Source organism: Vulpes vulpes, chromosome 3 (genome assembly GCF_048418805.1).
Source record: "Vulpes vulpes isolate BD-2025 chromosome 3, VulVul3, whole genome shotgun sequence".
Classification (NCBI taxonomy): domain Eukaryota; kingdom Metazoa; phylum Chordata; class Mammalia; order Carnivora; family Canidae; genus Vulpes; species Vulpes vulpes.
This window is the reverse complement of record NC_132782.1, coordinates 39363232-39624604: the sequence shown is the minus strand read 5'-3', so window position 1 is coordinate 39624604 and position 261373 is coordinate 39363232. Positions and strand designations below refer to the sequence as shown.

The following is a 261373-nucleotide window of genomic DNA, read 5'->3' as shown; positions in this document are numbered from 1 at the left end:
TTGTGTTTTGTTGATTTACTAACATTGAACTCATGGTCAACAGCCCTTAACTTCACACCTGACTAAAGCGTCCCTAATACATGTTATTTTCCCCATGAAGCATGTTCCTGTTAGGAACATTAGCCCTTCAGCACTACATCTGAGGACCATTTTAAACGGAAATCGGGCAGTGTGGGGGGCTCAGCGGTTTAGCGCTGCCTTCAGCCCAGGGCCTGATCCTGGAAACCTGGGATCGAGTCCCACATCGGGCTCCCTGCTTCTCCCTCTGCCTGTGTCTCTGTCTCTGTGTGTGTGTGTGTGTGTGTCTGTTTCTCATGAATAAATAAATAGAATCTTTAAAAAATAGGGAAATCACCAAAGAAAGAACAAAAATGCAAAAAAAACTTGGCACTAACTAGAGCAAAAGATACTCATTTACAATATGAGAGCTGAAGAAACTTGTTCAATCTCAAGTGGGAATATACTGAGCAACTCAAAATTTTCACTCCACAGGCGACCGTGAAAGCACCAGGAAAGTTTTAAAGTACTATAGGCAAGTGTTAAAGTCCAAATACAGAATCCATGAATAATGAGGCTCAGGTGTACTTAACTATATTACAAAGCTATGACATCTACCTGCCTAGTCTATAGATGATGAATGTTCCTGTATTTCCATTTTATTTTCATTTTTTGTACTTAACTATATTACAAAGCTATGACATCTACCTGCCTAGTCTACACGATGAATCATGTTCCTGTATTTCCATTTTATTTTCATTTTTTTTTAAGATTCTAAGTAATCTCTCTACCCAACATGTTCAAACCTACAACCCCAAGATTAAGAGTCACATACTACTAACTGAGCCAGCCGGGTGCCCCTCCGTGACTTTTTAAAATATTATTAAAGTCTTTTTTTTTTTTTAAGATTTATTTATTTTAGAGATGGTATGAGGGGAATAGGAGGTACAGAGGGAGAGAATCTCAAGCAGTCTCCTGCTGAGCATGGAGCCTGACTCGAGTCTCGATCTCACAACCCTGAGATCATGACCTGAGCCAAAATCAAGAATTTGAAGCCTGACTGAGCCACCCACGTGCCCCCCTCCAAAACATTCTAAATGTCCACTGTCTAAAAGTGAATACTTAGTTCCTAGTTGTAGTAGACAGTTTGCTTTGTTTCAGCAGCATTTCTGTTCTCTTTAATCATTCAGTGATAACTGAGCACTTGCTGTGTCTCAGAATTTTATTAGGAATAGCCCTGAATTTAAAAATTACAGTTCTGCCCCCTTGGACCATCAAATGATGTGATACGTGCTCTGGTAGAGACGTCAGGTGTGCTGGATCTCTCTCCCTCTTCATCTTTCTTCCACTTTCTTCCCCATGAAGCTGATGGATGGACCACAGCAGGGAGCTCATTGTCTCCTGGCTTTTAAGTGGGTTTGGCCAAAGAGTGTCCTGGTCAGAGATAGATGGTCAGGGTGTCTGTTCTTTTGGTGGCTCTGTCATCACTTCTTCCAAACTTCCTTTCACTAATTTCCTTTGATTTGCCATCCCCTGTGCTTTTCCCTTCTGGCGAAGGGGTAGTATCGGCTCTGTTGCCACTAACCTGGAGCTGCTGAAACTACTGTGCTTCCTGTTGTGGCTCCCTGCACCCATGGTTTTGTACAATATCTGATCAGAGTATCTTAATTTAAGGACCATCTGCTTCCTGTTGGAGCCAAGACCACTAAACCAGAGAGGAATTCCTAGAGAATACTCCAGTGAGTTTACCTCTGACAGGTCCTTGTTACCTATTATCAGGAAGGATCTCACAACCTTACAGAGTACATCCTAATAGTTTTGATAACCCAAATCCTATTCTAGTAGATAGCTACACAAATATCTGTGCAAATACACAAAGAAATGAATTTGTCTTGGCCAAGCTCTTAAGCCAGTGTCTGCAGCATTTCGTTGTGAGTTTATGAGTAGGTCTAAATGCATTTAGTCTACTTTTCCGGCCTACCCCAGGGACCCTTTGAAACTTAAATAAGTCACATGGCTTTTCCATCCAAACAGACTTTCAACCTGAGAAAGGACATCTTTTCTTAGATCTATAGTTTTAGGATTGTCCAGATGCTTGTAATCTCTATTCTCAGCCTGGCAATAGAGAGGCCATGAGGGCTAAGTTTCTCTGGAACCAGATCACTACCCTTTGGTCTCATTTCATTTTAAGTGAATGCCAAGGTCTGTTTAACTTTTTTGCACCAAGGACCCTTTTTCAGAACAATGCTTTTAAGTGCAGAAAATGAAATGTATGGAGTTACAGAGAAAACCAAACATATTGAAGCATAAGTCATCAAAATATATAAATGTGTGATACAGTAATAAATGTGTTCATTTAACGACATCCAGCAGGAAGTTTAATAACTGCTCTGACATCAAAGTAGCATAAACAAGATACTGAGATCTCTGCAACAACTGTGTTATGAAGATACCTGATTTCTATTATTGACAAAGTCAAAGTTGCAGCCTGATACAGCTCCGGATTGTTGCATTTATAATCAAAAGAAAGACTAAATTCCACTTACAGTTTAGAAAAAAGAATTCTTATTCCCACCCAAGTTCCCATATCCTCCGAATTCTACCCTTAAATCTCTTAGAGGTCTGTGGACTCCAGGTTAAGAACCCCAGACCTAGCTAACCAGTATTGGCGGCAGTATTTCAAATAGGACTACAACTATTAGATCATATTCAAAGGCCAGTGATACTTAATTTAGCATAATTTGGTATTTAATATTCTTCACATCTCATGTCTACTTCATTAACACACACGTAGCAAATTATATGTGTTGTGTGAGGTTTTATTTAAAATAGATTATACATCGGGGTGCCCAGCTGGCTCAGTCGGCAGGGTATGTGACTTTTGATTTTGCGCTTCTGGGTTCGATGCCTACATTGGGTGTAGAGATTACTTAAAAAAAAAAAAAAGTAAAATATTAAAAAAAAATTCAAGATTTTTTGTAGGAATTTTATAAATGGAGGAAGCAAGGTACAATCTTATCCATACTGAGGTAATATTTCAGTTGTTCAATAAACATTTGTGGGCCATTTGTTGTGCAATCACTGAACTCAAGGAGCTAGTTTAGTGAGGGAGAGACAAGTACTTACGCAAACAAGTACTTGAGCAGAGTGTAGTGTGATGTCAAGAGTATCAGTGACACCCTTCCGGGACCACATAAATGTATACCCAGCCCAGAGAGGATCAGGAGAAGCTTGAAGTGTGCCTTGGCAGTAGGTAAAGGATAGAAGAAGGCTATTTGTGGCCAGTAGGAGCTAGGAGGCTCCCTAGATGCACCGGGCCTGACGTGCTACCACAGGGGCTGCGTGCTGCTGGCCCACACTGACCTGATGAAGAAGCTGCTCAAATCTTCACCCCTGGAGGAGTGACCGTGCTGGAGCCTCCCACTGCCCTGCTGACCACAGGCAGTCAGGGTCATGCCCAGAGTGCATTCCGCTGAGGTAGAAGGCCTGGGAACGATGCCTGACCACAGCCACGTGGGCATGTGTACTCCCACTCTAGAAAGAACCGTCCAGTAAAGATCCTTGCAGACCCAAAAGAGAGAGGAGTCTGGAGAAGGAAGAGATACAGGCCACAGGTCATGGTTTGCTTAGAATCCTTTCCTTGTGGAAATACGCATTCTCCTCTGTTGTACTCCGCATCCTGTTCTGGAGTGACTGGCCAAGGAAGACCCAACCCAGGCCAACCCCGGTCCTCTCCATTCCTCAGGATCCTCAGTTTGAAGGACCGTGGGTTGCCAATGGCTATGTGGCTTTCACATGGACTGAGCCTGTCTAGAAGAAACAAAACACATGAAAAAAAGCAGGACTAGGAAAGATGGGCGTCAATGCCCTCTTTGAACTCCTAGATCTAGCCCTGTCTAAAGCTGTCTGAGATCCCTCAGACTCTTCAGTTATGTGAACAAATTCCTCATTTTGGCTTAAGCTACTTTGAGTGAGGCTTCTGTCACTTGGAACTGAAAGATGATGACTTCCATAGGACAGTAAGTATGAACAATGACACCGACTCCCTTTGGGGGGGGATTGACTCAAAGCAGGGAAGTGACACAATCAAATTTGCATCGTGGACAACACTGACCACTGGAAATGGGCCGATGAGGGCCACGTGCAGAGAGGAGAATGATGTGGCTTTTGGAGTGACCATCACCTTCTCTGAATATTTCTAATAATCCTCGGATTTGCATGTTCTAACCACAACTCCCCTCTTGTTTCAAAATAAAATTTTTTCTTATTGTAGAAAACTCAGAAAGTACTTAAGAGCAGAAATAAGGAAACAGAACACCACACCCACCCTCCAGGCACAATCACTGTTAAAACTCATGGGCATCTTTCTACACCCCCACGTGTGTGACGTGTGTCTGCATGTTCACCAAAATCGGAAAAGGCATTAAGCAAATGAGATCGTACCCCAGGTACCATGCACTTCAGATACGCAAAAGTCAATGATCGAAAAGGAGAACGAACATGTGTGAAACCACAGACTCACCGCTTTCCCAGAAGAACAAACCATTGATCAGCTTATGATTTTGAATTGTATTCCTGTTGGGCAACTTCAAACATCGAAATGCAAACTTCCGTCACCCTTAGACTAAGTGTATGCCAAATGCACGCCGCAGACGAGGATTTCCACGCTGCAGCGTGTTTGGTGATCAGTGTAAGGGGATCAGAAGATGCCATTATTGAGGCCCCTGGCTGGCTCAGTGGGTAAGGCGTCTGCCTTGGGCTCGGGTCATGATGTCAGGGTCCTGGGTCGGAGCTCCGTGTTGGACCGACTCCCTGCTCAGCGGGGAACCTGCTTCTCCCTCCCCCTGCCCCTGCTTGTGCTCGCTCTTGCTCTCTCTCAAATACATAAAAATCTCAAAAAAAAAAAAATCTCATTATGAAGTTTCCCATATCTTTAAATATATACCCTTCCCTCTTATGCTTATGATTTAGTAAATTAATCTAAAACTGAGGAAAAGCAACGTGTGTGGACACAGTGGTCTGCATTTTTAGAGTCTATTCAATACCCGTCAGACTTCACAACTGTAAAGAGCTCTTGGCGCCACACAAAGTAAGACAGGTCACCTCTCTGTCCCTACTCTTCAGCTGCATATAGTCTGCACGATTTACAGAATTGAAAAGTCTTATTCTTAGTAACTTTTTCTTTTTTCTCACCGAACTTTAATAAAAGGACGCCCAGAGTTTTCCACTTCTCAAATTCCTAGGCACCGTCTCCTACCTTACCTTCCATCCTGCCCACCACTTGGTCTCTTTTCAAAGGTCTGGTCAAGAATTTAAAACACATTTAAATACATTTAAAACAGCATATGCAGGGAGTCTGAAGATGTCTAGGATTCCCCTCAGTTTCCAACCAAAGGGACTTATTAAATATCAGTACTAGGGGGGAATATGGAATGTTTGTTTTAAAGGTTCCATCAATGCCAAGCCACAGTTATGAAGAGTTTCCCTATAGCGGCCGAACTAACCCCTGGGAAATAAACTCCGATTTTCAGCCCCATTGCCCCCTCTTGTTCTTCATTCTGCTCTAATCCAGATTGAGAGGAGTGTGGCGGTCAGTGGGGTCAGGAGGACTGCCACGTAGACTCCCTTTTCAGGGGGCCTTTCCCATTTCCTGCAACACTCGGGAGGGAGGTCATCTGAAGAGCCTTAGAACTGGAAGACCTGATCCACCATCCCTTCTTCTCTTCACTCAGCCAACACTTCCTGACGCCCTCCTGAGACCCAAACAATGGAACTACAACATCAGGAACATGGAGTCTCTGCCCCACAGGCAGCTCAGAGTCCAGGGAAGAGGCAAGCAGCCAGCCTCCGCCACGCAGGAACAGAGAAGGTGCAGGAGATCCCATTGTCCCCAAAGAGCTACCAGTCTCTGCCACTGGAAAGTTCTGGCCTGAGTGGGGTACTACAAAGCCAAACCCTATGTGCCATAAAGACAAAGCACTGATGCTGCGGGACTTTGGGAGAGAGAACCGGAAAGTGAGGTTGGAGAGGCAAAAAGAGAGGCCGAAGAGATAGCGTTTATCCAACCAGCAAGGATTTATAGGGCCATCACTCATTCCCTGTTTCTTTTTTACCATCAACAGATGTTTTCCAAAACTGAGAACATTGCCCTCCAAGAGTTTACAAATCCAAGTGAAAAATAACCATTAAATATTGGGATAGAAAGGAAAGGAACAGGGACACCTGGGGGGCTCAGTGGTTGAGCATCTGCCCTTGACTCAGCACGTGATCCCAGGGTCTTGGGATCGAGTCCCACATCCAGCTCCCTGCAGGGAGCCTGCTTCTCCCTGGGCCTATGTCTCTGCCTCTCTCTCTGTGTCTCTCATGAATAAATAAATAAAATCTTAAAAAAAAAAGAAAAAAGAAAAAAAGGAACAAAAGGATAAATCTTTGGGCCTTCCAGCACTGAGCCATAACATCTGGGACAATATCAAATAAACATTCCATTTCTCAAGTATCTTGCACTTATCAGAGCTAAAGTTAAACCTGCCTAAAATAAAATCCACCAGGATGCTCATTTTGTTTACCCTGCCCCCACCCACCACATTACAAAGAGGAAGCAACCCAAGACATTGTTCTAGGCTGCTGAGAACAATTCCATTTCCTTCCTGTGAGATGCTTTTTTTTTTCTTAATAAGACATGCAATTATGAGATTTTTTTTTCTAAAACTTAATCCCTCTTACAGCAACTTAAGATCCCCTGCAGATGAAGGCAGCCAAGAACTGTACATTTAGAGAAGGTGGTTTGCTTTAATGTTGTATGTGACCAACTTCCTGTTGCCTTTTAATGTCCTGCTAGAGCAGTTCAAATGGAAAATTAATCCAGAAATGTATACACACATTTTAAAATAAAATTTTAGAATACAGAATAATACACCCAGAGAAAAATGTTCAACTCGTAAATGCATGGCTCAGTCAGTTATCACAAAGGGAACGTGCCCACGTGACATGAGTCAGACCAAGAAGTAGAACACCAGCACCTAGAAGCCCCCTGTGCGCATCCCAAGCACCTGCCTCTCCCCACTGTGCTCCCTTTTGATGCCATGAATTAGTTTTGCCTCTTTTTAACTTCATGTAAATGGCTTCATCATACGTAGACTTCTGCGTTGGACCTTTCAACGGAGTACTTAAGAGTAGAGATCTATATTGTGTGTAGGGGCAATACCTTCATTTTGTCCACACCCATAAAAAACCACATCCTGGATGGGAGAGAGAATGACACGGATGGTGTGAGGTTTTCCTCAGACTGGGACTCCAAGTGCAACTTCATTTCCTCATCGCCCAGCCTGACTTTGGAAAAGTGTAGCGGCCATTATCCACTGAGGGTGGATTCCTGGCTAGAATAATAATTTCCTGAGAACTTGCTAACTGTTGTAGCTCAATCCCTATTAAGAAGTTTTCTGGAAGTGCCTGGGTGGCTCAGTTGGTTAAGCGGCCTACTCTTGGTTTCGGCTCAGGTCGGGATCGCAGGGTGGTGGGATCGAGCCTGTCAGGCTCCACGCTCAGCAAGGAGTCTGCTTGAGGATTCTCTCCCTCTCCCTCTGCCCTTCCCCTCGCTCGTGCTCTTTCTCTCTCTCAAATAAATATTTAAAAAAACAAAAAACCTTTCTGTCACTGTGAATTCAACTAGTATTTGCTGAGCACCTCCTACGGACAAATCCTTGGGCTGTGTGAGTGGTGCAGGGAAAACAGTCCCAGCCATGAAGCTCACACTTTTAAAAAGAAGGAGCAGTAAGACCAGGATGCAATGACTGTCATTCAGGGGCATAATCAGATTAGAAATGATAAGACACATACAAGATGCTTTGAGAATTTTAATATTAGAGGAAATTGCACTTATTCAAGGGATCGGAAAAAGGTTTGGGGAAGGCGTCTGAGCCTTGGAGGATTAGTGGGATCAGTAGGATGATCTGTGAAGTATTCCAGGCCCAGGCTATATCCTGAGTAAAAACAAACAAACCAAGTAAGTAAGTATAAAACGAGGACAGACAATGGGGCACTTTATGGAAAATATTAAGTGTCCTGATTGTCTCAATCATAGGGAATATTGGGGATTAAGTCCAGAAAACCAAGTGGGAATCATATTGTAGGAAACTTGTTTTTAAGACTTTATTTTTGTAAATTAATTAATTAATTAAAAATAATAATAAAAGACTTTATTTTTAAGTAAACTATTTAAAAGCAAGAAAACTCTTTAAGATTTTATTTTTAAGCAAACAAGACTTTATTTTTAAGCCAACTCTATACCCAACATGGCAATTGAACTTTCAACCCTGAGATCAAGAGTCACATGCTCTACCAACTGAGCCAGCCAGGAAACCTTAAATGTCAAGGTAGAGGAAGCATTTATTCCAGTGTCTTCTCCCACTGGTTTCTGCCCTTTAGCCTCCAAATGTGCTCAGACCCTCCCTTTCCAACAACTAACTTCTGTACAATTTACTTTTCTCTCGAGTATCTCTATCCCTCCTTTCACTCCTTGTCCTTTTTAACAGTTCTTATTCTTCACTCCAGTTTAACCCACTGCAAAGCTGGTTTCTATACCCAACATTCTTATGAAATTACTGCTGCTGAGATCTCTGTATCTCTCAGAGTTCCTGGTGGCAAAGAATTAAAGCCAACTTTGGCTAGAAGACACAGAAATAGGATTTATGGGGGAGGATGCAAATGGCTCCCAAGATTGAAGGGAAGACTGGAAAAATATGCTCCGAAAAGAAGGAACCAAGAAATATCTGGCAGCCTAGAACCCAGCCACCTGAACGGGCTGCTCAGGTCTTCAGTGCCATGGACTCCTCCCACCACACCTCCACTTGAGTGATCTGACTGCCCTGTTTGCATCATTCTTTCAAGAGTCAAGGTCCTGGGTGGGGGCATCTTTCTAGTTGAGCTTGGGTCATGGGTAGCTCAGTTGGTCAAGCATCCCGCTCTTGATCTCGGTTCAGATCTTCATCTCAGGATCATGAGTTCAAGCCCTACTTTTAGCTCCATGCTGGGTGTGGAGCCAATAAATAAATAAAATAAATAAGCAAACCAACCAAAAGAAAATAAAGGTAATAGATAGATATAGATAAAACATACCAGAATAATTTGGGGTGTATAGCCAAAGCAGTGCTTATAAAGAAATTTATAGCACTAAATGTTTACATTAGAAAAAAAAAAGGTTTCACTCTTTTCCCATTTTGCAAGATGGCAGGTGAAAAAGCTGAGAAGCCAGACACCAGGGAGAAGAAATCTGAAGCCAAGACTGCTGCTGCTGCTGGCAAGGTCAAGAAGTGTAACCTCAAGCCTAAAATGCCGAGGAAGGGGAAGCCCCACTGCAGCCGACCCCTGTCCTAGTCGGAGGAATTGGCAGCTATCCCCAGTTGGCTGCGCATTCCAGAAAGGCCATTGACAAGAGGAAGTATTCAGCAGCTAAATCCAGGGTTGAAAAGAAAAAGAAGGAGAAGGCTCTTGCTACTGGTACAATAGCACTTGGCGGTGATGAGAATGGTGGTACCCAAGTGGTTAAACTTCACAAAATGCCTATGGCATCATCCTAGTGAAGATGTGCCTCAAAAGCTGTCGAGAAATGGCAGAACAACAACAAAAACCCCTTTCAGTCAGTCAGTACGTGAGAAAACTACGAGGTAGCCTCACCCCTGGGACCATTTTGATCATCTTCACTGGGGACCACAGAGGCAAGAGGGTGGTTTTCCTGAAGTAAGGGAGCAATGGCTTGTTACCCGTGACCAGAGCTCTGACCCTCAGTCAAGTTCCTCTGCATAGAACACACCAGAAATTTGTCATTGCCACTTCCACCAAAATTGATGTCAGCAGTGTGAAAATCCCAAAACATCTCACTGATGCTTACTCCCAGAAGGAGAAGCCGCATAAACCCAGACACCAGGAAGGGAGGATCTTCCACGCGGAGGAAGAGAAATATGAAATTACAGAGCTTTCAAGAGCCAAAACAACATTCTCCTTCAAACACACAGAAGCTGAAAGAATTCCTTACAGACCCACGTTGCACGAAAAGCCAAAGGAAGTCATTCACGTTGGAGGGAAATGGTGCCAGATGGAAAAATGGATCCAGGCAAAGAATGAAGAACACCAAAAATGGCAGCAGTCCTCAACCCTCAGTCTGGGGACCGATGGCTGTCCCCTTCCAGGGGGTCTGCAGGTTCTAATTATTTTCTTTTTTTTTCTAATTATTTTCATCCTAATGCTAATATGTTCCTGCCTCTCTTGCCCACCTTCTCAAAGTGCACAGTGGGCTTTTCCAGTGTGACACGGCGGAGAATAAATGCACAGGTGGATAGGAGAGTCCACCTTTCTTCTCTTAAGCCAGACATTCAAGAGATCTGTTTAAAATAGTACCAATATTTTTTTTAGAATTTATGTGATTTAAATTAACCTGTAATCTCTTTCATGGCTGTTTTAAAATTAATGAATAAATACTTTTTAAATTTCCGCTTTTAAAATTTTCCCTGCGGTGAATGATCCACAGAAACAGAAGCTTTTTTAGCAACTTCAATCAGTTTTAAGGTTATTTAAGGAATCCTGAGACCAAAAAAAAAAAAAAACGTGAGAGCTGCTGTTCCAGAGCAGTTTAGCATTTAAAGGCCCTTGACAAAGATGATGAAAATGAGGGTTTGGTGACACATAGAAGCCGTGTGGTGAGAAAAGGGATGAAGGAAAGGCTTTAGAAACAAGGCAGATGGAATAAGACCCAGAAAACCCAAGCTGGAGGTTTGCACAAAACCAAGGAAAGGTGAAAGCTTTGAGGAGATTGTCCCTGGAGGGTAAATCATTTATCCACTCACCGTGGGCAATTTGCATCTGGCAAATATAATTGCCTGGCAACTTCAGCAATTAGTTGTTTGAGACACAGATATGATTGCAGATTGTGGCAGCATTTACTAATACTATGATTTAAATTGCATCCAGGGGGGCACCCGGTGGCTCAGCGGTTGAGCGTCTGCCTTTGGCACAGGTCGTGATCCCAGGGTCCCAGGATCGAGTTCTGCATCGGGCTCCCTGCAGGGAGCCTGCCTCTCCCTCTGCCTATCTCTGCCTCCCTCAAATAACTAACTAACTAACTAACTAACTAACTAACTAAACTAACTAAATAAATAACTAAATAAATAAATAAATAATTGTATCCAAGGGCGCCAGGCCTGGCTCAGTCGGTAGAGCATGTGACTCTCAAGCTCAGGGTTCTGAGTTCAAGCCTCAGGTTGGGCACGGAGCCTACTTAGAAAATAATAATAATAGTAACTGAAAAAAAAACAAGTTAATAAATAAATTGCACCTGGCACGTAGGGACGCTGTCCACGTCCCTGGTGGCATTGGCATTCACAGTTACCTTTCCACCATCCTGTGCCCATTATACTTTCAGGAAATTGCACACTTGCAGAGGGGAGGGTGCGAGACATTGGATTCAGGTATCCCCGGGCTCAAGCGTCCCCCTAATCCGGCCTTCCTTCGCCTAGAAATCACTGTGTGAGACCTCCCCCACTTCAAGCTCGCACTGCCGAAGGTGCTTGCCTGGGAACCAACCAGCTGTTTGAGCTCCAGCTTTTCCAGTGAGTCGTAGGGCCACACGGATTTTGCCTCCAAGTTCCTTTTCTTCGCTTGGCAGGAAGTGAGGCCTGGGCTTTGCCACATCTGCCCTCACATGTGCCACTGTCCATCTTTCTCATGACAGCCAGCCTAGCCAGGTTCATTTCCGTTGTCTGCAGCTAAAAGGACTGTGGATGGTCCCCAAACAAAGCAAGTCATAAGCACTTCATGGAAAACTTCATCTTGCAAGTTGAGGGAGTCCTCTGACTCGTAGGAGCCCAGAGTGGTAAGAAGTGATTTAAATTAACTCTTGATCTCAGCGCAGGTCTCGATCTCAGGGTCGTGAGTTCAAGCCCCACATTGGGCTCGGTGCTGGGAGTGGAGCCTACTGGGCAGCTTGCGGCCTCCTGGGCAGGTCCCTGGTGGTTGTGCCTCCCAGGAACCAGACCCCGCGCCGGCAGGGCGCTGTCATGCCTCTGCCTCTGGAGACACGCGTGACAAGGACAGTAGCAGGTGGACCCTGCATCTCCAGAGGGCGGCTGGGAGTTGCTGGGAGGTGGTCCTGCCGCCACCTGCCCCTTCTGCTCCCGGGCCTGGCCGGGCGGCCCCTGCCTCCCATCGATACTGTATAACCCTGGAAGGCAAGCAGCCTTTGCCCATGGGGCCATGCTGAATTTTTCACACTTTGGAAATGGAGGGTTCCTGAAAATATCTATCCCTAACTTCCAAGTCCCAGCATTTGCAAAGGCTCTCTCTGAGTCCTTGACTCCACGTATTAAGCTGGTCACAAGTTCTAGAGAATTCCTACAACTCAGGAGCAGCTTTCAACCAATGACTGTTGGGGGCTGGTGAATAACTATTCCAGTTCCCTCATCCTTCAGGCAGGATAGTTTTGTTAAAGATTCTCTCTCTCTCTCTCTCTCTCTTTTTAAAGATTGTATTTATTTACTCATGACAGACACACAGAGAGAGGCAGAGACATAGGCAGAAGGAGAAGCAGGCTCCATGCAGGAAGCCCGATTCGGGACTCGATCCCAGGACCCTGGGATCATGACCTGAGCCCAAGGCAGACGCCCAACTACTGAGCCACCCAGACGCCCCCCACACTCTCTTTTTAATCAAGAAAAAATTCATATGCCATAAAACTCACACTTTCAAGTGTGCAGCTTAGTGGTTTCTATATGTTCACGCAGCTGTGCAACCATCGCTACCATCTAATTCCAGAACACTCTCATCCCACTAAAAAGAAACCCTACCTTCTACCTATTAGAAGCCACTCTGCATCCACCCTCCCTCCAGCCCCTCACAGTCACTAATCCACTTTTTCTTTCTATGGATTTGTCTTTCTAGGAATTTCAAATAAATGGAATCATATAATATGGGGCCTTCCGTGGCTGTCTCCTTTCACCTAACATGTGTTCAAGATCCACTCGTGTTGTAGCATGTATCAGTACTTCATTCTTTTTTTATTGCTGAATAATTTTCCATTTTGTGGTTAGATCACATTTTGTCTCTGCGTTCATCAACTGATGGGTATTTGCATTGTTTCTGTTTCATTTTGCTGCTATGAGCATCCATGTACAAGTTTTTGCGCGGATATATATATATATATATATATATATATATATATATATATATTCGGTTCTCTTGAGTATATACCTTGGAGTGGAATTGCTGGGTTATATGATAACTCTATGTTTAGTGATTTTTTTAAATTGGAAAACTGTGTTCCAAAATGGCTGCACCACAATCTCACCAGCAATGATTGAGGGTTCCCACTTCTCTATATCCTCATTAACCTCTGTGATTGTCCATCTTTTTTATTACTAGCCACTATTCTCTGACTATTCATGATGTTGCTATAGACTGAATGTTTGTGTTCCCCAAAATTCAGATGTCAAAGCCCTAATATGATGGTATTTGGAGGTAGGGATGTTGGGAGGTAATTAGCTCATGGGGGTGGAGCTTCATGATGGGATTAGTGTCCTCCTTAGAAGAGGAAGAGAGCCAGCCCTGTCTCTCTCCTCTGTATGAGGATATAATGAGAAGACAGGCATCTGAAGCCAGGAAGGGGGCCTTCTGCAAGAACCTGACCATGCCAGCATCCTGATGTTGGACTTCCAACCTCTAGACTGAGAAAAATAAATGTTTGTTGCTTCAGCCCCCCAGTCTATGGTATGCTGTTGTGGCAGCTCAAACAAACTAAGATGGATGCTAAACATCTTTTCTTGTACTTCTTGGCCATTTACATATATGCTTTGGAAAATTTCTATCCTTGCCCATTTTTAAATTGAGTTGCCTTTTCATTGTTGAGTCTGGCAGGACAGTTTTGGGGTGCACATTCCACATTGTCTGCAGAGTTGTCTATTTGAGATTAAGACCCATTAGGGCATGTTGGTAACTTGCTTGATAGCATATCCTTTACCAGTACCTTCTGTTCCATATTAGTTTGCTGGGACTGTCAGAACAAAGTCACATAGACCCGAGGGTCGTCAACAACAGAACTTTATTGTCTCACAGCTCCAGAGGCTAAAAGTCCAGGTCAAGATGTGGGCCATCTTGATTTCATCGAAACAGAGAGAAAAAAAAAATCTATTCCGTTCCTGTAAGCTGCCTTCTGGTGATTTGTTTGCAATCTTTGACATTCCTTGGCTTACAGAAGCATCCCTCTGATCTCCGCCTTCATGTTCATGTGGGTTTCACCACCACGTGTGTTTGTGTTCAAATTTCCCCTTTTAACAAAAACATCAATCATGTCAGATTAGGGGCCATCCTACTTCAGATGACCCCATCCTAGCTTAATGTTACATAATCTTATGTGTAATATCCTGTTCCTAAATAATGTCACATTTTGAGGTACTGGGAGTTAGAAATTCAGTTCAATCCATAACACCTCCTTTCCTACTCCTTCCCACCTGTACTTTCCTACTCCCCAGCTGATGTTTGCTATCACTGCCCAATAAACTACATGCACTCAAATCCTAGTCTCAGAGCCTGCTTCCAGGAGGGCCAGTCAAGACAAACAATCAGTCCCTTGCTAGGTTTAAAATGCCCGATGCAAAATACATCGGGCAGCCCAGGTGGCTCAGTGGTTTAGCCCTGCCTTAGGCTCAGGGCGTGGTCCTGGAGACTCGGGATCAAGTCCCACATTGGGCTCCCTGCATGGAGCCTGCTTCTCCCTCTGCCTGGGTCTCTGCCTCTCTCTCTCTCTCTCTCTCTCTCTCTCTCTCTCTCTCTCTGTCTGTCTTTCATGAATAAATAAAAATCTTTAAAAATAAATAAATAAATAAATAAATAAATAAATAAATAATAAATAAGTAAAATAAAATGCAAACATCACTCCCAGGTTCTATGTTCACCCTCTTCCAACCAGCTCAAAACTTCCAGTGACATTCATCCTTTCTGAAAGAACCAAGGCTTTGGCCTGGAAACCAATGATCTCATTGGCTACTTTTCTTTCTTTCTTTCTTTCTTTCTTTCTTTCTTTCTTTCTTTCTTTCTTTTTTTGTATTTTTTTTATTGGAGTTCGATTTGCCAATGTATAGCATAACACCCAGTGCTCATCCCGTCAAGTGCCCCCCTCAGTGACCATCACCCAGTCACCCCCACCCCCCGCCCACCTCCCCTTCCACTACCCCTTGTTTGTTTCCCAAAGTTAGGAGTCTCTCATGTTCTGTCACCCTCACTGTTATTTCCCACTCATTTTCTCTCCTTTCCCCTATGATCCTTTTCACTATTTTTTATATTCCCCGTATGAGTGAAACCATATGATGATTGTCCATCTCCAACTGACTTACTTTACTCAGCATCATACCTTCCAGTTCCATCCACGTTGAAGCAAATGGTGGGTATTCATCGTTTCTGATGGCTGAGTAATATTCCACTGTATACATAGACCACAGCTTCTTTATCCATCATCTTTCGATGGACACCGAGGCTCCTTCCACAGTCGGGCTATTGTGGACATTGCTGCTAGAAACATTGGGGGGCAGGTGTCCTGGCGTTTCACTGCATCTGTATCTTTGGGGTAAATCCCCAGCAGGGCAATTGCTGGGTCGTAGGGCAGGTCTATTTTTAACTCTTTGAGGAACCTCCACAGTTTTCCAGAGTGGCTGCACCAGGTCACATTCCCACCAACAGTGCAGGAGGGTTCCCCTTTCTCCACATCCTCTCCAACATTTGTGGTTTCCTGTCTTGCCAATTTTCCCCATTCTCACTGGTGTGTGGTGGGATCTCATTGTGGTTTTGATTTTTATTTCCCTGATGGCCAGTGATGTGGAGCATTTTCTCATGTGCTTGTTGGCCATGTTTATGTCTTCTTTGGTGACATTTCTGTTCATGTCTTTGCCCATTTCAGGATTGGATTGTTTGTTTCTTTACTGTTGAGTTTAATAAGTTCTTTATAGATCTTGGATACTAGCCCTTTATCTGATAGGTCATTTGCCAATATTTTCTCCCATTCTGTAGGTTGTCTCCTAGTTTTGTTGACTCTTTCTTTTGCTGTGCAGAAGCTTTTTATCTTGATAAAGTCTTTTCTTAAGAACTTAATATAACTTGGTAACTCTTGGGGTGGGAACCTATGTCAATCAAGCTTTTGTGGTTTATTTGGTGACATTTTCAACTTATAAAAAGAATTCAAATGAAGTAGGTAGATTAGAAGGAAGATTTTTGCCAAAACCATGAAGATTGAGTAAAGAGCTGTCTAAAACTTTAGATAAAAGACTGGGCATGCCACTGCTCACTTCTCTCAGTGACCACCACACATGCTCCTGAGAAACTAGAATTTTAGCTTTCCCCAAACACACCAAGCTCTCATATATCTTTTTGCCTTTGCCTAGGCTATTTTCTCCATCCCACCAACAATTCACAAGTTCTGACACTAAGTTCCAACTCAAATGTCATTCCTTATTTTAAGTCATCTCCAAGTCAGTCTAATCAGAGTGAATTCCAGGACCTGTGTGGCAGCTATCAGTCCAGATAGGCTGATGGCCTGGAACTCCTGGCATCTGTCTTGCCACCATATGGAGCCTGAGAATGAAGCCAACACAGAGAAGAGCAGACAAGGGAAATGGAGCGAAGCCAAGAACCAGGACATCATTGAATTCCTGGATCAAACGATGCCAAACCCTGCCAATCTCTTGACATTTCCATGTCATGTGCCAAAGTATTTCACCTTCTTGCTTAACTCAATTTGAGTTGGTTATTGCCTTTTAAAAATGAATCAGAGATTCAAGACTGAATCATCCATGAGATACAACTTCCAAGACATGGGCAGGATGGCTGCGGAGACCTGCAGCCCTGGACTTCACCATAGCGGCGGTGCTAGAATGATACAGCACCTAACTCCTAGTCAAGTCTCTTCTGGGAGAACATTTTGTTAATCAAGTCACATAATCTGGAAGTTCCTTTTATGTTACAACCTCAAAAACAATATTCCCTAACATTTTGAACAAAGAATTGAGGAAATCTTAATATTTTCACTGTATCTTGCACTTAGTAGATATCCAAGTAACATATCTAGTTACGATTTCTCCGTTCCTTAGAATCTAGATTTTAGAACTAGAGAAATTCAAAGGTACAGAGTCTGTTCCTCTCACTTTACAGATGAGGGGACATCTGCACAAGCAGGTTAAATGGCTTTACAAAGGTCCTGCTGCTAGCCCATGGGAGGTGAGGGGGAGCCAGAGGGAAGGAACCCAGGTATCCCAACTCCTATGCCAATACTTTTGCATTAAACATCTACCCAAAGCATCTAACACAGTCCTGAGCACAGAGCAAGCGCCCGATTCACAAAGAAATGATTGAAGATGCCCAGGGCGTGCTGCCCAACTCAGGTGGAGGCCTGAGAGCATTACTCTGAGACCTTCTCCAGAAGGACAGGATCGACACTCCAATCGCCTCCTAGCTGCAGGATTCCTGACGTAGTTGGCCTGCGTTTGCCCCTTTAGTGCTGCTGTTTGGAGAGCAGCTCAGATCGAAAGGAAAGTGGTTTCTTGCAAGTCAGAGAGGATTCCTGGGGGAGGGGGGGGTGGGCTGCTGCCAGCAAATGCAAACATCCCAGAGGGCTGGGATTGCAATCGTGCTGCCTCAAGCCACACTGTTTATTTTCCACTTTGCAGAGCCCGGGGATTGAAAGAGCCGGGTCTCTTGCTCTGAAATAGTAACTCTCCCATCTTTTAGGAGGAAAAACACAGAATAATCACCTTCTAGAATCTGGGTGGAAAACAAGGTGGCTTATGACATGCCCCATGTTGAAGAATTTGGTGTTTTGAAGTCACCTTCTCCCCCATGTGATGGGAGAGCACAGACAGGCCTCTGATTTAGAAAACAACAACTAGCATTCAAAACTACACCAACCACCTCAGTAGCCAAAAGCTCAGAGCCACACAGACTTCTGACATGACAATTTAGCCCCACTACAAAACGTTTCATGCTTGGCTTTTGAAGCCCCCTCACCCTCTTCCTCAGTCTAGGACTAGAATCCTAACAATGGTGCCAATAGGGACGAACAAAGCAATCTGCTGCAGCCCAGTCACCAAAATTACCTGGAGCCCAACCCCTGAGTCCCTCCTTCTTGTTCAAGGAGTCCCCAGGTAGCTCATAGATGCTCCCCAGTGGTCACAATGTGACCCTAGGTGCTCTGTACCCCCCTCCTGATGCTCAGGGGCCACCCATGCTCTATATGCATCCCTTCTTACTATGCTGCCAAAACCATTCTGCCATAGTGGCTGCCCCGTCATCACCCCACTGATGTCCTGTTGTCTCATCCTAGCCACCCTTCTGCAGGGCTCCAGCAGGCCCAGCCCTGCCCTTGGAGCTTTCCACTCTCTGGTTCTGTCAACTGTCACCAACAGACTCTGTTTCATGAGGTTTTTCCCTCTCTTTACAGAAATGTGAGGCCAGGCACCTGGTTGGTTGGACTGGAAGGGAGAGGTGAACACACTGCCAGGGCCAGCTTTCCAGACGCATGCGAGCTATTGGCAAATGTCCCACCAACCAGTCTCAGGAAATGCTTGACAAAATATTCAGCCCCCAAAGAGCCCTTATCTCTTTAGAAATACATACTTATGGATATTTACGGATGAAATGATACAAAGTCTGGGATTTGCTTCTGAACAAAACGTGGGTGGAAGTGGGTGGGTAGAGATGAAACAAGCCTGAGCTAAGAATTGCTGAAGTTGGGTGGTGGGAACATGGGGGTTCATTACACCATCCTATTTTTTACATGTTTAAAATGGTCCAAAATTTAAAAAAAAAAAAGTTAAAGGGAAAAAAGCCCTCACATTTCATTTTTATGTCACTGAAAGGAATTTAACATTTGGGTATATTTTACTGTCTAAATAATTGTCTAGATTTCAAATATAAATAAATGCAAGCATACAAATATTTGACAAAATAGTCATTTTCTATAATCACTGGGGTTACAGCAGAGAAGAGAAAGTGCTGTATATCTTGACTGATGCTCATCTTGGAACAATAATGGTTCTGTCCTCCAGAGAAGAAACACATAAAACTCTAGAACATTATTCCAATAATTTGATTCAAAGAGCTAAAGATATCATTTGGGAAAAGACAGTTTAACTCGATTAAGGGATAAATGTGGCTCTTCATGATGGAAGTGAGGAACTGGCTTGACCTGTCTCAGAATTTTCATACATTAATTTCCAGACAGCAGATTAGCATTAGAATCCCTTTGGATCATAAAACTGTGGTATTTAGTCTTAGTACAGATATGAGAAATGTATAGAATCTTCTTCAGAACACCTTCACCTGCCTTTCAGCACTCCTGTGAGGCAGTAGTAAGTAGTGAAAAGACCACAGATTTTGGAGCCAAAAGAGCTGACTTGACTTCCATTTCAGCACCAGCTGTGTGACTTTGAACAAGTTACGTAACCTCTCTGAACCCCAATTTCCTCATCGATCAAATGGGCCTAGTAATATCTACTTTACAGGGAAGCTGTGAGAATTATGGGTAAATGTTCTATCACAGACAGTCAGTTAATGGTACCTCACTGCAGTTATAACTGCATCTTTCTCTTTAGCCAGCTCCGTATCTCCCAAAATAGTTGCCGAGCACATGATAAGAATGCAACAAATGTTTGCTGAATTACAATAAACCTGGACGTGGTAGATAGAGCTACTGGGAGGAAGTAGTAAGACTCTGCCAGAGTCGCCCCTTTGCAGGTCACTCATCCTCAAGAGAGCTTCTCCACCTGCCAGTTCAAGCCAGACAACGAGGACTCACTGGTGATGTCTCCCTCTTCCTCTTCCTCACATCTAATAACCCCCAAATTCTATCTGTTCAAGTTCTCAATTACCCCTAGAATAAAGATTCCACTTCCTTCAACTCTTACCACTATCACCTCAGTTATCTACCTTCTTCACCTGGTCTATAGCAAAGTCAGTTCTCCTCATGTCTGTTCTTACTCCTCTACAATCCTTTCTGTTCGTTGTAGCTGGAGGGATTTTTTTTTTCTCTTTTTAATCATGGAAAAATTCAAATATTCCCCAAAACAAAGAGTATCACGGACCTGGCATGCAGCTTTAACAATGACCAATGAATGGCCAATTTTGTTTCACGTACACACCACCCACTGGTGTGTTCAATGCTCTCCACCCCCCACTTATTTAAAGCAAATCCAGACATCATAGCTTTTTGGAGGGATCTTTTCAGGCATTCAGAATAAAATTCCAGTTCCTTCATGATCTGATGATCCCTGTTGACTTCTCCAACTATTCGCCCTTCCCAGACCCAGCCAAACCAGCCCTCTCTACATTCCTCCAACATTTTCTCTTGTCTCCTCGTGATCCGGAGGCCTTGGGGTTGAGCTAGGTCCAAGAACCCAGAAAGCCTGTCCTTTCCCTTCTCTTGCCCTGGTGGCATAGCTTCAGCTGTTGCTGCTTCTGCCCTCACCCTGCACATCACTCTCAGAGGCCCCAATGCTGGGGCTCGGTGCCCCATGTCTGTGCTATCACTACCCTGTGCTGCTTTCTCCTCCAATTGTACATACAGAATTTTGTAAGCAGTCATGCAAAGTTGTCTCTCTTCTTAGAAGTCAACTCCGTGGGCCTAACAACTGTGTCTGTCCTATTCCCCGATGAGGGACCCAGCGTGCAATTCAATAACTTCATTATAAGGGGCACTTAAGCATTCCTTGAATGAGGTGCCCGAGAAGGGTAAACACAAAAGCCAATGCATTTCATGTTATAAATTGCTTAGAGACCAAGGTCCTAAACCTTGAATAACCACAAGAACAATGCTTAGGCCTTTAATATCCAGTGTGTGTGTTATATGTTACATCCAATATGACTTTTAAAAAAGATTATGAGCTGTGTTATGCTAAACACTAAGGATTCAAAGATAAATGATACACGGATCCTGCCCTCAAGGAGTGAATCTAGTAGAAAAGACCGTCATTTAACTATTTGAAAATTGGTAATTTCTCATGTTTTATGTATATGAGTCAGCACATTTAATTAGCTAGAGCATCTGTAAAAAGTGTCAAACAACCAAGAATAAACATAAATTGTTATACAAATAATAGCTGACATTTACTGGGTCCTTCGTTTGGTCCAGGTATGGCAAAAAGCATATTTCACACATGATGTCATTTAATCCTTATAACACATAGCTTTTTGGAGGGATATTCTTTAATCTCATTTTGCCTTTTTTTTTTTTTTTTTTAACTAAAGAGACATTAAAAGCTGAGATAACTTTAAGTCTCCCAGGATTTGAAACCGGGGCGTCCAACTGACCCTGACACTCTTTGCTGGGGCTGACAAGTAATCTTGGAGTACTGCTACAAGAAAAAAATAAAATAAAGGACACTTTCATCAGTGCTTGCTACTTGGTGTCCCGGTTTCTGAGCTATGTGTATACACTTTCATAGGAAAACAGCAGCTGTTGAAAAACCTGTTACTGATAAGATAGGGTTTCTGTGGGCCCAACGCTCTAATCACTGAATGTGGACTTTGAACCAAATCTTTCCTATAAAGAAATATAAATTAGAAATTATCAAATTGTAAAGAAACTGCCTGCTGTGAACTTAGCCTGTCTCCTCAGCCAAATTGAAAGCTCTGCTTGTTTCCTTCATTGTGCAGTGGATCTTGTCTGCTTAGTTCCTACAGATGGGTTCTGATCAAAAGGAAATTTGTTATGTTTTAAAAGGGAGAAATTGTTGGGCTAAATTACATGTGTGCGCTCTGAACCATGAAAAATGGTTTTCTATTAATTATGAATATTTGGGAATCTGTTTTCAATTTTTTTATTAAGGAAAAATCTCCATCATATACAAAAGTAGTCCAAATAGTATAATAAACCCCCTTGTACCCATCACCCTACTTCAACAATGATCATCAACTCACAGCCAATCTGTTTCATTTATATTGCCATCGACTTCTACCTCTCTTGTTTTGTCTTGCGGCAAACACGTTTGGGAGTATTTTGAGTGCTCTATTCTATTGGTAAAATGTAGAATGTTTGGAAGCAATAACGTATATAAACATGACTTGGTCAGCAAGATGCTTGGGGAAACAGGAACAAGAAAGAGGAATAAGTTGTGTGGTTTTGAGCACAGGAAAGACGGGAGGACTGGCATGGATGGTTGGGGGCATTTGCACAAGCAGACAATAATGCTCCATGTGGGCAAAGTTTTGATTGTGGACAAGGGAATTTGGTGGGTCTGTCAAGGGTCTTGAACATATAACCTCTGCCTCTCGTTCTTCCCCTCCGGCATGTTCACCACCAATGTAATTAAGTCATTTGTTTATGGATCCATCTTGCCTCCCTGTCTTGCCTAAACCATTGCTTCATGAAAGGTATCCCCTAGAGCAGCACTATCGTAACATGAGCCACAGGTACCACTTTACATATTCTCGTGGCCACATTGTAAAAAGTAAGGAGAAGAAACATGTGAAATTAATTATAATTTCCTATTTCATCTAACCTAATGTATATAAAATATCATCATTCTGATATGGTATCAATATACAAAAATCATTATTAAAATATTTTACCTGCTTTTCATTATGCAGTGTATATTTTGAAGTTACAGCATATCTCAGATTGAGCCACTGATGTTTTCAGGGCTCAACAGCCATATGTACTAGTGGCTACTCTATTGGGCAGACTAGCCCTAAAGATCCCAGGGCAATGGACTCAACAGCGACTTTGTCACTTACCTGAAAATAATGCTCCTAAAGGTTTCTGGCGAGAGTTGAAGTATATTATGTCACTGCTCGGCTTCTCCAGGAAATCTACTGAGATGAACAAGAGAAAAATACAACAATAAAAAAAAAATGTAGACAAGTCCATCTAAAAGCAAGGAAATAACTACAACCTCCACAACCCAGGCTATGAAGAAATGTGGCTCTTTGGATGTTGAGTAAGGCTATTGCAAGTGTAGAAAGCAGGTTAGTGGTTCCTGAGAGGTTCTTCATTTACAACAAGTGTGGTGATGTGCAGTGGCTCTGGTAACTCAAACCCTGGTTCTGTTCTTTACATCGTGTGGCTTGAGCAAGAGCTTCAGTTTCTCCCCTGTAAAATGCGGATCGTAACACCAAGAGTGGTTGTAAGGATTCAGTCAGGTAATACCTGTAAAGCATTTATAACTATGCTTACTTCTCTGTGAACGTTCACCAACAGCAACAGAACAGTGGACAGACCAAGAGGAAAGTGGAGCTGGTGCTAAAACTGAATTCCCAAGTCATTTTTATTTTCTCTGAAACCTGGGTTCTAACCTAATGAAGTGGCTTGGAGGTAAGATGAAGAGAGGAAACCAAAGCCAACCAGAGCCCTTTAAGCACAGTTAAACCCCAAATCACCAGCTATGGTCCAGGACGTCCAGCTACCTCCCACTTGGGCAACCTGCTCACGGGAGGGGAGCCGTCCCACCCAGAACGAGCACCACACAGATAACTTGGCGAGAGCATCCTGAGGCAGCATCTTCACTTGGAAGCTGCCCACCAGGCCGGTTCACTCCGCCGACCCTCCTCAAATTGTTTTTGAACAACAGACCCAGATACAGCTGTTCACATCTGGAGGGGAATCAAACACAGGAAGTGCAACTTAAGTCACAACAGCACAACTGAAAGAGAGAGACACGTATGGAAGGCTTTTTAAGAAAAATACTGCTCTCAGATGGCATCAGCCAGGAAAGAAATGAAATCCGACGTTGAAACCATTTTGGAAATGAAAACCACAACAGAAGTGATCAGAAGTACAGATGTGTCTGAAAAAAATAATCAACGACTTGGAAGATGGGCTTGAGAACACATAGAAGGCTGAGGCAAAGGGAAGGCAGTGAGTCGAGAGGAGAGCTCTGAGGAGGGATGACTCAAAATAGGGCACCCATCAACCCTTCTGGGAAAAGTTGGCTGCAAAATCTGGACAATTGAAAGACAGGCTAAGATAAAGAACTTAAGAATTGGGAAAGATACTGCCCTAATGGATCGTTGGATGAAGCAATTCATCCTTTAAACATCAAACAATAGCAAGAATTATGCCAATGTGGGGCACCTGGGTGGCTCAGTGGTTGAGCGTCTACCTTGGGCTCAGGGCGTGATCCTGGGGTCCTGGGATGGAGTCCCACATCAGGCTCCCAGTGGGGAGCCTGTTTCTCCCTCTGCCTGTGTCTCTTTCTCTCTTTGTGTTTCTCATGAATAAAGAAAGAAAATCATTTTAAAAAAAAAGAATTATTACAATGGATTGCAAGGTTGATATCGTCAAAGTAAATCATCAGGCGGTCTAGGAGGGCAAGCTGGGCATCTGGACCCCGAGGCACCTGCAGTGGGGTGTTCATGGGCGCGGTCATCAAGGCACAATTTGGCATTGATCCTGTCTGCAGAAGTGCATTTGGCTCTCTGGTCTGCCCCGAGATTCCCTGAGTTTCCATTTTTAAAAGTTTCTTTTTTGCCTAAATTAGCCAGAGTGGATTCTGTTGTTTATCATTGAGCCCCTGTCTGATAAGCCCGTCAAATAACATTTAAGAAAGACAGGTACGTGGTCCATGGGGTGAGTGAGGGAAGGCCAGTGCCCAGCTGGTAGGAATGTTGTTCCAACCTTTTGAAAGGGCAATTTGGAAGTGTTGATGAAAATTTTAAACATAAATCCCCACGACCCAGAAATTGTACTTCTATTCTAGGAACTTATCTTACATATTTAAACACTTTCATTCACTCAACACGTCTACACTGAAAACTGCTAGATACTAGGGATACTGCAATAAACAAAACAAATCCCTACTCTCTCTCTCAAAAAAAAAAAAAAATCTTAACCCTCTTGGAGCTCACATCTTGAGGAGGAAGGCTGGAGGGAAAGCAGTAAAGAAAGGCAAACGCTTCAAAGATCCAGTATGATAGGAGGTGAAAAGCACTAAGGGGAAAGGAGAATGCAAGAAAGGGAACGGGGAGGTATTAGGCACTTAGTAATCTGTGGTCAAGGGAGACACACTCACGTGAATAAAGACTTGAAGGAGGTAAAAGACGAAGTGTTACAGTATTTGGAAGAAGAGATTTACGAAAAGAGGACATGGCAAGTGCAAAGGCCCTGACGCAGAAGCATACACGGCACATTAAGAAAAAAAAACCAGACGAGCCACAAGGAAGCTAGTGTGGCTGCAGTAGAGTGGAATATGGTTCAGAGAGGTAATGGTATTGGGGGCAGACAGAGCAGCTTTACAGGCCATTGTGGGGACTTTGGTTTTCACTCTGAATTTGAGAGAGAAGCCACTGGAAAATTTTGAACAGAGAGGGGTAGTATCTGATCTGACATTTTAACATGATTATTCCAGCTGTTGGATTGAAAGAAAGAGAGCAAGGGCTGATACAGGGGGCCATTCAGGAGGCTGGACAAATAATCCAATCAACAGATGGACAGTGGCTTGGAGTTGGGGGTGGGGGGGAGGCAGGGGAATGGGGAGACATGGTCAGCTTACAGGAATGGGCCGAAGTGTAAGGGACAAAGGTGTTCCAGGCAATGTTTGTAACGGAGAGAAACCAAAATAACCTAAATGTCTAGTAATAGAAGGCAGGTTAAACTATGGTAATTTTTTTTTAACTTAAAAGCTACAGGGGCATGTGGGGTGGATCAGTCAGCTAACTGTCTGATTCTCTCTCTCTTTTTTAAAAGATTTAATTTATTTATTCATGAGAAACACAGAAAGAGAGGCAGAGACACAGGCAGATGGAGAAGCAAAAGTATCCAAATCTTGATTTTACTTCAGGTCACAGTCTGAGGGTTATGAGATCGAGCCCTGCGTCAGGCCGTATGCGGGTGTGGAGCCTGCTTAAGACTCTCCTCTCCCTCTCCCTTGGCCCCCCTCCTCCAAATAAAAATAAAAGAAAGAAATAGAAAACAATTAAGGAAGGTACTTTTTATGGTGAGCACTGGGTGTTGTATGTAAGTGATGAATCACTAAATTCTACTCCAGAAACTAGTACTGCATTGTATGCTAATTACCTAAAATTTAAATTAAAAAAAACTGCAATTGTTGAAAGAATGTATTTTTTAATTAAAAATCTAAGTGAATAATACTTATTTTTAATGCTATTTAATCTCGGCAAAGAGGAATATGATGTAGTTTCAACAAAAGCATGTTTTGGGAGCATTAAAACGTTCTGTTTGGTAATTAAAAGTGCAAACCTAGAAGCATTAAAATTAGAGTTTCTTATTTAAAAAAACAGAGTCAAACAGAAATATGCACCTGTATTTGTCAAACTAGGGTGCCAATAATTCATGACTAGTCATGACAAAGCATGTGTTTCTTTCTATTCTTTCATTGTTAAAATATTTTATTTATTTTAAGTCAACTGTACACCCAACCAGCGGTTCGAACTCATGACCGGGAGATCAAGAGGGGCAGGCTCTATGGGGTGAGGCAGCCAGGCACCTCTCCATTCCTTTTTCAGAAACAACTTTTGGGACAGCAGATATAGTCCAGAAATTGAGGAAACAAGATACCAGACAAACGACAGTTTTTACTTAAAGATTGACTTTTCTGTTACAAAGCATCTAAGATTTGAATAGGGAAAAAAAAAAAAAAAAGCCTGCGGGGTGAAACTGGAAAGCAGATATGTGATTCTGAATCTCTCCAGGCCAGGTATCCATCTGGTGGAGGCTAAAAACTATTAGACAGGAATTATCTCAATGATCATTTATTAATCACTCACCATATGCCAGGCCCTGTGCCTTGTGTTTTTATGACAACTTCCAATTATACCATACAGATTCTAATTTCACAAATCTGCCCAAAGTCGTTAGCAAAAAAGAAAAAGGAAGAGCTTAAATTCACATTCTCATCCTTGGGTTGTCTCACCCCAAACTCCATCCTCTTTCTGCCGTTAATACCCCGCATCAGGTAGGCTATTAATCAGGGCTGATTTTTGAGGCTTGTTCTTGGGAAAGAATCTGTGTCCCCTGGGACTGTGTGCAACTGCCCGTGACACTCCCTGAGCGAGGGTGCCTAACCCGCCTAAGGAGTTCTCCTCCTGGCATCCGGAGCCTGGAGCTAGGCAGCTGGGGGCGGGGGGGGGGGGGGGGGGGTGCTCCCCCTTCTCTCTGTTGTGTCGCCCTGGGGTCAAAGACCGGCTGCTCCGGCTGCTCCTCCTCGGACTTTGCAGCCACCTCCCAGCCGGAAGGAAGCAGCAGGGCTGGGGCGGCAACCGTCCTGGGAGTCTCCGGGCGCGCCGGGCGACCTCCTCCTGCGGCCCCAGAGCCAGAGTCAAGTCGTGCAGCTGCCCCGCAAGGGCCTCTGGGAGCACGAGCTGCCTGGGCTCCGCACGCCGCCTCCCTGAGCAAAACCTGGGTTCCCTTGGGAAGCGAGGGGAGCGGGCTCCAGGGAGGCGGCGAGCCGCGGCAGCCCCGCGGAGAAGGGCTCAGGGAGCCAAGGGCTTGGGGGAGGAGGAGCCGGGGGCTCCGGCGGATCCCAGGGGCTCTGGCGGATCCTAGGGCTCCAGTGGATCCCAGGGGCTCCGGTGGATCCTAGGGGCTCCAGTGGATCCCAGGGACTTCAGTGGATCCCAGGGGCTCCGGCGGATCCCAGGGGCTTCAGTGGATCCTAGGGGCTCCAGTGGATCCCAGGGGCTTCAGTGGCTCCTAGGGGCTCCGGCGGATCTTAGGGGCTCCAGTAGATCCTAGGGGCTCCAGCGGATCCCAGGGGCTCCAGTGGATCCTAGGGGCTTCAGTGGCTCCTAGGGGCTCCAGCGGATCTTAGGGGCTCCAGTAGATCCTAGGGGCTCCGGCGGATCCCAGGGACTTCAGTGGATCCCAGGGGCTCCGGCGGATCCTAGGGCTCCCGTGGATCCTAGGGGCTCCAGTGGATCCCAGGGACTTCAGTGGATCCCAGGGGCTCCGGCGGATCCCAGGGGCTTCAGTGGATCCTAGGGGCTACAGTGGATGCCAGGGGCTCCGGCGGATCTTAGGGGCTCCAGTAGATCCTAGGCGCTCCGGCGGATCCCAGGGGCTCTGGTGCCACCACTGGGGAGTTGTTGCAAGACGGGCAGGGGGTGGCGCCTCCGTGGCGCGCGGCCCCAGGCTCGGCTTCAGTGGGCCCTGGAGCGGGGCTGGTCGGGGGGTGAGCTCAGCCCGCTCCCTGGGAGGCCCCGCAACCCCCCCCCCCGGCACCCCTCCGCATCCCCCAGCCCGCTGCCCGCCTCGCTCCGCGGAAACAGTTCACGTCCTGTTGGGTTTTGCCTCCAAATTCCTGGTTTAATACGGACTTGCTTGTTTGAGGAAAAAAGGGTCCCAAACACCAGGCTGTTCACGAAAACAACCCACAGTGCCAACTTCAGTTTTCTAAATCTTAAGACCTTCACACTAATTGTTTTTCTAGAGGATGCGTTTTTTTTTTAAAACAATTTATTTATTTATGGTAGTCACAGAGACACAGGCAGAGGGAGAAGCAGGCTCCATGCACCCTGAGCCCGACGTGGGATTCGATTCCGGGTCTCCAGGATCGCGCCCTGGGCCAAAGGCAGGCGCTAAACCACTGAGCCACCCAGGGATCCCTAGAGGATGCGTTTGACGTGCCAACCGTCACTCACAAAACGCATTGTTGGTGCGGCACAGCCCCACGCAGCCTTCCCACGGGGGCCTGGGTCCTTCCTGGCAGCGCCCCCAGCCCCACCCCCCACCCCCCGCGGCAGCGCGCCCAGGCCCGGCTCCGGACCACGTTCCACGTGTTTAAACGCCCCACGAGTTGTAGGTGTCCAGCGAACACTCTTCTTTTTTTCTTTTTAGATTTTATTTATTCACGAGAGACACACAGAGAGAGGCAGAGACACGGGCAGAGGGAGAAGCAGGCTCCATGCGAGGACCCCGATGCGGGACTCGATCCCGGCACCCCGGGGTCCCGCCCTGAGCCGCAGGCGGACGCTCCGCGGCTGAGCACCAGGCGTCCCGAGCCAACAGGCCTGCGACCTGCACCCGGGCTATCTGCAGATTGGGGTCCCACGAGGCGGCTTCCTAGCGGACCCTGCCGCCGCGCACCCCCGCACCCGCGGCAGCTCCGGGGGCGCCCAGGGCCGGGACGCGGCGGGGTCTCCCCGGGCGGGGGGCGGCCCCTCGCTCCCGCCCCCCCGGCAGGCGGCGCCGTGCAGCGGGCTCCCGCCGGGGTCGCGACGGGGCGTGCGCGTCCTCGGCCGCCGGGCTCGGGCGCCCGCACTTCCTGGTCCGAGCCGGCCGGGCCGCCGCGGGGTCGCCGCGGGGTCCCGGGGCCGCGCCCGCCGCTGCCGCCCCTCCTCCGGGGAGCGCTCGGGGCGGAGCCGGCGGGCGCGCGGGGCTCCCCCTCCCGGCGGCCACCTGGGGCCGCGCGCAGCAGGTGTCGGGGCGGCCGCCGGGCGCCGGGGACGCGGAGCGCGGGGTGAGTGCGGGGGCCGGCGGTTCGCGGCTGCGCGCGGGCCCGGGGCGGGGGGCGCCGGCACCCCCCGCCCCTGCCCGGCGGGACCCCGTGCGCGTCGGCGAGGGCGGGCGAATTTCTCTTCCAGGGCTTCGGAGGCTGCGGTTTCTCCGGCACTTACGGGATCGCGGGGCGGGGGGGGGGGGGGGGGGGGGGGGCGGCGCTGGCGGAGAGCTGAGACACCCCCCGGAGCTGAGCCCCCCCAGCTGAGCCTCCGAACCCCGAGCTGAGCACCCCCAGCTGAGCCCTCCCCCGACCTGAGCCCCCCCCAGCTGAGCCCTCCCCCGACCTGAGCCCCCCCCCGGAGCTGAGCTCCCCCCAGCTGAGCCTCCGACCCCCGAGCTGAGCCCCCCAGCTGAGCCTCCCAAGCACCCCCCAGCTGAGCCCCCCCGGAGCCCCCCGACCTGAGCTCCCCCCAGCTGAGCCCTCTCCCCTGCTGAGCCCCCCCCCCCAGCTGAGCCCCCCTCCCCCGCTGAGCCCCGGGCTTGCGGGTTAGCACGGAGCCTTCGCGGCGGCGGTCTGTGCGGGGTTTGGGGTCCGGGGATGGAAGCGGGCCCCCCCCCCCCCCCGGGCCGGCCAGACACCCGCGCCCCGTGTTTCCGGTGGACGCGGGTTCCAAACGGTATAAAATAGGGGATGTCTCGGAAACGGTGTGTGTCCTGCCCGTGCTCCCGGCACCGGGGCGGGGGGGGGGGGGGGGGGGCTGGGTCGCGGACAGGGACGCGCGCTGGGGGCCCTCGGCGTCGGGCCCGGGCTTCGGGGGGCCCCGCCCCTGGGCCTGCGCCCCGCCACTCGTGGGCCGTGGGCCGAGGCTCCGCTTTCTCACCTGGGCGGGCGGCCCCGGCAGGTGGCGGCGGGCGAGGCAGGTGGACGCAGGTGGAGGCAGGTGCGGCCGAGCGCCCCGCCCCAGAGTCGACCCCGCGGACACGTGCCTGAGCGCGTGGCTCCCAAAGTGGCGACTTGCTCGGGTCGGGTCCGCGGCTTGTGCTGTCCGCTTTAGTGTTAAAACTTCTCTGATTATCAAAGCGACCGCTTAATAGACACGTCTGACTTTTTTTCTTTTGGACGAGCCTCCCCGCCCCCCCACCCCCAGCCGAGTGGTTGGGACCTGGCGGTGGGCATCAGCCCGGGGAGGGGACCTGTGGGTGTCAGCCCCGGTGATGCAGCGCTGCAGGGCGCCACCTCGCTTAGGTCCTGATTTGAAGGGAGCAAAGTCCATGAAAAATTGAGCCGATAAAAGGGGATTGGGCCGGCTAGTTGGTGGCCCGAAGGATATTAGTTTTGCTTAGCTATTTTTGGTACCGGTGTTAGGATTTTGTTTTGTGTTTTTTAAGAAACCTTTATCTTTTAGAAATACATACTGAAGTTGAAATATAGGGGGAGGATTCGCTTCCAAATAATCCAGTTTGGGGAGAGGGCTGCCGAGGACGGGGCTGTGAGTTGTTACTGGTTGAAGCGGGATGAAGGCTGGGCTGTGGAATTCCTTACACAATTGTCTCTGCTTTGGTATGTGTAGCATTTTCCTTTAAAAGTAACATCACCACCAGTGGAGGGTTTTTTGTTGTTGTTGTTGTTGTTTTGCAGAAGGTAGAGTTGGAAGGCACTGCTAGTGTTTCTGGATTCAAGGCCTTGTGCACACCCTCACTCTTTGTAAATCGGGTGTAAAGCCTGCCTCTCCCGACTCATTAAAAAGTCTTCGTTTTTTCCTCCTGCGGTGCTGCTGCTTTTTTTTTTCTTTTATTTTCTTCTCTCTCTCTCCCTTTTTTTTTTTTTTTTTTGCTACGAAGGCACCGGGTGTTGCTGAGCATGACTGAGCTGAGGGGATCAAGTTGATGCAGGTGGATGCTGGGTCAGCTTTTTTTTATACAAAGGGTATTAGTAAGCTGGGAATTGAGTTGTGTCCCAACAGACAGGTTGTGTAAAGTGTGTTAGCAAATTTTCAGAACTGCCCAAATCCTTTCTAAGTTATGCTCATCAAAAAACAGAGCTTAGAGGGACGCCTGGGTGGCTCGGTGGTTGAGCATCTGCCTTTGGCTCAGGTACTGATCCTGGGGTCCCGGGATCGAGTCTGGCATGGGGTTCCCTGCAGGGAGCCTGCTTCTCCCTCTGCCTCTGTCCCTGCCTGCGTCTGTCACGAATAAATAAATAAAAACATTAAAAAAAAAAAACAGGTCAGAGTAGTAAACATACGACTTACCCATTTAAGTTTTGTGTATACTTCTGGAAACATGATATACATAAATAAAAAGTGTATATTATAAAAACAAATCATGGGGTGAATGGAGATGTACTTATTGCCTGAAAGAAATCTTATGTTTGCATTGCCCTTTTCACCGTGTTTGCCTCCGGCATCAAGACGTGTAAATATTTAGTGAAATATTGACTCCTAAAACATTCTGCCTGTTCTTTTTGCTTTCCAAGAACCTTGCTTTGAAGAAGAGGGACGTGGGAAGTAATATCTGTATATTTATCCAACTTGCTCATTTTTTTTTCCTGTAGATTCATCATACAATTCCTACTCATCCTGTCATGCTTGATTAGTAATTTGGAAATGTGATTGCATAAGGGGGACATTCAAGTTTGGGGTAGGGGGAGGCATAAGATAAACCTACATTTCTTAGTAGCTGCAGTGGAATTGATTTTAATGCCTCTTTGCTTTTTTCTTTTTTTTTTTTTCTTAAAGATTTTATTTAATCATGAGAGACATAGAGAGAGAGGCAGAGACACAGGCAGAGGGAGAAGCAGGCTCCTCCTGGTGAGCCTGATGCAAGATCCCAGAACCTGGGATCACGCCCTGAGGCGAAGGCAGATGCTCAACCACTGAGCCACCCAGGCGTCCCTGATGCCTCTTTGCTTTTAAGAGAAAAACTAAGTAAATGATACTGTGATTGTTGAAAGTCAAAGTGCTAGGTTGGCCCGTCAGCCCAGCCCTGGCTGGGATGGTTAGTCTAAAAGGAGTTGTAAAGATGCTTTAAGTCAGTTGAGGAAATGCCAAAGCATGTCCCAGTTTGGTCACAGGGTGTGGGGAAATGAGAGAACTGACAAAAATCCTCTTTCAGTTGGAAAATGTCATAGCGAATTCTCGATGATACTTAAGTGTAGTTGTTTGGCCTGTGGCTCCGGGTTTTTTGTGTGGGTAAGAGAAAGATGCAGCTGGTAAGTGACTTTATGTTCTAAGAGGAGAGCATGGAGAGAGAAAACAAACCTGCTGGGCCTCTAAGTGACCAGGCGGTGACCTAATGTTTCCTGGCCTCTGTGAGGGTGGGGGGACTGGACCCTGGGGAGTTGATTGCTGAGAATCACCACAACCGCGATTCCATCTTCTCCCCGCATCGCGCTATGGAAGGGGTAGAAACACATTAGGAAAGCAAATTAGTGCATCCTGGGCCTCGAAATGTGAGGAAAGAAAGGGTGTTGGCGTTCAGGTCGTACTTCTCTAATTTGTAAGCACCTGCTTTCATCTGCACCACTTCATCCCACCCGGTGCGCTTAGAGCAGCAGGGCTGGAGGCTTATTCTTGTTTGTAACAGAGGAGAACCATGACATCTAAAGAAGCTGAGAGTTGGCCAAGTTGGTTTTTTGGGGTTTTTTTGTTTATTATTTTTTTTAAGAGCTATGGGGGAAGGAAATTTGACATTTAGGAAGAGTTCATGGTCGTCTTCACACACACACACACACACACACACACACACACATTTTGAAGCCTCACAAATTTCTCAGCGTTGGGTATTATCAGCCCATCTTGCAGACGGACGTGGAGCTACGGGAGGTTGGGTAATAGTTCACTTGAGGCCCTGCAGGTAGTCGGAGGCGAGCCGGGATCAGACTCAAATCTGTTGGATCGCAGTGACTCCACGGTTCTCCAGCCTCCGTGCGGTCCACGCTGCCTTTTGCAGACAGCTGAGCTGTGCACACCCAAGAGCGGGTGAGTGGGTCCGGGCAAGCTGTCTTCTGACCTCTGTCATCTGCCTTGGGTACAGACTGGGGGCAGGGGCCGTATTCACCCAGCAGATGTTTCCTCAGGCCAGCCGAGGGTTCACACTGAACCAGTGTTGAAAACTGGGAGATTCAGCTAGTCTGTGCCCGGGGATTCCCACAGGCGTTCCTGGAGCACAGGAGTGCTCCGGGTTCCCGCCAAGTCCGCTCCTCCCTGAAGTGGCCGCCACCCTCGGGGTCCGGCCCCAGCACCCTGGCGTTGTCGTCGTCTCCTGCAGTCAGCAGTCTTTCTGGGTATCCGTCTGTCCAAAAAGGGATAAACAAAAACAGGTCGAGAGGCTCTTGTCCCACGCACAGTGGGAAATGCACATGTTCACCTGCGGGAATGAAGAGTCCTGCTTTCTCTGCAGGGTTTCCGTGTCAGAACACCAGGTATGTCATCCTTTCCCCACACCCTGCCTGCTGTGCCTGTCACACAGAGCTCTAGTGTCCCACCCCTGCTGTACAACATGACCGGGTGCCGCGTGGTGGGCAAGCCACGGTGGAGAAGAGGAATGCCCCCGATACCCCAACCACGAACTCTCTGTGAGTGGGGAATATGGGTCTTGTGCACCTTGGGAGTCCCCAGGAGGCCCCATGGGGATGGGGCACCAAGAAGCCCTCTGTCTCTAAACAGCCTGGGACGCACGTGGATCCCTGAGCTGGTGCACTGGCTCGCCGTAGCTGCCCAGGGTGCTGGGGACCTGCGGGGGTGCTCCCTACCCTGCGTCCGTGTGCACCTGTCTGCAGCGGGCAAAGGTCTGCTGCTGCTGCCACCGCCTAGGTGCCGCCCCGTCTGAGCTCTGCAGGAATGAGGAATGAGAGGTGCCCACGGCCCAGCCCTTTCGAAATTTCTGTGATACAGGTTGAAGGACGGCCTAATCCTCATCTTGAACCTTTGAGCTAAGGGTCACAGAGTAGATGTTCTCTCCCCTGTGTTTATCAGGAGTTTTATTACAGTTGAAGCTTCTGTGTTGATCTTTATGGCCTTCACCTCAAGTCTGAGTGTTCATAGATCTCGGGGGTGGGGGTGTCAGAAAGGAAGAGAAGAGACCACAAGTGGAACCTCGAGGAGTAGTTTTGAGGAAGCGTCAGGTGGTCGTGAGGCCTTTGTCACTGTCCCTGTAGCACGTACCTACCTCTGGGTGGGAGGAGAGAACAAAGCAGGGCTGCAAGCCCAACGCCTTGTTTAGTTGAAAGATGCGCATTTAGAGACTCAGGTATTTGGGAAATGCTAGAAGAGCCAGTTGATTGGGTCCCTCAACAGAACTCGGATCCCTCAACAGAACTCAGATCCCAGCTTACAGGCGCGTGCTCCCTCAGAGGCGCTTCTTAGTCCCTGGTTAAGAGGACAGGTGGCGAGGGAAGGCGGGCTGATTGGTTAAGGGCCACACCTGACAGGTGAGGCGGAGCCATCCTGGTGCGCTGTCACCAGGTCACTGGATTTATTTCTGGTTCTTCTGCTTCCAGTGTGTCCTTCACCGTTTTTTTTTTTTTTTTTAACCACTCTGAGCCTCAGTTTTCTCCTGTGTAAAACAGAGGTAATGATCCTCGCCATCCTGTATGGCCATGCGCGTCCCCTGGCCCGTCCTGCGTTATGAGGTAAGGATCCACCTGGTGTTGGCTGTCGCTGCCGTTGCTAGAGCCCTGCCCCTTTCACCTTTGCCCGTATTTGCAAGATTTTCCCCCAGAGCTGTTTGCAGCTCTGACCGCTCTGTTCTTGAGCAGCCCCGTGGCCTTAGAGAAACATTCTCCACGACAAGTGCTGTAGCGGGGTGTTTGGTGCAGCGGCAGCTTTGGAATCGGTGAAGCGGGAGGCCCGGGCTCCCGGTCCTGAACCCCGAGCTTTGGCCCCATTGTTGGGAGACTAGACTCTACCCTGACCCGGGGCAAGGGATGGAATCTGGCGTGTGGATGCGGACGGCATCCCGCGGTGGAAGCACGGGCGATGTCAGCACGGGGTAGGGGGACCGGGAGGCCTCTGGGGGGGCTGGTGGCAGACCAGGACCGTGCAGCCCCATGTCCAGCTTTGCCCCGTGCCAGCGGCGAAGCCACGGGGCAGGTTCGCTGGCGGGTTTACCCTTCACCCCGGAGAAGCGACGAAGCTGCTGCCAACTCCCGCACCGGTTGTGCAGCGGCCGCGAGCTGGGATCACGGCCGTGGAGCAGCTTTCCTCGCATTCGCCTCTGCGGCCCCTCCTTGCCTGTCGGGGAGGTACGACAGCAAAGCGAGGATCGGGCCAGAAACGAGCCCAGAAGTGGGAACATAGCAGTGGGCGTTATTTATTTATTTATTTATATATTTTTTTTATTGGAGTCTGATTTGCCAACATACAGCATAACAGCGACGGGCGTGATTAGAGAAGGTCAAGGTGAGCGCGTATCCTTAGGCCCTTGAGGAGCCCGACGCCCTGGGAGGGAAAGGGAGACACTGGTGGTTAGGGCGGCCCCAGGAAGCAGAAAGCCCCGCTGTGTCCAGGGAGGCCGAGCGGAGGAGCAGCCAGGCGCCTCGAGCCATCCGAGGCAGAGGTGGCCCCTGTTGTCAGCTGGGGTCGGGGAGGAGGGTGGTGGGCTGTCGGCCGCCCCCAGCCCCCCAAATCCAGCCTCGTAGCTTCAGTGCGGGGTGCAGCCTGCGGCTCTAAACCTGCCGTCTTTCTCCTTCTCCCACTTCTCTCCCCCCCCCCAACCAGCCAGGGTTTCCAGCGGGCTCTCTTACAGCCGCACCCCCCCCAGCCTGCTCCGGGGCACCAGCCCTGGGACGGCTCCTCTCCACTGCCTCCTCCACTTGCCACTGGTACCCTCGCATCTGTTTATCTTTTTTTTTTTTTTTTTTTGATAAAGAGACACACAGAGAGAGGCAGAGACACAGGCAGAGGGAGAAGCAGGCTCCACGCTGGGAGCCTGATGCGGGACTCGATCCCAGGACCCCGGGATCAGAACCTGAGCCAAAGGCAGACAGTCAGCCAGTGAGCCCCCAAGTGCCCCGCATCTGTTTATCCTAATCACATTTGAGCTCCTTCCTTTCCATTTTATCCCGGAAAGGTAAAAGGAAAAAAAAAATCATCTATTACCCCCCACTCTTCAAGGATCCAAAGACATGAACAGTTTGGCATATTTCTTGCCAGTTTTGTTGCATTTTGCTTTTTTTAAAAAAAATTTTAACTTGGAGGCGCCTGGGTGGCTCAGTCCTTTAAACGTCTGCCTTGGGCTCAGGTCAGGATCCTGGAGTCCCGGGACCGAGCCCAGCGTTTGGCGGGTTCCCTGCTCAGCGAGGAGTCTGCTTCTCCCTTGCCTGGTGCTTGCTCTCTTTCTCTCTCTCAAGTAAATAAAATCTTTAAAAAATAATAGCAATTTTAATATTTTATAAACATCTAATTCATTTTACATTAGCATCTTAACAAAGTTCTCGTACTGTGATTAAACTTTAAAATTTATTGTATTTTTTCCTATCATTACAAATATGTGTAGTAATTACATGCTATTTCAGCCCTTTTTTAAGCCATTCTTTTAATAGTAGAGAACTAGGTGGTTTGCTTAGTTCTTGCTATTGTAAATCATTCTAAGTTGCACGTATGTAAACCTTTGATTTTGTGATATAATAGGAAATAAATACACTTGGTCGTCATCCCTGGTTCTGGTACAGAGCTCCTGGCCAGAGGAGTGTCTTGTTATTCAGAATAAGCCTTTCTGAATTATTCAGGAGTTTATGCTAATGAGGTGACCCTGCGGGATGGGGGCTGCTTGCCGGAGGAGCCTACAATGTGATTAGAGGGGTGGGGTGGAGCTTTCAGCCCCTCTCTCCCCCCAACCGAGGGGCTGCAGATTGACTTAATCATTAATGGCCAATTATTTAATCAGTCCTGCCTGTGCCATGGGGTTTGGAGAGCTCCGGGTTCGTGAACACATCAAGGTGCTTGGAGGGTGAAGCTCTGCACCCTCTCCTCCTACTCCCCCACCCCCCTGAATCTGCTCCGCTTGGTTGTTCCTGAATCATAGCCTTTATGATGAACCAGTAATAGTAAAGCGCTGCCCTGCGTTCTGGTAAACTGGTAAGCCTGAGGAGGGCATCGTGGGAAGCCCCAATTTTCAGCTTGATAGAAGTGGAAGTGACAGTCTGGACTTGTGGCAGCCTTCTTGTAGGGCTGAGCCCTTCCCCTGTGGGGTCTGCGCTCACACTGGGCAGAGGCAGAACTGCTTGGTGTGGAAAACCTCACATTCGGTGTTAGAAGTGCCGTTGAGCAGAGACCATGTTTTTACCTTTTGATTCCATCACGTTATATTTGGGATGGACTCCTGTAAGAATAATCACCAAGTCCCAGGCTTTGAATAGTAGGAAGTTTTCTTTCTAATTATAAAAGCAATACATTTTCGTTGCAAAGGATCTGGTGACCATGGTCGGGGGCTAAAAAGTAAATGCACCCGTCCTGTGACCAGCCAGAAAGTCACCGTTAGTGCAGCTTGGCTGTCCCGCAGGGTGTGTACATCCCCAGCTTTGCTTCTCCGTGTGCGGCCTGTGTGGACCGGCCGCCTGGGTGTCACCTGGGAGCCAGAAATCCAGAATCTCAGGCCCATGCCAGACATCGAATCAGAATCCTTTATTTAGTTAGTTAAGATCTTATTTATTTACTCGTGAGAGACACAGAGGCAGAGACACAGGCAGAGGGAGAAGCAGGCCTCATGCAGGGAGCCCAACGTGGGACTCGATCCCAGGACCCCAGGGTCATGACCTGAGCCAAGGGCAGACAGTCAACCACTGAGCCACCAGGCACCCCCAGAATCCACGTTTTAACAAGACGCACATTCAGGTCGGTCTGCAAGGCCCCGGCCTTCCTCGTCAGGGGCCTGGCGCGGATCACCCCGGCCCTCTGCGGCCACACGCATTTTCCCTTTCCAGCCGGTCCTGGGGTCGCACTCCAGGTGAGGACGAGAGCTCATTCCCCGCAGTAGCGTGATTCTGGGGTCACAGGATCTCGGGGAAACAGGGGGAAGTCCGCCGATGCCCCCCGAGAAGCCCTGCGCTGCCCTTTAACGTTATGCTGTCAGCATTTTCTGACACTCTTCCTGCAAAGCTTGTCTTTCAAGGCGGCGGATGGTGTGACCTTCGTAACTCGTTTGACCACTTCGCTGTCGCTGTCGTGGGGCATCTCAGTTGTTTGGATTCTTTGGGGGGGGGGGCGTGGAGAATGTTCCCTGGGCCCTGGGAGTCTGTAGCAAAGGCGCTGCTCTGCTAACCTCCTGGAGTGCAGGTTTGGGATCAAGGGCCCCAAACATCATGAACACCCTTGAAAATGTGCCAGGAGCATAGGACGTGCCCCGGCCCATGCGGCGTGGACAGGCTCTGGGGAGCAGGGGTCGTGCCTCTTTCATCCTCACGGCTCCAGGCCTGGCTTAGAGCAGACTCCGAGGTGGCGACTCCTCGGAGGGGCCGGGGGAGTGGAAGAGAAGCTACTGGAAGGGGGGTGGCTTCCTGTGGTGCTGGCGTCCCTTCCCCCTGGCCCGAGGCCTGAGTTGAGGAGCCACTGTCCAGGCAGCCCCTTCGGGGCCATCTCCGGGGTGGGGGGGCTGGATGCACCTGTAGCTCCGGGAGGCCCCAGACGGTGCCCCGTCTCCTAGTTCTGAACCTGCTGACTGGGCTGGCGGCGGCCTTGGCTCTGCTTCCTGAGGCTGGGACGGTGAGGGGGCCGGACACTGTCTCTTCCCGTGACCAGAGGAGGAGGCTCACGGGAAGCAAACATGATTCTCTGAAAGGTGCAGTTGAGTCCCACCTAAAGGGGAAGTGAACCCTCAGTATTGCATTTTTAATTGAGTTGCCGTTTGAACTTAGACGCCTAGAGAATATTTTGAGCCCCCCATAAATATTTTTGGAGCGAAGGAGCGAGTGAACGTACAAAGAATACATGAGTCTGATTCTGTTCCGTAACACACGTAAGTTGAATATATGTGTATGACATGATACAGTTAAAACATTTAAAAATGAGCATTAAATCATTAGCCACTCATCAGCCGCTTGACATGTTATGATTTCCAAATAGACACGTACCGTGCCTTCTGGAAATAAGTGTGATTGACTGATCGATTCAGAGTTTGCCGAGCAATAAGGTCTGCGTGGAATTTCGGAGGGCATTTTTAATCATTTGAAAATCCATCTAGGTGCATACGGTAAAATGCACGGATCTTAATTTTTGTAAAGTTTTGATCCGTGTGTATGCACCCAGACAAACAACATCCTTGTCAAGGTACAGAACATTTTAAGGCGCTCAGTTGGTCAAACATTCAATTCTTGATTTCAGCTCGGGTCATGATCTTGGGGTCCTGGGGTAGAGCCCCGCACTCAGCAGGGAGTCTGCTTGAGGATTCCCTTTCTTTCCCTCTACCCGGCCCTACAGCTCGTGCTCTTTCTCTAAAAAAAAAAAAAAAAAAAAAAAAAAAAAAAAAAAAAAGGATATAGGATATAGAACATTTTCATGCTCCAGAAAGCTCTCTTTGCCCCTTTGCAGTCAGTCTCCCTACCCCAAAGGCAATTGCTGTCCTGATTTCTAGCACCATAAGTGAGCTTTGCCTGTTCTTGAACTTCGTATAAATGAACATGTAGTATGCAGTATGTTCTTTTATAATGGACTACAGTATACAGTAGAACAGAACTGGCTTCTTGTCAACGTGTTTTGGAGATTCATGCATGTCATGTGTTTCAGTAGCTCGGTTTTTTATTAATAACTAATACTCCGTTTTTTAATATACCACAATTTCTCTCTTCTCCTTTGGAAGACCATTGGGGTTGTTTCCAGTTTGAGGCTATTATGATGAATAAAGCTGTTATAAACATTCTCGTACAAGTTTACAAAAAAAAAAGTTTTATTGAGGTGTAATTTACATGCCCTAAAATCCATCCATCATAAATGTACAGTTTTATTTTTATAGACTTTTACACCCATCACCACGTTCCAATTTCTGTCTCCACCCCCCCAAATTTCCTCATGTCAGCTTACAGCCAAGACAGCCATTAATCTACTTTCTGTCTTTTGCCTTTTCTGGATATTTCCTACAAATGGAATCCTAGACTATACAGTTTTTTGTGTCTAGCTTCCTTCACTTAGCATAATAGTTTTGAGGTTCATCCGCATTGCCACTTGTATCCGTAGCTTGTCCCTTTGTATTGTTGAATAGTATTTAATTTTACAGAGGTACTGTATTTTGTTTATTCATTTACCAGTTGATGGACATTTTAATTGTTTCTAGTTGTTTGGCCCTTTTGGATCATGTACAGGTATTTGTGTGGACCTTTGTTTTTATTTTTCTTGGGGAAATTCTTAGGAGTGTGATTACTGGATCATACAGTAAGTTTATATTTAACCTTTTAAGAACCTGATGAACTTTTCCCAGGAGTGGCTGTACAATGTTAGAGTCTGACCAACAATAAAAGAGGGTTTTTTGTTTCCCTGTGTTCTTGTGAACATTTGATGTTCTTTCGATTATAGCTGTTCAAGTGGATGTGTGGTGATGTCTCTCTGCAGTTTTAATTTACATTTCTCTAATGACTGATGATGTTGAGCACCATTCTGTGGACATCTTTTTTGGCAAAAAGTTTAGTTAAATCTGCTCGTTTTTAAAATTGGGTTCTCACTGTCATCTTAGGTTCAAAATATTTTAAATCTTTAAATTATAAAGGGGCACCTGGGTGGCTCAGTGGTTGAGTATCTGCCTTTGCCTCAGGTCGTGATCCCAGGGTCCTAGGATCAAGTCCGGCATTGGGCTCCCTGCATGAAGCCTGCTTCTCCCTCTGCCTATGTCTCTGCCGCTCTCCCTGTGTCTCTCATGAATAAATAAATAAAATCTTTAAAATATTTAATAAAAATAATCAGATTTTTAAAAATTTCTTTTAAAAAGTCTTTTTATCAGATATATGATTTGAAGATATTTTCTCTGAGTCTATGACTTACCTTATTTTTCTAATGGTGCCTTTTAAAGAAAAAGTTTTAGATTTTGATGAAGTCTAAGCTACCCAGTTTTTTTTTTTTTTATGGTTTGTGCTTTTAATTAATATGTAAAATATTTCCTAACCTACAGGCTTTTTTTTTTTTTAGTAGACTTTATCTTTTAGAGCAATTTTAGATTCACAGCAAACTTGAGCAGAAGGTACAATTTCCTGAAGAGATACCCCATACGCGCCCTACCTGCACACATGCACAGCCTCCCCTGTTATCAGCAATCTCTACCAGGGTGCTATTTTTGTTGCAGTTGTTGAAACTACATAAAACATTCATAATTACCCCAAATCTGCAGTTTACACTGCAGTTCACTCTTGGCTGTGTATAGTCTATGGGTTTGGACAAGTCCACAGACATGTATTCACAGTTATAGTATTAGACAAAGTGATACTAAAAATCCTCTGTGCACCCCCTGTTCTTTCCTCCCTCCCCTCTATCTCCTGGCAACCACTGATCTTTTTACCATCTCCCTAATTTTGCCTTTTACAGAATGTCATTCACTTGGAATCATAGAATGTGTAGCCTTTGTAGGTTGGCTTCTTTCACTCAGTAATATGCATTTAAGTTTCCTCCCTGTATTTTTGTGGCTTAATAGCATTTTTCTTTTTAAAGCACTGAATAATAGTTTATCCAGGGACATCTTGGTTGCTTCCACATTTTGGCAATTAGAAGTAAAGCTGTTCTAAATGCTTGTGAGCAACCTTTTGTGTGGACATGAGTTTTCAACCCCTATGGGTAAATAAATACCAAGGACGACTTTTGCAGGATAGTATGGTAAGAACAGACACTGAGCTGTTTAGGGGCACTGGGCTGGCTCAGTTGGTGGAGCATGTGACCCTTGACCTCTGGGTTGAGTTTGAGCCCCATAGTGGGTTTAATGACTTAAAAATACAATTAAAAAAAAATGTCTAGTTTTGTAAAATACTGCCAAACTGTCTTCCAAAGTAGCTGCGCCATTTTGCATTCCCACTAGCAGCGTTTCTGTTGCTCCGCATCCTCACCAGCACATGATGTTGTCATACAAGTTCTTTGGTGGACATACAAGTTTCTCCTGAGTAAATACCTGAGAGTGAAAGTACGGAATCATAGGATAGGTATATGTTTAAGCGCAGTGCTGTTTTCCAAGGGATTTCACCATTTTATACTCCTGCATCTTTTCCAGTACTTGGTATCAGTCATTTTAATTTTAGCCATTCTGATAGGTGAAATTGTATGTTATTGTGGTTCTAATTAGCTTTTTCCCAATGACTAATGATATTGAACACGTTTTCACTTGCTATTGATCATTTGTACATTTTTCTTTTCAAGTATTTTGCACGTTTTTTGTTTTTTTATTCTTGATATATACACACAATATATATATATATATATATATATATATACACACACACACACACACACACACACACATATTAATGTAGTCTGGTAGTCTGAGCACAAGTGCTTTGTTAGATAGACATATTGTGAATATTTTCCCCAGCGCGTTTCTTGCCTTTTTGTTTTCTTCTGAGAAGAGTTTAATTTTATTGAGTATCAATTTTTTCTTTTATGGTTGGTGCTTTTGTATTTTGCTTAAGAATTCTTTCCCACCCCAGAATTGCAAGGATATTCTCCTTTGTTTTCCTTCTAGAGGGTTTAGTCTTAGCTTTTATGCTTAAACTTGTGATCCATCCTGAATTAACTTGTGTGTATGGTATGAAGTGGGATTGAGGTCCCTTTGTTTTTCTCACAGATTTATCCAGTTGGTCCAGCACCATTTATTGAAAACACTTCTTTTCTTCCATTGAATTGCCTTTGGTATTTTCTTGTAAATCTAATGGGCCTTTGGAGCCCTCTAATTTGTTCCGTTTGTTCTTAAGTCAGTACCACACTGTCTTTGGTTCTGTAGTTAATAGGTCTGGAAATCAGGCATTGTAAATCTTTCAACTTTGTTCCTTTTTCAAAATTTTTGACTCTTCCAGTCCTTTGTATTTGCTTATACATTTTAGAATCAGCTTGGTTGGTTTTTCTACCAAAAAAGCATAATTGGATTTTGTCAGGACTACATTGAATCTGTCAATCTGGAAGCATTGCTATCTTAATACTTCTCTTTCTGTTCATGGACATGGTATATTTTGCCATTTATTTAGGTCTTCAGTTTCTCTCAGCAGTATTTTATAGTTTTTAAATTTGATGTTTTGATCATATTTTAAAAGTTATGTTTCTATGTATCTGTTTTTGAGTTTTTGTAAATGGTATTTTTATATTTAAAATTTTTGAATATGTATGTGTGTATATATATAATTTTTAAAATTGATCTGAAACCTTAATTAATATATTAATTCAAGTAAGTTTTTGGTTGATGCCTTGGCATTTTCTATATATTTGAATAATAGAAGGGTTAGGGGTGCTGGCCCTCCCCAAAATCCACAGTAAACTTTTGATTCCCTGAAACTTAACTACTGTTGACCAGAAACCTTACCAGTAACATAAAAAGTTACTGCATATTTTGTAGATGTCTTATATACTGTATTCTCACAATAAAGTAAGCTAGAGAAAAGAAAATGTTAAGAAAATCATAAAAGAAAACACATTTACAGTACTGTACTGTATTTATTGATACCGTAAGTTGATGTTGTTTGCTCACAAGATGAATATTTGTCTGTCAGTACCTACATCAGTTATTGTCTTATATGGTATAAATACTGTGGCTGTTACATATATAGCTAACACTAGATGTTAAAAATGGAAAATAATGTGAAAAAGAAATTCATGTTTATTTACCAATATAATGATTCATGCGTTGATAACAAGCGACAATATGATTGCTTTTGGTAGCTTAGCCTGTACACTAATGAATGAATCATTATAATATTTTTGTGGCAGGGGCACCTAGGTGGCTCATTTGGTTAAGTGTCTGACTCTTGGTTTTGGCTCAGGACATGATCTCAGGGTCATGAGATCAAGCCCTGTGTCAGGCTCCGTGCTCAGCATGGAGTCTGCCTGAGATTCTTTCCCCTTTCCTTTCTGTCCCCTACCCCAAATCACACACACTCTCTTTCTCTCAAATAAATAAAATCTTCAAAATTTTTATGGCATATAGTATTACAGTCATATTTGTAATGCAGTGTTGGAAACATTGTTAAATTTTTTAAAAACCCCTTACCTGTGATGATAGGCTGATACATAGTTTCTCCAATTAGGAGAGAGGGGAGTATACTGTGTGGTAGTGTTAATCTTTGAAAACAGAGTTATTAAAACAGAGAATTAACACATTATTAACGTTACATTAAATATCACTCAGCTTGTGCCTGTGTAGGAGACGTCATCTTCTTCCACACAAGCTTGTGCATGATGGATTATATGGTGAATACTTAGGTGATGATGTTGATGATGACGCAAAAATGTATCTTGTGGTTCTTGCCATACAGTTATTAGACTTTCGCACAAAGATGCTCACACATACACACACACACACACACACACACACACACAAAACAGATAAGCTTATTAACTGTAGAGCATAATGATTATTTACTGCTCGTTAAGTGCAAGGGGACCATTATAAAGGTCTTCATCCTCCTCATCTTTGCACTGAGTAGGCCGAGGAGGGTGGCAAAGGTAGAGGACGTGGAAGGGGAGTCAGGAGGCAGACGCACTTGGCGTAACTTTACAGAAATACATTATGATTTCTGTCTGATATTTTTTGCTCTTTCATTTCTCTAAAAAAATGTGCCTATAGGGTACCAATCCTCCTCCTACCATTTGCTTTAGCTTCCGTGCTGGTATTAGAGAAGAGTCCATATCGTAAGAGTAAACAGCAACCTTAAATAAGCAGAACCCGTATTGCCTGCAGGTTGGCAGATACAGTTTGGTTTCTGGTGCTGCTGCTTCCACATATTCTTATGATCTTGGCCCAGGTTTGGAGGTACTCAAGTCATTTCCTGTTAATTCCTCTAGTGTGGTATCCATTAGCTCTTGAATTTCTTAAAAACTCATGTCTTGAAACCCTTTCCCTCCACCTTCATTTTATTTACTTATTTGCTTTTGCCATGTTCACAGTCTCTTTCGTGATTTCTTTGATTGGCTCCGTTGTGAGTCCTGTGAAGTCATGCACTACATCTGGACACCGTTTTCTCCAGCAGGACTTTGTTTCAGGTTTGATGGCATTTGCAGTGGCGCAGTCCTTCCAGGCTTTGCTGATGATCTCTCCACCAGGGTTCTCTTCCGTAGCGTTGGCAATCCTTTCCGTAGAGTGCCATGTGTAACAGGCCCTGGAGGTCCCTTGATCCCCTGATGTAGAGGCTGAATTGGAGGCATTGTGTGTGGAGGCAAGCAGGTCACTTTAATGCCTTGGCTTGAACCACTGGGGTTCCGGGGTTTGTAATAGGGGTCCTTTCGTCTTACTCAGGGTTTATGGTATTGCACTAAACATGATGAAAAATACTCAGGAACTAGGAGAAATCATTTTTTACTGCGATATGCATTTTACCGGAGAGGCAAGGTGCTATGCGGAGATGATTAAGTCAGCATCACGTGGCGTTTTAAGTAGATGCTCCTAGCACCTGAGCCGACTGCAAATAGGAGGTGGCTAGGAGATTGTTACAGTAGTACAGTATATACAACAGTTAATTTAATGCAGTTATGATTTCATACTGCATCTCTCACGTCTGTTTACATTTCTCTTGACTGCAAATGGTGCCTTGGGCAGCCTGTAAGTATTTGTGTAAGTTTTGATTACGTTTACATTTTTATAATAAATTTGCATGTATTTCATGGTAGTAAATGTTAAAACAGACTAGTATAATATATCTACACATATTTTATGCACTCGTGGCATACCTTTTTGTTAATTTTTTTCCATATTTCTAAGCTACACAGTTCACGTCTGAGTTTTTTCCAAACTGTCACAGATCTCCAAAAAATTTTCCCATAAGTTTATTGAAAAAATCTACATGTAAATGGGGCTGCACTACAGAACCCCTTATTGCTCAAGGGCCAACTGTATATATGCATCACCTACAAATAGTTTTACTTTCCCTTTCTAATCTCTGCTCTTTTTTCCCCCCTTGCCTTACCGAACTGGCTAGGATATCCTAAAATGGTGGATTGAAGTGACCAGAGCAGATATCCTTGCCTTGTTCCCAGTTTTAAGGCGAAAGTAAGTGGTCAATCTTTCACAGTTAAGTAGATGATAGATGTTCTTTCTCAAGTTGAGGAAATTTCCCACAACTCTAACTTTGCTGAGAGGGCTGAGAGGTGGTTTTGTTTTTTGTTTTTTTTTTATCATGACTGGATGTTGAATTTTGTCAAAAGCTTTTTCTGCATCTCTCAATATTATCATATGATTTGATTTCCTTTATTCTGCTAATGTGAATAGGTTTCTTTTTCATAGAGACTTTCTCCTCAAAGTAAGGAAAAATTATTAGGAAAAAAAACTATTACTCAATTTTAATGCTTGAACATCTTGGTATCATTCATGGAATGTAGGTTCAGGAGCATGATTTAGACACTTTGCATCTCATAACCTCCATAAAATATAAACTAAAAAGCACCGTATATGTATTTAGATAGAATTATTTGTCTTAAGGGATACACCTGCCCAAAAAAAAAAACTTGTTTTAATCTCTGAAACTTACACCTTTAGTGTTGACACTTAAAAAAAAAAAAACAACAACAACAACAATCAATCCAAGGAGATGTGTATGTTCTATTTTCTGAACCCTGAGGGAGTGGAAACAAATTAGGCAAGTGTTATGGTTGTAGAGTAAGCTGGTGCAGGACTTGGGTGCCACTGTGGTTGGTTGGTGAGGCTATCCCAGATTGGGAGATGTTGAGGACAGGCTTCCCTCAGGTAACTGGCTTGGTTCACTTTCTCAGCAATAACAAACAGCCATGGTTTTAGAAGCCATAAAAACTGAACTTGAGCAGTGTCATCATCTCTGTAGTTGTTGAGTCATCCCAGGAGCTGTATTCCGTAGTGGGGGACCTCTGAGTAAGGTCTCAGGAATTACTGAGTATGTATTTCTGATTGGTACTTTCTGGGTCATTGTATGGTCACTTTCCCTTTGCTTAAGAGCAAGGCTAAAGTTGACGATAATCAGTGACAACCAGGAAGCAGTCTGTAGTTCAAATGTGCTTTGATGACAAAACCTCTTGTATGAGTGTGTTTGCTAAGTAGTCATCCTATCTGTATTTGGACGTTTCTGGTGGTGGTGCAAACACAGGTTCCCAAACGAATATATCCTCCTTTCCAACAACTCTAATCCTTATGACCCTTGAACTGTTGCTGTTTTGAATAGCTTTCCCGGGCTTGTTAATTATTTCAGGCATATTGCTACTTATTGATATCTTAAAATTTTGTAGCAAAAAGATAATAATTCCTTTTTATACAAGTATAGAACTCCTTTTTCCCTAATTCTGAACATTATACTTATATTATCAGTTCCCAACAAGGTGATGCAGAGGTAAATAAATGTGTAGAATTTGCAGTAAATAAGAAGACACAGTCATATTGTGAGGGAAGAATATGTTAAAATATACATCACCAGAATATTCTGTTTAAGCAAACATAGGGCTTTGGGTAAAAATTAATGGTAGCTGTATGGAAAACTGAATCATATCTGTATAACCTAATTTTTTCAAGAACATTGGAAGGATCTGGAGGAAGCAGTGCACATATATCTTGACTTTCTCATACTGTTGATTTAATTATGAGAAATGTAATCATCAACAATCCAGGGAAACATAGTTTAGCTCAGATGATACCACGATTAGATGGTGGGACGGTCATACAGAGACATCATAAAGGGTATGGTGCTGGTGTGGATAGCTTTTATCAGTTAACCTTCCAGAGGTCAGGCTGGGACCCAGTTTTATTTCATCAGTTTTTGATCCATGATTAGTGACGCACTGTGTATATCTTTATTTGTATGCCAGGAATACTGGAAACAAGTCAAAATAATCTGGATAAACTGGGTACTTAAAAACTGGACAAAGTCAAATGAAGGTCAATTCATTTTATAAGTAGAAAGTTCAGATTGCTAAATGATTGGCTTTGTTCCTGTTCCTGGCAGAAAAACGCCCTGGCCAAGATGAATCACAAAGTGGTTGAGCCATCAACAACTGTAATACGAGTATATGCAGAGTACCACACTTCATAAGTCAGTGCTCCGGTTCAGAATATTTATATGAGGTTGACAGCAGGCAAAAGGTATAGTGAAGGCTTCCAGTGAATGAAAATTTTGTAATAGAAGTAAGGACATATTCAGCAGGAGGGGAAAGATAATGAGTAAGAACCAGTTAGACGTATATTGTATTAAGTACAGTGGGCTAAAATGCTGTACAAATAGGCCAAAAATGCAACGGTTCAAATCTAGTACAAGTTTCTTTGTTGTAGGTGGGTATTTCAGGTCATTGGGTGGCTCTGCATATTCAGGGGCCCAGCTGATGGTAGCTCTGCTGCTTTCACCATGTGGTTTTTTTTTTTTTTTTTTTTTTTTTTTTTTGAGTTGTTCTGGTTGTCCACAGGAAGGTGAGCTCAGCCCTGAAGTGGGTAATAGTACATCTGCTTACATCCCTTTGGCTAGAAATCACCTTTGCATCCATACCTAACTACAAAGGAGTTTCCCTAGCTGGGAAATACAGGTCAGCTCTAGGCTTCAGAAAAAGAAGGGGACATAGATTTTGAGAGCCACTGGCAATTTCTGCCAAACTATAACTAAATTGACAGCAGATTTCTCATCAGCAATAGAATTTAGAACACAAGAGACTAATATTTCAACTTAGAATTCAATATTAGTTAAGCCATCATTCGAGATTGAAGATCAGCTAGGGAAAAGATGTCAAAGTATCCCACAGGCACACTGAAGCAACAGTTACATCTCTGCAACTGACTCTGAAAACATCCTGAAGATTGGCAGAACCAATCTAGTCAGAGAGAGAAGGCCATATTGAAAGGAGTTGGATAAGTAGAAATGCAGTCTGGAACCAAACTCCCCACTGTGACTCACTACAAACAGGAAGCATGGAAGAGCAAGGGGCACTGGGCACCCTAGGCCTGGAAACTCACTCTGGGAAAACAAGTCCCTTTAACATCTGGCTTTGAAAATCAGCCCAGGCTTAACTTTGGGAGAGTCCGTGGGTGCCCAGAAACCCAAGTCCTTGCCCTTCTAGAGCCAGCACACTAAATAACTTTCCAGAGACACAGCATAGAAGCTGCAGTTTGAAAAGCCCCTGGGGTATACATGAAGGAGATTTATTGATTAGTCTTAGGTGCTGCAGGGACAGGAATCTGCAGATTTCTCCTGCAATGGAAGCACTGGGATGCCATTTTTCTTACCCTCCCTTAGCCCAGACAGCCAGACACTTGCAGGAGCCAGTTCAAACATTCTCCATCTACCTTGCTAACACTGTGTGCTCTGGTCCAGAGTTCCCTGCAGACTCATCCCTCCCAGCCCACCTGCCTCTGCAGGCACCACTCCAAAGGGATTCGTGTCCTAGGGAGGCAAAGGAAATAATCCCACACACTTGCATACCCTGAGTTCCTGCAGGCAAACCTCTTAGGTAGCTGCTGGGGGAGCAAGCCCTTCCCTGCAGTGTGCCTGCAGCTATGGCAGCAGTTAATTGCAGATACTTAGGCTGAGTGCCAGCCCCGCCCACCCAATGAGCCCACCACAGCTGCCCCTGGGCCTCAACAGCACAGGCAGTAAACTCTGCTCAGTGCATCCACAGTAGGTGAAGCAGGTCATTGCAGCCAGGTGGGCTAAAGGCCAGCGCCATCCACTAGCATGCCCAGCCAGTGCAGGAGGACTGATGCGACCCACACAGGGGATACCCCTGGAGAACTGGTATGGTGGCCAGCAGGGATTATGCCATAGGGAACCACAGAACCTTTTCTACACAAAGCCACTATTTTCAAGACTAGGAGACAGCTGACCTACCTAATACATAGAAACAAATACAGAGTTCGACAAAATGAAGAAAAAGAGGAATATGTCCCAAATGGAAGAACAAGACAAAAATCACAGAAAGAGAGCTAAATGAAATGGAGATAAATAAGCAATATACCTGATGCAGAGTTTAAAGTAATGGTCATGAAGATACTCACTGGCCTTGGGGGAAAGAATGGATGAATGAACTCTGAGAACTTCAACAAAGAGATAGAAAATATAAAAAAGAACTAGTCAGAGATGAAGAATACAATAACTGAAATGAAAACTACTCTAGAAGGAATCAGCAGGAAATTAAGGATATGGAAGAATGGATCAGAAATCTAGAAGAAGGGTAATGGAAAACAACCAAGCTAAACGGCCAAAACAAAAAAGGAAAATAAAATACAAGAATAGATTAAGGGAACTCTGTGACATCATCACGCATAATAACATTCACTTTCTACGGATCCCAGAAGGAGAAGAGAGAAGGGAGCAAAAAACATATTTGAAGAAATATTAGCTGAAAATCTCTCTAATCTGGGGAAGGAAAAAGATATCCAGGTTCAAGAAGGACAGAAATCTGCTAACAAGATGAACCCAAGAATGGGCACACCAAAACACACAATAATAAAAATGGCAAAAATTAATGATAAAGATCATCTTAAAAACAAGAGAAAATAGTTATACACAGGGAAACACCGTAAGGCTGTCAGCTCAGTTTTCAGCAGAAACTGTGGGCGAGAAGGGAGTGGCATGATATGCTCAACATGCTGAATGGAAACAACTACAACATGGAATACTCTCCAACAAGGTTGTCATTCAGAGTTGAAGGAGAGAGTTTCCCAAACAAAAGTTAAAGGAGTTCATCACCAGTAAACCAGCCTTACAAGAAATGTTAAACAGAATTCTTTAAGTGGGAAGAAAGGGCCATAAGGAAAAGAAAATTATGAAAGGAAAAAATTTCACAGGTAAAAGCCAACGTCTAGTAAAGGTAGTAAATTCACCACTAATAAAAAGCCAGGGGAGGTCAAAACAAAAAAAATCATAAAATCAGTTGTATCTAACAAAATTAGTCAAAGGATACACAAAATGAAAAGATGTAAAATATGACCTACATAAAATGTGGAGGAGGGAGTGGAAGCTTAATGCTTTTAGAATATGTTTGAATAGGATGCCTGGGTGGCTCAGCGGTTGAGCGTCTGCCTTTGGCTCAGGTTGTGATCCTGGGATCCAGGATTAAGTCCCACATTGGGGTCCCTGCGGGGAGCCTGCTTCCTCTGCCTATGTCTCTGCCTCTCTCTCTCTCTCTCTCTCTCTCTCTTTCTGCATCTCTCATGAATAAATAAATCTTTTTTTAAAAATGTGTTTGAATTTAAATGACCATTAATTTAATATAGACTGTTACACAGGATGCTAAAAATGAACCCAATAGCAATCACAATCAAAAACCTCTAATAGATATACAATAAATAAAGAGAAAGGAATCCAAACATAACACTCAAGAAAGCCATCAAATCACAAGAAGGGAACAGAGAAGAACTAGAAAAAGAACCAGAAAACAGTGAACAAGATAGAAATAAGTATGTACCTATCAACAATTACTTTAAATGTGCTAAATGCTCCCACAAAAAGATGTAACTGAATGGATTAAAAAACAGCATCCATCTATATGCTGCCTACAAGAGACTCATTTCAGACCTAAATACACATACAGACTGAAAATGAAGAGATGGAAATAGATATTCTCTATGGAAGCAAAGCAAAACAAAACAAAACTGAAGGCATAACTTAGAGAAAATAGATTTTAAAACAAAGACTATAGCAAGAGACAGGGGCATTAGTTAATGATAAAGGTATCAATCCAACAATAGGACATAACAATTGTAAAGATCTATACACCCAACATAGGGGCACCCAAATACATGAAGCAAATACTTACTGGCATAAAGGGAGAAATTGAGAGTAATAAATAGTAGGAGACTTTAACACCCACACTTGCATCAATGAATAGATCATCCAAACTGAAAATCAACAAGGAAGCAATGGCTTTGAAAGGCCAGGGGAGGTCAAAGGTGGACTTAATAGATCTATAAAGAACATTCTGTCAAAAATACACAGCAGAATACACCTTCTTTTCAAGTGCACATGGAACAGTCCCCAGCACAGATTACATGTTAGGTCACAAAACAAGTCTGAATAAATTTAAGAAGATCCAAATCATGTCAAGCATCTTTTCTGACCACAATAGTATGAAACTAGAAGTCACAAGAAAAAATCTAGAAAAAACACAAACAAAGGCTAAAATATACTAAACAACCAGTGGGTCAACGAAGAAATCAACGAAATAAAAAATACATGGAGACAAATAAATGAAAACACAACGACCTAAAAATCTTTAGGACACAACAAAAGCAGTTCTGAGAGGGAAGTTTAAAGCAGGCCTATCTCAAGAAACAAGAAAAATCTCAAATAATCTAACTTTACCTAAAGGAACAAGAAAAAGAACAAACAACACCCAAACTTAGTAGAAGGAAGAAAATAATAAATATTAGAGTGGAAAACAATGAAGTAGAAACTTAAAAAACAACAACAGAAAAGATCAGTGAAACTAAGAGGTGGTTCTTTGAAAAGATAAACAAAATTGTTAAACTTTAACCAAACTCACCCAAGAAAGAAAAAGGGAGGACTTAAATAAATAAAACGAGAAACAAGGAAAAGTAAAACCACCACACAAATGCAAAGGGTTATAATACTATAAAAAATTACATGCCAACAAATTGGACAACCTAGAAGAAATGGATGAATCCCTGGAAACATACACTCTTCCAAAACTGAATCAAGAATAATACAAAATTTGAAAGACTAGTAACAAATTGAATCAGTTATCAAAAAATATAAGTCCAGAATGAGGTGCTTTCACGGGAGAATTCCACCAAACACCTCAAGAGTTAATACCTATTTTTCTCAAACTATTCCAAAAAATAAAAGAGGAAGGAAAACTTCCAAATTCATTTTACAAGTCCAGGATTAGCCTGATACCACTAGACAAAGGCATTCCAAAGAAACAAAACTATAGGCCAATATTCCTGATAAACATAGATATCAAAATTCTCAATGAAATGTTAGCAAAGCTAATTGTAATACATTAAAAATATCATTCACCATAATCAAGTGGGATTTATTCTAGGGATGTGAGAGTGGCTCGATATTTGCAATTCAATCAGTGTAATGTATTACATTAACAAAAGAAGGTTAAAAACCATGTGATCATTTCAATAGATGCAGAGAAAAGATTTGGCAAAGTACAACATCCAGTGATGATAAAAACCGTCAACAAAGCGGGTTTAGAGGAAACATATGTCCACATAATACTCAATGGTGAAAAACGGGAGAGCTTTTCCGATAAGATCAGGAACAAGACAAGGATATTTATGTTCTCCACTTTTATTTAACATAGTACTGGAAGTCCTAGCCTTGGCAGTCAGACAAGAAAAAGAAACAAAAGGCATCCAAATTGGTAAGGAAGAAGTAAAACTTTCACTGTTTGCAAATGACATGGTATTATATATAGAAATCCCTAAAGATTCCACCAAAAAAACTATTAGAATTCAGTAAGCCTGAAGGATACAAAATTAATATACAGAAATCTTTTGTATTTCTATATATTTATAATGAAGTAGCAGAAAGAAATTAAGAAAATACCATTTGCAAATTGCATCAAAAAGAATAAAATACCTAGGAGTAAATTTAACCAAGGAGCTGAAAGACCTGTACTCTGAAAACTATAAAACACTGATGACAGAAATTGAAGACAACACAAATGGAAAGATATTCCATACTCCTGGAATGGAAGAATTTTACTACTCAAAGCAAGCTACAGACTCAGTGCATGCAATCTCTATCAAAATACCAGTCGCATTTTTCACAGAACTAGAACAAACAATCCTAACATTTGTATGGAACCACAAAAGACCCCTAAGAGCAGAGCAATCTTGAGAAAGAACAAAACTAGAGGTATCACAATCCCGGATTTCAAGGTACACTACAAAGCTGTAGTAATCAAAACGACATGGTACTGACACAAAAAAATAGACACATAGATCAATGGAACAGGAAAAAGTCTAGAAATAAACCCATGCTTATATAGTCAATCTGTGACAAAGGGGGCAAGAATATCCAATGGGAAGAAGACAGCCTTCAATAAATGGTGTTGGGAAAACTGGACAGCTACATGCAAAAGAATGAAACTGGATCACTGACACCATACACAAAAATAAAGTCAAAATGGATTAGAGAACTAAATGTGAGACCTAAAACCATAAAACTCCTAAAAGAAAAATAGACAGTAATCTCTTAGACATCACCCTTAGCAACATTTTTCTAGATATGCCCTTCAGGCAAAGGAAACAAAACCAAAATAAACTATTGGGACTACATCAAAATAAAAGGCTTTTACACAGCAAAGGTAACCATGGACAAGACAAAAGGACAGCCTACTGAATGGGAAAAATATTTTCAAACGATATTATTTGATAAGGGGTTTATATCTAAAACACATAAAGAATTTTTACAACTCAACACCAAAAAAAAAAAAAAAAAAACCAACCAAACAAAAAACAAAACAAAACAAAACCAATTAAAACATGGGCAAAGGACCTGAACAGATACCTTTCACAGGAGATAGATGGACAGCCAAAAGATCACATGAGAAGATGCTCAACATTACTCATCATCAGGGAAATACAAGTCAAAACCACCATGAGATATCACCTCACACCTGTCAGGATGGCTAAAATCAAAACCACAGAAAATAACTATTGGTAAGGATATGGAGAAAAAGGAACCCTTATGCACTGTTGGTAGAAATGAACACTAACTGTGGAAGACAGTGTAGAGGTTCCTCAAAAAACTGAAAATAGAACTATCCTATGATCCAGTAATTGTACTACTGGGTATTTACCCCAAGAAAATGAAAACATTTGTGCAAAAAGATATATGCACCCCTATGTTTATTGCAGTATTATTTACAACAGCTAAGATATGGAAGCAACCCAAGTGTCCGTAGATAAATGAGTGGATAAAGAAGGTACAAGTACACACACACACACACACACACACACACACACACACACAAATACAAATGGAATAGAACTGAGCTATAAAAAAGAATGAAATCTTGCCATTTGGACAACATGGGTGGAGCTAAAGGGCATTCTGCTAAGTGAAATAAAGAAAAATACCACATGATTTCATTTATATGAGGAGTCTTAAAAACAAGACTACCAACCCAAAAAACAAACTCTTAACTACAGAGAACAGAGTGGCTGTTGCCAGATGGGAGATGGATGGTGTGATGGACAAAAGTGGTGAAGCAAATTCAGAGGACAAACTTCCAGGTATAAAGCCGGTCAGTCATGGAAATGAAAAGTGCAGCATAGGGAATATATTTAATAATCTGTGACAATGTGGTATGGTAACAAATGATGACCAGTTATTGTGGTAAGAAAAAAAAAAAAGGAAGTCAGCAGTCACTATGGAGAATTTGGTGAACCAACAGAAGTATATAAGCATTTACCCTCTGACCAGGCAGTTTCACTCCTAGTAATTTTTCTGGAGGAAACACCTCCACAGATCACTTTTGCAGAAGATGCTTAGGAGCTATAAACCAGAAACAAGTAGTAAGTGGGTGGTGGATATGCTTGGAGGAGGATAAGGATGGAAATGGGACTTCCCTGAGTATTCTTTCGTATATAGTTTTGACTTTGAACCATGTAAATATTTTACATATTCAATTACATAAAATTAAATAGAATGAAAACAAAGCAAATCCTATAATTGAATATACAAAGAGCAACTAATAAAAACAGATTGATTGTAAACATAAAGTAAAAAACTAAGAATTTGGTAACTTTTAACACTGTGTTCTGACTATACACCGTAGTGGGATATGGTCTCAGGACAAAAAGAGGGGGAAAGAAATGTTACCCTTTATTTTATTGTTAGTTGTTGGCAATGGTGTCAGTGTGGTAAGCCAGAAACTATGTAGTTTGTATTGTAGTCAGAGCAACTAAATCAAAATACTAATGTAATTGGGAACCAGGTTCTCATTATGGGAGAAGGGAGATAAAATTTTGGAATGAGGTAAGGTGAGAGGAGGAATCCTGTGATGCTGGCTTTGAATTGGAGGTTATCAGTATGAACTCTTGGTTGTTAAAAAAATGAGTTTCTAGCTCCACCTACTGAAAGGGCCTAGACGCAGTGACACCCCAGTGCAAGGTGCATACCTTGAGCTCAGATTTTGCTGTCTAAAAACCTTTTTTTTTTTTTTTTTTTTTCAATAAAAGGCACTAGGGTTCCTTGAAAAGAAAATGACTCTGGGTCAGTAGAAGTTCAAGATGCGGGATCCCTGGGTGGCGCAGCGGTTTGGCCCCTGCCTTTGGCCCAGGGCGCGATCCTGGAGACCCGGGATCGAATCCCACGTCGGGCTCCCGGTGCATGGAGCCTGCTTCTTCCTCCGCCTGTGTCTCTGCCTCTCTCTCTCTCTCTCTCTGTGACTATCATAAATAAATAAATAAGTAAGTAAGTAAGTAAATAAATAAATAAATAAATAAATAAATAAATAAAAAGAAGTTCAAGATGCCAGAAAGCAAACAAGCACTTAAAGCCCGAGACATATCAAGAGGACACAGGAGCTAGCTTGAAAGAACTCTGATGGGAGAAATTTGGAAAAACTTTAGGCATTCACAAGAAAAATGATGGCAGTGGATTATATAACATATTGAGTAAAAACAAGTCCAAAATATAGTTCTAGGGGGGGAAAATGCCTATTTGTGGAAGCAGAATGAATCCTAGAATTAGAAAAATCACTCTTTTGCAATTCCCAATATGATCATTGATTCAGGCAAGGACGATAAACTATGTATGAGGTGAAACTTTGTTGGGGAGCAGCGTAGTGTCACCGTCTCCCAGATTTACCCTAGAGGTTACTTACTGATCACAGGAGGGAGAAGGTGCCCAGCAGACACCTCAGGCAAGTGATCTGACCTCACACGAGCAGTAACAAGACCAACTGACATGATGGGAAGCATGACCTAGATGGTGGTTTTGTGGAACATGTTTAATAATGAGGACAGTGATCGCGGGGGGCCATCAGCATCCTGATTTGAGATAAAGAATGTTGGGGAACGGTGTGCCCTAAAAATAGGTGAATACAGACTCATGTCTTAAAATTTCCTTATTGTCATTTTCAAATATAACTTTGATTTTTACCCAAGTAACAGAGATGCCTTATTCAAAGGAGTGTCTAGTTGGGTCACAGATTTATCAGGACTTAAAAAAAAAAGTCCTTTCTCTGCTGGCTCCTCACAGGCAACTTCAGTTCCTTTCGCTGATGGTATTTACCTTCCTACCTCTGGTAACATGCTTACTACACAAACGGCATTTCTCCCTCTAAGCATTACCTGTTTACTCCCTAAGGGGAAGGTGATGATTTAGGCCTGTTCTGTCCTGCTGGGAAGCCCCACAACCATTGCTGTACCCATGCACGCTTCCCAGGCCCGGGGCCATCAAAATTACTATGTTCTAATCATGTTTAGAGCACTGTCCAGTGTTGACTTGAGGACTCTGCAGAAACCGTCCCCGGCTAGCCACTGTCGCCTGTGTATTACCATTACATTTCCTTTCCTCAACAGCTTGTTTTCCCTTGGTTTCTTTTCTTCTTTATTTCTTTATATTTCTCACTAGTTCAGCCTTAAACTCTTCCCTGTTCTGTAACTCTCTTCAAGTACACTCAAAGGGACTTGGGATGTCCATCTTCTAGAAATTTCTCCTGTAGCTGTATGCTTTACTCTGATTTATATGAAGTGCTGTACATCTGGTGTATAAATACACTTTGCCTTCCTTCTCCACCTCGGGAGCCTTCTTCCCCTCTTCTAATGCATTCTCCATTGCCTTGGTTCCATGATTTTCTCTCTCTCTCTGTTTGTTTGTTTGTTTGTTTGTTTGTTTTAGTTTCTTCTCTTGTTTTGATGGGATATGCCTTCTGTTGGCTTCCTGAGAACTTAAAGTGATGCAGACATTTTTAAGACCTCACATGCCTAAAGATGGCTTTGTTTTGTAGAAGTACTTATTTGAAAAAAATTTAAAAAAAAAAAAAGTACTTATTTGACCATTTAGCTGGGTATAGAATTCTGCATCAGAAATTTTTCTCATCCTGGGAAACAAACAAGGGGTGGTGGAAAGGGAGGTGGGTGGGAGGTGGGGGTGACTGGGTGACAGGCACTGAGGGGGGCACCTGATGGGATGAGCACTGGGTGTTATGCTATATGTTGGCAAATTGAACTCCAATTTAAAAAAATATATGTAAAAAAATAAAAAGAAAAAAAAAGAAAAAAATTTTTCGCATTAAAGGCTTAAAAGCTTCTTAAACTGAGTACTTAAATCATTTGTAAGTTGAGAGTTGTACCAATTGTAAATAACTTAGTTTTTCCTTATTCAGTGTATTTAATTTTTGGAATACTTGAAACATTCATGTGATTAGGAGGACTTTAGTAGTAGGGAAAATGTATATATTGGCAGATAGGCAGTTTGTAACCTATATGAGCCTATATAACCATTTCTATATAACCTATATAACCATTTGTAACCTATATGAGCCTATATAACCATTTCTATATAACCTATATAACCATTTGTAACCTATATGAGCCTAGATAACCATTTCTAAGTGTCCTTAAGTTTCATTATGCATATATGGAATATGTTTTTAACTATCCTTTTTCTCTCCCCTTTTACACAGAATGGTGATGCATTCTGTGTACTCTTCTGTGTCTTGCTTTTTTTTCCTTAACAGTGTATCTTGGAGACATGTCCACATCAGTATGTGGAGAGTTTGCTCATCTTTGAAAGACAGCCCCATTCTATTACACTGGTTACGTGTGTCATAATTTATTTAACGGTTTTCTTACTGACGGACATTTAGATTATTTCCATTCCTTTCTTACTATGAACAGTACTTCCATGAATAATCTTAAAAACTCCAAATTTTTCATTCATACAAGTAAATTTGTAAGATAAATCCTGAGGAGTGGAATTCTTGGCTCAAAGAGTATTTATTTATTTACTTATTTATTTTTAAGATTTTATTTATTTATTAATGAGACATACAGAGAGAGAGAGAGACAGAGACACAGGCAGAGGGAGAAGCAGGCTCCATGCAGGCAACCCGATGTGGGACTCAATCCCGGGTCTCCAGGATCAGGCCCTGGACTGAAGGCAGCGCTAAACCACTGAGCCAGCCAGGCTGCCCACGAAGAATATTTATACTGTGTAACTTTGACAGATATTGCCAAGTTGCTTTTATTTATTTTTTTAAGATTTTTATTTATTTATGTATTCATAAGAGACACAGAAAGAGAGAGGCAGAGACACAGAGGGAGAAGCAGACTTCCTGTGGGGAGCCTGATGTGGGACTCGAACCCAGGACCCAGGATCATGACCTGAGCCAAAGGCAGACACTCAATCACTGAGCCACCCAGGAGCCCCAACCAAATTGCTTTTCACGGGAGGTATACCAGTTACACTCCAACAGTCTCACAGAGAAAAATATTCTGTTGATGAATTTTGGAGGCAAACAGTATCATTTTTAAGAAGCAAACAGTATAGTTTAAGTTTCTATGTTTCTTTTTTGTAAGTGATGCTGACCATCTCTCCATATGTTTAACAACCCATTTTATTTATGTGTGTTAATTGCCTCTTTGAATTCCTTGCTCATTTTACTATCTCACTATTGGGCTTTGGTATTCTTTTAATTTATTTTTTTTTTAATTTTATTTATTTGAGAGTGTGAACTCACAAGATGAGAGGAGGGGCAGTGGGAGAGGGAGAAGCAGACTCCCCGCTGAGCAGGGAGCCCGATGCAGGGCTCAATCCCAGGACCCTGGAATCAGGAGTTGAGCTAAAAGCAGATGTTTAACTTATTGAGCCACCCAGGTGTCCTATTTATTTATTTATTTATTTATTTATTTATTTATTTATTTATTTATTTATTTATTTTTAAGTGGGCTCCATGCCCAATGTGGGGCTTGAACTCACAACCCTGAGATTAAGAGTCATGTGCCCTACCAAATGAGCCAGGCATGCACCCCTCGAGCTTTGATTTCTTTTCCTGTTTGATCCAAGAGTACTTTATAGTTAGGAAGACTAACATTTTATAATGATCCCCCCACCCCCAGTTTGTTGTTTCCTTTAGATTTTGCCTATGTTTTTTATGCCCCCAAAGGTTTTTAGTTTTTCTTGTTTGATTTTTGGTTGAACTACTTACCCCTTAGAGTTTAGGGTATCTCTGGCTTCCAGTGTTGCTGAGGAGCCCAACCCCATTCTCACCCTTTTATTTTTTACAGATCTTCTTTTAAAAAACTGAAGTACAGACACAGAGAGCCATACATAAAAATGTATAGTTTAATGGACTATAAGGCAAATACCCTTGTAACTGCCACTCAGATAAAGAACTAGGTCTCTGTCCCATACAGCCCTTCTGTGTGACGTCTCCCATACCCAGCTCCCTTCCCCCAGAGTAACACGGCTCATAGAGCAGTCACTTTCTTGCATTTCTAAAAGATCGTTTTATCACCCAAATGCGTATCCCTGGAGACTTTAGTTTACTCTTTTAAAAAATTATTTGAGAGATCTTTCCTTAAAAAAAAAAAAAAAAAAAAGGCTCCACTCCCAGTGTGGAGCCCAACATGAGGCTCGAACTCATGACCGCCTGAGATCAAGACCTGAACTGAGATCAAGAGCCAGACACTCCACAGACTGAGCCACCCAGGTGCCCCTGACATGTCTTCAGTCTCTTTTTTTGACTCTGCTGATTGCTTCTCCATTCCCTTTTCCCCTTGTTTTTCTATTGAAGAACTGAACCATTGGACCTTCCGAGTTTTCCGCAGTGGAACTTTTGCTGATGACGCACTCATGGTACCGCCCAGTGTTTCCCTGTGTCCTCTGTATTTCTTTTCTTGATGGACGTATAATTAACATACAGTAAACTGCACATACTTCCTGTGTACAGTTGCTACCTTCTGCCCTATGTTTCCACCCACGAAAAGATCCCCAGCATCAGGATTGTAAATACAACTATCACCCCCAAAAGTTCCTTGTGCTTCTTTGTAGTTTCTCCCCATTGCCTCTCTGGATCTCCTCTCAACTAAGGATCTGCTTCCCTTATTACAGCAAGTGTGTATTTTCTAAGATTTTATATAAATGGAATCATGCAGTGCACACTTCTCTTTTTTCTTTGGGCGTGGCCTCTTTCATTCAACATAATTATGAGATTATGTTGAGATCCATCCCTATTGGGCCTCTTTCATTCAACATAACTATGAGGTGAATTGAGATTCATCCCTATTGTTGCAAGTTTCGATACTTTTCTTCCTTTTTCTTGCTGAGCAGTATTCCATTGTGTGGATACACCACTGTTCATTCAGTTGTTGATAGGGATGTGAATTGCTCCCACCTTGTGTCCTCTGTATTTCTTTCAGATTGGCAGCTCATCTGGAGATTGTGTCAGACTCAGGGTCAGTCTGTAGGAGACAGAGAACGTCTGGTTTCTCTCCTGTTGTGACGATGATAGCGATAGTTGGTTAATGTTCCTATCTGTTAATTCCTGGGTAGGAGGTTGGGGAAGAAGAGTTAGTTGCAAAATGATGGAATTCTAAGTCTACGATTTATTTTACATTCTGCAAGTCGGAATCCTCTTTAAAGAGATACTTGCCCTCACCTGCTACTTGGTTATCCAGGCGGCCCTCTTTTATGGGGCAGGTAAATGCTTTCTTCTTTCCCTTAATTTACCTGTTTTGAAGATATCTAATCCAGGTCTCATTTCTTTGAATGAAACCTGTTCTTTTTATCTTTCTGTTAGAAAACTAGTGATCTCTTTACTGTTTTGAAATTTCCAATGATGTGCCTCCATGTGGGTCTGTTTTCTTCCATCAAGGTGTGGGCCCTGATGGACTCTCTTACTCTTGAAAAACTAGTTCTAGAAAATGTTATAGCCCTTTTCTTTTATTTCTTCCCATCTAGATCATTCACTTTCTGTGACAACCATTATTGAGATTTTTGTACCTGTTGGACTGGTTATCTAATTTTGTCCTTTACCTTATTCTGTTTTGGGGAATTTCCTGAATTTTCTAACTCTTATGTTCAGCTTATCATTTCTGCCATGATCATATTTTTATTTTCCAAGAGTGCTTTCTTGTTTTCTGTTGTCATTTTTAAATTGCCTCTCTTCATGTTTCATGGATGAAGTATTTCCTCCCTGAAAACAATGAGTTTCTAAATAAAGTTTTCTTCTAACATTGATTATGTTGCACTGAGTCAGAGAAGGGACCTGGGATCTAATTTTTTTTTCTCCTGTCTACTATAAATTCTTTTGTCCTTGGAGGTTTTTGCCTTTAAAAAATTTCATGAAAAATTTCAAACATACATACAAATAAATAGAATTACCATTAACCTGTGACCAGTCCTGCCCCATCTATACTCCCATCAACCCCTACCCCGGCCAGACATATATACTGTGTTGTTTTGAAGCAAATTCCAGAGAACGTATCTCATCTGTAAATATTTCAGTATGTATTTTTACATCTTTTAAGTTACCATAGAAGTTGTGTAGGGCTAACATAGCAAAATATTACAAACTGGCTTAAATAATATCTATTTTCTCATAATTTCAGAGGCTAGAAGTCCAAGATCAAGGCCTCAACAGATTTGGTTTCTCCAGAGGCCTGTCTCCTTGGCTTGCAGGTAGCCACCTTCTAGCATGTCCTTGTGTGGCCTTTCCTCTGTGCGCCCTGCCTAGGTGTCTCTTGTGTGTGTGCAAATCTCACCTTATGAGGATACCAGTCAGATTGGGCTAGGTCCCATCCAAGTGGCCTCATTTCATTTTAATTTTCTCTTTCAAGGCCTCATATTCAAATACAATCACGTTCTGAGGTACTGGAGGTTAGGGCTTCCACATATGAATTTGGGGACCACAGTTTAGCCAATCACAAAATACCATTATAATGGCAAAAATTAATAACTCATTAATACCCCCAAATTTCTATGCAGTGTTCTAATTTCCAGTTGTCTTATAAATGAAATTCTTCTGTTTCATTGAACTCATACAAGTTCTACACATTGCACTTATTTGATATTATCTGAAATCTCATTTAATCTTTTGTTACTGAGACAATTTATTAAGCATATAAGTTGTTTTTCATGGAGAGTTGAGTACCATCTGGATTTTGCTTATTGCATCTCCTGGGGTTATTTAACATGTTTTTTTCTTTTCTTTTTTTGTTAAATATTTGAATCTGCAGGCCTGGTCAGGTTCCGTTTTCAGCAAGTCTACTTCATAGGTAGTGGTACATCCTTCCATCTCTTCCTTTGGATGTTAGTAGCTGCTGATGATCATTGGCTGCTTCCATTTAATACATCAGGAGTTACAGAATGGTGATTTTCACTTTTTATTATTCCTTTTTCACTTTAATTAGAGTGCTTCTATAAAAGTAAACATCCCCTCACTGTTCTTGTCACCAAGTGGTAAAGAAAGAAAGAAAAAAGAAAGGGAAGAAATAAGGAAATGTTTGTTTTCTGTTTTTACCAGTTTAAAAACATAGTGACTTGTTTTCCTGGTGTCCTCACCTGTGACAAATTAGGTTTGCTTGTTCATTTTAGAATCGGGTACAAATTCAACTTATTATTAGTTTAGTGGCAGTATGAGAACGAGTAGAGGTAATTGTATTTAGTCAAAATGTCATCTTTCATTGGAAGTTATATCATAATTCATATAGCCAGTTTCTTATTGTTGGTATTTAATTCCGGGCTTTCACTTGTATATCCAATACTGTGAGATGAACATCCTTAAAAATAAATAAACCGTATGCTAATTTTCAGTGTACAGTTTGAATTTTGAAAAATGTATTCTCAAGAGAGTCGAACCACCACCTCAGTCCAAATATAGAACATTTGCGTCTCTACAGAAAGTTGCCTGGTGCCCTCTTGCCACCACCTGGCCTCAGATTTTCCCTCATGGTCTGTCTGGTTTATGGATTTGTTTTGCTATTTTGGAATTCCATATGATGGGAACCATGCAGTCAGTACTCTTTTGTGTTGGGTTCTTTTCATTCAGCACATTTCTGAGATTTATCCCTGTGCAGCACATATCCTTTTTAGTCATTCCTTTTAATTGCCGAGAAGTACACTGCATGGATACACTACAATTTGTTTATTCATTCTCCTATTGATGGACGTATGAAACATTTCCAGTTTGGACCCATGAATGTGCTGCTACGCACATTTGTGTACACATTTTGTGGACATATGTTTTCATTTCTCTTGGCTAAATAGCTAATAGTACGGTTACTGGATGAAGTGGGAATTGAATGTTTAACATTGTCAGAAAGCTCCAAACTGATGGAGCAGGGTCTGAGAGGTCGAGTTGTTCTATTTCCTTGCCATCACATGTATGTTGAGTCTTCTAAATTTTACTATTCTAGTGGGTGTGCAGTGGTATCTCATTGTGGTTTTCATTTGCATTTGTGTCTTTTCAGTGTGTCTGTTCAAAGCTTTTGCCCATTTTTCTAATGGGCTAATTGTCTTACTCAGTGGTGAGACTCCTTTTACATTCTGGATTCAAGTCACTGGTCACATTTTACATTTTCTCCCAGTCTGTAGCTTTCCTTTTTCCTAACAATGCTTTTAAAAAGAAATATTTAGGACAGCCCTGGTGGGTCAGCGGTTTAGCGCCGCCTGCAGCCCAGGCGTGATCCTGGAGACCCAGGATCGAGTCCCATGTCGGGCTCCTTGCATGAAGCCTGCTTTTCCCTCTGCCTGTGTCTCTGCCTCTCTCTCTCCTCTCTGTGTATTTTCATGAATAAATAAATAAAATATTTTTTAAAAATACTGTGTCTTCATGGGACACCTGGGTGGTTCAGTGGTTGAGCGTCTGCCTTTGGCCCAGGTCATGACCCCGGAGTCCCAATTGAGTTCCACATCGGGCTCCCTGCATGAAGCCTGCTACTCTCTCTGACTCTGTCTCTGCCTCTCTCTCTGTGTCTCTCATGAATACATTTTTTAAAATCTTTAAAAAATGAAAAAAGAAAACTTAAAAAAAAAAACTGAGTCTTCCAACCCATGGTATATGTGTGAATTTAGATCTTTGATTTGTGTTGTTTAAAATTTTCAAAATACTGTGCTTGCATGTGCTTTGTCAAATTTAACCATAAATGTTTCAGATTTTTAGCACTGCTACTGTTATTTCATTTTTCAATTGTTTACCACTAGTGTCTAGAAATAGGATTTTTTAAAAACCTGTGCCCTTGCTAAATTTGTTACTTTTAGTAGCTTTATTATAGGTTTAGATTTTTAAGAACATGATCCATGATCATAGTTTTCTTTCTTTCTTTCCAGTCTGCGTGCCTTATATTTCCTCTTAAGGCCTTATTGTACTGGATAGGACTTCCAAAAAAATGTTGAGGAGTGAAGGGTGGATCTTAAGTGGGAAAATGAGGCCATTCCTTCATCACTAAGCATGAGGTTAGGTTTTAGGGTTTTTTTTATAGCTGCTTTTTATCTGGTTCGGAAGTTCCCTCTTATTATTTGTGAAGTTTTAATCACGTTGGGTTTTGTTACTTTTTCTGTGTCAATTCAGATTATCTTCACAGTTTTTCTCCTTTATTCTGGTAACATAGTGAATTACATTATATTGATTTTTCTAATGTTAAACCAAGCTTGCATTGGCTGTGATGTATTAGGGTATATTATTATTTTTATATATAGATGGGTTTAATTAATTTATTTATTTATTTTTAAAATTTTTAAAAATTTATTTATGATAGTCACAGAGAGAGAGCGAGAGAGGCAGACACACAGGCAGAGGGAGAAGCAGGCTCCATGCAGGGAGCCCAACGTGGGATTCGATCCCGGGTCTCCAGGATCACACCCTGGGCCAAAGGCAGGCGCCAAACCGCTGCGCCACCCAGGGATCCCTAGATGGGTTTAATTTAATAATATTTTGTTAAGGGTTTTTTTTGGACAATGTTCTTGAGGGATGTTGATTTATAATTTAGTTTTCCTAAAATGTCTTTGTTTTTGGTATCACGGAGATTCTGGTCAAGGATGTTAGGAGGCATTTCTATCTTTTTCTGTGTAAGTTTGGTATTTTTCCCATAAATGTTTAATTTAGCAATGAAGACATCTGACTCTATGTTTTCTTTGTGGGAAGATTTTAAAATGCAAAATCTGTTTCTTTAATAGAGATTGTTAGGGATGTTTCTGAATGAGATTTGGTATTGTCCTTCCAGAAATTTGTTTCATGACAGTTGTCTCATTTATTAAGATTATTTGTAATTGTCCTTTGTTATTCTTTTAATGTTTGTAGGATGTGTAGTGAGGTCCTCCCTTTCCTTATTTTGGCAGGTTCTTAGTTTGGCTGAGGTTGTATCAATTTGTTGTTTTGTTTTTCCAGAGAACCAGCTTTTGGTTCATTGGTTGTTCTCTTTGTTTTATAAACTTCATTGTTTTCTGCTCTTATAGCCTTCCTTTAGCTTACTTTGGGTTTAATTCGCCTTTTTTTTTAAGGTAGAAACTTAGGTCACTGAATTGAGACCTTCTTTTCCAATACAGACAAATATAATTAGAACCAAACAATGCAAAAGCAGTTAATGTAAGGGAAATTAAACCTGAATTTTTACTTTACCAATTTTCTGACATTTGCAGTTACTTTTTTTTCTTTTTTTCTTTGATTTATTTATTCATTCATGACAGACACAGAAAGAGGCAGAGACATTGGCAGAGGGAGAAGCAGGCTCCCTACAGGAGCCCGATGTGGGACTCGATCCCGGGATCATGACCTGAGCCAAAGACAAACGTCCAACCACTGAGCCACTCGGACATCCCGCACTGTTACTTTTCAAAGTAGTTTTCTACTATAGCTTTTAAAAATTCTGATAATATTAATAATACATGCTGTTGAAAAATTTCAAAGTACATGAAACTGAGTTAGGATAGGCCATAAGAAATAATCACAAAATCCAAGCAGCTTGATACGACAGACTTTTATTTCTTGTTCACATCATCCACTGTGAATCATCAGGGGCTTTGCTCCACAGTCACTCAAGGACCCAGGTTGACAGAGGATCCACCATTTCAGGCTGTACCATCTGGAACACGTGGCCTCTTTATTCCCTGTGGCAGGAGGAGAGAGCACTGAAGGGCTCTCCTCTGCAATTAAATGCTTTGGCCTCATAGCCCTTTGGCCAGAAAGAGCCACATCATGGGCCCACCTAATAGTAAGGGTCAAGGAACTGAAATCTCCCCGTGGGCCCAGACGCAGAGAAGTAGGTAGGAGTGAGCACCGCGATTGTATACTCCAGGAAGAAGAGATCACCTGTCACCCTACTCTGAGGTAATCCCTACTCCGGTCTTCCTGCCAAGCCTCGCTGACCTTCCTCATGGCCAGCCTTATGTTTGGGATTGGTGGGAAGTACTCCTCTGATCTAATTATTGATTTTGTATTCTGTTGTGTTCTCTACCTTTGCAGCTCGTTTTTGTTTTTGTTTTTTTAATTTATTTATGATAGGCACACAGTGAGAGAGAGAGAGAGGCAGAGACACAGTCAGAGGGAGAAGCAGGCTCCATGCACCGGGAGCCTGACGTGGGATTCGATCCCGGGTCTCCAGGATCGCGCCCCGGGCCAAAGGCAGGCGCTAAACCGCTGCGCCACCCAGGGATCCCTACCTTTGCAGCTCTTATGTCATTTTATCAGTCTATGAATGAGACTTGGGAAAGGGCATGTCAAGAATTCTTTTCTAGGTGCCTTAACAACATGGAAATATCAAGTTTCTTTTTAAAACCTTGCTTTAGAGTATCTCTGAAAAATACACAAGTAACTGGTAACCATAGTTTTATCTAGGGAGGGAACTGGACTGGATCGTGAGGAGTCGGGGCTGTGGGGTGTTGAAAGGGTGGGAAAGATGAATAATTTTCACAGCATACACTTCTATAACTTGACTTTTGTGCCATGTAAATTATATTATGTATTTTTAAAAACAAGTAAAAACCTGTTTCCTGTATTTTAACTTCCTATATTGAATTTAATTATACTGTGGAAATGAATAAAAACATGTTTCTTCAAAAGTTGTCAGAGTTGAATGACATTTTGTTCTTTCACTGAGTTTTGACATATCGAGCCAGGACAATATTTTGAAAAGTTTATTTATAGTTACCTTTTGAAGGAATAAAATTACGTTATCCACGTAGACTAGTTTAGTAACAGCCCTTTGGGTACCAGTAATCAACACAGTCACTTTAATTTGGATTGTTACCTTTTCAGAAAGTTGTTTCAAATACATAAATTTTGTTACAATTCCAGTTGTGAGTTGAGCCATAATGTAGCTTACTGAAGAACATGAGCTTTGAATTCAGAACTGAGCTTGAACCTCAGCTCCAACGTTTATCAGTCATCCAACCTCAGGAAATGTATTTATTTATGCCTATTTCCTTATGGGGGAAAAATACCTACCTTTTGTGATTGTTGTAAGGGTTAGGTAAAAGGCACATATACCCCTGGAAGAGGGTATGTTGTTTCTGCTATAGGCTTTCTCCATTCATTGGGATCAGCAAATCTAGCTACAGTGCTAATTCCATTTTCTGTACAAGAGTAGACCACAGGATTAACCCTGCTCCTCTCTACATACTGCTCTTTAGTGCAAATGGTTCTGTCAGACTTTTTTGAGACTGTATAACACAACTATTTGACTATAGTATTACGTATTTTTATTCTCAAGTCTCTCATTGTGTACATAGGACTTTGCAAAAAGCTACATGATGTGTGATATCACAACTGATTAACTACAGATGAGAATTCAGCTACCTGCTGTTGAGCTCAACACCAAAGCAGTTTCTGAAATGTGAAAAAAAATGCCATTCTGCTCACTAAATTTTTCTGTTTGGGAAAATACAGTAATTTTTCCTTAAAATTTTTTTTTTTTTTGCTTATGTTAACATGCAACAAGTCAAAAGGTCCTGAAACCAAATAGTTTGAGAATTATTGGTTTAGACTCTGAAGCCTAGAGGTAAAAACTGCAATGCAAGCAAGACTTCTTTAAAGAGATGCCATGTTCTATGTACCCACATCTCAGGGTCTTTGGGGAGACTTCAACCTAAACGTATCCCCTTTCTTCCTTTTCCTGGAAAAAAAAATATAAGCAGTTAATGACTGGCTCTAATCCCACAGAAAGTTGTAGTTTCTCTAAACAGGAGAGTTGGAGCCAGTTACTTACACTGAACTCCCATTATGACTGCTATTGATGATAGTTTTTTATGTTTTCTGTCTTTCACACAGAGCTTTTCACGTGGCATTTTGGAATGCCAGGTATCAAAAGTAAGATCATTGAAGGCAGTAAAACGGAGATCATCAGCCAAGAAAGACCTGCTGGAGAAAGCAGAGTAAGTATGTTGCGTCATGTTGTTAAGAATTAATTGGGTTTGTTGTTGAGAGAGAGAGAGAGAGAGAGAGAGGAGAGGAGGGGAGAAAGAGAGAGTGAACATGGGGGGAAGTGTAGAGGGAGATGGGACAAGCAGACTATCCTGAGCACGGAGCCCAACACAGGGCCACAGGGCTCAATTCCACAAACCTGAGATCATGACGTGAGCGAAATCAAGAGTCGGATGCTTAACCAAGGTGCCACCCAGGTGCCCCACCGAGTTTTAAGTAGGAAACCAGAGACTGGATCAGTGAAAAGAAATCATGGTTTGTTTCTCTAAGGCTCTGCTAATTCTTCCAAACTGGCCAGAATCGGAAAGCAAGCCCAAAGATGCCTTAAAAGGACTTCCACTTGAACTATTCACGTTATATATGAAACATATGAGTTGATTTATATGTAGTTTAAAAAATCATTCAGAAAACAAGCTGTATCTCATAAATCTCTGGATCTCTGGTGGTAATGTAAACATTTTTCAAGGCAAAATTCAGTTCAGGTAGCCTATACAAAGGGTTTTTCGTCTTGTATTGGGAGGCTGTCTAAAGAACAAAATAGGGATCCCTGGGTGGCTCAGCAGTTTAGCGCCTGCCTTTGGCCCAGAGACCCGGGATCGACTCCCGCGTCGGGCTGCCAGCATGGAGCCTGCCTCTCTCTCTAGGTCAATCATGAATAAATAAATAAAATCTTTAAAAAAACTAATAAAGAACAAAATAGAATTTTGGATACTTTCAGTGGTTTACGGGGAAGTGTGGTACAAAATCGGTATCCTGAGAAAATTTTGATTGGTTTCCAGGATCACAATGTTCAGGAACCATTGTAAAATGACTAGAATCCTCGTGTTCCTATATACTTCCTTTTGATTGCTTTTTATTGCCTTTCGTATCTTCCCAGAGCCTTTTCCCCCTCATCTTCAGTTTCTTACAGCTTTCTTATTCTCTGACACATTCCATTTCAAACTTCTCTTCATTTTTCCACTCCTCTTCTAAAGAGGTTCATGGCTTGTGCCTTGGTGGCTGTAGGTGACCATCCTTCTCGGTTACTTTCTTCCTGTTTTTCTGTCCTTCCGGTTGGCCCCTCTCTAAAAGCCAATGAGATTATGGAAGCTCCAGAAATATCCCTTGGATGCTGACCACTTAAAACATGGATTCTTTAGCTATATTTATTTATTTTTGGATGAGTTATAAAGGATAAAATCATTTTATACAGATAATCCTATTTCTTTTATCCTAAAGATACTGTTTAGATGGGTCTTTATAAATATGAACCTATTCTGTTTACCTTGTTTACAATCCTAAACTAACCTTGGCACGACCTTTTTTTCCGTTGGCACAAGAACAACTTCAGATATTCTTATCATTCCATCTGGACTTCTTATCCAAACACCACCACTTACAGGGCCAGTGGCATTTGTCAAGGTGGTAGCCATGATTCTATGTCTTTTACATCAAATCTGAATGGAACTTTTTGGCACTGGGTCAAGTTAAACTATATATAAACTATAAATTTCTCTTTTTTTTTAAGATTTTATTTTATTTATTCATGAGACAGAGACAGAGAGGCAGAGACACAGGCAGAGGGAGAAGCAGGCTCCATGCAGGGAGCCTGATGCGGCACTCGATCCCAGATCCCAGGATCAGGATCTGAGCCAAAGGCAGACACTCAACTGCTGAGCCATCCAGGTGTCCCATATTTAAACTATAAAGAATTTATTTATATTTATATTTATATTTATATTTATATATATATGTATATATATATTTGGGAAAAAGTTTGAGCATACAAAAAAACTTATTAGTTCCTCAATAGTTATGAAAAAGGGTGTTAACTGATTTTTTATAACTGTCTTTACACATATACACTGTGTGTGTGTGAATACATAAATTTGTATACCTTAGTAAGACAGCTTTTGACATGGTAGATTTATAGCCATGACAGGATGTTAAAGAAAAAATCATTCATGACCCTTGCTAAAGAATGGGAAGGCCGACTTTACCCAGGACCTTTGCGGTAGGTGTAGGGACCACTACAATAGGATTTTGCAGCAGGGTACAAAGATTGAGCTCAACTCTGAATACAACAAGGAATAGTGGGAATTCACAGCTAATGAGCAAAGGTGGTTAGTGGGTGGAATATTATGTAGGAAACATCAGAGATGATAAATTCTTGCTAAAGGCATGCCAGGGTGATAGGTCATCATTGGAGGATGGTGCAGGATGAGGAACCTGACCAGATACTGAGGGTGACAGCTTCTGGCTAACCTCACTTAGCAGGATTCTTGCTAAAGCTGGGCAATGAAAACATGGACACAGAAGCTCAAGAAATCAGTTGAACTCTCTTCTCAACGTGGAAAGACTAAGTTAGGGTTCAGTCTGTCAAGAGAACTGATAGCCACCTCTCACAGGGATCTTTTTTCTTTACCCTCTGACAATATCCTCAGCTACTCCCTTGAAATTATTTAATTATCTATCTGGTTTTAGGCAAATTCAGTTTTTTTAGTTTTTAGATGTGATATTCCTTTACTTATTCCTCAAAGTTTGAGAAACTCAGAGTCCTCTAACACTGTATTAATAATAACCTGATGTGCACACTTAGATATGTTGATGCATAAGGCTTTAACATTTAACGAGTTTAAAAGAGGCAAAGTGAAAACTAAGTCTTCCTCCTATCCCGAGAAACATTTTTAATAGCTAATAGTACATCATAAGGATGTACCATGTACTATATGTCAACTAGAATTTAAATAAAAATTTGGAAAAGGAAAAAAAAAGATGTACCATGTGTCATTTTTAGCCCATCTCCAATAGTTGACATTTGTGAGGGGGTTTGTTACTGTTGTTTAATGATAAATTTCTTGAATTTCCTTCCATCCTTTTTTAAAAAAAAAATTTTTTTTTTTCCTTAAGTAATCTCTACCTCCAGCATGGGGCTCAAACTCACGACCCTAAGATCAAGAGTCACATGCTCCAGCAACTGAGCTAGCCAGGCACCTTCCATCCTTTTCTGCTTTCCTACCCCTTTGGCCTTGCTTTTTCAGCATCTTCTCTTTTTCCTACCTCCAAATGCCTTAGTCACTCCAGCCTCAACTCCTGTTCCTTTGCTTTTTACCTAGCACTTCTTAATGTTCTCTGGTATCCATAGTCTGCCTCTATTCCTTACCCAGATTCCCTTGTCTGTCCAGGTGCCAGATCTGAAAGATCATGTGCCTAAGAGAAATCTTTCTTTCCTTTACCTATGTCCCCAATATCTTCAGCTTTACTGTCTGCTTTAACTCTTTTGAGTTTCAGGATGATGATCCTGCAGCAAAATGCTCTCCCAAATTTCACTGACAGAAAGCTGGTGGGGGGGGGGGGGGGTAATGTTCATTGTCTGGAGTCAGAGTGAAACTGAGTTAACAGCCATCAGTGATTGTTATGGAGTATTACTCTCAGGCTGCTATTTTAATCCTGTGTTTTGGTTCTGGTAGATAAAAGTACTTTTCTTATCTCTACAAGTTATTAAAACCTGTATTTTTATAGAAGTTGTAGTAGTAATTTATATGTAACATTTTACTTAGAGATCTGAGAGTTCCCAACCATCTGGGTCTCAAAAAAAAGACAGAAGGGTACACATTAATTCCTTCTGATCACATTCTGTATTATGAAAAATATAAATTCCTATTTATATGTTTATAGCTGAACCTTGAACAACACAGGTTTGAGGTGCAATGGTCCACTCATATGCAGATTTTTCCAATAAATACAGTACGGTACTATAAATGTATTTGCCCTATGATTTGCCTCATATTTTCTCTAGCTTTACTGTAAGACAGTAATAAGTAATATAACACATATACAAAATATGTGTTAACTGACTTATCAGTAAGGCGTCTGGTCAACAGTAGGCTATTAGTAGGGAAGTTCTGGGGGAGTCAAAAGTTACAGATTTTTGACCGTACAGGGGATCAGCACCCTTAACCCTTTCCTTGTTCAAGGGTCAGCTGTAATTATTTGGGGAGATGACTGGATTAAATTAGTTCTTTGAGAATAAAGTTTTAAATTAGACATCACATCAAGTTTTCTTTTTCATCTTTCCTTACAGGGATGGAAAACAAAGTGAAATGGTGTTTTAGCCTACGTATTTCAGCAGACCTTCTGCAATTCAGCTAAAACCATGACTGCTCTTTCTTCAGAGAACTGCTCTTTTCAGTACCAGTTACATCAAGCAAATCAGCCTTTAGATGGTAACTGTTTGCTGTTTCTGATTATACTTGGGAAAATACTACTGAATATCCTCACACTAGGAATGAGAAGAAAAATCACCTATCAAAACTTTATGGAATATTTTTGCATTTCACTAGCATTCATCGATCTTTTACTTTTAGTAAACATTTCCATTATATCCTATTTCAGGGATTTTGTACTGTTAGGCATTAGGTTTACTAAATACCACATCTGCCTATTTACTCAAATTATTTCTTTCACTTACGGCTTTCTGCATTATCCAGTTTTCCTGATAGCTTGTATAGATTATTACCTGAACTTCTCTAAAACCACAAAACTTGGGTTTAAGTGTCAAAAATTATTTTATTTCTTGACAGTAATTTTAATTTGGGTTTCAGTCCTTGCTTATGTTTTGGGAGATCCAGCTATCTACCAAAGCCTGAAGGCACAGAATGTTTATTCTTATCAGTGTCCTTTCTACATTAGCATTCAGAGTTACTGGCTGTCATTTTCCATGGTGATAGTTTTATTTATGGCGTTTCTAACCTCTCGGGCAGAAGTTATTGCCTTGGTACAGGCTGTTAGGATGACCTCCTATATGAATGAGACTATCCTATATTTTCCCTTTTCATCCCATCCTAGTTATACTCTGAGCTCTAAAAAAACACTCTTGCCCAAGTTCATTATCTGTTTTCTCGGCACTTGGTTACCATTTGTACTACTTCAAGTAATTATCCTTTTACTTAAAGTCCAGATTCCAGCATATATTGAGATGAACGTTCCGTGGTTGTACTTTGTCAATAGTTTTCTCATTGCTACAGTTTATTGGTTTAATTGTCACAAGCTTAATTTAAGAGACTTCGCATTACCTGTGGATCCATTCGTCAACTGGAAATGCTGCTTCATTCCACTTACAATTCAGAATCTTGAGCAAACTGAAAAGCCTATATCAATAATAATTTGTTAATGTTGCCATGTTAAAATTAATTAAACTGACAACTACAGTAAGAATCATAATTTCAAATGGGAAAGAATGAAGACTCAGGACATATAAAGATTGAACTGGACTGAAGCTCCCCTCCCCGGCCCCAACTTTCATACCATTTCAGAATGTGTCTTTTGGGTACTATTGTATTAAAAAAAAATTCCAAGAAAAATTTGTATACCTGTTCAGGAACACTGTGTGTTACCAATATTAATTTAATACAAAAGTGAAAGAAGTTAATATTTGGCCATACTGATTTCATGTAACCCAAAAAACGACTGGATGCAAAACTGTTATGTAAATATGAGATTCTCTGCCAATAATATAACAAATGTAAATAAACACGTTTATTAAATTCAGAGCATGAAAATCACGATCATTTTCTTAAAATTATATTCGTTTAACATAAAGGGAAGATTAGCTCAATTTAAATTTAGGTAATTTTCAAAAATATCTCTCTGTTCTTGATGCAGATACTCCTGGAAGAAAAGTTTTAGTTGCTCACCTTACAGAACTGGGAGTAGTGACTAGGCCTCTTTCCACAACATACCAGATTCATGTTCATTTATAACTTATATGTCACATACTTGCATGTCAAATCATAACGACACTGACAATGTATCACACACTGTAAAAGGAGGGTTTCTTATCCTCAACACTATTCACATTTTGGGTTGGATGATTCTTTGTTGTGGGAGGCTGTCCTGTGCCCTGGAGGGTGTCGGCAGCATGCCTTTCCTCTCTCTGCCCAAGACACGCTGATCTGGAGTATCTCCAGGGACTGCCAAACCTCCCCTGCTGGGCAGAGCCACCCGGCCCTCAGGTGAGAACTGCTGGAACAAAGCATTTAAATGGCAGAATTATCTGAAGTCATTCTGTCAAACGACACAGATACTGTCTAATAGGTCACAGTTTCTAAACTTGGTCCCTGCCACTTCTCTGACTGTACCACTTTCTAAACTGGCCAATACATAGGACTGGGACACTTTAAAATACATTGTACTTAATTAGTAAAGATTTACAGTCTGCAGATTTTAAATAGGCAAATTTATAACTATATCAAAGCCCTCATAAGCTTAAAAAAAAAAAATTATTCAATAGACCAGCCAAATGGAAGAGGCTTTTATTTGTAAAGAAATGAACTTACAACTGGTGGTCTACAATATATTATTGTAATATAAACAATATAAATAAATGATCCTGTAGGCCCACTAACCTTCCATCCAGACCCACATGAGGCAATGTTAACAATATTCTATGTGAAAATGTGCAGGTAACAAAGGTGCAATTACAAGCAAGTTTAAGCAGCAGAGTATAAGGTGCTTTAATTTAACAGTTAATGTTGCCATCAACAAACATTTGAATGCTCAATTTTACTTCACTGAATACAGACACAACAAATATGAAAATCTAAAATTCATACACATGCTACTTGTTAATATGAAAGTGCTTTCTCCTTTAAAAAAATACACCAAATGGACAGTCTTTTTACATAGATCATGGTGTGCTCTTAAAATGCAAAATTAACTTCATTTTCAGGTTATACATTTTAAAACTGTAGCTATAGACACCAATCTAGGAATGCTAATGCTAAGAGTGCTAAAACTATTTCATTTCCTGTAAGGAGGACTCTAATACAATATCCAATGGAAAGAATACATCTATATATAATCTTAACATTTTTTTTTTCTGTAAAAGTAAAAAAGGTTTCCTTTCCCCTTGGTGATGCTTTTGTTCAACCTGGGTAGATGAGCTTCTGAGGTTTTAGTAATATGAAAGTCCTATTTTAGGACAATGGGAGGAACCAAAAGGAATTTAAAAATCCGTTAACATGAAAAAAAAATCAGTGAACATGTGTTTGAAGCATCAAAAAAAAAATTACAATTTGCCTTTGTTAGATCAACAGAGTAATATTTCTTTTTAACAAGCAAAAGCAGTAATTTAGCAAAGGCTGGAAATGCCCACCTCTCTCATCAGTACCTCTCCTGCACCCTGTGTCTACAACTCCAGCCTTCACCACAGCTCACTCTTTACTCTGAGGATGGTTTTAAAACTCGCTTTGACTTTTTTTTTTCCCTACGGAAAAAACAAGAACAAGCTTTTGAATGAGGTGTTTGGGAATCTAGTTGAATGTCCTGGCAACTGGACGTCTAAAATTACACCATCTCAGCACACTTCCTTAACTTTTTAAAATTTAAAACTACGTATACAAAAAGTATGCAATAGATATTTTAACAGCATAAAATATTTGAAAAATTAGGTATATCAAAACATTTTAAAAGTAATTTAAAAGTTTTTTAAACACAGACTGTCTGGTTACTTGGATGTCTGTGTCCTATTTTCAGTCAGTTTTAGATTCTAGCATGTATTTGGACATTTTCCTGCCTAAAAACCTCGACTGTGGTACATAAAAGATTTTTAATATTAGGTATTTTTAATTTGAAGAGGTGAAGGGAAAAAAAGATATTTTCATTTTGTATCTTCATGGAGAAGTTAGCATCAAGTGATGTTAATCTGTATCGCTGGGTCAACAGGAAATAGAACATAATTTCACAGAATCCCCAAGTGGTAAGGAAACTTTACTCCATTAATCAATGCCATTCAATGTATATTCCCCAAAGAGTTGTCAATTCAAGCATGGAAAGGTTTTATGTTTACCAGTTCTGCATTTTTTAAAGGAAACCCTTTTACTGTGGTAATACATGTGTGCTTTCTTAAAAAGTCGCTATTTGTAGTAACAGTAAGTTTTGTGTAATTTTTTTTGCTTTAAAAACAAAAGAGAATTTAAAAACAAACCTGTTCAGCGATCTCCTTTGATTGAGACTTTTCAGTTTTAGAAACTTACTTCACTGTCAATACTGGGTGTAAAGCTTTTGTAGTTAAAAATGTACAGTAAGTCAGCACCAGCTTCTGTATGTATATCCTTCTGTCACACACCCTGTATAGCAACACCTTGGAATAGATTCAAGTGTCAAAATAATTCTGAGAAATATGGGCTGTCACAACAGTCTCAAAATGTAAATCCTTATTAGGTACCCTAGATTTTGTAACCTCATCAGGTATTTGACTATGATTAGTATGTGAAATGTGTTTTAGGAACAGGACTGTGATTCACTCAGACCCCTTAGATGTCATCTAGCTTAATAGTTTATTTACCCAGTGCATAAAAAATTCCCCTCTCAGTTCCAAGTTTACATTCAATAGAGTAAATAACAATAACGTCCATGTTTGTTTAAAGCCACAGCTGGAATTTTGCTTGGGAAGGTTCTGTTTACTTATTACTAGGCTCCTTAAGTCATGTATACCACATGTTGCACATAAGTGTTCAAAGAGTTTGCTAAATGAATGGATAAATGCATTAATGAGAATGTTCAGATGTGTTCATGTGTTCAGTGGTTAACTACCAGGAGGCATTTAGAAAAATGCCCTCATTTGCTTGTCTATACCATTTTTCTTCTCACTTAAATCTGTAAGAGAACCAAGCCTACAGGTGACCCAGGAAATGGATGCTTAACAATTCTCTTTTGGCAAGAGCTCTCAGTATGAAATGAACCATTAAAAAGGGAAAGAGAATTAAGTAGAAGCAACTTTAAAAATACCCCATTATGTGACCTAGAATCATAGTTTTAGAGTTGGGAAGTACCTGAAAGATGATTTTAACCAAAATAAGCCTTTTGAGTAGTAGAGGCTCCATACTGTATATTCAGAAGACAAAACAGATGAAAGGCTAAGGAGAGGATGAAGGTGTCACATGCTGCTGTTGCCAACTGCAAGTAAGACTCCCAGCCCCCCAGCCAGCATTTATCTTCATTCATCATGTTAATTTAATGATTATGTTCATCTATTTACTACTGAAAGTAGACTATTTAGTGCTATCCAAAACAAAAAGAATTCAGACTTTAACAACACATTCTAAACAAAGATTTTAAGCAGTGGACACTTCTGGTTTGCTTGAGGCAAGACTAAAAAAGTTCCTTCTTTCTAAAACAAACTGATGTTTATTTCACTACCAGCCCCACACTATCTTATGAACACTAACTTCTTCACCTCCGTTAATTAGGATTTAACACTGATAGATAATATTCCCTACAGCATAACTTTTAAGCCAATAAATGATGGCTACTATCAATCCTTAAGAAGATTACTGGAATCAGTTTAAATAGTTGGTCTAAAAGGACTTACTAAATTATGCTTATATTTAAAACTATGCCATGTTAGCATAACAGTATTTTAAATTTATATTAAGTTCTTTTTGCTGATTAAAATTCATCACTAGACTTCTTTTCAACAATACATTTTAAAACCTTTGTACAGGTTTTCTTTCTATGGATTCATACTGAAGCCATCAATATCACTGAGAGCAAATTATACTTTTCAAAAGCAGTGGGAACAAATACTTCTCTGATGTACCCTCTTTAACATCTGAGATTAAAATTGTCATCTTTAAATAAAATTAAATGTTCACAAGCTATAAAAAAAAAAATGAAACATTCATAGAAAACCTTTCCCAAAACATCCCATAAACATGGCACTTAAGAGGTGTGTTCATGGGTTCGAGTAGAACAGGGTTTTCATTAGCGAAGCTGGGCCTCAGATCTGAGGAGGAGGTGGCCACTCTTAATGTCTTGTGAGCTCAAGTGAAAGTTCAGAAAAAGCCAAACACTGTGCTCTGGAAAAATGCTAATTTGTATTAGTGCTTTACAACTTCCAAAAAAAGCTTTCTTTTAGTATTATTTTAAAATAGATTAAATAAGCTCTAAAAAATAAGATGTAAAATTTTAAATTCTTAGAAATTTAGGAAACTTTTTCCAAAGAAGATAATATAATTTTCAACCTTTTTTTTTTTTTTAAATTGAAGAAATGGCTTGTATTGCTGCTATGAAGGAAACTATACAGTGGTACATATTGTCAACTAACAAAAAAGGATTATCTTCCCAAAGAATTTTTTAAAGATGTACAGCTTATAATAGGTTGAAATTAAACTTTAGTGAGATTGCATATTTATTTTTCTAATACTGTATTTGTGCTTATCTAAATTGAATCACAATCTGTGAGATAAAGTCAAATGCTCTTAAATAGACTCATAAAATACCAATATTGATGAATGTGAATTAAACAGTTCATTTCATGATCCACACTACTGTGCATCAAAGAAATAGAGGTAGGCTTCTGTTGAAATCCACGCTAATAAAGAGAAAGCTCGTAGAGCTCTTTAGTCATCCAATTCAACCTAACAAATAAAATACTATCTTAAAATGCCTTTATTAACAATCTACAAGGTTGGTTCAACTACAGTATCTGAAAATGGATACTCTCCTCTAGAATTCCAATAACTCAATTATAACTATTAACATTTGAGTTTTTGACAAATATTCTCCAAATACAAGAGCTGTCACCTTTTTTTTGAAGTAAAAAAATCACTAACATGTATTATTGGAACTATTAATATGCTCTTAGGGGTAGGATCACTTGATAGAGAATGACAGAATGAGTATGATTACATACTGTAAGTCAATCTTATTGCTGTTAACTGGGATCCAACCATTACAATTTATCATTTTGAACTACTGAAGGTCTTACCAATACTACACAACCTCACTCCATTAACTGTACTATCCTCTTGGGTTTGGAATACTTTTCCTCCTGTTTGTCTCTTCTTCCACTTCCCTATCCTTCCCCCTGAAAAATCTCCCTCATGGCCCAGCTACATACATGGTACACAGGAAACAGACTGAACACTGCACAAATGGGCCAGTTTCTGCTGCTCAAAGGTTGCACTGAAATAGGACTTAAGTATTTGAAAGTCCTGCCCCAACTGCCTTCCTAAAATTAACCCCAGTACAAAATCCTCTCTAAAGTTTCAGGCAGAGGTGTCTGAGAAGTTTTCACACAGTTCTCTAAGGGCTACAACAGGCTTTAGGGAGGAAGGCAGTAAGTGAAGCCCTTTGAAGCTGTCAGGTTAATGCTCGGTGCCAGGTGCACACAGACAGCATGTGTTCTGTCATTAAAGAGTGAGATCTTCAAACCACAAAATATTATCAGATGGTTCTAGTTCAAATTGTCTTTAAAACTTTTTAACAGTATATCCAATCAGGGATTTCATCTACTCAGTATGGCTGTGAAGACAGCATCATGCACATACACTTAAAATAGTTTATTCTTTCCAAAACTGTTTGCACACAACGTAAACACAACCTAAGATTATACAATCTATATATTGCCTTCCTGCCCTACTTCTGCCATAATGGTACCAGAACCTTGCAAAAGCAAGTAACAGGACTTTATAACATTTAATTAAACAAGTCTGTGATATGGGACAGACACTGTGACAGATGATTACAGTCTCAGACTGGTATTTGAATAAATGTCTGACTAGAATTTCACACTAGATATATGAAGATTAGCTAGGTCAAAAATTATTCAAAGGCATGGGCACAACAATACCTACTTCATACATTTCTAAGTAAGTGTTTCAACACATTAGGAAACAAAAACAAACAATGGGCTACCTATAAAAATTGTTTCTATTTTAAACTAGGTAAATTATGAATATTAACTTCAAAAGTGCAGAAATTTGCTCAGTGTTGAAGTGGGATAAGCAAAGTGGCAGGTCTCCTGTCTGCCTCTCCCCCATTCTCCAGCTTCTTCACCAACATGTCTTCCCCGTCCCATTCCACCTTCTCTACTCCTCCCTGACAGCCCTTAAGCTGAGACCAAGAAAAACGGCTGTTTAGTGATGCCACAGCAAATTAAAAGTATCGTTCTGGAGAGAGTTATGTGTCACTTAAAAAGTGATGGGTTTGGGAACAGCACTCTGCCTCATATGACAGTGATTATATCAAAGCTGCACAGCTTGTCAGACACGTGCCTACACAAGGCTTGATGAAAATCCATGTCATGTAAAAACGTTTACAAACAGCTCTCAGTTTATTTTCTTAGGAACACATGGCTTAAAGTAAATAAAATTTGAAAAGTGTAGGTTTTGTTTCCCTCAATGGGAAAAGAGTGCATCAGTTTAAACAAGTCAGAAAATGCAAACTTAGGTAGCAAAAGTAGGAAGAACCTCCCATGTCCCTTTTTTGTCATTCCCTCTCCTTAATGAAAATCCTAAAAACCATCAGTAGTGTGAAGGAAAGAGAAAATAACACTCTCCCCACCTACATCATACCAGAACTGTGCTCAGAACTTAGGAGGGAGGTGGCCGCCCAGTGTTATCGTCCATATCCATCATATGTAACTGAAGCGCTGGTTTTAAGATGGTTAAATCCTCTAGAAAGAAAGAGCTGCAGAGCTGCATCAACAGGGAAAACTACCAGTTGAGCAAATGAATAAAATAGCTCACTTGAAAAAAGCAAGTATATTTTCTAGGTATGTTTTGAGTGCAGACAAGAGAAGATCTGGACTAGTCTTGAGATTATTACAAGATTTAAGATTATAAGGTGCTCTCAAGTGGAAACCCCCCTTCTTAGAAGCTTGCTGGGATATTTAACACAGTGCTAGGCACAGGAAGGAGCTTTCAGTTAGTACATAATGACTGGTATTAGAAAAAGAAAATAAAAGGAGAACCTATACAAAACTCAAATTTAATACCTTAAAGGCTATCTTATCATATAGTTATGGGAAGTAATCACTATTGCTAGGGGAGTCTATCCCCAAATAATCAGTTTTTTATGAATTATCTATGATAAAGTTTTAATTCCAGGGAAGATTTTCCTTTGTGCCCTCCCTGCCCCCCCTACAGTGGGCCATCTCCTACTAACACTTGGCCTATACTTGTGTTCTGAAACTTAAAGATGAGGGGGAAAAGTCAAGCACATGACAACTCTGTCATAACGATTAACTGCTAATAACTGAACATTGACTGTAGAGTACCTACCTTTCCTTGAAACTTTAATCCAATAATTAAAAACGTGATAGAAAGAAATATGTAACGTAGACTACAAGCTATTGTAGGTCTGGAACATGAGCCTTACACTATATTACACATTCTAATCCTACACATAACTATCAGTAAACATCTTTTTTTAAAACATTACTACACGAAAGAATCCCACAAAGCATACATTCAAACAAGAGGCATCTAAAGATTAAAAAAATTACCCGCTGTATTTTTGTATAAAAATAATCAACATTCTCTAATGTACACAAAGCCAAAAGATAAATATCTGTGATGTCCTTAATGACATCTTTAGTCCTCTACTAGCTCAACACAATCTTTTTGAAAAGAGCAGTGACAATGACTGAAACCCATGGACTCTTCCCCACTTACTGAACTTCTGCCAAATATCTGTATATGATCCTTCTATTTTAAAACATTTCCATCATGTGATAAAGATATAAAAAAACAAGGTTAAAACAAATTTTTTATGTCCAGGACTATAAAGGCTCTCAGGGCTCCCATAACAATTTTATTTTAATGTCATAATTCTGATAGGACACTGTTGAGTGAAAAATTTTCCTTTGAACTTTTTTTCCCTAAAACATGTACATATAAAATTAAATCTGATAATCCGAGAGATATTATTTGGTGGGTACTTCGTAGGAAGCATGCGAGGGTTTAGTCAAGGAAAAAGGAATGTGCATTCTAGCTAGACCCAGCATGTTCAAGGTTAGAATAAAGTCCAAAGACCAACCACATACCCACCACAAACTACTGTCATGCCAGCAAAGGCTATGCACTGGTTCATAAGGTATAATCACATTATGCCTTCATCAGTGCAGAGGAGCAGATATGAAAGATAATTAATATGAATCTGTACTTTCTGAGAGTAAAATTATTTGTATGCTCTCCCTTATTTTACAGGTGAGTTTGGAGTTTTCTTTTCTCTAGTATGCATAAAACTGGGAAAAATACTTCAGCAGAACATTAATGCTGTCTGAACTATTTCCACTGTATCATGTATTCCTTATTATGTCCCATCTTTTCAAGATATCCCTTTAGGTAAAAAAAGAGCAACCTTTATCACTCCTATGTCAGGGTTTCCAAACCTTGACAGTACTTGATATTTTGGACCAGATCTATCTTTGTTTTGTAGGACTGTCCTGTGCACTGTGGGATATTTAGGAACATCCCTGTCCTCCTTGGTCTACATGCCAATAATCCTACCCAGCCCCTGCAAGCCATGACAACCAAATGTCCCTAGACATTGTCAAATGTCCCCTGGGGAGCAAAACTGACCTCTGTTGAGAACCACTGCTCTAAATATACAAAAACTAAAAGGAAAACTAACTTTCTCAGCCGCACCAAATTCTTGGGCAAGTTTGGAATAGAAACCAAACTTCTGACTTCCAGATCAGTATTACTCATGCTAGAATGCAATCCTTTTTTATAGACAAAGCAATTGTCTGACAGACAGGTTTTTTAAAATGCACACTGATATCTCATCGCATACAATTCCAGTCACTGGACTTCTAAACTATTCCTAAATTACTCCTAAATTATCTCTCTCATGGCAACCTATAGAAAACTTACAGGGTAGAAAAATGTGTAAGAAAACCGAATCAAAAGAGGAGAAATGTAAATCATTAAATTACTTTTAAAAGGATTCTTTATATTAACGATAAACATCACCTTTAAAAAATTATCTAGTATAACACGTTTCTTTGAAAAATATCATGGCCCTCTATATCAAGTCTTTCATTGTTGCATGTAACCTGTAAAATTAATTTTACCAATGTTGGCTAATTATGAAAATGTATGATGAATTATATCTGTAGAAGAAATGTCAGCTTTTGATGTGGAGATCCCAATGTGCTTGGCTATCCACCACAATATATGATAATATTCTAGGCCAACTTGAGCCTTTACCTTAAAAGTCTGTTTAAGAAGAGTAAAACTGCTGTTTTCTCACAGCCAGCCTCATGATCCTGTTAAGATTCCTTCAGAGAATTGATGCGTGCACAGATCTTTAGGGCCGGGCCTAGTTTGATATTCATTGCACTCATAAGATGGTCTTCTTTTAGCAAAAGAAGGGCCTGTCCATCAATCTCCTGTGCTCTGAACTCATCTGCGATATCTTGACAGCCTGGAATTTGATCAGAGAAAGGAAGTTAGCATTAATACATAACTATTAGATGTTACTTCTAACAGTCATAGTTATGCACTCAGTGGGTCTGAGTATCTGAAATACAGGCTGAGAAACAAATGAAATTTATTTTTGGTAGTCTTGGGTTCACTCCTGAAGAAGAGAGTATTTCTTGGCATTCTGAAAATAAGAATTAATTCAAAATCCAGGTAAAACAATTTACTTGGAATTCTTGTTCTAAAAATATTATTATAGAAATAGTGAGAGTCAGGAAAAATGTAGATTCATCAGTTCTGACATAATACACCTTGACAAAAAGGACAATGGTATTACCTCAAAATATGCCACACGTATAACAAGTTTGGATTAACTAGTTATTATACCTCATGAACTCTTCTTTGTTTAGTATACCCTTCACATACAGGTGTAGAGAAATAAAATATAATGTTCTGTCATGTTAACAATTTAGAAATATTTTCTCAACTACCAGTGTACCACTTTCATTATCATTTGTACCTTACTCTAATTTACAACCTTCAATTGCCAAGCACATGTAAAACATTTTTATTTTTTGTTCAGGAAAGAACCAAACCAACAAGACTGTAATATCAATCTATTGCAATGCTGTTGAAATGTATTTCACGGCTCAACTTGTAATTTCAACTTCAAATCTTAGTATCACTGGACTTGTCTCCACTTTTGATATGAAAACATAAATTCCCATTGACATTATGAACTTGCCCCCTAGTCTCTTGCCAAATATTTTCTCTCAGCGTAAACCAGGTGCTTTACTACCATCTACTTAAACCTCAAACATTTTTATTATCTACCAAATTTTGCACAACTAGGTTACTCAATAAACTTCCCCACTAAGGGTAAAGAAACAACCAGGGAAGGTAATGAGTTTAAGAAACCAAGAAAGGAGAGAATGCAATAATGTAGAAGCTTCCTTAGAAGAGACAGTGAAATTATAAAAATGAATTTAAGAGTAAAAACTAAGAGCTTCAAGTCTATTTTATCCAAATCAGGATTCTAAGAGAAAACACAGAGATAATGAATAATGGAAATGATTACATTACACCACTGGCTAGCACAACTTTGCTGGAATGATTATCCCATCTATTGCAAACGTATCATCCACTTGTTTGCCTAAGATAATGATGTCATCCCTATAACCCCTACACCAAGCACAAAGCATTGTTAGGTGCTAAATACATATGTTTTTATGTAAGTGAAGGTCTAGATGAGTGAATAAACAAACAATAAACAAAAACAGAATCTGCTATAGAGGAGCTATTTTTAAGAGTAATACACTTTATTCTGTATTCAGCTACATGGCCATCTTTTCTCTTGGTTATTTCTTTTCCCATATTCTCTGTTAGTTGTTTCTTTCCTGTTTCATATATAGCAGCCAGCTTTCCAATTTCTCCATTTTAATTTCTCAGACTTTAAAACTGACATTTCAAAAGTACCCTGAGCAGATTGTTGTGGTTTTGCCCATTTACCATATAAAAGAAATGATATAGTTAAAATGGGATTACTCACCATAGAAAAGCTCCCTTTCTTTTCCCAGAGGTAGCTCTCAAAACTGGGCAGACAAAACTGACTAATCTTGCATCTAGTTGTGACTTCATCCTTCTTTTTATGAAAGAACTAATGTTCTTCTCTCTTCAGTCTTAATTACAAGAACACAGGAAAGAAAAGAAGAGAGAGAAAGACAGGGCAGGACTTACTTAGATTCAGGAAACAGGAGCAATGAGAAGTAATGAGGACTGTAAGAGCTACATTTGGGAATAGAAACAAGGAGTTCTCCATGAGGAGATATATATAGCATGTTTTGTTCCTCTGTATTGTGAGATCCCTCTTCAAATGTCTTCTTGTGGTAAGTAAATGTGTTAGCAAACTAATATAGAACAAAAAATGTTTTGAGAAACAGCATGATTGAGTAGGAATGCATTATCTTCAGAATTTCAGATCACAACTTCCATAAGCCAATCACTACAAAGAGCAGTTATACTAAACATTAGTATAGGAATGAAAAAATAAAATTACTTAAAAAAAAGAGAAAAAAAAAAGAAGCAAATTTTTTTCCAGAAACTCATTAAAGAAAAATGAATTTTCAAAAACTTTTTAGATGCTCAAGGTATACTGAGCTAAAGTTCAATGAGTTTCTGATAGAATCTATCTCTCTAAAGCAGCTGGTGCCCCAGGGACTCATACAAAACCTATCCTAACTGCAGCAACCAGTCAGCATTGCTGGCTTTATGTCACCAGAAGCAGCTTATCAGGATGGGTGTGGACCTCTGCAAATGGACCTGAGTCCCAACTGAACTTTGCAATATCCAGTCACTTTTCCAGCTAAACCCAAAAACAAAACACTCTGCACAAAAATGATCTCAGTAAGCCTGGTGAAACTGTATCACCTGCCACTTAGTATTACATAATAAACAAGTCCCAATATTAGTATTATGAAAACCAATAGTCATATGTTTTTAGGTAATTCCTACTCTATATGCCTACAGAGAAACCCAATCTACTACAGATTCACAAATCAATACAGAATAAACTGATCTTTGCACTGTATCAAGAGTTAAGATAACACAGTTCATTGAAAATAAGAAGGAATCCTATAGTTTTCCTATAGAAAACTTTTTAATGCACAAAAATTAGAAGAAAATGAATTTTAATTTAGAGAAAGAGAAAGCGAGCACACACAGCTATGGGGGGATGGGGACAGAGCGGGAGGGGGAGAGAGAATCTTAAGCAGGCTCCAGGCCCCAGCAAGGAGCCTGACTCAGGGCTCCATCTCATGACCCTGAGATTACAACCTGAGCCACAACCAAGAGTCAGACACTCAAATGACCGAGCTACTCAGGCGCCCCAAAGGAAAGTAATTTTTCACTGTGGTAGCAGTTCCGAGACTGGATATACAGCATACTGGCTCTAATACGTTCCCACACGATAGTTCACAAGATGACATTATACAAAGAGAGGAGAAAACTCTAGGAGTAAATATAGGTGCCCTGATAAAAGAGGGAAGCCTATCTCAAAATACTAGGGATTACAAAATTTGTAAGCTTGTTCATTTTATGAGAAAAGTTTGGGAGTAGACTATTTGGGAGGGGGGAACAACACAGCCCCAAATGAGCTTGAAAGAGGCTCAAAAGATGTTTACAAAGGCCAGAGGAGCATAGAGAAATGAAGACAAAAGCATCTTCTGATATGAGATTTTACTTTAGGCCACAGGCATTCTCAGAGAAAAACACTGGGAAAGAAGATGTAACTAATCACAGAAATAAGCCTGTTATTTAGCCTGCAAAGAAGTTTGGAAATACTCCCATTTAATCAGTAAAAGCAAAGCAGACTCTTACATAGTACCAAGCAGTTCTAAATTATAAAGCAGTTTCCCTTTAATGATAAGTAATGTTCTCTAAATAGCTGGCAACAAAATTGGGTCCTGATTAACTAACACAGCATCTCAAATATAAGCCATCTTGTTGTCTTAACTGAAATGAAGCAAGAATGAGACAGTTCGTTCCAACAGAGCAGCCAAGAGTAACCTCATGGCAAACGGATGTTGGGGAAAATTAGAAAATCAGCCCTAAGAAAAAGCATATGAAATGATAGAAGAATCAGATACCTATTGTTTGTTCATTATTTGACTAAATACTTTCCTCAGGATACGAACCAACCCCCACCTACCCCCTCCAAGGAAAGAAAATAGTTTCCCCCAAATGAAATCAGGTTAACAGCTCACAGGTCCCATGTGGAAGACTGAGACTGACAACTTCTGAAGATGACAATATCAAAGTCTAGCCCTAGGGGGATCAGTACAGATTCCAGTGTTAATTCTCAAGATACTTAGACCAGTCTAAAAATTAAAATTTATGTCATTAAGTATTAAAACCACAACCAGTGAAGACTCATCATCTTCTAACATATCAGTTTTGAAGCAGATTCTAAACCTATCAGGACTTAACTCACATCTAAGTTTTCTTAGGTGCATGCTTAAAAATCTTCCATGAAAAACGTATTCCTTTCAAACAACTGCAATCTTCCTTTAAAAGTGACCATATCTCTTGTTTAAAAAAAAGAAAACTTATTTAGCATTTCTGAAACAAGCTACTGAAAAAATAATGTCATTAAGAATGCTGTATTATAAGGTAAAACGGCAGACAGTCTTTTTTTTTTTTTTTAAAGCAGTAATAGTTCTGAATATACTTTCTTCACTCAGCACGTTAACTGTAAATTTGCTTCGGAGATAGTGGTTACCTTCACAGAAAGACTAATCAGCAAAAATAGCTGAATTAATTTTAATAAGTCTGTAGACAAGTTCAAAGAGGATATATTTTTCTGGAAAGTTTGTGTCAAGAGAAATAGTATGATTCACAATAAAATCAAAGTGGAGCAAACATTTAAAAAGTCTCCTTGTTTTTCACATTCATAAGGTCAAAATCAATAAGATTTGCTGATTTTAAAAAATATAGTCTTAACATATATAATCAGTGTGGGTCTCATCATGGGCAGTGGTGCAGTTATCTTTAGTAACCAGCCCCTTGGAGAAAGTAGATATGAAAGATTGCTGCATTAAAGAAAAAAGATAAAGAACATAAAGAATTAAGCTGATGGAAAGAGTACCAAAACAAGAGATCAGAAAAACAAAGAAAGTTACCCTCAATATTGGAATGGAATATCATAAATGGATTTCAGTTGTCTACTTAAAAAATCAAATTTTAGAAGTGTTCTTGATGTCTACTTATTGAAAAGAATCAAGGAATGCAGCTTCCTTTAAAAGAACCAGCTTGATTTTTAAAAAAGAAACCAAAATGTTATCATATACTAAAAGGTCTTGATTAGCTTTCAAAAATGCAAAAAATATATATATATATAGTCCCTCTTATTTTATTTTAAAAAGGTTAAATTAGGAAATAAAGAGGAAATAGAATAGAAAAATAGAAGAGCAGAAGGGAAGAAGTGTCTGACTCAATCTCTCTACTGACCTCTCGAGAGAAATCAGACTGAAGAGAAGAGAGCACCTTTAATATCTTCACCGGCTGAGGTATCACAGCAGAAGCAGGACTAGTCAGTTTTTATCGACTTGGGGGGGTATGAGAAAATACCCAGTTGTGCTGAGGGAATAAGCAAGAGGAAACAGATCACATTTCAATAGCAAATGCCATTTAGTTAATACATATACATAGTACTTCTCTAGCCCTTTTGTGCAATAGGTGTGGATGGAGCTAACATCATTCCTGTGTGTGAACGCACAAGAAAAACCTAAGGCCAAAGTGGTAAATTACATACCAGGCAAAGAATGGATGAAGGCCCAAACATCATCAACTGTCCATATAGATGGCTCTGCTTGTGCAACTGGTAGCAAGTCATTGTTCTCAGGCATTTTCCTAATTCTCACATCCCGAAGCTCACGTTCTCTTTCCCGCTCACTCTGCCTGCGCAGGCGTGTGGTCATAGCAGATGGAACAGAATCTTCATGAGAAGCCAAGTCTTCTTCTGCAGATGGATAAGTAATTGGAAGCTGGAAAATGTAGTACAAGTAAAATACAGCATTGCACTTTCCTTGCATTTCTGAAAAGGGTATTGTACATTGAAGCAAGGTTTCTACAGACCTGCCTAAGGATATGTTCTCTTGCTGCCCCATCAGGGCCACTTGGACGACGGCCACGATGCCCAAGACTCTGATTATCAGGCTTACGATTCCAACGACCAAGTGCAAATTTTTTAGAACAGCTAACATTGTACCTAAGAAATTCAAGTAAGAAAAAATATTAAGTGATATATGGAACACTCCATTTAGTACTTAATTATGACTTTAAAGTGCACTTGTGAATCAGTAAGTGCCATGTACTTCATTAAGGACTGTAATACCTCTGAAAGTAAACCATAGTGTCCAATGGATTTACTTATGCTGACAGTCAAAAAATGGCCTCTGTGTACTTCATAATATAGCTCTCAATACACTACTGAACACCTATAACAAGATATTGATATTTTCTCCTAATAACAGCATGATAGTGGGAAACTTAATGCAAAATACAGATAATTTTTTGTAAAATAATCCAAGGTTCAGGAGAAAATGAAGTTATGAATTAATTATGTAGATGTTCAAACTGATGTTTTCCCAAATAATAATTTCTGAAGAAAGATTAAGAGGTTAAGAGAATAGAGGGGGGGAATCTCAAAGGCTACTAAAAGATTTTTCAAATATTACTGAAATCAAAGACTGGAAATGTAAAGTTGAGATTTCAGAGTTACAAGGAATTCATAGTTCTCACTGCTCAGGAAAGTCAAATACACATAGTTCTTTAAAATTAGCTTAAAGATTATTTTTAAATAGACTAGTATTTTTCAATATAGACCTTTATAAGACACGACTGACAGTTTAAAAGAGTCCTATGCTGTTTACTGGGTTTCAAGGCCTAGAACAGGGCTGGCAAACCTTTTCTATATAAAGGGCCTAGATATTTTAGGCTTTTTGGACAACACAAATCTCTGTCACAACTACTCAACTCTGCGACTGTAATATGAAAAGAGCCATAAACAATAATGAATGATCACGGCTGTGTTCTGATAATATTTTATTTAGGTTAAAATGTGAATTTCACGTAATTTTCATGTGTCGTGAAATATTCTTCTTCATTCTTTTCTCCCAACCACCTAAAAATTTAAAAACCATTCTGACTCAGGCACCATCCAAAAATATGCTAAACGAAGGAAGGACTTGGCCTGGGTACAGTTTGCCAACCCCTTCCCTAGAAAGAAGAGCAAAAAGAATCTAAGAAACAAATTTCTGAAAAGCTAAAGAAAGGCTAAGAAAAATATAGTTTCTTTTTTTATATACATATAAAACCGCCACTGTAATTTCTTATTTTTAAAACTCTTTTGCTCTACGAAGATCTCTCAAGAAAATGACAAGAATAAACCTCAATGAACTTTCCTACTATTTGCTAGATAACTATTCTAGGACCAATATACAGGTACCAAAATAAATATTCCTCATCTATGTTTTATGAAAATATCAGGAGGTGGAATAAGGAGTACTCTGAAAAGGAATAGGCTTTTTTTTCCCTTAAAAAAAGTATAATTTTTTTAAAAGTGTCCTGATGGTCACTTCATTTTACCTTCAAATGATTCAACAAGTTCCTGCTGTGTTCAATATACTCATCTGTGTGCTCAGCTCTATAGGTTTCTGATTTGCATTCACAAAAACATTCTGATTTGCAGTCTACAAAAACTTCCTCCCCCACTGACTAGAGAACAAAGAGAGACTAACCTTACACTTATTTAGTCCCTAAATATTTAGATCTCCAAGGTAGACATGTACAAAGCAGTTCTCCCCTTCTTTAATTTATCCTCCCCTTGCTCTCTCATCTGCATTTCCCTTATATTAAGATCCCTAACCTCCTAAAGAGGTTCACCTAAGGGTGTAATAACTTGACAACTCAGCAATCATGTCTGGGAGGAGTGATGGTAGTGTTAAATGTTCTGAAATATTTAATAGTCAAGATATTTAAATATCGTTGAAGACCGTCCTTTTCCCTTAGAGTAGTTAATCACTTAGAATCAGAAAGCCACTTGTCCTTTCTGCGGTGTATGCAAACTGGAAAACTCCAGAGGTAAAACAGGAGTTACATAACTTAGTTATTACGGCTGTCAATAACACAGGATAATATGTGAATAAAAGACTGACAACTGAGAAACCAAATCAAGACATTTTTGTAGGAAAATACTCCTATTATTTATTTAACTTAAGTTTTACTAAGTATATTGTAGTGGCACCATACAAAAGCATATGTTCAAGCAAGAAAATCCCTAGATGCAAACAATTAAGATCTTAAATTCTTTGAGAGAATAATCACTTTTTGGAACACAGAACAAATTGCAAAATAACCTGTGCATACACTTCACCTCTAGTGGTAAATATCTATATTTGGATTTTCAGAATCAGAGGGTTTTTTTTTTTTTTAACGTAAATTAAAACTGTGACAAGAACAATGAAGATACTGAACATTTCTTTTATTATTAATAGTTTGCCTATAATAGTTCTATTGAAAATAGATTTAGAAAAGATTATTTTGCTCTCTGATGATGTAACAATGTGGAGAACTTGTGCTACAGCTGTCCCACTTAAAAACCTAGAATAAACAGGATATAATTAAAACAAATGAACACAGTTTAAAACAAAACAACGTAAATCCTAGTATTTTCATATTGATCAAAGAATGACATGATAAAACAAATACTGTTCTGATACTTTAAGGACTAGTAGGTCTGTTCACAGGAGAGAGTCTCCTAAGCATATTCTTATCAGGAGATTGCTACTTCAATATTAGAATATGCTGTAAAACTTACTGTAAATGTTATGAATATGTAACTTTCACACAGAAAAATTTAATAACTAATATCAAAGCTCCAGATAATGCCTACTTGGTATTCTTCCTCTATATTATAGTGTCTAGTTTTGGTTACTGGTAAATTCTACAAATTCTGGGGCTTTGTTACAGTAGTCGTTGGCTTACGCTTTAGGAAAGTCAAGAGCACAGAAATACCTTTTGGCACAAGACATAGTGCAGAATCGTTTTGACCGAAGAAATTCGTTAGCATATCCCATCTTCCCACAGAATTCACATTTGAGCAACTCACTGTCCATTTCTTCTAAGGTCTCTAAAAAAAGAAAGAAACAAAGGGAAAAACTTCCAAAAATTGAATTGTGGCAAATTTTCTTTTAGCATCTACTTTAGTTGGATACAGCTAGTTCAGTCCCTCCAGAAAACTTAAGGAATGGTCTTTTAACTTTTTAATCGATAGCCACTGTGGCAAGGAAAATGCGTCAAAAACAGCCGCATCCACCAAATCCCTCTTACTCTTCCATAAACATTTCCACAAACAGAGTTTTCTCTGTGTAAATAAGCAATGCATTTTTAAAGGTTCATTTTGTTAAGACTCCAACATACCTAAAATGTGCAAATGACTTTCCTGAGCAGTGTAAAAGAAATGAAGATGAGTAAGACAAAGTGACAACCTCCAGGAGGAACACTTTCAAAGCACTGTGCAGGATATGAATTTTGGTGCATTGTGGTTAGGAAGATACACAGCAGAGAACACTTGATTATAACTCCAGAGAATGAAAATGACTTCAAAAAGAAGCTAAAGTTTTGCTATGCTTGATTTTAAAGGAGGATGTAAGATAATTAACACTTTCAAAGTCTGCAGTGTACAACAGAAAACATAGATACAGATATCCAATTATAAAACAGTCCCTTTTAGTCTTTTCAAGCCATATTACTAGACCCGAGGACACTTCCTACCTAAATCCTCAACTATTCAGCAGTAGTCACCTATGAGCAAGCAATTTTATTTTCCTAACCCACAGTATTTTCATCTGTAAAATGGGGTTTATATACTTTTCCATAAGAACTGCAATGAAGACTACCTAAATACCCAGTAGATAGTAGGCACAAAAAAGTGACAGTTCCATTTTCTATTTTCCACATAAGAATTAAGAGTACCAAGACCTGTAATAAGTAAGAAATAAAAACTGTTCTTTTTTTTTAACTGTTAAATTCTTAAACCCACCCTATTTTGCCATGTTCCTCTATCACCATAATTCCTATGCCAAGTCATGCAGAATACACAAAAAAGTAGTTTACTAACTAAAGCTTTTAGCTATGAGTTCCCGTGTGCTTTTCTATGTTACTCATTTCACCAAAGGCTTATTAAGATGAAGAAAGGGACTCTGAAATGTAGGTACGGATGACATGTACTCAAAGTTTAAGTAGTCACGCTATCCTACTATTAACCAAAGAAGCAAATGGCAAAGTGCTAAATCAGTACAAGACAGCAAGAACTACTAAAACACATACTGTGAAATATCTGAAGTTCCAAGGGACATCCAAATATATCAACGTGACTGATCAAATCATGATCTAGCAGGCATTCATTATTAAAAAAAAAACTCAGGACTACTTTCATAAGCAAGTCATCTGGTGAGTAGCAAAGAGAAGGAAAGAGTCTGAAACAAGTAAAATTGCTCCTTCCAATGACCTAGAAATGGCTTTTACACAGCTGTGGCTCAACAACACATTCCTGGGACCTGATGTCACAACTTCCAGTATTGTTTTCACTTTGTCATGCTTGTAACCTGGTCTGACAGGAGACAAAACCTCTCACTCCAACACCACTACCACCAGTCTGGCCCCAAAGAATCTAGTCATGAAGTTGTTCCACTTCCAGACTACACTGGAAGTTTTAAAAAAATTTATACTCAGGGCACCTGGGGGGCTCAGTCGATTAAGGATCCGACTCTTGGTTTCAGCTCCGGTCATGATTACAGGCTCCTGGATGGAGCTTTGTGTGGGGCTCTGTGCTCAGTGTGGAGTCTGCTTGTCCCTGTGCCTCTGCTCCTCCCCCTGGCTCGATTCTCTCTTGCACTCTCGCTCCATCTATCTCTAAAGTAAATAAATAAAATCTTTAAAAAAGTTTGTATTCATTAATGTAGCAACACACAGCAATTGATAGGTTAGAATTCCCTATAAAGAAGGAAACGTGGGATCCCTGGGTGGCGCAGCGGTTTGGCGCCTGCCTTTGGCCCAGGGGCGCAATCCTGGAGACCCGGGATCGAATCCCATATCAGGCTCCTGGTGCATGGAGCCTGCTTCTCCCTCCGCCTGTGTCTCTGCCTCTCTCTCTCTCTCTGTGACTATCATAAATAAATAAAAATTAAAAAAAAAAAACACAAAAAATTACAGAGCCAAATGAGTTCAAAAACTGTTCCTGTAGCTAATAAAGATGGGAGTCTGTGGCATAGACACCCGTAATTCTCCCAACACCCATTCTTCACGGCTCTCCCACAGTAACAAAATCCTAATTTTCAGCAAGGTATAGGGGCTCTGAAAAACTACAGTGTCTGCCCTAGTTGTGGCCATCCATAACACATGAATGGAAATGCTTGCAAATTCCAGATGGTGTCCTTTTCCCATCTCACAGATTAAAATGTAATAATGAAAATTAGCTATCTTGGAAATGAAAGCAAGATTCTAGGGATGAGAGCGCCATAGAACACCGGCAGCTTAGGTGCCTAACACCTGCAAGCCTTTGGGCAAAAATTAAACTTCTACCTTATTTAATCAAATATTATTCTGGGTTTCTAATGGAGTGGCCAAACATATAACCTTACTAAGGGATGTCCCCATTTTCTGTGTGTGAGGAGTAGATACTTCTTAATTTTTCTGAAGACTTGAGATCAGGTAACAATAAGAAGCAAAAGAGAGAGGCAATGAGACAGAAATCATGGTCAATGTGATTTCCCAGGAAAAGAAAAGATATTCTGGTAAATCACAGTCTACTGGTTAGAGATACTAGTTACAGAACCAGTCCAAAGAGCTTATTAAGATGAAGAAAGGGACTCTGAAATGCAGGTATGGATGACATGTACTATTCTTAAAAAGAGAATAATCCTTACACTAAGTTTCTAAAATACTGAATTAAACTGTATATCCTACTAAAGCCACTAAACAAGTGACTTCATCATTTTACCCTATAGTACTTCCAATTAAAAGTAATAGAAACAGTTTATAAAATTACCTTGGGAAGTTAAATTATCAAATATTTAAAATTTGGCCTAAGATTTTTATTTGAGAGAGACACAAAAAGACAGCGACAGAGATAGCAAAAGAGTGTAAGTGAGGAGGAGAGAGAGAGAAGCAGGTTCCCCGCTGAGCAGGGAGCCCCACAGTGGGTTCAATCCCAGGACCCTGAGATCATAACCTGAACCGAAGGCAGACACTTACCAGACTGCACCACCCAGGTGCCCCCAAATTTGGCATATTCTATATAAATATATCTCCACTATGAAACAGATTTATCTTTTTTTACTATATTTACCTTTTAACACTGCAAATTTAAGTGTACAGTGTTAGTTTGATACATTTATGATTGTTGTAGCAATATTTAGCACCTCCATCATTCTCTATCACTTTACATAATTATCCTTTCTTTTTAGTAACTGGGATACTTTTAAGTTTTAGTCTCTAAGCAATATTGTTGTCTATACTCATTATACTATGCATTAGATTGCTATGGCTTATTTACTACTCAATGTATAGATTAATCATCTTTAAATCTTCCTCTTCTTTACTCTGGTAACTTATCCTATTAAACTACCCTTTGTCTTGTCTTCCATAAATCCTTTCCTTCCTCTTCCCCCACAGTCTACTCTTCACTGTCCCCTCCTAAAGTTATGTGAATATCCTTTGTACATTCATTTCATGGTTCCAACCTGAAAGGTTCTTCCTGTTTGTTATTGTAAATCTATGTCTTCCCCTTCAAGAGCCAAATCAAATCTCATCTCTACAGAAAACTTATCAAACTGGCAATAATCTCAGCCAGGTTAGTTGTTGCTTTTGTTCTGTTCCATTATGATAAGTGTATTCTTTAATCCCCATCACCTATTTCACCCACTTCCCTTCTGCTAACCAGTTTGTTCTCTATGTTAATGGTCTGTTTCTTGGTCTCTTTTTTTCCTTTGTCGTTTGTTTCTTAAACTCACATATGAGTGCGATCATATAGTATCTGTCTTTCTCTAAATTATTTTACTTAGCATTATATTCTCTAGCTCTATCCATGTTGTTGTAATGGCAAGATTTCATTCTTTTTTATGGTTAAGTAATATTCCATTATATGTATATATCACATCTTTATCTATTGATCTACTGATGGACACAGGCTGCTTCCATAGTTTGGCTATTGTAAAGAATGCTACAGTAAACACAGGAGTGCATATATCCCTCAGTGTTTTTGTATTTTGGGGGTAAATACCTAATAGTGCTATTAATGGATTGCAGGGTAGTTGTATTTTTAGTTTTTTGAGGAACCTCCACATAAGTTTTCCACAGTGGGTGCACCGGTTTGCATTCTTTTCAAGTGTTCTACAGAAGCAACCATAAAACAAGTAACAGGGGCACCTGAGTGGCTCAGTGGCTGAGCGTCTGCCTTTGGCTTAGGTCGTGATCCTGAGGTCTTGGGATCAAGTCCCACAGGCTCAGGGAGCCTGCTGCTCCTTCTGCCTATGTCTCTGCCTTTCTGTGTCTCTCATAAATAAAATCTTTAAAAAAAAGAAAAATGTAACAAAGTAGCAATAAATACATGTCTATTAATAATTATTTTGAATGTAAATGGACTAACCACTCCAATAAAAAGACATAGGGTAACAGAGTGGATAAAAACACAAGATACATTTATATGCTGCCCACAAGAGACTCATTTCAGACAGAAAGACATACTTTCTTGAAAGTGTGGGGATGGGGATCCCTGGGTGGCGCAGCGGTATGGCGCCTGCCTTTGGCCCAGGGCGCGATCCTGAAGACCCGGGATCGAATCCCATGTCGGGCTCCCGGTGCATGGAGCCTGCTTCTCCCTCTGCCTGTGTCTCTGCCTCTCTCTCTCTCTCTCTCTCTCTGTGTGTGACTATCATAAATAAATAAAAAATTAAAAAAAAAAAAAAAAAAAAAAAAAAGAAAGTGTGGGGATGGAGAAACATTTATCATGCAAATGCATGTCAAAAGCAAGCTGGCATAGCAATACTTACATCAGACAAAACAGACTTTAAAACAAAGACTGTAAGAAGCGACAAAGGACACTATAATAAAGGGGATAATTCAACAAGAAGATAAAACAATTGTAAATATTTATGCATCCAACGTGGGAGCACCCAAATACATAAAACAGTTAATAAGAAACAGAAAGGATATAATCAACAATTATATAATAATAATAGTAGGGGACTTTAACACCCCACTTCCATCATGGACAGATCATCCAAACAGAAATCAACAAGGAAACAGTGGCTTTGAATGACATATACTCAGAACATTCCATTAACCAGGTTTTTTTTTTTTTTTTAATTGAAATGTAATATTAGTTTCAGGTGCACAACAGAAGCATTCAACAATTATATGCATTATAAAATGCTTGCTACACATGTATTAAATATTAGTCACTATATTCCTTCTATACTTATTAGCCCTGTGACTTATTTATTTTATAACTGGGAGTTTGTACCTTTTAATCTCCTTCACCAATTTCACCCAGCCTCCTAACCGTCCTTTAGAAACCACCAGTTTGTTCTCCATATTTATATATCTATTTCTTTCTATTGTTATTTGTTCACTTGTTTTATTTTCAGATTCCACAAATAAGTGAAATCCTAGGGTATTTATCTTTATCTGACTTATTTCATTTATCATAATACCCTCTAGGTCCATCCATGTTGTCACAAATTGCAAGATTTCATTCCTTTTTATAGCTGAAATATACTCCTTGCGTATATATACCATATCTTTACTCATTCACCTATTGATGAACACTTAGGTTGTTTCCACATCTTGGCTATTGTAAATAATGTTGCAATAAACATAGGGATGCATATATCTTTTTAAATTAGTGTTTTCATTTCCTTTGGGTAAATACCCAGAAGTGGAATTACTGGATCATATGGCACATCATTTTTAGTTTTCTGAGGAACCTCTATACTATTCTCCAGAGTGGCTCCACCAATTTACATTCCCACCAACGATGTATGAGGGTTCCTTTTCCTCCACATCCTCTCCAACACTTGCTGTTTCTTGTCTTTTTGATACTAGCCATTCTGACTGGCGTGAGGTGATACCTCACTGTGGTTTTAAAACCAAAGTGTAGTTTATTTCAACTGGTTTTAAAACCAGTTTTAATTTCCCAAGTTCTTACCATCTATACAATTCATTTAAAACTTACCATATGATATTCCTTAGTTATCTTAAATTCACTAGTTCCTACTAGATTAAAAGCTCCTCTCAGGTTCTGACACAGTCTAACATACGCTGTATGTCTATTACATTTAAAACCATGAGTATCGGGATCCCTGGGTGGCGCAGCGGTTTGGCGCCTGCCTTTGGCCCAGGGCGCGATCCTGGAGACCCGGGATCGAATCCCACATCAGGCTCCCGGCGCATGGAGCCTGCTTCTCCCTCTGCCTGTGTCTCTGCCTCTCTCTTTCTCTCTGTATGACTATCATAAATAAATAAAATTAAAAAAAAAAAATTTTTTTTTAAATAAAAAAAATAAAAAAATAAAATAAAACCATGAGTATCATGACATATGCTGTGAAGCTTCCTGAGTTTTCCATTTTTCTCCAATGTATACACACAACAGGGCACATCATATATGCTTTTTAGCCTAAAACTTTTACTTATACCCTTTATACACTTCTTGTAGTTAGCAGAAAAAAAATCCCTGTGGGGCATCTGGGTGGCTCAGTCGGTTAAGCATCTGACTCTTGATTTTGGCTCAGGTCATACTCATGCAGTTGTGAGATCCACCCCAAGTCGGGCCCCACATTGAGCATGGAGCCTGCTTGATATTTTCTCTCTTTCAATCTGCCCCTCCCCTCCAAAAAAAAAAAAAGAGAGAAAAAAAAAATCCCTGCATATTCATCTTTACTACTCTTCAACTCAAATGAAACATTTTTCAGATAAAATTGTATGCACAACTAAAAGTATCCAGGAATTAAATGAAATTAAAGTCCTAACAACAAAAAGCAAAATGTAGACACTGTCTGGATTCTGATTTGAAAAATAACTATAAAAGGATATTTATACAATTTATACAATTCTACAATTAAAAAAATCTCAATATGAACCAAGAACTAGATGACCCCAAGGAATTATTATTAATATTGTTTTGTGTGATATAGCATTATAGTTACATACTAAAATGGATTTCTTTTTTTTAGAAATTCACAATGAATTATATACCAGTGAAATGAAATGAGGACTATGAATTTTTTTAAAAACAGAAAGGAGGAGGGAATAAAAGAGAAAGTGAAAAGCAACAGAGAAAGAAAAGGGGGCATGGAGGGAGGAAAACAAAAGGGATAGATGAAGCTAGTGTGGCAAAAATAATGTCTGAAATTGGGTAACAATGTTGAGTCTGGGTGAGTGAGGATTCATTATACAATTCTAATTCATGTATGTTTGAAATTTTTAATTGTTAACATTCTAAAGTAAAAAAAAATCAAACTGATCTCAAAAGTTAGCAGTAAAAACCAAATTTTATACTACTATCATACTCTTTGCTGTTCAAATAAAAAGTAAACCAATGATGAATACATTTCAGCAGTTTGTAACTGCCTGACAATGACAGAGGTGCCTTCCTTTTAACAATGAGAAAAACTGTGGGAAAGACTATTTTGTTTACCAGCATGCTATTTTGCTTATTTTAGCAAAGTACAGACACATAGTACATGCTCAATACACATGTGAAAATTAATTTCAGATGAAATATACTAAGATATTAAGGATAATTACTTAGCTGTAGATGTTAATTAAATCACTACTATTAGAATTCTGAACACACTAAATGCTATCTGATTAAGTTAAACTGTATCATAATTACAGGGCCATGATCAGAATCAAGAAAAATAAAGTATATCACTTCTGCATTTATTCGTGTTTGCTTTCCTATGGTCTATTTGTATATGACTGATTTTCCTGGAATATTTTACTATTAGACTTTAGTCTAATTTCTGACATTACAAAGATTTAGTGTTATTTTCCTCTTTGAACAAATTTAATCACCTCTTGATTGACAAGTACATCCTTAATACAACTGTAATACCTACCTGACATCAAACATCAGAATATAGAAAGTCTAAAACCAAACAACCCGGAGCTTTAAATTAAACAAACTCAGTAAAGCAGACAATTAAGTCTGCTTAGGGAGAAAGAGAACTGGTTGCTTCAATGCTAAAATTCTAAATTAATTTCATATATAATGGAATTTTTTTCCTCCCACACTCCTTCAAAAGTCAGGTTGACATTATGCAAATTAAAAACATCAATCTTGCTATTTGAATTATTTGGCCATTAAAGGCCTGATTAGCTTTCCATTTACCTCAGTTAAATAATGCATTATATATAGGAATAAGAGTGAATAACTTCCTAGTGTGTGAAAATATATGTAGAATAAAAATCCATATCCTGTTTCAAATGGTAAAAGTCAAAGTTAATTTAAACAGTATTGTAAATAAAATCCACAAACCTTCAGCAATCATGTCTTCCATCTCTGTGTCAGATGAATTATCTGCATGCTTTGCATTATTCTGTAGCTCTGGCTGCACACATACAGAATTTATCACCTGATTATCCAAAAAAGGCCTTTTTTTCACAGGTTGTTCTATTAGCAAAGATGAACGACTCACCTTTAAAACAAAGAATAAAATAATCTTTTAAAAGGCTTTTCAGGGCAGCCGGGTGGCTCCGTGGTTTAGGGCTGCCTTTGGCCCAGAGTGTGATCCTGGGCACCCAGGATTGAGTCCTGCGTCGGGCTCACTGCATGGAGCCTGCTTCTTCCTCTGCCTGTGTCTCTGCCTCTCTCTCTGTCTCTCATGAATAAATAAATAAAATCTATAAATAAATACATACATAAAAGGCTTTTCAGAAATAACTTGGTTAAAAAAAAAACAACTCTTGAAATCACTAGTATCTGTGCTAATTTACTTGTTCAACTGATCAGATTCATTAAGTGTTTTTTATTCCTTAAGAAAATTTTAGGCAATCTGGATTATCAACAGTTTGTATTTCAAGTCATCAGCAATATGGATGCTTCAAAATCTCTGTCAAATGGAACCTAGTGTCCTAGTTTAGGGAAGTAGTTAAAAAAAGGCTTTAAAAATCAGTAATAGGGATGCCTAGATGGCACAGTCAGTTAGGCGTCCAACTCTTTGTTTTGGCTCAGGTCATGATCTCAGGGTCCATGAGATTAGACTGAGCCCTGCATTGGGCTCTGAACTCTTGCAGAGTCTGCCTGTGACTCTCTCTCTCTCTCTCTCCCTCAACCCCTTCCACACTTGTCCCACCACCACCACCCCATGCTCACTTGTGTGGTCTCTGAAATAAACGAATCTTTTTAAAAATAAATAAATAATTAAAACCAGTAATAAATTTTGATTAGTCAGTATCCTTATTTTTTTTCTGCAAGAACTTTTAAGATTTTTCATTCATTCATTCATTCATTCATTCATTCATTTATGATAGTCACAGAGAGAGAGAGGCAGAGACATAGGCAGAGGGAGAAGCAGGCTCCATGCACCCGGAGCCCGACGTGGGATTCGATCCCGGGTCTCCAGGATCGCGCCCTGGGCCAAAGGCAGGCGCTAAGCCACTGCGACACCCAGGGATCCCAAGATTTATTTTTCATGTACAAAGCTTTTTACTTGCAGCAATGTCTCCTCAAGACAGATCATTATTGTATGTATTTTAAAGATAAGTGAATTAATGTTCTAAGTATTTAAGTGATTTCTTTACAAAAGCAGAATCAGGACTAGAACTCAGTCTCCTGACTCCTAGTTCAGCAACCTAATCCACGATAACACAAAAATGAATAGATAAATCCTCAAACATTAAAATGAAAATCAGTAACAAAATATTCATATGTTCAATATACTTGGTTAAGTCATAAATGCTACTAACTTTAAAAATGTTTTCAGTACAAACAATCCAGACCGAAAATATTTACTCATTTGCTAGTGAACTGTCAGCTAATCTGAAACAGAACCTCCTATTTAAGAATGCTGGTTAAGTCTCCCATATCTGCCATACATAGTGAACAATACAGCTCACTATAAACTTCTCCATTTAACTTTAGAGAATAATCACCCAACTTTTAAATTTGTTCATTTCAGTTAGTATATTTACTATGCCTCAAGTAAAATTTACAAAAGCTATTGCTGAAGAAACTGTAATACACTCAGTGCTGCTAAGAGTTCCCACTTCTGGTGTGTGAATATATTTAAATAATCTTTCCAGGAGCACCTGGGTGGCTCAGTAAGAAGGGCATGTGACTCTTGATCCTGGTGTTGTGAGTTTGAGCCCCACACTGGGTGTAGAGATTACTTAAAAATAAAATCTTTAAAAATAAAAATAAAGCAAATAAATAATCTTTCCAGAAAATAATTTGGCAATATATATCATGAGCCTTACGAATACATATGTAATATGATTCAATATCTGTGCCTCTAAGAATTTGTGCTAAAGAAATGATCAAGTATGGAAGCCTAAAATGTCCAACAATGCAAAGATCCCGTAAATTATGACTGCCCATAAAGTGGAGTATTATGTAACCTTTCAAAATGTTTCCAAAGTACTATTAATCATATGAAAAAACAAAAGCTCTAGATGTACTGAAAGAAGAACTATATGTATGATAATCTTGATCATATGAAATATATATGTAAAAAAATATACATTGTGGTATTACTGAGGATTATTTGCTCTGTATATTTCCCATATTTTCCATTCAAAATAATATATTATTAATTTTGTAATCAGAAAAAAGTTGTAATTGTCACTAGTGATTATTAATAATAGCAGCTATGGGTATCAAGTGCCAGGCACTGCACAAAACAATATTTGCACATATAATCCTCACAACAACCCTAAGAGCAAAGTATCATCTCTACTTGCCAGATGAGCAAAAATGAAGATCAAAAAGTTGAGTGACTTAACAAAGGTTATGTATGCAACACTGCCACAATCCAAACCCTGAGGAGCAGGGGAAAAAGACTATTGCTCCACTATCAGAATTCTTATAGGAGATCCAAATTTAAAATACAGTTAGGGCAGCCCCAGTGGCGCAGCGGTTTAGCGCCACCTGCAGCCTGGGGTGTGATCCTAGAGATCCAGGATCAAGTCCTACATTGGGCTCCTTGCATGGAGCCTGCTTCTCCCTCTGCCTGTGTGTCTCTGCCTCTCTCTCTCTCTCTCTCTCTGTGTGTCTCTCATGAATAAATAAAATCTTAAAAAAATAAAAATAAAATACACAGTTAACTGAAGGCAAAGGCAAATGATGAAGCAACCCATTAACACAATGCAAGATCTTCACCAGCCATGAATCTAAAACACCTGGTATGATTCAAAGGCCTCTGAAATGAATTCTTTGGTTGTCTTAGATTTTGCTTTGACTTTGGCCACTTGCCTTTATTTTCTAAGGAAAAATGTTCATCTCTAGATACTAGCATATAAATTATGTACAGCTAGTCTCAACTTACAAGAATTTCAGTGATAGAAATAGCACTTCCATTTTGAAGTGAAGATTTTAAGGCATTTTTAAAATCTGACTGAGGACTGAGATTTTTTTTTTTTCATGTTTGGAACTTTTTTTTTATAAATTTATTTTTTATTGGTGTTCAATTTGCCAACATAAAGAATAACACCCAGTGCTCATCCCATCAAGTGCCCCCCTCAGTGCCCGTCACCCAGTCATACCCACCCCCCCCAGCTCGTTTCCCATAGTTAGGAGTCTCTCATGTTCTCTCTCCGTTTCTGATATTTCCCACTCATTTTTTCTCCTTTCCCCTTTATTCCCTTTTGCTATTTTTTATATTCCCCAAATGAATGAGACCATATAATGTTTAGGACTGAGATTTAAGAATGAAAAAAATCTATCTGCTAATTGTAAACTATCAACTTGGTAACTTCAGAAGTATTAGGTCATTGGGAAGTTATTTTGCAAACTCAAGTTAAAATTCTCAAAGCATCACATTATGTAAGAAATACCATTTCTAAAAAATAATGCATTTTAGTGCCCTTAAAAAGAAAAAATTTATTTCACTGGAGTACACTTCCAGTGATCTTTAAAATTATAAAACTGATATCCTTAATATCTTGAAAACGTGTTCCTTTGTTTATATATAGCTAGCATAAAAATTCCAGAAATATATTTGGAATTACATAAAGAGTACAGAGAGAAATTCTATATAAGGGATTGACAACTTTTTTGAAAAAATTGTAAGCATTTTATTAAAGAATACACCACAATTAAAGATAATGCTACATTGAATAATTTTAAAAATACAAATTTGCTTACTACTTACAGGAAATGGCTCCAATCCCTCCTGAATCACAAAGCCTTCAATGACATGGGTTAAGATCTGTGGTTTAACAATAGCCTGTGGAGGTTTGTTTTCTATATTGGGAATGCTACTGGGCACCGATGTACTATTACTCCTCGTGGTAGCAGCTGGAAGTAAGAGTGGAGGTGGAGGAACAGAAACATGTGAAGGATCTGAAGGAGATTTAATTACTGAAGCACTGACTGATGCCACAGCAGGTAATTCCACTTGCTCTGGAAAAAAAGTCATTTTTTTTTATCTTTAGCATTCTGTGTAGGCAAATATGAAAAAAGAATCACAAAAAAACATTAATAACAGTAACAGTCCACACCTGTACTTTAAAACATCATTCTAAGAACTTTATATTTAATTTCATTTAATCTTAGGAGATAGAAGCCACTATTATCCCCTCTTGAGGATAACTTGCCCAAAGTGATCATTCCAATCTTGGTTAAAAAGAACTGTCCTTAGAACATCAATTTAAGAATAATTGTGAATGTTGTTGCTTTTTTAAAAAGTTTCAAGCTACAAATATTAAATTCCCTATGTTCCTATTTATATATTCCAGATGGCATGGAGGAAAAAGTACTTTGAAAGTACACTTAAATAAAAAAGGAGCATAAAATCCATAGAATAAGTACAGATTTTTAAAGGATTACACAACACCACCTTTATTTCAAGTAGTAAGGCCATGCACAATTTTTCTTTAACAACTCTTCAGTGGCCCTGTGTATGTCAATTTGGGGGAACATTTTAGTATCAGGCAATTGTAAAATATTGGGTTGGATCACTGTGATTCCTCCCCCTTCAAACGCTGAAGACCGCAATAAGACTCCATAGCCTGTAATCAACTTTACCTACCCATATAATAGCACCAAACCGGGACACCTGGATGGCTCAGCGGTTTAGCGCCTGCCTTCTGCCCAGGGCATGATCCCGGGGTCTAGGGATCGATCGAGCCCATGTCAGCTCCCTGCATGGAGGCTGCTTCTCCCTCTGCCTGTGTCTGTGTCTCTGCCTCTCTCTCTGTGTCTCTCATGAATAAGTAAATAAAATGTTAAAAAAAAAAAAAAAAGCACCAAACCTTTACCGACTGTACTAAAGTAGAAAGATAGAACCAGATGGCAGCTAAAAATATATGTGAGGACAGATGTCTAAGAAAAATAACAAAGAGCTCATGTGTAAAGATAACAGTACAACTTACTGAGCACTTCACATGCCAGGTACCGTATAAATGCCTCACATGTCGTAACTCATTTAACCCTTGAAACTACCCCAAGAGTAGGCAGTACTGTTATCTCCATTTCATAGTGTGGAAACAAAAAGATAAAGTAACTTGCTGGAGGGCACACACCTAACTAGGTAATGGAGCTGTGATAGTAACCTAGAGAGTCAGTTCTTGAGACAAGGCTCTAAATTGCTATGGTAATTCCTCTCCACTAGTATAAAAAGGGTTGACACCACTACCGAAGATGCTCAAAATCTTAGGTAGAGAAGAATAGGAATAAAAATTTCAGCTAACAAAATAGTGTAGTTATTATCTGTATAATCTCAGAAACGGAAAAGCTCTAACAATTCACACAAACACCAATGTGATTAATATAATATTGCTTATCATAGCATTATTATAAGCCATTTATTAACCTAGTTCCACTAAATAATCCACCAAGATAAACTGCACTGGAAAACCAATTTAAAATTACACAATCCCTCATTAAAAACTAAGTAAGAAAGTCAACAGAAAATGCTCGTTTGCTGATTTCAGGGAATAAACACAACATTGTACACACACATTACCAGACTGAGGAACTCCAGGAAAATCCTATCCCACATACCAAATCGTCACATCTACTCCTAGAGGGATAAAAATTATAAAATTCTAAAGTGGGACTGAAAGGTATTTTTTCTGCTTAAAGGAAAATATAAATCTATGAGGTACTGAAAAATAAGATAAAATCTTTATGTCCCTTACAGACTTATAGATACTTGTTACTTTAGAAATATAAAGCTGCCTTGGGACACCTGGGTGGCTCAGTTAAGCCTCTGACTCTTGAGTTCAGCTCTTGATTTTCAGCTCATGATCTCGGGGTTGTGAAATCAAGCCCCATGTTGGGCTCCCGGCTCAGCACGGAGTCCACTTGAGATTCTTTCCTTCTCCTCCTTTCTCTGCCCCTCCCAACCACCTTGCTTGAGCTCTCTCTCCCTCTAAAATAAATAAATGAAAGCTCTAAAAATATTTATATAAAGCTGCATTAAGTATAATATGGTTTGTTAAGAAAATACCGGCTTGGCGTATGCTCTAATTAATTTTTAGATCATACATACAAATGCGCCCATCTTTTAACACCCTAAATGTTTTTAATACTAGAGCTGTTGGGACACCTGGATGGCTCAGCAGTTGAGCGCCTGCCTTTCGCCCAGGGCGTGACCTTGGAGTCCCGGGATCGAGTCCCCACACTGGGCTCCCTGCATGGAGCCTGCTTCTCTCTCTGCCTGAGTCTCTGCCTCTCTTTCTCTCTCTCTCTGTGTCTCTCATGAATAAATAAATAAAATTTTTAAAAACAAACCAAAAAAAAAAAAAAAAAGAACTAGAGCTGTAAGTTACTGACTTCTGAAGAAGCTAATAGCTATTACTTGCCAATGTATAATCAGCTGTTAAAACATGTGAGAAACACTGATGTATTACAGTAGAACAAAAACACAATTTTACACTCTCTAGATTTAAGATAACTGTGAAAGAAAACACAACTGATAGAACTTTGCCACAGGGTACTCTCTGCCTATTCAAAGACTCATTTTCTGAGTAAGATCTATGAGCTTTTTCCACCTTTTTTTTATGGATGCTTTTTACTTTTAAGGAATTTTTAGAGACTTATGAAAACTGAATGCTGGATGGAAACAAATCCCTTTATGTTCGCAGGTCAGTTTATTTCGTGATTTGATGAGATATTCTAAGAATCAACCTGTGCTTGCTTTCCCCCCTCATATACACTGCAGAAGACTAATTAGTATGAAATAAGTTATAGGAAGATTCAGAAGTTTACACTATACTCAGGCAATTTAGCCAGAGGGATATGATTGACAGGATCTTGAACTGTATTCTTGAGGAAAAAAATGTGAAGATGTTCTTGTGTTCCAATATTTCAGAAGCATTCAAATTTTCTTTGCATTACTATTACTAATGCTTTTTAGGTAACTAAATCATAGTCACAATGCAAGGTTAGTATTTAATTAAACTTTTATTTCTGCCTTTAAATCAAACTTCGGGACAGCAGCGCCATGGCGGTCGGCAAGAACAAGCGCCTTACGAAAGGCGGCAAAAAGGGAGCCAAGAAGAAAGTGGTTGATCCATTTTCTAAGAAAGATTGGTATGATGTGAAAGCGCCAGCTATGTTCAATATAAGAAATATTGGAAAAACACTAGTCACAAGAACTCAAGGAACCAAAATTGCGTCTGATGGTCTCAAGGGTCGCGTTTTTGAAGTTAGCCTTGCTGATCTGCAGAATGATGAAGTTGCATTTAGGAAATTCAAGCTAATCACTGAGGATGTGCAGGGCAAAAACTGCCTGACTAATTTTCCATGGCATGGAACTTACCCGTGACAAAATGTGCTCCATGGTCAAAAACTGGCAGACCATGATTGAAGTTCATGTTGATGTAAAGACTACCAATGGTTATTTGCTTCATCTATTTTGTGTTGGTTTTACTAAAAAACGCAATAATCAGATTCAGAAGACCTCTTACGCTCAGCACCAACAGGTCCGCCAAATCCGGGAAAAGATGAAGGAAATCATGACCCGAGAGGTGCAAACAAATGACTTGAAAGAAGTGGTCAAGGGATCCCTGGGTGGCGCAGCGGTTTGGCGCCTGCCTTTGGCCCAGGGCGCGATCCTGGAGACCCGGGATCGAATCCCACATCGGGCTCCCGATGCATGGAGCCTGCTTCTCCCTCTGCCTATGCCTCTGCCTCTCTCTCTCTCTCTGTGACTATCATAAAAAAAAAAAAAAAAAAAAAGAAGTGGTCAATAAATTGATTCCAGACAGCATCGGAAAAGATATAGAAAAAGCTTGTCAGTCTATTTATCCACTCCATGATGTTTTTGTTAGAAAAGTAAAAATGCTGAAGAAGCCCAAGTTTGAATTGGGAAAACTCATGGAGCTTCATGGTGAAGGTAGTAGTTCTGGAAAAGATACAGGGGATGAGATCGGTGCTAAAGTTGAACGAGCTGATGGATATGAACCACCAGTCCAAGAATCTGTTTAAAATTCAGACATTTAATGGTGACAAATAAAAACATATTTGTGATGTTTAAAAAATAATAATAATAAATAAATAAATCAAACTTCGGGAACATTAAATCCATTTTCAGTGTAGAGAAACTAAAAGATTTAATACTACAGATTTGCCTAAATCTACCTTTTGTGGTATGATTATAAATAAACACAGGCAGTACTACTAAACTTGTCAAATATTTTGCATAATTTTATTTGACTAGACATTTTCTATTTTTCAGGAGGGAGAAAATATTGGAAGAAAACTGTTTTTCCCCTTCTGTGCTTTCAAGAGAGTCACACTGATAGGGAATAAAATCAGAGAGAAGGGAAGGGTTAGAGCAGTGGCACACTTGAAAAAAGAGGGAGGACAAGGGTAGCTTTGGTAGCAAAGTCAGTGACTGATTACAATTTGTTTCCATCAGGTTACAGTGGCTCTTGTTTACTGTAAATAATTACAAGGGCCATGAGATGTTCTAGAGAACTGAATACTTACATGGAAGACTGAATCAGATTAGTATTATCTAATGGTCAGGGTCAGCAAGCTTTCTCTAAAGGGTCATATGGGCTTTGCAACTACTCTTCTTTGCCACAGCAATACAGAAGTAAACATAGATAATATTTGAACAGGTGAATGCAGCTGTGTTATACAGAATTTTATTTATGGACACTGAAATTTGAATTCTGCATATTTTTCTCACATGGCATGAAATATTACTCTTTTGATTTTCTTCAACCATTCAAAAATTGAAAAACCATCCTCAGCTCATGAGCCATGTAAAAACAGCAGGAAAGATTTAAAGCATGAGCTAGTCTGCCAACCCCAATCTAAATAAATTATTTATAAATTTTTCAAAAATCTAACAGTCGGTAGAGCATGCAGCTCTCAGGGTCATGAGTTCGAGCCCCATGTTTAAAGAAGAAAAAAAAGATGTCTCTAGTAAGAATTAGTGAAGTTTAAGAACTGTCTGAGAAAGAATACTTTTAAAAACATCCTCAGCCTGGATCACAAGCAATTATGAGGCATCTCAGATAGGACTCAACATGCTTTGTGATTTCTGGTAAGTGTAACTAAAATCTTTTAATAGAACTCTGATTTATTCTAATTTTTAAGCTCAGAAATAGCTTGACATACGAATCTGAATGAGCATATAAAATGTATCTGTGCAAACCACTAAAACCTACAAAGCTATTTTTTTTTCAAAGCTATTTTTTTAAAGATTTTATTTATTTATTCATGAGAGACACACAGAGAGAAAGGCAGAGACACAGGCAGAGGGAGAAGCAGGCTCCATGCAGGGAGCCCAACATGGGACTCGATTCCTGGTATCCAGGATTATGCCCTGGGCTGAAGGCGGCGCTAAACCACTGAGCCACCCGGGCTGCCCTAAAGTATGTTTTTTTATTTCGGTGGTTCTTCAATAACTCTTTTAATTGTTCCTCGTTAAAAAAAAATCGAGTTTTATTAATATTTTGCTGCAATTACAGAAAAAATCAGTTTAATACCATTTCCAGTTATTAAACTTCACTAACTTTACTAAACTGTATTACTAACAATAGAAAATTCCCCAAAATTTAGGTATATCCTCACCTAACAAAGGGTGCTCAGAAGTTAAATCTTCTCTCCCCACAGTTATAGCTGCTGGGGACAGTGTGGGGGGTGGTGGGGTTCTGTCCATCCGGACACATTCATCTGACTCTTCCGGCATTTCTTCTTCACACACATCTTCTACTTGATAAACCTGCAATGACAAACCACACTGCCTTATTAACATGTTTCTAAAAATACATTTACTAAGGTGTTCCTAAGTTAATTGAAAAAAACATAAATTCTAAGTGTTTTAAATTTTAAAAAGGCAAAATGATTATTTGACAGGTTGAAAAAAGAAAACTTTAAAAAAGTTCAAACGAAGTTTTTCATAATGTTTGACAATATTTTACTAAAAGCAAGTTATGGATCAATATCTAAGCTACAAATTACTAAAGTTTCCAAAAAGGTGACCATCAAGTCAGAACATATTTTTAATTTTGAGAGTTAAAAAATTTTTTTTGATCTTATAAATTCAAATAACTATTTGGAGAATTTACTATTGATCCTATTAAATTCAACTGAAATAAATACTAGTATTTCTCACAAGCACACTAAGTAAATCTCCGAAATGACATATCTCAGCAGCTGCTTAAAGGATGACACCCCAGGCCCTTCTTCATTATGCTTATGTGAACTAAAGATTAAATTATGAAAAGTAATATCTGGAAACATACAAAAAAGATATGCAATTATATCTTTAATTCTTTAATCTTCTGATCTACTCAAGAATCGAATTAGCTTCTATAAGCTAGCATCAGGTAACCAGAAAATATATGTCCTTAAAACATATACACACCCCTCCTAATCCTTTTGACACATTATTTTTAGTTCTTTAATATTGTTCCATACTTATAAAATTTTTAAGTCTTTAACCTAACAGCCTTGTTAACTAATGCTAAGGAGCATACGTAAGACTAAAAGATGAATTCAATCTGAGAAGGTACTATGTAACTAAAAATAACTTACTAATTTTTCATGAAACTTAAGACCGAGTTTTCAAAGTCCACTTTTAGACTATTTTGTCATCATTATTTAACCATTATTTCTGGAAAATGACAGGTTACTAAAAACAAAGCCACAAAGCAATTCCCTTCCTTTCTTATAATACAAAACTTATCACTTAAATTTGCAAAAGGTCCTGAGTTTTATTTAAGACTGCTTACCTAAATTGATTAATATTTCTAATAAATATTAAAACAAAAAAACCTTTCAACAACATTCACAAAAAACTTTGTGATATTTAATATTGTATTTGTAATCAAACTACTGAAAAAGTTTGAAGTATATAAAAGCTAAATATAAAAATGATCGAGATTTTTAAAACCAGAATAAACCATGTTATAAAAATGACTATCAAGTTTCATCTACAAAGACACCTAGCTAGCAGAAGTGAGTTTAAAAAAAAAAACCAGGGCAGCCCCAGTGGCACAGCGGTTTAGTGCCGCCTGCAGCCCAGGGCCTGATCCTGGAGACCCAGGATCGAGTCCGACATCGGGCTCCCTGTGTGGAGCCTGCTTCTCCCTCTGCCTGTGTCTCTGCCTCTCTCTCTGTGTGTGTGTCTCTCATGAATAAATAAATAAAATCTTTAAAAAATAAATAAATAAATAAAAATAAAAAATAAACAAAAACCTAACTTTCCAAGCCTCTGTTAATATCTTTAAAAAGAATGTCTTTTTAAAATTTTAAAAATCCTTAAAAAATTTTAAAAATATTCCAGTTACTGATACTTTTATACCAAATATAATATCCAGAACTGTGATCTGAATCAACTACATAGGCTACATTTTTAAAAGTTATTTGCTCCCAACCCTGCACCTCTTTTTTTTGTTTTGTTTTAAGATTTTATTTATTTATTCATGGGAGACCCAGAGAGAGAGAGAGAGAGGCAGAGACACAGGCAGAGGGAGAAGCAGGCTCCATGCAGGGAGCCCGACGTGGACTCAATCCGGGTCTCTAAGATCAAGCCCTGGGCTGAAGGCGACACTAAACCGCAGAGTCACCTGGGCTGCCCAATATTATCTTTTCTTAAAATGTTGAAATTCTCTCTTTAATTATTAATGCTGTCACAAGTTTTTCAAACACCTATTACAGTATCTCTTAAGGAATCAAAGTTTGATCATGCGTAGAACTCTGGCTTTTAAAAAATAATAAAAGTGGGTAGCTGGGTGGCTCAGTTGGTTAAGTATCTGCCTTTGGCTCAGGTCATGATCCCAGAGGCCTGGGATCAAGTCCCTCGTCAGGCTCCCTGCTCAGCCGGGAGTCTGCTTCTCCCTCTGTGCCTCCCCCCTGCTTGTGCTCTCCCCTTCTCTCTTCTCTAATAAATAAAATCTTTTAAAAATAATAAAATAAATAAAAATTTAATGAAAGAGTTTTAAAGGATAAAAAAGTCGTATCATAAACAGCATATTCTAAAATAATCCATCATAGAATATTACAAAATTCTTGTCTTTCTTTATAGGTAAGCCTAACTACACATACTTTCTTTCAAATTTGCTATGTAATGGCAAAATAAGTTAATAAAAGAAATAGGCAAAAACTGATCTGTCACAGACATCTGGCACCATCAGCACAAAAAATCTAAGTGCAACAACTAAAATACTGCATACAGCAAAGGAATGGAGGTTTTACTCACAAGATCTTTAGGAAACTGCACAACACAATTTCTGTTTAGCTCATAACTACTACTCTAAAACTAGCAATGACTGCCAAACTTACCTCAATAAAATACATTAGTCCCATCTGTCTCCCTTCCCTAAACAAACTGTAGAACATTAATTCTAAATTATCTATTCTCACATATCTTACTTATCATACCCAAATGTCACTGAAAAATTTTAGTTTTATAAATGCATCTTTTATAAATGTATTTTTAAGTACACTTTTACTTTGATAATTCATATGGAATCTTTTAAAATTTCACATCTCTTAAGAAGTAAATAGATATTACTATATATATACTATACTACATTTAAATATTTGAAACAACCAGGTAATTGTGAAAAAATGTGCAATTCATGAAAGAACATGATTTGATTAAAACAATAATAAGATGTGATCAAGAGTAATGAAAGTAAAACATAGTAACTTAATAGACTATGGTACTCAAAGAAAGATAAAAGGCAAGAAAGATAACATAGGAATATCTATAGCAAGTATGACCACACCAGTGACAGCAGAAAAAGTTACTATTTTTCATGGGGGGGAAAAAACTTCCAAAAATTGGATAACATAAATTTAAAAAAATTTTTTAAGGGAAGACTGAAGTAACAACGTAAGAACTTAAATTTTTTATCTTTAAAATTTCTCCTAATGAAAACAATTAGAAAATTAGAAGGCATACAAAGAAATTTTACTTTTTACTTATTAAAACCCAATTCACTGAACTAGAAATAGAAATTTAAATTTGATTTCTTTGAAATTACTGTACACTTTGAAGCCTATGTTTTTATGTTATAATATCCACTGTAAATTTTTCAAAAATCTAAAAGATATAGAGACATGGGAATTGAATGACAAATTTATTTCTAAATGCTCATTGTTATTTCTATTGAGCTGCTTTTAAATAAAAGTAAGTTAAAAGTGGAACTCAATCCCTTTATACCTATTAATAACATCAGTGAGGATGATAAGAATATCTACAAATTTGCAACCTGAAAACCAAAATGTTTCTCATTAAGGAAAGACTTTGAAATTCCTTTCTGAGTTAATGATTATTAATTTTTAAGTGATAAAATCTTTTCAGTGAAATTTAGTATGAAATCTCCTTTGAGAAAACTGTTTTCCTCAGTTACAAATTATTAATTTGATCATTCTGCCTAAACATTTAGAGATCTTATTTCAATTTTTATTGTAAATTATTTTACAAATTTAAAAAGTCTTTTAGAGAATTAAAAAAAAAAAGTTCTTCAAGCTAATTTTCTTTTCCAGGCAACATGTACCATTGCTAGAGGTGTATTCTGATAAACTGCACCATGATCCCAATTATGCAGAACTTTTACTCCACTCAATGGATTTTTTCATTCTTGTATTCAATTTATCCACTCAATTTTGTTAGCTTTTTAAATGAGATATATTTAAAGTAATATTTTTTCTTCATAGAAATTTAAAAATCAGAAGTTTAAGAATACTAAAAGATGGTCTATAATGTTTTTTGCAAAGCTGGATTCTTTCTTAATTTTTTTTTTCTACAAAATCTAATTTTACCCCCAAATTACATCATATAAGCATACCTCACCTTGAAACCAAAGCCCCTACTGGCCCAGGACTTCAGAATGCACACAACCAAAAAGGTTAGGTAGATAAACCATACGTTTAAGAACATAACAAGCCAACAGAAGGGATCTATGAAGGATAATCACCTTAAGAGAAAAAACTTTGTGCAGATGACACTGGTTCAAATGCATTCCCTTGGGGAAAAAAAATCAACTCTGTAAAGATAGCAGATGGATTTGTTTAAATAGTAATAAAATTAACGAGGGACTTTAATAACCATCACAAATTATCAAGCATGCAACCATACTACAACAAATGGCTTTTTTTTTTTTTTTTTTTTTGCCCATACAGCATGTTTGTCAGACACTGACAGATGGAAATTCCAAGCTTTTTAAATTCATAGGCATTTAGATCTAGCAATACAACATAATGTGGAAGAAAATAGTTTTTACTTTCAGTTCAGCAAGAAAGTCAAAGAGCGTCCAAGGGCTTACCACTGGTGGATCAACAGGTGCTGGTGGTTGTACTTGTAGGTTTACCGCAACAGTCTGTGGAGGAGGAAGGGTCTGAAATGGCAACTGGACCAAAGCTTCTGCAGCTGGAAGCTCCTCTTCTGACACCAAAGCATTCTGTACCAAAACCTGGCCCTGGGACAGAATTTCAGGCTGCACTTGTAAAGACTGCATAGACTGCAAGGGCAGTGGTGGAATCTGAGCTGGAGGAGATGCCGACATCTGCGGAGGGGTTGCGATTGGAATTGGAGAGGACTGCAGGGCTGAATATTGCTGGTGTGATGTTGGAGACACAATCTGCTGACCTGGGGACACCAAAGTGGACTGCTGAACTGGGCCAATGTGTACAACAGGGGAAGCTGGAAGTGGAAGATGGGATGGAAGATTCAGCTGTGCTGTAGGCTGCACCTGATTAGCAGTGGACTGCTGCAGGTTTGGCCCTGGCTGGAGAGCTGATGACACAAGCGAGTGTGGCTGAATAAGTGCTTGTGGATGAATAATTATAGTAGGAGACTGACTTGGTGAATGAGGCGGTGGAGGAGACACCACTACAGACTGCTGTGCTGACTGGGACTGGCTAGGAGACATTGTCAAAGGAGGGGGATGGCTCTGAATTGGTGAACAATGTTGTGACTGGGCATTACTAGGAGCTGGAGGAAGGCCATGGTTTTGGAGTGGCATACAGTGCTGGGATGGGGGTGGGTCTTGAGTTGGATTTTGAAGTGTGATTGGCTGAATTTGCTGTTGCTGCTGTTGTAATATCAGCTGATGATGGGAAACCTTGGGAGGTGGTGAATGAAGAGGAATCTGCTGATGTTTTATTAGAGGATGAGGCTGAATTGGAGGATATGAAGCTGTGAGAGAAAAAAATGACAATTAGTATTTTTTTCCAAAAACAGCATAGAAACTTCTAAAAATATCTAAAGAAGGAAAGTTTTCACATCAGAAGGTCATAATCATCAGAAATCTATTATAAGTCTTCCAAACAAGAGTGATTAGAAAATGTAATGACAAACAACTTTTCCTTGGAAAACTAGAACAATTTCATGAAATAAAATGTACCGTGATAAGCTCCAAAAGAAAAAACTGCCTAAAACAATTGATTCATGAATCTGAAACATGATTTATTCTTACTAAATTTTAGAGGTCACCAGAGTATCTGCATTAACTTTTAACAGTTTTTCCACAGAATTCCTCCTTTGGGGAGAAGGAGTATCAGTGAACAAATATATCTATAAAAATAACTTTGAAATCATAAAAATGCAGTATCAGAATGCATAAAGATCTCACACTTTCTAATCTATGTCTAAATATTCTTCCAAGAGTCAATGTAATTATTTATAAACCTTCTCAAGTAAGTTTCCAAATTTGAGCCAAGATGAAAAGTTGGTATTATTTGACCCAGAAAGAGAAAAATTAACTTGTTTAACAAGTTAATTTAGCTAAGCAAAACACATGTGTGAATTCTATAGCACTGTTCTATAATCATTATAACTAACAAAATTTCAGGGGCCATTCCAAATCCAGGAGAGCACTAATTTTGCTTGCAGAGAGAATGAGGCAATCAGAAGTCCATGCTGATTATAAAGGATCTTGTTTTACTTCTCCTCCCTACCCCCCCCAAAAAAAAACAACAAAAACAACAAAAAATCCTACAGCAATCCATACATGTCCATTTTCTCCACAAAGGAGTCACACACAACAGAGATTTTATATAGAAGAATTAGCAAAATCAAGTAGTATATAGTTGTCCCATCATTATGCCTCTTCTGCATACTAGTGCCTATGTTTACACAGAGAAGATGCTGGTGAAATCCTCCCTAAATAAAAATGGAAATGGGGTTCACTAGAAGGTAAGTTGAAAAGATTGCTTAATATCTTACAAAGGCTATATGCATTTACAATAGGTCTAGAGAGATGGCACATTTTTTTTCTTAATCTCAGAATAATAAGATAAAGGCTATAACATCTTGCATCTATTTTTATATTTAACCACATTTGTGAAAAAGGCCTTATAAAAACTTGTAACAACGTTTTTTTAAGATTCTTACACTTGGTTATCATTTAAAATTTTGGAGATCCTTTAAGGAAATTAACATCTGATTAACATCTCAAAAGAGGCATTTAGAAGTTAAAAAAAATACCCACAAATTGTATTTTTTTAAAAAATGGAAATTAGGTCTAAAATTTCACCTAACAAAGTAATTTTCACATAACTAGACTAGCACTTCAAACTAAGGCTGAAAATTTTATGCTAGCACTTTATAAAGACTCTATATTATAAAGCATTCAACAAAATCTTAGAATTCTAGAATGTCTTTCCTCCAAAGGGTTCAAGGTGCTTTCACATTTCTCTCACTTGTTTTCACAAAATGCCTGGAGTAGGTTAGTATTATTTTTCCTCTATAGGGAAATAGAGTTTTTGCCAGCATGGCAGCAAAAGCCCACTTTAATTCAATTTTTAAGGTATAACTAAAATTTACCATATTCTTGAACATACAATGGATATCATATTCATGTGAATAAAAATTCTCAACTCAAGTAAGCAATCTTTTTTTATATTCTAGAGTCAATAATTCAGTAGATTAATACTTTCACCTAAGTTAAATTTTACTCTGATGAGAATTCAAAATGAGTCTATATAATTTTATATAGTCCTTAAGCCCAACTGACAAGCATATATATTACAGAATAATTGCAAGGATATCTGAAATAATACTTCTGTATAAGAAAAGTCCTAGTGCTCTGGAGGACGGTACCATGTTGTTAATTTCTCTGATTTTAATAAACCCCTTATTATTGTCAGGATGGCCTTTATTTGGAGAATTAATGATTGGTATCATCTCTCACATTATATAGATAGAATTCCTTATATAATTACTTACAATTAAATATAATATTAAATAATTATATATTATTGCAAATTATTAAGCACATATTTTACTAAATAGTTACATCAACCCTATGAGGTAGACAGGGTACTATATTAGGCCAATTTATTACCCGTGAAGAAACTGGGCAGTTAAGTGCATTCCCTGAAATCACCTGGCTATTAAGGGGCAGCCCTGGGTCTAAAAGAACCCATAATCCTAGCTGAGTCTGGCTCCTACTACAGACTGAATGTGAGTCCCCAAAAATGTGTATGTTGAAACTATAACCCTAATGTAACTGTATTTGGTAATGGGGACTCTAAGGAAATAATTAATGTTAATGAGATCAGAAGGGTGGGGCCCTTACAAGAAGACGCATTGGCACTCAGATGAAAGGCCATGTGAGGACAAAGTGAAAAGGCAAGCCACGAAGAGAGCTCTCACCAAAAACCAAACACTGCCAGACATTGATCTTGGTTTTTCCAACCTCTAGAAGTGAGAGACAATAAAGTTCTTTAGTTTAAGCCACCTAGTCTATGGTATACTTTATGGCAGCCTGAGCAGAGTAGCATAGGCTCTTCACTACACATTAATGTCTACAAAAAGTGGTATGTAGTTTTTCCAACTAATTTCATAAAAGCTCTAAAAACCGCTATAAAAACTTGAACTCAAATACAGTTCATGATAATTTCTAGTCATATAGTTAAAATTCACCTTTATTTTATATATTAAAAATAAATTAACTATCAAATGAGAGCTACACATTCAAGAAGAAATGAAAAAAATGATTTTAGCACTCTAGAAATAAATATAAAGAAACAAGAACCATATTTGTTATAATAATTAGTCTATACTATATTAGAACACCAGTAGATTTTTTCCTATTTGAAAGATACATATACAAATAAGCCTTTTCCTAACTGAGGAATAGAACAATTTACAATTCAGGAATCTCAAACAAAACAAAACAAAACACAACAACAAACAAACAAAATCACTTAGCTTTAGACTAACTTCCCACCAACAAGAGCAGAAAAACTAAAAGTTCCAGCTATTGCCTAGCCAGAAGATACAAATTGCTTTGAATCACTGCAGTGTAAGGCTTGAATAAATTTCTCTTTAATTTTTTTTTTTAAGATTTATTTGATAGAGGGAGAAAGAACACAAGCAGGGGGAGCAGCAGACAGAGGGAGAGGGAGAAACAGGCTCCCCACTGAGCAGAGAACCCGACATGGGGTAGGGGGTGGGGGGGTTGATCCCAGGACCCTGGGATCTGAAGGGAGATGCTTTAACCAGCTGAGGCACACAGCTGCCTGGGTTTGAATGAATTAGTAAGTTTAGTAGCTGCAAAAGTTTTTGTAGCTTAGGGTGTTTCATTTGGTTTTGTTTCTAATCAAAACCACAATGGGAAAAAAAATCTAAATTTGGAACTGGAGTTGTTCTAAGAGTCTTAACAGTTTTAACTTACTGGTCCCCTCCATATATACATAAAATATTGACTGTCAGAGGAAGGCAACTATAGGGATCTTATCACACTATTAGTGAAAGAAAAGGGGAAGAGTAATTGTCAACTTAGAACCAGGTATCAGGAGTTCAGGAGAACTGAAAATCTAAAAGTAGATCTCCTTGCTTGAGCTAATCCTGCAAAAAGTCCTAGCTTTATCTGAAAGAAGCATTCTCTTTGAAAAGAAAATAACCTACCCTCCATTATAATCTATCAAAATTGTAAGAATCACTAAAAATTGCTCCCTGGGCAGTCATGTCCTGTGTGGTGGGTCATTAATGTTCCACAATGATTCCTATTCAAAACTAGCCAGAGACTGATTTGAGGCTGAAAATACTCTGGATAGTACAGTATAAAAATACTATTATCAAGCCATATAGACAGCAGGACCTAGGCACACAGATGTTTATAAAAAAGAATTTACATCACGCTTTTATGGGAATGCTTTTATTCACATTGCCCTTTTTCTTTTTTAGCTATTTATATATTATTGATCTTAGCTTTTCTACTATATATAGTAAGCTCTTTGAGAGTTTACTATGAATGGATTAATTTATACATTATAACAAAGCCTGTACTTATCTGAAGATTCAGATTTAGTTAAGAATTCCAAGCAGTGGTACCCAAACAGTACAAATGAAAAGAATTGTGCTGTAATTTCCAAAATTCAAATGGAAAAGAATAATCAACTATTAATCCAACAAATATTCACTGTCCACCTACTGTAGGTAAGTACATACAAGGGACAACTTAAGTGCTGTCATGACAAAAGGATGAAAGGTGAATCTGAAAAAGGATTAAAGGAGTTGATAACTGTAAAGTACTTGACACATAAGTGATCATTATTATCCTACTCTCAAAGAGCTTACTATATATATAGTAGAAAAGCTAAGATCAATAAGTATATAAATAGCTATAAAAGAAAAAGGACTACAAAGAGGCATAAAAATGCTATAAAAGTTCAAAGTGCTGAGAGGTTTTTATAAAAATTTTATTTATTTATTTGAGAGATAGAGAGAGCAAAAGCATGGTGAGCAACAAAGGGAGACGTAGAAGCAAACTCCTCGCTGGGCAGGGAGCGCAATGAGGAGCTTGATCCCAGACCCCTAGGATCATGACCTGAGCTGAAAGCAGCCACTTAAGGGCCTGAGCCACCTAGGCACACCCCCGAGAGATTTCTAACTAGCAGAATCAAACAATTCCAAGACACTGAGATTGGGTGCTACAGAGAATGCAGGCAATATTAGCACAGAGAAAAGCAAGAGAAATAGGTTTAGGTGGGGAAAAAGCACACTTCAGTAGTATAAAATGAATCTTTAAAAAGTAAGTAAAGCTATAAAAAGACAGAAAGAAGGTGCTTACTTGAAGCCAAATCAAGGGAGGATTTTTTTTTTTTTTAACTGAAACATACGTGGTGTCTAGCCCAGTGCATCACACACAGAGTTTCAATAAACAATATTTGGACTGGAATAAAAACATATGCAGATGTATTACAAATAGGAGAGATCCAAGTATGCTTGAGAAGCAAAGGAAAGGATCCAGCATGAGGGAGACAAAAGATGCTACAACAACTACAAGAGAAGGTCAGGAGCTGGTAAAAAAGATGCAATCAATGACATAAGCAAACAGTGTTAACTTTAAAGTAGAAAATGAATATAACTCCTTATTTTTTTTTGGTATAACTCCTTATTTTAATACAAGTGAAGAACGCTCAACACTGAGTAATTCTGAGATGAACAGAAGAGATGATAAGGAAACTCACTCTGGATGGCCCCAACATTTCCTGCATGAGAACCATAAAGCAAGGTTATCTTGTGGATAGCAGAGGGAACACAAATGGGATTCAAAGGTAGATGAGAATGAAAATGACTTAGCTGACTGCCTGACCATCTTCCTCTCAGAAATGAAATGAGAGATGGAAAAAAAAGCAACATGGTAAGGAAAATAATTACACAAAATCCTTATTTTTGGAAAGTGGTAAACTCCACTCACTTTAAACAAAATATATATGTGCTTTCTTAAGAGCTTTTAGTTTTGTTCCACTAAAGCATATTAAATAAACTACAGGCAAATCTTTTTCTTTTTTTTTAAAGCTAAAAGATTTTACAAAAAGCAAGTGTTGACGAGGATGTGGGAAAAAAAGAACCCTACTGTACAGCTGACAGGAATGCAAACTGGTGCAGCCACTGTGGAAAATAGCATTGAGGTTCCCCAAAAATTAAAAACAGAACTATCCCACAATCCATTAATCACACTACTGGGTATTTACCCAAAGAAGATGAAAACACTAATTTGAAAGGATACATGCATCCCTATTTATTGCAGCATTATTTACAACGGCCAAATTACAGAAGCAGCCCAAGTGTCCAACAACAGATGAATAAAGATGTGATACATACACACAATGGAATATTATTCAGCCATACAAAAGAATGAAATGTTGCCATTTGCAACAACACAGACAAAGCTAGAGAGTATAATGCTCAGCAAAATAAGTCAGAGAAAGACAAGTACCATATGATTTCACTCACATGTGGAATTTAAGAAACAAAACAAATGAATAAAGAAAAAGAAAGAGACCAACCAATAAAACAAACTCAACAGAACAAACAAAAGATTACCAGAGGGGAGTAGATGGGGGAGATGGGTGAAATGGGTGACGGGGATTAAGAGCACACTTTTCTTTTTTTTTTTTTAAAGATTTTATTTATTTATTCATGAGACACAGAGAGAGAGAGAGAGAGAGAGAGAGAGAGAGAGAGGCAGAGGGAGAAGCAGGCTCCATGCAAGGAGCCCGACGTGGGACCCGATCCCGGGTCTCCAGGATCACACCCTGGGCTGAAGGCGGCGCTAAACTGCTGAGCCACCCGGGCTGCCCAAGAGCACACTTTTCTTGATAAGCGCTGAGTAATGCATAGAATTGTTGAGTCACTGTATTGTATGCCTGAAACTAATATAACACTGTACATGAACTATACGGGAGTTAAAGTTTTTTTTTTTTAATTAAGTAGATAAATAAAAAATAAATGCTATTGGTTTTACCAATATAATGGAAGACCAACACATACTGAAGATGTTAATCAAATGTCAATTAACCAAAAAATTTTATTTTATTATAATTTGTTTTAGTTCTTGGGCTCTTTTGATTTGTTTTTCCAAGCTATAATATACTATTTTTAAAATCATGAAATTCACATTTAAAAATGTTTTAAAATTATTGTTCTTGTTCAAGTAATAGATATCTTTTTGTTTTGCTCTGCCTACTAATAAAGTGAATAATGCAACTATTTTCAACAAGTTTATCCCACCTGGTGCTATTAACTGGTGAATACTTGATGTCCGGGTGACAGCTGTGCTTCGTGATTCCAGACTTGGACTTTCTCCTTTCTTATTACTTTCTGGAGAAGGATCTCGTTGGCTGATTTTAGAACTCGTCACTGTTGTTTTGTTATGACAAATTGTCAATGACTGAGTTTGACTAGTGCTTTTTGGCGGACCATTCTGTGAGCTAGATAATACACCCAACTTCTGGCTGCGTAATGTTAAATTCTGAACCTAAGAACCACACAACAAAAAATAAGGATGAAACAGATGGTATTAATTGAGATGTGATAATCGTTACCAGTATAACAACAATGATGATACATTTATATTATTTTTTTTTTTACATCAAGTTCCAAGCACTTGAAACGACTGATTAATCCTAAAGGAAAGGGGAGTTATTCTTCTAAGTAATCATACCTTAAATATTAAGAAATTCTTAAAAAGACATTAAGGGAATCATTAAGAATGAAATGAAAACTATATATATATGTGTGTGTATATATCAAATGAACTATGAATATGAGGAAATAACTCTGCAACATACTGCCTTTTGAAGTTACCAGCTCAGATACAGCCAAAAGGAAGGAGAGAGAAGGGTACTCCAGATAAAAGGAAAAACTTGAGCAAAGTTGCAGAGGCAGAAGAGCCCAGGGTATGTAAGGGAAGAAGGAGCAATTCCTTCAATTTCACTGACTTCTCCAGTCCAGAAGTGTGAAACATTGAAGGTTACAAGTGCTTGATACTCTTCAGACGTTACTAGAGTTAGAAGTGTGCATACACAATACTGCCATTCTCATAAAGATCAGAAAGAGAAAACTCAAAAAAAAAAAAAAAAGTTACCCATTCTACAGAGATTATAAGAGAACACTCATCTTGTAAGTTAGGAAACGAATTTATCAAATTACGTACCCATTGTGATAATTACAAAAACCATTTACCATCAACTCCTTTTTAAAGTCCCACTGTTGTTATGGAATACACACTTGTTCACTTTGAGAACTAGACCTCGTGAACTGAAAAGATTGTGCATGGCCTCGAAATGGCTCATGTCAAGGCTCCTGTCTACACCTAGGACTCTTCTAAACATACCACCAGTCAGGATGGTAGGCAAGATGATCCCAAGGACTCTCACTTGAGGTTTAAAACATTTCCAAATGGCAAGGCAGAAAATGCCTCTCCAATAGCTGCCTAACCTTTTACCTATCTGAAATGAATGCATTAAATACATTTATGCTAGCACTGACCCTGAGAAGGAAACTGAAGCAAAAGATTCTAAAGTAGCAAAGCAAATGAGATACTGCTGCTTTATGAACATTCTTCAGGTCTCATGTGTTCTGTCTCTACTACTACATTATTAAGTGACAGTCACAGGCTAAACCTTCTCTTCCCAAATACTAAATGCAGTGTGCAGCCAACAGCAGGTGCTAAACAAATGTTCACTTCAGAGCAGTTGAGATTTGAATTAGTCTATTCTAAGCTACTGAAAGAATTTTCTGAGACCATATGGAGCGTGTTCTTGGATTTTTGTCAAATATTTCATAGCAATATAAGTAGACTAATAATTGCTGTATTGCTGAAATTTAATACAAAAATAAAATGTGCTAAAATCCAGGTTTCTCAGCTTGCCACTCAAAGCCCTCCAAAGTCTAGGCCCAAACCACTTCAAGCCCCATCTTCCACTATTTCAATCAACAATATTCACATTCTAGCCATTCTGTATTCCCAAATAGACCTTGCTCAAGTTTCTCTTGCCTAAAATGCCATTCTTCCTCATGGCTGTCTCCTGAAGCCCCCCATTCGTTTGTCAAAGCCCAAGAAAAATCCCACTCTCTCCCAAAGAAACCTCTCCAAGGTCTCTGTTTAGAAAGAATTTTTCCTCCCCTCTATAATACCTTTCCCACAGAATCTGGATCATAATGGCCTACAGCACTGACAAATGTCTAGCTTATTTTAGAAGTACTAATGTGTCTGTGAAATGCTGAGACACTGGCAGGCTCTCATCACTGACATTCATTTTCATATTCCCCACAGTTGTGTACTACAGACATTAACAGAAACTCCACAAGTCTGAGATATTCTCCCAGAGCTGATTTTAAATTATATATTAACTTTTTTTTTTGCTAAATATTTAGTTCTATTTATGTTTTTTTTTTCTTTTTTAGGCAAACATGAAAATCTCATTTTTTTGGTTCAAACCAAAAAAAAAAAAAATCTCAACAAATATCTAGTGGAAGCACCTTAAAATCTTTCAGGAAGCAAGGGAAAAACAGCATAAAGTTTAACAACTGCCATAAATGATCTATAAAGCAAACCAAATCATAATGAGGCTAAATTATAATCTGAAAAACTTGAAAACTTTCTTTCAAATAAAAAACACATTCACAGTAAATGAGGATTAAACCCTAAACCTGCAGCAGTCCATTTCTATAGAATATACTTTTTGGTCTAATTTTGTTCTTTGGAATTCTGAAAGAAAATGTACATATGTGCTTATTATATATATTATATACACTATTTATATGAATAAATTTTGGAATATGGCTATAATAGCTGTGGTCATCTGGCTTACATATTTAAAATAAATTTCAAACATATTCCTAAAGTATATTAAAGTTAATTTCAGATGTCCTTGAAAGAGCTTCCCTTTTGAGAAGAACCCACCCCTTCTAGATACAGAACAGTATCTCTAACGTCCAACTTTTATTTCATCTGAACTTCTCCTATGATCAAATTATGGAAACATTCTGACTTTTGAAAAAGTCCAGGTTTCACATGACTTATTTCTGCTAATTTCACACATTATATTTTTATAGTGGATTACTCAAATACTCTCACATCGATTATTTAATTTGGTTCTAAAAATACTGTGAATTACTAAGTAGCATCCCATCTTTGCAGAAGAGGAAACTAAGATTTAATGTCACATTGATAGCAGTAGAGCTGAGTTTCTAGCTTTTAAATCCAAAGTGCTATTTTCTTTGCAATTCTAAAAGCATTCCCTAGGTAGCCTTAGTAAGAAAGATTTGTTACTTTTAGTCCTATATCTTTCTGAAAGTCAGATTTTTTTTTTTTTTACTTATATTTATTTTCCTGGTCATGGTGGGGAGAAGGGGTGAAGCATTTAAAATAGTAAATAAGGGTAAGATTTCCAAATTTCTTATTGTTGGACAATATGCTACAAAAGAATTTTAATACTACAGAAAAATTAACTGTTACACTGGCTTCTGTAAAAGAACATTAAAATGTCAATTTTGGCATTTCTCAACTACAAATTCATGGTTTTAAGTTTTTCAAATAGAAGTTTAAAAACTAAGTGGAGCACAGATTTTTGCAAAACTAACAGTCCCAAATTTGAGGAAAGTTACCACTAGAATATTCAAAGTATTAGCATCCCCTACCACTGCCAGCTTCATTCACTGCCATTTCAAAAGCAGAGCAAAGAAAAAAAAATGTGTAAATTCCTGAAAGTCAATTCATCCTTTAGTTTCAAAGTCTTTCCTTGAATTAAGTCCAAATATCACAGAGCCACATACCTGTATCATATAAAACTGGACCCCAAAGAACCACTTTCATTAATTACTTTGTGCTCACGTTAAAGATACTATAAAGACATTCTAAGATGTTTTCTCCATGAGAACCCACAAGACAGATTCTAGAGCACACTCTGGAGAGCACATTAGTTGTTTTTCCAACAACTGGTTTATTTTACTTTGGAAACTGTGAATCATTTAATGGCTGTCTTTCTCTCATCACGATTAGCTACTTGAAAGCTAAAAACTGAATTCATGACTCCTCTTTAGACAATATATAACAAACGTGATTAGCGGCATGGGATATGTACCAGGCACTACACTAATTACTTTGAATATTGTCTCATTTATTCCTTATCACAACTATGAGCTATTCTAGCTCATGGTGAAGAAACTGAGGTTTGAGAAGCCAGACACAATATTATACCCAATAAAATTTCATTTAAATGCAGTTTAAAAACAGGCAAAACGAACACACACCAGGATAGTGTTATCCTTGAGGGACAGTAATGGCAGGACCAAAACGGCATCAGGGAGGCTTCTCTGGGTCACAGTAAGGTTCTCCTTCCTGATCTGGGTGCTTGGGATATACCCATATTCTGGTAAGATTACTGGACACTTAAATATGTTCTAGATGTATGTTATACTTTAATAAAGACTTTAAAATGTTAAAAGAAAAAAAAGGGGGCCGACCCAGTGGCGCAGTGGTTTAGCGCCACCTGCAGCCCGGGGTGTGATCCTGGAAACCCGGGATCAAGTCCCACGTCAGGCTCCCTGCATGGAGCCTACTTCTCTCTGCCTGTGTCTCTGCCTCTGCCTCTCTCTCTCTCTCTCTCCTCTGAATGAATGAATGAATAAATAAATAAATCTTTTTAAAAATGTTAAAAAAGAAAAAAGAAACTGAAGCTTGGGGTGCTTGGCTGGCTCAGTTGGTAGAGCATGCAGACTCAATCTCAGGATCATGAGTTCAAGACCCACACTGGGGGAAGAGCTTACTTTAAAAAAAGAAAAATGGAGGCTCATCATAGGTAATAATATCAACAACTAACATCTAATAAGTGCTAAGTATCAGATACTGTTCTATTTTTCAATTATTTTTCAAAGATGTTGGGACACCTGGGTGGCTCAGCGACTGAGCATCTGCCTTTGGCTCAGGGCATGATCCCAGGATCCGGGATCAAGTCCCACATCGGGCTCCTTGCATGGAGCCTGCTTCTCCCTCTGCCTGGGTCTCTGCCTCTCTCTCTCTTTCTCTGTCTCTCATGAATAAATAACTAAAATCTTAAAAAAAAAAAAGATGTATTCATTTATTAGAGAGCAAATGCATGTGCGCACACACACACATAAAAGCAAGAGAGTGGTGGAAGAGCAGTGGGAGACAGAGAATCTCAAGCAGACTCCTCACTGAGCTCAGAGCCCAACACAGGGATCGATCTCAGGACCCCTGAGATCATCACCCAGCCGAAACCAACCTGCAGATACTTAACTGATTGTACCACCCAGGCACACCTTCTACTCAATTGTTTTAATTTAAAATTTATTCAGGGTGCCTGGCTAACTCAGTAGAGTGTATGACTCTTGATCTCAGGATTGTGAGTTTAAGCCCCACACTGGGTGTAGAGATTACTTAAGAAAATAAAATCTTAGAAAAATAAAATTTTAAAAAATAAAATTTATTCAATTTAATTCACTTTAATCAACTTTACTGAGGTGTAACTTACATATAATAAGATGAATGGACCAGTTCAATGAGTTTTGATATATGTAAACAGGATGTTACCACCACCTTAATGAAATTATGAAACATTTCCATCACTATATAAGTTCACCCATGCCCGTCCCCAGTCAGTCTCTCCCATCTTCTGTCCCAGGTACCACCAATCCAATTTTTCTCCCTATAGGAAGAAAAACTAGCTGTGCCTGTTCTGGAATTTCATATAAAAAGAATTACAGCAGGGGAGCCTCGGTGGTGCAAGTTAGCTGAGCACCCAACTCAGTTTCCATAAAGGTCATAATCTCAGGGTTGTGAGATCTAGGCCAGCTTCAGGCTCCACGCTCAACGTGAAGTCAGCTTGGGATTCTCTCTCCCACTGCCCCTCTCACTCATGCTCTCTCTCAAGTATATAAATAAATCTTTAAAAAGTAAAAAAAAAATCACAGGGTAGGTACTCTCTGGTATCTGCCTTCTTTTGCTATTACGTTTCTGAGATGCATCAGGAGTGTGTCCTTTTTTTTATTTTTGAGTAATATTCCACAGTTTGTTTATCCATTCACCAATTAAAGGACATTGGTTGTTCCCAGTTTGGGGCCATTACGAAAAGAACTGCAACAAACATTCATTTACATGTCTTTATATGGATATAGGTTTCCAAACCTCTCAGAGTAAACAACTATAAGCAGAATGGCTAGGTCACATGTTAAGTATATGTTTAACTTTGTAAGGAACTGACAAACTGTTTTCCAAAGTCGTTGCACGATTTCACACTCTCATCAGCAATGTCACGAAATTATGGTTGCTCTAAGGTCTCACCAACAGGTGGTATTATGAGTCTCCTTCATTTCAGCCATTCTAGTGAGCGTGCCATGATATTCATTGTGGTTTTGATTTTAATTTCTATAAAGATTGATGCTGAACATTTTTTTTCATACACTTATTGGCCTTTTGTCCATCTACCTTTGTGAAATGTTAAATCCTTAGCCCATTTTTAGCTGAACTGCTCATGATCTTACTAAGTATTACTTTGTATATTCTAGATACAAGTCTTTTGTCAGATATATGTGTTATGAATATTTTCCTTCAGTCTGTGGCTTGATGCTTCACTTTTGTAACAGTGTTTTTTGAAGATTTTAATTTTGATAAATTCTGATTTGTTATTATTTTCTTTTATGGTTACTGCTTTTTGTGTCCCAAGAAAGCTTTGCCTACCCTAGAGCTATAAAATAATCCTTAAGCTTTCTTCTTTTTTTTTTTTTCTTAAGTTTTCTTCTAGAGATTTTATAGTTTAGGCTTTTACCTTTAAGTCTATATTCTACTTGTGGCTCATTTTTGTGAATGGTGTGAGGAAAAAATTAAGGTTCCTTTCATAATACCAAACAAAATAATATCCTATTCAATTTTTCAAGTTAAAAATTTTCCCAATTCATTTTTAAACTTAAAATCTATCTTGACTAAGTGATTACACAACTGCTTGTAAAAGAATCTATCTACACAAAAGAATACAACCCACATAATAAGAACAATAAGCCTGCTTTATAATAAAACTAAACATACAATGTTATAGCAAAAACTCATTGCTTTCACTAATGTCAAATAATTTAAATGTCTTGCTTATTGGTGATATAATTTCTATATAACCAAAAAACCTTCTTGAAGTTCTCATGGCATTTTATAAAATTCCAATCTGAAATGTATGGCAAAGAGCACTGAATGTGCTTAATGGTGATATAATTTCTATGTAACCAAAAAACCTTCTCAAAGTTCTCATGTATTTTATTAAATTCCAATCCGAAACGTATGGCAAAGAGCACTGAAAGCATCAGTAACTTAAACACAATGTATGTTTATCTTTAAACTGAAGATCCAGACCTCAAGTACCACATTATGAAGCAGACAAGCTCACCTGAGTAGCTGCAGACTGACAGGAAGATGACGATGACGACGAGACAACAGGAATGTCAGACTGTACAGCAGCCACAGTGGTAGCGGGTGTGAAAATCAGCTGTACAGACAGAAAAACCAAAAAAATACCCTAAGACAAAAGAACGTGTCCCACACACAATGTATAGCAGGCAAGAGAGACTGAAATTTGTGACAGAAAGACAATGCAATTTAGGACTGTCTCCTAAGCAAAAAGGTTTTAACGTGACAAAGAAAAGTTTCTAATAGAGAACTCAAAAAAAAGTATAAACATTTTGAAACAGCTCATGATTCTGATGAGTAGCAAAATAAATCAGTGCTCAAAAAAGAAAATGTATTTAAGTAATATGAAATTCTCATACCAAATTTTGCCCCAAATAAGCTATTGTTAAACTTAAGCTTTTCCCAGCTCAAAACTACTATGGTAGGATTCCAAAACTGGAAGTTATTTTTGATAGACAAACATATTCACTACTCTTGAATACAAATTTCAGTGACAAACCTGAAAAGAAACACAAAAGTCTTTTCATCTTTACCACAAAATATAACTATGCCACATACTACACACTATTTCACTCAACTACATGGGATCTATAGTACAAATCTAGGTTGCTCTTGATTTTAAAACTATTCATAAAGAAATATTCATTCCAAATGTAAATGCCACATGTCAAAATGCAACAACAAAACAGTCTGCAAAAAAGCTTCGCATCAAATAAATAAAAAATGATATACTCGATTTATCACCATCTCTTCAAGTGTTATTTTTCAGTATTGAAACAGAATGCCATTAGTTTAAAAAGACAACACAATCAACTCAGAGATTATCCAATCAAGTAAATTATGACAATGTGTAAATACTCTTATTTCAAAATTGCATTATGAGTTATTCAGTTCCTCAAACCGTTCCTATTTAAATTAAAATTACTGATTAATGAATCTTTTAAGTTTCAGTTCTTTATAGTACTAAATTTAACTGAATTAAACAAAGTATAACTTTCACATTCAGAAGGTAATTGCCAGAACAAACAGCTGAAAGCACTAAATCTAAAGAGATGTTTGTTCTATTTAGCTTGAACGTATGAGACTGCAAGTTTTACAAAGAAGTCAAAAGTGGTCATTTCAAATGATTCAGCCTAATTTTAAAGCATATTATTAATTAAATAAGATCTCCTGGGGGAAAAAAACTAGAAATATGGTAATGTCTACTGAATAATCTGTAAATAAAAGGTGGGTCATGTCACTGTTTTCTGTTAGAAATACGATAGAAAACTTTCTTTGTAATTTTAGTGGAGAAGGGATCCAGATACATATTCAGCTCATTGGACAAAAAAGAATATAAGTAAATATATACTAGGCCAAAGCTCTTAGCTACATGTAAAGACATCTAGCTACATGTAAAGACATCAAAGTAAATGCCAACCAATTCCTTAAAGAAGCTCAACAGTTAAATTAGGAAATCAGTAGATACTCTAATATAGAACAGCCTTAAGAATTAATGTTCCTATGTTAACAAGAGATCAAAGTGAACATAAGAACACAAATACCTTGCAGATTTTGAAATGGGAATAACCAAAGCTAAAAATCATCTGGTAAATTACTAAGAACTCCAATCCAGATTTAAGAAGATCCCACAGTATAAATTCTAACTTACAGTTAACCACCAAATTTTTAACATTGCTAACTACTTCATCAAATTTAAGATGTCAAAGATATATATATCACTGCAAGTATCAATTATAACTGTAAGATGCCATCAATTATAAATGCATCTCGGTTTCAGAGATGTTAAGATGTGAAGGTTTGAAATCAATAAAATTTGATAAAAAATAGTCACTCCATGTTACAGAATCTGTTAGTTTCCCAATGTTGCTATTTGATACACCAAGAAGGCCTACCAATTAAAAGTAGAATTTTTCATGACATAAATGTATAAGAGCTAAGCATACACATACAAAAAAAATTGTTAAACATTTCTTAAATATTAAAAATGCCTCTTATTGCATCAAATCAAGAAACATTTCCATCTCTCTCAAGCCCTTAAACACTGAAAAAATTTGGTAGCTCATATCTTACCATTTGAGCTCGGAGATACATTTGAGCTTGGCTTGCCGTTAGGGTAGGGGAGGTACTCCCTAGTAACATAGTCTGTTGGGTAATACTGCCGCTGGTAGAACTGGAAGCCTGGGAACGGCTTATTAACTGTGCAGGTGTAGGAGAAGTGGAGAGGTTGATCTAAGGAAGAAAACATATTAGGTCATAGGCTTCCATTTCTTGCTTCCATGCCAGTGATTTTCACCAAGCTGCAGTTAGGCAATCAATGGTACAAACTATGGCTAAGGAACCTAAAGAGAGGGCTTCATCTTTGACAGAGCCTCCCTCACTTCTTTGGGCAATTATTTGCACATATGCAAAGAATTGTACGTACTGATTAGTACTGAGGATGATGTTTAAGGATATCCTCAAGATGTTTCATTTGATAAGACTCCAGTATCTTAAAATATCATTTCCACTACCTCCCAAAAATTAGGGTTAATGTTCCATTATTTTAATATTCCACATACTATGTTAAAACATCCGAATCAACAGTTTATACTATTTTGTCAGATTCTGTCACATTATGGGGGTTTCTCCAGTGAACAAAAATTAGAACACAGACAATTCATTCACATATATATAAACATACATGTAACATATAATTAGTATAATGTTCTCCCTCAAAAGCTCTCAAAGAAGAAAATACAATTGCTACTTGTCAAACAGATGGAAAAATCCTAAATACTGGTTACAAAGTTAATTTATAAGCACTATTTTAAAGTTAAAACTACTGTTACAAAAAAAGAAAATAGTGCACAGTCTACCTCTAGGACACATAAGAACCTGATAAGTGGTGTTGTTATCTGTGAAGGCCAACTGGCTGAGGCAAGTAGGGAAGAGGGCAAAGGGAGACACATATACCCTTTTTTTATCTTTCCAATTTCACACCATATGCATACGTTGTCCTCATTTCTTCTTTTTTTGTGTTTCATTTCTCGATTTAGGTTTTGTGGGGGTTTTTTTATTTTTATGTGTTACCCAATTTAAAAATAAATATTTTAACAAGAGTAATATAACCTAACATCAAATACTTTTTGTGGACAAAGTAAAGAATAAAATTAAGAAATAAGACGTTATAAAATAGTTAATTAGACTTTTGATTTGGGCGCCTGGGTGGCTCAGTGTTTGAGTGTCTGCCTTTGGCTCAGGTTGTGATCCCCGGAGTCCTGGGATCGAGTTCTGCATCAGGTTCTCCTGCATGGAGCCTACTTCTCCCTGTGCCTACGTCTCTGCCTCCCTCTGTGTCGCTCATGAATAAATAGAATTTAAAAAAAAAAAACAAAACCTTTTGATTCAAGCAACAAGGTTACACTGGACTAAAACATCCATGTGCCCAAATATACTCACTGAAATACCAAATCAACATGAAATACTAGAATGCAACTGAACTTGTATAAAAAAAGGAGGGGGGGGGGAGGGAAATCCCCAGGTTCCAGAAAGGAAGAAATTTTAGCTGACACCAAGCACCACAATAGTCTCAGGGGACAATGCTCTAGAGACAGAAGACCTGATTTTGAGCCTATTTCAGGCAAGAGCTGGAGGTAAAACCCCTGTTTTGAGCCAAAATCTTCAAAAGTGGTGCTCAGTATATAAGGAGGGAACAGAAAAAGTTCCACTCATATCCCCTAAAAACCAGCAAGAAAGCTTGTCATCTGCCCTGCCCCTGATGGAAGGAGAAAGTCTATGAGAATCAAAATGCCAGGCTTGGGACACCTGGGTGGCTCAGCGGTTGAGCGTCTGCCTTTGGCTCAGGGTGTGATCCTGGAGTCCCCGGATCAAGTCCCACGTCAGGCTCCCTGCATAGAGCCTGCTTCTCCCTCTGCTTGTGTCTCTGCCTCTTTCTCTCTCTGTGTCTCTCATGAATAAATAAATAAAATCTTTAAAAAAAATTTTTTTTTAAATGCCAGACTTGTGCCATGTGAGGAATAGAAAATCCAAATTTAAACTACCTGCGATTTCATAACCCATCCCAAAACACTAGCATTTAAACCAGTCCAGGACATTTGTTAAACTGAACAAGATATTTGTTAAACTGAACAAGTGCTTGGAGGACCTCTCTGTGGTGATTTTGCATAACCTCCCTATGAGTCCATAATTATTTAAAAATTTAAAAGTTTTTAAAAACTGTATAGTGGGTTCACAAAAATTGGTTAATTCTTTAAACTTATCTGTATCTTTTAAGTATTTTTCATTTTAATAAAATACATTGTACTTAAATCTATAATTCAGTGCATAAAGGCAATGAATATATGTAGAATTATTTTTGCAATATGGTTTTTACTCCTAGCACACCACTGAACCCATTAGCAATAATTATCAATTCCTTCCATCTGACAAATTCAATGGATCTTTTCAGATCATTCCCTTTCAATCTTCTTTACCAGCTCTTCTTTCTAGCCCACCTTCAACACTTTTCTTCTTGAACACCTAGATTATCACATCCACACTCATAGTTTCAAAAAACTCAAACCTGATGACTCTGAATCCTTAATTATAAACTCATCCTGAGCTCCAGATCCAAACACCTACAGTACACATCTTTCTGAATTATCTCATCAGCTCAAATTCAACATGTTCAAACACCAAACTCATAATTATTCCTTCTTAAACCAGCTTCTCCTCGAATGGTCACTGGCATCTCCTAAAATCCTACAAAACAAATTATCTGGAAGTCATCCTGATTCTTCCTTCTCCTTTACCACACATACAAAATCAGTCACACTTACTTATACACCTTCATTTTCTTCTAAGTGTTTTCTAAACACTTAGTTTGAGAGTCTGGGCCCATGGCACTTCCAGCTAGATTACTTTAACAGCTGCAAACTGATCTCCCGGCCTGAAATCCTGTTTCCTCCTACATGTTAGATAATCTTCCCCTGATTTAATTAATTAACCATTTAAAAATCTGGATAACGTTCGACCTCCCCTGACTACCTCTCTAGCATCATCTCCTCCCACTCCTCCATACATACCCTTCACATTAATAATATGAAGCTATTCAAAATATCAAAATGTCCCAGACATCTGTGGCCCTAGTAACAAATGCTCTGGACTGGTCTGAGCATCCCTCTACCCCCACCCTCTATCCCATCTGCACCTATGTAGTGAACAACCCTCTCTCAAAAATCATCTACTATAATAAGCTTTTTTCAGGCATCCCTACGTCTCACAGTAGAACTATTTCCCTTCCTTTTTTGCTTGTTATCATTCATATACCCCTAGCTCACCTTTCTTCTTCTTCTTCTTCTTTTTTTTTTTTTTGACTTATTTATTCATGAGAGAGACACACACACACAGAGAGACAGAGAGAGAGAGGCAGAGACAGGCAGAGGGAGAAGCAGGCTCTTCGCAGGAGCCCGATGCGGGACTTGATCTCAGATCCCAGGATCATGAACTGAGCTGAAGGCAGCCGCCCAACCACTGAGCCACCCTGGTGTCCCATATCTTACTCTTCTAAACAATAATTTCTATAACAGTAGGGATCATGGACTACTCATCTTCAAATATCCAGTATCTGCAAAAGTACTTTCATTCAGTAAGTTTACTAGGTTAATGAATGCCGTGTTATTTTAAGACATACTTCATAGTTTTAATGTGATATATAAGCTCATCACAAAGTGTTTATGAGGAAAAAAAAAATTTGGCATAGTCCCTAACAGAGTAAAAACACAGAGACAATGTGGTGACATTAGTTCAACTCTATTTTTGATATACTAAATAATAAATTATTAGTAAGCCTCCCCCAAAAACTTACTATTTGCCTACACCTCTACAAATGAGCATTTTAGATAAAGCCTAGCTGCAAAGATTAAATCACTTAGCAGAATAAAACCAGACCCAGGTTTTCGGACTCATGTATTTTGGCATTCAGAATGGTTTCCTACACCCTGATAGCTTATGAATTTGGGTCACTCTCCAATAATAGTGCCACAGCACTTTCTTTTAGTCAGTGGAAGGAAGGAAGAAAGGAAGGGACAGAGAGAAGGGAGGAGGGAGGGGAAAAAGGAAGGAACTCTATTAAGGATAGACCACACAGTCTTTAAACAGAAATACAATAAAAGTCTTTTTAAAAAATGACTAGCTGGTAGATAAAATGCCTGAGAGGCTCTTTTTTTTTTTTTCTTTTGAGAGTGCTCTTTAAGGAAGCAGCACACAAGGTACAAACAGAATGCTTTTTTCTTAAAAAAGAAAAAAAGGAAGAAACCGAAATAGTAACTTCCTAACCACCTGCATCCCATTTTGTCTAGGTTGTGAGATCAAAAAAACCATTACCAAGTTTATTTTTAAGTTCCATATAGGAAGTAACATTTCAGGCAGTGTCTACTCACAAATGCTTAACCCATGAATGATGGCATCTATATCTCTGCAAGAAGTCCATCTCCACAACTGGCCTACCTAAAAAAAGACTTCCCTTCCTTTCCACAACTGATAAGGCTCTCCTCTATTCTATTTTCTGCTTTACTCTACTGCCTGAACCAGTGCCCTTAACTGTTTGCATTATATTCTCTATCAATTCCATCCCAACATTGCTAATTCCTTTTCACTTCATAGCCAATCTTGCCACCTCATACCTCAAGCCCCATACTCCATAAAGGAACTCTTATTACTAGGAGCTTTCTCCCCAACTGGAAGCACTAATTTCAAGAGTCACCAGAGAAAACCACGTCTACCAAAAAAAAGCCATTTAACTCACAACCACATCTTGGTGTCCCTCCAAAGCGAGGTTACAAAGGGTTTCTGGCCCAGAGTACTCCCTAAAGCCAAAGCCCATTTGAGAACCAATGCTGCCATCTGACTGATCAATCAGGATACCTACAGAAGCACAGCATAGAGATATTAAAAGGATAATGTATACCTGTATTATTCAATGACATGAAAATATCTTTATGACCCATTTCTGAATGAAAAAAACTACAGAATAACATATACTGTATAATCCCATTTACATAATTACAGAAAAATGTGTTCATGCAAATGCAGGTATCATGTGAAAAACACAGAAAAACAAATACATTGTATATACACACAATAATGCATACTTATACAACTGATATGATTAAATTTGAAATAGATATATAGGCATACACACACACCACTCTGGAAGAACAGCCACCAAAATGCAAAGGTGAATAATGCCTGCTAGGGGTAAAATTTGGGATAACGTGTATTCATTCTTTTCCTTCCTTTCCTTTCCTTCCTTTCCTTCCTTCCCTTCCTCCCTCCCTCCTTTCCTTCCTTCCTTCCTTCCTTCCTTCCTTCCTTCCTTCCTTCCTTCCTTTTTGTCTCTTCTGTGTATTAGGAATCACAGAGGCTCCCCGCGTGGAGCCACTTCTCCCTCTGCTATGTCTCTACCTCTTTCTCTGAGCCTCTCATGAATAAATAAAATCTTAAAAAAAAAAAAAAAAAAAAAGAATCCGAGAGGAAATGTGTTTCCTTTTTTTTTTTTTTTTTAAGATTTTATTTAGGCAGCCCCAGTGGCTTAGCAGTTTAGTACTGCGTTTGGCCCAGGGTGGGATCCTGGAGACCCAGGATCGAGTCCCATGTTGGGCTCCCTGCATGGAGCCTGCTTCTCCCTCTACCTGTGTCTCTGCTTGCCTCTCTCTCTATGTCTCTCATGAATGAATGAATGAATGAATGAATGAATAAATAAATAAAATATTTTTTAAAAATAAAATAAAAGATTTTATAAAATAAAGATTTTATTTATTTATTCATAAGAGACACACAGAAAGAGAAGCAGAGACATAGGCAGAGGGAAAAGCAGGCTCCCTGCAGGGAGCTGGATGCAGAACTCTATCCCGGATCCTGGGATCACACCCTGAGCCAAAGGCATACACTCAACTTCTGAGCCACCCAGGCATCCCGCTATTTCCTTTTTTTTTTTTTTTTTTAATGTTTAGTACATTGTTTTGTTTTTACCACTTTAAAGCAGTGTATGCATTTTCTTGCCTCATCATTCAGTGGGGATTTATACGTAATTCAAGTATCTAAAAGTGTAAAATGTTATATTAAAATTTCAAATAATAATATCTACCCATGAAGGATTTCCTTTAAGAGACTACACACTTTTAATAACAATATGAAATAAAATGTAAATCTTATTAATTATAGAAAACCATTATTTCTACTATTTGCTATACAGACTATAAACACAACAGCAAAACAAATAAGAAACCTCATAATCTCCCATTGGCTTTCAGACTTTGATGTCTTAAAAAAGTTGCAAAGCTGAAACGATTAAAGTATTGGAAGTAACTTAAAATGTTCAGCAATGGGGCTGGTTACATAAAATAAAGTGCATCCATGCTATGCAACATTATGCAACAGCTTAAGTGAGCGAGACTGAGCTGTGTGTGCTAACATAGATCTCAAGTCTGTCAGGTGCAAAAAACCAAAATGCAGAATACTGTTTCCAGTATATATATATAAAAAATGAGTGTTAACACACATTTCTCTATGCTATATATGTCCATAATGCATAGGTAAAGATATGGAGGGATATCCAGCAAACTGAGGAGTCAGAGGACTGAAGAGAACTGAAAGATGGCTGACAAGGACTTAACACTTTCTCAATTTTTCTGTAAGATCGGAGTATTTTACAAGAATGCAGTAAAGCTGCTCATGACCATACAAATACTCAGGCCAGTTTTATTTTAAGGTAATATCAACTTTTGGAATAGAGTTCTAAATTTAATCATTTGAAATTACATTTTTTTAAATGCTTGATTAAAGTACCTCCTAAACTAGGTAAGAGGATGAGGACATTAGCAATAGACCACTGAGAATGACTGGTTATAAGCAAGTACTCTTCTCTCAGAAAAAAAAAAAAAAAAAAAAAAAACTTTAAATGGATTCATTTGATATGGGATTGATCTTAGACATCTTTAGAGAAAAGTTAACATTTTTAGAGTTCTTGATCTAAAAACCATCTCACTGGCCCAGTAAGTGTACTACTAAGAAATTTTTAAAAAGCAAATAACTAGATATGTATACAAAGAATTACAACAGCATATCCTATGCAGGCTTACTTGCAATAGCAAAATTTCTAATACAGTCACATGGGGGTTAGGGCTTCAACACACAAACTTTGGGGAGATGCAATTCAGTATGTAACACCCTTTTACTGAACCTTCTGTTTGAGATTGACCCAGGGTTATCTGGATGAAAACAGTAATAAAAACATATAGACAATTTAATTTTACACAGAAGAAAACTGAGGTATAAATGACTAAGGAGGCTAACTGACTTGCCCTAAGTCATGCCACCAGTCAGACAATGAAGATTAGAACCCATGGCCCTCACCTCTTTCAAGCTACCAATCTTTTATAACCCAGAATTGGTAGTAAAATCATCATGTACTCTTTTTTGTGACTTGAATTTTCAATGAGATGCACAAGACATCACTAATCACCAGACCTCCACATGAACTCCAAACTCATGTATCCAATGTTTATTCAACATCCACCACAAACTCAATGTCCAAAACCGAACTCCTGATTTTCTTCTCCAACACCTTGTTTTGTCAGGTCCTTCTAGATGTTCAGGCCAAATACTACAATTATCCTTGACTCTTCACTTTTCCTCACATCTTTTATTCAATCCATCAGCATATCCTATTAGCTCTACTTTTAAAACATATGCAAATTTCTATAATAAAATACTGGTGGAAAAAAGTATCTAGAATCTGGCCAACCACTTTTCACCACATCTACTGTCACCATCATGGAGCAAGTCACCAATCTCTCTTGGATTACTACAAGAACTATTTAACTGGTCTCTCTGCTTCTATCTTTGCCCTCCACAATCTAACACTGTCACTAAGTTAAAACCTGAGATCATGTGGCTTCCCTACTGAAATAGCTCTCTAATAGCTTCCCAACTCAAATAAGAGTTTATAATCTCCTCATGATTAGATTACAATTACCTCTCTAATGTCATCTCTAAACATATTCTCATTCTCTCATTCTACTGCAGCCACAATGCCCTCCTTTCTGTTCCTTGAGCATGTTTGCTTCCCTTACCCTTTATTTATTAGCAATGTCTTCCCTGACCATCGTAGTTAAAATAGCAAATTCCCTCATCCCATTCCCTTTTCTTGCTTTATTCTTCTGTATAGCATTTACCATCTGACATATTATATACCAGTTTACCATCTGTCTATCCCTACCTCCACTATAACAGAGAGTCTGTCTGTTGTGTTGCTGTGTTCCCAGCACCTAAAGGCTTTTGGCACATATTAAATGTTCAATAAATATTTGTTGTATGAATGAGTGAATGTATGAATTAAAAAAAAAAATCATGAAACTAACCAGGCTTCAAAAGCTCATTTTGTCTAGTACCATAACTAGAAAGCTATCATAAACAAGATTTTTCCCTTTTAGACTAAATAGTACAGTGAATTAAAGTAAAAACATCTGGGATTAATGTAGATTCTGCAACCAAAAAACAAAGAAAGAGAAAGGGAATGAGATACAAACAGCTCTTGAGTCATTTAGAGACTTATGATTGCAATTTCAGCTACATAATCCTTTCCAGCTGAAAATGCCGAATGAAGCAAAAGTATCTAGAGAATGATGGCACTTCACTTGCATTAAAACAAATAAAATTAGCCACAGGCCTATCTACTTACATTTATGTATAGAAACACAGAGTAATAAAATAGGAAAGCTTCACACAAAACTTTTTTCATGGCAAAGAGATTACTGAAAAAGAGATGTCCTTTTTACTCTACACATTGGTAATGCCTGTCCCTGAGACAAGAGTATATTTGTGTTTTATTTAGACAATATAAAAATTAACAAAATAAAGCTCTTTAACTTACTTCCTCAAAGATAACCACCATTTAACGATTTGTTGTATATTACAGATTTTCTTCCTAAATAATCAGGCAGATATATAGATTAATTTCTTAAAAAGTAAGTTAAATGACAGGAATTCTGTATCCAGAAAGATGGAACAGATGTACTTTTCCCTATTCCTTACCCTAAATACAACTAAAATCCCTGGATGTTACATTTAAAATAAGCATAGGAAGATCCTGAAAGGTAAAGAAAAGGAGACTGGCTAGTGACCTCAGAACCCATAGAACCATGTGGTTGTGAGCCCCCTGCGTTTTTCCTTTTGTCTTAGCTAAGCCAAACTTACAGCGGAAAAAGTCTGTAACCCAGAAACACAAATGGGTGCAAACAAAAGAGCCCCAAAAGAAGCCTGCTCTTTCTAGCCAAAGGAGCAAGAAAGGGACTACCTAGCAACATAGAAAACTTTTAGACAACTGCTCTACTCCAGCCAAACACAGAAAACATTGTGGCCCCACCTACACGAGCAAAGGTTTCCACCTACACCAGGCTGTAATGACACATCTCCAGTTCCCCTAATCCCTCCAATGGATAAGCATCAGAGAAGGCGAGGTAGAGAGCCAGGACTTTCATCCTAGCCACACAGGAATAGACTACCACCACAAACTCACCCCATCCCTGTAGAATCAGTGGAGATCATGTGGGGAGCCATAACATGGCACTCTTATTCCCTCCCCCCTACCACCTCCAGCCAGGGAGGCATCTGTAGAGGTCTAGTGAGGAACCAGAACTCTCTCCTCCGTTTAGCCAACTATGAGAAAGCACCCTCTCAGGTGTCAATGGAGACTAAATGGATAACCTAGACTTCTACCCTCAGATGATATTAAGGAGTTGGTACACATTCCCTTTAAGAAGCCAGCCAAAAAACAATTTAAATATGATCCATAGTCTCATAATACTCAAAGTGTTGAGGTTTCAATCAAAAGTTATTCACACCAAGAACCAGAAAGACATGAGCTGAATAAAAAAAGACAATCAATAAGTACATGCCAACACCAAAATGAAAAAGATGTTATGATTCTGGCAGATTTTAAAGCAGTCATCATAAAAATGTTTTGAATAAGCAACATGAGTCCACCTGGAAAAAGCAAAATCTCTCAGCAAATAGAAGATATAAATAAGAACCAAATGGAAACCTTAGAACTGAAAAAATAGAATAACCTAAATTTAATAACTTAATGAGATCACACTATACATTTTTACTTTTTTGACCTAATACCTAATAAAAATCTAAGTTTCTCTGTATACACACATACAGCATTTATTAGCTGTAGTATTCCACTGTATGAATTAACTATAATCTTTGATTAATGGCACTTATTTTTATTGTTTATAATTTTCACTATTATAAACTGTACATATTTACATAATTATGTCATTTTTGCATGATTATCTATCATAATTATCTGTCATTTTTACTAAATGACATCACCAAAAACAACAGTGGTAAGTTAAAGGGAATGCACAGTTTAAATATTTTCATACACATTGTCAAATAATCCTCCAGAAAAGTTGTACCAAATACATTCCCACTAATAAGTGCATGAGTTTATCTACTTTCTCACATCCTTACCAACAATGGGTAATGGCTCAATGCTTTTCCTAGTTTTCTAATTTGAGAGATGTCACTATTATTTTACATACATTTCTTCATTACTAATATGGTAAGTACATTTTCATATCTTTAAAAGCCAGAAATAGTCTTTATTTTTTTTTTAATTTTTTTTTTTTTTTTTAATTTATGATAGTTACAGAGAGAGAGAGAGAGAGAGAGACAAAGATATAGGCAGAGGGAGAAGCAGGCTCCATGCACCGGGAGCCCGATGTGGGATTCGATCCCGGGTCTTCAGGATCGCACCCTGGGCCAAAGGCAGGCGCCAAACCGCTGCGCCACCCAGGGATCCCCAGAAATAGTCTTTCTTTTAAGAATTACCAAGGCAAGTCTTTTGTGAATCCTCATTGTATATCTCACCATTAGAAAAGAGCCCTTGTTATTTCACAAATATAAGCTGGCTGACCTAACAAGGTACAATACATTTTCAACCATTCTGTGTTTTTTAACTTTGATGATGCTTTTTTCTCTAATTGGCTTAGATTTCATCTTGATAAATCAAACATAACTAAATCTAAGTCCTGTTAAAATATAAAGACATCAACATAAACACTCAGCCCCAATTAGTTTTAGAGCCAAACAATCATAAAATCACCATTCTCACTACTGATTGCTTTCTAGAATTGATCTGTTTTAATGAGAGTAAAGAAGAGGATGCTGGCACTTACCCTTCACCAAATATTCAATTAACAATAGCCTTCTCCAGTTTCCCCAGGTTGTAATGATGGGACTTCTGACTCCACTATTCAATAATATTCCATGTCCCCTTATCCCACTCCTACTCTAAATCCAAGTCTGACTGATGACTTAACAATCTACCTTCTAGCCCTTTTATCTACTGGAGGCTAGACCCTTCCCTATGGGCTTTCACTGTTACTCGGGAACCCTATCTTGAAATAACCAAAACTCTGAAAACTACCAGCCTGCCAACCTGTCATGGGTCATTAATATAATTATCTAGAGATTCCTACTACCATGTTCTGCCTCTCTTTTGGAGAATGACCTGTATTTAGTAAAGCTACCTTGAGTACCATAATTTGGACAATTAGTCAACTCACTTGAGCTATTATTCAGCTGGGAATAGAAAATGAAACAAATGCAACGCATTACTCATTTTTATTTTTTTTCCTCCTGGACATCTGTTCTCCCTGCTTACTTCTTTCCCCCTCGCCAACCAGTCATGGGTTCTGGCATACCTGAACATACAAGGCTGCCTGGTTTATGGCAAGCAGCACTAACACTGTTATAAAAAAATAAACAAAATCACTGGAATTGTAACTTCTGTGAAAGTCACATACATAAAATCATAATGAGAGAAAAAGAGTTTAAAAGGATACCTTTTAATAATTTGAAAAAATTCAAAAACATCTTTATACATATACATCCTAGTATTATTCCAATATTTCATAGAATAAAAAAATTGTCTAAAGGTTATTTAACCAGACCACAAATGTTTATCAGTGCTTTCCTTAACTACTAACATAATAAAGACATACGTAACATCAATAACCATAATTACAGTATTAATTATAATTCAATGAGAGAGAAAGATGGGGGACAGGCAGAAGAAGAGGGAGAGAGAGACTTAAATTTTTCATCTTCTTCAGTCTAACATTTTAAAGTCATAAATAATTTCTTTTTTTCAACTAATTTTATTCTTGTTCCAGGATACTTCCATGCTAAGAAAGAATAGAATTTTTTCATTAAAAATGTCATGGCTCAGTTGGTTAAGCATCCAACTCTTGATTTTGGCTCAGATCATGATCTCAGGGTTGTGAGATAGAGCCCCACAACAGGCTCTGCACTGGGCATGGAGCCTGCTTAAGAGTCTCTCTTCCCCTCTCCTTCTGCCCCTCCCTCACCTTTCTCTAGCTCTCTCTTTAAAAAATGTCAGTCAATACCCAGAAAAATTACCATATGCTCCAATATATGTACTCAAACAGGAAGGACGACATCCCTAACTAAAGAAATATAGCAAAAGTTTATCTCCATTTCCTTAGCAATCTACAAACTAAACTCCACTGAAGTCAATTTTACAAAGTATCAAAGTATTATCCTACTGAATCAGGAAAAAACAGCCAGTAAGGATATTATTAGGTTAACTTAATGGCTCTCAACCAGGGGCAGTTTTGCCCTCCAGGAAACATTTGCTAGGATCTAGAGACATTTTTGGTTGTCACACTGGCAAGGAGGAGGGCCACAGCCCAGTAGTATATAGTGGATAGATACTAGGATGCTAAGAAGCATCCTATAATGCACATGATAGCCTCCCCCCACAATAAAGAATTATCTAGTCTGTAACACCTATAGTGATGAGGTACAGAAATCTGGAACTAATGAAATATGAATACAGATTATACTGAATCAATGTAAAATTTCCTGAATCTGATCATTTTCATGTTGCTCTAAAAGAAGGACATTATTCCTAGAAAATACATACCAAAGTATTTAGAAGTAAAGGAACATGTCTCAACTTACCTGCAAATGGTTCAGAAAAAGAAATGTCTATATGTATATATGTAGAGAGAAAGGAAGAATTATAAAGCAATGAGCCAAATGCTAACAACTGGTGAATCTGAGTAAAGAATATACAGAAATGTTTATTATTCTTGCAATTTGAAATTATATCAAAATTAAAAGTTAAGCAAGTATTACCATGCCTATAAATTTCTTTTAACTGGGAAATTTTGCAAAATTTCCCAGTACATATGTGTAATATAGCAAATCAGATTTACTCCTTTCTCAAAAAAAATTACATTATCTTGAATGAATACTTATAAATTTGATCAAGATAAGCAAGTATAACCTGAAAAGTATTAATTTCTAAAATGTGAGGTGCCCAGAAAAAAAACTAGAAACATTTAGATGTCTACCAAGGATTGATTTTCTTTATGTATCACTGTAAATGGCCTAATACCCCTTGCATTATATATTTCAGGCTTTCAATACACACAAAAACTTCAATCAATTTGAACCACAGAAGATCTAAACAAAATCAGTGGGAAACATGTATAAGAAATAATACAAAAACATTTTTTTTTAAAACATTTTTTTTTAAGACTCAGATTTTCAGAAGCTTAACATAGTTCTGAATTCTTAAAACTTACCATTCCTATTTCTAGGCACTTGTTAGTTATGTAGCAATCAACAAATACACAATAGCAACTCTACAAATAGTAACAGTTTACTTTTGGAAAATAGTTATTAAAATTTTTAGATCCAGGAAAAAATTTAGGGCACTTACAGATGTCTGGGACATACTTGACTGTTGTGTGACACTTCCTGTGGGAGATGTAGATGGTCTTCCACTGGACAAACTTGCCTAAAATAATAAGATCTTTATAATAGGTCTATAAAAATCTGAAGTTAAAGACTTTCTGGTACCAGGATACCACAAAACCACAATAAAAGTCAAAACATCTAGGTTACAGAAAAAAAAAAAAAAAAATCTAGGTTATGAACCAATTCATTTCACAGTCAATATAGATTAAGCTTTGGCCAAACTAATTAAGAAGAAAAGAAAAAGATGATTGACAAAAACAGAGGACCCAAAGGCTAATCTTATTTTAATAGCTGCATTCGTTGTCAGTTTTACTCTGCAGCTCTGTCTTCTATGAAGTGGAACCACTACTCCAACATTATGAAAAAGAAATTGGAGCTACATTAAGTGCCACTGGGTTTCAGTTTCCTAACTTGTATCATGAACCCAAGGTTATTTAAAATTACACTACGAAGAAGAAGCAACAGCTGGGGATGTGTTTCTAACAGAAATAACTCTTTTTCAGATTTAATCAATTGAGATCCTCCTCCAATAAGATTTAAGATTAAATCTCATATATGGTTTTATTTAAATAAACAGTATAATAATAATGAAAATCTTTTTTTAAATAAATATTTAATCATAAAATTATCCTGTTATCAGTAGGAACAGTATGCATGGATATTAGAAAGGATACATATTTTATATAGAAAATGAACATATATTTTATATGAAAAATTTCTGGAGAGATACATATTAAACAGTGGCCATCTGCTAAAGTGGCCAACTCTGAAGAATGAAAAATACTAGCGAGTCAGGAAAAGGAATACCTTCACTTCTTTTTAATGAATGTAAATTACTTACATTAAAAAAAAAAAAACTTTTTTCATTGAAATGTAAATACAATTCATGCAACCCTAAGTATTCACTGTTGTACCTAGAATTTTATACAACATGGGATCCCTGGGTGGCTCAGCGGTTTAGTGTCTGCCTTCGGCCCAGGGTGTGATCCTGGAGTCCAGGGATCAAGTCCCACATCAGGCTCCCTTCATGGAGTCTGCTTCTCCCTCTGCCTGTGTCTCTGCCCTTCTCTCTCTCTCTCTGTGTCTCTCATGAATAAATAAATAAAATCTTAAAAAAAAAAAAATTTACACATTAAAACCATGATACTAGTATTTCTGCAATGCAGATAAAAAGTAGTAGAATAAAAGCTAGTAACAGAGTACCATATAAAATATATCCACATTTGTTTTAATTAGCTTCTATTTGGCCATCTATTAATTTCTTTAAGAAAAAATAATCACAGGACATTTGAGAATTCTGAAATAATACCCAACATATTTATTTTCAGTAATTATCTGCAAATGTCAATTTTATGTCAACTTTAACCTCATAAATTCTTAATTTATTTAAGTCTCACCTGAACAGCAGCAAGGCTCTGAAGCTGGGAGCTGCTTAAGTGCTGCTGCTGAAGAGCTGCTGTGTGCAGCATCAAGTGTTGCTGCTGAGCTGCATACATTTGCTGAAGGTACTGAGCAGCTGAGCTCGGGGGGCGATGCAAGGCCTGCTGAATTACCTGCGATGAGTCGATTGAATCAAGGTCAAACCATGATCTTAACATTAACCTTAACCATAAAATAAAGTATAAAAAAACTGTCAATTTAAAATTTCACTAAAAAAAAAATAAATAAAATTTCACTACTTTAATATTCAACGTCAAGTTTATTAACATAGTTCTCTCCTAGTTACGTATCACTAAGATTCACTAATCTATACAAATTAAAAACACCCAGAAGAGGCAGTTCACAAAAGAAAAAAAGAGCCAAATAAGACTTGAAAAGATCTTCAATCTCATTAGCAGTCAAAATTTACAAATTAAGGGGTTCCCGGGTGTCTCAGTGGGTTGCCTGCCTTCAGCTCAGGTCATAGCTTGGGGTCCTAGGATGGAGCCCCACATCAGGTTCCCTGCACAGAGGAGAGCCTGCTTCTCTCTCTCTACCTCTTCCCCTCCCCCTGCTTGTCTTCTCTGTCAAATAAATAAATAAAATCTTAAAAAAAAAAATTACAAATTAAAGATTCTATTTTCCAACTTTCAGATGAATAAAGATTGAGAAGAATATTACCACGAAATGGGGAAACAGAAACTCCTACAGTGTTAGTAAGAATGTAAGTTGGTTTAACTTTTTAGAGATAAAACTTAATAGAATTTGGGGCCTGGGTGTAGAGAGGAATATGCATAACCCTACAGCCATTACAAATAGTAACGTAGAGCACCCAGGTGGCTCAACTGGTTGAGGGTCTGGCTCCTGGTTTCCACTCAGGTCATGATCTCAGGGTCACGAGATTGAGCTCCACATCAAGCTCCACACTGGGCACAGAGCCTGTTAAGATTCTCTCTCCCTCTCTACCCCCCAAACTCTCTCACTCCCTCAAAAATTTAAAAAATAATAATGTATATCAGTGCTGCCCAATATAACAGCTACTAATCACATTATCTCCTGAGGACTTACAAACGTAAAATGTAGCTAATGGAACTAAGAAAATCAGTTTTTAATTTTACTAAATTTTAATATAAATAGCCACATGAACCTAGGAGAATACAGAATTAGCTATATTTATCAACAATGACAGAAATTCCCTAACCTATCATTAGGTGAAAAAAGCAGATTACTAAAGTATATAAAGTAAGATACCATCTTATATTAAAACATATTTGAAAGAAAATTCAGAAAAACATTAAAAGACTACCAACAGATAACTAGATTCAAGGTGCTTTTTACCTTCTCGTTTTTTTTTTTTTTTTTAAGATTTTATTTATTTGAGAGAGAGCAGGAGACCACAAGCAGAGAGATCAGCAGAGGGAGAGGGGGAAGCAGACTCCCCACATGGGGCTCGATCCCAGGACCCTAGGATCATGACCTGAGTTAAAGGCAGCCGCTTAACTGCATGAGCCACCCAGATGCCCCAGCTTTTTACCTTTGCATTTGTACTATTCTTTAAATGTCTGAAAAAAGTCTACTAGTATAATATTAATAATCATAATTATTTCATGTTTCAAATTATTTCATGTTTTAAATTATTAAATAATTACTTCTTAAAATGTTTTTTTTTTTTTTAATTTTTATTTATTTATGGTAGTCGCACAGAGAGAGAGAGAGAGGCAGAGACACAGGCAGAGGGAGAAGCAGGCTCCATGCACCGGGAGCCTGACGTGGGATTCGATCCCGGGTCTCCAGGATCGCGCCCTGGGCCAAAGGCAGGCGCCAAACCACTGCGCCACCCAGGGATCCCTTAAAATGTTTTTTAAATGTCAGATTCCTTTCTATATAGAATAAAACTATTCTAAAAAAAAATTCCTGAAAAAGTGTTAATTACTGTGAATATTTATTGGCAAAATATAAAATATAAGTCCGAAACTTCATAAATAGATAAACATAGAAAAGTCAAGTATGGGATGCCTGGGTGGCTCAGTGGTTGAGCGTCTGCCTTCAGCTCAGGGCATAATCTCGGGACCCAGGATCAAGTCCCATATCGGTGTCCCCGCAGGGAGCCTGCTTCTCCCTTTGCCTATGTCTCTGTCTCTCTCTCTGTCTCTCATGAATGAATAAATAAATAAAATCTTTAAAACAAAAAATCAAGTATTCCAAAAACAGAGAAAAATCCTTTATCTGTCCAAACCCATAAATCAGACTAAGCCAGTCCTCTGCAACCACATCCCAAAGTCACATCATGCCCACAGTGACTCTGAAACAGCACAGTGACTCTGAAACAGCACAGAACTCTAATCTCAGCATCAAACTACAGTTTTCAGACCTAAGGGGGGTAATAGAGCCATAATCCTACAGCTTGAGGTCTAAGTCAGGACACCATGAACCCCAAAGCAATGAATCTCTTTATACAAATTCCAAGAAAACATATTTCCTTGTGTTTACTTTCATATATTCATATCTCTCCAACTGTAGATTGCTAAACCTGCTACAGATTCCTGTCACAAAATCAAAATAGGCTTTTGACTCCTACTTACAGGAGACTATAGACCAGCATTAAGTGATACAGAATTATAACAATATGTCTTCTTGGTCAGGTAAACCTATATATGTTCTTTAAATTCCATAACAAAACTAAAATCAAACTGAAATAACAAATGAATAATCGATTTGACACTTTTTTTTTTTTAATTTATGATAGTCACACACAGAGAGAGACAGAGAGAGGCAGAGACATAGGCAGAGGGAGAAGCAGGCTCCATGCACCAGGGGCCTGACGTGGGATTCGATCCTGGGTCTCCAGGATCGCGCCCTGGACCAAAGGCAGGTACTAAAACGCTGCGCCACCTAGGGATCCCTATTTGACACAGTTTTGTCAGAGTATAATCATTTTTCTATTGTCAGTGTAGTCATTCATAACATTTCAATTGATACACTCATGGAGAGAGACTCTTTACATACAAGTTAAAGGCACAACACACTGTTCTTGTATTATTTCTCTAAAGAGGGCAAAGAGAATTCACAGGATTGAACAAGAATGCTGGAAGGTATTAAAGAACTCCTTGGGTAATTCAATGAATATTGATTTGATGGCATTTTAGGAGAAGCAATTATATGATTTCATAAGAACTAGTATAATTGCTATTTGTGAGAAACATGTATATCTATACATCTCCAGTAACACTTTATTTTTTATTAACACATCTAGCTCAGGTAAAAACTAGAGATGAAAAATGGAACGTTGGGCAGCCCTGGTGGCTCAGCAGTTTAGCACCACCTTCAGGCAAGGGCGCGATCCTGGAGACCCAGGATCGAGTCCCACATTGGGCTCCGTGCATGGAGCCTGCTTCTCCCTCTGCCTGTGTCTCTGCCTCTCTCTCTCTCTCTTTCTCTCATGAATAAATAAATAAATAAAATCTTTAAAAAAATAAAATTAAAATACCACATCATTTGCATGCTCAGAGATCTAGATACTCTTTTCTATATCCCTTGCCTCAAAGAAAGGTGAAGAAGTTTTTAAAACACATTCCACATTCCCGTTTGAACTTTTGCTGAATTGACTCAGTCTCCAACAATTCTGATTCCACCCTATGGTAACTTCAGAATCCTAAGAATAGGGATCCCTGGGTGGCTCAGCGGTTTACCTTTGCATTTGTACTATTCTTTAAATGTCTGAAAAAAGTCTACTAGTATAATATTAATAATCATAATTATTTCATGTTTCAAATTATTTCATGTTTTAAATTATTAAATAATTACTTCTTAAAATGTTTTTTTTTTAATTTTTATTTATTTATGGTAGTCGCACAGAGACTGCCTTCAGCCCATGGCATGATCCTGGAGTCCTGGGATCGAGTCCCACGTCCGGCTCCCAGCATGGAACCTGCTTCTCCCTCTGCCTGTCTCTGCCTCTCTCTCTGTGTGTCTCTCATGAATAAATAAATAAAATCTTAAAAAAAAAAAAAAATAGAATCCTAACAATAGCCATTATACTGGGATATCCAATCTAGAAAAATGGGAGTGGAGAGAGGACTATTTTGCAAACAAGTAAGTTATTTTCAGAGCAGAATGAAGTTATGGAGAGTAAGCAGGTATAATGGAAAAAAGAGTGGCTAAAGGCACAACTCTAAAACCAGATAATCTAGCTATGAGAATTTAGGAAAAGTTATTTAACCTTTTTTTTTTTTTAAGATTTTGTTTATTTGTGAGAGAGACATGGAGACATAGGCAGAGGGAGAAGCAGGCTCCCCATGGGGAGCCCAATGTGGGACTTGATCCCAGGACCCCGGGATCATGCCCGGAGCTGAAGGCAGATGCTCAACCACTGAGCTACCCAGGCGTCCCTACTTACCCTGTTTAAAACATCAGTTTTCCCACCTGTAAAATGGAAATAATAACAGTATCTATTTCATAGAGGTGTGGTGAGGATTAAAAGGGATAATCCACGTAAAGCATTCATCAAATGTTTGGCCCATGGCAACTGTTCAACAAACATTAGCTATTATTATTGACTGAGCACTTATAATGTGCCCCACAGAGTTCTAACACTTCCTTTAATCCTCATAACTGGTACACCTGGGTGGCTCAGTCGATAAGCGTCTGACTCTTGGTTTTGGCTCAGGTTCTGATCTCAGGGTCCTGAGACTGAGCCCCCACCCGCCCAAACTGGCTCCAAACTCAGGAGGGAGTCAGTTTGGGATTTCCTCTCTCCCTCCTCCACCACCCCTTCCCTAGCTTCAGCTCATGCTCTTGCTCTCTCACTCTCTCCAATAAATAAATAAAATCTTTTGAAAAAGCCCTCATAATAACTAAAGAACTAGTTAGTCTCATCCACATTTTACAGTTTCCTGATGCTCAAAGAGATCATGCCTCTCAGCCAAGACTGCGTAGCTATTAATGATAAAGAAAACGGAATTCAAACGAAGAGCATATCAGACTGCAATGCCCATACCCTTTTTATGCAATACCATACTATCTCAACCTCCACTATTATAAAGATTAACCAAGTAAACTTAATTTTCTCAACCAAGTGTAGACCTAAAAGTTTTCCTCATTAAATATTCCCTGCCCCACTTTGTCCCTGAGAGCTTTAAATGAATCCTCCCACTCAGGTTCTTAGGCCGCTTGAGTTTAAAATGAACCTCTTAAGAAATCTACAGACCTGAATAGATCTTCCAAAGTCAATACTTTGGGTTCAAATACAAAAGAACCAAGAAGCTAGAGTCATTTTGCATCTTAAGGCTGTAGGGTTGAGTGTCTCCACATTGTAGCAGCACAGAGACCTTCCAATTATAATTTTCCTGACATAAGGTTTTATAAGTCACATGCTGACAAACAGAAGCCCTCTCAATAGAACATTGAATAACTTTTTGATTGCTTCAAATGTTACTATTCTTATTGTATTCATTTAGAGAATATCACGTGACTCATTTGAGGATGTGAAACAATAGCTTCATTTGGCTTAAGAGAAAAAAGGTAATGACATCCTAAGTCTTAGCCTACCCCTCAATCTAACTGAAATACCTGTACAGCATGTCGGTCTGAGCCACTGTAAACAGAAATCTGCGGTTGCTGCATTCGAGAGGAGGAAGTGGTGATGGTGGTGGTGGTAGTGCTACTGGTTGTTGTCGACACAGAAGATGTGCCAGGGTTTGGTTCGCTATCCATAGCTGTATTGTGGTCCTTGAATCTGTCAGATAACACAAAGGATCTTCATTGGCAAAACATTATTTTATGGGCTTTAAAGAATATTTAATTATTTCGAAGAAATAATCAGCAAATCTAAATTTTTAAGACCCTTACAAAATAGCATAGATCACACACAGTCACCATAAACACTTAAAAAGGAAAAGTATTTCACAATGATATAGCATATTGGATAGTTAATACCTACTAAGTTTATGTTCAAATGATTCAGGATATGCAACTTAAATATATCCCGGCCTAAACTTTTATCTTTCCATTATTAAAAGATAATAACAGGTTAATAATACTAAACTACCATAAAAATACTTAAGCAACATCAGAGTACTTTGAAATATTTCTTTACATTCTTTGACCATACTAATTAAAAATTAAAATAATTCTTATCTATACATTAAAATAGGATGCCTAAGGACTTGTGTTAATTATAATTAGTTTATCTCTGGTTACCATATGCACTTTGCTTTAAAAATATGTTCTATTGGAATTCCTGGGTGGCTCAGAGGCTTAGCCCCTGCCTTCAGCCCAGGGCGTGATCCTGGAGACCGGGGATCGAGTCCCACGTCGGGCTCCCTGCATGGAGCCTGCTTCTCCCTCTGCCTGTGTCTCTGCCTCTCTCTCTCTCTCTCTCTCTCTGTGACTATCATACATAAATAAATAAAAATTTAAAAAAAAAGTTTAAAAAAAAATTTTAAGATTTTTTAAGTAACTTCTACACCCAACATGGAGTTTTAAGTGGCACCCGGCTGGCTCAGTTGGTAGGACACATAACTCTTGGTCTCAGAGTCACCGTGAGTTCAAGCCCAACATTGGATGTAAAGCTTACGTTAAAAAAAAAAAAAGTAAAAAAAATAGTAATTTTGTATTAACTCACACTGGCTTTTCCCCTAATTAGTCTACAACACTGTCCTTACTATTATCTAATAACTCTGGTTATACTTATAAGCAGATTACTCCAGGAAATCAGAGAAACAGCTGACAACAATTTTCCCACTTCCTTACAAAAATCTCTTTTCACAAAGACTTGCTCCAACTTTTGAAAACAGCATAATTATGTCACTTTCCTCATGAATTAACAGTAAAGTTCATAAAGTACATTTCTGTACCAGACTTTGAGTCCTTCCCCTCAAGTACTGCAAACTCACTTCATTATTTTGGAAGTATAAACCTCCACTTACCACTGAATCTATATACTTGGATAAATTCAAACAACATTGTATTTTAGGTCAATTCCGAGGGCCTCAATATCGTTACAAAGTAGAACTACAATAGTTTCTATAGTGTTAGAAACGCCCCAGAATGGTGAAAAGCACACCTGATAATACACTGGTTTTATCTGCCTTTCTTAACCCTTCTTTTCTCCTGAGAAACAAAATCTAACGCACATCACATGAGCATCGTTGACAGGAAATGTAACCACCACACTTTCAATTTTATGAAAAGACCAAGGAATTTGGCACTAATTGCGTATGCACACACATGCTATTCCCATATGGCATCCTTTAATGCACGAATATTCTTTGTTCTTTACATCATTTATGTAGATAGTATTGATATGCTCTTCAAGGAATCAAAAAAAAATCTTTAAATCTCCATTTAATAAAAAAAAAAAAAAAAGGGAAAGGGAAACGATGGAGGGGGGGAAAACGGCAGACTTCACTTTTTTTGATTAGTAAATGACTCACATATCTTTATGCTTCTCTGGGGTTGTTTTTTTAATAGTTTTTCAAACTGCCTTCCAACCATCAAAATCACAGCATCATGCGGTAACCGTCCAACATCATACAGATTCAGTGATACAGAAGGTAAACTTTTTATTTTTTTTTCTAAAACCCAATTACTGGCTGTCACGACACTTGTGAAACATGCAGCAGTGATAGAGGCACAAAGCCGGTTCAAAATTGCGGTCTTTTTAGAGGGCTCTTCTGGGGGCCCCCGGGGTGGCTCAGCCGTTGAGCATCTGCCTTGGGCTCAGGTCGTGACCCCGGAGTCCCGGGATCGAATCCTGCATCGGGCTCCCTGCAGGGGGCCTGCTTCTCCCTCTGCCTGTGTCTCTGCCTCTGTGTGTGTGTGTGTCTCACGAATAAATAAATAAAATATTTAAAAAAAAAAAAAAAGAAAACAGAGGGCTCTTCTGCGCGACCGTGTCCTCGAAACTCAAAACCCCTGTGATAAGTTTGTTGGGTAGACAGACCCAGGTGGAACCCACACTCCGGGCGCTGAGTCCGCCCTCGCTGGGTAGAGCGGGCCAGACCACCCTTCTGCATCCCCGAGCCCCGGAGCACGGGCCCGGTCCTGCCAGCTCGGCCGTCGCTGCGTGGTACCGGCCGCAGGATCCGCGGGCAGAGCCCGGCGCGCGAGAGGCCTAGCCAGCAGCCGCGAAGTTTGCGCGGCCGACCAGGGATGCCGCCACGCCACGGCGCCGCGCAGGGACCGGGCCCTCGGGGGCATCGGCGCCGCGGCCGGACTCCCGGGGGGATGCGGGCCTGCCCGGGCCTTCCCGCCCCGCCGGCCCCGCGGCAGCGCCCCCCCGCCCCGCGCCCCGCGCCCCGAGGCCCGCGCGGGGGCACCTCCTGCACGCCTCCCGCGGAGGGCGGGAGCTGCCCTGTCCCGGCCCCCCTGGGGAGGGGGAGGGGGAGGGGGAGGGGGAGGGGGAGGGGCAGGGTCCGCCGGGGCGGGAAGGAGGCCCCGCAGTGCCCGGCCCGAGCCGAGGCTGCCCCCGGGGCCCACCTGCGGGGATGACAGCGCCGGCGGACCCCTCGGGGGCTCGGCCCCCGGACCCCCCCCGCGATCGGGGGCCCCGCGACCCGGGAGCCGACCGCGCCAGGGGCGCTCCCGCCCGGAGGGAGCCAGACGCCCTCACGGTTGGCCTCCGCCCCCCCGCCTCCCCCCAAGCGGGCCGAGCGGGACCCTGCACGGCAAGGAAGCTCCAGCGTCTCCGTGTCCCCGCACTGCCCGCCGAGGAGCCCCGCGCTTCCCCCCGAGGGGACCTGTCGCTGCCCCACTCGCCCCCCGGTTACGACATCAGTCACCAGCGAGTCACTCACTCCGCTTCCGCCATCTTCTCTCCTCCATCACTGACCCGCGCTGCGCATGCGCCCCCCGGCGGCGGGCGGAGGGGCGGGGTCGGCTCAGCCCCGGGCCCCGGGGTCACGTGGTGCGCCCCCCCCCCCCCCCCCCCCGCAGGCCCTGCAGGCTCCGCGGCCAGGCCCGCGCTGGCTGCCCTCGCCCCTGCATCCTCCCGGCTGCGGCCTAACGCTTGGGGGCGTGGGGGGTCTGTAACCAGCACACAAGTTCGTATTAGAAATGTAGGGGATCCCCGGGGGCCCAGCGGTTTAGCACCGCCTTCAGCTCAGGGCGTGACCCCGGGGTCGCGGGATCCAGTCCCGCACCAGGCTCCCCGCGTGGAGCCCGCTTCTCCCTCTCTGCCTGGGTCTCTGCCTCTTTCTCTCATCCATAACTCAATAAAATCTTTAAAAATAACTTAAAAATAAACAAATTAGAAATGTAAAGACCATCTAAAATATACCAAGGCCTGGGCAGCCCGGGTGGCTCAGCGGCTTAGCACTGCCTTAGGTCCAGGGCCTGATCCTGGAGACCAGGGATTGAGTCCCCGGTCAGGCTCCCTGCATGGGGCCTGCTTCTCCCTCTGCCTGTGTCTCTGCCCCTCTCTCTCTCTCTGTGTCTCCATAAATAAATAAATCTTTAAAAAATAAATTGTATTCTTTTAAATAAATAAAATGAATAAAATAAAATATCTTTAAAATAAAATATACCAAGGCCTATGTAAAGTGCAGAGAGCCAGACGAAAAAAAATACAACCAGGCTGCACGTGAAGTGTCAGTAGGAAAGGAAGTGCTGTGGTGGGTGCAGAGCTGGTTCCCCTGGGTGTGTGTTTGGGGGGGTTTCATTGGAGTTTGTGAGTCCAAACCGGGCGGTTCCTCTCTCAGGCTCAGGGATGGTGTTCTAGACGCTGGTACCCTGCTTGCCCTCTATCGTTGGTGCAGACGACTTGAATTTACTGAGCAAGACTTGGTAGGGACTGCAAACTTGAATACCGGAGGAGGGAACAAGCAGGCCATTCAACCCGTTGGCTAATAGGTTTTATTGTACAGTATGGATGGCAACTCCTTCGAGGCAGAATGAGACAAAGATGAGTATAAAAAGTCCCTGTCTTCTGAGAAGTCTTAATCTGGAGAGTGGGGAGAGTTCTGTAGAAATATCCGTGCAGTGTTAGTGTTCTGAAACAGATCTGTTAAGTGCTTGGAGACCTTAAGTTCACAGAATAATCAATCTTTACTGCCCTTAACAGAAAAAAAAAGTGTACTGATCACAAACTGTCTTCTCTTGGTATTTCTTAAGATGGTGGAGTTGCACTAATTTCAAGACCTGAGAAATGAAATATTGATATAAATCCATCATAAAGTGTAATGTGGCTTAATGAAAAGTATACTTAATCTTAGAAATCTTGTGTTTCAGGCTCTCCCTAAGGAAGGGAAAAAAAACCCTTCCAACGTAAACTAAATTGTCAGTTGACGTCTTCCCAGCCCGGCCCTCCCCCCAGAACATGGGGTTTTTTGTTTTGTTTTGTTGAACACTTTAAGTAATCTCCACACCCAACTTGGGACTTGAACTCACAACTCCTAGATTGAGAGTTGCACACTATACTGATGAAACCAGCCAGGCACTCCTGAAAATGTTATTTTACTTTATTTTCCTCTCTCAGGGCACTGCCTTTCCTACTCTGCCTAGGAGAACTCCCTGAGAAAGTCCCCTTTGAAAAGTCCCTGTAGATACTTAAAAATAAGATATTACCACCTTTTCTTTCTTTTCTGACCTGCTTGTTTGATGTCATTGTCATTTGACCCTCAAGAATCAACTGCCAATTGGTATGGCTTAAATTTTTGGTTAGAGAAACAAAGGGGAAAAAGTATAGTCTTTTTTTTTTTTTTTTTTTGAAAAAGTATAGTCTTAAGCATAAAGATGGAAAACGCATGATCCAAAGGAGTGTTTGGAATAAGTGAGGCAAAATTATTCCTTTCCTCCCTCTTCTGCTTGAACATCTAAGGCCTATATCTATACTGTCACCTGGTGAGGATCAGCTTTAAAACCCAGACCTATGTTAGGTAAAGTCAGATCAGTATTGCTTTTTAGAAACATTTCCAAACTCAATAGTTATTATAACATCAACCATTTCCACAGACTTTTACTAAGTGCAGAGGATTTTCACAAACTCGTTTACTCTTTGCAACAACCCTGTGGTATAAGTATCATCATTCCCATTCAGCACAGAAGCATAGTGAAGCTCAAGGTGATTAAGTACCCATGGTGTCTCTGCTCAATTGTAGCAGATGCAGGATTCTGATTTAAGCTTTCCATCTCCAAAGCCAAGGTTTTTTTTCACAGCAGCATTCAGCAAGCCACTGTGAAATGTTAGAAGAGATAAAGTATGAGGGACTACTCTTAAGAAATTTATCATCACTTACCTGTTCAGAGGGAGGAAGCTATTTTACTTCTTTGTGATTTCCTAAGCAAAGGACGTATACAGCATGCTAGCAGATGGAACTCTTTTTTTTTAAATTTTTATTTATTTATTTATTTATGATAGTCACAGAGAGAGAGAGAGAGAGAGGCAGAGACACAGGCAGAGGGAGAAGCAGGCTCCATGCACCGGGAGCCTGACGTGGGATTCGATCCCGGGTCTCCAGGATCGCGCCCTGGGCCAAAGGCAGGCGCCAAACCGCTGCGCCACCCAGGGGTCCCGGAACTTCTTTTTAATGTTTCCGGGAACCATTACCTTGGAGAAATGCTAGGATCCCATTTGATTTTAGAAAAGCCCCTCTAGGTTTATGAAGGATAGATTGGAAGAAAATGAAAGGGGGCACAGGGCAACTAATTGATAAACTGTATGAATCCTAGGAGAAATGGTAAGAGCTACAGGAGTGGAAGAAAGGGTTACATTAAAATTTTAGTTCCAAGGGTGCCTGGGTGGCTCAGTTGGTTAAGCATCTGCCTTTCACTTGAACCAGGATCCCAGGGTCCTGGAATCAGCCCCTCATTGGTTTCCCTGCTCAGCCTGCTTCTCTCTCTTCCCCTCCCCCTGCTTGTGCTCTCTCTCTCTCCATCAAATAAATAGTATCTCTTAAAAATATTAAAATAAGGGAAACAATATTAAAATAAGGGATGCCTGCATGGCTCAGTGGTTGAGCATCTGCCTTTGGCTCAGGGCCTGATCCTGAGGTCTTGGGATTGAGTCCCGCATTGGGCTCCCTAGGGGAGCCTGTTCTCTGTCTGCCTATGTCTCTGCCTCTGTGTGTGTGTGTCTCTCATGAATAAATAAATATTTTAAAAATATAATAAATAAAATTTTAGTTCCTTAGTTGCATTAGTCATACATCAAGTGCTCAAAGGCCACATGTGGCTAGTGGCAACTATATTGCACGGTACAGATATAGAACATTTCCATCATTACAGAAAATTCTATTCAACAGTGTCAGTCTGGACTCTAGATCAGGGGTTGGCAAACTACTATTTCTGCCCTACACAGTTGGGGCCACTTAGAACAAATACCACTGACTGGGTGGCTTAAACAGCAAACATTTATTTCTCACAGTTCTGAATGCTGGGAAGTCCAAAATCAAGGTGCCAGCAGATTCAGTGTCTAGTGAGAACCCTCTTCCTAGTTTGCAGACAGCTGCCTCCTTGCTGTATCTCACAATGTAGCAGGTGTGGGGACCATAGGCATTTGGGCCACTTCTTCATGTAACCCACTTGTGCCTTCAGGGCCTGCTGGGCCCTTTCCATTTGATTATGGAACGCTGCTATCCACACCCAACTTTATGGCTTCGTAAGTCAGATAACCCTCAATTTATGATAGATAGCTCAGGTCTCATGGTGACTGGGTGACCCATTCAGTCTCTACTGAGTCCCAGTAGCAGGCCAAGAGCTGGTTCTCAAAAGAAAAGTAGTTACCTGCAGAAGATGGTAGGGTTTTTTTTCCCCAAAATTCTAAGGGCCTGCACAATAATCCACCATAGAGCCCTAATCAAAGGCTCCAAACAGCACCCCCATCAGCAAAATACACTTCAAGCACCATTGGATCTGCTGGATCATATGGCCTAACTGGCAATGTAGTTAGCACAGCAGACTGGCCCTGTCGCAGAGCCCATATAAAACTAGGGCCTTGTTCTAGGGCCCATATAAAACTAGCATCAATAAATGGGACGGAGTGAAACACCCAAATGAGGAATATGTCGCCTCCAAAATCCAAGAGGCCCACTAGGCATTGTCCCTCATTTTTGTTTGTAGGAGGCCAGATGCAATAATTAATTCATCCTTCACGTTAGAAGGGATATCTTGACATATAATACCACTGGACCTCTAGAAATTTCACTGAAGTAGAAGCCCCAAGATCTTTTTGGATTTATTTCCTGTCCTGTGACATGCAAATGCCTTACTAATAAGTCTAGAAAAGTCGCTACTCCTCACTTACTAAGTCCAATCAGCACAATGTCATCATTGTAATGAACCCGTGTAATACCTTGTGAAAGGGATGAGTGATCAAGATCCCTGTGAGCTAAATGATGACATAGGGCTGGAGAACTGATATACCCCCAATGTAGGACAGTGAATGTGTATTGATGACCTTGCCAGATGAAAGCAAGCTGTTTCTAATGGTCTTGACTAACAGGTGTCATGAAAAAAAGCATTTGCCAGATCAATAGCTATGCAGCAGGTACCAGGGTGTGTGTTAATTTGCTCAAGCAAGGAAACCAAATCTGGTACAACAGCTGCAGCTGGAGTCACCACCTGGTTAAGCTTATGATAGTTCACTGTCAGTTTCCAGAATCCATCTGTCTTCTGTACAGGCCAAATAGGGAAGTCGAATAGAAGTGTGGTAGCAGTAATCTCTGCAATCCCTCCAGGAATGGGCTATAGATTTTTGGCTTACTATTTTTCCAGGTAGAAGCAGTTCCAGGGCCTCCCACTTGCCCCCTTCCACCATAAGAGCCCTCACTCCACAAGTCAGAGAACCAATGTGGGGATTCTGCTGGCTGCTAAGTATATCTGTTCCAAGTGTGTACCCCAGAACTGAAGAAATAGCCACAGGTGGAGTTGGAGACCAAATGGGCCCACTGTGAAACAGACCTGAAATCAAACTCCACCAATCATCTGACCTCTGTAAGCCCCTCCTCTGACTAGTGGGTCACAGTGGCATTTGGGTCTCCTAGAATCAATTAATTCAGAGCCATTGTCCAGTAGTCCCCAAAGGGTCTGTTTATTCCCTTTTCCCTGGTGCACAGTTACCCAATGAAAGGTTGGAGGTCCCTTTGGTAAAGGCTAGAGGAAGATTAACTATGAATTTTTGGTAATGTCCCAGCATCCTTTTCCACTAGGGGATGTGGCCTCCCCTTCCTTTAAGGATTTCTAGGGTCTGTAAACTGGCTGGAGTCTGAGAACTGATTGAGGGCCTATGACTCTCTTTTCATGATTCAGGCTAAACTTTTGTTGACTTAACCAAGAACTTTTCTACTAATCCAGCTCAAGTAAGAATTTAGTAAGCTTCCTATTTCACCTCTAGGAACACCATGAGGAACTAGCCAGTGACATAGGTCTGTATAAGTCAGACTATTCTGATTGCCGCTTTGACTCTGCTGTCCATCATGGTAACCATGCCCACTTAATCTTGAGCAGTTAAGTGCTGCCACTTGGCCTCTGCCACCTTAAGATCCAATTACTCCTCTTTCATTAGTTTTCCAAGTCAGTGGCTGCAGTTCCCACTGTAATGGTCTGGCCTGCAGAGAAAAGTGATCACAGAACTCTTCAGGATGCCAGGCTCCCTTCATAAATTGTTATGAGTGAATGTGTCTCCCCAAACTTCACTTATTGAAGCTTTAATCCTCAATGGGATGGTATTTAGAGCTGTTGGGAGGTATTTAGATCAGAGTGGAACCTTCATTAATGGAATTAGTGCCCCAATAAGAAGAAACAGGAGAGAGGGAGATGCCATGTGAGGTTACAGCAATAAGGTGACCATCTGCAAACCAGGAATAAGGCTCTCACCACACACCACATCTGCCAGCATCTTGATCTTAGACTTCATAGCCTCTAGAACTGTGAGAAATAATTGTTTGTCACTTGAGCCACCCAGGCTGTGGTGTTCGTTATAGCGGCCCAAACTCACCAACACAAGCCCATGGGCCAAATCCAGCCTGCTACTTGTTTTTGTACAGCTCTCAAATGGAAAATTGTTTTTACATTTCTAATGATTGTGGGGGGAGAGGGGATCAAAAGAAGGATGGTTTTTGGTGACAAGCGAAAATTAAGTGAAATTTAAATTTCGTTATCTATTAAGTAGAGTCCTATTGGAAACAACCATGCCCATTCATTTATGTTTTGTCATCTATAGCTGCTTTTGTGCTGCAAGGGCAGGCATGAGTGGCTGCAACAGACAATACAAAGATCTAGTCACTATGTGGCCCTTTACAGGGAAAGTTTGCTGGCCTCTGTTCTAGATCACTGACCACCACAGCTACCACCACCCCCCACCCCTTGTTCTGGACCCTTTCAGGATAGTTAATACGGCACACACACTGTCCTATACCTCAACTAGACTGTGATCACTCTCATAGGATCCCATGTGGTAAGACAAAAAATCCTAGATCTTTTTTTTAAGATTTTATTTATTTATCATGAGAGACACACACAGAGAGAGAGAAGAGAGGCAGAGACACAGGCAGAGGGAGAAGCAGGCTCCTCGCAGGGAGCCCCATGTGGGACTCGATTCCAGGACCCCGGGATCACACCCTGAGACTAAGGCAGACACTCAACAGCTGAGCCACCCAGGCGTCCTAGACCCAGATCTGAATACTGGTCTCACTACCTCACAAAGTGAGCCACCCTGGGCCAGTAATTAAAATGTTTCCAGTTTGAGTTTTATCATTCGGGGAAGAAGGGGCAATAACAGCTTATAAGATTATTGTAAAGTCTTAAAAGGCCAAATGTAAAGTCTAAAAACATCCTCCTGTTTATGTTTTACCTTTATATCATGGTGGCCCTTCACCTAGGTTTGCTCAGTAAGTGTTACTGAGTATGCCTAATACTCAACAGGTTTCAAATGCTTGTTGAAGGAACAAATGCTTGAATATTTGAATGAGTGAGGCGTAAAATTCTAGTGCGTCCTGAAAATTAGAATGACAACAATGTATAGATCTGCTTTCTCTTTTCTTTGAAAGTAGTCTACTAAAGCCAAATGTTTTTTCTAAACCAAATAGTGTTGAAACTGAAAAGACAGTCTCTGGTCCTGTGGCCTCTCCTCTGCTCTCACAGTAATCAGTATGCTAATCATATGCTAATCCGTGTTATCTTCCCTTGTACACCTGTGGGCGGCACCGTACACAGCGGCTGTATCTCCTCAGGTGTTGAATAGTAGAAACACAGAGCATTAAAGCTGGAAGGGCCATTAGACATCCTGTGACCATGCTGCTGAAGAAGCCAAGGCAAAAGCAGTTTGAACCTCAAGCTCCTATCTGCAATGGGACATCGAGTCCAGAGTTTTTTTGCCTTGTGCCATAAAGCCTTACTTCAAGCATACAGGTGCTCAATAAACACTTAAAGATACCATGTACTTTCCATCCAAAAAATATGCTTTTGCTCTTTAGCCCTGCGGTACCTAGAATTGTCATTAGAAGCATGGCTGTGGAATCAGACAAACTTAGATTTGAATAATGGCTCTGCGACTCCTGTGCTATGTGACCTCTTTCGATCCTGTCAGCTCCATCTTCAAAATATAACCTCAGCCCTGGCTGCACCACGGTGAGCATGCACGAGATCATCAAGATACTAAACCAAATCTGACGTTTCTCACCACCTCTGCTCTTACCTGCCTGGGTCCAGACACCATCATTCCTCTGACTGCTGCGATAGGATCCTGAGGGGTCACACAGCTTCTAGTCTTGCTCCTCTCTGGTTTCTTTTCCACGCAGTAAGTAAGCTTTTAAAACTTTAAATCAGGGGCACCTGGGTGGCTCAGTCAGTTAAACATCTGCCTTCACTTAAGGTCATGATCTCTGGGTCCTGAGATCAAGCCCCTGCATCTGCTCTGCAGGGAGCCTGCTTCTCCCTCTCCCTCTGCCTACTGCTCCCCCTGCTTGTACTCTCTCTCATTCTCTTTCTGTCTGTCAAATAAATAAATAAATATTTACAAAACAAAAATAAGAGGGGCACCTGGGTGGCTCAATGGTTGAACATCTGCCTTTGGCTCAGGTTGTGATCTCCGGGTCCTGGGATCTAGTCCCACATCAGGCTCCCCACAGAGAGCCTACTTCTCCCTCTGCCTATGTCTCTGCCTCTCTCTGTATTTCTCTCATGAATAAATAAATAAAATCTTGAAAAAGTTCAAATCTGATCACATCACTGTCCTGCTCAATTCCTCCTGTGGCTTCCCATTACATTTAGAAAAAGAGCTCAGAGGGGCTACCTGGGTGGTACAGTTGGTTAAGCATCCAACCCTTGGTTTTGGTTCAGGGTCCTGATCTCAGGATCGTGAGATCAAACCCCATGTCAGTCTCTGCACTCAGCATGGAGTGTGCTTAAGACTCTTTCTCTCCCTCTCCCTATGCTCCCTCCCCTGCATGCTTTCTCTCTCTAAAATAAATAAATCTTAAAAAGAAAAGAAAAGAAAAGAAAAAGAGCCCAGAGTTTTCTCTTGCTCTTCTGCTCCAGCTACACTGGCCTCCTTGCTTAGTTTTCCTCCTTTACACCTCCTGCTTCTCTGGCTAGGAATGCCTTCCCATCATTTTCTTTCCTTTATCCTACTTTTCTTTTCTTCATAACACTTCAATGCATCAGACATTATGTGGTGGACATATGTGTTTGCTTTGACACCCATCATAAGCTCCATGTTTCATTGTTTTGTTTCCTGCTGCATTCCTAGTTCTTAAACCATTATGTGCTCAATAAATATGAAATTATTTACTATCTCTAATTAGGGATTTCCTAATCTGAAAAATGGGCATATTTACCATAAAGTTGTTGTAGAAAGTTAAATAAAAATGAGGGTAACTTCTGGGTGGCTCAGTTGGTGGAGCATGTAATTCCTGATCTGGGGTTTGTGAGTTCAGCCCCACATTGGGTGTAGAGATTACTTGAAAATAAGATCTTAAAAAGAAAAAGAAGTTAAATAAAAATGGGGGACGCCTGGGTGGCTCAGTGGTTGAGCGTCTGCCTTTGGCCCAGGGCATGGTCCTGGAGTCCTGGAATCGAGTCCCACATCAGGCTCCCTGCATGAGGCCTGCTTCTCCCTCTGCCTGTGTCTCTGCTCTCTATCCCTGTGTCTCTCATGAATAAATAAATAAAATCTTTTAAGAATATGCCCATAAAAATGAATGAATGAATGAATGAAATAATGAGCGGCTCAGTCTGTTAAGTGTCTGCAAGCATCGAGCTCCCTGCTCAGCTGGGGGTCTGCTTCTCCCTCTGCCTCTCCCCCTCTCCCTGCTCATGTTCTATAAGTAAATAAGTAAAATCTCAAATAAGTAAATAAGTAAAATCTTTCTTTAAAATGAAAAACTGTATATAAACGGTAGAGCACAACAAACACTCACTAAGCGTAGTTGTTATGGTTGGTCACTTGCTTTGTTATTCCACCACATGCTATTATTATGCTTAAAGAGAAATAATCTTCCTATCCTATTTCTAAAGGTCATGCATTTTTAAAAATTATGAGGTCATCCTTACTTTTGAAAGTTAGCGTTATACATTTTTTAAACTTGTATAAGCTCTATCCAAAATATTTAGTGTTATCTGAGAATAGATTTTTGCCTGTATGTTCCTAATGTATTAAACAGTGTCATATTGGTTTTGTGTCAAATCTTAATTGTGATGCCCTATTTATGATAGATAAGGCTTCCATAATGACATAAAACGCCAACAGGAGGCAGACCAAAATACACAATGGGGAACAAGCAAAGCTTGTGAACAGGGATGAAAAGTTGGGGGAAAGTTATATGACAGAAGCATCCAATGATACAAAATTTAATTTAATTTTTTATTTTTTTTAAAGATTTATTTATTTATTCATGAGAGACACAGAGAGAGGGGCAGAGACATAGGCAGAGGGAGAAGCAAGCTCTTCGCAGGATCCCAGTGTGGGACTCGATCCCTGATCCTGGGATCACAACCTGAGCCAAAGGCAGATGCCCAACTGCTGAGTGCCACCCAGGCGTCCCACAAAATTTAATTTCAATATTCGTCCTCAGTAAATCTGAAATACAAAATTGGGTAAAGATTTAAATAATGCAGAAATACATATGAAGTAGAAAGTCCATTATAAATCCATACATTCTGTTTCCCCAAATAATCATTATTAACAGCCTATTATATATTCTTATTGATTTTCTATGTACTGACATACGTGTAAATGGGTATATCTCTTTTGTCAGAATTGGTATTGGGGGGCACCTGGGTGGCTCAGCCTGTTAAGCATCTACTTTCGGCTCAGGTCATGATCCTGGGACCTAGGATTGATCCCTGAGTGGAGGTTCTCTGCTTTGAAGCAGGAGGTTCTCTGCCTGCTTCTCCTTCTCCCTCTGCCTGTCGTTCCCCCGGCTTGTGCTCTCTCTATGTCAAATTAATAAATAAAATCATTAAAAAAAAGAAAAAGAAATGGCATTGGACTATACATACTCCTCTGCAACTTTTCCCGCCTAACAGTATGTTTCCACATCAGTGTGCCTGGTTTCCTTCCAGTTCCTCAAACATGCCAACCTGGGCTTACCTCAGGGCCTTCCATACAATCTTAGAATGTTTTTTCCCACATTTTTCAAATCTAGTTCCTGGCTTCCCTTTAATTTGCTGCATAAATGTTATTTATGTGCACAGATTTTTTCTGATGAATTTATAGAGTTCTCCCATTATTCTCTATAACTGCACAATATTTATTTTGCTTGGAGCACGTACCACAGTTTGTAATTATGTGTTTGCTCATTTTGTTTTCTTACCTATTTTTTCCTCTCTAAACTGTGAATCTCACAAGGACATGAACTAAATCTGTTTTTATTTCTTACTGGATACTCAGTGCCTAACTTAGTGCCACGTACATAATAAGCTCTCAATAAATAAATGTTAGAAGAATAAAAACAATGTATAAATAGTGCACCAAAAAAAGTGTATTTGATTTTTCATTTCCTATACATAATGGATAGAGCATCAGTTTCATTTTTTTTTTTCCACAGTTCTCATATACTCTTAGTCAAGGAACAATACCATAGTTGTCTTGATTTGTACCTGAGATTTGTTTTATTTTGGTATGGTAAAGTGAGAAACACAGAGACAATTGCTTTTGAAAGAAGAGTTTATTATTTACAGCCTTCAGAGGGAAGGGGCATGCCACACTATGCAGAGCCAAGTGGGGAAATACCAGGGTCAGTTAGGAGACAGAGTGAAAGAGAAAGGAAGGCACAGAGCATTTACTGTGGTTTCTGCAGGAAGGAATAGATAAGACAGTATAAGAAAGTTTGAGCAAATTTGGGATTGGATATTTAGAATAATTTTGGCAGGCTCTTGTCTATAGTGGTGGTCTCTAGTTGTCCAATGCCTGCCCTGGAGTAGTTTAGTGGCTTGTATATGAGTGAGATAAAGGAAGTGGTTGGGGATGTAGACTTTGGGTGGGTTGGTTTGCATATGAAAGGCACAGTCACACGGGAGTCATTTGCTATCTCTAGGAACTAGCTAGCCCTGGGAGGGGCTCCTCTGTCACTAAGGCCATCAAGATGGCAAAGCCTCAGAAAATACACAAAATAGAAAGCACGATTAATGCATTTCCAAATTAGGTATTATGAAATTCATTCCCTGATTGAACTCTTCAGATGAACTATAAACCATTCTTACCACGTGGCATTTTAAATACACTATAGGTTTATCCAAAGCATAGTATGATATACACTGATTTTAGAATGATTTCTGCTATGATGATTTAATCCATATAGTTTAGTCAAATAATTTGTGTAATATTGCCATATGACTTTAAGAAATGCTTGGGTTACTTATTTTAAGTATTTTTATGGAAATAAAACATTTAAAAGCTGATAAATTTCTTTTCACCAATAAGATACTATTTAATCCATAACTAAACTACCTCTGACTCGATATAGTATTTAAGAGCCCAGAAGCAGTCTATTCTTTGTAAGTGGTATGGAACATTTTGTAGGGAAATTAAATATCTGTGTGTCTGTCTGAAAGAATCTGTCTAGGAATACAGGAAGACAGGCAGAGCTTGGAATCTAGAGTTGAGGACCTGAGTTTAAGCACTGGGCCTACTCATTTCTAGCCAGGTGCTCTAAGGCAATTCATTTAACCTTTCTGCATACCAAGTTCATCAACACTAAAGCAGAGATAACAGTAATCTTTACCAGATGAACTTGCTGGGAGAAATCAATTACTGTAAAGGTGATGGTCTTTATAAAAGTGTTCAGTAAAAAAAAAAAAAAAAAAGTGTTCAGTAACAGCAGTGCACTATATACATGTGTTTAGAATTTATTCTTACAGCAAGATACTGCCGGGACTTTTTCAGAGTAAGAACTCTGAAGGTTTTTTGTTGTTGTTGTAATTGTAGAAATGTTCAAGGGCAACATTAGAGGAGGGAACACTAAAAATTGATTCAGGAAAAGAGTAATAATTCACTGTCTATTTATATAGAGAAATTTCAGATTTGAAGGGTACTTTCCATCAATGGACTTCAAAGAGCTTTGAAGTGTTTGTTTATTTTCATAATATTTTGAAGTCAGTCAGGCTAAAGTTGTCATCATCTATTCTCTGAAAGGGAAACAAATTCACAGCAAGTTACATAACCTGCTTGAGTCAAAAATAGAGCCAAGTCTTTCAATTTTGCCATGGAGTGTTCAGACTGGAGATTGTAGTTTCGTACAATAGGCACCTTTTCTGTGGAATCATCTAAGATTTGGTTTTATCAAAATACTTAACTGAAGCAAGCAATTAAAATATAGAAAAACTGTTGTTGTCAGGGGGTGCCTGGATAGCTCAGTTGGTTGAGCCCTCAGACCCTTGGTTTCAGGTCAGGTCATAATCTCCCAGTCAGGAAAATCGGTTTCTGGAGCCCACATCAGACCTGGTGCTCAGTGGGGAGTCTTGCCTTTTCCCTCTAACCTGCCTGTCCCCACCGCACCCCATGCTCACCCCCACTCACACTGTCTCTCTCTCTCTCTGAAATAAGTAAATAAGTCTTTTTTTTTTTTTTAAGGTACACTTTTTTTTTTTTTTTAGATTTTATTTATTCATTCATGAGAGACAGAGAGAGAGAGAGAGAGAGAGGCAGAGACACAGGCAGAGGGAGAAGCAGGCCCCATGCAGGGAGCCCGATCCCAGGACATTAGGATCACGTCCTGAGACGAAGGCAGATGCCCAACTGCTGAGCCACCCAGGCATCTATCTCTAAATAAATGTCTTAAGAAAAAAAGAAAAAAGAAAAAGAAAAATCTGACATCAAATAATTAACTCATCAGCAAATAGGCCACATCAAGTGCCTCTAATATTCAGGCATTTGGTTTACACTTAATGAAGTTAAAACCCTACATCCTCTCCTGAGGTCCCAGAGTGACCATTCTTGTCTACTCTGGACCACTCTGCTCTCTCCTTTCATCTAAAGAACTGATATCTTCACACTCTTCTCTAAAACTTCAGATTTAGAATGAAATCATAGGACCAAATTCAAAGCTCCTTCTTTGGCTTGCAGAGTCTCTATTTTCTGACTCTAAAACACCTTCCTCTGCTTCCAACTACCTTTATGCTTAAGCCTCATTGAACTTCTGGCCATTCAGACACAAGCTAGGCCTTTTCCCTGCTCTGCCTTTACACTGAAAGTGAATTCCGCCTACAATAGTAATAAGAGATTGAGGGAAGAAAGAGAAGACTATGCTTGTTGAATACTTACTGAGTGCTCTACATACAGTATCCTATCTAATTTGCACAGCAAACCCATGAAGTCGGTGCCTCCATTTTGCTAATGAGAATATTCATTTTAGTGGGATTAGGTAACCTCGTTCAGGGTCATACAGCAAGTGTAGAGCTGGATTAGCTTTGGAGCCAAAGTCCAACTCCAAGATCCACATTCTGGCTTTTTCAGTATGGGTGACTCTCTTCATCTCTGGCATTATCCTTCAGATTCCATTCAACATTTTCTTCCTTTGGCCTACACAGCCTCTCTCAGATTTAGTTAGCCGAACGGTACTCTGTTTATACTACTCAACGAGTATATTTTTAATTGAGATATAATTTACATAATATAAAATCCATCTGCTTGGGATGCCTGAGTGGGTCAGTGGTTGAATATCTGCCTTTGGCTCAGGATGTGATCCTGGGGTCCTGGGATCAAATCCCATTTGGGCTCCCTGCAGGGAGCCTGCTTCTTCCACTGCCTATGTCTTTGCCTCTCTCTATGTGTCTCTCATGAATAAATAAATAAAACCTTTAAAAACAAAAATCCATCTGCTTAAAGTATACAACTCATGGGGCCCCGGGCAGGCTCTGTCAGCAGAACATGTGACTCTTGATCTTAGGGTCATGAGTTCAAGCCCCATGTTGAGGGGTGAGTTTACTTAAAAAAATTAAAATATTATAATAAAGTGTAGAACTCAGGGACACCTGGGTGGCTCAGTGGTTGAGCATCTGCCTTTGGCTCGGGGTAGGACCCCAGGGTCCTGGGATCAAGTCCTGCATCAGACTCCTCTGCATGGAGCCTGCTTCTCCCTGGGCCTGTGTCTCTGCCTCTCTCTGTGTCTCTCAGGAATAAATAAATAAAACATTAAAAAAAAATAAAGTGTACAACTCAGTGTATATTCAAAATGTTGTATGGCCATCACTGCTATCTAATTTCAGAACATCTTCATTACTCTAAAAAGAAATTTTGTAATCATTAAGCAATCATTCTTGTTTATACCTTCTCTGAAACCCCTGGCAACCACAAATCTGCTTTTTCTTTCTTTAGGTTGCCTATTCTGGACATTTAGTATAAATGGAATCATACAGGGGTGCCTGAGTAGCTCAGTCAGTTAAGGGGCCAACTCTTGATTTTGGCTCAGGTCATGATCTCAAGGTCTTGGGCTTGAGCCTCACATCAGGCTCCCTGCTCAATGTGGAGTAGGCCTGAGGATTCTCTCCCTCTGTTCCCCCCCCACCCCTCCACCCCCGCTTGCATGCTTCCCTCTCTCCCCTGCCTAAGTAAATAAATCTTAAAAAACAAAATAAGGGATACCTGGGTGGCTCCTTGAGTTGAGTGTCTGCCTTTGGCTCAAGTTGTGATCCCAGGGTTCTGGAATTAAGCCCTGAGTTGCACTCCCTGCTCAGCAGGGAGTTTGCTTTTCCCTCGCCCCTCTGCCCACTCATGCTCTCTCTCACATAAATAAATATAATCTTAAAAAAAAAAAAAACCTAAAAACTGGGATGGCTGGGTGGCTCAGTGGTTAGGCGCCTGCCTTTGTCTCAGGGTGTGATTCTGGAGCCCGGGGATCGAGACCCACATTGGGCTCCCTGCTTGGGGCCTGCTTCTCCCTCTGCCTGTGTCTCTGTTTCTCTTTCTGTGTCTCTCATGAATAAATAAATAAAATCTTAAAAAAAAAAACCTAAAAACTAAAAACCAAAATAAAATAAATTGAATTATACAGTGTGTGGCCCTTTGTGTCTGGCTTCTTTTTACTTAGCTTAATGTTTTCTTTTTCTTTTTTTTTTTTTTTAAGCTTAATGTTTTCAAGGTTCACTCAAATCGTAATATCTTTCAGGACTTCATTCCTTTTATAAATAAATATAATTCCATTTTGTGGATATACCACATTTTGTTTATCCATTCTTCAATTAATAGACATTTGTTTTGGTTTCACTTTTTAGGTATTATGAATAACACTTCTACGTACTAGTTTCTGTGCAGACGTATGTATTTAATTCTCTCAGTTATATAACTGGGAGTGTAATTACTGGGTCATACTCTCTCTGTCACATTTTAAGGAACTGTCAAACTTTTTCTAAAGCAGCTGCAGCACTTTAGATTTCCACTAGTCATTTATGAGGGTTCCAACTTCTGCCCATCTTTGCCAACACTTGTTATTACCCACCATTTGATTATAGTTAATCTAGTAGGTGTGAAGTGTATCTCATTGTGATTTTGAGCTACATTTCCCTAATGACTGATAATTTTTTTCGTATTTTTATTGGCCATCATATGTCTTCTTCAGGGAAATATTATTTCAAATTCTTTGCCCACAAAGAAAGTGAGTTTATGTATCTTCTTATAGATCAGTTTTGAGTTACTTAGATATCTGAAAACTAGCATTTTATCAGATATATGATTTGCAAATATATTCTCAAATTCTCTGAGATGATTTTTCACTTTTTTGGTGGTGTCCTTGAAATAGCAGCATTTTGGGGGGCACCTGGGTGGCTCAGTCAGTTAAGCATCTGACTCTTGATTTCGACTCAGGTCATAATCCCAGGATTGTGAGATTGAACCTTGCATCAGGTTCCAAGCTAGGCATGGAGTCTGCTTAAAATTCTCTCCTTCTCTCTTTGTGCCTCCTCTCCCAACCCCACCTTTGCATGCCCCCTCTCTCTCTCCAAAAAGAAAAAGAAAAGAAAAAATATATATTAGTGTTTTTAATTCTGATGAAGTTCAATTTATTTTTTCCTTTTGTTATTTGTGTTTCTGGTGTCAATCCAAGAAATCATTGCCTAATCTTAGTTTACAAAGATTTACAATGAAAAAAACCCCCAAAAAACAAAAAACTAAACAAAAAACCACAAAGATTTACAATGTTTTCCTTTAAGAGTTTTATAATTTTAGCTCTTTAATCCATTTTGAGTTAATTTTTGTAAATGGTTAGGGTACAGGTCCAACGTCATTTTTTTGTATATGGATACCCAACTGTTCCAATATCACTTGTTAAAAACTAAAACAACAATTATTTCCCCCGTTTAAATGGCTTGGCCCTTACCCCCCACCCCTTTTTTTTAAGATTTTATTTATTTATTTGAGAGAACAGAGAGAGACAGCATGAGTGAGAGGGGAAGGGCAGATGGAGAGGGAGAAGCAGACTCCCCACTGAACAAGGAGCCTCACTTGGGGCTTGATCCCAGGACTTGAGCAGAGATTGACTTGAGATCATGACTTGAGCAGAAGGTAGACACTTAACCAGCTGAACCACCCAGGAACCCCCCTTACCACACGTTTTTAAATAAATGTTGACACATATCTACTACTGTGAACTTCTTGGGGGCAAGTTTATTTGTATTCCTACCTCCACGTCAGGCATGGAACCATGACATAGTAAACCCCCAATAAACGTGTTCAATGAATGAGAAGCTGATTGGAGATTCCTAGTGTCAACCAACAAATACCAAGTGCCATAGACTTTGCTGGAGAGATTTTATACCTAAAGAAACTTCATAGTCCAGTGAATTTTTCAAACCAAAAAGGGTCAAAGGGGTCCCAGAATCCTATGATTCTAGACTGGAATGGGTCTTGGAGATCACAGATCCACCCCTCACCCACCACCACCATTTACCAGTAAGAAAAATCAGACCTCGAATGGCTACATAGCAGTTGGTGGCCTATCTCATGTAAATTTGCTGAGGAACCCAGGTCTCTTTGAAATTACATTCTATTACAAGTTAACAAAGGATTTTTTCAGGGAGTCCTTGATAAAGCATTTTTTTTCAGTTAGTCCTTGATAAAGTCCCTTCCAGATGAAAGACAACTGCTTCTGTTTTATACCACACTTATCTTCTGAGATAACTGCTATCAGAGATGGAAAACAAAATTCCTCCACCCTCGCTGTACATAATTACTCTTTTCTCTGAATTTCTGTGGATCATACTTGCTCTTCCACAAGATTAGCAATTTCTTCTGTACTGCCTTATTGCTTTAGATTGTTACATAATCTTGAATTGTTATTTATCACAGATTTATGTGTGACCCTCCTAAGTAGACTGCTCCAACTAGACTTAGGGGCAAAAAATTGGATATTACATGTTATTGTATGAAATATAGAGCCTTTGTATCTAGGGAACATGCAGTACATGTTTCTCGATATTATTTGTGTATTTAAATAATTCATGTTTAAAATAAGAAGCTAGTTGGCCTCAGTGTCATTCTATTTTCCCCCCCTTCCACAGATAATAAGGCAGCTTACTCAGTTGCTCAGGGTGAGAGGCTCTAAGGAAAAACACCTCTCATTTGGAAATATTTTAGTGCCTCTCCACTTGCTTTCCTCAAGGAATGGAGAGACTAGAGACCCATAATTTGTGCATATATATATATTTAGATAGTTCTTAATATTACTTACTTACTTAATATTATAGTTTTTAAATTCTGTTAAAAGAGTAAAAAAGATTGGTAGAATCTTCCCAAGAACTGAGTAAATTAAACTAATTCTCAAGGGAACTCTGAACAGTAGTTTTAAATTACTGAATCGGAAAGTAGAGAAAGACACCCTGTTTCTCTTATCTCAAGCTTGCTTTCTAGTTATGAGATGGAGAAAGAAGATGGAATTATCTAGCCTCATATCTAGCCTCATAGTGCCTTGGAAGACATAACCAAAATCTTGGGACTGTTTGAGTTAAAATTTTATTTTATTTTATTCTAAAGAGTTTTTTTTTTTTTTTTTTTTTTTAAGAGTTTGTGTTTTAAGTAACCTCTACATCCAACGCAGGGTTCATATATAACTCTGAGATAGAAGATCATGTGCTCTACTGACTGAGCCAGCCAGACACTCTGATTTAAAAATTTAAATTAAGACTGAATAAGAGGTTGCGAAACGAGAAAGAATGAGTATGTCAGGACTTGATACTCAGTATACTGTCATACATCTATGGGAATACAGTGAGCCTATTAATTGATTGTGATGAGAAAAAATTATGTGTGGGTTAAAGTGATTCTCTAATTACAACAAATCCAGACAGCGTTTTCATATGTGGTTAGATCATGGAAAACAAACAAATGAAAAACAAAAAACAAAATGATGAATGTTGAGAAGTTAGTTTTTTTTTTTCATCTTCCAGAAATCACTCATTCCCTGTTTCAAATTCATGATATTTAAAAATTATGCTAATGAATGAAAAGCTTTGAAGCAATGATAAAATCATTATCATTATCATTTCATTATTATTTCACTTCTCCGGACTTCATTTGTAAAACAAGGCCCAGACCTTGTTTTGCTCCTCAAGCTCATCAGTAGACCAGCAGCATAAGGATTCCTCAAAAGCTGGCTTGAAATGCAGAATCTCAGTCCCATTCTACACCTTTTAATTCAGAATTGGAGCTTTAATAAACTCTCCACTTAATTCATATGCATATTAAAATTTGAGAAGACTGAATGAGATTATATAGAGGAACTTCTAGCTAGTAAACTCTATCAACCTGTGATTCAAGTTGAAAGGTTCCAAGTTAGGTAAAATGAGAGTGACTTCCTTACAAGCTGTGTTTGACTTGAGCAAATAGATTGCTCAGCAAGCTGAACTAACTTTTCAGGTCACAGCTTTAACAGCTCTAAGGCAAACAGAAAATGAAGACTTGCTCTGCTGGTTTGGTGTTGCCAGCTTCCTTCTTCTTTCACTAAGATCAATTTTAGTATTTATGTGGACATAAACCAATGTAAAATTATTTAAATACCAAACTAAATGATTTGATGAATGTTGAACACCTAGAATTTTCTAAACGCTAGAAGAATTTAAAAGGTAAGATTTCTGCTCTCGAGGTACCTAATAAAGATAGTAGCTTTGCTTTAAAAGTCTCAGTGTCTGGAGCCCTTTGCTGACTTAATTATAGACTGATTTGTAATTTGTTAATATCTGGAAGAAGAAACCATACTGATTCAGTGAAATACCTCACGTTCAAGTTGCAGGGTGATAAGCACAGTGTGCAGATGAACTAACAGGCAGTTTTATCTCTGGAGTCTTGCTCCCATTGACATTGTATATGTGATTAAGTAGCCGGAAATCATTATAGACGATGAGTCCTGCTTTTTCCTCTGATTTCTCTGGGCCCGAAATAGAATACAGTTTAATTCAAGGTCCGCAGAAATGGAATAGGAAGTATATCAGAGGCTATAGAGAAAATGAGCCAATCGTCCATGGCAGGGGAGAGAGGCTGGCAATCTTGTTGGGGAGAGGGGTTGACTCCAGAGACTGTGAAAAAGAACTGGGTCACTGAAAAGGCCAGTGCTGGGGTGAGTGAGAGACTGGAGCACTGAGAATTTACTAGATAAAGTTTACATTTTCTACTGAATGTGCCAGCCTCAAGAGCAGGTTTGCTTTTTCAAATTGGAGGGTGGCTTACATTTAGTGGTTGACTGCTATTAGCAACAGCATCCTGGGTAGGCAAACATCATTAGACAATGATACTTCTAAACGAAGTTTCTGTGTGTTGATGGAAGCTCTTTCAACATGTTGTTTCACTAGTCAACCTTGTGCCTTTCGATCTAGCCAGACACAAATGGGTTCTTCTGGTTCTCAAAGAAGACAAGGTAGTATTCATGAGCTGTTGCAATGATTCTTTATCAACTTATTGGCACACAGCTTGCTATTTTGCATTTTCCTCCCTCTTTATTGGTATAGGTCCTGACATTCTATTTGGATTATACCTTTCTTGAAAAGGAGACAACAGTGCCTGCCTCCAATTAACCTTACAGGAGTTAATTATGTTGAGATTTCATAGGCCTCTGAGTATTCAGCAACTTTCATTAAGTAAATGTTTTATAATATCTTGCATTACAGACTCTTCCGCTCAGTGGGATTTTCCATCAATGGCTCATTAAAACAAACCTCTTCTTTCGTGTGTTTCTCTATTTACAGAGTGCTACTTTATATTTTAAGAATTAAATAATTAGTCCAGCCTCAGGACATCCTTATCAAATAAAACAAAGACTTATCTTTGTCTTACAGATGAGAAAAATGAAGCAAAGTGGTATTGTTCGGCATCACTAGACATTAATGAGAAACTGATATGGGCTAGGTATAGGGGACACAGTGATAAACCAATTAGTTCCAGCCTTACAAACATGCTGGCAAGAAAATAAACTACGATACTGTGCAATGCATGCTATATTTGTTATATAAACAGAATGCAGAACAAGAAAGAGGAAAAATTAAGAGAATGGGCTATGGAGCAGAAGTGAGTTTGTAAATGGTTCCTAGAGAAAGAGAGCAGCAGTCGGCCAGGACTGGTGAGGAATGAGTTTGGGAGGGGATTGCATTCTGTATATATGCAAAGACAGGGATATGCTGTCATCAATATAAATAAATGGCCTTCCTTTTCCGTGAATGTCAAGGAACATGGCATGAATCTTAAAATTATTTTAAGTTCAAAATGAAGACATTTTATTTTTTAAAGATCTTATCTTTTAGGTAATCTCTATACCCAACATGGGGCTTGAACTCACAACCTGAGCTCCAGCCAGGTACCCCCAGTGAGGATATTTTAAATAAGTTAAGGCTAAAACTGCTATATGTCATTATCTATAGTGTGGGAGTGAGATTGGGGAACATAATGGGGATAAGTTTGCCAGGCAAGGGTGAAGGGAGTACCCAGATGACTCAGAGATAAAGTAGGCCATGTCAACGGGGCAGTGAGAGGGCAAAGAAGAAGGGAGAAGGGAAAGTCTTGGGGCATTGTCTGTTCTCCCTTCTAAATCAGCAAGGTTAATTAGCACAATAAGGGACGCCTGGGTAGCTCAGTGGTTGAGCATCTGCCTTTGGCTCAGGTCATGATCCTGGGGTGCTGGGATGAGTCCTATATCAGGCTCCCTCTGGCTATGTCTCTGCCTCTCTCTCTCTGTCTTTCATGAATAAGTAAATATTAAAAAGGAAAATAAATTAATACAATAAAAACTAAACTCTCTCACTAACTTCAGCTGTCAGGACTCCAGTCAAGGGTTTTGGTCTAGGCTTCTCTTGAAAGTTAAGCACAACAATGCGATATTAAGACATGATCACACAGGACCCATGTCTACTATTTATTATCTCATTCACCCTTTTCCCAGCAGGTTATTTTTGCTTCCCGTTGGGACAAGTAATCTTGTAATCAAGAAATGAGAAAATGTTGGCCAAAATATTTTAAATCTCTTAAGCCCGTGGATTTGAGCATTAATTAATTTTTCCTATTAAAGTTATGGCAGTGAGCTAAAGGCAGGGTAATTCAGCCCAGTGCTCACTGCTTATCTCTGCAGGTCACAAAGTCCCCTCACCACTCTCCCAAATGATCAGGACTTGCAGTTTAAACACTTTTTTTCTCCTTTTAATGACATTATCCCATGCTCAGTGTAACCACTGAAGAATGCTAGGTTAGGAGCAGCAGATTTACCCGAAGCTGAGGGTATTAGTAAGCACCATTTTAAATATTACAGGAAGAACACGGGCTGTGGGAGACTTGGTCACAGCATCTACGTTGATTTTTACATTTTGTACCATTTGATTCTCAACTGAGGAAGAGGCATCAGAAGTACAGTAGCAGGATTTATTAGGTAACATAAAGAACACGGCAAACAAATTTTCATACTTGATCTTTACTGCAAGCCACCCTGGTGAGGCTAATTAAGACTTAACATAAAGGTCAACCTCTTCTGATTATTTCTGTTAGAGCAGCTCAATCTAGAGAAAGGAAGTGAAATTTTCCTAAAGATATGATTTAATGTGATGCCAGGTTCCTTCCTTTTAGATCCTTTTGCAGAGTCCTGTTTTCTTTGAATTAAAGAGATGACTCAATAGTTTTCAAGGTTTTTCTTTTTTTTGTTACTGAAAAATAACATCATTTCTGTAACCCGATCCTCCTGTAGGCAAAACTCTTTGTGCCTTTTATCTGTTTAAATTGCATTACATTGATTTTAAAAACTAATGTCAGAGCACTTCTAGAATGGAAACATGAGGAGCTCCCTATATATTCTCCCCAGTGAAACAACCATAACTGTGAACATTTTAAATAAAAAATAACCATTGAGTCATTTGTGCCCTAGGACAGTCAGGAGCAATCATTTGCCAATTAGTGGAAGCTAACAGCTAGGAGTGATATCAATAAAGGCAACCCAGCCAAAGGCTTGATAGGAGATGAGGGAAAGAAAGAACCTGACTGAAACCACTGTCATGCCCCAGGGGAGGGAGAAGGAGTCAAGGTGACAGTGTGCATGCCAAAGCACTGAGGAGACATCAGAGCCTGTACACTGTGGGGGAAATAAACTCTATTGAACTAGTCTGGCCAAGTCACTAAACAAATAAAGAAGTGAACAACAATGACAACAAGCCTTGGAGCCACTCTGGATCAGTCTCCAGAGTTGCTACAATGGAAATGTACAGTTTGCAACAAAAAAATAGTGAGACATACAAACAGGCAATTGAGACTCATGCACACAGACACTGCCTTGAGAGGACACAGATGTTGGGCTTAGCAGACAAAGGCTTCAAAACAGTTCTCACAATTATGTTCAAAGAGCTAAAGGAAATAATGCTTATGAGTATGGATCCAAAATTCCTCAACAAAATACTAGCAAACTGAATGGAGCAACACGGGATCCCTGGGTGGCGCAGCGGTTCGGCGCCTGCCTTTGGCCCAGGGCGCGATCCTGGAGACCCGGGATGGAATCCCACATCGGGCTCCCGGTGCATGGAGCCTGCTTCTCCCTCTCCCTCTGCCTGTGTCTCTGCCTCTCTCTCTCTCTCTCTCTGTGACTATCATAAATAAATAATAAAAAAAAAATTAAAAAAAAATGAATGGAGCAACACACAAAAAGGATTATATGTTATGGCTAGTTGGGATTTGTCCTAGGAATGCAAGGTTGGCCTACACCCAAAAATCAAGTAACACCATATCAATAGAATAAAGAGTAAAACTACATGATTATCATGATAGAGAAAAGGCGCTAACCAAACCCCAACATTCTTTCAAAATAAAAATAGTTTGGCGCCTGGCTGGCTCAGTTGGTAGAGCATGTGACTTTTGATCTCCGTGTCTTGAGTTCAAGCCCCATGTCGAGCATAGAGTTTACTTTAAAAACAAAGAAATAAAGTCAACAAACTAGGAATAGAAGTTCCTTAACCTGATAAAGGGCATCTGGAAAAAAAAAAATCGAGTAATTATCACATTTGATGGTGTAAGACTGAAAAGTAGCCACATAAGATTGAGAATAAGACAAAAATGTTCACACTCTCCTCTTTATTCAACATAGTACTAGAAGTCCTAGCTAATGCAGTTAGGCAAGAAAAAGAAATAAAAGGTATTCAGATTGGAAAGAAGTAAATCAATTTGTATTCTATATATACATCTTATTTTTTTTTAAGATTTTGTTTATTTGAGTATTTGAGAGAGAATATGTGAGAGCAAGAGAACAAGAATGAGTGGGGGTGGGGAGTGGTGGTTGGTGTGTGCAGAGGGAGAAGTAGGCTCCTGCAGGCTGAGCAGGGAGCCCAATGTGGGGCTCAAGCCTGGGACGTGGTCCTGGGCATGACCCGAGCCAAAGGCAGATGCTTACCCAACTAAGCCACCCAGGCGCCTCTCAATTTGTATTCTAAAATGGCATAATCTGGTATATAGGAAATTCTAAGGGATCCATCAAAACACCATTAGAACTAATAAATGAGTTCAGCAAGCTTGTAGGATACAAGGTATATGCAAAATTAATTTTCTCTACACCACCAATGAATAATCAAAAACTGAAATTAGGATGGGAATGTAAATTAACACAGCCACTATGGAAAACAGAATGGAAGTTCCTAACAAAATTAGAAAAAGAACTATGATAACACGCAGCAATCTCAGTTCTGATTATTTAGCCAAAGAAAACAAAAACACTACCTTGAAAAGGTATCTGCACCCCCATGAAGCATCATTTACAATAGCCAAGACATGGAAACACATATTTACTATTTATAGATTCTTATGATGACAAATTTAATATAGGCAATAAGCCTCCTGTGAAAATGAGGCCAATGAAGGATTTTTCAAACTGCTAAGAAATAAGGACCCCGAAGAAACAGGTGTTCACGCCTTACCTTTCTAAATTGTCATTTCCCATATAATGTAAATTTCCTTTCCAATAGCATTATATAATCTTTCAAATTTGTCACAAGCATAATACATTTTCTATGAATCCAATTAAAACTTCACAATCTCCCTTCAGAAATAGTTTATATTCCACAGCTAATTGATTCATATTTAACATGTGGATGCAAGTCCCGAGTTCTCAAAACTCTGATACCAAGGTCTTTCAGCAGTTTTTATTAGGAGTCTATAATCCACGTTTGTAGCAGTTAAAGGACATCACCGCAGACGAAGTGTCAGACATAACTCTGATGAGTCAATCCTCCAGCCCTATTTTATCACAGTAAAGCAGGTTATAGTCTTGATTATTCCAACCTTTTTTAGCATGTGCTGGTGCCAGGACCGAAGCCGGAGCTGGATTCATGCTCCCTGTAGGTGCACTATGTGCCAGAGCCAAGATCAATGGAAGACCAGAGACTAAGCTACAAAGACGGATCCTTTATACCGTAATCTTTGGCTAGCCAGTGATAGAAAAGAATAGAAAAAAAAAAAAAAAGTGCTGATGGATGGCTCGGATAACCACTGTGCACCTGTGCCAGGCGATGGCGATATACCAGGGCCAAGGTGCGGGGGGGGGGGGGGGGGGGGGGCTGCAAAGGAGGCAATGCCGGTTTTCCACTTCCACACCTTCTAGCTGAGTTTCCTCCTTTATCACATTTGTTACATATGTCATTAAAGTCTTTCCATAAAAGAGCGTGTGCCGAGCCGGTTGACCAGCGTCTCGTCCTCCAAAAAAGGCACCGTGCGCTGGAGCTGGTGCATGCAGCTGGAAGGGGGACTGCACCGGGGAACGCGCCGTAGGGATGGGGACCAAGCCCAAGCGTTCGCCGCGACCTCAGCGGCGCACGCTGCAGCCGGGTTTCCAGGCGAGCCCCGGGCCGAGGCTGCGGGGGGCGCGCACGCGGGGCTCGGACTCGGGCGGCGGCGCCGGGGAGGCCGGGTTCCGACGCCGGGAGCCTCCAGGCCCGGCCTCCCACCGGGACTGCAAATCCCAGAAACCCCGCCCAGCCCCCCTCGGGCCGGCGGCGGGCGGGACCAAGTCCGGCCGCGGGGTGAGCTGCCGCAGCCCGGGCCCCCGCCCGCGTCCGCCGCGGGGAGGGCGCCCTTCGCCGACAGCTCTGACATTCCCTCAGTCGCAGGCCCACGGCGGCCCCCGGCCCGGCCCACCGGTGCGCCGCCCGGCGCCGCCGTCCTCCCCGCCCCCTCTCCGCGGCCCCCGTGAGGATGGTTCGGCCCGGCGTCGAGGCTCCCGGAGACGCTGGATGGTTGCGCCCGCCCTCCCCCGGAATGTGCGCCTTTGGAGCGGGCGAGGTGGGAGGGCCCGGAGGGGAGGCGTGCTGGGCCCGGCGGGAGGAGCCGCGCGGTTCCGGCGGCCCCGGCCAGGCGCCCCTCGGGTCGGGCGGACCGCGCAGGTGGCCGAGCGGGAGGCCGAGCGGGAGGCCCAGCGGGAGGCGGAGCGGGAGGCCCCGCAGCGGAGCGCGCCCGCCCGCGCCCGCGCCCGCCCCCGCCCCCCGCAGCCTCGGCCTCCGCGCTGGGGCGGGGGAGCCGGGAGATGCCGACCCAGAGGGACAGCAGTGCCATGTCTCACGCGATCGCGGGCGGCGGCAGCGCGGACCATTCGCACCAGGTCCGGGTGAAAGCCTACTACCGCGGGTGAGTGTCCGGGGCGGGGGCGCCGCTGGGGCGCGGGGTGCAGCCTGGGGCGGGCGGGGGTCCCAGGGCGCAGCCTGGGAAGGGACAGGGTCCACCTGGCGGCTTCGAGACCCGCCGCCCGCCTAGAGGCTCGCGGGGCTTTGCGCCCTCGGGGTTCGGGGATGGTTCCGAGGGGCGCCCGGGCGAGCTTCGGGGGCTGCGGGCTGCACAGCCGGGACCCCCTGCGTCCGCCGGCTCTGCCCCCGGCCCAAGGCCCGAAGCCTCCGCTGCCCGGGCCGCCCCACCTTCGCCGCGCGCCGCCCTGAGCCCGCGCGGCTGCCTGCCCCGGAGACGCGGAGTCGCCGCTTAAGGGTAAAGTTGGTGCCTTCTTAGGGCCGTGCATCAGGCACTCGGGTCTCGCCAAGAGCAGGTTGCATAGGTGCGGATTAAAGACTTGTGAGTGCTCCTTTGTCAGCGTTGGCTCAGGACCACTTGCTGGGTAGGGGGAGACGCTGCGAGGGGAGAGGGGGTCGAACCGAGGCGTGGTTTTAAAATCTGTGCTGGGTGCTCAGATTACCCAACTTAGAGCTCCACTGCTGTGCTTACGAGGAGGGACCTAGCTAGTGCTCATACTGTTGTATCAGGTCATACCCTGTAATCAGTGACCTGAAGTATCCCCCTTCCCTTGTTTTCAGTTGCGTTTTTGAAATTTGAGATGATTACCTTTAGCAGCATGAGGAAGGTGGAATGGTCTTGTGAAGGCCAAGATTCGAGGCACAGGGTTAACAGCAAACCCAATGGCTTTGGCCTGTCTTACTGTTTGTCCAAGCAGAAGTAAATTGCTCAAAAAAAAAAAAAAAAAAAAAAAAAGAAAAAGAAAAAAGAAAAAAAAACAACCCTCAAGCACTAGGAGGTTGAGACTGCAGTGCATACTTTTACATTCCTGAGAGGATCAGTGAAGATAGCAAACTTTCAAAACACCTCTCTGGTTTTGATTTTAAAGGAAATAGGAGCCGTCAAACGTCTTATTGATTTGATGTAACCACTTAATCACTCGCTGCCGTGTAGCCGCTGACCTCTTGTTTATTAGCCTATTCAGCATAGTTTACAAGAATTATTTTGGGCAGTATCCGTGTTTTTGCTTAAATTGATCAAGGAGGTCTTCATTTTAAAAACAATACTAAGAAGTGTGTGTATGTTTTTTCTTTTTTTTTTAAAGTTTGGAGTGGTCACAAGCGCAGTTTTGACATGAATATGGTCCATGAACTTTGCACTGTGGGGAAAAAAAGCTTTGCTTCCTTTACCTTACCTTTAATTAAGAGATTAATTCAGTTGCCATTTTATAAAATTGAAAGTCCATGACCTGTTAGGCACAGAGAATGAAATATATAGTATGTGTTTTTTTTTAAGTGTTTCATTATTGACAGTTAAAAAAAAAACGGGATTAAAAAATGAATATACTCACATGGTAGGAATGTGCAAACTACAGAGGTATAAGGTGAGTGTCTCTCGTGGCACCTGGGTGGCTCAGTGGTTGAGCTTCTGCCTTTTGCTCAGGACGTGACCCTGGGGTCCTGGGATGGAGTCCAGCATTGGACTCCCCAAAGGGAGCCTGCTTCTCCCTCTGCCTGTATCTCAGCCTCTCTCTGTGTCTCTCATGAATTAACAAATAAAATCTTATTAAAAAAAAAAAAAAGTGTCTTCCATCTCATCCTCCCCACTTCCAGAGGTAGACTGTTAACAGTTTATTTCTGTTCTTCTGGAGGTTTGCCTTTATTACTTTATTACCTTATTCTCTTTCATGATTCAACTTTAGGTGGTACCTATTGATTCCTTCCACTGAAAGATGAGAAATTGGGTGAATGCCACCTTTTGCTTGTTCTTCTCCTGGTTGGTGCTTTTCAATTTTTGATTCTTAAGCTATTATTTTCAGTTCTCTGGTCTACATTTATGACTTTAAACAATGCAAATTCTTGGCTTATTAAATTTAAATAGTTTCCGAGGACTTTAAATATGAAGAGGAAGGAATTAGGTTTCTTTCTCCTGTTTTTATTCGTTTGACAAATCTAAATAGGCCTAGTTAGTACATTAAAATCATTATAAACTTCTTTAGAAAGAAATAAAACTATATTTTAGGAATGCTAGGTGTCATATTTTCTTGGCTTATTACTATAATTATTGTTATAAAAGAAAATAAAAGAGGGCATATACTTTTAGTGCCTGACTAAAATTTTTCTAAGACATTCAAGTTAACATTTTGTTTTTTAACATCTGTGAATTTTTGCTAAGGAATGAAAGAATCTAGCCCTTGCCCTTTATTGCTTTTTATTCGTTGAAAGCTTTCTAATAGTGCCTTCATTTCAAGCCTCATTTAAAGACAACATCAGCACTCTCTAAATTGTTCCAATTTCTGTCCCCTGAAATTAGATGTTAAGATTATATGTTTATTAACAATAGTCTAAACTGGTGGTTTTGATATTACATAGTCAGCTGCTCATTACTACAGATGAAACTAAAATGAGTCACCAATGAGGATAGCTAATAAACAGGTTGGCTAACTAGAACACCTACCTCATTTTAAAATAGAAAAATCCTTTATATCAAGAAATGTAGGGTCAATCTGCATTTGAAAAAAAGTTTTTTCTTTCAGATCTTATGAAAGGCTGTTATCAGAAAGCCTTCTTACTCCCTTCTAACAGTATTTCTTTCCAGTGAACGTTGAATCTTGGAATAACCAGAATTTTTTAGCAAATAAATTGCCTTCCCTCTTGAAAGATGTGTATGGTGTTCTCTCATTCAGTTAAATTTGTTTTTAGGGCACATGTGTTGTCTCTCTAGATATAACAGACATTTAACTAGATTTTTTCAGTTTTTAAGCAGGAGATTAATAGCATCGAGAATCCGACTGTATTGGGGGTGCTTGGGTGGTTCAGTTGATTGGTTGTCGGACTCTTGATTTTGGCTCAGGTCATGATCTTGGGATGGTGAGATTGGGCCTAGCCTGGGGCTCCATGCTCAGAGGGGAGTCTGCTTGAGTCTTTTTCTCCCTGTCCCTCTGCCCATCCCCCAGGACACACATGAGCTTTCTTTCTCTAAAATAAATCTCAAAAAAAAAAAAAAAAAAAGAATCTGACTGTATTGGAGACCACCTAAGAGTGCCTGTGTCGTGCCCTATATATCCTTCTTTCCTTAACATGGGAGCTTGTCAGTGAGTGGCCTTCCCTCTTCAATCATTACCTAGTAGTGTTAGGAGGAAGAGAAACAGGTTTTGTTGGTTAGTGATAAATTGCTATTGTAGGTGCTTATCCTTATATTAAAGTTACTTGATATTATGGGATAAGAGTTTAACAAGGAAATATCCAGACTTCGCATTTCGTTTTACATTATAAATGTATGGGAAATTTTGCAAAAAGGTTGTAAACGGGGGATCCCTGGATGGCTCAGTGGTTTGGAGCCTGTCTTTGGCCCAGGGCTTGATCCTGGAGTCCTAGGATCAGTCCTATGTCGCGCTCCCTACAGGAAGCCTGCTTCTCTCTCTGCCTCTCTCTCTCTCTCTCTCTGTGTATCTCATTAATAAATAAATAAAATCTTAAAAAAAAAGGTTGTAAACATGCTTTTTAAACCACTGCCATTGAACAGTTACAACAATCTAGAGGGTTCTTTTGTGCACATCTACAAATAGGAAGAGATTAACTCCTTGTATATTTGGAATGTAGAGCTAGTTAAGTGAAGTATGCAGGATTTTTCTGTGAACAAGTCTTGGCAAGACTTGTTTTTAAAAGTATTGCAAAATAATTTTAGCAATATACAGTACATCTCTATAATGTTCTAGGGAAATACAAATAGTATATTGAGTTGGAAGTTGGGGGAATGTTAGTTATTGGTCCTGGAGCTTCTGGCATGGTAGCTAACCACAGGACAACTGATCCAAGAGAAAGAGAAAGGATTTGGTGGCCTGGTGCCAAAAACCAAAACAGCTCTTTCAGAAATTTGAATCAGATAATATAGAGATAAATTGCTTGTTAGCAGCGGAGACTGGAGCTAAAGAGTTAAGGGAGAGTCTAGTGAGGCCAAGACCAACCGTGTGCAAACGTGAGGTCTGAGAAAGCAGAGGAGAAGGAAGCAGCTCTCTGCAGAAAAAAATTCTTCCTGGAGGTCCATGATAGCTTTCTAATATAACTCCCAACCCTCTTGTTAAGGTAACTGGAGTGTCGTGTGCGTGTGTTTTAAATGGTTGAAATGAGTGTAATTAAAACCTGAATTTTTAAAATTCCAGTCTTGGTTAGGATTTCACATATTACCTAAAGTGTGTTTAAACTCACTTTAATATTGTTAAATACCTACTGCCTACTGTAAGGTACTAGGTACCATATGACGCTAGGGTGGACAGAGCATGTAGAGGTGGATAAACTAAGGCTCTGCCCTCAAGGGACTGAGAAACTTGCAGGAGGAAAGATATAGAAGAGTTAATAAAGGAGTGTGTATGTGTTGATGCGTAAGGTACTTGCAGGCATGGATATTGGGGGGGTGTTTGGGGCGGAGGAAACCTTCCTAGAGGATGAAATGTTTGAGCCTTTTGAAGGATAAATAGGTTTGTCTGGTTGATGAAGATGTTGGGTGGGGGGATCATTCCAGGCATTGCACAACTGCATGGTATGTTTGGGGAATTCGGATCAGTTTAGTTGTTCCTCCCATAGTCATTCCTTATTAGGACATGAAGTGTGAAGTGGACACTGATAAGAAGTGAGGCTAAGATGAAAGCTCATAGGCACTACTCATGAAGATTCTCAAATATCATACTTCGGGCTGCGGACTTTTTCTCATTGGTGAGGGTTTTAAGTAAGAGATAACTGCTTAGATTTTCATCTTAGAAGGATCACTCTTGGGCAGCCCAGGTGGCTCAGCGGTTTAGCACCGTCTTCAGCCCAGGGCGTGATCCTGGAGACCCGGGATCGAGTCCCATGTTGGGCTCCCTGCATGGAGCCTGCTTCTCCCTCTGCCTGTGTCTCTGCCTCTCTGCCTCTCTCTCTCTCTCTGTGTGTGTGTCTCTCATGAATAAATAAATAAAATCTTAAAAAAAAAAAAAAACATAAAATAGGGCAGCTCTGGTGCCTCAGCGATTTAGCACCACCTTCAGCCCAGGGCCTGATCCTGGAGACCCGGGATCGAGTCCCATGTCGGGCTCCCTGCATGGAGCCTGCTTCTCCCGCTGCCAGTGTCTCTACCTCTCTCTCTGTTTCTCATGAATAAATAAATAAAATCTTAAAAAAAAAAGTTTATTCTTGGAACCAGGATGGGCAATGAATTAGCAGTGGGTGAGGACTAATTTGGAGGCTTTTGAAGTAGTCCAGGTGAGAGAATCAGAGGAGGAGAAGAGGATATGGATTGAAGGGCAATTTTAGGAGGTAGAATCAATATGAATTACAGATTGGTTGCCTGTGGGGAAGAGAAAGGGAGTTTGACAACAATAGGTTTCTTATTTGAGAGAGACTAGGGAATATAGGAGGAAGAGATTAGCCAGAGGAGGTAATTCATTACGTGGAACAAGTAACCTAATTTTGAGTTCATCATGCTTTGGGGGCATCCAGGTGGAAATACTCAAAATTAACAGTCATTTATTGTGTGCCTGCTGTGTTTTCCAAGCCCTGTACACGACAGCTGACCTATATAGGAATGTGGCTGAGAAGGATGATAGAAACAAAAATATCACCAGTGACCAAATGTAGATGACAAAGACAAGGCACTAAAACTAAAATTTAAAAATACAAACAACATAAAGTGGAAAGTACTCCTTGTAGCCTCTCCCACTTCTTAATGGTAGCCGCTGTTAATAGTTTGGAGTATTTACTCCACTATATTGATGTATCTATAAGAATAGATGTTTCATTAAATCACTGTTTCAAATTATGCTGAAGGAACATCTTTATATTTAATATATATTCTTACAAACATGGTCCAAAATTTGCCTGTTGTAAAACTTGATATTGTCCTCCAAACACTTACCAATTTACATTCCAAACAATGGTGTACAAATAAAGTGTTTTCCTTGTGTTCCCTTTGCACATTAAGGGTCTTTAAAAGTTTTCACAATAGAAGAGCCAACAAGTGCTAACTTTTTTTTTTTTTAAACATTTTTTTTTTTATGATAGTCACAGAGAGAGAGAGAGAGGCAGAGACACAGGCAGAGGGAGAAGCAGGCTCCATGCACCGGGAGCCTGACGTGGGATTCGATCCCGGGTCTCCAGGATCGTGCCCTGGGCCAAAGGCAGGCGCCAAACCGCTGCGCCACCCAGGGATCCCTGCTAACTTTTTTTATAGCTATTTTTTTTATACATTACTGATCATTTGTATTTCCTCTGTGGCTTGTTTATTCATGTCTTTTGCCCAGTTTTTCTCTTGGATTCTATCTCTTTTTTAAATTAATTTGTTCTAAGGGACATTGACACTTTGTCTCTTGAAAAAGTTGTAGCATTTCCCTAACCTGTTGCTTGCCTGGAGTTTTTCACTTTTATTTAATCAAATCCATCCTTTTTTTTTTCTTTATGGCTTCTGGGTTCCCTTAGGTATGTGTATTTCTCATCTAAAAATATTTTATATTTCGTCTAATAATCATGCAGCTTTTCAAGTGATTATCTTTTCAATAAATCTGATATTTGGGGGTTTAGTTATTTGTAGTGTACTGATAGAACTTAATTTTTTAAAAATGTATCCTAAGACTGTTATTGAATAGGTTCTTTCTCAGCTGATTTGAAGGACAACTTTATTCTATAGTAAATTTTTCAGATGAATGTAAGTACTTTCTATTCTGTTTCATTGATTTGGGGAGCAATATTTTTTTATGTATACTACCATTGTTTTCATTATTGTAGTTAGTTTTGATATATGCTATGGAACAGCCATTTAATTAATTTTCTATTTCCAAATTTTCTTGGCTATTCTTGTGTATTTATTTTCTCTTCCAGATCAATTTTTGAAGGTTTTTCTGGGTTTCAGGAAGAAAAATCTTTTATTTTTTTAATTTACTTTATTTTTTTATATATTTAAAAAAATTATTCCAGAGATAGAGCAGAGGGAGGAGCAGGGACAAGCAGACTCTATGTTGCCATGTGGAGCCTGACACGGGGCTCGATCACAGGACCCTGAGATCATGACCTGAGCCGAAACCAAGAGTCAGGTGCCTAACTGACTAAGCCACCTAGATGTCCCCAGGGAAAAAAAAAATCTTATTGGTATTCTGATTTGGAATTGCTTTGAATTTATAGATTAATGTGAGAACTGATAGTTTTATAATATGTATTCTTAGCTGTTTTATAGTTTTGTTGCTTTTGTGAATGGGATCTTCTGTTTTCTTTCTTTTTTCATTTTTTTAAAAGATTTTATTTATTCATTTATGAGAGATGCAGAGAGCCAGAGACACAGGCAGAGGGAGAAGCAGGCTCCCTGCGGGCAGCCTAATGTGAGACTTGATTCCAGGATCCCAGGATCACGATCTGAGCCGAAGCAGACCCTCATCCACTGAGCCACCAAGGCGTCTGGATCTTTTGTTTCCATAGGCCTTTTATATACCATCTATTTTTGAATATTTAAGTTTAACTGGTCACCTTATTCTAATAAATCTTAATTGTCTTAGAATTTATAGCTAGATAATGTCATTTGCAAATAACAATTTTGCCTCTTCTTTACTATATATCTCACTTTTCTGAACTATTTGGCTAAGTTTTCCAACCAGTTGAACTTTAGCAGTGATTTTTTATCTTTTTTTTTTTTTTTTTTAAGAGGAAGAGGAGGAGCAGGGAGGGGCAAAGGGAGAGAAAGAGAGAGAAAAAGAGAGAGAGAGTGAGTGAGAATGAATCTTAAGAGGATCCATGCCCCCAGCCCTCTTCAGGGTTGTGTCTCAAGACCCTGAGATCATGATCTGAGCGGAAATCAAAAGTTGGACGCTTAACGGACTAAGCCACTCCAGGCTCCTCAGCAGTGATCTTTTATTTTAATGAAATATTATCAGTAGTTAGAAAACTTTCACAAATTATCTTCAAAGATACCCAGTCTCCTTTCCCCCCTTTAAGGTATGCATAGAAACTAAAGAGCATAGACACTAATCTTTTATGTACCCAGTTCTAAGAACTATGATAAGTGTTTTGCCTTTATTTTTATTTAATTTTCACAACAATATTCAGAGGCAGATATCATTATCTGCATTGTATGGATGGTAGCATTGAGGCTTAGTAAGCCACAGTACAAAGCTGAGTCTCAGCCTTCAGAGAAATTATTTTCTCCTTTTACTATATTGATAGTTTTTTTTTTTTTAAGATTTTATTTATTTATTCATGAGAGACACACAGAGAGAGAGAGGCAGAGACATAGGCAGAGGGAGAAGCAGGCTCCATGCAGGGAGCCTGATGTGGGACTTGATCCTGGGTCTCCAGGATCACACCCTGAGCTGAAGGCAGTGCCAAACCGCTGAGCCACCGGGGCTGCCCTGATAGGGTTTTTTGAAATCACTTTTTTGCTTTCCTGTCAAATTCATATTTCACAGTTCTTTTTGAGCCAATTTTCTTTTCTTCTTCTTCTTTTTTTTTTTTAGATCTTTAATTCACTTGAGAGTGAAAGAGAAAATGAGAGAGTGAGTGAATGCAGGGAGGGGCAGAGAGAGGGAGAGAGAAATTCCAGCAGACTCCTCACTGAGCTTGGAGCCAGATAAGGGGGCTGGATCTCATGACCCTGAGGTCATGACCTGAGCTGAAACCAAGAGTCTGACACTCAACCAGGTGCATCACCCAGGGGCCCCATCTATCTATCTATCTTCTTGATCACTAAAAAATGGAAGTTGCTTTATGACATTTTTATGAATAACAATCAATTTGAGGAGTGATACTATGAGATTGCATGAATATTCTCTTTCCTCAGAACCTTTAACCCAGTGATTTTACCATTGTCCCTGGATAATTCTGCCTAAATCTATTATATGAGTGATTACAAATAAGGCTTTTTTCTCTTTATACTACATTTAATTTTGGAGAAAAGGTTATTTTGAGATAGCAGAAGGATTGAACTGGTGGTTCTTACTTCAGGTTTATTTTTAAAAGCAATTAGTCCTACAGAAAAACTTCAGATTCTGTATTTTAGAACATAGGAACATAATGAATGCTTAAAGCAGTTTGTCTTCTGAAGCCCAGTAGCAAAATTAAAACTACCTTTTTTTTTTTCTTTTTTAAAAATTCAGCTGAAACTATGTCTAAATTTGCCTTTTTGGGAATGTTTGTGGTGAGGCAGGCTACATTCTGTCGAAGACCAGTGGTAAGATAATTTATGCTAACACTGAAATTAAAACCAGAAAAAAATATTTCAGGCACAGTTTGTTTTATACCTTTTAGAATGTAATATTTTTATTTTGCAGCTCATTTTTAGCTTTAGTGCTATAATAAGGATCTGATGTTTGTAGAGGGTATGAACATGGTGCTCTCTCAATTACTTAGAGAAGTGTTTATATAAAACTCCCTTAAATGTTTTAGTTCCTGGAACTTAAGGAGTGGCGGTTGATAAAGCATGACTCCTTCATTGAGTCTCGTTAGGATGTTTGCACTATGTTTTTTAAGGATTATTTAAAAAATACTTGTGTGTTCTGATAAATATGTTTTAGCTCTTGAAAAATGAGATTTCTTAAAAATCCCTATTGTTTACAGACATGCTTACATATGTGCTAATTGTAACTTCATGTGGACCTTAATAAGGAAGTCATATTTTGATGGTGTCTGATATTCATTTTTTTCCCCCACCTTCAAAAAACATAATGCCATACTTGTTTTTTGCCCGAGAAATTGTATGACAGCTTTTCCTTCTCTTACTTAATTCTAAAATACAAGGACACGTGGGTGGCTCAGTGGGTGAGCTTCAGCTCATGGCGTGATCCCAGGGTCCCTGATCGAGTCCCACATCAGGCTCCTGGGATGGAGCCTGCTTCTCCCTCTGCCTTTCTCTGTGTGTCTCTCATGAATAAATAAATAAATCTTAAAAAAAAAAAAAAACCCTCTAATTCTAAAATACATTCTCTCAGCCCTTACTCCCTCATACTAATAACCTTGAGGGTATTTTGAAAGAAAAATTTCTGGGAAGGTAGGTGGGGGTTGGCCAAATGGGTGATGGGTATTAAGGAGAGTGATTGCTGTGATGAGCACTGACTGTTCTGTTTAAGTGATGAATCACTGAATTTTACTCCTGAAACCAAACTACATTATATGTTAACTAATGTGAGTTTTGAATAAAAACTTGGAAGAAAAAAAATGGAATAAACACCCCCCAAATTGCTTTAACGTAAGCATGTTCTCTTCCAATGTTGTTAGAAGGAGCTATTTTCTATTTTTATTTTTTTAATATTTAAAATATTCAAAACAATTTTATTTATAGAAGTCATTTAAGATTTTTTTTACTTTATTTTTTAACTAGAAGGTAAATTTTATAATAAAATCATGCTTTTCTATGGTAGAGAAATTAATGATCATCTATACCATTTGGAAGGGTCTAAGTACAAAGTACATCTTTCCATCTCCAGTCTCTCCCCAACCCCCAGTTCCACCACACAGAGTTAATTACTTTTAAAATTTTGTTTTCTTTTGGGGCACCTGTGTGAATCAGTTGATTAAGTGTCCGACTCTTGATTTCAGCTCAGGTCATGATCTTAGAGTCCTGAGAGGAAGCCAGTGTCAGGTCCCATGCTGGGCATGGAACCTGCTTAACATTCTCTCCCTCTGCCCCTTCCCCCCTCCCATGCTTGCTCTCTCACAAAAAGAAAACAAACTTTAAAATTTTGCTTTGTTTTATTATATCCATTGATCAGTATGAAAGATGAGGAATTTAGTACTTCTTCATCACTGCCTCTCCTATTTTTAGTTCTAATGATGATGATTATTTTTTTTAATATTTTATTTATTCATGAGAGACATAGAGAGGCAAAAACAAAGAGAGAGAAGCAGGCTCCATACAGGGAGCCTGATGTGAGACTCGATCCCAGGACTCCAGGATCACGCCCTGAGCTGAAGGCAGACGCTCAACCGCTGAGCCACCCAGGCATCCCTGATTATTATTTTTTTAAGGTTTTATTTATTCATGAGAGACACACAGAGAGAGGCAGAGACACAGGCAGAAGGAGAAGGAGGCTCCATGCAGGGAGCCCAATGAGGGACTCAATCCTGGGTCTCTAGGATCACACCCTGGGCTGAAGGCAGGCGCCAAACCGCTGAGCCACCCAGGCATCCCTCTAATGATTGTTTGTAACTTAAATAGTGTACCTTCTTCTGTTTTTCTTTTTAATCGTTATTTTTTTTTTTAATTTTTATTTATTTTATGATAGTCACAGAGAGAGAGAGAGGCAGAGACACAGGCGGAGGGAGAAGCAGGCTCCATGCACCGGGAGCCTGATGTGGGATTCGATCCCGGGTCTCCAGGATCGCGCCCTGGGCCAAAGGCAGGCGCCAAACCGCTGCGCCACCCAGGGATCCCTCTTTTTAATCGTTAAAAAAAAAATTAAACTTACATCTTAACCACTTTTTAGAAATCTTTTTCAAAAAATATTTTATTTATTTGTAAGAGAGTGCGCATCTGTGTGCAGGAGAGCACATGAAGGGCTGGGGACAGGCAGAGGGAGAAGCAGATTCCTTGCTGAGCAGGGGGCCTAATACCGTGTGCTTAACTGACTGAGCCACACAGGTGCCTACATCTTAACCTTTTTTTTTTTTTTTTAAAGATTTTATTTATTTAAGAAAGACACAGAGAGGCAGAGACATAGAGGCAGAATCAGGCTCCCTGTGGGACTCGATCCCAGGACTCCGGGATCACACCCTGAGCTGAAGGCAGAAGTTCAACCACTGAGCCATCCAGGTGCCTACATCTTAACCATTTTTAAGTGTACAGTTCAGTAATGTTAACCATATTCACATTGTTGTGCAACCAACTTCTAGAACTTTTTTATTTTGTAAAACTAAATGTATATCTATTGAACAACTCTCCATTTCCTTCTCGCCCCCAACCCCTGGAAGCCCCTGTTCCAATTAAGTGGAATCATATCCGTCTTTTCATAACTGGGCCATTTCACTTAACATAATGTCTTCAAGGTTCATCCATGTGTCAGAATGTCTTTACTTCTATTTATTTATTTATTTAAGTTTGTTTGTTTATTTAATCTCTTCACATAGTGTGGGGCTTGAACTCTTGACCCTGAGATCAAGGGTCATGTGCTTCTCTTAGCTGGCCAGGTGCCCCATAATTTCCTTACTTTTAAAGGCTGAATAATACTCCTTTGTTTTCATATATCACAGTTTATCCATTCCTCTGTCAATGGATACTTGGTTGGCTTCCATCCTTGGCTATTGTACGTAATGCTACTGTGAACATTGGCGTACAAATATCTGTTTGAGTCCCTACTTCCAGTTCGTTTGGACATCTACTCAGAAGTGGAATTACTGGATCATATGGAAATTCTATTTTTAATTTTTTGAGGAACCGCCATACCGTTTTCTATAGCTACTGCACCATTTTACACACCTACCAGCAGTGCACAAGGCTTCTGTTTCTCCTCATCCTTGTCAACACTTGTTATTCTGTTTTGGTTTTTTTGATAATAGTTATCCTAATAGGTGTGAGGTGATATTTCATTATGGTCTTGATTTCTATCTCCCTATGATTAGTGATGTTGAGCATTCTTTCATAAGCTTGTTGGCCCTTTGTATATCTGAGAAATGTTGGTCCAAGTCCTTTGCCTGTCTTTTATTTGAGTTATTTGGGTTTTTCTTGTTCCCTGTTTTTATTTTTAAATTATTAATTTTATTTTCTTTTATTTTTTAAAAACGATTTTATTTATATTTATTCATAGACACAGAGAAAGAGAGGCAGAGACACAGACAGAGGGAGAAGCAGGCTCCATGCAGGAAGCCCGATGTGGGACTTGATCCCGGGTCTCCAGGATCACACCCCAGGCTGCAGGTGGTGCCAAACTGCTGCACCACCGGGGCTGCCCTAAATTATTAGTTTTTTTTTTTTATTTATTTAAAATTAATTTTTATTTAAGATATTTGACAAGGTTAATAAAATTTGTATTTAAGATATTTGACATGTCATTCCTTCGGCCGCCAATCACCATAGTTCCACCAAAGCCAGAGTGATGATCTTCAAAATAGCACAGAGGTCTTCTTGGATCTCCACTTGAATATGGACATACTTCAAAAACTCCCCACTGTAATCTTTGAGGTCCAACTTCTTTAGAGCCCCATTTAGGGTCTAAACAGATAAATGATCTTCCTGGTTCTCAAACATCCTCTAAACATGAATGAGTTCAAATCGTATTCACCCCTAAACTATCACACCCTAGAACTGTACAGATTGTTGGGATATGCCAATACCTTTAAGTCCAGACTGTTTTCAAGTGAAAAGCCTAAAAAAAGAAGGCATCTTTGTTTCATGTCAATGTTAAAATTAGGATACCAATTCAACATAGCTGACATTTCCCTTATATCTATGCCATTAGTAGTTCTACAGCCTAGGAACTACCTTCAGTTTATCAATACCCCCACCATCACTTTAATCTGCTTTAGGGATCTTGTTCCTTCTTATCTGTATCAAAACTCATACCGAGCCATGAGTTCTGGGTTGCAAAAGAGGATTTATTTTTTGCACTTAGTCTAAGTCTTTGTTCACAGCTAAACAAAAACATGTACAAGTGCGATCTAAATTATTAGTTTTAAATAGAGTATTGACTCTCCACTAGGAAGAAATGTTTTATTTATTTATTTAAAACAATTTTATTTACTTATTATTTGAAAAAGAGAGCACAAGCAGAGGAGAGGAGCAGAGGAAGAGGGAGAAGCAGATTCCCCACTGAGCAAGGAGCCCGATGTGATGCGGGCCTCAATCTCAGGACCCAGGTACCTCGGAAAGAAACATTTTAAATTTATACCACCTTCTACTTTCTCTCCATCTTGATTTTCTAGGTAATTTTTACATTCTAAAAATTTGTAACATCATCCTATTCTGTAACTTATAAAGTTTTGTTTAAAGCAATTTTAAATATATTTTTAAAAAGATTTACTTTTTTTTTTTTTTAAAGATTTTTATTTATTTATTCATGAGAGACACAGAGAGAGGGGCAGAGACATAGGCAGAGGGAGAAGCAGGCTCCCTGGAAACTGGGATCATGCCCGGAGCCCAAGGCAGATGCTCAACCACTGAGCCACCCAGGCGTCCCCAATTTAAAACATTTATAGGGTCACCTGACTACTCAGTTGGTGGAGCATCCAACTCTTGATCTCAGGGTTGTGAGTTCGAGCCCCACATTGGGTATAGAGATTACTTAAATTATAAATCTGGGGCAACAAGGTGGACCAGTTGGTTAAGCATCTAACTTCAGCTCAGGTTGTGATTTCTGGGGTCTGGGTTTGAGCCATGCGTTGGACTCTGTCACAGTCAGCAGGGGGTCTGCTTGTACCTATCCCTTTGCTTCCCACCTACCCCCATACTCGCTCTCTTTTGCTTTCTCAAATAAATAAATAAACAATTTTAAAAAATCTTAAAAAAAAAAGCATTTATAGTGAATGCTTATGTAGGTGTTAAGCTCTTAGAAGAGCCAAGTAGTATGATTAGATGCGTAAAGATGGAAAAGTAATCTCATGTAAATAAAACTTTTATTTATTTTTATTATTTATTATTTATTTATTTTTTATTTTTTTAAAGATTTTATTTAAGTTTTTTTAAAAAATTTATTCATGAGTGACACACACAGAAAGAGAGGCAGAGACACAGGCAGAGGGAGAAGCAGACTCCACATGCAGGGAGCCCGACGTGGGACTCGATCCCGGGTCTCCAGGATCACACCCCGGGCTGAAGGCAGCGCTAAACCGCTGAGCCACCAGTCAACTGGGATTTTCTTACACTTTCTGGTCTGCTTCTGGTGCCTTTTTTTTTTTTTTTTCCTAAGACTTAAATAATTTGCTATTTCAGATTTCTGTTGTTTCAGTGGGCCCTTAAAATGAATGGATATAGATATGTGTTCCCTCTGCCATATTAAACCAGAAGCATCTGTTGCTTCTGCGTGTTGCTTTTAGAAGGTTAGATGGGGACACAGGTGTTAATAGATTTGGATTTGAATTCATATTCTATTTTTCAACTGAGAGACTGGCAAATATTCTTTGTACTTTGCTTTTTAAATCTGTAAAATAGATTAGTATGTCTAGTTTGACAGTTACTGTAAAGCTTATATAAGGTAAAGTTTATTTAAACACCCAGGGCACACTCAGTATTCTATAAGTGTTTATAGGCAAAGGAAACATAAACAGTGATATTTCCTTGTCAAAAGTGCATTTTCTGGAAGATGAGTTTCTCCTAGAGAGTATTTCTTCAACATTCAGTTAGAAAATATTTGAGTCCTTAATTATGTTAATAGTTATATGAAGCTATGGAAAAGTCCGAGAATTTTTGTCTTCCAGAGTATAATTTAGTTGAGACTGTATCAGTATGTGAGTCAGCAGAAAATGGAACATAGGATACATGTTGGACAGGTTTAGAAGTATAGACCATTGGGGCTTGTGTGGTTGAAAAAGGTTTAATGGAAGTTTATCTTGAAGCACCTGTTAAAGAATTGATCCCCACCTCCCTATGTAAACTGGGCCTTGAGTTGCAGAAAGGTCAGAATTAAAACTTGGATCATTAGGGTCTTCTGTGTTGAGCTATGAGTAAACCAGATGTCTGTAGGAGAATGTTTTTGTTGGCAAAGGTGGGTTCAAGTTGAGAATAGACTCAGATCATCAGCAGACTTAATTACTACATAGAGAGCTGGAATGACAGATTTAAGAGACCCCTCCATAGAGATAGTAGTTAAAACATTGAATGTGAACTAGGTTTTAAAGAGGAAGGAAGAGTGACAGACAATAACCAAGAGAGAAAGTGTAAAGAGTATCTTGTGATTGAAGACTGAAGGAGACATAAGAGTTGAGAAAAGCAGAGAGCCAGGGAAGCATAGTATTATGAAAGCCAAGGCAAGATGGTTCTCAGAGGCAGGGGCAGAAAGTGATGAGATGGTTAGAATGATTATCAAGAAAAGGCCAATCAAAATTGATGCTCTGCTCTCTGCTTACCTTTGACAGCTCCTAAAGACTATAGTTTTTTTAAACTTTTTTTTTATACAGATGACTAAAATTCTAAATTCCTTATATCCCACTCTGTGTTCTATGTTCTAGCTACCCATGTGTGTTCCCAGTTCCTTTTTTCCTTTAGTGAACATTTTTCAAATATCCATTCTGTGCTAGGCACTGTGTTGGCCACTGGGAATATAATGAACAAAACAGAATCCCTACTTTTTCATCAAACTTACATTCTAGCTGGGGTAGGTTGTAAACTCTAAACATTGGTTTACCTTTTCAAGTAGTAGTAGAAGTTGCCCAGAGAGATAGCCAGGCTCTTATAGACCCTGCTAGAGATTTTGGATTTTATTCTGCATGAGAAAGGCATTTGAAGAGTTTAAAACAGGAAGTACGTGAACTACATTAACTTTGTAAAACTGTTGAACAGGCTGACACTAAGCGATCGCTCTATAAGTTTGTTAAATCAGAGTCATTCAGTCTATCTGACTTATATTTGAAAGGGTACTGTGGCTGGCTACTAGGCAGAGATTCGATCATAGGAAACTTTCTCCTGGCTTCTTGGAGGAAACTCCAGGCATCTGCTCTAAAACATTTGTTGCAATTTTAAGTTATATAATAAGTAGCTGCTAGGTAGTTTTATTTGAATACTGTTGCTTATCTAACACTTAAGACAAACATAAATACATATTTATGTCTATTCCTATGTTTTTTGAGTATCTAAAATAATTAGTCATATATTAAAACCAATTTTGGCAAATGGGAATTCTTTGGGAAAAATGAAGATGTGAGGTCTAAAAATCATACCATACAGAGAATGAGTGGCAGTGTCATGGGTGGTTAATCTGTGTGAGAGCTGAGGAAGAGGACATGACACACGTTTGTCAAATAATTGAAGAGCCATCTCTTTGATGAAAGGTAGACTTCTTAGGGAGGGGAGATCTGGACCAGTGATTGGAACAGATTTCAGTTAAATGTAATGTAGAAGCTTATCAATAACTGAGCTATTCATCTGTGGGGTGCGGTGCTTCACAAAAGTGTGTGCTTCTGAAAACTGATATTAAAGCAAAAGTGGGGCAACCATCAGAGCAGTTAGGGCGGGCTTCCTGAATGAGGAGGGAGATTGAATTAAAGTTTCTCACAAATCCACTATATTAATTTTTTAATTTAAATTCAATTTAGTTAACATTCCACTATTTTTATTCTTAAACATTATTAATACGGATTTTTAAAAATCTTTACAGAGATAGTTTACTGGAAGCAATGCGTGTTGATGCACTCACAAAATAACTGATTTTTTTTTTTAAAGATTTATTATTTATCCATTTATGATAGAGAGAGAGAGAGAGAGAGAGGCAGAGACACAGGCAGAGGAACAAGCAGGCTCCATGCCGGGAGCCCGACGCAGGACTCGATCCCGGGACTCCAGGATCTCGCCCTGGGCCAAAGGCAGGCGCCAAACCGCTGAGCCACCCAGGGATCCCCAGAATAACTGATGTTAATCAGATTGTCAGGCATTTGGTAGTTTGTGGAGGATCATTAGTTTCAGTGATCGTCAAACTTAAAACTCTTTTTCTTTTTCAGGGATATCATGATAACACATTTTGAACCTTCAATCTCCTTTGAGGGCCTTTGCAATGAAGTTCGAGACATGTGTTCTTTTGACAATGAACAGCTTTTCACCATGAAATGGATAGATGAGGAAGGTGAGTGGTAAAGAGAGGGCTATGTAAGCATTTGATTTAAGATACTACTTTGTCATTTGTTTTTTAAAATATAGTAAAAGTCCTAATTAATTAAGATTATTAGGTATATTAGAAATTTGATGCTATTTTTATTTTGCTTCAGGTACTTGAAATAATACCAAAGAGTACAATCTTTGTTTTGTCCTTTATACCCAAAAATAGAGTAAAATTAATGTGACTTTCTTTCACCATTAACATAAACATCTCATCGAATAGTGTTATATTTTACTTCAATTTTGAATTTGAATGTTGTTTTATATTTTAGAGATTATCCTCAATAATTTGGCAGTATTTTTTGCTGAATATTACTTCAGAGAAAATATTACAGAATAAAAGTAATTGTGACAACCATGATTTCAAAGGTGGTGGCAGAAACTCAATATCGTAATGACGACTCAGAAAACATTTATTGAATATCTGTGTGCTGAAGATAGATATTTTCTATCCTCAAATTCATTGTCTCATAGGGAGATGGACATGTAAATAACAAATATGGTAAGTTGAACATAAATGCATAGGGATCTTGGACTGCAAAAGAAGCAGCATCTACATGTGCCTGAAGTATTTGTGACATTTGGACTAAAATAGTAACAAAGAGTAGAAGTTTTTGAAGTGGAAGAGGTGAGGGGAAAGCCATTTTTTGACAAAGAATAAGATAGAAAAAGGGCAAGAGGTATGAAGAACATGGTGTTTGTGAAAGAGCAGTAATTTACTAAATTGAAGTGTGGGGAGTGGTGCGGTATGAACCAAGGTTAGACCCTTGCTCCTCAGAGTGTGGTCTGCAGAACTTTTAGAAAAGGCCCCACCACAGACTCCTGGATCTGAATCTACATTTTAACAGGAGCTGTAGGTGAGTTGCATGAATATTAAACTTTGACAAGTTTTGGACTCAATCCTGGAAGGCTTTGCGAAAGACATTAGACTTTATTTTTTACACGATGGAACGTCATTGAAGTATAGCTTAAAGATACCCTGAATATACTAGTTTTGTATTATGGGCTTCTACTGATTGTAATGGGAATGGAATTTCATTTTAAGGAATGTCATTATAATATGTAGCTCAATATTTGGGGCCATTTCTTTGTTTCCTGATATGAAGAGCCCTGGGAAGATATCCTAGATCCAAGCTATATGTAAACTCAACACTCATTTTACTTTTTAAAGACATTTAAAAAAAAGTTTTATTTATGCAATCTCTCTACCCACTGTGGGGCTCAAACTCAAGACCCCGAGATCAAGAGTCCCACTCTCCTCCAGCTGAGCCAGCCAGGTGCCCCTTTAAGGACATTTTTAAAAAGTTTCTCTAAAGTAATCCATGTTCATTGTTTGGGAAAAAAAGTAGTACAAATGTTTTGAAATTTAAAGGTAGTCTTCTGTTTGCCCTTTCTCTTCTTTCCTTCCTCACCAATCCCAGGTGTAAGAGAGAAAATCACTGGTAACAGCTTTGAGGTATTTTCTCTGGATACACAAACATTTTTGTTTCTGTACATTATTTATAAGCACACTTTTTTATACAAAAAGAATTAAATCATACAAACCGTTAATTGATATTTTCCTTTTACATTGTGAATTGGACATTTTTTATTTTTTTCATTTCAGTGTGCATGAAATTACATCATTATATATATTTTTTAAGATTTGTTTTTTTAAAGTAATCTCTACACCCAACGTGGGGCTTGAACTCAACCCCAAGATCGAGTCACATGCTCACCGACTGAGCCAGCCAGGCACCCCTATAGCATTACCTTTTTAGACGCTGTATAATATCCCACATTGTAAGTACTTCATGATTTATTTAATCCCTCATTAATGGATGTTTGGACTATTACCAGGGTTTTTTTGTTGTTGTTGTTTTGTTTTGTTTTTTGTTTTTTTGCTACTATAAGCAATACATAGCGAATATCTTAATATGTGATTTTGTGCTATCGTGTGGGACTCTGTAGCAAGGTCATAGAATATTCACATCATAAAGTTTGATGACAATTTGTTGCCATAAAGCTAGTGACCATGTGCTATCAAAAAAGTTTAAACCAGTTTATGGCACAACTACATTGAATGAGAGCATCCATTTGTTCTTCCCCTCACGTCAGATATTATGAGCCTTAACATTTTTTGAAGTCCAGTAATGGAAATACTAGCTTGGTATTTTAAATTCTGTATTATTTAAGGATAAGACTATCTTTCTCTTCATCCACTTTTGTTTTTATTTTATTTTATTTTATTTTATTTATTTATGATAGTCACAGAGAGAAAGAGAGGCAGAGACATAGGCAGAGGGCGAAGCAGGCTCCATACACCGGGAGCCTGATGTGGGATTCGATCCTGGGTCTCCAGGATCGCGCCCTGGGCCAAAGGCAGGCGCCAAACCGCTGCGCCACCCAGGGATCCCTTCATCCACTTTTGATCACAAAGGTAGTTTAAATAATATTAATTCTAAAAGATGTGGCTATCTCACAGTATATCTTCTGCCTGAAAATGAGACTATATAATTTAGCACAGTATATACAATATAATTAGCATCAGTAAGTTGATTCTTATCATGAACTAATGTTATTCTCATTTTTTAAAAGTAAGCTCTGTGCCTCATGTGGGACTTGAGCTCATGACCGTAAGATCAAGAGTCTCATGCTCTACCAAATGAGCCTGCCAGGCGCCCCAGTGTTATTCTCATTTTAATCCTGTCCTGATCATTTCATGCCACTTAGGATTTTCTTCAATTGATGGTTTTTAAACTAGTGCACATAGGGAATCATAGATAACACATTTAATTTAATTTAATTTTATTTTATTTTATTTAATTTAATTTAATTTAATTTAATTTTATTTGATAACACATTTTATTAAGAGAAATTTATTTAGAGATAAGCCATTAAAAATGTTCTAGTACTCGGGGTGCCTGGGTGGCTCAGTCACTTAAAGTGTCCGACTCTTGATTTCAGCTCAGGTCATGATCTCAGTGCTATGAGATCAAGCCCCGGGTGGAGCACAGAGCCTGCTTTTAAGGTATTATGCTCAGCAAAATAAGTCAATTAGAGAAAGACAATCATCATATGATCTCACTCGCATGTGGAATTTAAGAATCAAAACAGGATTATAGGGGAAGAGGGGAAAAAATAAAACAAGACAAAGTCAGAGAGGGAGACAAACCATACGAGACTTTTAATCATAGGAAACAAACTGAGGGTCACTGGAGGGGAGGGGGCAGGGGGATCGGGTAACTGGGTGATGGGCATTAGGAGGGCACGTGATATAATAAGCACTGGGTTGTAGAAGACTGATGAATCACTGACCTCTACCTCTGAAACCAATAATACATTATATGTTAATTAATTGAATTTAAATTAAAAAAATAAAAGGTTTTTTCTCCCTCTCCTCCCTCATCTCTCTCTCTCTCTCTCCCCCGTCCCTCCCTCCCTCTCTCTCTCAAAAAAATAATAAAATAAATAAATAAAATAATTAATTAATTTTATAGTACCCTTATACCTTGTATTGTCTGTACCTGGGGAGTTCTGTTCCCAGATTGTTACATGGCTCTTTCCCGTCATTCAGGTACTCAGATGTCCTGTCCTCCAAGAAGCCTTTCACTCCTATTCCCTTTGTATCTTGTTTATATGGTTGGATGTAAGCTCCATGAGAACGGAGATCTTGTCTTTGCTCTGGAGCTCCAGTGCGGTGTTTTGAGTAGTACTCAATAATAGTATGCTCAGAAAACATTTACGAATTCAAGAAAAAGCTGATAGGCCTTTTCACAGTATAGTTTTATGTTCATTATTGGAGATCTAAGCATTGGGAGTTGTGATTTATTCTATTTTTTCTTAACGTTATAGCGTATTTTAATTAACAGAGTCATGTAGTAAATTAAATTAATTCTCGGGTGAAACAGTCTTATCCTTTTATAATGCAATTCAAAGTTGTCTCTAAATAGCTATTAAGTGTCCTAATTTTCTGGGGAAAATTGTGAAACTATAGCCTCATTCAACTAAAAGGTTAAACTTTCTATTAAAGTCTGTTGATTCCCTTGTGATCCTTTTTACCCTTGTTAATTTTGATACGAGTCTCTCCTTAATTTTAGGCATACAGAGCCAATAGTAATTATTTTTAAGTTCCTTGCAATTATTTTTCAGTTGTAATTTTGTTACCTTTATTTTTAGCCTTGTAGGCATTGGGGCATGCTTATCTAGAGAAAAAATTCTCTCTAGAATTTATGGAACACAGGATTATGATTTCTCTGGTTTATGAGCAACGCTGTCTAGAAGCTAAGCTTTCAATTATGGGATTTTCTAAATATTAGAGCAAATAATGATCATAAGCTTACTTCATTTCTTTAAGTAGATGTATGACGGCTGTTCTTTTTCCTTGTGTTCAAAACCAGTTTTACTGATTTGTTTTGATGTGTCTGTGGAGAAACTGGTTTGCTTAATTTAATTAAACATTTTAGGATGAATAGTAATTTTGTAACAATTATACCTCCCTTCTCATGTGAGGAAAGAGTATGGGACAGAGAATGATAAATGACTTTTTAGTTCATCATATTTTAATTGTGACTGTTTTTCCATAAGGATATGCTTTTTTTAATATTTACAATCTAATATTAAGTATTTTCTAAATTTCTAATTTTATTAGTTTCTAATTTATTCCAAATCTGATTTAACTGTTTCTATTTTGTCATGTCTCTTTTATTAGAAACTAGCCTTTGGATATTTTATTTCTTAATTAAGTTATTTTATTAAGAGTAGTGCATGCTTTTTTTAAAATATTTTATTTATTCATGAGAGATACAGAGAGAGAGAGAGAGAGAGACACACAGAGACGTAGGCAGAGGGAGAAGCAGGCTTCATGCAGGGAACCTGATGCAGGACCCGACCCCGGGACTCCAGGATCACACCCTGGACTGAAGGCAGGCACCAAACCGCTGAGCCACCCAGGGATCCCTAGTGCATGCTTTTTAACAAAAATATTGATTTGTTTGAAGGAAAAAGTATCTCTGAGGATCCTCAGATTTCACCCAAATAGCTCCTATAAACAAATTGGTGATGTCTTTTTCTGTGAATATACAACTAGAAGGGATAGGGTAACTTTTTTTCTTTCTTACAAATAGCCGAATATTGTACAAGCTGTTATTTAACCTGCCTTTTAACTTAACATCTTGTGGATTATCTTTCCATAGCAATGTATGTAGATTTATATAATGTGGTTTATGTAATGTATATATACCATGGTGGTACCATAATAATTTATTTAACCAATTCTCCTTTGATAGATATTTAGATTATTTGTAGTGTATAAAAATATTAGGGCAGAGAATATTTTTGTGTATCTTTTTGTATATTTTTGGGGCACCTGCATTGTTATTTATAGAGTAAATTTCCTGAAATGGGATGTATCCTTGATAATAATAGGTGGGACCAAATTGACCTCCAAAAGTATTGTACCTTTTGTTATACTTTTTACCAATGACATATATAAATTATTATTTTATTTACATCTTATACAAGGTTATGTGTGGGGAGAAAGTAGGTGATTTGCAGAGAGTAGGAGAGGATTTTTTGGATGTGATTCTTTAATTCATATCCTGTTGGCTTCAGTAGGTGAAATTCATGGAAATTTGAAATGCCTGTAATCATTTTTTGACATAAAGAGTATGTTGGAGTGTTTCTGAATTCTACAAGGTTAAAATTCTTCCTCTTTGCATTATCAAATATGATGCATTCATGGGAAAATTAAGTGTCAAGATGTAACAAAACCACACTTAGGATGGTAAGAAACATACTTATCGTATGTGAAGCTTTCCAAACATCTTTAATCTGATGTACTTTTAGCTGGTATATTAGGAACTGAAATAGCAAATTACTCTTTATACTTTTTCTCCCTCACGTAACACTGTATATTGACACTGGTAATCATGTCAGAAGAAACTGTGAGGAGAAAATTTTTTGACTGAATTAAGTGTCATGTCACTTATATAGATAGCAGTATTATGGATCTAAACCTAAAAATTAGAAAAATGAAAATCGACATCAATAAAAATTCTACTCCTGGAGCGGATTTTATTTTGAACTGACATTTTCCTTTTACTTTGAGAACTTTTAAACATTTCCTGTAGTAGAGGTTTGTGTTTGATCACTTCTTCCCTCGTTTTCATATCTTTATTTCACCTTTTTTAAAAAAAAACCAGCTTTATGGGGTGCCTGGGTGGCTCAGTTTATTAAGCATCTGACTCTTGATAACAGCTCAGGTCCTGATCTCAGGGTCATGAGCTCCTGTGTTGGCTCCATGCTGGGTGTTGGAGCCTCCTTTAAAAAAAAAGAAAAAGGAAAATAAATTTAAAAAGCTTTATTGAGGGATCCCTGGGTAGCGCAGTGGTTTAGCGCCTGCCTTTGGCCCAGGGCGTGATCCTGGAGACCCGGGATCGAATCCCATGTCGGGCTCCCGGTGCATGGAGCCTGCTTCTCCCTCTGCCTGTGTCTCTGCCTCTTTCTCTCTCTCTGTGTGACTATCATAAATAAATAAAAATTTAAAAAAAATAGCTTTATTGAAATATAATTGACACACAATATATTGTACATATTAAAAGTGTGCAATTTGTTGAGTTTGGACACCCAGGAAACCATCATCACAAGTAAGATAGAGACCATATCCATTACGCCCAAGTGTTTCAGTGTGCTTTGCATTTCCTCATTCCTACCCCTCCATGCTAAACAACTACTAATTTGTTTTCTGTCATTATAGTTTAGTTTGCATTTTCTAGAGTTTTATAGGTGTGGAATCATACTGTATGTACTCTGTGGGGAGGGAGCTGGTCTGGCTTCTTTCACTCAGCAAAATCATTGATAACATGTGTTGTGTTCATTTCTTTTTATTGCTGAGTGGTATTCCTTTATGTGGATGTACCACAATTTATTTATTCCTCTGGTGATGGAAATGGAGGTTGTTTACAGTTTGGAGCTATCACAAATAAAAGCTCTATGGCAATCATGTATAAGTCTTTGTATAGATATATATTTTTTCATGGAAAAATACCTAGAAGTGGAATGTTTAGATCATATGGCAGGTATATATCCTTTTTAAAAAATAAAATAGGAAAAGAAATACTTGAAAAGGAGATAAGGTGGGGTACTGCACCCTAGGTACATTCTTGGGCTGATGAGTTTTAGAAAGGAATTTATATGGAAGTTAAGGATATGGAATTTGATACCTTTTAAAAACTGTTTAAGTCTCCCAGGGGTAGAGCACCCCATGTCGAAGACAACTAGCTGATTTAGAGAAGTCCTCAAGCACTTCTTTTAGTCTTGGCCTCTGCCCTGACTCTGTGCTCCAGGCATTCTGTTGGGTAAACCCTGGGCTGCTGCCATTTATACAACAGGCCATGGAGATGCCTGAAAGGCAGAGGGATCAGACTGGGGCCCACCGGGAAAAATCCTTGGGGTGGTGGGGTGGAGATGAGTTGAGAGGTGAGACAAGAGAGGCTGTAAGAGCCTTATTTGGCACCGGGGATCCCAAACTCCCACCTTGTGCACTGCTCTGTCCCTGTTGGCATCCCCACCACCAATTACATTGTCTTCCTTCCCTCGCTAAGGGGCAACTACTATCATGGGATAAGTTTAGAAGCCAAACTCTTTCTCACTCACATTCCTCCATCCCCAGGGAACCACTGCTATGTTTTCTGTCATTATTCTATATTTATAAATAACAAAATATAGTATTCTTATGTGCTTTTAAATTCATATAAGTGGTATTAGCACATATTCTGAAACTTCCCTTTTTTCACTGGACATTATTGAGGTCTATTCATGTGCATAGAGAACTAGTGTACTTTTTAAAATTCTTTTTAATTGTGGTAAAATATATATCTAGCATAAAATTTTAATCTTTTTTTAAGTGTATAATTTAGGGACATTAAGCATAGTCATGATTTTATGCAAACATCCCCCCTACCCTATTCTAGAATCTTTTCTTATCATCCCAAACTCTATGCTTATTAAATAATAACTCCCCTAATTGAATTTATTTATTTATTTATTTTTAAAGATTTTATTTATTTATTCATAGACACAGAGGCAGAGGGAGAAGCAGGCTCCACGCAGGGAGCCCGGTGTGGGACTCAATCCCAGGTGTCCAGGATCACACCCCAGGCTGCAGGCGGCGCCAAACCGCTGTGCCAGCGGGGCTGCCCCCCTAATTAAATTTAAATAAAAAAAAACTCCCCCTTTCCCTTTCTCCAGCTCCTCCTCTTCACATGACTCTCTCATACTTTGTGTCTCTATGAATCTGTCTTTTTGTCCCTATGAATTTCTCAATGAAATGGATTTTCTGGCTTCTTGCTTTCTAGGTCACTTTTGATTTTGAAAGATAATTTTGCTGGGCAAATAATTCTAGGTTGGCAGGATCTTTTTTGCATTCTATACACTGTCTTCTAGCTTTTGTTGTGTCTGATGCAAATCGGCAGTCAGTGACCTTTGTTCTCTATTTAATGTGTCTCTTTGGCTGCTTTTAAGATTTTTCTCTTTATTGTTGGAAAAATTTTGGCCATAATCACTTCAGAAATGTTTTTTCTGTCACCAGACCCCTCCTCTAGGGATTCCAATTACCATGTATATTAGGCCTCTTGAGATGTCATAAAGCTCACTAATGCTCTGTTCATTTTTTTCCGGTCTTTTAATCTGTATTTCATTTTGGGTAGTTTTATTGCTATCTATTTAAATTCACTAGTCTTTCTTCTGGCATTAAACTATCTAGTATAGTTCAATTTGGGCCTTTTAAAGTATCTTCCATGTATACTGGACATGCCCAATTCTTTCAGCTTCTTGAGCACATTGGATATAATTATAATAACCTTTAATATCTGTTTCTACAAATTCTTTGATCTTTCAATTCAGCGTGAATTTCAATTGATTGATGTTTCTCCTGGTGTGGGTCATATTTTCCTGCTCTTTATGCCTGGGTATATTTTATTGAATCCTGGACATTGTGACATTGGTGTTATTGGGTGTTGGATATATTTTATTTGTATTTTTATAAATATTTCTGGGTTTTATTCAGGGATGCATTTAAATTACTTAAAAACAGCTGACCCGAGCAGCCCTGGTGGCTCAGTAGTTTAGCGCTGCCTTCAGCCCAGGGTTTGACCCTGGAGTCCCGGGATCGAGTCCTGCGTCAGGCTCCCTGCATGGAGCCTGCTTCTCCCTCTACCTGTGTCTCTGCCTCTTAATCTCTGTGTGCCTCTCATGAATAAATAAATAAAATCTTAAAAAACAAAACAAAACAGTTGACCCTTTGTTACTTATTTCCAGTATTTTGAATCATTTTTTTTTCACTTGTTTAGTGTAGGTTTTTTTTGTGTTTTAGGTTAACAATTCCTATTACCTCATCATCTCCAGAAGAGGAAGTTGAGGATGGGCAGCTTAATAGGATAGCATATACTTCTGTAACCACTGATTCTTCCGTCCTAGAAAATAGGAAACAAAAAGCCAGAAATCCATTACTATTGTGATTGGGCCTAATATTGAAAGGATGACCACTTAATAAAGATAGCATTCTTGGAAGATTTTTGCAAATCTGTATTTTAAGCAATGCAATTCCTTTTTAGAGTAGGGAGTGTAGGAACTTTCACAGATGCTGTGTAGTGTTCTGAATCCAGTATCCAGTGATGGGCTGGCAGTAGGAAGGTCTGGTGGGAACAGAGTGAGTCTGTAAATCTACAGCAGACTCCAGCATCAGGGAGAGGAGTATGGTGATGCTATCTCAGGCAAATGTTAAAGGTTGCCATCTTTGGTTTTATGCTGTGTTGATTCTTTCAAGTATGTGGCACTGAATTGAGTCATATGCTGAAATACCTAATATAACTAGTGTTATATATGTGTTTTAAATTCTGTATCTTGTCAGATTATCTCATAAATAACTGAATCTTGCATATTTATCAAACACTTGAGGTCTGGTCTAATGCCCTAATTTGGTTCGTTCTTTTTATAGGTGAAAGAAAATGTACATGCATTGAAAAAAAGACTTGATCTGCTGGTTATAATATATACATTTTATTACTGTGAAATTCATTGATCTGAGCAGATCTCACTCTGGCTGTATGCCTGTTTCAGGATGTGAATTTGGACTTTAGTAATACAGTGGGCTTTGAGAAATAGCTTTTCCTCCTCCTATCTTTGTTTCGTGATGACTCTTCATGGAATTTTTTACTTCTGAGTCATGTAGCCTGCTTTATCAGGCATTAAACAGTTGGCCCAAAAAGGTAATACTTGAACCACGGATATTCAGTCCAATAAAAACAAAATAGATTTGAATATCCGCAATGTCAGTAATTAACTATTTTCACACTTCCTTGTGATTATTCAAAAGAGTCTCTAGTTTAATACTGAATGCAGGTACATTATCCAGTGTACTAGTCTGGCAAAAAGACAATGTCTAGCAGAAGGGAAAGATTGATTATTTAAAAAAAAAAAAAAAAAGACGGTTATAATGTACCTTTAACAATAGTTAATTCCATTCAGGGCATTTAGTCAAAGCACAGTAATAAAAGCCACATGTATAGTGGACCAAGCATACTATGAGTCACTTTAAATATATGATCTTTAGTTTTCCCATCATCCTTACAATATAGGTAACAGCCCTCTGCAGAGAGAGATAAATATTTATATATACACATAATATATATACATATGAATGACACATATGTTTCTCATTGTTTAAAAACAACCTGAGGTCAGCTTAAATGTATTTGCCAGCGTGGATTCAGTTTCCTCACCTAGAAAATTGGTATTGAAGTATTAATTAATTTTCAGACTCAATCTACTTCTAGAATTCTTTTTTTTTTATTATTATTATTTATGATAGTCACACACAGAGAGAGAGAGAGAGACAGAGAGGCAGAGACACAGGCGGAGGGAGAAGCAGGCTCCATGCACCGGAGCCCGACGTGGGATTCGATCCCGGGTCTCCAGGATCGCGCCCTGGGCCAAAGGCAGGCGCCAAACTGCTGCACCACCCAGGGATCCCCTATTTCTAGAATTCTTTGAATATTTCATTATTTAGAATTAATTTAGTCAACTGGCTTGTCTAACTAAAGAATAATTTACACTTATTGATGTGTGAAATTGTCATTATTTTTGTTGCTTTTTTATTTTTATACTTAAATCTGTAGAAACAAAAGTGTTTTTTAACCTATGTCAAAAATGATATATAATTATATTGGCTTTCACTTTCATAAATGTGGCAAAATGGGAGAAATTTGAGTAACTGAGAAAGTGAGTCTATGAATGAGTGAATTTATTTCTTTGAGGCAAACTAAGACAGGCCTTGCTTTTGGACTAGAATGTTACTTTGTTATCAGAGTCACTTTTATAAAAGTGCTGCAGTAAACAGTTTTTCTAAAACAGCTTCATTGAGATACAGTTTATTATTTAAAGTGGTTTTTAGTATATTCACAGAGTTGTACAACCCATCACCGCAATTTTAAGAACCTTCCATCACCCCAAAAATAAATCCCATGCTTATTAAAATTCACTACCTATTTCCTCGTAAGCTCTTTATCCCCTACAGCTCTTAGGCCTAGGTAAAGCTCTTAGGCCTAGGTAACCACTAGTCTACTTCATGTTTCTATAGATTTGCTTAATCTAGATGTGTCATTGCAATATTTGTTCAATTGACGGACATTTGGGTTATTTCCACTTTTTGGCTGTTAAGAGTAATACTGCTATGAACATTTGGTTACAACTTTCTGTGCAACCATATGTTTTTATTTCTCTTGGATATATACTTGGGAGTAGAATTGCTGGGTCATATGGTAACTATGTTTAATCTTTTGAGGAACTACTAGACTGCCAAAGTGGAGGCACCATTTTACAAACGTATATGGGGATTGATTCCAGTTTCTCTACATCCTCACCAATACTTGTTACTTAACATCAGTGTATTGAGTGTTGATCCAAAAGCTGTTTATCTCTGTAAGCTGGTTGAAACATTTGACCTCAGTATTTTTCATCTAGCATCTTTTAAGATACCAGTAGTACTGAGTTATAAAATGGGTATATGAGAGAGCCAGTCTTTTTTATGTAGATTATACTCAGTCTGAAAGTATATTGGAAGAAAAGATTTCATCCATAATAACAACACACAATTTTTTAAAAATCCAGGATTGCTATTTCTAATATAATTAGGTCAAAAAGAAATTGATGAAAAATCTACTTAAAGAAGTGTAGATAGCTAATTCCTAAATGGAAAAAAAAAACCTCAAAAATTACTAATAATTAAAAAACCAAAGATTTAAAAATAAGACATTTTCACCTATCAGGTTAGGAGATATTTAAAATTTAATAATTACTGGGATCCCTGGGTGGCTCAATGGTTGAGTGTCTGCCTTTGGCTCAGGTCATGATCCTGGGGTCCTTGGATCAAGTCCCACATCGGGCTCCTTGCATGGACCCTGCTTCTCCCTCTGCCTGTGTCTCTGCCTCTCTCTCTCTCTGTGTGTGTGTGTGTGTCTCTCATGAATGAATGAATAAAATCTTTAAAAAAAATAAATAAAATTAATAATTACAGAGAATTAGGAAAGATACATGGTTGGTTGTGTATATAATAACCTTTTGGAGTTCCTGTCTAAAAATTGGAATAACTCAAAATTTTTAATGAGGACACTTTATTTTATTTTTTAAGATTATTATGTATATAAAGAGATAAGGAGCAGAAACAGGGAGAGGGGCAGAGTGAGAGGGAGAAGAATAGAGAATTTCAGACTCCATGCTGAGTGTGGAGCCCAACGCATGGCTGGATTTCACAGCCCTGAGATCATGACTTGAGCTGAAACCAAGAGTGGGACACTTAACCAGCTGAGCCACCCAGGCGCCCCAAATGGGCACCTTTAATCCATTGCACTTTTAGGAAATTATCAGAAGTTATTCAAACATACAAACACTTCAGTTCAGAAATATTTGCTATATTATTCTCTAATAAAAAAGACTGAAGTACTGATACATACTACAGCATGGATTGAAAACAACTTGAAAATATGCTCAGGGAAAAAAGACAAACATGAAAACTACATATTGTATGATTCCGTTTATATGAAATGTACAGAAAAGGCAAATCTATAGATACTGAAAATAGATTAGTGGTTGCCTAGGTCTGGCAGTAGGAGGAGAGGTTGGGGGGAAATGGGGAGTGATCATTATGGGCAAGGGGCTTTTTTGAGGAGGAGATCATCAAAATGTTCTAAAATTGATTATATTGATAATTGACAACTCTGAACATACAACCATTGTGCACTTCAAATGGGTAAATTGAATGCTGTGTGAATTATACCTCAATAAAGCTATTATTAAAAATTAGGTTATTTTTAGGCTTTTAATAAAATGTGAAATATTAGCTCCTTAGGTAAGGCTGTTCCAAAGAGGTGGCGTTTGTCCTGGGTCTTGTAAAGATTCAGAGAATTTCAAGATTCAACTTGAAAAATAATAGTAAGATGCTTGTTGCATAACAAATCATCTCAAAGCACAATAGCTTTAAAAAACCCACCACTTTATAATCTCTCACACATCTATAAGTTGACTAGCTCTGCTGGTCTCATGAGAAACCTCATGCAGTGGCAATCAGAGGGCAACTGGGTCTGGAGTCCATGTGGAGGCTCACCTGGGATGCTGGTATAGTCGGTTTTCTCTGCCTCTTTGTATAGTCTCACCACAAGGAAGTGGTATCTCATTGATTTTCATTTTCTTAATGATTAGTGATGTTGAGCAGCTTTTCCTGTGCTTATTGACCATTTGTATATCTTTTGAGAACTGTTAATTTTTTTTCTTGCCTGTGCCTGTGGTGTCAGATCCAATAAATCATTGCCAAATCCAGTGTCATGAAGCTTTCTCCCTAATGTTTTCTTCCAACGGTTTTATAACTCTTACAGTTAAGTCTTTGATCCATTTTGAGTTAATTTTTGTTTACTGTGTAAGATTAAAGTTCAACTTTATTCTTATGCATTGGTTATGTTTGGATATTTTATAGTGAATTTTTGTTAGTTTTTGTAGGTTTATAATGGTATTGTGATTATATTAAGGAATTTTAATCGAGAGTTACAGGGATTTGTTCAGAATGATACAGTAGAAGGGAATAAGTGTAGGGGGAAGCCAGATTTGGCGATATGTTTGAAAATTTCCAAAATGAGGGGCACTTGGGTGCTTTAGTTGGTTAAGTGACTCTTGATATCAGCTGAGGTCTTGATGTCAGGGTCATGAGTTCAAGTCCTATGTTGGGCTCCATGTTGGGAGTGGAGCCTACTTTAAAAAAAAAAAAAAGAAAAAGGAAATTTCCAAAATGAAAAGTTAAAAGGTAGTAAACCAGGAGAATGGTATTTAGAAACCTAGATGCATGTTGGTGGAGGGATGGGGTAACTGGGTGACGGGCATTAAGGAGGGCATGTTGATATAATGAGCATTGGGTGTTATATGCAACTGAGGAATTACTTGAACTCTACATCTGAAACTAATGATATGTTAACTATATGTTAACTAATTGAATTTAAATAAAATAAGTTAACAAAAAAGAAACCTAGATGCAGAGTTTCTATTAGATGCTATAGAGAGGTCAATTAGAATAAAGATAGAAAAGGAGCTTTTGATTTTACCAGCTCTTTCCATGACCTTGGATACGGCAGTTTTAGTAGAGTATGTGGACTCAAACTGGTTAGCAGAATTTTGAGATACTCCTGGAGGATAGGAACATGGAGAAAACGGGGGAGGGGGAGGTCACTCTTGATATTAAGAAGTTATTTCTAATAAATCTAAAAGATTATAAACCTATGATTTAAAAAGTACTAAAGTATGGTGTCAAAGATCAAAGACCCTCCCCTTTTTTCTTGCCCTTCTTCTCACCCACCCCCTCCACTTTCAGTCTAGTTTGCTCTTGAGATGTGTGGCTACTGAATGAATGGAATGGCAACCTGAATGTGAGGGAGATTATTGAGAAGGAAACTCACACATGCCTTTGCCTGAGAAGAGCTAGTGGAAGGAAGGAAAAAAATGGAAATGGAACTGAGGGGGGGATATGGGATAAGGCCCAGAGAAGAGAAAAGGAAGAGATTCATTAAGGGATTCCCCAAGTTGGAGAAAGGTATAGAGGCATTCATCTCTTTGAGAGTGGAGGAAAGGAGATGGCTTCGTTTTTCTCTCATGAGTAACAGACATAGTTCTCTGCTGAGAGTGATTGAGGTTTGGATAAGGTTGGTGGCATCTTGTGTGTAGTAACATTTGGTGTACCACAGGAATGAGCAAAAGCATTGCAGTGTGGAGGACCCAGCTCAGGCCCCAACTATGATCAAGATGACTTTTTCATTGAGGAATGCCATCTTAGGGGGAGATGTGCCATCTCATTGTTTGCCAGGGATGACTCAGTTCTTTGGCTGGTTGACTAGGGAGGTATTTTTCCCTTAGCCTTTCTGTGAGTAGGTTTACTAAAACTATCCATTCACATTTGGAAACAGCTCAAGTAGAGCTACTCTTCAGTCCAGAATACTTTAGTGGCTGTGCTTCCTTTCTGTGGGCCTCTTGGATGAGGAAAGGTTCTCAGGTAAAGGAAAATATTGACAAAATGATTACATGGAGACCTCTAACCAACCATATTGTGGCAGTGAAACCACTTTCACTTCCTCCTTTAAAGAGGTAAGTAACAGAAAGCTTGTCCCTGGCCATTAGTCATATTGTAGTAAGAATCCAAGTGTAGTCAGAGTAGATTCTGTTTGTTATACTTTGAATATTTATGTTACTGAGAATTAAATTGTTTTTATATGTACCAAACTTGGTTTAATGAACCTCATGTAATATTTTGTAGAAACCGTAAAGAAAGTTATGTTACCAACTTTAGAAAATAGAATTGTCTAAAGAAATATATTTGTCCTTCTCAAATACTTCTCTATGTACATATATAATAGTTTTTCTCAAGATTTTATATAGTAGAAATGGTCTTTTCTCAAGATTTTATGTAATGAAAATTGTTTATTAAACATTAGATTTTAGAAGATTTAAAAAGTGAGCTTTACTTTTTATATTTTTTTTAGGAGACCCGTGTACAGTATCATCTCAGTTGGAGTTAGAAGAAGCCTTTAGGCTTTATGAGCTGAATAAGGATTCTGAACTCTTGATTCATGGTAAAGGAGTAATCATTTCTTACTCTCCTAGAGCTATACTTTTCTTTTAACTAACCCTATATTCTTGATCATTTTAAAACATAATCCTGATGTCATTTTTAAAAATCTCTATCCGTCATTGTTTTGTAATTGTTCATATTCAGTAGTGTCTCAAATGCTAGAGAAAATAAAATCAGTCGTCTTAAAATCTTGGGAAATTTGTTATTTGGGAATGCCTTCATGGATATTAAACTGATCATCTCTCGTGTTTAGTAGTATTCTCCTAAGTCATCACCCTACAGTTCTGTAATGTATGCAAATAATGATCTCCAAAGAGAAGGTATCTGAAATGTCCTTTCTTTTATATGAGGGCTAACAGTGAAACTATTTACATAATGAGATTAGTGTGTTAAACATCTGCAGGCCCATAAGCAGGATAGTGGTAGAGTAGAAGAGCCCAAAGTCAGCTGTCATATAACTGGTGCATTGTAGACCTGAGTATAGAAACTAGGTATTCTGGTTCCAAGTCTGTGTTCTTTTCATTCTACTGTGCTACCCCTCAAATTTTTTACGTTATGTAAAACCCACTTAATATATCACATTTAAAGGCTCTTGTGTGGCTCCATTGGTTAAGCGCCTGCCTTTGGCTCAGGTCATGATCCTGGAGTCCCATGATCGAGTTCCACATCAGGCTCCCTGCTCAACAAGGAGTCTGCTTCTCCCTCTACCTCTCCCTTGCTCATGCTCTCTCTCTCTCATTCTCTCTCTCTCAAATAAAATCTTAAAACAGATACATATCGCATTTAATTGAAATTCATTGGCAGTATTTTATGTAGCATTTTGAGGAGATCAGACCTAGAGGACTCTTTAAAACTTGAACAAATATAAATCTCCCATAAGTATAATGAGTCAACACTTTGTTATTATTCCCTTGTACTTTTGTTCACAGCGTGTTTTTAAAAAATCAGTAGTTTAATATTTCTCTGCCTTCGGAGTTTGACATAGTGACTCGTAAGGGATCCATAATCTAATTTGTTGAGGTCCTTACAGAACTTCAGAAGTCATCCATATCTGGAACCATCTCTTTCTAGAATAAAACTACAATGAATGTTTAAAGAAGTGATTGATCAATTCATTATTTTTGTATCATATTACAGAACTATTTTTCAGAAACTACCTCATATTTCAACTTTTAGGAATATATTAGGAACTGTGCATCTCATACTTTGTGTTCTTTTTAAGCCATGTCCTTTTGTACGTCATAGACTACTAGTTTTATATTCTCTTTATAAAAATGGCCTGAATTAGCATGTTTATAAATTTATAGTTCCTAAGATAAAACTTACAGTTTTTTGGATTTAGATACTCTTAGTGGTGTAAATTTTTTCCTAAAGTTAGTATACATCTTTTAAAAACTATAATGGGGGACACCTGGGTGGCTCAGTGTTTGAGCGTCTGCCTTTGGCTCAGGGTGTGACCCTGGGGTCCTGGGATCAAGTCTGGCATCGGGGTCCCCACAGGGAGCCTGCTTCTCCCTCTGCTTTTGTCTCTCTCTCTCTCTCTCTCTCTTTTTTTAAAGCATATAAGCAATATTTATTTATTTTTTTAAGATTTTATTTATTTATTTATGAGAGACCCAGAGAGAGAGAGGCAGAGACACAGGCAGAGGGAGAAGCAGGCTCCATGCAGGAAGCCTGATGTGGAACTCGATCCTGGGTCCCTAAGATCACACCCAGGGCTGAAGGCTAGGTGCTAAACTGCTGAGCCTCCGGGCTGCCCCCCCCCCCACCTTTTATAAATAGCTGAGAATGTTTATTCAAATAGGACATTTATTAGCTCCCATTACAAAACACAGTCTTATAATAGTTTCAGTTAACAGTAATACTTAGCATATTTGATCATATATACCACATTCTGGCTTTTAAGATGAGTGATATAGTATCAGAGAATTATTATTTTTAAAGATTTTATTTATTTATTCATGAGAGAGAGAAAGAGAGAGAGAGAAAGAAAGAGGCAGGGACACAGGCAGAGGGAAAAGCAGGCTCCATGCAGGGAGCCTGACATGGGACTCGATCCCCGGACTCCAGGATCACGCCCTGGGCTGAAGGCGGTGCTAAACCGCTGAGTCACCCGGGCTGCCCTGTATCAGAGAATTATTATAAAATGCAATGCTTAGATCAAATATCATCAACACTTAACAGATGCTTCTCTCTGTGTCTCTCATGAATAGAGAAATGAAATCTTAAAAAAAAAAAACTAATTTAAAAAAAGTAAAAAATAAAAACTATAATGGTTTACATTCATACTTGTATACATTTTTGTAGTTCAGTTTTAATTCTTCATAGTAGCCGACTTGACACTACAACAAAAATTTAAGGAAATAGTAGTTAATGACTTCTCTTAGGATAAAAAAAAAAAATTAGTAATATAACAGGGACTAGAATGAATAATTTGAGCTTCTAATGCATTTGATTTTGGTTGTTCACTTTCATGAAAACCTCTTTCATACAGTCTTGGTAAATGAATCTCTTGAAAAAATATTACTGAGTATACGCTAAGTATCTTGTGTCAAGAGAGGGTTAAAATTTGGGTCAGTTTTTTTATTTTAGAATTTGAAATTCTCTATAATTTATGTGTTTTAAATTTACTGTATTGATTTTAGTTTATTTTCTTTCAGTCTTCCCTTGTGTACCAGAACGTCCTGGAATGCCCTGTCCAGGAGAAGACAGTGAGTGTGTATATACTTCATATCTTTGAGTATAGGGTTATTTATGGCACAATTGCACAAGTGAAAGGAAATCAGAACTTTTAGGGCTACTTCAGTGGCTCAGTTGGTTAAGCATCTGCCTTCGGCTCAGGTCATGATCTCGGAGTCCTGGGATGGAGCCCCACGTCAGACTCCCTGCTCAGCGAGAAGTCTGCTTCTCCCTCTCCCTCTGCCCCTCCCCTCCACTCATGTTCTCGCTCTTTCTCTATCCCCCTCAGATAAATAAATAAAATCTTAAAAAAAAAAAATAAATAGAATTTTTAGTCCATCTGATTTCTTTCCTATTCTTCAGTCTAATTTAGACTGTATTAGCATCTGCCTAAACTCTTTTCCTTTGCCAGATGAAAATCAGATGGTTTGGGATGCCTGGGTGGCTCAGTGGTTGAGCATCTGCCTTCAGCTCAGGTGTGATCCCAGAGTCCTAGGATCAAGTCCCACATCATGCTCCTGTTAGGGAGCCTGCTTCTCCCTCTGCCTATGTCTCTGCCCCTCTCTGTGTCTCTCATGAATAAATAAATAAAATCGTAAAAAAAAAAAAAATCAGGTAGTTCATAGTTACAAGTTACTGACATGTGTCTTGTCACTTAATTTTGAAGATACCATGTGCCTTTATTCACCAGTTATTAACATTCTCTGTTTGCTTTATCTCTGCGTCTATATGTGTTCACACATAGACACGTATATACATAAGAAACATGCTTTATTGATTGATGAAACTTTTATTTATTTGACAGAGAGAGAGAGAGAGCACACAGGCAGGGAGAGGGAGAAACCAACTTCTCGCTGAGCAGGGGGGCTCCATGTGGAGCCTCCATGTGGGGCTCCATCCCAGGACCCTGGGATCATGACCTGAGCTGAAGGCAGATGCTTAACTGACTGAGCCACCCAGGCGCCCCAGTTCCTTGACTCTTTATGCAACTTGATGAAAAGAAAAAATTAAAGAGCTCTGAGTCTTTATGTATAGAGTTGAATGGGGGCCATGTACTATATAGGAAGATGGGGAAATTTAAGGAAGTGGGTAGAACCCTGAAACAATAATGAAAAATTTAGGTCTGGATTCAGCTAAGAATGTTTTACCAGAGTTCTGATGATGGATGGATCCAAGCCAGCATAGGCTGCCTTTATAGGGCTGTTGGAGAAGCAACTATGTAAATTCTTTGTCCAGGCCAGAGTTTTGAAAGACTTGCCATTATAGCAGGTCCTGGTTTCAGAGTCCCATCTACAAATGAATTATGGATCTATAGTACACTTTCCAGATAAAATAATCATTTCCTAACTTTTCACTATATTTCATGCTCACTTTCCCTGTGTAAAATTTGCTGGTAGAAATTTGATACCACTGCTCCCCCAGTATAATAAGTATTATTAAAATAGAGCATGGAGGAAAATTGATAACCACTAATATAGTCTCTTGGCTCTTTTAATTCCTAGGCAGCATTAATATGTTTGAATTTAAGGTATATCAAGTTGTAGTTAATGAAAGCTTCTAAAATAGGAAATTTTTTTAGGTTAAGATATTATTACTATTTTTTAAAGATTTATTTACTTATTTGAGGGGCACCTGGGTGGCTTAGTCAGTGGCTCTGTGTCTGCTGCTCCCCCTGCTTGTACTCTCTCTCTCTCATTCTCTGTCAAATAAATAAATAAATAAATAAATAAATAAATAAATAAATAAATCTTTTAAATAAGATGAGGCAGAGGGAAGGGAGAGAGAGAGAGAGAATCTCAGGCTGACTCTCCACTGAGTGCTGAATGTGGGACTTGATCCCACAACCCTGAACTCATGACCTGGGCCAAAATCAAGAGTTGAGTGCTCAATCAACTGAGCCACCTAGGCACCCTAGGTTAAAATATTATTAACAGAAATTTTCTGCTTTGGTTATTCCTAACAGAATAAATAAATTAAAAAAAAAAAAAGCATCTGTATTTAAGGTTCTGTATTGTGCTATTATGTTAAGATTTCTGATTCAGAGCATTTCAACTAGTCTTTTCTATGGTAATTTTTAAGTAGTAAACCCAGTCCTACATCTGCTTTAAAATAGGAGTTTAGAAACCTAATGGAATCCTTCTACAGTATTAACTATCACTATGGAATATTAATATTAATGACTAATAGACCATATGTATAATAGTGATTGAGTTAACTAAAATTACTCAGGTCAACTAGATTTGGTCTCATGGAACCTCTTAGTTTGTTTAGAAAAAGTATTAATATAAAAACCATTTGATTAAAGATTAATGGGGAGGAGCATCTGGGAGTCTCAGTTGGTTACTGTCTGACTCTTGATTAGGTCATGATCTCAGGGTTGTGAGATCAGCCCCACCTTGGGCTCAGGGCTGGGTGTGGAGCCTGCTTAAGATTCTCTCCCTCTTTTCCTCTTCTCCCTCTAAAAAAGAAAAGATTAATGGAGAAAATAATATTCTTATGGCTACAGAATGTCCCTTTCAGGGCATCTATAAAAAGTAAAATGTACCTTTACAACGAAGAGAACAAGCAATCGCTGCCTTTAACAGAGTTCTTGAATGCTAGTAGTGGGAGTCAGCAATCTGACATTTGTGTATCTCTTGATATGATATAGTAAGCAATACATATCACCTATATATTATTTTTGCCAAGAGTATTTGATATTGATTCTAGTAAGGAAGCAGACAAATCTAGAATGTAGGACATAATATAAGACAACTGCCTGGACTGTTTCACCAAAAAAAAAAAAAAAAAAAAAAATCAACATCACAAGGAATAAACAAATACGGCAGTGGGAATGTTTCAGCATACATTAGAGAGAAAAAAGGTCTAGCAACCAAAGATTCAATGCTTGAATCTTGATTAGATCTTGGAGAGAAAAAGAAAGCTATGAAAGATACTTTGAGGGTAAATAGGGGAATTTGCATATGAGCTTCTGTTAGGTGATATGATATTGAATTAATGTTGATTTTCTAAGACATGGTAATGGTATTACCGTTAAGTAGAATTAGGGGAAACACCCTTATTCTAAGGCGGTGAGTGGATCCTTAGGTATTTAAGGGTGAAGTGTTATGTCTGCAACTTACTCTTAAATGATTCAGGGGGAAAAAAGGCAAGTGTATAGAGGAAAGCAAACGTGGCATAATGTTGGTAATCGGTAAGTCTCCGGGAAGGATGCAGCTGTTTATTCTATTCTGTCAACTTTTCTGTGGGCTTAACATTTTTCGAAATTAAAAGTTGAGGGAAAAAAAAAAAAAGAAAAGCCCGAATAGTAATTTTTTAATACATTTTGCTCCATGGGTTATGTTTTCATTTAGTCCCTTGAGGAATTCATTTTATTTTTTCACTTTCAGGTTTTTATCAGAATCGTTTTTTTCTTGAAGTGAATATCATGAAAAAAAACACAGATTTAATTATAAAAAGACTTTTATTTGGACTTACTCTTTTTTTTTTTTTTTAATCTCTTCTTAGAATCCATCTACCGCAGAGGTGCACGCCGATGGAGAAAGCTTTATTGTGCAAATGGCCACACTTTTCAAGCCAAGCGTTTCAACAGGGTAAGCCTAATTTATTAAATACTAATAATTTGAGATATCTGTTTTTTTTCTTTACTACTGTAAAAGAAAGGTAGTCTTATTTTTCCTTTTAAAGAAATAAGTAAGGTGACACCTTTTCCAGTTTGCCTGCGACAGTATCCCTGTTATCTTGAGGTAATTTTTAATAGCATCTCCTTTCACTCTTAAAAATATCCCCTATTGAATTGTATGGTTACCTTAGCTGAAAGAAAGTTGGCTTTTTTTTTTTTTTAAGATTTTATTTATTCACGAGAGAGAGAGGCAGGAGATGCAGGCTCCCTGCAAGGAGCCCAATACTGGGTTTGATCCTGGGACTCTAGGACCACGCCCTGAGCCTAAGGCAGATGCTCAACTGTTGAGCCACCCAAGCGTCCTGAATGTTGGTTTTTGAAATATAATTCCAGACAACCAGAAAATAAGCAAAGTTTATTTTGCAAACCATTTAATGTGATTTTAACTTTGACTATTTCAAAAATAATAATTGCAAAACACTTACCTAGCTTTTACTATGTACCAGGTGCTTTTCCAAATGTTTGACACATATTGACCCATTTAATCTTTATAACAACCTTGTGAGATGGGTACTATATATTTGTTTCACAGATGAAAGGGCTGAGGTGTGGGGCACTTAGGTAACTTGCCCAAGATGACATAGCTAGTAAGTGGCAGAACTAATAAGGCTTGAAAGAAGTCTGTTTCCAGAAGTCTGTGTTTTTTTGTTTTTGTTTTTAAGATTTATTTATTTATTTATTCATGAGAGACGCAGAGAAAGAGAGAGAGAGGCAGAGGGAGAAGCAGGCTCTTGCCACCCAGGGATCCCCAGAAGTCCATGTTTTTAACTACCCTTGATAACTACAAATATATGGACTCAATTTCCATTGTAAAGCTAGTAGCATGTTCTGAATTCATTAAAGTAAATAAAAGCTACTACCTGACGTTCCCCAAATCCTTTTATTCAGTAGCACTGATATTTAAAAAGCTTTGGGGATCCCTGGGTGGCGCAGCGGTTTGGCGCCTGCCTTTGGCCCAGGGCGCGATCCTGGAGACCCGGGATCGAATCCCACGTTGGGCTCCCGGTGCATGGAGCCTGCTTCTCCCTCTGCCTGTGTGTCTGCCTCTCTCTCTCTCTCTCTCTGTGACTATCATAAATAAATAAAAATTAAAAAAAAAATTTAAAAAGCTTTGAAATGAATGGTCACTTTGATATTGCTCTTTTAGAGAGCAGGGCTTTGGTTTGACCTCTGAACAGTCTGGAAGGTTTATGTTTGCTTGGGAGTCCTTGCATAGTTTTTTCTGCTCTATGTTTTTCAAGTTTAATTCGCTTTTACTCTTTTCAGTACTCTGAATTTATGTGAAGAATAGAAATTCTTGAATATGTAACAAAACAATATGGTTGCAAATTTCACTCTTGCAAACAAAACACTTTTTCTGTTTATTTTTTCCATAACTATGATAGTTTTGGAAAAGTTTTTTTTTTTTTTTTTTGGAAAAGTTTTATATGAAAAAGGAATTGAGTTAGAGAAGAAAGCTACATATTTTCACTTAAAAAATTTTTTTTTTGAGAGAGAGAGAGAGCATGTAAGTGAGTTGGGGTGGGAGGGCAGAAGGAGAGGAAGAGAGAATCCCAAACAGACTCCATACCCAGTGTGTAGCTGGAGTCAGGTCTTGATCCCACAACCCTGAGATCGTGACCTGAGCTGAAATCCAGAGGTAGGCACAGGCACCCCTTATTTTCACTATTTTATCATTAAACTGTTGGCAAAAGATTATGATCTTTTTTTCTGCTAAGAAAATACTGTTGAATTACTCTTTCCAGCGTGCCCACTGTGCCATCTGTACCGACCGAATATGGGGACTTGGACGTCAGGGATATAAATGCATCAACTGCAAACTCCTGGTTCATAAGAAGTGCCACAAACTTGTCACAATCGAATGTGGGCGGCATTCTATGCCACCGGTAAGACACAATTGTCTTTTTTTAATAGAACATTTTCAGTAACACTACTAGAGCAGAGGGCTAAAATACAGGTAGTAAGGAATCACGGTCAACAGTGTTATAGAATGTAACTTTACAGTCCAGTTGACATATTGTGAGTTTTGAATTGTTATTATAAATTTGTTTATATTATGTAGTTAACTTCTTGATTTAATCTGCTACAAAAATCATCTGGTCTAAATTAGGAAGAGGTAGGGAGAACTATTTAAGAGACTTTTTTCTCTTTAGATAAACTAATTTGTAGCTCCTATTGTATTAGCAACTACACTAAACAGATCAGGTAAGAAGAGTCAGAGGTTTCATAGTTGCTATTTAAAGTGTGAAATTACTGGGGAGTCTTTTAACTTAAAATTTTATTTTTACTTTCTCTTTCAAATATACAATTATAACGTTCATTATAGAGCATACAGATAAATAAAGAAAAATTAAATAAAAATACCCCATGAAATCTACTGTCTAAAGGTAATTGTCTTCTGGTGTATATCCTTCTAGAACTTTTTCTTTTGCAAATTTATATGTATAAATATAGAAAATTTATTAAATTTTATATAATTATTCATATAAATTAAAATTAATTATATAATTAAAATATAAGTTACATAATTCAATTTTAAATAATTTTATATAAATATTAAAACAATAAAAATTTCATTTTCTATTTGGAAAAATGTTAAATCAATTTAAGAGTAGATATAACAGTATAATGAACTGCCATAAGCCAATCATCCAGCTTCAGTAGGTAACAACTTATGACCAGTCTTATTTCAGCTACACCCCCACCCATGTAACCGGCTCTCATCCTGTATTTGAAACAAATCTAAAAGATAAGGACTCGTCAAAAACTAAAAAGCAATTCTTTATATCAAATATTCATCTAGGCAGTGTTCAAATTTCAGTTGCCTCATAAATGAGACAATTTTGTTTTTAGTGTTCATTGTGAATCAGGATCCAAATGAAGTCCATATTTGCAGTTGACTGATATGTGGCCTAGATATTTTTTAATTTACTGATTCTTCTATCTCTGTCACTCACTGGCTTTTTTCCCCTTTAAAATTTCAATGTAGAAGAAATTATGTTGTCATTTAAGGCGTTGCAGTACTCTTCTCTTTGCTTTCATGGTTTTGTTTAAAATGTTCCCGTCCTCATTATCTTCTGTGTTATATTATAGCTGGATGTAGAAGTTTAATTTAGATTCTGGTTTTTGGTTTCTTGTAGGTTGTTTTTGAGACTGCTTCATAGAAGGTGGAGCGTTTATCCATCAGAATGCACATAGTGTTTGACTGGATCTTATTCTTTTACATACTTTTCAACAAAAATGAGATCATAGATGTATATATACTGTTTTCTAACCTATTTTTTCACTTTTTCACTTAACTATCTATTTTAGTCACCTTTCTATATCTGTCTATATCCTCATCAATGTTAGCATGGTATTTTGTTACATACCTAGGTCATGATTTACTTAACTGTTCCCCATGATTATACATTTGAGTTGTTTTCTACATTTTCCTATAAAGAAAATCATGAACTTTCTGATAAGTAAATATTATTTCCTTAAGAAACTAGAAGTAGAATTACTGGCTTAAAGGATATGCATTTTTAAAAAGATATGGATGCAAAGGCCCTTGGGTGGGCTCAGTTGATTAAGCATCCGACTCTTGATTTCATCTCAGGGTCCTCAGGTCATGATCTCAGGGTCGTGAGATCGAGCCCTGTGCTGGGCTCTGCTCTGGGTGTGGAGCCTGCGTAGGACTCTTTCTCTCCCTTTCCCTCTGCCCCATTCCCTCTAAAATAAATAAATAAATAAATAAATAAATAAATAAATAAATAAATAAATAAATAAAATATGTAATTAAAAAAGCTAAATGCATCTTTCTAAATTGTCTTCTAGAATGAGTATACCATGTTTATTCATAGTATCTTCTTTGCACATTGTGAATATAGGTTATTATTGGTGACTTGTTGGTATTAGAATTATTTAACTAGTTCATATAAGCTCAGGAATGGGTTTGTTGTTAGGGAGGTGAAAATCCCATCTTAAGGAAATGATCAAGGCCAAAAATTCTGAACATAATTTATTTAGGTTACTGTTGATATTCTTGAATATTCTTAGGTGATAGAATGACTTCAGACCGTGTACAGTGAGTATGTTAATAATCACTAAATGTATTGTAAAATCCAGGGACCTATCTGTAAGGCACCCTTAAAATTATAACTGTGTAGGGACACCTGGCTGGTGCAGTTGGTAGAGTTTGTGTGATTCTTGATCTCGGAGTTTTGAGTTTGAGTCCCACACTGGATGTTGAGATTACTTAAATATAAAGTCTTTTAAACAAAGAAATTATAACTGTGTTAACTACTGCTCTTTCTCAACTTTACCGTTTCTTGCTGGTATTCATTAAACCTGGGTCCAAGATTAATGAATTAGTAACATTTTGGTTTGAATTAACATTTTTCCTGAGGTTATTGGCAGTTATTTGGGTAAGTCAGTTTCTAGAAGGTATTTCTTCTCCTTGTTTGAGTCACTGGCACCTTTGAGAATCTTTAGAAAGGTGGGAAACCACAAAATTTTAGGTTTCTAGACCATTTTTGAAGTTCATTTCTAAACTCAGCTAAGGAACTTATGTACTAGAGACTCCTTTTGCCAAAGATTGAAGTGAGTGTATGGAGCTGAAAGGAAGAATACATAGTGTAGAAGAGAAATGAATCAAAGTATATAGAAGTTTCATTTGATTTCTTTTTTTTTTTTCACTTGATTTCTAATGGGTAGTCTGAAATTAGTTTTCTGTTTCTTTTGTTATCCGTAAAATGTGATTTTTGTTATCCGTAAAACATGACTAACGTTTAGCTCATTCACAGGAATATTGCATGGTTTTATATAATTAAAATAAAGTAATACAGTTTTCACTTACTAAGTTTCTTTCAAGTTTAAATTTTAATATGCTATGTTTCATCGAAACAAAGTTGTTTCTGCATTTATAGTGGTATTGGGATTTGAAAAGAACCCACTGAGTTACTCTGTCTTTGGAAATGTTTATAGGAACCAATGATGCCTATGGACCAGTCACCCATGCCTTCAGATCATGTACAGACAGGTAAGAATGACACTGGCAGGACCATTGTTCATCAACAAGTATCTTTAAATACTTCTTTAGGTGACTCTTTAACTTAAGTTTAAAACCATTTATGTTCTTCCCAAATAAAAGTTAGTTAACGCTATTTTGCAGTGGTACTATCAGTTACAATACTTAATATATACCTTTGGCATTTTAAGAAGACAGCTACGTAAACTATAACAAATGATTCTTTCCTCTAATTCAGATAAATTTCTTCTGAGACTTTTTTTAAAATTCAGCAAACCTCATTTTTTCAATAATGAAAACACATACAGATTTTGTGGGCCATGTTAGCTGTTTGGGTGATCCTGTTTTGATTAAAAGTTTTATTATCAGAAATAGAAATTATGTAAGAGACACAGAGATGCAATATAGAAAATTTAAAAAAGATCATGTGAGTTCAAACATCAAATAAATACAAAACCTTAAATATGTATCTGCTCAATTTGGAAAGTGATTAACTGAGTGGAGCATTGTGATCTTGGATGAATCAAGAAAGGGAAAGTGAGGGAATTTTCCTAGAAGGACAGAATGTAGTCTCTTGTTCATGCAAGAAGCCGGTTATATGAAACATGGGCTTTTTTGTGTGTGCCCCAAGTAGCTTTAAGGAATAGAAACCTAGAGTTCAATCTTTTCAATTCTATACTTGACCTATGTGGTATGGTAGTTAGGAACGTTTTGAGTATGAAGGAAGTGAGTAAAACCCAAAAGTTCCCTCTCTCTATGCCTTAGTCATATTAAAATAATTGAATAAGATTTATAGAGTTACCCTTATAGAAGGAATTGATTAATTGGTGAAGAGGTGAAATATTTTTAAAATACCAAAAATATCTGTTAAAATCAGTACTAGGCTGCTAATTGGTTCTTGCTCCTCATTCTCATTAAAGATGAGGTTTTAACTCATAAGTACATGCAGTTTATTAATAGTAGGACAGATACTCAATTTTAAATAAAACTTTTTCCAAAATGATAACTTAATCAAATCAGGAGAACATTTTAAGTCAAACTCCGTTAACGGGTATTATGTTACTCTATCTCTCTCTCTCTCTTTTTTTTTTTTTCATGTTTGGGATTGGATTTTCAGTAATTCCATATAATCCTTCAAGTCATGAGAGTTTGGACCAAGTTGGTGAAGAAAAGGAGGTAAGATAATTAGCTTTATTGTATATTACGTCATCAGCTTTTTTATTTTTTCCTCATCAGCTTTTTTTTTTTTTATTTTTTTTTTTTTCTCATCAGCTTTTTAATAAGACTTGAGAGTTTAAAAATATGGCAGTTGCTTAGATTTTTTAGCTTTTACAACAATAGGCTTTTAATTAAAATATATAATTAAAATGATAATTTTTGAAATAAGCTCATAGTATAAAAGATTTATCATGCCTCACACCTTCCACACCCACTTTGACTTCTGAGAGACAACTCTTTTTAATAATTTCTGTTTGTGCCTATAATGTTTATAACTCTGTTTTTCAATTTCCCAGCTTTATATATTTCAGGCCATAAAGATCTAATTCACAATACCTCCCCCTTTACGCTTCTCTTTCCAAGTTTGAAAGATGCATTATGTTTTACTCTTGGATACCTTTAGGAAAACCCCAACTTTTTATTATGGAAAATTTCAAAAATAATTAAAAGTAAGCAGTAGTATAACAAAGCCCCTGTTTCTATTACCCAGATAAAACAACTATCAGTATAGGCTAGTGTTGTTTTGTCTACCCACTGCCTGCATTCCTGTATTATCTTGAAACACATCTGTTGATTACAACTTAATCTCGTATCTTAGTTTTTTTGTTCTATTTAAGTCAGTACCTTGACTTTCCTTTACCCATCCTTCTAACTTTCCTCTTTTACGTACATATTTATTTTTACATTGCCAAGGTTGTTAACATTTATAATCTTTCTTGCATCTGTAACTACATCTTCCATATTTTGTTCATAAGTTGAGTGAATCATTCAAAAGAAGAAATTCCTAATAATGAGAAATGAATTCTCTATTCTTCTAACATCACGAATTGCTAATACTTCTTTCTTTTCAGTTCTCGATGCTCCTTTATGGCTTTTTGTTCCTTTCTTGGAGTTTCTCATTGCCTTTATTATTATTATTTATTGGTTTGGTTGTTTACCAAAGGCTCATTGCTTGTATCATCAAGATTTTTAATATATTTTAAAATTGAAGAATAACATACAGTGAAGTACACAAATCACGAGCTAGGTGAATTTTCAGAGTGGATACTGTGTAATGACCACCCAGATCAGGAAATAGGATCTACTAATATCTCAGAAGCCCATCTTGTGCCAACTCCCAGTCACTAACACCCTCTTCTCCCTGTAAGTAATCATTGTCTAACACCAGAGGTTAGTTTTGTTTTTTCCCCCAAACTTCATATGAGGGGATTCATTTAGTATGTATTTTTTTGTTTCTGGCTTCTTTTGCTCAATATTGTGTTTGTGAGATTCAGTCATGTCTCATGAAGTAGTATTTCATTTATTTTCACTGTTGTTTCAATTTATCTAGTCTGTTGATTTTTTCCCCCCTGATTGGGATTTTTATGATATGTTGTTATGAATATTTATAAACATTTCTGTTAGGTATATAATTAGGAGTGGGAATTCCTGAGTCATGTGTAACTGAACTTTAGTAGATAATTACCAAACAGTTTTCCAAAGTACTTTTATTAGTTTATACTTTCACCAATAATGTGTAAGTTTGGCTCCACAAATCTTTGTCAGCACTTTGTATAGTCTGTCTTTTAATTTTAGTGAATCTTTTGAATGTGTAGTGGTATCTCATTATAATTTTTTAATGCTCATTTCCTTGCTACTCAACTTTTCATGTATTTATTGGCCATTTGAGTATCATCTTTAGTTAGGTGCCTGTTTTTTTTAAACGAGGGGGTCTGGCTTTGTTATGTTGATTTATGGAAGGTCTTTGTATTTCTCAACATTATTAGCCTTTTATCAGTTACATATTGCAAATATATAACTGCCATTCTATGTATTTTCACTGTTAATGGTTTTTTTTGATGAATAAATGTTCTGATTTTTAATGTAGTGAAATACATTTATCTTTTCCTTTTTGGGTAGTGCTTTTGGGCCTTAAGAAACCTCTGTCTTTCCCAAGCCTGTTGAAGATATTGAAAAGGCTGTACCTTCCCTCATTACTCTGAAAAGCTATCTCTTCATCAATTAATATGCTCATTACATGATCTCACTCTGGATTCTCTTTTGTTATTTTATTATTATCGGATATCATGCTTCATGATTATTATAGTTTTATAATAATAAGTCCTTGTAGTAAAATTAATTCTTTGCTCTTCTGGGGATTATCTTGGCTACTCTTTCTGGCTTTTTGAATTTCATGTAAATTTTAGAATCAGCTTGCTGGTTTCCACAAAATCAAGAAATAAACCAAACCTACTGGTACATTTCAGAAAAAGACATCTTTACAATATGAAATCTTCAAACCACGAGCATGATATAATCCTTCATTTATTTAGGATTTCTTTAAATTATGTCAGTGTATTTTTCAGAGTCCTTGAACTATAGGTATTTGATGTAAATGGTATTATTTTAAAATATGATCATCTATTTAATATATAGAATAAGGTTTTTCCTAAATTACTTTGTATCCTGACACTTTGCTAAATTTGCCTATTAATTCTGATAGCTTATCCACAAATCCTTTTAGATTTTCTGTATGTATGATCATCTTATCTATGAATAAGTGTCATTCCTTCATTTTCAAATCTTAAAGATTTATAGTTTTCTTATTGAATTAGAAAAGACCTCTACAGATGACCAAAATGACGTTGAAAAAAAGTAGTGATCAAAAAAAAAATAGTGATCAGATATCATTGTCTTGTCTTACATCTCAGTGGGAAATCTAATATTGATTTGCTACAGCTTTTCATTTTATAGAGGAAGTTTATTTCTAGTTTGCTAAGATTTTTGTCTTTATCATGACAAGATATTGAATTTTATCAGAAACATTTTGTGACATTTGTGGAGTTGGAGTTGGTCATATGTAAACTTTATTAATTTTCAAATGTTAAGCCTATTTTTCATTTCTGGAATAAACTCCATGTGTCATCATATATGATTTTTTTATATAGTTGTGGATCTGATTTGCCAATATTTAGTTTAGGTTTGGTTTTTACTTTCTTTTAAATATTAACGAGAGTCACTGACCTGTAATTTCCTTGTTTTAAATTGGATTGCCAAGTTTTAGTGTCATAAAATGATTTTGAAATGTTTTGTTTTCCTAAGAAGAATTCCTATAAGATTGACATTATTTCTTACTTTTTTTTTTCTTTTTTTAAAAAAGTTCATCAGTACGGCACTCTGGGCTTGGAGTTTTATTTGTGAGGAAGATTTTAATTCTGGATTTTATGCCTGAATAAATCTGGGACAATTTAGATTTCTCTATTTTGTCTTGTGTTTGTGTTTTTCTTAGGAATTTGTTTAGCCTATACTTTCAGATTTTTGGCATCAAGTTGTCCATTTCTGAGAGTCTGAAATGACATCCTTTTCTATTCCTGATAAAATTTACTATGTATTCTCTTTTTCTTCATCAGTCTTCCTGGGGGGTTATTAATTTATTAATCTTTTTGGAGAATTAGCTCTTCTCTATTGAACCCTTATTTGCTCTTTTAATGCATTGATTTCTCCTCTGATTATCTCCTTAGGCTTTTTTGTCATCCACTGTAAAATAAATCTTAATCTCTATTGTGATTTCTTCTTTGATCAGAGCATTATTTTAAAGTATACTTATTTTTACATATTTGGGAAAATTTTTAACTTCTAACTTAATTCCACTACAAATTAGAAAACACGTTGTGTGTGATCTCTGCCCTTTGAATTTTTTTTTTTGAAACTTGTCTGAAGGCCAAGCACATAGGCATTAGTGTATGTTCCATATGTATTTTCAAATACAGTATGTTTTATGGTTGTTGGGTGCGGCGTTCTGTACAGGTCAGTTAGGTCAAGATTATTAATGATGTTATTCCATCTCTGTTACCTCACTGGCTGTTTGTTCTTTGCCTACCACAAGGTTACATTGCGGATATATCTGTTCCTTTTTTGTTTTGTTAGCTTTTGCCTTATATATTTTGAGGCCATGTTATTAAGTACATACAAATTTAGAATCATAATATCTATAATTGGATTATTCCCTTTTCATCATGAAATACCCCTTTCTGTTTATAGTAATGCTTTTTGCCTTAAAGTCCTTATGTTAGGTAATTGCTATGTCACAAATAACCTCAAAATGTAGTGACTTTAAACAAGATTTATAATGTCATAGTTTCCATGGGTCAGGAATCCAAGCATGACTTATCTGTGTCCTTTGCCTCAGAATCCCATACAGGCTACAGTCAAGGTGCTGGCAAGGACCGCTGTTCCCTCAAAGCTTGACTGGGAAAGAAGCTGCTTATATACTTACCTAATTGTTGGCAGGATTCTATTTTTTACCACATGGACCTCACTGTATGGCAACTCATAACAAAGTAACTTGATTTATTTCATCAGAGCTAAGCAGTAAGATCCAGAGAGCATGAATGCTAGCAAAATAGAACTCACAGTCTTTTGTAACCTAATTTCAGAAATGACATCCTATCATTTTTGCCATATTTCTTTAATTAGAAGCAAGTCGCTACATTTAGCCCATACTCAAGGGGAAAGGATAACACAAAGGCATGAATACTAGATGGTGGGGAGTACTGGGAGACATCTTAGAGTCAGCCTACCACACTAGGCTACAACTACTTTGTCTTATTGGTTTAGCTACAGCAGCCTTGGTTAGTGATTACATGCTATATATATATATTTTTTTTAATTGTTTTAATCTTTCTGTACCCATATACTCTAGGTATGCCTTGTTAACATCATATTGTTGAGCTCCCCTCCCCCCCGCCTTTAGTTTGACAGTCCTTAGCTATAGTATTTAATGTATTTTACTATTTGTGTATATTTTACATTTAATGTATTTATATTTAAATGAATTACTGATTTGTGTTTAAATCCTCCATTTTATGGGGCACTTGAGTGGTGTAGTTGGTTGAGCGTCCAACTGTTGGTTTTGGCTCAGGTCGTGATCTCACAATTGTGAGATGGAGCCCTGCATCGAGCTCTTCAGCTCAGCATGGAGCCAGTTTCAGATTCTCTCTCCCTCTCCTTTCCCCCTCCCACTCCTGCTCTCTCTCTCTCTCAAATAAATAAATCTTTTTAAAAAATTCTCCATTTTATTATGTTTTCTATGTCCCCACTCTTTGCTACTTAATTTTGGCTTATTTTGGGTTATTTATTATTACTTTTTCATCTCTTTTAGCTTGTTTGACATTCTTTCCTACTCAATTACTAGATGTTCTAGAGATTGTATCTTACATCTTTAGCTTACTTAAATTCAATGGAAATTATTATTATTATTTTTTAAAGATTTTATTCATTTATTCATGAGAGATACACAGAGAGAGGCAGAGACACAGGCAGAGGGAGAAGCAGGCTCCATGCAGGGAGCCTGACACGGGACTCGATCCTGGGTCTCCACCCTGGGCTTCAGGTGACGCCAAACCGCTGTGCCACCAGGGCTGCCCTCAATGCAAATTATTAACGATACTTTTACCACCTCCCTGGATATGCAAGGACCATAGGAATGCTTTAAATTTACTCACTCTCCCTCCTTGTCTTTGGTGTTATTTCTTTCGTATTCAGATTTTTTCTTACATATTTTAAAATTCTATGTATGCTTTGTTTATATGTAGTAGTGCTTTTTAAAAAAATTTTATTTATTAGAGAGAGAGGATGAGTGGGTAAGGGAGCAGAGAAAAAAGGAGAAGCTGACTCTTGGCTGAACAGGGATACAACTCAGAGCCCAATCCCATACCCCCGGGATCATGACCTGAGCTGAAGGCAGATGTCTAACTGACTGAGCCACTCAGGTGCCCCGTACTAGTGTTTTTAAACAGTCATTATTTAGGTTTATCCACACTATATTTTTGTTCTGCATTCCTTCTTGTATGTCTGTCCTTCATATAAATTATCTTTTTTTTTATTTTTATTTTTATTTTTTTTAAATTTTTATTTATTTATGATAGTCACACACAGAGAGAGAGAGAGAGAGAGAGGCAGAGACACAGGCAGAGGGAGAAGCAGGCTCCATGCACCGGGAGCCCGACGTGGGGTTCGATCCCGGGTCTCCAGGATCGCGCCCTGGGCCAAAGGCAGGCGCCAAACCGCTGCGCCACCCAGGTATCCCCCAAATTATCTTTTTTTAAATAAAGATTTTATTTATTTAGTCATGAGAGACAGAGACACAGAGGGAAAAGCAGGCTCCCCACAAAGAACCTGATGCAGGACTCGATCTCAGGATCTTGGGATCATGCCCTGAGCTGAAGGCAGGTGCTCAACCACTGAGCCACCCAAGCGTCCCTAAAATTATCTTTCTTCTTGAAGAACTCTATTTCTTTTAGTGAGAGGCTACTACTGTTAGATTTCTTTAGTTTGTGTTTGTCTGAAAAATGTTTTTATTACACTTTCATTTTGAAGGCTATTTTTATAGATCAGCAGGGTTATTTTTTAGATCCTTTGAGGGTGACATTCCACTGATTTCTCACTGCTGCCTTGTTACTGACTTTGTGAAGGTATTGTGCTTTTGTTCCATGTAATTCTCTTTTATAGTTTCCAGTTAACCACATTTGAAGTCTGTATATTGCCTTATCTTCTTACCATTCTATGCTTTCTTAATCTGCTCTAATCTGATTTCTTTTACTCCTCTTTATGTATCCTTGTTACCACATCAGATTATTATTTCTAGATTTTTGTAAGTGACCCTTTTCTTGAAACATCATTCTCCTTCAGTTTCCTTAATACTTTTTTTCCTGATTTGTGCTTACAGTTTTTCTCAAAATCTATTCTTTGGTGTCTTGATAGTCTTCACTTGAAAAAATTCATATTTAATTCTTATGAGTACATCTGTTGATTGTATGCAGAGGATTTTGCAGATATGTTAAAAAGATTATCTTCGGGGTACCTGGGTACCTCTCATGAATAAATATAATTTTAAAACAAAACAAAACTATCTTTAGTCTTCTCTATAAATTACCAGAAGCCTAAATTTCTAGTTGTAAGTGAATTATAAGGGTGATTTTGTCATTCCAAAGGAGCCTTGACGTTGTGTAGAAAAGAATGTTTTCTATTAGTTAAGCCGCCTCATGCTTATTTTCTGTCTATAGCTTCTAAAAATGTTTCTGAGCGTGTCCTCCCATTAGTTCAGATTTCATGTATCAAACTTCCAGTAGACTCTTTATTCCTGATATCCCATTGTAGCTTATGTCTTCAGTATGAAAAACCAAGTCTATTATCTCACCAGATCTGTCAATCTTATCTGGTATGCATACTTTGGTATTTTGTCAGTAGTACCTTCAGTCTCCCAGTCATCAAACTTAGTGTCATTTTTTAAATTCATGTATCTTCATTGCCTCCATACCCCAAATTTATCAGATCTTACGATACCCTTTAACACTTCTCAGATTTTTTTTTTTTTAATAAATTAATTTTTATTGGTGTTCAATTTACCAACATACAGAAAAACACCCAGTGCTCATCCCGTCAAGTGTCCCCCTCAGTGTCCGTCAACCATTCCCCCCCACCCCCTGCCCTCCTCCCCTTCCACCACCCCTAGTTCGTTTCCCAGAGTTAGGAGTCTTCATGTTCTGTCTCCCTTTCTGATATTTCCCACACATTTCTTCTCCCTTCCCTTATATTCCCTTTCACTATTATTTATATTCCCCAAATGAATGAGAACATACACTGTTTGTCCTTCTCCAATTGATTTACTGCACTCAGCATAATACCCTCCAGTTCCATCCAGGTTGAAGCAAATGGTGGGTATTTGTCGTTTCTAATGGCTGAGTAATATTCCATTGTATACATAGACCACATCTTCTTTATCCATTCATCTTTCTGTGGGTACCGAGGCTCCTTCCACAGTTTGGCTATTGTGGACATTGCTGCTAGAAACATCGGGGTGCAGGTGTCCCGGCGTTTCATTGCATCTGAGTCTTTGGGGTAAATCCCCAATAGTGCAATTGCTGGGTCGTAGGGCAGGTCCATTTTTAACTCTTTGAGGAACCTCCACACAGTTTTCCAGAGTGGCTGCACCAGTTCACATTCCCACCAACAGTGTAAGAGGGTTCCCTTTCACTTCTCAGATTTCAACTTCCTATCATTATCCCTCTGACCTCAACTCATGAATCTATCCTACGTCTTGAGTAATTTGATTTTATTGTTTGGAATGAGTTGAGTTAAGAAAAGAATAATGAAGAACTTAGAAGATATTTTAAAATCACATTAGGTATAACCAGATGTTAGAAATATAATGGATTATGCAAAATTCCTCCAGGTATAACTTTGATATAATTGTTCTCGACAGGCAATGAATACCAGGGAAAGTGGCAAAGCTTCATCCAGTTTAGGTCTTCAGGATTTTGATTTGCTTCGGGTAATAGGCAGAGGAAGTTATGCCAAAGTTCTGTTGGTGCGATTAAAAAAAACAGATCGTATTTATGCAATGAAAGTTGTGAAAAAAGAGTTGGTCAATGATGATGAGGTAAGCCCAATAAGGTTTTATTATTTCTGAACTGTTAAATTGGCTTGAGTATACTATTTCAGAGGAAACCTCAATGTTTGTGTCTTATAATTTCAGTCTACTTTTCTAAATATATTCTTCAAACAGATTACATAAGATATATTTCATGTAATGTGATGATTACTAGATTTTTAAAAAATAAAAAACCATATTATTAAGGGAAAGTATGTGAGCTTCGTAAAAGTTTTCTAGACCGTTTCATAATACTGAAAGATTTATTGGTGGTATTTTTCTCTTTGTACATAAGCTCTTGTTTCATGATTATCAATGCTTTTGATATCTAGCCTATTACTAATTGTGTTTATGGTAATTGAAGTACTAAGAACAAATTAACCACAGTTCGATAATTCAGTTTGACATTGATTTCTTTCATATTTTGAAATAGGATATTGATTGGGTACAGACAGAGAAACATGTTTTCGAGCAGGCATCCAATCATCCTTTTCTTGTTGGGCTGCATTCTTGCTTTCAGACAGAAAGCAGGTAAGATTGAAAGATAATGGGATGATTACTGGGCTTTACACATTTTGGTATATCACACAATGAGAACTGCTTTCTACTATAAGCTGGAAGTGGAAGACATGGAGATGGACACAACAGTACTATGCTTAAAATTTCCTACTACTTATGCCCCAGTCAGTGATATTTTAACATTGGATCATCAGTAGGAAATTACTGGCTTTATTAGGCAAAACAAAACAAAACAAAACTAGGTCATACATATCTCCAAGAGTCTAGTTTTAGTACTTAGTTTCCTAGAGTTTAACTAGAGGGGGAAATCCTAACCTCTTTACCTTAAGTTACAGTTGCAAATGACTTATCCTGTAAATGCTAAAATTGGGGTAAGAATGAGGCTCTGAATTCTAGTGGTACTACTTTCAAATAGAAGAAACAGTTTACACAATTATACTGATTTATTTTCTTGTATCTTCTGTGATTAACAGCTTTCTCCTTCAGCTACCCTTTGTTTCCACCAAATTCCTGGAATATTTGTTAAGGTTAAATCTATAGAATGTCTTCTACAACTGGTCTCTGTAGTGTTCAGTATATGTGCTGCCGAAGCGAGCACTCTGTCATGTTTAAAATGCCAAGTTACACTGCCTAATTTTGGATCTTGGTTTCATGTGCTCTCTCTTGTGTTTATTTTTTTAAGCCTGCTGACATGTCAAGTTCCTGGATTTAAGTCCTGCTGATTTTTTTTTTTTTTTTTTTAGTTAAAAAATACTTTTTTTCCTTTAAAGTTTTTATTCAAATTCCAGTTAGTTAACATAAAGTGTAATATTAGTTTCAGGTGTACAATATGGTGTATCAACCCTTCCACACAACACCTGCTGCTCCTCACAAGTGCTCTCCTTAATCCCCATCACCTATTTCACATCCCCCCACCCACTTCCCTTCTAGTAACCATCAGTTTGTTAAGAGTGTTTCTTGGTTTGCCACCCCCCATGTTCATTTGTTTTGTTTCTTATCTCTCCTGTGTTTTAGATTGTTCTTTGTCATAGAGTATGTAAATGGAGGAGATCTAATGTTTCATATGCAGCGACAAAGAAAACTTCCTGAAGAACATGCCAGGTAAATGTGTACTGTTTGTGTTGGATTTTTGCTGGAGGTGAGGCTGGTGTGGGGGTGCAGAGAGGAGGCCGAGGGAAATTTGAGAATGCTGTGGGACTTTTTATGTGTCAGTGGTTGAAAAGAGTAGATAAATCACTTATTTCGATGCTATTTTTTTTAAGTCATGTAGGAGCTAAGCCAAAAGCTAGTTTACATTATAATGTATAACATATGTAACATATATATTAATATAGGCAGTTGAAAAGTATAAACAGTGTTAAAGGGAGAACCCAATTATTTACAAATATTTTGTCTATTCAGCATCCACAATTGAAATAATTGATGACTTTACAAACATTTATCTAAGGCTTACAGTGATCTCTAACAGTTTTTCAATACTATTTGTAAAAGCTTGAGAGTAATAAAGCAATTCTTCTTAAACTATTATGTAATTCTGACTATTCTTGTGATGATACTTTTTGAATTGTTCTACCTTTGGCTTTTTTTTTTTTTTTAAGTCTGATCTCATACCTGTTGATATATAAGAGAAAAAGATCATTAAATATTATTTATTAATTTTATGTCTTTAATTTGATGTTATTATGTAAGATTGTAAATTGCTTATATTTGGAGGAATTAGGTGGGGAAGGATCATCTTGGATAAGTTCAATTCATACTCATAATTAGCAATAATTCTTACCCTTTTGTGTTCCACAAAAGTAATGGCAAAATGAAGCATATGAATTTGTATATGCATGTAATAAAGGTTAAAATTTTTATGCTTATTTAATGGAGATCTTGCTGGTACATTGATTATTTCTTATCAAAAGAGATAGTATCCTTCAATTTTATCAGAAGGTAGAAATAGTACTAATCCAATCTCAGGCCGCAATGTGATTTTGTTTCTTGTTTTTTGTTTTTTTAGTTTCCTGTATGTTCATTTCCTGTATTTAGTCTTTTTTTTTTTTTTTTTTAATTTATTTATGATAGTCACAGAGAGAGAGAGAGAGAGAGGCAGAGACACAGGCAGAGGGAGAAGCAGGCTCCATGCACCGGGAGCCTGATGTGGGATTCGATCCCAGGTCTCCAGGATCGCGCCCTGGGCCAAAGGCAGGCGCCAAACCGCTGCGCCACCCAGGGATCCCCTTGTATTTAGTCTTTAGTAAATGATCACCCTTCATGGCAGAGCCACAAATGATATTTCTAATTGTGACCATAGCCTGTATTTGTTCTCGTTTGTTCAGTTGGACCTGGTGGAAAGTAGTTTTTATGGTATTCAAGTGTCAGTTCTGGTTTTATTTCATCTTTACTTTCTGGGAACCAAAGTACAAAATAAAGACCCAAGTTCTTTATTCATAGAATTAAGTAGCTGAGAAGGTATGTGCTATATGCACCTCCATACATAATCTTGATGACATTCATCAAAGTAGCAATGAACCAACTTGGGTGTTTCATTTTCATCATTCAGGTCAAAAGTTCTGGTTATCACCAATGAGTTAGTGGCAGTTCTAAAAAGCTTTTTAATATCATAGTATGATTGTACAATAATTTTAATTCCCTCCCTAAAATTTTGGTATGGATTTTATAGTTTGAGTAGAACTTTTAGTATTTTCTCTATTCTAGTGATTCTTAGTATTTGGGGAGATCATTTGTCTCTTAGAGAAGTGCTGAAAGCTATGGAAACCCTTATAGAAGATATACATGTACACATGTATGCACAACTGTGCCTCTGGTTGTAGCAGTATGGACTACCTGAAGTCTATCCAAGGACTTAGATTAAGAACTTCTATAGAGACTTGCAAATAAATAATTTTATGAAAAGTAGGAGTTTAATGTAAACTAGAACTTTTATAATTGTGTTTTGGGCTCAGATACTTTAAAGTGGTACTTCAATTTGTGTTTTGGTGTTGTTTCTAAAAACACTGGGAGATAAAAAATCTTTTGACATGATTTTGGTGTTATCATTTGCAGATGGGGGTTGAACTTCTAGAAATTTATCACAATTTAAAGATTTGAATCGAATGAATTATTTTTCATTTTTAGATTTTACTCTGCAGAAATCAGCCTAGCATTAAATTATCTTCATGAACGAGGGATAATTTATAGAGATTTGAAATTGGACAATGTATTGTTGGACTCAGAAGGACACATTAAGCTCACTGACTACGGCATGTGTAAGGTGAGGGAAATTTCTAGTTAATCAGAAGCTCTCAGCAGCTCATAAAATTGTTTTGGTAAAATAACGATATTATTAAAGGTGAAGTGATTACTGCTTTGTTTGGGATACTTTTTGGAATTTTAGAACAAAGACAAATGTATGTATTTTCTAACCATTTATAAAATTACATATATTCTGTGAGTGTTATATGTACTATAATAAGAGTTTATTTCTTTTTATGTCTGTAACTTTTTATCTTGAATGTTGTGATACTATTGAAGAAAATTTGGAAATGAAAATTGTTTGCAATCCCATGACTTCAGCGTAACTACTTGGATGTCACCTACCAGTTTTTGCCATTTAATTGTAATTCTTGATAATTCATTCAAGATTTTCCCAGGAAATCTATCATTTTTTTATATGTAAAGTTTAAACGTTTGACATAAAGTACAGTAGAACAAAATGAGAATTTCTGTTAACTCTCAGGACATGTCTTTTATTTCTTAGTACTTTATTCTTTTTGTAACAGTGTTTCATTTAAGGGTCCAGTGTTTTTCCACGAAATGTGTAGGGAGCTGCTCTCCTTGTTACAAATAGCTGGGACAGGGGCACCTGGGTGGTTCAGCTGGTTAAGCATCTGTCTTCAGCACAGGTCATCATCCCAGGGTCCTGGGATTGAGCCCTGCGTTGGCCTCTCTGCTCAGCTGGGAGTTGGCTTCTTCCTCTCCCATCCCACCCCCATGCTTGTGTGCCCTTTTTCTCTCTCTCAAATAAATAAAGAACATCTTTTTAAAAAAAGTGAGATAGAATTATCCTCATACAATTATATGGCAACAAGCATGTAAATGTGTGAGTTACACTCCCCCATTCACCTGAGGGAAGTGCCTCCAGAGCTTGGAGATTATTTAAATGCTAACATTAAGTAAGACACTCTAAGTATTGAAGATTTAACCTTATTATCTGTTCAGCAACATTAGAAAAGAAAATCTTTACCTAAAGTATTTTTGCTTTTAGGTCCATAACTTTTAGGTACATAACTCAGACATTCATCTTTTTTTATTTGTTATTTTTATTTTTTTTTTAAAGATTTTATTTATTTATTCATGAGAGACACAGAGAGACAGAGAGAGAGGCAGAGACACAGGCAGAGGGAGCAACAGGCCCCATGTAGGGAGCCTGACGTGGGACTCGATCCTGGGTCTCCAGGATCAGGCCCTGGGCTGAAGGCAGCGCTAAACCGCTGATCCACCCGGGCTGCCCTCATCTTTTTTTATATTAAATTTATGTTTCCTTACAGTTTTCTAATATGCAAATCTTTATTTATAAACAGAGATTCAATAGGCAAACCCCTACGTACCCATCACTGAAATTCGTAATACCTTTTTATCCGTAATTTTTTTTTTAAAGATTTTGTTGATTGAGAGAGCGAGCAAGCACCAGAGGAGAGAGGGGGCGGGGGCAGACAGAGAAGAAGAAGCAGACTTCCTGCTGAGTAGGTAGCCCAACACAGCCTGACCCCGGGACCCTGGGATCATGACATGAGCTGAAGGCAGACACTTTACCAACTGAATCACCCAGGCACCCCTCTCTGTCACTTTTTTCCCAGTGGATTTTGTTCTTATTTCAAAAGAAAAATGACAATAACATAAAAGTCTATAATTTGTCAAAAGAAAAGATGAATAACAACAGCAAAAAAACAAAAAAAACAAAAAAACCATGAAGAATACTAACCTTGTTACAAAGTGTACACATTTTAATAATAAGACACTTCATTTTTGCATGCCAAATACTAGTTTTTAAAATTATAATAGTCTGATTATCAGGTTTAAAGAAATGAGTATTCTTTTGTATCATTGATGAATGTATGCAGTGTTACGATCTTTTGGAAAGCAGTGGGTTGTATCAGGATTCTTCAAGATGTACAGCCACACTCTTATCTAATACTTCTGCCTCTGGGATGTTTTGAGTAAATATTTTGGTCTGTGAGGAAAGCTATATGACCAAAATTTTTTTTTGTAGTTTGTGATAAATATTATAAATAATCTAAATGGCCATTGTTAGGGAGAATGATTAGGGAAATTATGGTATGACCACAGAACATAGGATTATGAAGTCATTAAGAAGATGTTTACCAAAAGTTCATAACAACGTACAATGTTTATAATATAACATTAAATAAAGTTCTAAAATATAGCATTGTTCAATTATATATGTGTTGCTCTATTTTATAGCATCACATAATGGGCATGCATTACTTAAACAGTGAAACTCACAAAACTGAATTGTCTTTCTCTTGGTTGCTTGATTGTATATTTAATATTACTTAGCTTATTTTTAAATGTTAATTTCTTATTTGATTGCCTTGTGGCCAGAAAATGGTTTGAATGATACAGGTTCTTTGAAAATATATTCAGAGTTCCTTTGTGACTTAGTATTTGATCAGTATCCTACATGTACTTAAAAAAGAGTATGTAGTCTCTTGTTTTCACGCAAGGAGTCTCTCTCCTTCACACTCTTCTTTTCTTCCCTTCTCACATGCACATAGATTATACATATTCTGTAAGTATATATATTATATATATATTTAGCTCTAGCTTTTTCCACTTACTAATTTTTTTGATCTGTATATCATTTTCTGATATAGATGTGTTAAAATCACCTGTCATGATTGGGGATTGTATTACCAGTTCAGGGTGCTATATTAATACAGTGTAGACTAGGTGGTTTAAATAACAAACATTTATTTCTCATGGTTCTGGAGGCTGGGAAGTCCAAGATCAAGGTACTAGAAGAACCAGTGTCTGGTGAAGGCACTCTTCATGGTTTGCAGATGTGTCTTTTTGTTGTATCCTCACATGGCAGAAGGAGAAAGAGGGAACTCTCTTCTTCTTAAAAGACACTGATCCCATCAGGATTACCTCCCAAAGGGGCAGCCCCAGTAGCTCAGCGGTTTAGCGCCGCCTTTGGCCCAGGGCGTGATCCTGGAGACCTGGGATCGAGTCCCACATTGAGCTCCCTGCATGGAGCCTGCTTCTCCCTCTGCCTGTGTCTCTGCCTCTCTCTCTCTGTGTCTATCATGAATAAATAAATAAAATCTTAAAAAAAAATAAAAATAAAATAAAATAAAAAGGATTACCTCCCAAAGGCCCCCATCTCCCAATACTATCATATTAGGTATTCAGCATATGAACTTTGGGGGCATAAAAATGTTCATTCCAATTTTCTAATTTGTCTATATTTACTCTTTGTATTTTGAGACTGTGTTGTGAGGCACATACAAGTTTGTTATAACTTTTTGGGGATTGTTCCATTGTCATTGTGTAGTTTCTCTGTTTATACACATCAGGATGTTTGTCTTAATTTTTTCCACCCGATATCTATTGAAATAACAAAATCAAAAAATTTGTGTTTTAGGAAAAACAACCAGAAGGAAACATAATGCTGGAGTGCTTGTGTTAGGAGATGGGATACACAGTGCTTTTCTTCATAAAATATGATGATTCCTTTTACTCATACAATTTAAATTTTTGTATTAAATTTTTACTTGAACATAAATTATATCAAGAGTAATTTTTGTCTTAATTGAACTCTACCAACATCTAATAAGGACAGATTTTCTATAAGCTATTTAGTGGTTACTTGTGATTTTAATGTGGACAACCGTGCTAGTGGTATTTTATTTAAGCTGAATATATTACCTATAAATGCTGAGATTATATTAATAGGTGAAATAAAAGAGATGAATTTAGAAGATAATTTTCCATCTTACTACATCTTTTTTTCTTTTCTTTTTTATAAAAGGAAGGGTTACGGCCAGGAGATACAACCAGCACTTTCTGTGGTACTCCCAATTACATTGCTCCTGAAATTTTAAGAGGAGAAGATTATGGTAATAAATAAATATTTTTAGCTATGTGCATGCTAGATGGGTGGTTAAAAATGTGGTATTGATTGCATTATAGTACACTATAGTATTTAAATGTTAATCTTAATAAACTTTATCCCCTTAAAATCGGCATGAAAGCTTATGTAAACTATGAAATCGGAGACAATAGGGGCCTTAGCAGTATTTAGGAGTGCAGATATGGATAATATTTTTTATTAATGGCAACACTAAAAGTACGAGGCGCTATTATAAGCAGTTTACATATATTAATTAGGCCTCTCAATAATCCTAGGAAGTAAGCGCTGTTAATTCCCATTTTACAGGAAGTTTAAATAACTTGCCTGAGGTCATACAGCTAGAAAGTGGCAGAGTAGGGATTTACATTTTAGCCATGTAACTCCAGAGTCCTGACTGATTGTCCACATTTCCTGGGATGTTTCCTTCAGGAATCTGAAAAATGAGGGAAAGATTGACTGCTTGTCAGGAACCAGAGGATATATTTATCTTAAGAATACATTTGACTTTTTGGGTCTGGCCCTCTGATTTCAGCAGTTGTATAGGAGGATGGGTACTTCCAACAGCTGTTCATAATCTTATTCCAAGGTCCTTCAAAGATCTTTAATCGGCTAGCAGAAGATCAGATTTCAGACCGAGGAAAGTTGTCCTCAAATACAATTTAATTATATCCTCAAAAACAACATATTAGATATAGGTCAGGAGTCTGAAATTGCAGGCATATTTGGGAAAAGAAACGTTTAATTTCCATTATTTCATTTATTTTTATTTATTTATTTATTTTTAAAAATAAATTTATTTTTTATTGGTGTTCAATTTACCAACATACAGAATAACACCCAGTGCTCATCCCATCAAGTGCCCCCCTCAGTGCCTGTCACCCATTCACCCCCACCCCCCACCCTCCCCTTCCACCACCCCTAGTTCATTTCCCAGAGTTAGGAGTCTTTATGTTCTGTCTCCCTTTCTGATATTTCCCACACATTTCTTCTTCCTTCCCTTATATTCCCTTTCACTATTATTTATATTCCCCAAATGAATGAGAACATATAATGTTTCTCCTTCTCCGATTGACTTACTTCACTCAGCATAATATCCTCCAGTATTTCATTTATTTTTAAAGATTTTATTTATCTTAGGGAGAGAGAAAGCGAGAGCCAGAGCCTGTGCAGATAGAGGGAAGTACAGAAGGGGAGGGAGAAGAAGAGGGAAAGAATCCCAAGCAGACTGCACTGATCGTGAACCGATGCAGGGCTCAAACTCATGACCCCTGAGATCACGACCTGAGCTGAAGCTAAGAGCTGAGTTCTTAACTGACTAAACCACCCAGGCACCCCTCCAATATTTTATTTTTAAAGTTATCTTTTGGGTACCTCCCCATTGTGTTTTTTTTTTTTTAATTTTTATTTATTTATGATAGTCACACAGAGAGAGAGAGAGAGAGAGAGGCAGAGACACAGGCAGAGGGAGAAACAGGCTCCATGCACCGGGAGCCCGATGTACCTCCCCATTGTTAAGTAAATTGTTCCTGTAATCTTCAGTGCCTACCACGATAGTTCTAATACGTTTAGAGTTTAGTTTTTTTTATAATGTTTATTTTTTAATTATATAATATAATGACTTTCAAGTTACTGACTTTCAAGAGTGCAGAACAGATTATTTGTTGCTTAAAATTTTTTTTTTTTTTACTGAAGGTTTCAGTGTTGACTGGTGGGCCCTTGGAGTACTAATGTTTGAGATGATGGCAGGGAGATCTCCATTTGATATTGTTGGAAGCTCTGATAACCCGGATCAAAACACAGAGGATTATCTCTTCCAAGGTAATTTACAATATTTTACAGAGATTCTCTGTGAATTACCTATTCTAGAGCATGAATGAGGATGCCTCACATTTTTAATTTGAGTAAGAAAGAGGAAAATAATCTGGACAGTATACTTCTTAATATGTGAGTCTTCAGTTTTTTAAAAAATATATCTTCCTACCTCCGTACCTTCAGTCCATTTGCCAACTACCTTCTCAAACTCAAAAATATAACAAAGAGGTTCCTTCAGATTGTGTATCACAGAGGTTGGAGGAAGGAATCCTGTGTCTAGAGAGGACAGTCTCTTTACATGGACCCCAAGGGTGAGTGCATAAGTCCAAGAACAATATGGAAAAAAAGTAGGTACCAAGAGTGTAAGAGAATCAAAAGATGGAAAAAAAAGGGCCCATGATTGGAAATACAAAGAATCAAACTGAACAAAAACAAGCATAAGCTAAAGTAATATACATAATGTCTATTTTTCTGCTAGAATGCCTTTGTATAATAAAAATGCAAAGATTGAAACCATGTAAAAGCTAAATAATGCCATAATTTTATCTTTCTAGTTATTTTGGAAAAACAAATACGCATACCACGTTCTCTGTCTGTTAAAGCTGCAAGTGTTCTGAAGAGTTTTCTCAACAAGGTATAAGTTGCATATAAAAATCTTTAGCAGTTTATCTGTTTATAAATGAAACTGTAAATAGAGGTTCAGGCAGTATAGAGTTCCAAAACATCAGAGTATATAATTTTTTTAGTTAGATCTGGAATTTGTCTCTTAACCAAAGAGTAATTTGACAGCCTTAGATCCTGAGATGAGCTGTCCTTTCCATTTTGGGAATGTAATTCACCTCCAGCTATATATTACATGTGATGTTTTTAATGTAAATGATACATACCATGTACACAATTAGGGAAAAATGACTTCTTTGGGGATAGCCTCAACCATACTGATGTTCAGTTTTCTTTGGATCATTATTCATAGAAACTCATTACTTATTGAGCACTTGGCAGTAGTGTTCCCTACAGATTATCATGTCAAAAGCCCTAGATAAAATTCGGAAGAAATGAAATGCTGTCCTTGGTCTTAACAAATCATTCAATTATTTGTTGTGGTTGGTAGAAGAGTTTTAAGATCCAAGATTGATTCTGAACAGTTCTTACTCCTAACACTTCTAACACCAAACATGGAGGTTTTTTCCACACCAACAACCAATTCTCCGACTCTCCAGACATACTGCGTGTCCTACAATTCAATTTATTTCCGACACTAACTATCCAGAGTTAGCATCAGATTCCAGGGGTTTAGGGGCTCTCTGTCCCACAAGACTGTGATCACTTCAGATGCCAGTCACAGGTACTGAATATCCATACTTCGTCTGACTTGGCTACAAAGTTGGGGGTTCCCACAGCCCTCCCAATTCAGGTTCAATAATTTGCTGGAATGGCTCGCAGAATTCAGGAAAATGGTTTATCTACTATCGCTGGTTTGTTTTAAAGGATACAAATGGACAACCAGATGAAAAGGTACACAGGGTGAGATCCAGAAGGTTCCTGAGCATAGGAGCTTCTGTTCCTATGGAGTTGGGGTGCACCACCCTCACATCACATGGATGTGTTCACTAACCCAGAAGTGCTCCGAACCCCAGGGTTCAGAGGCTTTTATGGAGGTTCCATTACATTGGCATGGTTGATTAAATCCATGGCCATCAGTGATTGAACTCAATTTCCAGCCCCTCTGAAAATGAGGCAGAAAGTTAAACTCTAAAACACATGGTTGGTTCCTCTGGCAACCAGATCCCATCCTGAAGCTATTACAGGCCCACCAAGAGTCCCCTCATTAGTATAAACTAAGGTATAATTGAAAGGGACTTGTTATGAATAATGAAAGACCCTTCTACGACTCTTGAAATTGTAAGGGTTTCAGAAGCTCTTTGTTGAGAACCTGGGACAGACACCAGATCTGCTTCTTAGCATATCACAGTGATCTTGGCAATCATAAATCTTATTTTAAATAAGTTGTAGGTTAGAAAGTAGGTTGATGTGCATTTACCTTCTAAGGGAAATATATAAATAAGATGAATTTTAATAAAATAAGAAATTGAAGCTTTTGAGTACTTTATATGAGGAAAGATTTAAAGTGGAAACCTAAGTATTAACACACTGAAAATTGAAGATGAGAGGTTTTAATATTCAAAATAAAATGCCTTTCGTTGGAAAGGAAAATGGTAACATGTTCTCATTCACAATAATGAATAAGCCATGACTTTTATAAGATGCAGCCCCTTTCTGTCTAGTGGTTCACATAATGGTGGTAGTAGTATTATACACAGATTATGGTTTGTTGCTGTAATTGAGCATAGGGATTTTAAAATGAGCTAAGAACAAACTTGTGAAGTTTGGGGTTTGTGTAGTTTGACCAGCACTCTAACCTAGGCCAGAGAAACATCAGGGTGCTGCTCAAACGATTCTGCTGCTTTTTCCTCCCATTTTTCTTTAGTAAGGAGTAGTGACCTGTATCAGCTATAATCACATGATAGCTGGAGAGAGAGCCATGAGGAAATCTTACTTGTCACAAGCTTCAGATACTCATCTGAGTCTAGTGTTGTACTGTGTAGAAATGAAAGGCAGACCATTCTGATTTCAGACATAATAGACACAAAACCCAGGTCACAAAGATGATTTATCCTTAAAGGTTGACATCCACCCATTTCTTGAAACCTTTCTTCCCACCACAGGACCCAAAGGAACGGCTGGGTTGTCATCCTCAAACAGGATTTGCTGATATTCAGGGACACCCATTCTTTCGAAATGTCGATTGGGATATGGTCTGTAAAATTTCATTGTTTTCTATATTAGGTTTCATTATTATCTTGGGCCAAATTTAATTATCTTAATGTTGAAAAATATATCATGGCTTCAGTAACTTAAAAGCACTCTCTAAAGTGCTTTTTAAAAAGCCTTTAAGATAAAAGCTTAGGATATTAATTTAATGGAGCAGGTTATAACATCAGTAAGGCCTGCGTCTGTGTTCAGTTCTGTAAATGATTTCCATCCCTGAATACTGTAGAACCATTGCTAAGAACCCACTGGGATGGGACGAGGAGGCATCTGAGGGCAGAGGAGAAATGTAGAGGTGGAATTTTTTTCTAAGAACGTAGGCTTGAGCTGTCATCTAATACGTCTTTTCTAGATGGAGCAAAAGCAGGTGGTACCTCCCTTTAAACCAAATATTTCTGGGGAATTTGGTTTGGACAACTTTGATTCTCAGTTTACTAATGAACCTGTCCAGCTCACTCCAGATGACGAGTAAGTAATTCCATAGACTGAAATATTTCTTTTTTTTTTTTTAAGATTTTATTTATTTATTTGAGAGAGAGAGTGAGCGAGCGATGGAGCATAAGCAGGGGGGCAGAGGCAGGTTCCACACTGAGCAGGGAGCCCGATGCTGAGCTTGATCCTAGGACCCCGAGATCATGACCTGAGTAGGAGGCAGCGCTTAACCAGTTGAACCGCCCAGGCGCCCCTAGACTGAAATATTCCTAAAGTTCTTTGAAAGTTTCGATGTTAGTGGCTGCACAGTGCTTCACTGCTAATGGTAGTTTAACTTATTTAGCCATTCAGTTATGGGATGTTCGAATCTAAGACACTCTTACGTAAATTATAACAACTGTCCTCTTCTCCTTTGCTTTCCATGCCTTATCTTGAATCCTCACGACAACCTTGTAAATCTGCTTACTGTCCTCTTCGTCTTACAGACGAGGAAACGGAGGCTCAGAGAGGTCAAGCAAAGTTTCACAGCTGCCAGGCGGCAGAGTCAGGGTGCAAAGCCAAGCGTGCCCGAGGCCCGCGCTCTTGCCACGGCAGTGCCCTGCCCCGTCGTGCGGACGGCCGTCTTTGTCTGAGTCCCTGCGCGTTACATTAAGATAGATTCCTAGAGAGGAAATCAGGTCCCAGGAGATGAAATGCTTAAAGCTCTTGATATTTATTGCCAGATTGCTTTTTAAGAAAGATGATATTATATTACCCTACCAGGTCCAGCCAGCAGTGCTCCGACCTATTTTTTTATGTTGATGCTGCGTTTAAAAATATGATTTAGAATAATTTGGGGATATTTGGTCGTTTACCTGTCATTACAGATTCGCTCTCTGATCTCAAGGAGGCCCTACCTCCTCCATAGTGTTTTTGCATCCCTTTTGTCAGTTTCTGTTACGTTGCTCATGCAGCTGTTGCAAACGTGTCAAGCCTTCAGCCCTGAGCCCGCATCCACCACTGTTAGAGGATCAGCCTTGCCGTACCTCGACTGCAAGGATTGGAGCCTCCCCGGCCTGCGCTGGCTCCCTTTTCCGCTCTCATCAGACCACCTTGCATCTCACAGTTGCTCTCTTACCGCCTTTTCCTTCTTCCCTAGTCTCGGATATCTCGTTTGCAGGAGGTGCCCCATTTGCCTACATCTGCCTCCTTCCTTTCTGCCAGGCTTTCTGCCCATTCCTCTACCTCCTTTAATTTCTCCTTCCCTGCTGCTTTTCTTCTACTTATCAACATGCTCAGAAATCCTGATTTTTTTTTCCCCCTAAATCCTAGCACATCTTTGAACCATCACATTTTCTTCCCTTCATCTTCTTTTCAAAATAATTAATAGATGCTCATGGTAAAAGAAGAATAAATACGCAGCATCTCTGTCAAACTCCTTCAGATTGGTCAACACTAATTGCCCTTGACTTTCTCACTACCAGCACTTGAACTCCTTACAATTTAATTTAACCTGTTCCTTCAGTGTCTGAAGGTTGAACTCACTTGTTAATTTCTGATTTTTAAAGCGCCTTTTGATCAGTCCTCATGTCCCTGATGTCTGTACAGCACTTGGCGCTCGCGGCCATGCTTTGTTTGGCTCTAGCCATCCTGGTTCCGCTTCATCTCTGTGACCACTTGTCATCCTTCTTTCCCTGTCCCCTTGAGACTGGGATGTTCCACAGTCCATGACAGCCTTCTCTTCGCTACCTGCAGTTGGGGCCTGGGAGCTTTCAGCCAGGCCCACAATATTGATACCAGCTTTTTAAATGACTCCCAGCTAAATTGGCAAACAGTTGTTGAGCAAAAGGCACTGTGCTAAGTATTAGACATTCAAAGAAAATTAAGATGTGGGTCAATCTCACAAAAAGTTTCCTGTCTACCAAAGGAGAGAGCTATGTACCAAAATCATTACTTTTGACAGCATCATGTATTAGAAAGAACACTGGATTCAATCAGAAGACAGGAATTTGAATCCTGATACCACCTCTTACCAACTGGATAACCTGGGTTTGAATTTCATAATTTCTCTGAGCCTCTTTGTTCTCTCACCGCCTACGTCACACGGCTGCTGCGGAGAATAAATGAACCATGGTTCTCAAGCCCCTAGCCTCCACCCAGTATCTCTCGAGCTGCATTTCTATCTGCTTGCTTAAACATCTCCCCTAGCTCATCAGATAAGTACCTCAAACATATGAAATTCTAAAATACTTTTAGTACTGACTCTTCTTCGGGTCCTGGCTGGGTCAGTCAGTGGAGCATGTGACCCTTGACCTCAGGGTCATGATTCCGAGCCCCCCAAAAAAGAAAAGTCGTTACTTTTTATGGTCTCTTTTTCTCTCGTTCTCAATCAGTTCCTTATTTCTGTTTACCCTTTTCTGCTCATTATGCCATCACGTATCCGTTCAGATTCAGAATGTCCGTGACTATTGGCTCTTCCTGTTCCTTAACAAACTATAACATATGTGCAGCTGCCAAGTCCTTGTCTGTTCTTCCTTTACTTCATTACGTGCAGCAGATCCTTCAATTCTGTTCCCATTGCCATGAGCCCAGTTCACCTCTCTTGCAGATCATACCCAGAATAGTACACCATCCTCCTCACTGGGCATCTTTGCTTGGCAACCCATTCTGCACATCTCATGAAGGAGCACTCCCAGTTCTGCAACCCCCCTTGTCGGAAGCTTCTAGGAACCTCCTGCTCGCCTGGCAGATAAAATCTGTCCCTTTGGCCAGCAATTGCGGCCTCCCACCCCCTCCTCCTGCCTGACTCCCTGGCCCTCTCTCAGCGTGCTCTAACACAGATGCTATGTTCTGACCCGTCTCCATGACTCTCCGTGTCCCGGTGGTGTGCTGCTCTCACCTTTGGTCCTGCCGTTCCTCCGTGTGCCTCCATCATTTTTACATGTTGGAATCTTCTCCATCTTTCTGAGCCGCCTCAGATGCAGCCAGACTTTTGATGAATCAAGGTGAAGCTCCTTAGTGTATACAGCACTGGCTTCTTTGAGCTAGCCATTCGCTTCCAGATCATCTGCCATTTGACATGCTTCTGTTCCCATGCTTTGGACTCGAATAAATTACTTGCATTTTCTCAGACCAAACATCATCCTTCATATTTCGTTCGGTATGTGTTTATGCAATGAGTGCTAGCATTCTGGATTTCTCCCAACTAAAAGTTCCCTCCCCCCCCCCTTTTTTTTAAGAACTGTTGTTAGATAAGGACTTAGGTGCCCTGAATGCAGGTAGTGCTTTCTCTGAGAGCTTTTCTTTGTATGAGGTACCTTCCTCCTTGAAGGAGGGGACTGGGATCGTGTGTAACTGCTCTGCAGTCTGGTGTGTGCATTTAAGTATTCAGATTTCCTGCCTATTAAATTAGGAGCCCATTCTAATGGAATGCTAACATCTCTACACCCTGTGACCCATTACCTCCCTGCGGGGTCCTCTCCTTATTTCAGGTCTTTCTCTGTATTTGTCCCTATTGCCTTTTCCTTTTGGTTAACTCCTTCTGGGCCTTGTCATCACCATCTTTCTGTGGAGGTGACTCCTAATTAGTATATTGAATGCTACTTCAGACTTGGATATATTCACCTATAAGTATGAATGTTATTCAGGTCAAAAGTTAAGATTAACTAGAATTGTGACAATTTATGACTTTTTTATTCCTAGCCTTCAATTTTGGAGCACTTAGAACTAAAGTTCTAAACTTGCTTGAGGGATCGTTAGTCTTATTTTCAGTACTCTTGATTTTTCTAGAAAATGTTTTAGAATTAATCTAAACACTTAGAGATTTTTTTCCCTCCATGATTTATGTTAAGTGGTAAAATCTTATTTTAAAAAGTTGAAATCTAGATTATGAAAAGTAATTTATTTTTCTCTCAACAGCGACATTGTGAGGAAGATTGATCAGTCTGAATTTGAAGGTTTTGAGTACATCAATCCTCTTTTGATGTCTGCAGAAGAATGTGTTTGATCTTCATTTTCCAACTATGCATTTTGCTTGTGTTGCCATTTAATGCATGAATAAACTTGTTACCAGCCTGGATACAATGAACCATTTTATATTTTTCACCTACAAAAAAGCACTCAATATCTTCTGTTGTTGGCTATTAGAGTCAATTATTACATCTAACTATGAAAAAGAAAATGAAACTAGTTTCCAGACAGTCGTGTCAACACTTAGCTATACTGGTAACCCAGCAGCCTGCTGATGAGTAATGAAGTTGTCCTTTTTGTTTAGAGGAAATACCACTGCTTTAAACAGAGTATCCGTTGCATTAAGGCACCTGGTGGGATTACGTCATAAGCCTCCCGTGAGTTTTGTCATTCTTCATTCACTTCACCTTGAAGTGTTTAATTTTGGTGTAAAAGAATATTTCAAAATACAGCAATTTATTATATTACCCTATTACTTTCTGAGTTGTGTGTAAAGATTCAGCTGTAAATTGTATTGCCTTGGATAATTAAATTATTGATTTTTTAAGGCAACAGTCATTAAATTGGTAATAAAAGATGTTGCTTGCTTAGAATTAGAGAATACAAATTCTCCTTGAGGGAAGAAACCAGGCACATTTTATTAAGTATTAGATTCCAAATCATTAGCTGTTTTTGAAAAAACTAATGATATTGATTTCTTAGTATAGGGGCTCTGGCTTCTGAGCTAATAACCCTTTAGCCAGAACTTTAACTGGAATGTTAATAAATGTAATCAGAGAGCCCAGGATGCAGTTGAATGGGGGCATTTCTCAGTATATAGAAAGGAAAAAAAAAACAAATATAAAATAGATACAGAAAAGTGCAATGGCGAGATTTATTTCTTATTAGGAAATCCCACAGTTATTTTTGTGGTTTGATTTAGATAATAAGGAAGCGCTTGTTATCAGACTTGCAAAAACATTCCATTATCCAGTGGAGACAGAATGTATGCTATTTTTTTCCCTTATAATTTAGTATATAGAAAAAGTATTTATCTTCCAAATAGTGTCTTAACCTTTCTTCACCAAAACCACATTATGCAGACTGTTAGACTCTTGTTTATGGAGTCTTCAGTGAAATTTTAAAAAATAAAGTGAACATGAATAAATATTAAGAACACACACATACATATATATTCTAGCTCCTTAAGTAAGATTTTGTTAAGTAGATAACACATGTAATCAGAGGGGAATACATTTCAGGGGCAGAGTTCTTCAGATTATTTTTTATTAATATTAGTGTTTAGCAGTTATTTAAAGGGATGCCAGTGATAGCATCTGTTTATTTTGAATAATTTTTTTAATGAAAAGGGATGTAAAAAGTAACCATAATCATCTAAGTTTACTTAACACTTGTCCAATCTTAGTAAAATTGAATTTGGAGGAAAGCTATCTAGTCTTAAATTTAGAATGATTTAAATTTTATAGGCATTTAATAAATTTTTTTGGATGCTACATTTTATTAGAAATGTAATTTTTCTAAAGTTTCTGGCCAAATACTCATTTTTTTTTCTTGAAATAACGAAACCTGAAAGCAATGAAAACCTCGAAAGTTTATATACCTTCCCATGTTTATGTAACAAGTATATATGTTTTTCTTAATACCTGAAACTTGTTTCAAGAAGCAATATTCACTTCAAACCATAAACTCATAGAAAATTCTGACATATCAGAAATATATTTATGATCTTGCTTTAATTGGTACTGTTTTCCTAGGGCATTAGTTCTCAAATTTCAGAAACGGGGAACAATCACCTGGGACATTTTATTTAAAATGCACATTGCTGGGCCCACCTCAGAATTCTCTTGGGTCTTTGAACCTTATTTTAAGAAACACTTTCTTTGAGCTATTCTTTGATTTTGTCCTATAGTTATATATTAGAATATTATGATAAGTTTTGAGAAGGGGGTAGGCGATGAGTTACTACATCTTATCTACAATTTTAAATAAATTTTGAATGACTTCCAAGTTAAAGATCTCTTCCCCCCCATCCCATCTGTTTTCTATCAATAATGTTACAAATAATGAGCATTTTTCTGTGATGAGGTTTTAACCATTATTCAGGGTTGTCTTGTTTTTTAAATATTTTTTTTAACTAATAAGATCACCATGTATATTTTATACAAAATTGCATTACAAATATGTTTTTAATTACATTCTGTTTTTTGTAGTTTTTAAGTGCCATGCCAATTCCTTTTATATTATAAAGAAGTTCCCTCAAACTACTCAACGGGAATAAGGCAGTTGACAGAATGGAATTTTGGTGTTCTAAGAAAAAATTTATTTTGTGTAAGCATGTACGTGGTCAGATCATTTTATGTGTATGCAGCCTGAATTGCATATCAGGTATGATGCTTGTTTAGTACCTGTACATTTACTTTTAAAATTTTGTTTTGATTTTTGTCTTGTAGAATACTGCCTTGGTCATCATTATGTAATCTGTATTTGTGTACCCTTTTTTTTTACTTTAAAATCTTTAAATAAAATGTTTAATACTCATCAAGACTGGAACTTTGGAACTTTTTTTTTTTTTTAAGATTTAGTTTATTTTTTTTATTAAGATTGATTTGAGAGAGAGAGCATGTGCACACACAGAAGGAAAAGCAGGCACCCCTGGAACATGTTTATCAATCTGTAGCATTTCAGAAATTTGTGTAAGAACAGAGTGCATCAAAATTTTTTCAAGAAGGAAAGTAAACATTTTTGAGTATGGAATTTTGCTATACTTAAAGCAGCATTCTGATACAAATGCTGTATCACAGTCAGGAGCATCAGGTGGCTCAGTCCAGTAACCGTCTGCCTTCGCTCAGGTCATGGTCCCCGGGTCCTGGGATCGAGCCCCACATCGGGCTCCCTGCTCAGTGGGGAGTCTGCTTCTCCCTCTCCCTCTGCCGCTCTTCATCCTCTCTCTCTCTCTCTCTCTCTCTCTCCACCAAATAAATAAAATCTTAGAAAATATTGTTCAGTGTATTTTTAAACTTGCCCTTCAATGCATTCCTTCCTTCTGTTGGAAAACAAATGAGTAAAAAGCTGAACATAGAGTATTTTAACTAGTTTTAAAACAAGCAAATTTAAACATTCACAACAGGTTATTCCCAAATTAGATTGTACAGTGATCTAAAGTTCCAGAACTTCTCCTTTCTCAGATGTAGCTGGTGTCTCTATATAACAGCTGTGAGCCTGGCGCCCCACACTTACAAATCTCCTTCCTTTCTCAAGGAGAATGAGAGCTGAAGTGCCTTTTCTTTTTTTCTCAGTGGACTTGCTAGAGTGCTAGGGCTCACTGTTAAAACCACCAAAGACTAATCTCCTGTATCTTATTTTATTTATTTTATTTTATTTTATTTATTTTTTTTTTTTAAGATTTTATTTTAAAAGTAATCTCTACACCCAACATGGAGCTCAGGCTTACAACCCCGAGGTCAAGAGTCACATGCCCTACCAACTAAGCCACCCCGGCACCACCTATGTCTTATTATTTTATCCTAATTTCAATTCTTGCTTAAAATGGAGTTATAGGCAGTATTGCCGAAGGCTAGCCCCTGTATCAAATCACAAATCGGATTGTTTTCCTTGAGACAGTAAAATCCCAAAACAATCCAAAGAGGTGTTTGAAGCTTTAAGGAAATTGTATAGTTGTCAGTAGGGCAACCAGTTTCTCCCTGAAAGGTGAAGCCAACCTCCAATCTTTAAAATACAGCAGCTTAGGGGCGCCTGGGTGGCTCAGCAGTTGAGCATCTGACTTTGGCTCAGGTCATGATCCCGGGGTCCTGGGATCGAGTCCCACATCGGGCTCCCTGCATGGAGCCTGCTTCTCTCTCTGCCGATGTCTCTGCCTCGCGCTCTGTCTCATGAATGGATAAATCCTAAAAAAAAATAAAATTCATCTTAATTTCTAGACAACACCCAAAGGTGAGTCGTTTGGTATATTGATGGTGTATTTCCCTTCCTAGATTTACCTTCCTCTGCCCTAGCATTTAAGGAACCGGTTAAGGCCCAGATAGGCTGAGGAGTTTGTATCCATAGTTTATTGTTCCAGAATATACTGTAATTTACTATGAATGGTGCTAAAAAACCATCTCTGGCCTTGACATTCAAGCTGAGGAATGGACATAACTGTTCATGGCTACAACAGGTAGTCCAATGGCAGGAGCCAAATAAATGCAATAAAATAGTACGTAGTCATGCTAGTTTATCAGCCTCACCAATGAAATGTGTATGAGTTTTACTTGACATTTGCATGTAATTTATGCTAGACATTTTTCAGTTTTATGGTAGACTCCACGAAGCTTTCAGAATTCATATATACACACTAAGAATTCATTTATATACAATAAGAATTCATATATACATATGTATTTTGGTATATTTATATTTGATTGTTTTGGCTTTTGTGCCCAGAAATATGAATGGGAGAGGAACTTGTTAGATGCTTCTGCTTAGATTAGATTTTTTGTACAATTCATCTCTGAAACTTATTTTTTAAAGATTTTATTTATTTGACAGAAAAATATTTAACATATTTTATGTTAGCACAAGGAGTGGGGGCAGCAGAGTGGGAGGGAGAAGCAGGCTCTCCACTGAGCAGGAAGCCTGATGCAGGGCTCAATTCCAGGACCCTGGGATCATGACCTGAGCCGGAGGCAGACGCTTTAATGGACTGAGCCACCCAGGGGCCCCTGAAAATTTTTTTTTTTTTAAGATTTTATTTATTTGACAGAGCACAAGCCAGGGAGGAGAGGAGCAAGCAGCAGGTAGAGAAAGAGGGAGAAGCAGACTCCCCACTGAGCAGGGAGCCCAAGGCAGGGCTGATCCCATGACTCCTGAGGTTCATGACCGAACTCACTTAACTGACTGAGCCACCCAGGCACCCCCATCTCTGAAATTTATGATTAAAATGAATCCAGCTCAGAATTTGAGAGTGATTTCCAGCAGCCAGTTCACCTTCATGTAGCAAAGTGTGCCTTACTGGCATTAACACTATTTTTATTCTACTATCCTCAATGTTGTTATTGAAGAAAATGAGATGAAAATTTTTCTAGGGGTTAAGTGATTGCTTGGTGTGATCTTTTACAGGATGTCTGAAAGTTAAAACCCATCCCAGATGGATTTGGGATTTGAGGAAGCTTTAGCTTTTCGTTGACAGTTTAGCTGATCAGAAGCAAATTCTAATTATGTAGGAAAACCTGTTAGAAAAGGAAAAAGAAAGAGCCAGTTGAAAAGCTCTCATGAAATCCTTGAAAAACTGGATGCTGGTTTTTAAACTTCCCATAAAAGGTAAGTACTGGGTGTCTAGAGGTAGTGCCATGTAACGAGATTTAAAACTTACATGATATAAACTGTCTGCAATGTGGGTGGTTATACTGGGTGACTTTTTACATTATTCATAACATATTTAGGGGAAAATCAGGTAAAGGCAGTTCAGTACAGGAACCTATTCAAACTCACATTTCATGGCCTTTTAC

The 261373-nt window shown here is 38.8% G+C and overlaps 3 protein-coding genes, 1 non-coding gene and 2 pseudogenes across 15 annotated transcripts; 4 read left to right on the top strand and 2 right to left on the bottom strand.

Annotated features, from left to right (window-relative positions):
• Window positions 1-9219: 9219 nt before the first annotated feature.
• On the top strand, window positions 9220-10476 carry LOC140598118 (large ribosomal subunit protein eL6 pseudogene; annotated as a pseudogene).
• An 18821-nt stretch (window positions 10477-29297) lies between these two features.
• Window positions 29298-75399, top strand: GPR160 (G protein-coupled receptor 160). 2 transcript variants are annotated; one of them, XM_072752248.1, is made up of 3 exons: window positions 29298-29432; window positions 69718-69821; window positions 73934-75399. In XM_072752248.1, exon 3 carries the CDS (start codon window positions 74006-74008, stop codon window positions 75020-75022), a length of 1017 nt encoding a protein of 338 aa, XP_072608349.1. In that variant the 5' UTR covers window positions 29298-29432; window positions 69718-69821; window positions 73934-74005; the 3' UTR covers window positions 75023-75399. The 2 variants fall into 2 exon arrangements, with proteins under 2 accessions (XP_072608349.1, XP_072608350.1); XM_072752249.1 differs by lacking the exon at window positions 29298-29432 and adding an exon at window positions 35796-35814.
• Window positions 75400-76147: 748 nt separating this feature from the next.
• Window positions 76148-157622, bottom strand: PHC3 (polyhomeotic homolog 3). Of its 10 annotated transcripts, none has more exons than XR_003236391.2 (17): window positions 157520-157622; window positions 154293-154458; window positions 148703-148858; window positions 147268-147345; window positions 133536-133694; window positions 131443-131541; window positions 124277-124523; window positions 116577-117448; window positions 116229-116276; window positions 111871-112021; window positions 105989-106239; window positions 102157-102316; window positions 93633-93747; window positions 90693-90825; window positions 90370-90601; window positions 90066-90194; window positions 80284-85065 (listed from the first exon to the last, which is right to left on the bottom strand). XR_003236391.2 is itself a non-coding variant. In XM_026007732.2 (16 exons), exons 1-16 carry the CDS (start codon window positions 157531-157533, stop codon window positions 84911-84913), a joined length of 3036 nt encoding a protein of 1011 aa, XP_025863517.1. In that variant the 5' UTR covers window positions 157534-157622; the 3' UTR covers window positions 76148-84910. The 10 variants fall into 10 exon arrangements, 2 of the variants coding, with proteins under 2 accessions (XP_025863517.1, XP_025863518.1); XR_012000375.1 differs by having other exon boundaries at window positions 90370-90576; XR_012000371.1 differs by having other exon boundaries at window positions 84571-85065; window positions 86611-90194.
• Window positions 109282-110297, top strand: LOC112926663 (small ribosomal subunit protein eS1-like; annotated as a pseudogene).
• A 26246-nt stretch (window positions 157623-183868) lies between the features above and the next one.
• PRKCI (protein kinase C iota) lies at window positions 183869-258411 on the top strand. Of its 2 annotated transcripts, none has more exons than XM_072752247.1 (18): window positions 183869-184212; window positions 201897-202018; window positions 218103-218192; window positions 220852-220902; window positions 224378-224463; window positions 226298-226438; window positions 229518-229572; window positions 230678-230736; window positions 239021-239197; window positions 239622-239719; window positions 240722-240808; window positions 242831-242966; window positions 246747-246834; window positions 248541-248666; window positions 249215-249294; window positions 251387-251476; window positions 251842-251957; window positions 255819-258411. In XM_072752247.1, exons 1-18 carry the CDS (start codon window positions 184112-184114, stop codon window positions 255904-255906), a joined length of 1791 nt encoding a protein of 596 aa, XP_072608348.1. In that variant the 5' UTR covers window positions 183869-184111; the 3' UTR covers window positions 255907-258411. The 2 variants fall into 2 exon arrangements, with proteins under 2 accessions (XP_072608348.1, XP_072608347.1); XM_072752246.1 differs by lacking the exon at window positions 183869-184212 and adding an exon at window positions 195932-196065.
• Window positions 197779-197904, bottom strand: LOC112926703 (small nucleolar RNA SNORA40). The gene has a single exon (XR_003236396.1). It is a non-coding gene; the product is annotated as a small nucleolar RNA SNORA40 (small nucleolar RNA).
• Window positions 258412-261373: the final 2962 nt, after the last annotated feature.

Bases quoted from the DNA above. Each gene is read 5' to 3' on its own strand.
- GPR160 (XM_072752248.1), top strand. From the start codon at position 74,006: ATGACTGCTCTTTCTTCAGAGAACTGCTCTTTTCAGTACCAGTTACAT.
- PHC3 (XM_026007732.2), bottom strand. The intron at 117,449-124,276 runs GTGGGATAAACT...TTTCTCTCACAG, and splicing joins TCACCAGTTAATAGCACCAG to CTTCATATCCTCCAATTCAG. The intron at 102,317-105,988 runs GTAAGTAGTAAG...TTTGTTTTAAAG, and splicing joins AGGGATTGGAGCCATTTCCT to GTGAGTCGTTCATCTTTGCT.
- PRKCI (XM_072752247.1), top strand. From the start codon at position 184,112: ATGCCGACCCAGAGGGACAGCAGTGCCATGTCTCACGCGATCGCGGGC. The intron at 239,198-239,621 runs GTAAGCCCAATA...ATTTTGAAATAG, and splicing joins AGTTGGTCAATGATGATGAG to GATATTGATTGGGTACAGAC. The intron at 251,958-255,818 runs GTAAGTAATTCC...TTCTCTCAACAG, and splicing joins CAGCTCACTCCAGATGACGA to CGACATTGTGAGGAAGATTG.